Consider the following 243,793-nt stretch of genomic DNA (forward strand, 5'->3'; position numbering starts at 1 on the left):
ACCCATGAAATTACACAGGGTTTCGAGAGATGTTATTGCTGCGGCAGATCCACCCATGACCAGAGGGACTGCTGGTTCAAGAACAAAGCATGCAGGCAATGCGGAAAGATGGGACACATTGCACGTGTATGCCGATCTGGAAACAAAAAATCCACTGACAGAAAAAAAATCAATAAGGAAAAGTACAGAAAGGTACAAATGATGACGGACAGTAGCTCCGAAGACCAGAAGAGCGATAGCGACTCCGGAAACAAGAGACTAAGCTCTCTCAAATTACATAATGTAATTGCCAAAGAAGATTACCAGACCATTTGGGTTACCCTCATGATAGCGGGGTCCCCAGTTAAAATGGAGCTAGATACAGGATCAGCTCTGACCGTCATAAGTCGACGGGATTACGAGCGGCTATTTCCGCATATACCTTTGAAAGACACATCCATTATCTTGAAGACATATACGGGGCAGAAAGTATACCCCAGAGGGAAAATAAGGGTGCCTGTTGTATACAACGGCAAGGAAATACAGAAGTTGTATTTATACGTTCTGCAAGATGGTGGTCCACCGCTGTTGGGACGTGAATGGATCAGGAAGATACGTTTAGACTGGCACTCCATTCAGGCACTGACGGTGACCAGTAAGAAAAAAAATAATGATGACGTCATACCTGAACGATTAAAAGACATCTTGGCCAACGCCAAAGAAGTGTTTCAACTGGAACTAGGAACCTTGAAAGGCGTCACCACCTCAATAAAAGTGGAAGATGCAGCAATTCCCAAGTTTTTTAAGGCAAGGCCGGTGCCATACACAATTCATCCAGCAGTCGAGGCAGAGCTGGAGTATTTGGAAAAGGCAGGCGTGTTATCCAAGATAGATTGGAGTGAGTGGGCAACACCCATCATCCCGGTCATGAAGAAAACGTTGAATAATGATAAATCTGAAGAACAGAGAAAAATTCGCATCTGTGGGGACTTCAAGGTGACTGTAAACCCGGTCCTTCACACGATACAGTATCCTCTTCCGAGGATAGAAGATATTTTCGCCTCAGTATCCGGAGGGAAACGTTTCACCAAAATTGACTTGGCACAGGCATATCTACAGATGGAGGTTGAGGAGGCCTCTAAAAAGTATCTCACAATAAACACACACGAAGTCCTGTACCAGTACAATCGACTGGTTTTCGGAGTAGCATCAGCTCCAGCTATCTGGCAAAGAGATATGGAGCAAGTCCTGCAAGGGATTCCGGGGACTCAATGCTACCTAGATGACATCCTTGTAACAGGAGAAAACGACAATGAGCACCTTGCCAATTTGGAGCAGGTGCACACTAGGCTGAGAGAACGGGGCCTATGAGCAAATCGCCCCAGCACCTGAAAATGTCTCACAATTAAGGTCGTTCCTGGGATTGATAAATTACTATCATAAGTTTTTACCGAACTTGTCAACTGTTCTGCACCCTCTTAACGAACTGCTACAAACGGGGGTAATTTGGAAATGGAGCGAAGACTGTAAACGTGCCTTCCATAAATGCAAAGGCTTAATCATGTCCAAGGAAGTTTTGGCTCATTACAACCCATCACTGCCAATCAGACTGGCATGCGATGGATCCCCTTACGGCGTAGGAGCGGTATTATCGCATAGATTCCCTGATGGCTTGGAGCGGCCGATAGCTTTTGCGTCACGCTCATTGAACTCAGCTGAGCGTAACTATGCCCAGATCGACAGGGAAGCATTCAGCCTGGTATGGGGAGTGAAGAAATTCAACCATTACCTACATGGACAAAAATTTACCTTGTTGACTGACCATCAACCCCTCATCTCCATATTCAACCCTAAAAAGGGCGTTCCCATTATGACAGCGCAAAGGCTACAGAGGTGGTCCCTTTTCCTAGGGGCACACCAATATGACATAGAATACAAAGGATCAAAACAGCATGGAAATGCTGACGGTTTATCGCGTCTACCGTTGCCAACGGTAGAAGAGGCACCTACAGTGGACCCAGTGGAGATGTTCCACTCAACCATAGTGGAATGTCTACCAGTAACAAATTCTACCATTGAAAAGGAAACAAGAAATGACCCGACTCTCTCACGAGTCTACGATTTAACGGTGAAGTGATGGCCAGCACATGGCGAACCACTGTTGCCAGCATTCTCGCAGAGAAGAGAACAGCTGCCAGTGTGCCGAGGAACCTTGATGTGTGGATCCAGATTGGTGATTCCACCCAAACTCCAGGATAAAGTGCAAGGAGCTTCACGAGGGGCATCTGGGTGGAGTGAAAATGAAGAACCTAGCCAGAGCGTTTGTGTGGTGGCCAGGTATCGATGGAGACATCGAAGAAATGACCAAGGGCTGTCTAGGATGCCAGAAGGTCCAAAACGCCCCACCACAAGCCCCTCTACATCCATGGGAGTGGCCCTCATCTCCATGGCAAAGGGTACAAATCGACTTTGCTGGTCCATTTATGGACTCAATGTTCTTAATCGTGGTTGATGCACACTCCAAGTGGCCGGAGGTAATAAAGGTGTCCTCCACCACCACGGAAAAAACCATCACAGCATTAAGGACCATATGTGCCAGGAATGGGCTGCCTGAACAGATCTGTTCTGATAATGGACCGCAATTTGTGTCCGAAGAATTCAGGAAGTTCTTAAAAAACAATGGCGTTAAGCACTACACGTCTGCCCCATACCATCCCGCCACCAATGGATTGGCTGAAAGGTTTGTCCAGACCTTCAAGAAGGCCATAAAGGCCATGGGTAATGAAGACCTAAATCTACAGCATAAGGTAGATAACTTCTTGTTTGCATACAGGAATGCAACACATGTGGTTACAAACCAAACTCCCGCCATGATGTTTTTCAATAGAAGACTAAGATGCCGGCTGGATTTGATCAAGCCAAACATCAGAAGGGACGTAGAGAACCGGCAATTTCAAGGCATGAATGAAAGGCCAACTAGAACCTTCCAGATAGGTCAACAAGTTTTGGCCCGGAACTACCGTACCGAGAAATGGCAGCCTGGAACTATTTGCACACGACTAGGACCGCTCATGTATACCGTGGACATTGGAGAAAGCATAATAAGGCGCCATGCTGACCAGATCATAGAGTCATCCAAAAAGTGACAACCTACACCACAACTCTATACGCCTAATGATGAAGCAGAGATACTCATAGTATCTACCTCCGATCCGGTGATACTGGAACCAGATGAACCCGACACTGGCATTCAAGCCGAATCGACCTTGCCAAAAGAACCTTCTACACCACCGAAAACTACTACACCACCGAGGCGTTATCCGGACCGAGTCAGGAAGTCTCCAGAGAGACTGACTTATAATTGATTAACTGCAGCAAATGTGTAGATTATTGTTCTTGTAAACATGTTAATTAATGATTACTTAAAATGTTATGTACTGGTTGTCTAAAAGGGGAGGAATTGTGGTGTATGTGCCTTTAAGAGCCCTGTGTACTGTAATGCCGGTAGTGGCCACTCGGGCTATATAAGCCTGTATAGTGTCTTGTATCTTTTAGTTCACCTCCAGACTTTGTTCAGTAAACACCTGTTAAACCAACTCATGCATTCCGTGTCTCCATTAACACACGGATACAACACTTTATTTAACACTTAGACCAAGTGCCTAGTAGTTTTCTTACATCAGGAAGCATGACAGCCAATTTGCACACAGCAAGATGCAACATACAGCACTGTGATAATGATCAGATCATCTGTTTTAGTGAACATTGTTTGAGGGTTAAGTACAATACTGGAATGTCAGCCTAAATTCTGTGTTCAAGTCTCTGGAGTGGGACTTGAACCCCCAACTTCTGATTCAGAGGCGAGAGTGCTGCCCACTGAGCCATGGCTGACACCTAAAATGTAATGTTTGGACCATCACTTCTCATCCACTGCATCCTTTGATTTACTGTGAGCAACACCATAAAAGATCTACCAGTTTTTAATAATGTGTACAGAGCAGTACACAGGGTTTATTTTATTACATTTGTTTTGTAGACATTGGTAGCTGGAATGTCCAATGTGATTGTTGATGCCCATGGATTAAAGACTACGGGGGCGATTTTCTGACGCTGGAGGAGGCGGGTTTGGAGTCGGGAAAGGCGGGAAAATTCGAATTACTGATGTCAGGTCAGAAACCCGACTCCAATCCGCCTCAGCGGGATTTTGCCAGTGCCGGTTTTGGCGGTCGGGAAACACTCCCGCCTCCAGCTGGTCATAGCGTTAATTAACCACTGCAAATGCTTGTTAAGGGCCTCTCTAATCCTATTTTGAGAGGCCCTCTTGAATTTGCCAACATTTTGCAGTGCTTCACGCAACTTCTGAACCATGCCAGGTAAACCTGGCGGGTTGACTCGTGGGTGGCCTCCTCACTGCTGCAGGTCTAACAAGACATTGTTCACTGCAGCAAGGCTTACTTGCAGGTGCCAGACCTTGACTTTAAAAGGTCTCTGAGCACTTTTAGAAGGCCTTCCGAAGTCAGAGGTGCTACAGCTTGACTCCATCAACTGTGGGGCCTCCTGGGAAGAACCTCGCCCCTCTTACAATGAGTGCTTCCCCAGAGGAGGCATCTGCAAGCAGAATGGGAAACATTCATTTCCTTACACCTTGGAGCTCAGATGAGGATGAGGATGAGGAGGATGATCTGGAGGAGGAAGAGCAGGAGGAGGAGCAGCAGGAGGAGGTCAGAGCACCGGTGTTTCGACCAGCGGCAGTGGCAGCACACGAGTACATGGCTGCCAGGGATGAACTTATCATGGCCAGATTTGTATAGGTTGGCCAAGTTGGCACATGTCCTCGGCTCCATGCCAGGACTTCATTGACAATGGACATGACTCTCTGGCCTCCTTTCAGTCAGGCCACCAACCTGACAACGCAAGTGTGGCGCTGCCCGCAATGTGGAGCTGCCTAAGGCTAAGTAACAGATGGCATAACACCAACATTTTGGCATCAAATCATGTTAATGCTTTCCAACAGGGATGGCATTTCATCAATACACAGAAACAGTCTCCCAATCTGCACACAGATCTGGAGGTTATATCCCTTGCCAGCTGCACCCACACAGCCTTGGTTTCTTTGGCAGTCCTCTTCCTCCGAGATGAGTGGAAGAGCATCTCCATGCTAGTTCTCACCCCCTCAAACAACATTTGCAGCGCCTCATCTGAGAGCCTCGGGTAGGCCCTGGCCTTGGAATTGGATATTTGTATCTCAAAAGCTGTTGGAGGTGGTGCAGGAGAAGCAGAAATGCTGTGGAATGAGCCAAGGGAGCAAGAAGCCATAAAATCAGACTGGAAAAGTGCTGTCAACGGAGGCGAGTTTCTGTCCCAAAACACTAATTGAGCAAGGGCATCCCACACCTCTGAAATCAAGTGGCCAATCATGGGAAAATCTCAATTTTTTGAAACCTATCAGTGGAGGCGAGTTTCAAACCCACCCAGACTGAAACCTGCCTCCAGTGAGAAAATCGCCCCCCAAGTTGCAATAATTTCAAGTTTAATCAGAGGTTCATTCTGCAGAATAAAACAATCAGGATATGTTGCAGGAATTGAATTCACGATAAATATACTGCGAAGGGTATTTCTTTGTTGGCACCTTATTAAATAATTTTTTTGAAGAAAGTGTCATCGGATATGTAACACTTATTAAAAGTCGCATAGCATGAACAAGGATTCACAAGTGTGGCCCATCACAATACTACATGCAGTGGAAAATAAAATGTCAGATGCAAAATGCAGGCAGTGAATTTGATTATACATAATTTAATTCAACTGGATCACAGCCAAGCCACCACGAGTGATACTATTTGGGTGTGTGAGTCAGACTTGGGAAAAATTATTCGCTGGAAATATGTCCGGAAAAAAAAGTTTCAACAGCAACATCAGTACTAAGTACAGGATTAGCAGATAAACTTTAAAAATGTGCTTCAATATATATACAGCAGCTGTATGTATACTGAAGCACATTTTAAAAGTTTATCTGTACATCTATTTAGTTGCAATCTATCGATAGTCTACTGGTACAATAGTTTGCATTTCATGCCCCTCACATTGCACTTTGGTCTTTGACGTCACAGTTTTTGGAAATTTCAAAATTTCTTACTGACAAACTCAAATATCCAGGGCTAAAGGGTTTCAAACATAACAAAAACATTTTAAAAATAATTATTTCACAATAGAATGATTAAACTTGTTCTAACATAGTTTCAAACCTTAATCTACATTGCTGCATGCACCGCCTATCCATCCCCATCAGACCCACACCCCAGCCCTCTCCAGTGCTCTTAGACCTCAGCGCTTCATGCGCCCAGATCCCTCCAGTGCCCCAATCCTCCCATTACCTTCCCACAGACCCTTGTACAGTCAGTTCTCCCAGATCCCCAACCTCCCCAGTTCTCATGTATTCCAGACTCCTCCTAAAGTGCTCCCAACCCAAGTACTCACCAAGCACAAACCTCTCCGCCAGTGTGCCGTGGTTTCATAGCCCACTTATGAATACCCCTATGTCCCATCCCCTCGTCCCCCCTTCCTAAAGTCAACAGTCCTCCCAGGGGCCACACAGACATAAATGCCATCTACTGGTCATAGACTACTGATGCTCCCACACTCCATGATTACTCCCATGCACAATGCTCCCTCATCTCCCTCTCAGACTAAGGTCCCTTTCATTCTCTCCCATATTCTAACCCCAATACCTTGATTCCTCCTGGCTACACTCACCTACTCCCTTCTCAGTTCCACCTTCCCTCTCAGATGCCCATCTTGGCTACTCTCTGACATTCTCTTCCCACCCTCAACTCCCTGGCAACTCCCATCTTCCTGGGTCTTAAAATAAAAAGGTTAATGCTTGCCCATATATAGTGCACAGAGGAATGTAGTACAAGGGCACTAAACATTCATAACCCCAACATCATTGATTGTTAAACATAGCCCCAATGACATTTGTACAGAGGATTGACATTGGAACTTCATTACTATAGGTGAATTGACAACAACTTGCATTTATATAGGGCCTTTAACGTAGTAAAACATGCTTCACCGGAGCATTATCAGACAAAATTTGATGCCGAGTCACATAAGGAGATACTAGGCCAGGTGAGCAACAGCTTGGTCAAAGAGATAGGTTTTAAGGAGCATCTTAAAGGAGGAGAAAGAGGAGAGGTTTAGGGAGGGAATTCCAGAGCTTAGGGCCAAAGCAGCTGAAGGCACGGCCGCCAATGGTGGGGCGAAGGAATTAAGAAATAATCTGCATCTAATATATGGAAAATGTCTATGAAAATCATAAACCTTCAAATATATCGATCAGTGACAATTTTTTTGGTTAAAATAAATTAGAGGGATATTTGTGATGACCCATGAATCCTCTGAGTTAAAAGAGCCTGCAAAATCTATATAATGGTTGCAAGTGCAAGGACTCATTAGAAAAGAAGTTTTGTGTGCTGGAACCTTGTTTGTGTAATGCACAGCTACAGAGAGGGGCGCAAAATAAGTTATAAAAGAAACACTGGCTTTTCTAAAAATGCATGCTAGTCCTTGGAATAAATCACTCCTGAATGAATATGCTAAATCTGGAACGTGCCATTTTAATCTCCCAATGTTTTTCTAACAGACTTCTGCCTTGAAGCGTTCTTTCCAATTCTGAAAGTTTTAGGCTGTTTGACCACAGAGTAAGCATATGAAAATAATTGAGCAACAGACTTTAAGAGCCTCATGACTCATTAGCTTAGAAATTGCCGTCAACATCTGGGGAACGAAATTGGGTTCAGCAGCGCCTGTTTTTTGGGTGCTACGAAGCCCCTTCAGCATCCGAAATGATGTCCGTGGCGTGCACGCATACTTCCGATGGGAAGTGCACCGGATGCCATATTTTTAAAGTCCGCCGGCAGCATGCAGAGCAGGCAGATCATTGTGTCAATCAGCTGCTATTTTGGAACTCCACGCTCCAGCCTACACCCTCTCTTAACCTCGCACAGCTGAACACGACGTTAAGCAGCATGAAGGACCTCCCACCAGTGCTATTTAAAGGGATCATCAACTACTACAGGTTAGTTGCTGCTTTATTTCTTCTGGCTGTTGCTGCAATTCTGTGAGGTTTGGGCGCTTTCTATATTTGGTTAAAGCTTCAATAGTGTACAGGGAGTGGTGTGGTAGGTGCTGAAGTACATCTTTTGCTAACGTAAAGGCTTCTACATGGACCACTTGCTCCCAGACATGGGTGGACTAGTAGGCCTTCCTCTTAGCATGACTGGGAGAATGAAGAGAGGCCAAGCTGCTAGAAGAGGGAGGAGGAGGAGGGACAAAAGGGCTATCCTCTGTACTAGCTGTATTTCAAACACCACGGCAAACCAAAGCGTAGCTGCTGGCGACAAGGGTTATCCGCTGACGACATAGCTCATGACTCCAGTCCACAACCCATGCACACGTGCACAGCAGGTGATGTAAGAAAACTACTAGGCACTTGGTCTAAGCGTTAAACAAAGCTTTAATCAACTGTTTTACAACATGGAGGTCTAGTTGTGTCATTCACTAGTTCCTGTTAAGAATGTCCTGCGCAAGCTGGGCCCGTGCCCGAGTATTTATACTCTCCCTGGACAGTGCCACCCGCAGGCTGCTCAGTATTATTTCATAAGTATTTCTTTCATGAATGTCTGATTCATGTCAGCAGGCATACAATGAAAGACATGCTGCCACAAGGAATCTGATACAGTAGACCATTGGTGTCCTGAAGCAACTATACCGCTGCCTGGACCGCTGTGGAGGAGCCCTGCAGTACTTGGCTGAGTGGGTCTCAAGACTTTTGGTGTTGTGCATGCTACACAACTATGCCACCATGAGGGAACAGCTATTGCCACCACCTATCAGGCGAGAAGCTGAGGAGCAGGAGCACGAGAAGGAGGAGGAGGTGGAGGAGGAGATGGCGGAGGAGGAAGGGAGGCTGCAACCTAGAACGCCCCTTTCTACCCGGGCTTTATATGAACAAATAATTAATGAGCGATACCAGTAACCTCAACCCCAATTCCCCATTCAACAACAGTCCCACACTCCTTACCTTTCCTTTGTCACTGACCATCACATTGTCCTCTTTCCACAATGCAAAAATAAATGCACGTTCCAATCCAAATTTATAAATTAAATCATGCCATAGTGCATACAAAAATAAAGTAATCATCCTTGCGCATTGCCTTAGTGCCTCTTCCGTGTGTCTTTGCCTGTCCTAGAGCTCCTACGAGGTGCTTCCCCAGTGGCTACAGCATGGCTGGTAGAAGGCTGGTGACTTTCAGTGGTGAGGACTGCAGGTGGCCTTGGAGAGCGACCTCGAGCAGCTCTGGACCTAGAAGGCCTGGCTGCAGCAGTCTGGGCTGGCTGGAGACAGGCAACAGCAAGGGCACTGGCGGAGTGACAGGAGTGGGAGCAGGAATGCTGTCATCCGGAGAGAGTACAACTCCATGGAGCCACAGCCACTCTCCCGGGGCAGTGCCTCTGCAATCCTAGTACTCCATTGGTAAGCAGTTTGCTGGACTGCTGTGATACCCTGCAAGCCCCTTTGGACAGTGGTTTTCAGAGCCATGATGGCAGCAGTCTGAGCTTCCATGCTAGCAAGCTGAGCCTACATGACAGCAGTCTGAGCTTCCACTGCAGCTCTCAGATGTTGGGTGGCTGCTGCTTGTGCTGCAATGGGAGCTGAGACATCAGCCATCAGACACTGCATCGTGGTTGGTTCCACAGGTGTACTGATGGATGTAGCCACCATTCCATGTTGAAAAGGATGGGCTCCAAGCTCTGCAAAGCCCTGTGCCAAGTTGGTGCCAGACTCCTCCATGCTCCTTGACATTGAATGCAAGCTTTCTGGCCGTCATTCCAGTCCATCAAGCATTTGGTTGCGTACACCCATCAGCCTTCTTCTGCAGGCTCAAATTCATCATCTGAGTCCTCTGCAGCAGAACTAGTGTGTGACCTCACCCTCCGGTGAGCTGGCACTTGCGCTACCCTTTCCTCCTGCCCTGTCTGCAGCGCACTTGTGCCGGATGTCTCACCACGTGAAGAACCCACCTGTATCCTATCCTCTAAATTACGTGCAGTACCAGTATCTGAGCTGATGGCTGCGAGTGTGAAATCAAGTGATGGTGTGTCTTCATCTTCACTGTCTTCTTGCTCTTCCTCCACTGCCTGGGCAGGTTGCAGTTCCTGGGTAGCTGAAAAAGTGCCAAGTGTACAGTTGTGGTGAGGGGAGAGGAGAAAGTAAGAAGTCCATGTGACATGAATCTTCTCATTCATGTGGAAATGACATGAAATGATACTGGGCAGCCTGCTGGTGGCACTGTCCAGGGAGAGTATAAATACTCGGGCATGGGCCCAGCTTGCTCAGGACATTCTTCAACAGGAACTAGTGAAGGACACAACTAGATCTCCATGTTTGAAAAACAGTTGATTAAAGCCTTGTTTAATACTTAGACCAAGTGCCGAGTAATTTTCTTACGTCACCATGCTTACACCATCAGCAGCTTGTAAGTCAGAAGAGATTGTGGGATGAGGGAGAAGTGAGATGAGAGAAGGAGGATTAGTTATGCGGATACCCTTATCTTCAGTAGCTTCAGCCCCGCCGGTGGCCACGGCCTCAGCAATAGCCCTTCCCATAATGGCCAGCACTGTCTCCTCCATGGGGGTATAGAACATGTAGGCGCGTCTCTCCCCCTCCGGTTAATTCCTGCTGCCTCTGGTTGTATACTACCTTCTCCTGCAAGAGAGAGGGACGTGTGTCAGTGAGTGTCGTGCAATCAGTTTGGGTGATGTGGCTGTCATGGTTGAATAGCTGGCAGTGTGTGCAAGCTGTGAGATGTGGGGTTGAGGCTTGCAACAGTGCTAAGTGTGTGAGGGTGAGGTGAAGCTATAAATTTTACGTATGAGTCCTGATTGATAGAGATTGTTGGTAGGTGATTGATGGGGGTGTGGTGAATTGAGCAGTGGCTGAGGCTAGTGGTGCAGTTGGTAGGATATGGCATTTGAAGATGCATTCACTGACTTTGACCACTCGTGTGAGATCATTAAACCTCTTCCTGCACTGCATCAATGTTCTTGGAGCTATACTCCTGGCATTGACCTCCGTAGCCATCGCTTCCTACCTTCTGAGCAAGTGTTTGGAGGGCTTCCTGCCCCCATCTCTCCTCTGTTCCACCTCTTCAACCAAGACCTCCAGGGCAGCGCCCGAAAACCTAGGTGCCTGCTCTCTTCCATTGCCAGCCATTCTTCACTCTTTCCCAGGTCAGATTCACTTGTAGAACGACTCCCAGCACCTATTCCAGCCACAATGCACCTCTCTTTAAGAGGTGCAGGCCAACTTTAAGTAGTGCAGGCTAGCTTTAAGTACTTCTAGGCACTAATGATATTGGGCCCCTTACTGATGCGCGCAGCCAATGAATAGCGTGGGGAGCATAGCTGCACACAGCAATCACGATAATGAGCAGGCAGCACAAAGTTTGCATTACAGTGAACGGGCGAGGGTTAATCACACATAATGATCCCTGCGCCTGTTTTTGGGGGCTAACCAATTTAACCTCCAAACCTTTAAACTTTAATTCTAGTATACTGTATTCGCTGCTCACGATGCGGTCTCCTCTACATTGGGGAGACCAAACGCAGATTGGGTGACCACTTTGCGGAACACCTCCGTTCAGTCCGTAAGGGTGACCCCGAGCTTCCGGTCGCCTGTCATTTTAATTCACCGCTCCATTCCCACTCAGACCTCACCGTCCTTGGCCTCTTGTATTGTTCCACGGAAGCTCAACGTAAACTCGAGGAACAGCACCTCATCTTCCGATTAGGCACTCTGCAGCCTTCCGGACTCAATATCGAGTTCAACAATTTCAGATCATAACCTCGGCCCCCATTTCATTTTTTCTTGTAATATTTCCACTCCTTTCCCCCCCCCCTTTCCTTTTGTTTCTCTCTCACACCTGGCAGCTATCTCTTGCCCTGCCAGTACACTTTACACCTAATCTCAGCCTATTACCATCTCGTCTAGCTTCTAATACCTTTTATTGTCTCTTTTACTTCTTTTGTTTCTTTTATTCTTTTGTCCAATCGCAGCCCTGCCTCCGATCTATCTTCTTTTCTTTCCAGTTTTGAAGAAGGGTTCGACCCGAAACGTCAACTCAAATTTCTCTCCACGGATGTTGCCTGACCTGCTGAGTTTTTCCAGCATTTTCTGTTGTTATTTTAAACTTTCATCAATGCTCGCCAGTACTATGTGGAGTGCATTGTAGTGCGGAATTCCTACCTGGTTTGTGCATGGCCAAATTACTGAGGATATCGTACATTATTTTGCCTAAGCGATGTGGTCCTTGCATTGCAATCTGACTTGCTTGATGCTCTTGTGGTTCTGTGCATGCCTGTGCATTTGTGGTTCTGTGCATGCCTGTGCATTTGTGGTTCTGTGCATGCTCATGCATTAGTGACTAAGTAGAGAGACAAGACACGACAAAACAGATTTTCCTATAAATACTGCCCAATTTAGTGCCCTCCCAATTTTCCACCACCACTCCCTGGCATATTTAAATGAACCGGTAATTACGTGGTGATGTCCTGCTTGCCATCATTACCATTTAGTTCACGGCCAGTGACAAAGCCTTTTTTGGTTGTCATCTTAGCTTGTCAATCCACTTAGTTGAGAATCACTAAAAATGGGCACTATGAATTTCTGTGGGACTCTCTCCATCTCCTGCTGTAAATTTGGCGGAATCCTCAAAACGTAAAGAGCTAAAAATGGGCAACTATGCCATTTTTTCAGGGTTTCCACCAAAGTTATGGCGGGAGATCGGGAGAACGCTGGTAGAAGTTATCCCCCAAGATTTCTAACATAAGAAAACATAAAAAGTAATTAAATTTACCAATTTTTGTTTCCATGAACGTTATTGTTCAGAGACCTGTACCTATGTTAGAAACCGGGGAATTGGGTTTTGTTGCTTGTCTGCCTATCTCATTCCCCTCAGTCTGTACTGGGCTCAATAGAATCAGACAGGGAGGGTGGGCTTTACAACCAGGAAGTGAGGGTTTGCTTCATAAGTGACCAATATCGCTGTCAAGTCATCAGAAGAATTCTCGTGAGTTTTTCTAATTGAACATACCAAATACAGATACAGTTTACTGACTGGAAATCAGGTCATGGGGAAAAAAGAACCACTCAGAATACCATCCATTATCATTCGCGATGCTGCTAGTGCCTTTAAACGGGTGAACCACTACTTCTCTCAAGGTCAATTTAATTTGAAAATTCTGGACACAGCTCTCCTCCCTCACCCATACTATTTCCCAATTTCTCCATTATGTTGCACTCCAAACTCCCTACTCTCTGTTATTTTTCCCAGTATCCCCTCCCCCTGTGCAATGTTTCCCAGCCCCTCTCGCCCTTCACCCTTTCCTTCCTGGATACCCATTGTGCTGTATCACTCTTGAATCCCACTATGTTCTACTCCCTGGCTCCCTGGCTCCCTACCTCCGAGTATACTCGATGCTCTGTTCCCCATACTGCTGTGCCACTTTACCGAACTCCGCCACCCTTCACTGTGCTGTATTCAAGAATTGCTGTTTAATTTAATGAGGTAACATTAAAGTAAAGCCAGTTTTAAGTTATACAAAAAACAATTACTTAGTAAAAGAAACATCTGGCTTCCAGCTTCAAAAAAAGCTCTTTAAAAACTTTTTTTCTTGTAGGCCCACAACTTTTGTTTTTTTAGACTTGAAGAAATGCTCAATGCTCTGAAACAACACCAGCTCCTGCTGGACAGTGGTTTTGTGGTCTCTGCTGATGCAGAGTGGTTTTGGGTGTGTATCAGCACAACATTGGTTATTTAACAAAAACAACTTGAATTTTTAGTGCTGCTCACATCAGGAGGATGACTCCGAGTGACTTACAATAAGGAAAACAATTGGATAAGATTGGGAAAGAGGAGTGGAATGGAAAGGCTGGGACAAGGAACCAAAGGCATGGTCGACAAGGTGGGTTTTAAGGATAGGAGTGTGGGACTCGGTGCAAGTGAGGACATGGACTGCAGCGATTTGGAAGAGTTTAATGATTATCAAGGGTTGATGTGGGAAGGTCAGATAGCAGAGCCTTGGACAAGTCAAGCCTTGAGGTGACGGACTAGGCTCAGTAGCAGAAGGAGCGGTATTGGCAGAGGCGAGCAATGTCATGGAGGTGGAAGGAATCAGTTTTGGTGACAGAACAGAGGACATTTTGAGCTCAGAGTGGAGCAGGATGCCAAGATCCCACTCAGCTTCCTGACTGGGCTTGAGATGGAAACCGGGCGGCTTGATCGAATTGAGGCCAGAGGCATGGAGATGCTGACAGGAGCCCTGATTGCTGGACTTTTCTTCTCACCCTTGCGCCCAAAAAAATTTTGCACTGCAAATTGCTGGAAGTGCAAGTTGATAATGAGGCCAACAGGGCATCTGGGACCTTGGTGAATGATGGAACTGACAGTCTATCTCCTTCACCAATGAGGCTTAAGGATAGAGAAAGAAACAGAAGGATAATGGAGAAGGAAATAAGGAGAATTAGAATCAAATTGTTTACAGAAAGAGAAATAAAGAGAGGGGAAGAAAGATTGGATTAAGAGAGAGAGAAAAAAAGGGACAGAAAGGAAATGTAAGAAAAACATTTTTTAAAAATTTAAAATTTAAAAAACCTCTAGGAACAATTTACTACCTGCAGGAAAGAGACTCCACAGTTTCAATTGTTCCCTTTCTGGGCTGTAAAGGTTGAGTGGTGTTGCAGGGACATATATCTCGTTATTAAAAGGGTCCATATGTCATTAAGTACCAGTCCTAACTTTCTGCGACTAGTTTAATTTATTTTAACAGCATAAATGTAGCAATTTCTTGAAATTCACGGGAAGATTGATGGCGAGCTGACGGTTTCATGGGGCTAATTTGTGGTGATTCGCAACTCATGGGTATCTCTTCCTCACCACAAATCACTGGGTTATTTACACACTAATAACGGCGAGTCCATTAAACTTGTCATTATTTTCCTAGCAAATTCTGGGCCAATATGGGAGTGCTGCAATATGCTTCCATGTAATTTACATTGGGGGTGAATTTCTGTCGCGGTTCTTCCACTTTTTTCCAAGATTTTTCAGGGATTCCTCCACAGCTCTTCTGCCAGAGAGAACCCTCGTGGAAATTAAACCTCATCATAAATAAGAAAGGGTTTGTAAAACACTGCTTAATGAAGATAGGGCCATTTTAGTAGAATGTTGCATCCTAAATGACGCCATGAAATTAATAATTTTCATGACAGCTTACTTTAATAAGCAAGTCCTTCATTACTGTTTGTGCACTTAGTAATGCTTATGAGCCTACTTAATGTTAGCAGCACTTTTTAATACATTTTTCATTAACAATAAAAGGGTGATTTTAACCCTAAGAATGGGTGGGTATGGATTGGGTGGGAGTAAAAAGTAAAATATTTAAATCTGAGCCCAACAAACCTACTTCCAGTTTAAACAGAGGCGGGATTGGGGGCCGGGTGACCAATCTGCTTTCAGGAGGCAGGTCAGTCACTGAAATCTTTAATTTTATATTATTGTTATTTTTAACTAATTTGGCTAGGTTTTCCGGGGCTCGGGAAACCCGGCAGGTAAAAGGAGGCGAGTAGGGCCAGACTCATAAGGTGAGCGCATTTAAAGCACTTCTTGTGGGCAGAAGAGGCAGCGGCATTTTCTCTAGGCCCAACAGGCAAATCACTTCACAGACCCTGTGATCAGCTGAACCCCTCTCCGTCTTCCCCACGATTTCCACCCGACCTCTATGATCTCACCCCCTCCTGCCCCCCAGTGATTCCTCACCCACAGTCATTCTGCCATGATTTCCCCCACCCCCGCAATCTCTCCCTCCCTGCGTCCCTCCTCTCCGCTCGCTGACAATGGCCTTGTGCCACAGGCTTTCCTGCCCGACAGGCAGCCAGCCTGTCAATCAGACTGGCTGTTGGGCGGGAAATCTGCAGAAAAATCTTAAAAGGCGTCTTGCTGTTAATTGTAGCAGGATGTCTGGGAAACCCTTACTTCCAGGTTTCCCATCCGGAATCCTTCCCCACTCTCTCCACATCACCGAGTAATTTTCGGGGGCCTAAGTGTCTACTTGACCTCTTGTGACATTAATCTCATTCAGATCATGGGGTATATTTTATGATTTAATGTTCCCAGTGCATATCAGGAATTGGGGCGTGAAAGTCAGCGTGTCCAATTCCGTGCACACACAAAGAATTGGACAGAAGATTGCTTGGACCACAAATTCGCCGCACTGATTTCCACCCCCGGATTTCAGGATATAGGCTCCCATTGTGAAAGCTCTGTGCCAACAGTGCGGTTACAAATTTCAAGTCTATACTAGATATTCTCTCAGGTTCAGTGTCACCTATCTCTCCCATAAGTGGATCTCGCTTCCCTTACGATCAGGAGATTACCTTTACTGTCCAATGTTTAGTCCTAGGATAAGGACACTCAAGGGCTATAACAATGAAACCCATTGTTGTATGAGCTGGGTACTGCAAAACCACTCATCCCACCATACGCACCTCTCCAATCTTCTGAAATGCTGCCCGTTAACACTGTAATGAGCTGAGGCCGAATATAAATTAGCAAACTGTTTTATTTTCTAAACAATAACAACTTGCATTTATATAGCACCTTTAATGTAATAAAACGTCCTAAGGTGCTTAACTGGAGCGTAATTAGATAACATTTGACACCGAGCCTCATAAGGAGATATTAGGATAGGTGACCAAAAGCTTGGTCAAAGATATAGGTTTTAAGGAGTGTCTTAAAGGAGGAGAGAGATGCACATGAGAATATCATTTCAAGAAAAAGAAACCAGAAACTGTAAAAGCAGCAGAGAAGTAAAAAGGGCTAACCTGATACCTGATCTTTAATTGTTAACGAGGCTGGCGCCCATGATGTTACCCTTTGCTGATAAGGAATAATGTAGGGCGGCGGGCAGAAACTGTACAGACATTAGGTGATTGCAAATGCATTACCATAATGTTTAGGTGATCATGAACACATTACCGTGATGTTTACTTAGCTGTAACCCATTCAGTAAAATGTGGCTTTTCCAGCTCAAACTGCCAGGCCAGGAAATCAAATTAAAAGTATACATGCACAGCTCAGGATTGGCTCAGAATGTACGATGTGTTAATGCTTTCTCAATGCAGGTATAAAAATGTAGCACGCTGTATGAGAAACTGCTTGCTCTGTTGGATTCGTCAGACTCTTGCAGGAGTCGGTGCCGATATACCAGAGTAAGACTCCGCGGATAATAAATCGTTTGAATTCTCCAGTTGCATTCGACTCAGTGATTACTGAACCAGACTGAGGGTAAAAGAATCCATTCTATCATTTGGAGTCAGAAGTGGGATCTCAATGGACAGTCACCGAGAGTTCGCGAACTAGGAGCTGAATCGTCTCGGACATGGAGGGAGGAAATGGGCCCCCGATGTGAGTAATTTTTGTACTGCCTCGGTTTCCCTCCGATTCCGCCAGTCTGACGACGAGTCGGCCAATCGCTAACTCCCGTGTGGTGTCCCGCCGAGATCCAGGTCAGTCTGGCGAATACTGGAAGAGATAGGTATTAGGTCAGTGATCGGATATCACTGAGGGTCAGTGATTGGATATCACTGAGGGTCAGTATATGTACTGAGGGAATAACTAGGAACTGTGTAAACTTAGTAATAAGTACTTGTGTCAGGTAAAGCGTCGACCTTGTATATCACTTGGCCCGCCTAGGCTCTGAACAAGTTTAACACTGAGGGTCAGTATACGTACTGAGGGAATAACTAGGAACTGTGTAAACTTAGTAATAAGCACTTGTGTCAGGTAAAGCGTCAACCTTGTATATCACTTGGCCCGCCTCGGCTCTGAACAAGTTTAAAACGCGACTGTGTAAAGTTCACAAGGGGAGTAAGATGGGCAATTGTTTAGATACCACGACTGAATCGGGTAGCGCCTTACAGACCCTTTGTGAACAACATCCTGACAAAGCGAAGCAACTCAGACAGTTGTCGGGAGGATTAAATAAGAAATTAGGAAGTGATCAATGGCCACTAGGAGGAACTAAGAATCTAGATGCCGCTAAAAAGGCTCAAGAACTAATTTGGAAAAGTAACAGGGGTACCACAGCCAAATAACTAATTGCCCTATGGAGACAGTACTGCCAGGAACTGAAAGAAACTTCCTTGTTAGCAAGCTGGCAGGATAATGCCTTAAAATTAGGAATAGGACTTACCGGAGGAGGGGTAGTCAAATCAGTAGCGGTATTGAAAAAGGAATGCGCTCATGAGAAACGCTCAAAACAAGAGTCTGAAAAGACCATGAGCGAGCCTGGAAAGGCTGATAAGAGTGGATTACATAATCCAATGGTTGGCCTTGCCTTGACAGAGGGAGATGGTGATGATGATTTGGGCGAATGGAATCACAGGGCTCATGTTGTTCCCCGCGCTCCCCCCGTACGTTAACATTTATCCCCCGGTGGCACCACCCGTACCAACTGCACAAACCCCCGCGCCGACACCTCAAGTATCTGCCAGTATTGTTTCCCCGCCGCCGTCACTCACGGTTCAGATGAACAGTCCCCCGCCGGTCCAGATGGGAAACCAACCACCGGGTCCCCAGTATACTGACCCCGTAGCTTTCCATACCCGACACAAGGGAAGGAGAAACCCACTTCCCCCACCTTTAGATAGTCCAGTAGGGACGCGCAGACGAAGAAGAAAGAGACAGATGGTGCTGAGTAAGAAATCAAACAGTCAGGAACAGAGTTCCCTAGAGGCTCCAGACTATAGTGATACTGACAAGGGAGATTCGGGAGACGACTGGTCATCCCTGGAATCAGAATCCGATACCGAGAGACCCGCCAGGCATAAACCGATACCCCGACAGTTGCCGGTGAGACAAATGCCTAACCCTGCCTTTAACGCGAATACTCCAGTGGCCGCCGATAACCCCCGGACCATAGGTATCTTCTACCCCTGGAAACCTAACGAGATAATGGCTATCTTAACCGGGATGCCAGATAGGAAGAAATCCCCCACCTTGTTTGTAGATTTCCTCCGGACTACTATACTCATCTATAATGCTGAATCAAGAGACTTATGGGCGTTGGTACAGCAGATCTTGACTCCCGCCGAACATGCAAGGTTTTTGGTTAACCTAGGCTTTGCGGACCATGCCGCATTAGAGGCTCAAAACGCACAGGGTGATGCTCGTGAATGTGCCATACTCACTGCCCTAACCACTACCCTGCAGAAGCCCATTGATATATCCAAGGTGTTGGATACTAAACCACGAAAGGGCGAGGGAGCAGAGGAATTTCTAGAGAGATTCTCTGAGGTGTATCGGAGTCAGTCAGGAGATGCTAATTACCAGAACGGAGCAAACTCGCCACAATACTGTGCTATTCTGATAAATTGTCTACCAACCTCGGTGTCTGAAGCAATTAAGACTAACAATATGGACTGGTCAGAGAATAGTCCCAGCCAGATGGCCAGGGCAGTGAAATATTATTGGAAAGAGAGTAAGAGTCAGGAGAGTCAGCCCCAGGTCAAAGTCAAGACCGAGTATGTGATGAAAAAGGAAGAGCCAAAGCCCACCCAAGATGTGATAGGATATTAGACGGAGCCCCAGTACTGCGTCCCAGGGTGGGTTGATGGACAGGGGTACAGATATATCAGCCACCCCAACGGACCGACCGCCCCTAGTTATGGCCCACCCTACGCTCCCCCAAGACAAAATTTCGGCGATAGAGGAAGAGGAGGGAGGCAAGCAGGGTCAGATACTTGTTTCAACTGTGGCCAGCAAGGCCACTGGAGCAGGGAATGTCCCTCCTGAAGACAAGGAAGAGGGGGCCATATGCAGGGACAACGGGGAGGTTGGCAGGGAAATCGGGGACGAGGAAGATATACAGACTCCTCCCAGAATAATCCGTTTCCCCAGTACTGACTAGCCAACCTCGTGGTGAACGGGTTCCAGTCGGACGAGGAGCCCGTTCTATCACTGCTGATCGAAGGGAGCCGGCATACGTTTCTGGTAGACACCGGAGCTGCTATGTCATCTGTCCGATCAGAGCTCAATCTCCCTAAATCCGGGGAAACACAAAGCCTGTCTGGATTCCAAGGACAAGTGTGCCAGTACCCAATATCAGAGCCAGTTGAAGTAGCATTTCGAAATGAGTCCGTAAAACACCAATTCGTAATCACAGATGGGCTGGATTGCAATCTCATGGCCAGAGACCTGTTATGCGCATTTCAATTAAGAAGCATTGTACTACTATCAACCCAGCATGTTTTCTCACAGAACCACCCCTCGAACAAACAGACCCAGGACATGATTGTCTATTTTTAATCAAGGAGGATACCTCTGTCAGGGATGATCTATCTGATGCCCCAATGCAGAGTCCTGACACAACCATGTATGTAGATGGAAGTGCGTCCGTCAGTCCCCTTGGGAAAAGACTTTCTGGATATGCAATCGTAAATCAGGACAGTAACACTTTGGAGTCTGCTGCCTTTGAGTTTCCGTATTCCGCCCAACAAGCAGAACTGTTCGCATTAATACGAGCTTGTATCTTAAGGAAGGACTTAAAGGTTAATGTTTATACAGACTCGAGATATGCCTTCGAAGTGGTTCATGATTTCGGACAATTATGGAAAAACAGAGGGTTCCTAACCTCTGCAGGAACACAGATATCCCATCAGAAATTAGTATCTGACTTACTACAAGCCCTCATGCTACCAAAACAGATCTCCGTGATAAAGTGCTCCGCACACACAGCAGGACAAACCCCTGTAGATATAGGGGATAGATGCGCAGACCAGGAAGCTAGGGAAGCGTCCCAGGAACAACGAGTGGTTGTGCCTAGAATGATGAGCCAGACTAAAAGCTCAAATAAAAGCAAGCCTCCCTCGGAAAAGCCAATGCCAACCATCCAAGACGTCATTAAGTTACAGGAGGACGCTCCTGACTGTGATAAGGGACTGTGGAAACAGCTCGGTTGTACATATGATTGTGTGTCTAAATTATGGGTCACCCCTGCCGAGCAAACTTGTATGTCAGATGAGCTAGCATTATGGGTTATTGAATGTATACACTTTGCAACTCATTGTGGTGCCAGAGCAACTAGTGACACGTTGTTAGCTACATGGTGGCATCCTAGATTACAAGCTCTGGCTCAAGGTATTAGCAGCCGCTGCCTCATTTGTCAGCAGCATAACCCGAGAAAAGGCATACCTTGCGAAATGGGTAAGACGCCGTTACCCACGGGTCCCTTTGAGACCCTCCAGATGGACTACATTGAGTTAGAAAGGTGTCAGTGTTACAAATATGTACTGGTTATTGTTGATGTATTTAGCAAGTGGATTGAGGCCTACCCGACTACGGATAACAAAGCCTCCACTGTTGTAAAAGTTTTAATGAGAGAAATTATTCCCAGGTACGGAATTCCAAACCGATTAAGTTCAGACAACGGCCCTCACCTCGTGGGTCAGGTAACCAAGGAATTCTGCGCTCAAATGGGCATCCAACAGCAGCTACATTGTGCTTACAGGCCACAGGCCGCCGGACTGGTCGAGCGGGCTAATCAGACCTTGAAAAATAAACTTGCCAAATTACAGGCCGAGACGGGAACTACGTGGCTCAAATTACTCCCCGTGGCCTTGTTCCAAATACGTACTACCCCGGCTGGTGCAGCAAGGTTGAGCCCTGCTGAAATCATATATGGCAGACCTCTCAAAACCCCGTGGAACCAGGAAGTCCCAAAGACTGTCCACTTTCACCACATGACGGCAGAAATGACTAACTATATTTTGTCGTTAACCAGGGCATTGAAAAGTTTGCACTCCCGGTTACGCGCTGCCTACATCGACCTCCCCCTATAGTCAGTCCGTCCAAAATCGAGCCCGGAACGTATGTATTGATCAGGAATTGGACGCGAAGAGGACTGGAACCTCGTTGGGAAGGACCCTATCAAGTCCTACTCACCACCCCAACTGCTGCCAAAGTAGAGGGAAAGAGTGCTTGGGTCCACCTCCACCACTGTAAAATTGTCAGTAATGCTATGCCTAAAACTTAAAGAATGCTAACCTCTCTTGCTTCCAAGAAATCTCTCCTTAAACAGACGTGCCGCGCCGACTGACCATGCAGACGCCCCCGTGGATCCTCTCCATCAGTGTCCTGCTCACCCCTGGAATAACTCAACAGCCCAGAAGAAGGACATGCCGGCGGAACCAACCCAAGCGGATACACCATCTATGCCCAGGAGACGTGCTTTGGTGCAATGATGATAACCCAGGCGGGTTCGGGAAATGGAACGTGATCAACTTGGACACCTACATTGGGCTTATTAGACAGCCCCACCACTCGCTAGTGCTGAGAAACGAACACAGAGGAACATTGCCATGCTATTGGACTGAGTGCAAATTTGATTACGTTTGCCGACGCCAGGCGACCAAGTCTGTTACTGCAGGACCATGCAGTATAACTACAGACACCAAAGGACAGAATCGTTGTCTGAAGTTGCCCTCTATTATGAGCAGCTTTGACTATTTTAGGTTAGAAAGTATCCTCACCAAGAAACGTAAACGAGATTTCCAACACATTTTCCCTAAAGAAACCCCGACGGGCAACCTATTCCTCCAGACTCACGCAGCCCTATACTCACCAGAGTCAATTGTTTGTTATCCGCCCCTGACTTCTGTGGAGGGGATGTTTGCCCCAACCCCGGTTATTGTTCCCCCGGACTTTCTTTTAGATGCTCACCTCCCCCCTCCCACAACCAATATAACAATACCCTATACCTTAACCCCGCCCGCCAATTGCCTGAAACTAAGCAGGAACCCTGGTGGCTATGAGAATTGTTGGAATGGGACGGGCTATGGTTGTAGGTCAGTATGGGTTAAACATAACTACACCTGCTTGGTGACACGCTGCCTCCACCATCAATGTACGATAGGACCTGACACCGGTAGCTGCACATGTGAGCAATCCGTATGTGTGTCAGTAACCGAAGGAGTGCAAGTTTTATGTGGAGAAGGGAATGGAACAAATCTGAAGGTAGGGGGGGAAACCTTTATGCTAGTAGAAATAGCTAGTACCCAGCCTGCTGATACCCTTGAGATCCAAGGCCTGGACTATTTCCTTCCCCCGAGCCATTTAAGCACAAGGCGGAAACACATATCCGTGATATATACCAAACCAGGCTACTTTTTCTTGGGCCAAGGAAAAGCCACTAATTTCATGGTAATAGGTACCGCCCCCCGGACTGTAGCCATCGCTACTCTAACCCCTACCACAGTACCTTGCCCCTCCTAATGGACATCCCACCGAAAAATAGTAGTCAGGGCAGCCTCGAAAGAGTTTTGCTCCAAATGGAAAGATCCTGAATCCCTAGGAGGACACGGAACCTCTGTAGGATATGGATTTGCTGGCCTGTTCTCTATAGGCTATACTGGAGCCTATTTGGCCGCTAATAACCGGAACTACCTTATCTGTGGTCTCACCATCCTGGGTAATGCTACCATGGGGGCCCTCGATGCAGTCACTAAAGAATTGTCGGAACTCAGGTTATTCACTATGCAGAACAGATATGCCCTAGACTACCTGCTGGCCCGAGAAGGTGGTGTCTGTGCAATAGTAAAAGGTAAATGCCTTATGGGAGTCCGAGACCAGACAGAGAACATCACCCGCTTTATCACTAAGATAAGGGAACAGATGGATAATATGAAGGAAGCAAGTAACTGGGGAAACTGGGGATTTGGAGGATGGTCTGACTGGTTGATAAATATGGCCATGTACTCAGTAGCTGCCATCGTCTGTATTTTCGTTGGACTAGCAATCATGAAATGTGTGTTAGGAAGGATGCAGCTAGCTTTGGAGAAAATAGGTGGCCCGAGGATGGTAGTAGTAAGACAGGCCAGTGAATGTGAAATGAAGGAAGTAAAGTACGATGATAATGAAGAATTTGATCGACTAAATAAGATAGACGTACCCGAATAACGGTTGGTTATCATAGAATGATAAAAGGAGGGAATGAGAATATCATTTCAAGAAAAAGAAACCAGAAACTGTAAAAGCAGCAGAGAAGTAAAAAGGGCTAACCTGATACCTGATCTTTAATTGTTAACGAGGCTGGCGCCCATGATGTTACCCCTTGCTGATAAGGAACAATGTAGGGCGGCGGGCAGAAACTGTACAGACATTAGGTGATTGCAAACGCATTACCATAATGTTTAGGTGATCATGAACACATTACCGTGATGTTTACTTAGCTGTAACCCATTCAGTAAAATGTGGCTTTTCCAGCTCAAACTGCCAGGCCAGGAAATCAAATTAAAAGTATACGTGCACAGCTCAGGATTGGCTCAGAATGTACGATGCGTTAATGCTTTCTCAATGCAGGTATAAAAATGTAGCACGCTGTATGAGAAACTGCTTGCTCTGTTGGATTCGTCAGACTCTTGCAGGAGTCGGTGCCGATATACCAGAGTAAGACTCCGCGGATAATAAATCGTTTGAATTCTCCAGTTGCATTCGACTCAGTGATTACTGAACCAGACTGAGGGTAAAAGAATCCGTTCTATCACACAGAGGCGGAGAGGTTTAGGCAGGGAATTGCAGAGCTTAGGGCCTAGACAGCTGAAGGCAAGGCTGTCAATGGTGGGGTGAAGGAAATTGGTAATGTGCAAGAGGCCAGAATTAGAGTAACGCAGAATTTTTGGAGGGTTGTAGGGCTGGAGGAGGTTTCACAGAAAGGAAGGGGCAAGGCCATGGACAGATTTGAACACAAGAGTGAGAATTTTTAAATCGAGACATTGCTGGACTGGGAGTCAATGTAGGTCAGCAAGCATAGAGGTGACGGGTGAACGGGACTTCGCGCAAGTCGGGATACGGGCAACACAGCTTTGGATGAGCTGAAGTTTAGGTAGAGTGGAAAATGGGAGGCTGGCCAGAAGAGCATTAAACAATAAGTGAATGAACAGAGCAACATTTATAGTAAATCTTTACTTTACTTCAGCTTAATTCTGTAGCATTCAGATTATTTGGAGGGTGGAATTGGGAAGCTGTCAAAACAAATAAGTTTGGCTTGGGGTGGGATTGAATGGTATTGGAATCATTTAGTTTGGTTGGATGGTAGAACAGGAGACTGTCAGAATCAATCAGATTGATTAAAGGATGGGACAGAATCCTATTAGAACCAATCAGATTGCTTGGAGGTCCAAGCTGGGGCCTGAAAGAAACAGTCAGAGGCTACGTTCTCCCATTGTTCTTTGTGTTTGAACTTGAGGGAGAAAGGTTTTAAGATGAGCTGACAGATCCTGAGCGCCACAGTTACAGGTACGTGTATTTAGTTTTTGTCCCAAAAGAAGTTATATATAACAAATAAGCTATTAAATGGCAACTTTTAAAACCTTTTTCTTTTCCTAAAATGAGCATTCTTGGCGGTTGTCTTATATGAAGGTGCATTTTCTCCAAAACTGCTTATAGTCTCTTTTTTGAGATAAGGAGGATGGTTCCTGGAGTGGATGAATTAACTAGCTTTATTTAAAGAAAGAAAGACTTGCTTTTATATAGTGCTTTTCACAGCCACCAGATGTTCCAAAGCGCTTTATAGCCAATGAGGTACTTTTTGAAGTGTAGTCACTGTTGTAATATAGGAAACGCGGCAGCCAATTTGCGCACAGCAAGCTCTCACCAAAAGCATTGTGATAACGACCAGATAATCTATTTTTCTGATGTTGATTGAGAGAGCAGACAGAGCCTCGGTTTAACGTCTCATCCGAAACCCAACCCCGGCCCAGCACGAAAGCACCTATTTAACCGCGGCGGGTAACCCGCTCTGGAGAGGTGGGTCTGTCGTTGTAATATGTACATGAGACTCCGTTCCTCAGATTGTGGGAGCCATTTGGGTTTCATGGCTGCGGACCAGGTTTCCCAGGGCTTGAGAAACCCGACAGCTAAAGGAAGGCTGGAGCTGCCAGATTCAGTAGTAAGTGCCTCCCTCCTCGCTGCTGTGCTCCAAGTCCCCCCACCATGCTCCGATCGCTTCCGATTGCCGGGGACCGACCCCAGCGGAGTAAAAAATGCTAATGAGGTCCTGCCATTAAATTCGTCAGGACCTCCGCGTTCCCAACATTTTGGGATTTCCCCACCGCAAACACACGCCCCTGCTCCCTCCCCACTTCCCCGTAACTATCAGGGCCAATGTGTCACTGAACTTACAGAATTGCCAGGGTTTGGAAATAATATTGGGAAATGGGGTTGGTGCGGTGATGAGTTTTACTTAATTTTTTAAAAATTACAGAGACTCCCAGGTTTTGTACTTTACACAATGTAAGACTGTGATCTGTGATGCGGATTGTTGGGAGCTGCTTTTGTGTGAGTGCAGTGCCAGGCTATGTTTTGCAACTTGGTGAAAGCTGTTTTCAGTTTGCTTATATGCTTGTGGTGGCGGCTCCTTTGTTACCATGCAGTAACCATGGACAGATTCTGTACTGTCCATATTAGATGGATATTCGGAGGAAAAGGTGAGGAATGACACTCATGAACAAGAATATAATAAATTGCAAACCCCAGACTGATGGCAGTCACTTAGATCCACCTGAGGGCACATAATTCAGCTCGCTGTGCCATTTCTGACAAACCACATTTTACTGGACTTTAATCTTATTTTAATGATTGCAACAAGTGATGAATTTTATATCCACTACAAGCAGCTTCGGCAGCACCTCCCAAACCCACGGCCTCTGCCACCTAGAAGGACGAGGGCAGCAGGCGCATGGGAACACCACCACCTCCAAGTTCCCCTCCAAGTCACACACCATCCCGACTTGGAAGTATATTGCCGTTCCTTCATCGTCGCTGGGTCAAAATCCTGGATCTCCCTCCCTAACAGCACTAACCACACGGACTGCAGCGGTCCAAGAAGGCGGCTCACCACCACTTTTTCAAGGGTAACTAGGGATGGGCAATAAATGCTGGCCTTGCCTGTTGAGTCTGTGTGTTCCAGATATACTTATTTTAAATAACTGGACACAGACAACAGGAAAAACTTAAACAGGTCTTTACTACTTGAAGGTCAGGGCTGAACTGCTTTACAAATTACTACACAGAGCTTATATACCGGTGTGGTCACTGCCGGTACTACAATATACAGTAGCAAGAGAAAGTAGTCCATCTTCTTAAGGTAGTTCTCTTAAGGTGGTACAGGTTACATACACCACATTGCCAGTGACGCCCACATCCCAGGAACGAATGAAAAAATAGGATCAGAAGAGCAACTGTTAATAATAAATGGACAGTTAACAGAGGCTTTAAGTTGTTTATTCCCATTGCGTCTGTGAGCTGGCTCCCTGAGTTTACACTACTAAATCTAGTTGTCTTATGTTGGCAGCAGAGTAGACCTACTGCACTTTCAGTGCAACTCCTTCTTTTGGTGTGTCATGAGGCCTATATTCAGGACTGTTTAGAGCTGTCAGCTTTTTCAAGGCTAAATCAGTTTTTCCGAGTTTTGGTTGGCCTGTATGAGCAATGTTAATGTTCCACGGTTACATTTAGATTGAGATTCCAACTTTGAATGCAAAGGACATCTTCAGGCCTTCAAAAGCTGAACCCGAAATGCAAATTTATTTTAGCACTCATTCCTTGCAGCCATACTTTCGAAAGTCAGTTAGGGGTGGAGTAATCAAAACCCTCTTAGTTACCTGTTTGCCCAGGCGAAACATCATAAAGCATGAATTGCTTTAGAGGGCGGATGGCAAATAATGACCATGTACACTCGTTAATACACAAATAATTGATGGAAACTTAAAGCAATATTTGCTCAGTGTGATTCATTTCCTGTGCATTCAAATGATAAAAATTGCTGCTTCATCATAGAAATAAATGGGACCGAGTTTTCAGCTTTCAAGGCTCAATATGTAACCAGTGTTGTCTCAGATCTATTAAGATCTTCTGACCCGTGAGGATAATGAACAACATTTTCTTTAACATCTTACCGTACATTTGTACAGCTCTTTATCATGTCCTCAGGATGCCCCAATGATTTACTTTTGACATGCACTCACTGTTGCTATGCACTCACTGTTGCTATGCACTCACCAGCCCATTATTTTGCACAAGCAAGCAAGGTCCCACAAACAGCAAATGAGATGAAAGACCAGGTAAATGATTCTTAGTGGTGTTGGTTGAGGGAGGAATGTTGGTTGGGAACACTGGGCGAACTCCTTCCTACTATACAACAGTGACTACACTTCAAAAGTACTTAATTGGCTGTAAAACGCTTTGGGACGTCCTGAGATTGTGAAAGGCGCTATAGAAATGCAAGTCTTTCCATCTTTCTTCTATCCAATCATGCATTGGGAATCTTTTATATGTACCTGAATAGGTAGGCAAGGCCTCAATTTAATTTCCTCAGGCAGCACTTCCAACAATGCAGTATTCCCTCAGTTACATACTGAAGTGCCAGCCTAGATTAAATACTTGAACGGGACTTGGACCTATAACCCTTGTAATTTAGCAGGAAGAGTGTTACCGATTAGGCATTGACCATTGTACATGTGCTGGTGCTAGCTTTAGAGCTAGAGCTATCTACTCCAGTCTCAGTTCCCTGTCCTTTCCTTGGAATAAAGCAAGCTGAAGGAACTTTAGGGTAAACTTTTCTCTGATAATTTTAGTAAAAAGGTAAATTAATATACGGCTGAGGAAAATATATCCCTTCATGATTTCACCTGTACATTAGGACTTGTAACTCCAGTGGTATTTCTCTACACGAGTGCTATCTGAAAGACCGTACCTTTGAGAATGGAATACTCCCTCATACTGCACTGGAGTGTCAGCCGAGATATATGCTGAAGTCCTCGCATGGGGCCAAGCCGACACCTGAAGGTTTATTGCTTGGAAATAAACTTTTGCAGATCTCCAATAATGTTTCATAATTATTTTTCAAAACATCATAGAAAATGGCTGTTTTTGCACCTTTTCCATCTAAAGGTAAGTTCACAGGCCCCACACTCCCAGCGGGCACCACACTCGAAGGGAGCATGGGCTGGAGAATCACCAGTGCAGATTCAACTCCTGCTCTGTGCTGTGCTGAGCTGAGCTAGGGCCACAGTTTGAGGTGCTACAATTGGCCTCGATACTCCTGGACCAGGGGAAGAAAAAATCAGCCAACCTTTTTGTTCCTGATCACTATCCAGACTCTTGCTGGAAAGTGGACATGTGTAGATGTTGACTGAGGGCAGGATTTGGCTCGCTGTGAAGTCCCCATGGCTAAATAACCCACCCAACATTCACTGTCTAGGCTCACACATGCACAGGATGTCTGAGAGTTATCGGTGCCCATGGAATTGTATTTCAGCAGTAGGCAATGCCTTAAAGAGACACATGGACATATGGAAATTATGGGCAGAAACAGACCAGCTGGTCCATTAAGCCTGCCCCACACCATGATGGCTGGAGCTTCATAACGAGGCACTTACTATCCCATCCCCCACACACTCCTTCCAATGCCCCCCCCCCCCTCGGAGAGGCAAAAAGAAACCCAAGACCAAAAAGGAAAGGAAATCTGGATAACGCCTCTCCGACCACCTCAGGCGAGCGAAACCAGTCCAGGAGATCACATGCTTCTGTTAACTGTTCAATCACTTATCTTTCATAAGATGCGATCTCCGCTCCAGCAAGAACCTGCCCAGCTCCTGCTTGAAGGCATGCGGAGACTCAGGGTTACTAAGATTTTAATGGTTGCCACCAAAGCTGCTTGTCCAGTTGGAGGTGCAGCATGCTTCACCGATTTGCCAGTATTTATGTTGGAATAAATGAGAGTAGATTTTCACTTTTGGTGGCGGTGGAAAACTGGCAGTAGTTGATCAGCCGCCCGTTATACATCCCGTTGGATTGGAAAGGAAAATCGGGAGAGATGTACAATGGCTGGTCGATCCGCCACTGCCAGTGTTCTGACACTGTCAAAAGTGATACTCTACCCCATTACCGCTGAAATTTGTTGCATGTACCAATTGGAAATACGTGTCCATGAGTTTGATTGAGATTCTGAGACTGGGATTGAAACGCAGGCTTTGCTCAAAGTTCCAGCTCCCTATTAGAAGACATACTGTGCCACCCAGGTGAATGTAGGTCAAGGTTTGTGATTTCTGAACATCTTAAAGTTTGTAATGTCAGCTTGGTTCAGTTGGGTTGGAAACACGCTTACCTCTAGAACAAAATGTTGTGGGGGCAATCTTTATATTGAGTGTTAATTGGACGGAAGGTGCGATCACTCCGCCCACACGAAGGAATCGGTGTCAGGCCTGCGCCGTTTTCATGGACAGGCCTCATTTATAATTAATAGATGAGCTGCTATAGCAAAATGCGCTCCCGAGAGGCAGTGCGCTGATTGGGAGGGCGAGAAATCCGCCGGGGCGGCTGTGGCAGCCTGTAGCACCTTAAAGGGGCGGTGCTTTTGGTGGCGGTTTCGGAGAGCGATACTGTGGAGGGTGACAGATGCTGAGACACATTAGTCAGCAGGCATGGACAAAGGAGGCAGGGCTTGTTAATGCTACAAACATCATTCCTTGGGATCTGGCTGTGCTGTAGGAAAAAAATGTAATGATTTGTCCAGGACTGTCAATGGTGACACTCCCCATCACATCTCTCTTACTCTCGGCATAGCCCTGCATGACATTATTTGAACCCCACTGACATCTTTTCCTTTCCTGCTTTCCATGCTCTCCCCAAGTTAGCATGGTTCATTTCTCTGCAGCTCTTTTCTGCTTACACTCTCGTACTCAACACTTCCCATTGCCCTTATAACTACTTCCCCCTCTTGGCCCTTGTGAATCATGAAGGTAGCGGGGTTGTGTGAAGGAACCCACAAGGCGTGCATGCAGTCATTGATGCCCTGGACTTTGGCGAAGCCAGCAACCTGTGCAAGCCCCAGAGGCCTATCTTGCTGCTTCCAGTTGTCTGTGGGGAAAGTAACGAAAGAGCTTTGTCTATTCCTTCCTTCTACCGTTGCTCCACCTCCTCTTCCTGCCAGAGTGGGCTTACCAGAAGGTTGTGATCTTCTCGCCTGCTCAAAGGAGCAGGTTAATATTAGGGCCTGGCGGAAAAGCAGCGTGAACACAACCATTATTTTAACTGCTCCCCACCCGCCCGGTTTCTGGGAGTTAAAACCGGGGCCTCAATTGCAGTACTGAGGGAGTGCCATCTTATTAGAAGTGCTGTCTATCAGATGAGATATTAAGCCAAGGCTCTGTCTGCTTATTTAAATTGATGCAAAATGTCCCATGATGCTGTTTGATTCAGAGCAGTGTCTGGACCAGTATATTCCTTGACCAACAATGCCAAACAGATGGGCATTACTGTTTGTGGGGTCTTGCTGTGTGCAGATTGGCTGTCATGTTAACCTGAGTAATAATAGCAACTGAATTCAAAAGCAGTTTGCGTGAACTTCTTAAGGTGCGATTAGGTGCTACATAAATGCAAGTCTTTCCTTCTAATGTTCTGTAGCAAGCTGCATGATACTGTAGCTGTGAGAAATTAATAGCAGTCTGGTTAAAAACTGTTTATTGTTTCCTTCTCTTACAGCATATTGTAATTAATGCCCCAAGCACTTGCATTCCTGCGACCTATTTAATGAATTATTTGTAGGTTCCGAAAGGGGCACTTTAAATGGAAAGTATGTTCCCTGATATGTGTCCTGGAGCATTAGGTTTTAAACAAAAATGGCTGTAACTCCACCAATATTAGTACAGCCTGAGGCAGCCAACACTTTTGTGCAAAATTAATTTTGCTGACAGACATTTGATTTGTCTGATCCCACTCCACCTGACCTCACTACAATTATTTCTTTGGATGAATTTTTCCTCACCACAGACCCATGCGATCATAAGTATAAATAAGGAAGGCCATTCAGTCCATCCTTCAAGGAAAAACTCACTGCCCTTCATCACCATGTTCAACTGTCTCTGAAATGACTCCAAGTTGTTTATGTCTCCACTACGCCCACCCAGAAGTCCATTCCAGGTATTGATCGTGAAGAACTTCCTGACTTCTGTTCATCAATTTGAAGCAATACTCTCTTGTCAAGCTCTAGCTTTCCTGTTTCTATACAATGCATCGTCTTGTTTAGGTCCTCTCAGTCACATTTATTAAGGTGTAAGGGCCCAAGTTTCTCCAGTCTTTCCTCATAACCCTGTCCTTTGATACTAAGCCTGGTGGTGCCTCTCTGCCTCCAAGGATTGAACACAATCCTTGTATCTTGGTGAACTGCACACATTACTTAAAGTGCAGTCTGATCAGAGCTCTATACTGTTTTAGCAACACGATTCAGCATTCCTTTTGCCTTGTTAACTGCTACGCCACAGTAACTGGACACACTGCAGACTGAAGGCTGCTAACGCCGCTAGATTTAACATTTTCTCAGCAGCATGCACTGGAATTTCACACAATGTCAGTTCTAGGATTTACATTCACAGGGTTTAAAAGATTTTAGATGGGATTCAATTAACCTTTTCCCCTCACTAATACACAGACTTAATCTGAGAGGAAAAACTTGTTTACAAACAGCTGGAGGTCATAATTAGAGCTTTGTAATCACACCGCCTGACTGCAATAATTGTAGGAAAGAACATGAGCTTTATTAGGAATTCAAAGTATCCAGAGATGTATTGTAATTCGTGAATTTGTGCCGTCGACTAAATTTTGGGATGCTTCACAGTACTTTTTCAATATCGTGCTCAGGGTGGGGTGGGATCCTTGGCCAAGTGTGGGAGCCAGTTATGTGATGGAAGCAATTGTGCCCACTAGCAACAGCTGAGTGGGATCCTCACAGAGATGCTATTGAGATTGGTATACGTGCAATCATTTTACTTTTAAACCCGTCACCACTGAGCTTTTGCTGCGCTAATGCCTTTGTCAAGCGGCCTTCCTGTTTTCCCCAAACCATGGTAGTAACTCTTTAGCACTGACATGAAAAGAAAGGGACGTTTGATCCTCTACAAGCATTGCTATTTTACTGCTCCCAGCAGCCCTAAACGATAGGTTGTGTTGCTCCTTGCTACACACAGTAGGCAAATTCCACCTTTGGTATTTTTGGATCAGAGATAACTATTGGGTGAATTTAGCTGCCCATGTATGGATTGCAGGATGCCTGTGCTGACAGGTTGCTTGACATTAACCTTATTTCTACCTAATTAGTGTTGAACAGAGGCCCCCCCAGGGCTATCCCTTTTCAACGCTCTTTTTCAGTGCTTGCTGTAGAGAGTACGCTGACATTGAGACGTATGTATCACCTCACAGTATAATTAAGGCCTCTCTTTGTGACAGTGCCCCAACAAAATACTCCTTGAAGATAATGCCACAGTTTTGGACAGTCAGCATTGTTAAAAAAAATCACAGTCACATCATTGGAGAACACATGTTAAAAAGGACCCCACTGGCTTTGGGCAGCTGTCCTTGCCGCCTGCTCAGGAGATCAAGTTAAGGAACAAACCTTTCATAAGAACATAAGAAATAGGAGCAGGAGTAGGCCATTCGGCCCTTCGAGTCTGCTCCGCCATCCAATGAGATCATGGCTAATTTTCTCCCTCAACTCCATTCACCGGCCCTATCGCCATATCCCTTGATACCCTTACTAGTCATAAATCTATCGACTTCTGTTTTGAATATACCCAATGACTGAGCCTCCACAGCCCTCTGGGGTAGAGAATTCCAAAGATTCACCACCCTCTGTGAAGAAATTTCTTCTCATCCCAGTCCTGAATGGCCTACCTTTTATCTTGAGGCTGTAGCCCCTGGTTCTAGACTCCACAGCTAAGGGAAACATTTGTACGATAGCAAAATACTGCAGATGCTGGAAATCCAAAATAACAACAGAAAATGCTGGAAAAACTCAGCAGGCCAGGCAACATCCATGGAGAGAAAATAGAGTCAACGTTCCGGGTGAAAACCCTTTGTCAAGACTGAAGAAGCACAGGAAATTAAATAGATTAAAAGGCCAGTGGGGGCTGGGAGAGAACAAAAGAGAAGTGAAGAGACATTAAGAGGTATTCAAAACGAGACGAGATGGTGATAGGAGTAGTGGAGACAAAAGCCAGCTCTAGATTAGGTGTGAAATGCACTGGCAGAATGAGAGACAGCTGCCATGTGGGAGAGGGAAAAAAAGGGGGGAGGGCCAAAACAAAGGTGTGGATAAAAAATATAAGTAAAAATGTAATAGGGGCCGAGGTTATGATCGGAAATTGTTGAACTCGATATTGAGTCCGGAAGGCTGTAAAGTGCCTAATCGGAAGATGAGGTGCTGTTCCTCGAGTTTACGCTGAGCTTCCGTGGAACAATGCAAGAGCCCGAGTACAGTGAGGGCTGAGTGGAAATGGGGCGGTGAATTAAAATGACAGGCGACCGGAAGCTCGGGGTCATCCTTACGGACTGAACGGAGGTGTTCCGCAAAGCGATCACCCAATCTGCGTTTGGTCTCCCCAGTGTAGAGGAGACCACATCGTGAGCAGCGAATACAGTATAATAGATTGCAAGAAGTACAAGTAAATCACTGTTTCACCTGGAAGGGGTGTTTAGGACCCTGGACAGTGGGAAGGGGGGAGGTATAAGGGCAGGTGTTGCATCTCCTGCGCTTGCATGGGAAGGTGCCAGGCGAAGGGGAAGGGGTGCTGGGGGTGATAGAGGAGTGGACTAGGGTGTCTCAGAGGGAGCGGTCCCTATGGAATGCTGAAAGGGGAGGGGAGGGGAAGATGTGTTTGGTGGTGGGATCACTTTGGAGGTGGCGGAAATGGCGGAGGATGATCCGTTGAATGTGGAGGCTGGTGGGGTGAAAGGTGAGGACAAGGGGAACCCTATTGTGGTTCTGGGAGGGAGGGGCAGGGGTGAGGGCAGAAGTGCAGGAGATAGAACGGACACGGTCGAGGGCTGTGCCAACCACGGTAGAGGGGAATCCTCGGTTGAGGAAAAAGGAAGACATGTCGGAAGCACTGGTGTGGAAAGTGGCATCATCAGAGCAGATGCGATGGAGACGGAGAAACTGGGAGAATGGAATAGAGTCCTTACAGGAGGCGGGGTGGGAGGAAGTGTAGTCCAGGTAGCTATGGGAGTCAGTGGGCTTGTAGTGAATGTTGGTCAATAACCTATCCCCAGAGATGGAGACGGAGAAGTCGAGGAAGGGAAGGGAAGAGTCAGAGATAGACCATGAGAAGGTGAGGGAAGGGTGGAAATTGGAGGCAAAGTGAATGAAATTGTCTAGTTCAGGGCGAGAGCAGGAAACGGCACCGATACAGTCATCAATGTATCGGAAAAAGAGGTGAGGGAGGGGACCCGAGTAGGACTGGAACAAAGAGTGTTCCACATATCCCACGAAAAGGCAGGCATAGCTAGGACTCATGCGGGTACCCATAGCAACTCAAATCAAACCATACCCAAATCAAAGGTGTTGCTATGAGTACCCGCATGGGTCCTAGCTATGCCTGCCTTTTCGTGGGATATGTGGAACACTCTTTGTTCCAGTCCTGCTCGGGTCCACTCCCTCACCTCTTTTTCCGATACATTGATGACTGTATCGGTGCCGTTTCCTGCTCTCGCCCTGAACTAGACAATATCATTCACTTTGCCTCCAATTTCTACCCTTCCCTCAGCTTCACGTGGTCCATCTCTGACTCTTCCCTTCCCTTCCTCGACTGCTCCATCTCCATCTCTGGGGATAGGTTGTTGACCAACATTCACTACAAGCCCACTGACTCCCACAGCTACCTGAACTACACTTCCTCCCACCCTGCCTCCTGTAAGGACTCTATTCCATTCTCCCAGTTTCTCCATCTCCGCCGCATCTGCTCCGACGATGCCACCTTCCACACCAGTGCTTCCGACATGTCTTCCTTTTTCCTCAACCGAGGATTCCCCTCTACCGTGGTTGACACGGCCCTCGACCATGTCCGTTTATCTCCCGCACTTCTGCCCTCACCCCTGCCCCTCCCTCCCGGAACCACAATAGGGTTCCCCTTGTCCTCACCTTTCACCCCACCAGCCTCCACATTCAATGGATCATCCGCCGCCATTTCCGCCACCTCCAAAGTGATCCCACCACCAAACGCATCTTCCCCTCCCCTCCCCTTTCAGTATTCCGTAGGGACCGCTCCCTCCGAGACACCCTAGTCCACTCCTCTGTAAGGTTCTCAAAATTTCTGCACAACCCCAGAACAGAAGGAAAGGTCATTTTTTAAGTGATTTTGGAACATCACAGAAGAAATCTGTAAAAAGGACAACAGTGTGGTTGGGCCAAACAGAAGGATTTCAAAGAGTTTAATTTAAGGAAGAGATTTTTGGACTGGTTTCAGAGTTATTGGGCAAAAATGATTCAAATCAAAATCCCAGGAAGATTTGGCTGGTTTAAAAAGACATGTTCAGACTTATAGGAAAAGGCTGCGACAGGAATGTGGGATTGACCTCTGCAGAGGAACAGTTTGTGTATTCAAAAGTAGCCAGACTGTCTGGGAGGAACAATAAACGAAACTCAGCCCCTATCTGGGAATTTGTATTCAATCAATAAATCAGTGAAAACTCCAGCCTCACCTAAAACCCAAAGCCCATTAAAACCCATGCATAAAAGAACCTGCACAGAATTTGAAGGCCTTACAGGAAATCTAAGATTAAAAGGCTGTTTGAGACATTCAAAACCATTTTACACCTTCTTCAACTACTCAGGAAGCTATCCCAAAACTAAATCAAGTGGCCCTTAACGAGCCAGCCAAAAATCTAACAAGATTAGCAGGTTTCATTTTCATATAAACTAAAGACCTGTCTCCACAAGAAAGCAGTTCATTCAATGGGTTCGATCAGTACAGTTTGGACAGACACAGAAAAAGGCACAGCTCATTCGAAAGACATCAACCTCGGGACAACAGAAGGAGAACAGAAGGAATCGCAGCAACCAAGGGCCCCACGAAACAAATAACCAACAATATTACCAACAACTAGGTAATATTGGGCCACCGCGACCAACAAGAAACCAACCTGGAAGAAACCGAAGATCTGCAAGTTTTTCCCACTCTACAAACTATTCCTGCGTTTGGTGAGCATTTCCTGGTCCTCTGGAATTCAACCTAGTTAGTATAGTGGGATTGGGAGGGGTAAGGTATTTTTGTCTATTGTCATTCTCTCTCGCATATTCCGAAGTGTTCTCCCTTTTAGAGTAATAAGATTTATTGTGTTGTGTATATTTTCTTGTCTCAAATAAAATCCAAGTTCTTTTCACCAACTCAGTTGTCTGTTGCAATTTCAACACAACCCCCAAATAAGTCCAGGTCTAGAACCAAGGGAGTGGGAGCAATTCGAACCGCTCAAAGGAGTCAGAGGTGAAGCTGACACACACACACACACACACCACCCCCTACAGAACGGTGACCGCGGCAGGACTCCGGCAACAGGGGTGCGATACAGTAGACAATGGTTTGGATGAGCAAACCATGATGCAGGAAAGGATTTCTGATTATGTGTTCAGTAAGGTGAATATCACGAAGAAGTGGATCACCACACTGTTAAGGGCTGGGCATCCGGTAGATGCCGCAGCTAAGTGGACAGAAGGGAGGGAGCACAAGAAATCCCTAGAGAAGGCAGTCTGGTTGATGTGCTTTAAAAAGCAGGTCCAGCTTCTGGACAGGCTCGTTGCAGCACAGGCAGCCGAGTTGAAGGAGTCAGCCCTGGAGATCCAGGATAAGGCTCTAGCAGGGGAAAAGTTAATGGTAGCATTGCAGGCCCTGAATCAGGAAAGGGTACATTTAATGGGAGAACATAAGGCCAAGTTGGAATACCTACAGTGCCAGGTCACCGAAGCCAAGGGTAATGAGTTGAGGTTGCGGGAAAAGAACGCCCGCCTGGCAAGGCAAGTTAGAGAGCAGGAGGAGAAAGTAAACGAGGTAAAGGCAGCTTACAAGCTAGCGAGTGAAAAGGGGTTTGAAGATGCAGATCATGGCCACTGCAAGGAACAGATAGAAAATCTGAGCCTGGCCCTGAGGAAGGCAAAAGGCATGGTGTGCCTCATAAGCCTGAAGGCAGGCCAGGCGGATTTTATAGGGAACGAGTGGAGAATGGTTCAAACATCATTGGTAGTGCCCAGGGACGACTCGGTTGAGGAACAGGAGGTCTCACGACCGCCACCCGTAGCGCCAGGTTTTAGCGAGGTCTGGCAGCAAGGGGGGGTGGAGTCAGGGGTGGGAGCGGAGGTGGAACAGCCCCTGCCAGAGAGGCCGGAGCCGGGACTGATGTGCCCAGCCCGGCATCGGAGGTTCGGCCCACCCGTCAATGGCGACAACGAGGGACCCCTCTAAAACTAGTTCGTATTACCCTACAGCACCCAACAGCTTAGGGCTATGGTGAGCCATATCCCAAAGCTCTCCGAAAAGGGAGACCCCTCGATCCACTTCAGGGAAGTAGAGCAGGCAGCCAGCGTCAACGACTGCGATGGTGCTGAGCAGGCCAAAATGCTGCTATTCTCCCTGGAGAGTAGGCTCCTCCAATCCCTCTCTGACGAGTGTAAGAAGGGGCAGAGCGGGTACGAGGAGCTCAGGGATGAAGTTCTGGAGGCCATGGGGATGAATGAGGGAAGTCCTTTCTCCCATGTGGAGAAGACCGTCCAGCTCACAGGGGAAACCCCGCAGGCTTTCGCGGACAGGTTATGGCCGGTTTATAGGAGCGCCTGTCCTGGGGCACCTAATCGGGCATTCCTGAACCAGGGTCAGCTGGCCCATTGGCTCCGTTGCCTGGTGGCAAACAGCTTGCCACAGGTCCGGGCCAAGGCGGAAGTCTGGTTCGACCCCAAGAATCCCCAGACCACCAAACTTACGGTGATCAGACAGTTAACCCTAGCCTATAAGAATGGTAGGGGATCCGATGCACACCCACCTAAGGGAAAGGTGCATGAGGTAAGGGTAGGAAGGAGTGGCATCAGGAAGGGAACAACCCTTCTAGTGCTAAGATGAATTGTTATGGGTGTGGGAAGGACGGCCACTGGAGGAAGGAGTGCAAAAACCCTTGGAAAGACAACAAGGGAAAGAATTCCACAGCCCCGGCCTAAAAGGCAGAGGCAGGAATCCCTCCCACCACGGTCGAGTCATTTTTGGCCACCATGATGTCCTTATTGACTGGCCACGGGAGAGTAGCAGCCGCTACCAGTGCTCTGACCCCATCAGCCCCATCCAACCCACAGCCATGACTAGAGCCAGTGCAGCCTGTTTACCTGTGTTCCCTTCGGTACGACGAATGGAAGAAACCCCTCATGGAGATGGAGGTAGAAAGGGTGAAGGGGACCTATCTATTGGATACGGGGGCATCATGCACCGTGGTCCATTCAGATAACCCCACCACCTCGCCTCTATCTAACGGGGTCCCATACAGTCTGTCGGGGTTCACAGGCAAGGAACAGGCTGGCTCGTTTTCCATCCCGCACGCCATTTGGTTAGGACCACTCCACTCCAAGTGGACCTGTGTCCTGATGAGATGGGAAGTAGAGGGTGGAAGAGAGGTCCTGGGAGCCGACTTTATTGTAGGCCACGGGATCCTGGTAGATTTAAGGAATCATTGCCTATGGGGGGCAAGTACAGGAAAGGACGGCGAGTTAGTAGTTATCCCAGGTAAAGAAGGGAAGGGGACCCTGTGCACCATGAAGCCCAAAGAGGGTTATAACCTCAAGCTCATGGTCAGTAACAGCCCAAAAGAGTTCCAGGCATTTGTGCGCACCCACCTAGCCACATTTGCCACGCACAAACACAACTGCGGGAGGGTCAACGGGTTCGAGGTCAGCGTAGACGGGGACCCCATGTCTCTTCACTTCTCTTTTGTTCTCTCCCAGCCCCCACTGGCCTTTTAATCTATTTCATTTCCTGTGCTTCTTCAGTCTTGACAAAGGGTTTTCACCCGAAACGTTGCCTCTATTTTCTCTCCATGGATGTTGCCTGGCCTGCTGAGTTTTTCCAGCATTTTCTGTTGTTATTAAGGGAAGCATTCTCCCAGCATCCATCCTATCAAGTCCTGTAATAATTTTGTATGCTTCAATGAGATCCCCTCTCATTCTTCTGAATTCAAGAGAATACAGGCCTAGTTTACTCAATCTCTTCTCATACGACAGTCCCGCCATCCCAGGAATCAATCTCGTGAACCTTTGTTGCGCTCCCTCTATGGCAAGTATATCCTTCTTTAGGTAAGGAGACCAAAATTGTACACAGTACTCCAGGTGTGGCCTCACCAAGGCCCTATATAATTGGAGTAAGACTTCTTTACTCCTGTACTCAAATCCCCTTGTAATGAAGGCCAGCATACCATTTGCCTTCCTAATGGCTTGCTGCACCTGAACATTCACTTTCAGTGACTCATGTACAAGGACACCCAGGTCCCTTTGAGCATCTGCATTCCCCAATCTTTCACCATTTAGGAAATACTCTGCCTTTCTGTTTTTTCTACCAAAGTGGATAACTTCACATTTATCCACATTATATTCCATCTGCCATGTTCTCGCCCACTCACTGAGCCTGTCGAGATCCCCTTGAAGCCTCTTCACATCCTCTTCACAACTGACACTGCCACCTAGTTTTGTATCATTGGCAAATTTGGAAATGTTACATTTCAGCTCCTGGCAGCTCCAGGGTGGGTAAGTAACTTGGGCCATTTTAACTGGTCACCAGCCTGGTTTCTGCCGGATGGGTAGGGTTAAAATTGTGCGCCCCCCCCCCACTTCCCCACTGCCCATACTGTAAGAAGCCAGAAAGATGTAACAAAAACTTGAACATAAAATATATGGAACATTACTACAAATCCCATATAAAGAAGGAACTTAACTTGGAACTAGATCCTTGTCACTTCTCTTAAAACATCCCAGCCATTAAATTACTTCTCGAAGTGCAGTCACGGTTTCTATAGCAGAACAACAAAATTGAGGATCTGCACATAAGCAAAACCACTTTTGCCACAGCCATCTCCATCCGGCTACATCTGTTTTTCCTTTCCCAGTACAGCTGCTTTCTGCTTCTCAAAGTTTGTAAGCAAGGCAGTTACCAGCGGCACTCCACTTCCTCTGATCTGGATCAATACATGTTCCCCGAATGGAGCCAGAAAACAGAATGTACCTCATAAGTATATAATAATAAAAATGAGTTCTCAACTACCAAATTTTTAATAACGTTATAGGTAAAATTGGCGGAAAGGTGTATCTGTCCAAATGTCGAAGGTGTGTCTGTCCAAATGTTAGCTTTCCACTCATGAAGGGCTTCCCAAAGCCATTTTTAAAATGACGAGATGTCCTCTTAATTGTCTGGGCCATCCTCAGGACCCAGCGTGTGACCCCTGCAAGCTCCAATAGTTGAAACTGGGTCTTTATGATTCCATTGTGAATTCACAGCTCCCGGTCCTCCTGCAAGTCCATGGGATCCCCTCAGAAATTCAACTCCTATGTTACAATTTTGGAAGTCTTGTTGTTAAAACAGAAATTCCATTGAAATAAGAATGCATGATTATTTTCAGGAAAATAGGAACAGGAGTAGGCCATTCAGCCCCTTGAGCCTGTTCAGCCATACAATTAGATCATGGCTAATTTTTATCTTAACTCTATTTACCCACCATAGTTCCATGGGGGAGAAATTCGGTATCGCCCTGTTTGGGGCGCAATTATCGGCCGGGCGCAAAGTTTAGCGCCTGGTGCTAATTATCACCTCCGATTGCAAACTTGGCTTCTATCGCCCCTGGAGGTGATTAGAGCGCTAAATCAGGCGCTACACACCTCTCTTAAGGCACTAACGCCGAGGAGCAAGGTGCTACCTCAGAGCGCTGGCGAAGCTCATGTGATGTCAGTCAGCAATGGAACACAGACACACTGGCGCCGGCCAGTTCTTAAAGGGGAGGGTCGATCTTGCTCTCCATCCACACCCTGGTCACTGCAGCCTTGAATCTCGGCCTGGAGAGACCTGTACATCAATTCTGCTGGAAAGAACAATGGAGAGGCTCAGTGAAAGATCTCAGAGTGCAGCCCCCATAGTCTCTTCTAAATCGATGCAAGGAAGATCAAATCAAAATGAACCTGCAAAGTGCTGCTCAGTACCCAAAACTCCTTCACACAGCATTGAATCTCTCCAGAAGTCTCTCTCTCTCTCTCTCTCAGAATGCGTGGTGCAAAAATGTTGCCGACAAAAAAAGGCAGGAAGTGGCCGCCTTTAAATAGCGCTCCCCCAGTCCCTTCCCGACTGCAAAACGCTCCCCTCAACCTATCGTTGCTAGCGACAGATGGTAAGGTAGAGGGCACCACTCAATATCCGGTTCGGGGCGCTACCGGGGTGTTGCACGCTCGATTGATGTCATGATCTGCGGGCACAGGAGATCGTGGCGGTAGTGTTTAGCACCGCTGCAAAATGTCTGGTCAATTTTGCGAGTGGTGCAAACATCGCCGCGCCCGGGCGCTAGTTGCTTTGTGCCCCATTAGTGCCCTCTTAGGGTGCTATCGGGAGGCACAAAGCAAACAAATCCCCCCCCCCCATATCTCTTATTACCCTTTCCTTGCAAAGATCTTAATTTTGAAATTTTCATCTGTCCTAGTCTCAACAGCTTTTTTGGGGGGAGAGTTCCAGATTTTACACAGTAATCACAGAGCATTAAATATAGATCACTTTTTCATTAATAAAGTACGATAGGCCACATTTGTGATGTTGTAAGCTACACAGTGTTTGTAATTTCAATCCTGCAAAGTCTTATACATTAAATCGAAAAACTGCCATAGCTAGGCACCATTACTAGGCTTTGCCATCCCTACTCTTCTGAATGACACTGAAAACCAGCTATTGCCCATACGTCTGCTTATTAGATACATTGAAACATTAACACCACAGTCATATCCTAAGGAAAATGTAAACGAATTCCTACGATCATAAAAATGTAATCTCCCTCCTACATCCTAGAAACTGCTGTTTCTCCAGAGCCAATAACCATTATTGTCCTTTGACTCTCCCACCCATACACCAATATATTGAAAATCTGTTTATTATTGCATATTGGATTGAAATTTGCTGTGAAACGTATTTGTTAGAGGTTATGTTTCTTATTGTTCTTTTTCCTAGGTTAAATCTTATTTCTTAACCACTCTGGCTGTACTTGAGACCCTGAATTACTAATTAACTCTAACCCAACTCCCATTTAAATTCCTAAACAAGGCCTGTCCCTCCTTCCTCCATACATTCTTAAGCCCTCAGATCAAGGAATCTTCTGGATCAGCAGCAATTACCACCAGCTATTGTCTTGAGCAGTCTGCATTGAATATAAATGCCCTATCCTCGTGCAGTTTTTGATGGATTCCCCTTTCAACTGTTTCTTTGTATATTCATTGTAAAATCCCAGTCAATTTGTTTCTTCTGTGAGTTTGAAGCAGTGCACTACATTCGACTGTAACTCCCTTTGCTTTTTTGCAAATTTTTAGCCAAAGTTTAATCTTATATTTATTCTGATTCAGTAGTGTGTTAAGGGCTGATCTCCTCAGATCTGTAAACCATCAACTCAAACTTCCTTATGGATCTTTGAACCCCGGGTGCAGACTATATGTTTGAAATGTTTGTCTTTTCCTTATAAAAATTCCAAGATGTGTCAAGTTGAAGCAGTGATTCCACCAATCCTCCACAATCCGCACCTTTTCTGTTGAGCAGTTCACACATATCAATAATAAAGGAGGATATAAACGGGGGAATTTTTTAAGTTTGTACTCCTCAAGGGGAGCCTTGCCTACTGGGAGTGAGTATTGGAAAACTCACAATCCACAATTTTCCATCTATTAATTTTGATGGACAGAAAATTATGGGCAGCACATGACTGAATTTCCGTTATATGCTTCTGCCTGGCTCGGCTCTCTGCTGGGACTGTGAACTTGGAAAGTTAACCCCAAGAACTTCACAATACAGGGCACACCCACATGTGTATGCCACCCTGTGTCCACGATTAGTGTTTGCTTGGATTGCTCTAGAATGTTCCTGAAATATTTTCTGTGCTTATGAGGCCACGGGGACCTTGTGTGCATGCCTAGCGACCCGTGCAGGTCCCTGCCACATTGGTTCATTATCCAGCGCCCAATAACAGGTAAGTAAAGCGAATCGTGGGCCTAATCTTGTCTGTTGCCTTTATCCTTTTGGACTGCCAAGCTCAGAAATACCCTGAACCACTGCTCGACTGAAATCATTGAATTAATAACTTTAAACAAAAGAGAAGAATCTTGAAGCTCCTCACCATGTGATTCTGTGAATCATCAGAATCATACATGTGTTTTTTCTAAATGGGTTTACAATTTTGCTACTCATAGTCTACTGAGGAAACCTTCCCCATTTATTAACACTCATCAAATGAATAGTATTGCTGACAGTTACCTTTGTGTAACTTTTGGTAATTGTGCAACACAATGGACTATAACATTGTCCTTTTAGCCCCAAACTGTTGGTAAAGGCCCAGTCCTCGCTTCATCCTGTAAGGGTGTTACATGAAACTAGCATTAAACTGAGAAGAGAGAGGCTGAAAAGATGGTTTAGATTTAACTATTTTACACAGAAGGTGGTGAGTGTATAGAATGAACTGCTCGGTGAGGCAGTGGGGACTGATTGGATCCACAAATTCAAGAGTAAGTTGAATAAATAAACCTGGAGAAACATTCAATAGAGGGGCATGAGATGTACCATGGGCCAGGATATTTCCTAGGCCCAGGAACTGGTCAGATGGGCTGTAGAATTTAAGTCACTTGGACTGCTAGGAACTTTCTGGCCTGTGAGCCATAATGAGCACTGAACCTAGATTCAGAGTCACAGTTGTGATCTGCTTTCCCTCCTTAATTCTTATTCATCTTAACATAGCAATCATAATGCCTGTAACATTACTGTTCAGAAAAAATAATTTCATTTCTTTGGCCTTGCTGTGATCAGAACCAGTTTCTCAAAGAGAACATTGCAAAGAGAACAGAGTAACCCAGTTTAAAAATTGAAAATGTCCCAGGAACGGTGAGGAGCTTCAAGATTCTTCTCTTTTGTTTAAAGTTATTAATTCAATGATTTCAGTCGAGCAGTGGTCCAGGGTGTTTCTGAGCATTGCAGTGAAAAAGGATAAGGGCAACAGACAACATTAGGCCCACAATTCGCTTTACTTACCTGTTATTGGCTGCTGGATAATGAATCAGTGTGGCAGGGACCTGCACGGGTCGCTAGGCATGCACACAAGGTCCCCGTGGCCTCATAAGCACAGAAAATATTTCAGGAACATTCTGGAGCAAGCCAAGCAGAAAGGACAGTCGGCCTGGGAACTTTAAATTACGCATTGATTCCTGTCAGCAAACACTAACAAGTGGACACAGGTTGGCATATACATGTGGGTGTGCCACTGGAGTGTACATGACCAGAAAAAGACAGTGGCAGTCTGCCTTACCCCCAGCAGTTTGAGAGCCAGCATACCCAAAATGTTTGCTTCTTTTCTGACCTCACCTCTGGATGAACTTTTTAATGACACATTACAAACCACAAGACTCTCCGTCAGACGGTTTTGACCTACTTTCCATCTTGGAAACAAAGTCTTGTGAGGAATAAAATTCAACATTTGTACACACATAACATCATCTGCAACTTAGTAACTTTGTAGGTTTGTGTTAAGTCTGTGTGTTCTAGTTATTGTTAATAAGAATCACTGCACACAGACCATAAGAATAATTTCAACAGGTCTTTACTAGTCGAAGGTCAGGCTGAACTGCCCAATAAATCATTACACAGCACTTATATACCGGTGTGGTCACCACCGGTATTACAGTATACAGCAGCCAAGATAAGTAGTGCATCTCTTAAAATAGTTCTCTTAAAGGTGGAACGGTTACATACACCACAATCCTCCCTTTTTAGCTTAACAGTATATATTCCCCATTAACATAACATAATAACATATATACACAACTTCATGTAAAAACAGTTCACAGATTCAGTCTCTGAGGAGGCCTCCTGATCCGAGACGGATAACGCCTTTCAGGGGTCTCTGGTTCTCGTTGCTGGGGTGACTCATCTAGTTGATCCCCTATGGATAGGACATCATCATCAGGTATATTCACTTCTGAGGTAGATGCTTCAGGTTCACTAACTTCCTCCACGGTTGTCTCTGTCGTAACCATGGGCTCGACCCTTGTTCTCGATTCTACCAGTTGGTCAGCATGACGCCGTATTACATTTTCACCAACATCTACCGTGTACATCAGGGGTCCTTGTCTGGCCCAAATTGTTCCAGATTGCCATTTCTCGTTTTTATAGTCCCTGGCTAACACCGGTTGTCCTATTTCAAAACTCCGAGTGGGCTTGTTATTGATATGCTGGAACTGTTTGTTTTCGACTTCCCTCCGCACATTTGGTTTTAACAAGTCCAACCTGGACCGCAACCTCCTGTCATAGAACATCATGGCAGGGCTTTGGTTTGTTGTTGCATGGGTGGCGTTTCGATATGCCAGTAGGAAATTGTCCACCTTGTGTTGCAGTGGAATCTGATCTTCGCTCATGGCCTTTATTGCCTTTTTGAACGTCTGTACAAACCTCTCGGCCAGCCCATTCGTAGCTGGATGATATGGGGCAGAGGTATAATGTTTCACCCCATTCTTCTTCCGGAATTTCTGGAATTCCTCTGACACGAACTGTGGTCCGTTGTCTGAACATATTTGCTCTGGCAATTCATTTCTTGCAAATATCGTTCTTAGCACCGCGATCGTCTTCTCCGAGGTAGTGGTAGTCATTTTAATCACTTCTGGCCATTTAGAATGTGCGTCCACCGCAATTAAAAACATGGAGTCCATGAATGGACCAGCAAAGTCAATATGTACACGTTGCCATGGGGTTGAAGGCCATTCCCATGGATGCAGCGGTGCAATTGGAGGTGCATTTTGGACGTTTTGGCACCCTGAGCAGCTTTTCGTCAGATCCTCTATCTGTTGGTCGATACCCGGCCACCACACATAAGCCCTAGCAAGGCTTTTCATCTTGACTCCCCCCAGATGACCTTCATGTAGTTCTTTTAGAACTCGCTCTCTTAACTTAGGAGGGATAATCACCCTTGTTCCATACATCAATGTTCCCTGACAGATGGACAGCTGTTCTCGTCTTGCTGAGAATGCCGGTAACAGTGGATCACCATGGGCTGGCCATCCCTTTACTGTCAATTCGTAGACCCGGGACAGTGTCGGGTCATTCCTAGTCTCCCTTTCAATATTTGCATTGGCGACAGGTAAACATTCGATGATGGTCGAGTGAAATAACTCCATCGGGTCAACCGTCGGTGCCTCCTCCTCAGTAGGTAGTGGCAGGCGCGACAGCCCATCAGCATTACCATGCTGCTTTGTACCTTTGAATTCTACCTGATATTGATGTGCTCCTAGGAAAAGGGACCATCTCTGGAGCCTCTGTGCTGTCATCACCGAAACACTCTTCTTAGGGTTAAAAATGGATACCAACGGCTGGTGGTCTGTCAGCAGTGTAAACTTCTGGCCCTGCAGGTAATGATTAAACTTCTTTACTCCCCACACAAGGCTGAGAGCCTCCCTATCTATCTGAGCATAGTTGCGCTCAGCGGAGGTCAATGATCTGGATGCAAATGCGACTGGCCTTTCCAAGCCATTTGGCAACTTGTGTGAGAGTACTGCTCCAATACCATAAGGAGAAGCATCACAAGCTAAATGAATAGGTAGCGTTGGGTTGAAGTGAACCAACACTTCCTCTGAGGTGATCAATGCCTTGCTTTTGCGAAAGGCCTTCTTACAGTCCTCGCTCCACTTCCATGGTACTTCTTTCTGCAAAAGAGCGTTCAGCGGGTGCAGCACCGTGGATAGATTTGGCAGAAACTTATGGTAATAGTTAATCAACCCTAGGAACGACCTCAACTGGGATACATTTTCCGGAGCGGGAGCCTTCACAACAGCTTCGATCTTGTCAGGTGACTTGTGCAGCCCCTCCTGGTCAATGACATGACCACAGTACGAGATCCGTTTCTGAAAGAACTCACATTTCTGGCGATTAACTCGAAGTCCATATTCCTTCAATCTGGTGAGCACCAGTTTCAAATTTGCAAGGTGTTCCTCATCGTCATCTCCTGTAATCAGGATATCGTCCAAGTAACATTGAGTGCTTGGAATTCCCTGTAATACCTGCTCCATGGCCCTCTGCCAAATTGCTGGAGCCGAAGCCACTCCAAAAACCAGTCTATTATATCGATACAAGCCTCTGTGCGTGTTGGTTGTGAGATACTGGCGCGACTCTTCCTCAACTTCCATCTGTAAGTACGCTTGCGCCAGGTCTATCTTGGTGAAGTGTTTCCCGCCAGACAATGAAGCAAAGATATCCTCAATCCGCGGAAGCGGATATTGCACCGTGTGAAGCACCGGATTAACCGTGATCTTGAAGTCTCCACAGATGCGGACCTTCCCCGGTTCCCCTGGCTTGTTACTCGATGAACGCTTCATGACGGGAACAATGGGCGTGGCCCACTCACTCCAGTCCACCTTAGACAGTACTCCTGAACGTTCTAGCCCTTCCAGCTCAGCTTCCACTGCAGGTCGTATCGCATAAGGTACCGGTCTGTCTTTGAAAAATTTTGGGTTTGCATGTTCTGCAATCTTGATTTTTGCCGTAATTCCTCTCAGTGTTCCCAGTCCCTGTTGGAACACCTCTTTAGCCTCATCCAATATTCTGGACAATCGTTCAGGTTTGACATCTTTTTTTCCGGAATCTACCGTTATTGCTTTTAGGGAGTGCCAGTCCATATTTATTTTCCTGATCCACTCCCGTCCCAGAAGTGGTGGACCTCCCTCAGGTAGTACATATAAGTCCATTCCTTGGTGTTCTTTGCCCTTGTGTACCACCTTGACTTTTATCTTTCCGATGGGGTATACTCTTTGCCCCGTGTATGTCTGCAATACTATCTCCGTATCCCGTAGGGGAATATGTGTGAATAACCTTTTATAATCTTGCTTATTCATGACCGTCAACGCCGATCCGGTGTCCAATTCCATCTTCACTTGGACTCCTGCTATCTGAAGTGTGACCCAGATAGTTTGTAGGTCAGCTTCCTTACTCACATTGTGAATTCTCAGACTACCCAGTTCCTTGCTGTTGGAGTCTGAATCCGAATTCTGTTCATCCGAACTCTTCTCAGCCACCTTATGTACCTTTCTGCACTTTTCCTGCGGTGACTTTTTGTTGCTGGTCTTCTTTCCTGACCGGCATACTTTAGCTATGTGACCAAGCTTGCCACATTTTCTACATTCCTGATTTTTAAATCAGCATTGGTTCTGATCGTGTGTTGTCTTTCCACAACGATAACATTTCGCTGTACCCAAAGCCATTTGATCTACGCTGAGTACCGCTGCCTTCAGCTGCATTTCCGCAGTGCCTCTCGCTGCGGCTTCGTGCGATGCTGCAATAGTGACAGCCTTATCAAGTGTAAGATCATTCTCTTCAAGCAGCCGCTTTTGTGTTCCTTCTTTCGACAATCCACACACGAATTTGTCTCTCAGTGCCTCTGTCACTCTTTCCCCAAACTGACAGTATTTCGCTAGCTTACGCAGTGCAATTAAATACTCCGCGTTGCTTTCCTCTTTCAGTTGCGTTCTCGCATAAAATTTAAATCGTTCCGCTAACATCAGCGGTGTGGGGTTCAAATGATTTCTCAGGACAGCAACAATATTAGCGAAAGCCTGATCCGCCGGCTTAGCTGGTGATAGAAGATGCTTCAATAGCCCGTATGTCTTCGCACCCATTGAGTTTAATAAGGTTAGTGCTTTATCTTCATCTGATATTTTATTTGCCTTACAATAAATCTCTATGCGTTCTACATACGTGGCCCAATCTTCAACATCGGCATCGAAATCGTTGATGTTACCACGCTTAGGCATCCTCGCAATCTTCTTGAGAAACAAAAAGAAATTTTTCTTTTTTTTTAAAATGGCGGTTTCCCGCGCTTGTCTTCTTCCCCCACCTACGAAAATGGTGGCTTCCCGCGTTTGCCTTTCTCCCCCGCTGGCTGTAATGGCGATTGCCGTATTGCTGCGTTCGCCCTCCCCAGCGGTTCTCAAATCGTGCCTCCCAGCCCCTCTTGCAGTCCGGTCCTTTCCCCCGGCTGCAGCTGAGTTCTCCGCGTTTTTTAATTTTTTTTTAATTATTTTCTCCTGCGCCTCGCGGCCTCGGTAGCTGCCCGGCCTTTTTCCCCGGTCGCGGTCGAGCTCTCTCTCGATGCTATTGCGTCTCCCAGCCCGCTTGCAGCCCGGTCTTTTACACCGGCTGCGTTTGCCTTCACCGCGGCTCCCGTGCCTTACGCTGCCCCAGTCTCAGCGCCTCTGGCCCCGACTTCTGTCCGGCTCTTTTCCCCGGCTGTGGTCAAGTTCTCCGCCCTTATATCCTCCGTTTTTCCCTCCCCTACTTCACAGCCAACGTGGCTGACTTGCTGCTCGTCGCTGATCGGCTTACCCACCACTGTGGTAGAAAGGATGATCACTGCCTGTTGCTGATGGAAGGCTTCGTGTCAGGATTCTTCCTTGCTCTTCAGACCCGAGACTTTTCTCAGCAGGATGATGAGGGCGGATGCCTCTTCTCGACGCCCGTTAAACTGCCTTGGATACATCTCTGCCGCAGGGTAAGATCGTCATCATCGCCACTGTTAAGTCTGTGTGTTCTAGTTATTGTTAATAAGAATCACTGCACACAGACCACAAGAATAATTTCAACAGGTCTTTACTAGTCGAAGGTCAGGCTGAACTGCCCAATAAATCATTACACAGCACTTATATACCGGTGTGGTCACCACCGGTATTACAGTATACAGCAGCCAAGATAAGTAGTGCATCTCTTGAAATAGTTCTCTTAAAGGTGGAACGGTTACATACACCACAGTTTGAGTCACATGCTGTATAAAAGGGGAAGTAAACCAGGGCTAAATGAAAACAGTGACAGAATGTCGACAGGGAACCATGATGACTTCATCCACAAGGCATCCCAGTAACTCAAGCTCCTCTAGTCTGACCTTAGGCTCTGTACACTGGGATTTGTATAGTCTGGTTTGGATTTTCCAGTACTTAATCATGAGGGCAAACCATTGAAGGATATTCCACAGAATTGTCGATTTTTTTCTACTGTTGAGAAATTGAGGTGAATGTTTGTCACCTTGACGACGGAACATTACTAAGTTTGAAAAGACCAGATGGCGAATTAAATGAAGGCGTTAAGTTTGGACTTTCAAAGCTATACATTGTTGAAGAACGGAAGATCGAGGGGCGGTAAGGAGTTGGAATGGAATGAATCTTGCTTTCAATAAAGAAAAGAAAGACTTGCATTTATATAGCGCCTTTCATGACCTCAGGACATTCCAAAGTGCTTTACAGCCAATGAAGTAATTTTCAAGAATAGTCACTGTTGTAATTTAGGAAACGTCTTAGCCAATTTGTACACAGCAAGGCCCCACAAACAGCAATGATAATGACCAGATAATCTGCTTTAGTGGTGTTGGTTGAGGGATAAATATTACCGGGAAGATGTCCCCTGCTCTCCATGTCATAAGATTTTTTTATGTCCACCTGAGAGGGAAGACGGGACCTAAATTTGACATCTCATCCAAAAGACGGCACCTCCAACAGTGCAGCACTCCCTCAGTACTGCACTGGAGTGTCAGCCTAGGAGCTGTGCTCAAGTCTCTGGAGTGGGACTTGAACCCACAATCTTCTGACTCAAAGACAAGAGTGCTACCCACTGAGCCATGGCTGATAGTATAGTGAAAATGTAGGATAGAGACGTGAAAGACTATGTATTTGTTGCTTAGAAGGAAAAAAGAGGAAACGTTAGAGGAGCACTGATAACGATCAGTAAATAAAATAGAGGTAAGTCAGAGATGTGAGGGTGAGTGCCTATCAGATAACAAACATTGTCATGTATCCTGTCTAGGGGTGTGAGAGAGGTGTTAGAAGACTGTCCCCAGATATGGGAGCAGAATTCAAGTCTTGGATGGAATTGGGCTTTGTATAGTGTTAAAAGCTGTTGAGGGGGGAAAAGTGCTTGGCAGGAATGATGAAACCAATGGAGATGTGGAAAGCCAATTGAGTCAGAGTGTACAATAATGATCAGTACCTTTTAGTCACTCTGTTACCTTGACAAATGATGGGCTTCTGCCACAGTGGAAAATACCGACAAAGTATCTGCTCCCAGGTTACCTCAGAGCAGTGGTTCTAATGTTCTAAACCCTTTATAATCTTCAGGATTATGGGAAAATTTAACAGACTATATACTCCATTCAACAATTAGATATTGCAAAACATTATTTAGTCACTGTGCTTCATGAACCATTACACATAAGAAGCCAATAATTGTTTATCTGACTGTCAGGGCCCTGGGGATTCACTAACTGAGACACTGCTGAAGAAAACAATGAACTAGTTTGTACTATCACAGTTATCAATATTACCACAGATTGCAGTAAACACCCCCATGATGTACAATTATTGGTTGCAATATCAAAATAATAAGTTACATTTATATATATCACAAATGTATACAGTACATTACAAAGTGGCAATGCACATACATCATGTACTGAACTAAATATAACAAGTGAAATATACAACGTATGCTGAGATTGAGCAGACTCCCTCAGTACTGAACTGAGGTGTCAGTCTACATTATGTGCTTAAATCCTTGATTGGGGATGAATCTAGGACTTTCTAACTCAGAGGCAAGCGCTCCGCCGCTGAGCCAAGCTGACAATGCATGTGACCATTTCACTGAAATTGCACTGTGGGATATTAGCATCACTTGGCACAATGGGCTTTCACCTCACGTATAATCTATACGACATTTGTCCGCTCATCGCTGAAGTTCATTTACAGCACTTACATATATCACCACCTACTGGTGACTTGAAGTAATTGTATCAACAATAATCATGTTTATAGGAAATTCTTTTGTCCGCAATGTTAACAGATTTAAACCCATTTAAAATAAATCTGTAACATTAAATTAGCAGACAAAGGAATTTCATATCAACGTAATTATCAATACTCTAATGTTTAAAGAGCCCAATTTCAGGGCTCATAGAATCATAGAATCATAGAATGATGCAGCACAGAAGGTGGCCATTTGGCCCATCGCGCCTGTGCTGGCTCTTTGAAAGAGCTAACCGATTAGTCCCACTCCCTGTTGCCTTGAAATTTTTCCCCTTCAAAGATTTATCCAATTCCTTTTTGAAAGTTATTTTGAATCTGCTTCCACCACCCTTTCAGGCAGTGGATTCCAGATCACAACAACTTGCTGTGTAAAAAAAAGTCCTCATGTCACCTCTGGCTCTTCTGCCAGTCACCTTCAATGTGTGTGCTCTGGTTACCGACCCTTCTGCCAATGGGAACATTTTCTCCTTATTTACTCTATCAAAACCCTTCATGATTTTGAACACCTCTATCAAATCTCCTCTTAACCTTCTCTGTTCTAAGGAGAACAGCCCCAGCTTCTCCAGTCCCTCCACATAACTGAAGCCGCTCATCTCTCGTACTATTCTAGTAAATCTCTTCTGCACCTTCTCTAAGGCCTTGATATCCTTCCTAAAGTGTGGTGCCCAGAATTGAACACAATACTCCAGCTGAGGCCTAACCAGTGTTTTATAAAAGCATTTAGCATAACTTCCTTGCTTTTGTATTCTATTAATAAAGCCAAGGGTCCCATATGCTTTTTTAACAGCCTTCTCAACTTGTTCTGCCACCTTCAAAGATTTGTGTACATACAGCCTCAGGTCCCTCAGTTCCTGCACCACCTTTAAAATTATATAATTTAGTTTATATTGCCTCTCCTCATTCTTCCTACCAAAATATTTCACTTCACACTTCTCTGCGTTAAATTTCATCTGCCACGTGTCTGCCCATTTTACCAGTCTATCTATATCCTCCTGGAGTCTGTCACTATCCTCCTCATTGTTTACTACATTTCCGAGTTTTGTGTCATCTGCAAACTTTGAAATTATGCCCTGTATACCCAAGTCCAGGTCATTAATATATATCAAAAAAAGCAGTGGTCCTAATACCAACCCCTGGGGAACATCACTGCACACTTCCCTCCAGTCTGAAAAACAACTGTTCACCACTACTCTCTGCTTTCTGTCCCTTAGCCAATTTCAAATCCACACAGCCACTGCCCCTTTAATCCCATGGGCTTTAATTTTGCTAACAAGTCTATTATGTGGTACTTTGTCAAATACTTTTTGAAAGTCCATATACACAACATCAACCGCACTACCCTCATCAACCCTCTCCATTGCTTCATCATGAACTCAGTCAAGTTAGTCAAACATGATTTGCCTTTAACAAATCTGTGCTGACTTTCATTAATTAGCCCATGCTTTTGCAAGTGCCAATTAATTTTGTCCTGGATTATTGTCTCTAAAAGTTTCCCCACTGCCTGTTGTTGTCGGGTTTGTCCCTCTCCCCTTTGTTGAACATTTGCAATCCTCTAGTCCTCTGTCCCCGCTCCCATATTGAAGGAAGATTGGAAGATTGTGACCAGAGCCTTCGCAATTTCCACCCTTAATTCCCGCAGTTACCTAGGATGCATCCCATCCAGACTCTTCTACTGAGAGTACTGCCAACTTTTTAATTATCTCCTCTTTATCTATTTTTATCCTATCCAATATCTCTACTACCTTATGCTTTACTGTTACATGGGCAGCGTCCTCTTCTCTAGTGAGGACAGATGCAAAATACTCATTTAGTCCCTCAGCCATGCTCTCTGCTTCCACAAGAAGATCTCCTTTTTGGTCCCAAATTGGCCCAGCCTTCCTCTGACTACTGTTTTTCTATTTATGTGTTTATAAAAGACTTTGGGGTTCCCTTTATGTTAGCTGCTAATCTATTCTCATACTCTCGCTTTGCTCATCTTATTCTCCTTTTTTTTAGATCTCCTCTGTACTTCCTGTATTTATTTTGGTTCTCTATTATACTATCAAACAGAATGGAAAAAAGGTTTGATAAATTAAAACTTGGGCTTAATTTTCTGAGGCTCTGCTCCTGGTGCAGAGTCTCACTCAAAGGGAACTGGGTGCGGAGGTCATTTATATCAATTTTACTATATATTATCCAGTGATCCAGTGAGCTGGGTTGTCGGAGATACTGGGCAGGATTTTCATTGGGCCGTGGAGGTGGGATTGGAGGCGTGTGGGGGGTTAAAATTGCAAAAACTGGTGGGCGGGCCCAACCCCGCCTCCAAGCAATTTTCATTAATTCGTGTCTAATGGTCCCGTCTCCGTCCCGCCTCCAAGAGGTGGGATAGGCTGTTAAGGCCCTTAAAAGCACTAAATTGCCTCTATAATGCCATTTTGAAAGGCCTTTGCGATTTTAACCCTTTTCCCACATGAAGCATGCCTGTTCTGAAACACGACGGTGAAACCTGGCGGGAAAACAATTGGATTGCTGACTATCAGCTGCAGCTCAACCATTAAAGAGGAGATTTGATCAGCCATCATTTGCAGGTGGCAGGACTTTGTTGTCTCAGGTCTGAAGGATCTTTTAGAAGGCATAACCACAGCTGTGGGAGTTTGGAGCCTGACACCCATCTCCAGTGTGACCTCCTGGGAAACCCCTCTCACCATCTTCACTGAGCGCTTCCTCAACTGAGGCATATACCAGAAGCATGGGAGCCATTTATTTCCTTCCCTTCTGGACATCAGATGAGGACGAAGGCCAGCCGTGGCACTAGCAGAACCATGAACAACAGCAGCAGCACCAACAGCAGCACCAACAACAGGAGCGCCAAGCTGCTGCTCACCCACCTGAAGCTGCACAGGCCAGAAGGGGCCAGCGCATGGAAGCCCGTCGGCGCAGGAGATACCCCCCAAACAGGGTCTACAGACACAGGGTCAGCTACCTCAACATGTCTGAGCAGCAATGCCAAAGGCGGCTCCAACTTTCGAGAGAGGTAGTGGGTGACATCTGCGCAATGCTGCAACAAGACCTGCAGGCCAGGGGACCAGGTGGACAACCTTTACCAGTGGCCATCAAAGTCACCACCGCACTCAACTTTTTTGCCTCAGGGTCATTCCAGGGATCAGCAGCGGACATCAGCGGTATCTCCCAGGCGGCTGCACACACTTGCATCACGCAGGTAACCGATGCCCTCTTTGCCATCGCGCACAATCACATCCATTTCACCAAGGATCAAGCAAGTGTCACGGCGCGTGCGGTTGGATTAGCTAATCTGGCAGGCTTTCCAAGGGTGCAGGGCATCGTTGACTGCACACATGTGGCCCTTAAGGCACCCCATCGCAATCCAGGTATTTTTGTCAACCGCAAGGGCTTCCACTCCCTTAACGTTCAGCTGGTGTGTGACCACAAGAAGGAGATTTTGCATGTTTGTGCCAAGTACCCTGGCAGTTGCCATGACTCCTTCATACTGCGTCAGTCTAGTGTGCCTCCGCTATTCAGTCCGCCAGGTCAACTTAACGGATGGCTACTTGGAGACAAGGGTTATCCCCTGAAGATGTGGCTAATGATGCCGTTGAGGAGCCCATCCAACGAAGCTGAGGAGAGCTACAACTCCAGCCACATTTCCACCAGAGCCATAATGGAGCAAACCATCGGTTTGCTGAAGATGCGCTTCAGATGCCTGGATAGATCAGGTGGAGCCCTGCAGTACTCAGCAGCCAGGGTCTCCAGAATCGTCGTGGTTTGCTGTGCACTTCACAACATGGCACAGCGTCGTGGCTTGCAGATTCCTGAGGACCAAGTGGCTCATTACATATCCTCCTCAGATGAGGAGGAGGAGAGCGAAAACGAACATCTTGCAGAGGCCCATCAACCAGCAGCAGCAGTACGCGAGAACATTGCTGCCTGGGATGCAAGGAACGCACTCATCCTGGCCAGGTTTGCTTAGCCTAGCCAATCAAGCACTTTCGCCTCACAGCTTCTTACCTGAGCATCGACAATGGCCAAGGACCAGCGGATTCCTAGCAATTTGACCACCATACTGACAATTGCAAGTAATCCTAAGCCCACAATGTGAAAGTCCCATTCGCAAAATGACACACGCCACAACTACAGCAGTAGCCATCAGATTTTTTAAATTTACATTATTCATGTGATGGCTTTTTCACAGAAAACATCAAATTTCACCCAAGTGACTACCCTTGTGAGTATTTGTGCAGTATCTTTCTCTTACGCGTGCTCCTACTTGGTGCTTCCCCTGTGGCTTCAGCAGATGTGGAGGCCCCTTGCTCACTTTCCTGCTGCTCCTGTCTCAACACCTTTGGCAGGCGTCCTCTGGGATTGTGAACCTGTGAGGGCTCAGCAACAGTCTGCTGCTCCTGTGGCTGTGCAGGTGTTGAGAGGCCGATCTCAGTTGGGTGTGGACTCTGGTGGGGTTCTGACCGAGGGCTCTGCAGTGGCATGGAAGTGTGAGCGCTTGGAGAGGAGCCCCCACTTCCTTGATGTCTGCCACCAACTTCCCTCTCATGGGTCAGGTCCCCCTCAGTGCTTGCAAGTAGCTTGAGAGCACCTTGCTGCACATCAGGGGGGGCCATGAGGACCCGTATCTGCACTGGCAGTCCTACTCAGAAGGACTTCCATGAAGGTCTGGTTTCTCTGTTCAATAGATGACCATCGCTCCTCCAGAGATGTCATTCTATTCTGAACACTCTCCATGTTTTCTGCACTCTGGCGACTTATCACCTCCATGGAGGTTGCCATCCTTTCCATGGTGATGCGTTCATGCGCCAATGACTCCACAAAGGCTCTGCTCATGTTCGCTATGGACTCCTCCATTCGCTCCACACCCACAGCGACCCTGGAGACAAAACCTGCCAGAGACTCCTGCATCTGTTCCTGGAGTTCCAGCACCGCTGATCTTATGGATGGCCCAGAGGCAGAGGGTCGACATGCAGCTGAGCCGAGCTGGCAGAGTCCTGCGCCCTCCAACTAGGACTCTCCACTGCTGTCCCTGTCTCCACAATCTGCTGGTGCTCACTTGTGAGCTGTGATACATCAGGTGACAACACTACTCTATGTCCTGAAGGTCCCACCGAGGTGCAAGTGTCTGCGCTGGTGCTGGGTGCGCTGAATTCTGCTGATGCTGCGCCCTCAGAGGTTGCAGCTTCCTCTGAAGAGTCTGGATGCTCAGGCTCTTCCTCCTGGCTAGTGGGGATGGGTGCTGTCGATGGTCCTGTGGGGGAGTAAAGGAAAGAGTCAGAGATGTGATGCCAAGGTTACATGAACATTGCATATTGCAGATGATCATAAGTCCATCTGTTAGAGCTTCAGAATCATTATCAGCGACTCATGCAATGTCAATGAGAGAGATGGAAATCTATTCTGTCACCAGCTTGCTGTGATGCACCCCTCTGTCCGTCCCCCAGTTGTGCATCTTCCTCCACTCCTACGATCTCCAGGACCGCCTCCTCCCAGGGGGTGAGGTGGGCTACTGAGGGTGGCCCTCCTCCTGTCCTCGCTCTTTCTCGCTTATTGTGAGCTCTCTTTTCCTGCAATGAGGGAGACAAGTGGAGGTTGAGTGAGGATGAAGGAGTGAGAATGAAGGAGTGAGTGTAGAGATTCCATAGCATAGATACTTAGAAGGAGACCAAGATGGAGTGAGGTGGCAAAACCAAGGGCCCTCCCTGTGTGTTGTCAGTTGTTTTCATAGCATCACAGTGATAGGGAGTGTGAGGGCTGCATAGTCGAATATTTAGGTGAATGTGACCATAGAGAGAGAGGGAATGGGTAAGGGTGCATGGATGTCAGTGTCAAGTGGGATGTGGAGGAAGAGGTTGCTAAAGCTGAGTGCTGGTGAGGAGAGGCAATGGGGATCAGATTGAGGGTGATGGGAAATCCATACTCACTTTTCCAGTGCGCAGAAGGTCATGACATCTCTTCCTGCACTGAATCCAGGTTCTGCGGGTTACTGATAATGAGTTGGTCTCCTCTGCCACCTGGATCCACACAGCCTTGGTCTGCTGGGGAGGCTTCTTCCTCCCTGAAGAAGGGAAGAGCACCTCTTTATGAGCTCTTGCTCCCTCAACTAAAGCCTGCAAGGCAACGTCATCAAACCTGGGAGCAGACCTAGGTCTCTCGCTGGCCATTCTGCCTCCAGGTCCCTCTAACATGAAAAGCCAAAAGGTTGGCAGTCTGCAGAAGAAGCAAGGCTTGTTGCAGACCTTAAATGCAGCAGCAATGATGACGTCATCGGAGGCAACTTTCAGGCTGGAAAAACTCATTTGCCAAGGGTTCCCACACGTTGGAACTCAATTGGCCAATTAAGTTAAAATCGCATCAATCTCCCACATCGATTTAGATTCGGGTGGATAACACGAAATGCGGATTACAAGACCCCAGCCCGCCCCTGAATTAAAATCCAGCCCACTATCTTTCGGTGAAATGTTAAACCATGACCCTGTCAGGTAGATGTAAAAGATCCCACGGCACCTTTTTAAAGAGATGCTGGGAGTTCTCCCAGTGTCCTGGCCAATGTTCATTCCTTAACCAACACCACCAAAACAGATTAACTGGCTCTTCCTCTCACAGTTGTTTGCAGGACCTCCATCATTAGCTCCCTCTGCTGGATTCATATGCAATTAAATAATATCGCCTTAAATACCTCAGTCGTGTGACGTTCTAAATGTGAGTGTGTCCTCAACTTGTAATGCTACTGAATGCAAAATACATAACATGAAAGCGATTCTATCACCTGATATGACAGTGAGGGTAGAAAGCCCAAATGGCAGAAATGGTAGCCTTCAAAAGGGAATTTTATAAATACTTGAAGGAGAAAAAATTGCAGGGATAAGAGGAAAGAGCGGGGGGGCGGGGGGGGGGGGTGGGGACTAACTGGGTTGCTATTCAAAAGAGCCGGCGCAGACTCGATGGACCGAATGGCCTCCTTCTATGCTGTACTATTCTATGATTCTATGAAAGTGTCTAAAAATTATTGTATCATGCTTCCCATTCAATGCCTACCTTTTGTTTTTCTGATTTAGATTTTTTTTTAACTAAAAACACTTTTCCTCAGAAAAAATACAACAGGAGTAATATTGTGTAGCACTGAATATTATTGAATATTAACACCAAAAGTCAAGCCAAGTGGAACATTACAAGACAGCCAAGATCCAGCTGAAACAGGGATATAGGGTTAGATTTTATTATGCAGTATGGATGTCAAAAAAATGAGACTAAGACTACAACAATTCACATCTTACCATCACCAGGCTAATATTGTGCAGAGAAAGGCAGTAAAAACCAGCATTAGTGATGGGAGTTTTCATGGTCAGAATGTGACATCTAAAGTAATCAAGGAAGTAGACTTGCAATCTAAAAGGATTAAAGTGCACACGCGATTTCCCAGAAAATAAGGTTAACTCGCATTCACCCATCACCCTTGTGCTCGCTGACCTACATTGGCACCTGGTTAAACAACGCCTCGATTTTAAAAATCTCATCCTTGTTTTCAAATCCCTCCATAGCCTCGCCCTTCCCCATCTCTGTAATCTCCTAAAACCCCACAATCCTCCGAGACATCTACGCTCCTCTAGTTCTGGCCTCTTGACCATCCCCAATTTCAATCGTTCCACCATTGGTGGCCATACCTTCAGCTGCCAAAGCCCTAAGCTCTGGAATTCCCTCCCTAAACCTCTCCGCCTTTTATCCTCTTATTACTCATTTAAGACACATCTTAAAACCGACCTCTTTGACCAATCTTTTGGTCACCTGTACTAATATCGCCTTATGTGGCTCGGTGTCAAATTCTGTTTTATAACGCTCCTGTGACGCACCTTGAGACGTTTTACTACGTTAAAGGTGCTATATAAATACAAGTTGTTGTTGTTATTGCTCTGTAACTATGGTGACAGATACAATGAATGAGATGTTTCAATTAAATAGGATACATTTAATGAACACCATAATGTAATAGGCCATTACTGCCTCTATGGTTATTTATTAAAGGTTTCCTTAAATATTGTTTTCCACAATGTAAATTAAATCTATTTTTGCCTGCTTTAATTATTGAATGAAACTAAATCACAAGGCAAAGAGGAAATTTATTAACTACAAACACATCACTTATGCAGTCCCTTTAGGCCTCATACTTTTCCCTATATCCTCCAAGCTCTATCATATTCAGGTAACATCTGAAATATTCCTAGGCATCCCAGCTCATAACTCAGATATCCTGAAGTGATTCTTAATCAACATTTGGTCAAGGATGAAGCATAATTTCCTGTATTTCACTTTGTCACTGTCCAGTCCCACCTGATTAGATTATAACCCCATCATCATCCTATAATAATCACGTGTCATTGTGTGATATCAAGAAAGAAAGAACTTTTCCTGGTATTTCCATGAGCCTTCTCCAGTGGGATATTGGCAGAATCACTGGAGAAATGGTATAACTGGTTAAAAATGGCTGTTTATGTTGTTTTGATGGGGGTTCCCCCAATCTCCCACTAAAGTTAAGGCAGGAGATCAGGGCAACACTGTGGAAATTAAGGGTCCTGATATTAATATATAGAATCTTATCACATCCTCAGGACATCCCAAAGCCCTTCACATAAATGAATGACTTTTTGAAGTATAGTCACTGTTGTTATGCCGCACAAAGGCAGCCAATCTGTGCAGAGACAAGAGCCACAAACAGCAAATCAGATGATAGTCCAACCTGTGCTTCAAAAATATAAACAGAAACTGCTGGAAATACTCAGCAGGTCAGGCAACATCTATGGAGAGAGAAACAGAGTGACCGGCCTGAATTTTAAGTGTTTGGTGGGTTGGGAGCAGGGGGCCGTGGAAGCGGTTAGGAATGGGTTTCCCGCAGGCCCTGATTAATTTAACGGCAGGGCCTAATTAGCATGTTTCCTCTGTTTCCCGCCCTCAGCCAGCCAGATTGTAAGGCCTGTGCAGGTAGGCCTGTGGCGCTAGGCTGCAGAGAGGAGGGAGAAAGGGATTGCGTGGGGAAGGGGGAGGTCCGGAGTCTGGAGTCTGGAGCAGATCGGGGGCCGGAGGAGCAGAAGCGGGGTGGGTCCGGAGCAGATCTAGTGGAGGAGGCTGACTTCAGTGGGATAAATCCAGATTCCCACATTCCCTCTGCTGGAGGGACAGGCTCTTCCACAGCAGAGGCCAGGATGACTGGCACCCAATTTAAAAGTAAAGGGGGCGAATGATACTCTCTTTAGACAAGAGGGAAATGGCTAGGCAAATAAAAGCACCTGTAAAAGTCATTCTGTATGCTTGCTTCTCATGTCCTTTCACATTTCAGCTCGGCTATGAACGACAGCGCAGTCTTCAGTGCTGATTCATCGGAGCTGAGGAGGGATGTTTGTCTCCTCCCCCAGGCTCTACCCCGCTTTTGGAGGCAGCATTGTAATATAAATGAGGTGTTAGATCCGTGTATTTTTGATGTAGTGTGTCCTTCAATAACTAGACACGAGACTGCCGGAACAATCAACAGCTATTTACTGGATGAGGGTTACTCTAAAACTAAACGTACAGATCCCTACTCAGGGTTTATATACAGGTGTGGTCACTGCCAGTACTACAGTATACAGGAGCTGTAAAAAGTAGTTCTCCCCTTAAAGGTACATACACTACAATTCCTCCCCTTTTAGATTGACAGTACCATAACATTCATTTAACAATTAACACTTTTAACATGCACATTAACTGAAAATAGTCCATTTATAAATTCAGTCTTTGGGGCGGCTTCCTGATCCTTTCTGGATAGCGCCTTTCCTGAATGTCTTGTTCTTGGTGCGGAGGCCCCTTGTCGTCAGTTGGTTCATCAGCTTCCGATGCTACTGTTTCTGGGGTAGATGCTACCTGTGTGTCGGGTTCATCACCAGGTGCGCAAGTCATGGGGTTGACTCGTTCCTGTAACTCTAGGATCTGGTCGACATGGCGTCTCACAATGTTCTCCCCAACATCCACTGTGTACATTAATGGCCCCTGCCGTGTGCATATCGTTCCTGGTTGCCATTTCTCTGTTCGGTAGTCGCGGGCCAAGACTGGTTGCCCAACATTGAAGCTCCTTGTCGGCTTCTCATTGATGTGCTGGAATTGCTTATTCTCAACATCTCTTCGTACATTTGGTCTGAGCAAATCCAGACGAGATCTCAACCTTCGGTTAAAGAACATCATGGCCAGGGTCTGGTTGGTGACTGCATGTGTCGCATTTCTGTAGGCTAACAGGAAATTGTCCACCTTATGCTGCAGTGGAATGTCGTCATCGCACATGGCCCTTACTGCCTTTTGAAAGGTTTGTACGAACCTCTCAGCCAATCCATTTGTGGCTGGATGATACGGGGCGGATGTGTAATGCCTTACCCCATTCCTTTTCATGAATCTTCGAAACTCTTCGGACGCAAACTGTGGTCCGTTATCAGAGCAAATCTGCTCTGGCAAGCCATTCCTGGCAAATATGGTCCGTAGGACTGCAATAGTTTTCTCCGTGGTGGTGGGTGACATTTTGATCACCTCAGGCCATTTCGAGTGCGCATCCACGGCTATTAGAAACATTGAGTCCATGAATGGACCAGCAAAATCAATATGCACCCATTGCCATGGAGATGAGGGCCACTCCCATGGGTGTAGAGGGGCATGTGGTGGTGCATTTCGGACCTTCTGGCATCCTGAGCAGCTCTTTGTCAGGTCCTCGATTTGCTGATCGATCCCCGGCTACCACACATAAGCCCTAGCAAGGCTTTTCATTTTTACCCCTCCCAGATGACCTTCATGTAGCTCATTGAGCACTCTCTCCCTTAACTTGGGTGGAATTACCACTCGTGATCCACACATCAAGGTCCCCTGGCATACTGACAGCTGCTCTCTTCTGGATGAGAATGCTGGCAACAGTGAGTCGCCATGTGTTGGCCATCCCTTCACCGTCAAGTCACATACCCGAGACAGTGTCGGGTCATTTCGGGTCTCCTTCTCTATATCAGCGTTAGTTACTGGCAAGCGTTCAATTATAGTCGAATGAAATATTTCGACAGGGTCCACTGCTGGTTCTTCCTCCGCAGTAGGCAGTGGCAGGCGTGATAGCCCATCAGCGTTTCCATGCTGTTTCGTGCCCTTATACTCGATTTCATATTGGTTCGCCCCTAGAAAAAGCGACCATCTTTGTAGCCGTTGCGCAGTCATCACCGGCACGCCCTTCTTTGGATTAAAGATGGAGACAAGTGGTTGGTGGTCCGTCAGCAAGGTGAACTTCTGCCCGTGCAGATAGTGGTTGAACTTTTTCACTCCCCACACTAGGCGGAGGGCCTCCCTGTCAATCTGAGCGTAGTTACACTCGGCTGAGGTCAGTGACCGAGACGCAAAGGCTACCGGACTCTCCGAGCCGTCCAGGAACTTGTGCAACAGCACCGCTCCAATGCCATAGGGTGATGCATCACACGCCAACCGAATTGGTAGTGCTGGGTTGAAATGAGCCAACACCTCTTTTGATGTGATCAATTCATTGCACTTCTGGAAAGCTCGTTTACATTCGTCATTCCACTTCCATGGTACCCCCGTTTGCAGTAGGGTGTTCAGTGGGTGTAGTACTGTAGACAAATTCGGCAAGAACTTATGGTAATAATTCACCAGCCCGAGGAACAACCTCAGTTGTGACACATTTTCCGGTGCTGGAGCCTTGACTACTGCCTCAATCTTTTCAGGGGACTTATGCAACCCCTCTTCATCAATAACATGGCCACAATACGAGATCTGCTTCTGGAAAAACTCGCATTTGTAGCGATTTGCTCGGAACCCATATTCCTTCAACCTAGTGAGCACCTGCTCCAGGTTGGCAAGGTGAGCACTGTCATTTTCGCCCGTGACCAGGATGTCGTCCAAATAACACTGGGTCCCTGGAATCCCTTGCAAGACTTGATCCATTGCCCTTTGCCAAATAGCCGGAGCTGATGCTACCCCGAACACCAGCCGGTTGTATTGGTAGAGACCTTTATGAGTGTTGATCGTGAGGTACTGTTTCGAGGCTTCTTCTACCTCCATTTGCAGGTGCGCCTGGGCCAGATCAATCTTAGTGAAGCGTTTCCCTCCAGATAGCGAGGCGAAAATATCTTCAATCCGCGGAAGCGGATATTGTACCATGTGAAGGACTGGGTTCACTGTCACCTTAAAGTCCCCACAGATGCGAACTTTCTTTGGTTCCCCAGGCGTATTACTCAACGACCTCTTCATTACAGGAACGATGAGTGTGGCCCACTCGCTCCAGTCCACTTTGGACAGTACTCCTGAACGTTCCAAACCTTCCAGCTCTGCTTCGACGGCTGGGCGGATCGCATAAGGCACCGGTCTGGCCTTAAAAAACTTTGGGCTTGCATTTTCCTCTATTTTGATCGTCGCTGTTATGCCTTTTAGTGTTCCAAGTCCCTCCTGGAACACTTCTTGTGCGTCAGTTAGCATTTTTGACAGTCGTCCAGGCGTGGCATCGTCGTCCTTTTTTGCATCTACAGTCAGTGCTTGTATGGAATGCCAATCTAGCTGTATCTTCTGGATCCATTCACGTCCTAGTAGTGGTGGTCCTCCATCTGGCAATACATATAGGTCCATTTTTGGTGTTTCCTTACTGTTATATACAACGTTCACCCTTATTTTTCCTTTGGGGTAGACTTTTAGCCCTGTGTACATCTTCAAGACCATCTCTGTATCTCTCAAGGATATATGTGAGAATAGCCGCTTGTAGTCCCTTCGGTTTATGACTGTTAGGGCTGATCCTGTGTCCAATTCCATTTTCACTTGGACTCCAGCTATCTTGAGCGTGACCCAGATAGTTTGATGATCCTCCGTTTGGATCACCTTATGTAGTTTCAGACAACCCAGCTCCTTGCTTCCGGAGTCTGTATCACTTTTCTGTTCGTCTGAACGACTCTCCGTCACCTTATGTACCCTCTTGTACTTCTCCTGTGGAGATTTCCTGCTGCTGGTTTTCTTTCCTGACCTGCAGACTCTTGCTATGTGTCCTACTTTTCCACACTGTCTGCACACTTTGTCCTTAAACCAGCAATCATTATGGTCGTGTGTTGTTCTGCCGCAGCGATAACACTTCACTGTTCCGTATGACATTTCATTTGTGCCATATTCTTGCGGCCTCCTTTGTATCTCCGCAGCGCCCCGTGCGGCTGCTTCGTGCGATACTGCCATGCTGAAAGCCTTTTCCAGCGTAAGGTCCTTTTCAGATAAAAGCCGTTGCTGGGTTCCTTCACTTTGAAGCCCACACACAAACTTGTCCCTTAAGGTATCTGCCAGTCCCGCTCCAAACTGGCAGTGTTTCGATAGCTTATGCAGTTCCGTTAAATACTCAGCATTACTTTCATCTTTATGCTGGTTCCTTTTGTGAAACTTAAATCTTTCTGCTATCAGCAGCGGTGTGGGGTTTAAGTGGTTCTGTAGGGTTGACACTATGTTTCCAAAATCCTTGTCCACTGGCTTCTCTGGGGTTACTGGGTTTCGCAGTAAGCCACACGTTTTTGCACCCATGGAATTCAACAATACCAGCGCTTTCCTCTCATCTGGCCCTTCATTCGCCTTGCAGTACACTTCTATGCGTTCGACATATGTCGTCCAATCTTCGACTTCATTGTCGAACACTGTGATACTGCCACTCTTCGGCATCCCTGGGTGTGGTTAGACTGGCTCAAAATGGCGTTTTCCCGTGCTTTCCTTCTTCTCCGCTGCGGCTCAAAATGGCGTTTTCCCGCGCTCTCCCTTCTTCTCCGCTGCGGCTCAAAATGGCGTTTTCCCGCGCTCTCCCTTCTTCTCCGCTGCGGCTCAAAATGGCATTTCCCGCGCTCCCCCTTCTTCTCCGCTGCGGCTGCTCGGCCCTTGAACACCGGCTGCGCTCTGCGCGTTTCCCTTTCTTCCCCGCTGATGCTGCTCGTCCCTTGAACACCGGCTGCGCTCTGCGCGTTTTCTTTCGCGCCTCTCTCTCTTCTCCCGTCGACGCCGTTCGGTCCTGAACACTGGCTGCGCCCTGTGCGCTCTACCCTCTCTCTTCTCCCGTCGACGCCGTTCGGTCCTGAACACCAGCTGCGCCCTGTGCGCTCTACCCTCTCTCTTCTCCCGTCGACGCCGCTCGGTCCTGAACACCGGCTGCGCCCCGTGCGCTCTACCCTCTCTCTTCTCCCGTCGACGCCGCTCGGTCCTGAACACCGGCTGCGCCCCGTGCGCTCTACCCTCTCTCTTCTCCCGTCGACGCTGCTCGGCCTTTTCTGTGCCGTCGGTCGGCTCTAGCCGCCGCTGTCCGGGAAGGGTCTGCGCTGTACCTGTTGTCAGCCCGTTTCGCTGGACCACCGTGATTGGAGAACCAAGCCCAGCTCTCAACAGCCTCTCCTGCGATGCTCAATCTCTGCTGGATGACTCGGCGGTTGCTCGTGGTCGACGCCCGTGCTTCTGGCCTCAACTTTCTTCCACTGTTCTCCAGGAGCGAATCCCTGGGAGGTAATGCAGAGTTGCAGGTAGGTTCGAACCTGCCTCGTCGCCACTGTTAGATCCGTGTATTTTTGATGTAGTGTGTCCTTCAATAACTAGACACGAGACTGCAGGAACAATCAGCAGGTATTTACTGGATGAGGGTTACTCTAAAACTATACGTACAGATCCCTACTCAGGGTTTATATACAGGTGTGGTCACTGCCGGTACTACAGTATACAGGAGCTGTAAAAAGTAGTTCTCCCCTTAAAGGTACATACACTACATGAGGCAGCCTACTTTAAAACTAAATTTATTCCCTTCCTCAGGAGGCAAACTGCTCCCAGCAGCAAAAGTAAATACCTGCTGCTGCACTGATTGCCCTCAGGTCCACTTTGTTTTATACTTCAACAGAGCTCTCAGTGCTGAACTGTGCAAACATCAGGTGTTTGTGGCCGGAGGAGCATGGAGTGGGGGGCGGAGGGGGCGGAAGGTCTCGTGGGCAGGATCGGAGGCCTGGGTCGGGGGGGGAGGGGGGTCTCCGATTGCGTGGGGTGGGTTAGACAGGGACGCTGGATCCAGGATGTAAGTCTAAAGGCACTTACCTCCTGGATCCAGCTGTCCTCTCCTTCCATTAGCTGGCGGGTTTCATGAGGCCTGCAAAATCCGACCAGCTTCAGTTAAATTTAAAATGGTGGTTAAATCTGAAGAACGGCAGCCTCATTGTAATATTTAAATGGGTGACCCTCCTCCTGGGAGTGGGTTGGTTGTCTGCCCCCCGTCCCGCCACCATTAAATCTGGAAGTGGGCGGGTGGGAGGCATGTTCTGCTCAGGATTCCGATTTTTAACACTTTAACCTCCCACATGATCCCAATCCACCCGATTTTTGGGTTAAGAGTCCCCCCAGTGTTTCAGGTCGATGACCTTTCATCAGAACTGGAAGAAGTTAGAGATTTATCAGTTTAGAAGCAAGTACAGAGCCAGGGAAAAGATCATAACCACCACTCCCATTTTCTCAGACAGCAGGTGTTTGTAATGGTTCTGCTGTAACCATTTACACCTCTAGACCCGACTTTTGTTTCTTGACTTGTCCCATTACCACCCCCTTTTGCTTCGCCCCATCACCCCTTTGTTATTTAATCTCTCCTGCCTTCCACCCCATCACAGATATTCCCATTTGTTATTTCCTCCCCTCCCCCCATTATAAACTGTTAAATCACTAACTTTTACCCGTTCTGATGAAAGGCCATCGACCTGACATGGAAACTCTGTTTCTCTCTCCACAGATGCTGCCTGACCTGTTGAGTGCTTCCGGCATTTTCTGTTTCTATTTCAGATTTCCAGCATTCGCAGTATTTTGCTTTTATTTCTGTGTTCCACTCTTTGACCTAAACAGCAATGTAGCCAGGCTTGGGCAGTGTACACAAATGAGTACATGTCTCATCCCTTGGGGCAGTAAATCAGTTGTTGGGTGTGTGTGTTTGTGTTGGCCAGAATATTGTTATGTTCCAATCATTCTTGTTCTTCATACTGCTGATTCTGGCTGCAGCTCATGCTTACCATTGCCGTTTCATCCTGGATCAAGCTCGGTGCTACAACTAGGAAGTCCTAGTTATGCAATCAATCAGAAATTCCTGCCTGCAACACAAAGTTCATTAGCTTCAAGTACTAGGTGCAGCCTGGGCAGGCAGTGAGCAGCACTTCAAGAGTGCCCTCTGTGAACTGTGGGGAGGAATTTGAGGAGCAGAGCATGCCAGTGCACTGGGAGAAGGAGTTGGAGGGGCAGAATGTATCTGTGAACTGGGAGAAGGAGTTGGAGGGGCAGAATGTATCTGTGAACTGGGAGAAGGAGTTGGAGGGGCAGAATGTATCTGTGAACTGGGAGAAGGAGTTGGAGGGGCAGAATGTATCTGTGAACTGGGAGAAGGAGTTGGAGGGGCAGAATGTATCTGTGAACTGGGAGAAGGAGTTGGAGGGGCAGAATGTATCTGTGAACTGGGAGAAGGAGTTGGAGGGGCAGAATGTATCTGTGAACAAGGAGAAGGATTTGGAGGGGCAGAATGTATCTGTGAACTGGGAGAAGGAGTTGGAGGGGCAGAATGTATCTGTGAACTGGGAGAAGGAGTTGGAGAGGAAGAATGTATCTGTGACCTGGGAGAAGGAGTTGGAGGGGCAGAATGTATCTGTGAACTAGGAGAAGGAGTTGGAGGGGCAGAATGTATCTGTGAACAAGGAGAAGGAGCTGGAGGAGCAGAATGTATCTGTGAACTGGGAGAAGGAGTTGGAGGGGCAGAATGTATCTGTGAACTGGGAGAAGGAGTTGGAGAGGAAGAATGTATCTGTGACCTGGGAGAAGGAGTTGGAGGGGCAGAATGTATCTGTCAACTAGGAGAAGGAGTTGGAGGGGCAGAATGTATCTGTGACCTGGGAGAAGGAGTTGGAGGGGCAGAATGTATCTGTGAACTAGGAGAAGGAGTTGGAGGGGCAGAATGTATCTGTGAACTAGGAGAAGGTGTTGGAGGGGCAGAATGTATCTGAGAACTGGGAGAAGGAGTTGGAGGGGCAGAATGTATCTGTGAACTGGGAGAAGGAGTTGGAGGGGCAGAATGTATCTGAACTAGGAGAAGGAGTTGGAGGGGCAGAATGTATCTGTGAACTAGGAGAAGGAGTTGGAGGGGCAGAATGTATCTGTGAACTGGGAGAAGGAGTTGGAGGGGCAGAATGTATCTGTGAACTGGGAGAAGGAGTGGGAGGGGCAGAATGTATCTGTGAACTGGGAGAAGGAGTTGGAGAGGCAGAATGTATCTGTGAACTGGGAGAAGGAGTTGGAGTGGCAGAATATATCTGTGAACTGGGAGAAGGTGTTGGAGGGGCAGAATGTACCTGTGAACTGGGAGAAGGTGTTGGAGAGGAAGAATGTATCTGTGACCTGGGAGAAGGAGTTGGAGGGGCAGAATGTATCTGTGAACTAGGAGAAGGAGTTGGAGGGGCAGAATGTATCTGTGAACAAGGAGAAGGAGTTGGAGGGGCAGAATGTATCTGTGAACAAGGAGAAGGAGCTGGAGGGGCAGCATATATCTGTGAACTGGGAGAAGGAGTTGGAGGGGCAGAATGTATCTGTGAACTGGGAGAAGGAGTAGGAGGGGCAGAATGTATCTGTGAACTGGGAGAAGGAGTTGGAGGGGCAGAATGTATCTGTGAACTAGGAGAAGGAGTTGGAGGGGCAGAATGTATCTGTGACCTGGGAGAAGGAGTTGGAGGGGCAGAATGTATCTGTGAACTAGGAGAAGGAGTTGGAGGGGCAGCATATATCTGTGAACTGGGAGAAGGAGTTGGAGGGGCAGAATGTATCTGTCAACTAGGAGAAGGAGTTGGAGGGGCAGAATGTATCTGTGACCTGGGAGAAGGAGTTGGAGGGGCAGAATGTGTCTGTGAACTGGGAGAAGGAGTTGGAGGGGCAGAATGTATCTGTGAACTAGGAGAAGGAGTTGGAGAGGCAGAATGTATCTGTGAACTAGGAGAAGGAGTTGGAGGGGCAGAATGTATCTGTGAACTAGGAGAAGGAGTTGCAGGGGCAGAATGTATCTGTGAACTAGGAGAAGGTGTTGGAGGGGCAGAATGTATCTGTGAACTGGGAGAAGGAGTTGGAGGGGCAGAATGTATCTGTGAACTAGGAGAAGGAGTTGGAGGGGCAGAATGTATCTGTGAACTGGGAGAAGCAGTTGGAGGGGCAGTATGTATCTGTGAACTAGGAGAAGGAGTTGGAGGGGCAGAATGTATCTGTGAACTAGGAGAAGGAGTTGGAGGGGCAGAATGTATCTGTGAACTAGGAGAAGGAGTTGGAGGGGCAGAATGTATCTGTGAACTGGGAGAAGGAGTTGGAGGGGCAGAATGTATCTGTGAACTGGGAGAAGGAGTGGGAGGGGCAGAATGTATCTGTGAACTGGGAGAAGGAGTTAGAGAGGCAGAATGTATCCGTGAACTGGGAGAAGGAGTTGGAGAGGCAGAATGTATCTGTGAACTGGGAGAAGGAGTTGGAGTGGCAGAATATATCTGTGAACTGGGAGAAGGTGTTGGAGGGGCAGAATGTACCTGTGAACTGGGAGAAGGTGTTGGAGGGGCAGAATGTATCTGTGTACTGGGAGAAGGAGTTGGAGAGGCAGAATGTATCTGTGAACTGTGGGAAGGAGTTGGAGAGGCGGAATGTATCTGTGAACTAGGAGAAGGAGTTGGAGGGGCAGAATGTATCTGTGAACTGGGAGAAGGAGTTGGAGGGGCAGAATATATCTGTGAACTGGGAGAAGGTGTTGGAGAGGCAGAATGTATCTGTGTACTGGGAGAAGGAGTTGGTGAGGCAGAATGTATCTGTGAACTAGGAGAAGGAGTTGGAGGGGCAGAATGTATCTGTGAACTGGGAGAAGGTGTTGGATGGGCAGAATGTATCTGTGTACTGGGAGAAGGAGTTGGAGAGGCAGAATGTATCTGTGAACTGTGGGAAGGAGTTGGAGAGGCGGAATGTATCTGTGTACTGGGAGAAGGAGTTGGAGAGGCAGAATGTATCTGTGAACTAGGAGAAGGAGTTGGAGGGGCAGAATGTATCTGTGAACTAGGAGAGGGAGTTGGAGGGGCAGAATGTATATGTGAACTGGGAGAAGGAGTTAGAGAGGCAGAATGTATCCGTGAACTGGGAGAAGGAGTTGGAGTGGCAGAATATATCTGAACTGGGAGAAGGTGTTGGAGGGGCAGAATGTACCTGTGAACTGGGAGAAGGTGTTGGAGAGGAAGAATGTATCTGTGACCTGGGAGAAGGAGTTGGAGGGGCAGAATGTATCTGTGAACTAGGAGAAGGAGTTGGAGGGGCAGAATGTATCTGTGAACAAGGAGAAGGAGTTGGAGGGGCAGAATGTATCTGTGAACAAGGAGAAGGAGCTGGAGGAGCAGAATGTATCTGTGAACTAGGAGAAGGAGTTGGAGGGGCAGCATATATCTGTGAACTGGGAGAAGGAGTTGGAGGGGCAGAATGTATCTGTGAACTTGGAGAAGGAGTTGGAGAGGCAGAATGTATCTGTGAACTAGGAGAAGGAGTTGGAGGGGCAGAATGTATCTGTGAACTAGGAGAAGGAGTTGGAGGGGCAGAATGTATCTGTGAACTAGGAGAAGGAGTTGGAGGGGCAGAATGTATCTGTGAACGAGGAGAAGGAGTTGGAGGGGCAGAATGTATCTGTGAACTGGGAGAAGGAGTGGGAGGGGCAGAATGTATCTGTGAACTGGGAGAAGGAGTTAGAGAGGCAGAATGTATCCGTGAACTGGGAGAAGGAGATGGAGAGGCAGAATGTATCTGTGAACTGGGAGAAGGAGTTGGAGTGGCAGAATATATCTGTGAACTGGGAGAAGGTGTTGGAGGGGCAGAATGTACCTGTGAACTGGGAGAAGGTGTTGGAGGGGCAGAATGTATCTGTGTACTGGGAGAAGGAGTTGGAGAGGCAGAATGTATCTGTGAACTGTGGGAAGGAGTTGGAGAGGCGGAATGTATCTGTGAACTAGGAGAAGGAGTTGGAGGGGCAGAATGTATCTGTCAACTGGGAGAAGGTGTTGGAGAGGCAGAATGTATCTGTGTACTGGGAGAAGGAGTTGGAGAGGCAGAATGTATCTGTGAACTGGGAGAAGGAGTTGGAGAGGCAGAATGTATCTGTGAACTGGGAGAAGGAGTTGGAGAGGCAGAATGTATCTGTGAACTGGGAGAAGGAGTTGGAGGGGCAGAATATATCTGTGAACTGGGAGAAGGTGTTGGAGAGGCAGAATGTATCTGTGAACTAGGAGAAGGAGTTTGAGGGGCAGAATGTATCTGTGAACTAGGAGAAGGAGTTGGAGGGGCAGAATGTATCTGTGAACTAGGAGATGGATTTGGAGAGGCAGAATATATCTGTGAACTGGGAGAAGGAGTTGGAGGGGCAGAACGCTCCTGTGGACTGCGGGGAGGGATTGGAGGGAAAGACTGCACTAAGCAATGGTACCAGTGGTCTGGTTAGGGACTGCTGCAAGCCGCTCAGAAAACAGGTGAGTGCCAGTTTTTCCATGATTATTGTGAATGCTTCTTCTAGTCCCACAAAAATCTTGTCACTTGCATCCATGCCTCATCCCTCAACTGACTCCCACCCCCACCCCCCTCCAACTCATTAGTTCAGGTCGGCTTCATGGAGAAGCCACCAGAGTTTCACTCCCCCCCGCCCCCCCACAACTGGCCAGCTGCCTATGAGTGCTGAAACAATGCTTCCAGCTCCGCCAATTGTAAGCAAATGAAGCCCAGACTCAGGTCTCCCACTCAAGACACCTTTGTGAAAATTGCCCCATAGTCACTGAAAGAAAGCGAGAAAGAACTAGCACTCATTTAATGTTTTTTACATCCTCAGGATTGCTCAAAGTACTTCACAGCCAACAAATTACTTTTGAAGTGTGGTTACTGCTGCTATGTAGGCAAACATGACAGTTGTTTTTCACACAGAAAGGTCCTACAAACATCAAATGAGATGAGTGACCAATTAATCTGTTTTTGGTGGTGTCGGTTTACTGAAAGCTATATAACCTCCTGAGCTTCACTCTACACAAACTCCAACCCATCCAGAAGTACGCTGCTCGCATCCTATCCCTCTCCTAAGTCCTGCACACATACTCTCCCAGTCCTCACTGAACTCCATTACCTCCCCATCCTTAAAACACTTTGATTTCAAAATCATCGTACTTGTTTATAAACCCTGCCGTGGCCTCACTCCACCCTACGTCTGCAACCTTCTCCCGCCCTACGTCGCAGCTCCCACCCTTCACTCCTTTGACTCTGGATTATCATGCATCCTTCCCTACCTCTTCTACAGCATCTGTGGAAAGCTCTTCAGCCATCACAGCCCTGCATTCTGTCATTCTCTTCCTAAACCCTCTGCCTTGCCGCACATCTTTCCAATTTTACGCCTCCCAAATAAGATGCCCCTTGTATTTTCCAATCAACACCTTCAAAGTCCCCCCTTTGGCCATAATACCACATGTGGGGGCACCCACCACCATATCTCACTGGTTAGGCTGTTGTTCAAGATGGTGGCCATAGAGCACTAGATCCTCAGGTAAGTCAACCAACAACACAATATCATCTGTGAACAGGAACACTTTCAAAAATGCCTGAAACAGACACTCCAAGTCCACCTCTTATTATGCCATCGAACACATTGTTGATTAAGACATTGAATAGGGTCATGACACTAGAAAATCTTGCCTCAATCCTCTTTCAAGAGAGACAGACTCACGTGGGTCTCTCATCTACCTTTACACAGCTCTTGGAACTGAGTACACATCCCAGGGAATCCAAGATTTTGCCATGTAGTCCCATAGATTCCAGCTTCTCCAGGAAGACTGCATGAGGTACTTGGTCAAAAGTCTTGTAGAAATCACAAAGCATGTAAGTGGGATTTCCTGAGCCTCTGTAATCTTTTATAAAGACCACAATCTGCCCTACACATTTCTCACAATAGCAGCATCCAGCCCATTCATTTCAGACCATCTAATATTTGTACCATAACAACTTGAAGAATCACCTTAAAAACCATTGATAATTAACGAGATTCCTTGGTAATTTCAGTCTCACTAGGGTCTCCCTTCCTGTAGCTGGAAACCACAAGTTTGCTCTGGAATACCATGGATGTGCATGTCTCAAATGGAATCCTATCCAGCAGGTTCATATGGACAACTTCAAGGTGAGTTGATGCTTCCTAGTGCTGTTCTCCAAGCCCATCGCCATTCGCCCTCTTCTCACCCAGAGCAGCTTTTAGGAACTTGTGTTGAACAACATCCTTGCCTGCAGCCCTGCCATTAGCTAGAAGACAAAGTGTGGAATCCAATTCCTCTCATTGAGCTGGTTCATGAAGGCCTATTTGTGCAGCACACTGCAATCATTTTTCCAATGTCCATGCCAAATGGCCTCCTTCTGTGCTGTATGATTCTATAACCCTTGCTCTAGGAAGGATTGTTTACTCCACAGAATGTTTATGAGATATGGCATTTGTTTTCTCTTACTGATCCTGTTATTTCTCTTTGCTTCATTTGTCCAATGACTGAAAACTGAATGATAAGCAAACATTTTAGCGAGGTTGGGAAATAAACAAAACAATAGATACTGAAATCAGATATTTAACCCCCTCCTTTTTTACCCTAACCCTACTGAAATGTCTCCTTTCAGTTTCCAGTTCCGATGAAGAGTTATGTAGTGTCCGGGTATCAATAATACTCGGACTGCAGGAGAACAATAAAACAGGTATTTTACTGAACAGAGGGTAACTCTTTTGTTTCTGAACAGAGGGTACTCTTTTATTTGGACCCAAAAAAAACCCCAATTCAACTGTAAATAAACAAAAGTTCAACTAAAGCTTAACAAATCAAATTAAAATTTGGTTTTCTGTGTTGATGATGCACTCCAGTCCCCGCGGCGCCCATCGGTCGCGGAAATACTCAAGCGCACCGGCGGACACCGCGTGCTCCATCTCCAGGGCCACCCGGGCGCGAACATGGCCGCGGAAGAGATGCAGGCAATCCGGCTGGACGACCCCCTCGACCGCCCGCTGCCTGGACCAATTGATGGCTCTTTTAGCCAGGCCCAGGAGCAGGCCCACAAGGAGGTCCTCCAACCTGTCCGCTCCCCTCCGCACCGGGTGACCGTAGATCAAGAGCGTGGGACTGAAGTGCAACCAAAAATCGAGGAGCAGCCCCTTCAAGTAGTGAAAGAGGGGCTGCAACCTCTCACAATCCATATAAACGTGAAACACGGACTCCTCCAGGCCGCAAAAAATGCAGGCGGCCTGGGAGTCCGTGAACCTACTTAAAACCTTATTGCACGGGACCGCTCCGTGCAACACCCTCCAGGCCAAGTCCCCGATGGAACAAGGGAGGACTCCCGCATAGAGAGCCCTCCATTGGGGACCTCCGCTACCGCCGGTCGGCAAAACGCCACGCCAAGGCGTGTCCGGACGGTAGACGAAGATGGCAAAGTGGAAAGTGTGCAGGAGCAGCCCGTACAGGAAACCCCTCCGCGCGGAATGAAAAGGCACGGAGGGTACTTCCTCGAGACGGCTCAAGTTGTGAGGCACCGGTTCCCGAGGGGAGTTTCGGGGCCGGGCGCCGATGAGGAATTCCGTCCGAACGGGGGTAAGCTCGGACGGGATCGCCCCACGTGCTTGAGCCGCCTCGATACACCTAGTGGAGTCGGGGCCCAGTGCCGCTTTTACCGATTCGATGGTTTCGACCGCGAGCCGGACGTTGGCCCAGGACAGGCGCCGCGCCAGCTCCTCCGGCGCCATCCAGCCCGCTCCTCCGCCATCGAGCAGGTCCCCGACTCTGGTCACCTTGCCAGCCACAGCCCTACCCTCCGCCAGCCGCCCGAACCCGTGTTCGTGGAGGTGCGGATTCCTGAGCAGCGGCTCCCGAAGGAGAGCCGCCGCTCCTGACGGGGGAGAGCTCCGCCTGGAAGCGACGTAGTTCCAAACCCATAGTAGTTCCTGGTAGAAGACAGGCAGCTCCCGCAGGCCGGCACGCCTGCTGCCCACTTTCGCAAACAGGAGCTGCGTGTCGTAATTGAGGCCATGCAGCTGGCGGAAGAAAAACGTCGCCAGCGCACACCATCTCGGAGGATTCTCGACGTACAGGTATCTCTGCAGCGTCTGAAGACGGAAAGTCGCAGCCTGGGTGCGAAGGCACACCAGCGCCTGACCGCCCTCCCTAAGCGGGAGACACAGAACCGCGGCAGAGACCCAGTGCTTCCTTTTGTCGAAGAAGTCGATGAGCTTCTTCTGAATCTTGGCGACAAACGCAGGGGGAGGGATCAAAGTGACCAACCGGTACCACAACATGGCGGCCACCAGCTGGTTTATGACCAGCGCTCGACCCCTGTAGGACAACACTCGGAGCAGTCCTGTCCAGCGTCCTAGGCGAGCGGTGACTTTGGCCTCCAGCTCTTGCCAGTTCGCCGGCCAAGCGTCCTCGGCAGGGCTAAGGTAGACTCCCAAATAGAGGAGGTGCGTGGTGCTCCAGGCGAAAGGCCTGAACTCCTCCGGCAGGGAGTCCACCCGCCACTGACCCACCAGGAGTCCGGAACATTTCTCCCAGTTGATCTTGGCGGAGGATGCGTCCGAGTAAATCTGCTGGCATTCCCGCATCCTCCGCAAGTCAGCGGGATCCGTGACCATGAGGAGCACGTCATCGGCATAAGCCGAGAGGACCACCTCCACGCCCGGCCCTTGCAGAGCCAGTCCCGTCAACCTCTTCCGCAAGAGGCGCAGGAAAGGCTCCACGCAAATGGCATATAACTGACCGGACATGGGGCATCCCTGACGCACCCCCCTCCCGAAGCGAAGGGGCGCCGTCAAGGACCCGTTAACTTTAATCAGACGCTCCGCGGCGGCGTACAGAAGTCGGATCCGGGCGGCGAAATGCGTCCCGAACCCGAATGCGCGCAGAGTCCCGAAGAGATACTCGTGATCCACCCTGTCGAACGCCTTCTCCTGATCCAGGGAAAGGAAGGCGACCAACAGACCAGCCCTCTGGGAGTGGTGGACCAGGTCCCGGACCAGATGGATGTTATCGTGGATGGTCCGGCCCGGGACCGTGTAGGACTGGATCATGTGGGCCAGCACGGTGCCAAGGCGAGCAGACATGGCCCTGGCAAAGATTTTATATTCCGTGCTGAGGAGGGAGACCGGGCGCCAGTTCTTAAGGAGGCGGAGATCGCCCTTCTTAGGCAGCAGGACAATGACCGCCCTGCGCCAAGAGAGGGGCATCTCCCCGGTCGCCAAACTTTCCCCCAGGACCCGCGCGTAGTCGCCCCCCAAGACATCCCAGAACGCCCTGTGGAACTCCACGGTCAGCCCATCCAGCCCCGGGGACTTTCCCCTAGAGAGCTGGCGGAGGGCGCCGGTCAGCTCCGCCAGACTTAGCGGAGGTCAACTTCAATTACTGCCGCGGGTTGTTCCGCAACCCCCCCCACGGGTAGGGTCTCATCCCCATCCCCGGGAGGCACGTGCTGGACAGACACATCTGCCTCAGCCTCCCGAGGGACAGGCGACCCCTGCCGATCGCTGGTGATGACGACAGCGCTGGGGGGGCGGGGGGGCGCAGTACCCGCGGCGGGCAACGACTCCCCCTGCTCGGAGGGACCTTCCTCCTCCCGGTCCTCCTCCTCATCCAGGGGGTCGCGCCTTCTTTTTAGCACGGAGGGAGCGAGGGAGACCTCCATGTCTGCAAAGGCCTCCTCCTCGACTCCCTCCGGCGGAGCAGGTTTGTCGGGTTCCTCGGGCCCGAGCCCGGCCGCAGGTATTGGCATTACCGCTGCGGCGGTTGCGGCCACAGGCTCGGGCACGGGGCCCCTCCCGCTCACATCTGCCCTGATCAACTCCGCGAGGTGCGCGGGTGTAAGGGGCTCAAGGGGCAAGGGCTCACCATCCACGGGGGGACCTGCCCTAAGGTGCTTCTTTTTTCCCCGCGCCTTCTTTCCGGCCGGACACGCTCCCTCCCCCCCGCCGGAGGCCTTGGTGGCATCGGCCCCCGACGTCAACCGCGCATCAGACGTACTTGACGCGCGGGCAGATCCGGGGGGAAGGGCGGCGGCGGCGGCGCCAGCCTCGGCCGCACGAGATGATCCGGCGGCCTTGGAGGCAGGGCAGTTCCTCCTGATGTGCCCCACCTCCCTGCAGGCATGGCACCTCACACCGTCCAAAAGGCGCGGTAGGCGGTCCCCTCGTGGAGGACGACGAACGCCCCTTCAGTGTCCTCCTCCCGCGCCAGCTGGATAAACAGCTGGCGCCGGAAGGAGAAGACGTGGCGAAGGCTGGCCTCCCGGAAGCCGAGCGGGATGGGCGGGATCCCCGACCTCACCTCCCCAAGTTGTCGCAAATGGGGAAGGAGGAGCTCACCAGGAACATAGGGCGGGACGTTGGAAATAATGATCCTCTGCGCGGTGGCCTCGAGAGGATCCACCGGCAGGAAGGTCCCGCCCACGGTGAGCCCCTTGGCGACAGCCAGGGACACCGCCCGCTCCGACCCCAGGAAGAACACAGCCTTCCCATACATTTTCGAGGCCGCGACGATGGCTGAGGGGCCGACAACCCCAGCCATGGCCTTGACGCAGGCCTCGATGGTCATAGTGGGGTGAGTGTAGCTCTTCACCCCAAGCTTTTTTGTTATTAATCGAAAAGGTGACGGGGCAGCAGGAACAGCGGGAGCAGCTGTGGCTGTGGCTACCACTCTCGCATAGGTCCCGGCTGGCCCCGCCACCGGCGAAGATGCCGTCGCCATTCTGGGGTGCTTTTTTTAAGGGCTACACTCACCCCAAGTCACAGGCCTGAAGGTGTTAATGGCCTCGGTGTATATATATATTTTTTTGTCCTCTATTGAGCAGAGGGAGCTGATTAAAATGAGGACACACCTCTCTCCTTATTGATTTAAATTGGGAGAGGAGCCCTCGCCCTCGCCCCTCTGCTCAATTGGCAATTAATAAAATAGATGAAACTAAGGTGCCTTAGAAAGACAGGCAGAGAGAGACAAAGAGAGAGAGAGAGGTGGGGGGGTGGGAAGGAGGGAGGCCGCAAAGGGCAGTGTTGCCACTCAGGATGGTGGGTGGGTGTAGGCAGGGTTGCACTCTCCGATGGAAAAAGTCTTTGGTGATGGTGGTCTTCTGGCAGGGGGAGAAGACGTCTTCACCTGGAAAAGCTGGAGAAGCCCAGGCTTAGTCCTGCAACAGGTCTTAACGATGTAATTAAATTAAATTAAGGACTTCACCTTGGGCAGCTCCAAGCTCTCCCAGGGCAGGCAATAGAAGGGATGCTAATTAGTGGTGTGTGTGGCCTAGCTTTTAACAAGAGCACACACACTACACCCCTTGATGATCCGGCCTTGCTTCTTCTTTTCTCCCCCCACCTAAAATACAAAGTCTTGGGAGAGTGCCCCAAATAACACCCACCTGTAGATGTTCCGGATGAAGTTTTCTTCCCTCCTTTCAAGCAGTTGGTTTCTCTCCCCTCTCTCCCTCTCCTGAAGTGGAGGCCAATTTGGGGAGGCAGTGATAGAAAGGCCTCTCCCCTGGTTGATGTTGATGTAGGCCTCCTTTCTCCTTCTCCTCCTCTGTCCTCTCTCTCCAGGCACCTCAGTTGATGTAATGATGGTGGAGTTGGTGTTGGTGGTGGTCCAACGTTCTCCTCCTCTTCCTGGTCAGGGGACCACCACTTTAATCCACTCTCCAAAGTCTGGCTGCTCCCTCTGCTCGTGCTTGCAGCTGAACAGAGGGTAACTTAAGACTGAAATACAGAAGCCTGCTATGGCTTTATATACAGGGGTGGTCACTGCCGGTACTGCAGTATAGAATCAGTTCTTCTCTTAAAGGTACATACACAACAATTTACACCCAAAATGTTACTCTGTCGCTTTTCTTTGCTGGTGCCGACAAACCTGCCATGTTATCACCAGCACCTTCTGTTTTTTGTTTCATTATAAAATTACAGATTGTTCCACCTGCACTGTCATCATTCCACATGTGACATTCCCATGGGGCTCCAGTGGGCGATACCAGACAAAAGGTGGTCTGATAAACTGGTATGTAATGTGCTTTAAGTTTGGAGTGTTAAAAAAATATCCACTGCCCGATATAAGTGTTTATTTTCATAGATGTTAGTTCGGTACAAGCAGATAAAGGGCTGCAAACTGACGGCGTGCCTGTTAACTATCAACAGAAAATGCTGGAAACACTCGGCAGGTCAGGCAGCATCGTGGAGCGAGAATCAGAGTTAACGTTTCAGGTCGATGACCCTTCGTCAGAACTGGAAAAAGTTGGAGAAGTAACAGGTTTTTAAGCAAGTGCAGGGGCTGGGAAAGGGGGGAGGGAGGAAAGAACAAAGGGAAGGTCTGTGATAGGATGGAAGGCAGGAGAGATTAAAAGACAAAAGGGATGATGGTGCGAGGAAAAAGGAGATGGTAATGGGACAAGTTAAGAAACAAAAGATGGCTCTAGATGAAGTGTAAATGGCACTGGCAGAATGATCGACAGCTGCCATGTGAGATTATTGATACTTATTAATGATTTAATCTTATTCTGTGCAGATACCTGTACTGGTTACTTGACAAAATATATTACAGTAAATATAGGGAGATTTTGAATTGGACCTTTTTAAACTAAACTAATGTAGAAAATCCCATTTCCCCCTCACAACTGTGTAGATGGAACAGCTCCTTTGATCTTATTGGACACTAATGCAAAACATAAGGGCTGTGGGTTGCATTCTCTCATGCACGATGCTTTATTTGGCCCATGAATTATTGTCAGTATACAGGAATCTTTTTCTCAGCAGGTCAGAACTGATGAAGGGTCATCGAACAGAAACGTTAACTCTGTTTCTCTCTCCATGGTGCTGCCTGACCTGCTGAGTGTTTCCAGCATTTTCTGTTGTTGTTTCAGATGTCCAGCATCCACAGTATTTTGCTATTGTATTAGTGTGCCTGCTAACTATATTTGGAAACTTTTGGCAATGGAAGCACTTAAACCTCAGTATTACTGTCAATCGTAGGGCTAAAGGAGCAGCAGAGTGTGAACTAAACTGTACTCCCTTCTCTGTTTACATAACACTTCCTTCTTTGGAGGGAGGAATGGCAGGGGTGGGGGGTGGTGGAGGGGTGGGGAGGTGGGGCTCAAAGTCCTTAACAGCACTTTATATCCTTCCTTAGATATAAGTTTCAATGTCTTTTGTGTGCCTGTGAGGTTTTCAGTTTTCAGTGATCCACACCAACATGGCATCACAACAGGAAGTGCCTAACTATTTTTTTAACAAGGAAAACAAATTGATCACAGAGATTGGTAAAACCAATAGGTCTTCAAAAGCTCCTTACAGATGGGTCCACTGAATGATTCCTTTTAATGCAAGGCTTTTATATTGTCCTGGCCAATATTTGCCCCTCAACCAACATCTGTAAACTGACTAACAACAGAAAATGCTGGAAAAACACAGCAGGTCAGGCAACATCCGTGGAGAGAAATTTGAGTTGACGTTTCGGGTCGAACCCTTCTTCAAAACTGGAAAGAAAAGAAAATAGATCGAAGGCAGGGCTGCGATTGGACAAAAGAGGCAAAAGAAACAAAAGAGTAAAAGAGACAATAAAAGGTATTCGAAGTTAGACGAGATGGTAATAGGCTGAGATTAGGTGTGAAGTGTACTGGCAGGGCAAGAGATAGCTGCCAGGTGTGAGAGAGAAGCAAACGGAAAGGGGGGGGGAAAGGAGTGGAAAAATTACAAGAAAAAATGTAATAGGTCATTTCATTGCTGTTTGTGGGACCTTGCTGTGTGCAAATTGGCTGCTGCATTTCCTGAATTACAACAACGACTACACTTTTAAAATACTTAATTGGCCGTAAAGCACTTTGGAATGTCCTGAGGTTGTGAAAGATACTATAAAGATGCAAATCTTTCTCTCTTTACTACCATTAAAGTTCTTGACATGCAACTTAGAAGCCAGTGGAAATACCACTAAAGCAATTGTTGTTCAGTAAAAACATTCATAACTTTGACTTTATATGTAAGGTTTATAAGATAATGAAGTCTGTGCCCGCATGCAATAAGACCTGGATGACATTCAGGCTTGGGCTGATAAGTGGCAGGTAACATTCGCGCCACACAAGTGCCAGGCAATGACTATCTTCAACAAGCGAGCGTCTAACCATCGCTCCTTGATATTCAACGGCATTACCATCGCCGAATTCCCCACCATCAATATCCTGGGGGGTCACCATTGACCAGAAACTTAACTGGACCAGCCACATAAATACTGTGGCAACAAGAGCAGGTCAGAGGCTGGGTACTCTGCGGCGAGTGTCTCACCTCCTGACTCCCCAAAGCCATTCCACCATCTACAAGGCACAAGTCAGGAGTGTGATGGAATACTGTCCATTTGCCTGGATGAGTGCAGTTCCAACAATACTCAAGAAGCTCAACACCATCCAAGAAAAAGCAGCCTGCTTGATTGGCACCTTAAACATTCACTCCCTCCACCACCAGCGTACCGTGGCTGCAGTGTGTATCATCTACAAGATGCACTGCAGCAACTCGCCAAGGCTTCTTCGGCAGCACCTCCCAAACACGCGACCTCTTCCACCTAGAAGGACAAGGGCAGCAGGGGCATGGGAACACCACCACCTCCAAGTTCCCTTCCAAGTCACTCACCATCCTAACTTAGAAGTATATCGCCGTTTCTCCATCGTCGCTGGGTCCAAATCCTGGAACTCCCTCCCTAACGACACTGTGGGAGTATCTTCACCACACAGACTGCAACGGTTCAAGAAGGCGGCTCACCACCACCTTCTCAAGGGCAACTAAGGATGGGCAATAAATGCTGGCCTTGCCAGCGATGCCCACATTCCATGAATGAATTAAAAAAAAGATTGGGACTGATTTTGCAATCAGGCACTCCCAGCGAGGAACGATACTTGCAGGTTCCACAGGTTTGGAAATCAAAGGCATCCAGCGCATGGCTTTCTGGCACGTTCCTCACCTGCCTCCCTGTCAGCGTATCTTCTCACCTGCCTCCCTGTCAGCGTATCTTCTCACCCTGCCTCCTGGTCAGCGTATCTTCTCACCTGCCTCCCTGGCACGTTGCTCACCTGCCTCCCTGTCAGCGTATCTTCTCACCTTGCCTCCCTGTCAGCGTATCTTCTCACCTTGCCTCCCTGTCAGCGTATCTTCTCACTTGCCTCCCTGTCAGCGTATCTTCTCACCTGCCTCCCTGACACGTTGCTCACCTGCCTCCCTGTCAGCGTATCTTCTCACCTTGCCTCCCTGTCAGCGTATCTTATCACCTTGCCTCCGTCAGCGTATCTTCTCACCTTGCCTCCCTGTCAGCGTATCTTCTCACCTGCCTCCCTGTCAGCGTATCTTCTCACCTGCCTCCCTAACACGTTGCTCACCTGCCTGCCGGTCAGCGTATCTTCTCACCTGCCTCCCTGTCAGTGTATCTTCTCACCTGCCTCCCTGTCAGTGTATCTTCTCACCTGCCTCCCTGGCAGTGTATCTTCTCATGGGGAGCGCCCGATTACACAATCAGCTCTCACCTTCTATCTCTGAGTTAGTAATCCAAAGTATTTTTGATCCATATAGTAGTTTTAATGAACACCAGCTCTAGTTGTGATAAAGAAGACTAAATTTGCATTTATATAGCACCTCATCGTGTCCTCGGAATGTGCCAAAGCACTGCATATCCAATGAATTACTTCAGAAATGCAGTCATTGTTGTTACCTAGCTTAACAAAATAATCTTCTGATCCTATTTCATTCTAATTTACTATAAAAACAAGATACTTTTGAATTAGCTAAACCTGATTTTTCTGATGAAAATATTCACATATGCACATTCCATAAACAGCTCGTTATTTAACGCTGAAATAAAATACAATAAACAATTGTTTCTCTGACTTTTCTGCAACATCCCGTTTCAACATTCAAATATTTTGTGGACAAAACCTTGTGTTAATCAATGCTGTCATATTGTATCTGTTGGAATACATGTACTTTAATATTAATTGCCTGCAGTTTCCTTATTAATTGACACTATAGGCTTGATTTTGTCAATGGGGAGCTTTTGGAGGCGGGACTCCCACTTTTTGGGTTGTAGTCCCGCCTCCATCGACTTGTGGCCAACCCACGCTATTTTCCCTTGATTGACCTTGTTAAGCCCGCCCAGCGGGCTCAGCAGGCCAATTAAGGGACACCTGGTTACTGGTGATGTCAGCGATTGACATTTCATCTGTCAAGAGCTTTTGACAGATGAAAAATCAGCGTTTGACAGCTCTGTGAAGCTATCAAACACTGACAATCTGTCTTCTAACTTGAGTCCTTCTACTCAGACTCAGTTAGAGAGCTCTCCAGACCAGAAAGCAGAGGCTGCAGCTTTTGACAGTTCAGCGGCCATTCTGCTTTCTGTGCCGGTGAGCTGAGGGACTCCCGAGAACTGAAGGAAGGAAGCCTGCAGGAGAAAGTAAAGGTATTAAAACACTTTACACTTACCTCACACGCTTACACATGCACCCATCACTCACCTGCACAATGGACATCTCGAACCCTCCAACCTCTGCAGACCGACGGTCTGCCTCGCTAACTTGGCATGGTTCAGAGCCATCGGGAAGTCCACACTTCAGGGCTAAAAATAGGGATTAGGCAAAAAACTGCCTGTTAACTACCCGTTAACAGGCAGTTAATTGGCACTAATCCCCTTCCCGCCTTGGGGAAGCGGCTCCCAGCACGGGTCGGGTACCCGCCTCCTGGGACATTGGCAGGGAGGCGGGTTGGGGGGCGGGATGGACTCCTGCCCCCCGATTCTGCAATTTTCCCACCACTCCTGCCTCCAAACCCGCCTCCTCGGGGCTTGGAAAATCGAGCCCTATGTATCAGAAGATAAATAAAGATGGAAAGCAGCATACATTTTCTGTGCATAAGGATGGAGTTTATGAGCTTGAGCTTCGGGTGTGGAGTTTTGTACACCAGGAATGTATTTGGGAATTCAGGCACAGAGTTCAATTGGTCGGAATTGGCCTGACTCTGAACCCAAATTCTCAATGGACCAGATTTTGCTGTAGCAGGGCCTCTAACGGCGTCCGCACGTGCCCCTGCACACTTCAGCTCAAAAAGATTTTGCCCACTATGTTGCTGAAAGTGCGAGATGATGACAGCACAGTGAGGGAAACAGGGCATTTGGGACCTGAGTGAATAGGGCCACCAACTGTGTATCTCCTTAACCAATGAGATTTAAGGATTGGAAAATAAACAGCAAAGGACTGAGAAAGAGGGTGAATTAAGGGGGATGAATTTAATGTCAAATCAGGTACAGAAAGAGAAATAAAGAGAGGGAAAGAAAGATTGGATTAAGAGAGAGAAAAGAGACAGAAAGGTAAAGTAAGGGAATCATTTTCTTAATTTAAAATTTGACATTTAAAAAATCTCCTAAAACAATTCACAACCTGAAGGCATGAGGCTCCATACTTATAATAGTTCATTTTCGGTGCCAGAGAGGTTGATTGGCAGTCATTAACACTTATCACATTGTTAAAAGGGTTTGTAATAAATAACTAGCCCTAAATATCTGAGGTGGGTTTAGTTTGTATCTATCGTGCAAATGCAGCAACTTTATGACATTCAATGCATATCAATAGTAAGGCAGACAGCGAGATGCCGTTTCTGTGAAGCTAATGGTGGAGCGGCGCAACTCGGACAACAACTTTTGGATATTGGCATTTGACCGCGCATCTGCCTCTCTCCTGAAGTTGCTGTACCATTTACGTATAAATAACAGAGAGTGCCATTAGTCTCACTGTTATTTTGACAGCAAAATCTGGTCCAATATGTGTTCCTGATGGGTGAGGCACATCATCAGGAGTGCAAATTCATGAAATCTATCCAATAGTGTATACTCTAACTCTGTGATAAATGATTTTACTTCATGCATTTCAGTTTACACGATGAGTATTTTATTATATGGTGCAAGTCAGAGTGCCCAACCTGCCGCCCCCAGAGCCCTCGCAATCCAAATTTCGAAACCCCGGTACCTCAGTCCTATTTCTGCTTATATTTTGTACTTGTTGGTTTTGTGCTGTTTGACTTTTGTGAGCTTGGTGGTTTGGAAAGAGCTGTTCTTAGTGCTGTTGTCTAATTGGTAGATAAATCCTAAATCAAAACATCAAGATCTATTAGTTGCAGCATCTTTATATGCGGTACTCAGAACTCCATGATATTTATGTATGGCCCATGGAGTCAAAAGCTTTGTCTGTGATTTTACTGTATGAGCTGTTTTATTTACAGACTTTGAATTATGTCCTAATGACCATGTTCATTACTTGGAACATTTATATTTTTTTATGCTACTGCCTTTGCATTTCTGACAGGTCCAATTTAACTATGCAGCACTGATAAACTACCCGATGCGGAATGACAGACTCTCAACCTGACAGAGTCTTGGGTGGCAGTTTTGCTGGTGCACTCTCTGGTAAGATATCTTTGCAGCAAATACAGACATAGTCCATTCCGTAACCCACACTTCCTGGTACATTCTGGTTCGCCAGGCTCATTGAATGGTGGAACAGGCTGGAGGGGCTGAATGGCCCACTCCTGTTCCTATGATGTACCCCTTCATATTACATTATAGGTTAAATGGTGAATTTTCATATATGTATAAGTGCTCTTGCACAAATGGTACAATCTTCTGATATTAAGGCATACAGCTTGCACATACTTCCATGCTGGTTTCATGGTTGTAGCACTTGAGGTGCCTTTGAGTGGCACCAAATGATGTCAACGTTGGAAATGGTAGTGGGCAGTAGCATTTGGGACAGCTTGTCATCTCTGCCTCCCTAACAATAGAACCATTGAAATATACAGCACATAAGAAGTTAATTCATCCCATCATGTCTGTGCCAGCTCTTAGCTAGCAATTCAAAACTAATCCTACTGCCCTGTCTTCTTCCAATAGCTTTCTATCTTCCGCTGCTTCAAATATTTATCCAATTTTCCTTTAAGAGATGCAATGGTCTCTTGCCTCAAACCATTCTCTATGGCAAAGCATTTCATGCTCCAACATTTCTCTGTGTAAAGAAAATTCCACTGATCACTTGCCGCACTCTCTTAGTGACAATTTTAAATTAATGGCCCCCTCGGCGCGCAGTTCCAAACCAGAAGAAATAGTTTTTACCCAATAACTCCATGAAAACTCATTATAATTTTTAAAAACCCTATTAAATACTCTCTTAGCCTTCGCTCTTCTAGTGAAAATAGTCCAAGTTTCTCAAGTCTCTTGTCATGATCATGGTTTCCCATCCCTGGCATCATCCTGATGAATTTACACAGTAAACTTTCTACGGCTCAATGCTTTTTCTACAACAGAGTACTCTAATTGTGGCCTTACCAATGTTTTGTACAGATTTGTCATTGCATTTTTAATCTCGTACTCTATACCTCCACTTATTAAAACCAAAAGTGTTGTTGGCTTTTTTTTTACAGCTTTACCTATCTACACTCACACTTTCAGGAAATGATGTATCAGAACCCTTTGACGCCTCTGTTCCTTCCTCTCACACCCTTCAGTATCTTTCCATTAAGTGTACACTCTCAATCCTTGTTTTTCATCCCAAATTGTGTTACATCAATTATCCGTATTAAATTTATTTTTCCATGTTTGCCCATTCTGCAAACCTATGTCTTCCTGAAGCCTTCTATGGTCCTCCTTGCTGTTTGCCAAACCTCCTATTTTAGTGTCATCAACAAATTTCAAGATTGTGTTCCCTATAACCAAAACCAAATAATCTATACATACCGAGAACCAAATCACAGGTCCCTGAGGTACACCACTTCCAACCCTTCTCCAATCCAAGCAACACCCATTTACCCTGACATCATGTTTCCAATCTATTATGCAGCCTTTTATCCCTGCTGCTGCATTTTCTCTTCTACCATATGCCTGAATTTTTCCAGCAAGCCTCTCGTAAGAAACCTTATCGAACACCTTCTGAAAATCCATATACACTCCATCGACAGTTCTTTTTATCTATTCACAGTCACTTCAACAAAAAACTCTATTAAATTTGTCAAACACGACTTTCCTTTAGCTAAACCATGCTGACTGTCCTTGATTAATCCATGGCCATTTAATTTGAGCCAGATCCCTTGTTCTCTTACTGAAGTTTGCCTTTTTCCAGCCCAGCACCCTGCTCGTTGACTCTTCCTTATCATTTTCTATTCTTACATTGAACTTAACGACATTGTGTTTGCTGTTTCCCAGTTAATCTCCTTTTCTCACATCAGTTTTTTCCCCTGCTTCCTCTCCCAGAACCAAATTAGGCATTGCTTCTTTCTTTGTTGGATTAGAAACATATTCATCTAGGAAGCAGTCCTATACATATTTTAAAATGCATTCCCACTTTGACCACAAGCTTTATCTTTATTCCAGTCAATCGTGATAGATAAAATCACCCAATATTATTGCCCTGTTGTCCTTGCACATCTTTCTGAGCAACAACAACTTGTATTTATATAGCACCTTTAACAGAGTAAAATGTCCCAAGGCGCTTCTCAGGAGTGTCATAAAACAACATTTGACACCAAGCCACACAAGGAGAAATTAGGGCAGATGAACAAAAGCTTCGACAAAGAGGTAGGTTTTAAGGAGCATCTTAAAGGAAGAAAGAGAGGTAACGAGGCGGAGAGGTTTAGGCAGGGAATTCCAGAGCTTAGGGCCTAGGCAACAGAAGGCACAGCCACCAATGGTTGAGCGATTATAATCAGGGATGCTCAAGAGGGCAGAATTAGAGGAGCGCAGATATCTCGGGGGGTTGTGGGGCTGGAGGAGATTACAGAGATAAGAGGGGACGAGGAGGCCATGGAGGGATTTGAAAACAAGGATGAGTTTTTTGAAATCGAGGCGCTGCTTAACCAGGAGCCAATGTAGGTCAGCGAGCACAGGGGTGATGGGCGAATGGAACTTGGTGCGAGTTAGGACACAGCCAGTCATGTTTTGGATGACCTCAAGTTTACTTAGGATAGATGGTGGGAGGCCAGCCAGGATTGCTTTGGAATAGTCAAGTCCAGAGGTAACAAAGGCATGGATGAGGGTTTCAGCAGCAGATGAGCTGAGAAAAGGGCGGAGACGGGCAATGTTATGGAGTTGGAAATAGGCGGTCTTAGTTATGGTGCGGATATGTGGTCGGAAGCTCATTTCAGGGTCAAATATGACACCATGGTTGTGTACAGTCTGGTCCAGCCTCAGACAGATGCTCGGGAGAGGGATGCAGTCGGTGGCTAGGGAACGGAGTTTGTGACGGGGACCCAAGACAATGGCTTCAGTCTTCCCAATATTTAATTGGAGGAAATTTCTGCTCATCCAGTACTGGATGCCGGACAAGCAGTCTGACAATTTAGAGACAGTGGAGGGGTCGAGAGAGGTGGTGGTGAGGTAGAGCTGGGTGTTGTCAACATACATGTGAAAATAACGCTGTGTTTTTGGATGATGTCGCCAAAGGGCTGCATATAAACAACCCACAGATGTCTTCCTCCATCTCATGGCCATTGTTTGGTGGCCTGTAATGCACACACAGAATTGTACCATTTCCTTCCCTAGTTCATAACTCTCGCGACATGGATTCTGTCTTAACACCACACTCAGGAGTCTCCTGTTCTAGTGCAGTGATAGAATCCTTTAATAACACCGCCATTTAATTTCCTTTTTCCCTCCCTATCTTTCCTGTAAATGTTATAACTATAAATGTTATGTGCTCTCCAATCCTAAGCCATATCTCTGTTGTAGCTATATAGTTATTAATGCTTCAAACGCTCTCATTTTGTTTCGAATGCTTTGTGCATTTGTATACATACTGCTCAATTAAGAACAGTGTTCTACAACAGCATTTTTATTTCTCACTCATTCATAGCCCCCTTCTTCTCTGATAATTTTCCTTACTAGTTCTTTCAGCCAAGCCTTCAGCTTCTATTCCAACAACTTTATTGATCCTGCTCCCCCGCCTCCCTGGGCTCAAACCGAGACTTTCCGCACTCCTTGTGATATTAGTTTAAATCCTCCGCCACTGATCTATTTACCTCCAAGGACATTGATCCCATTCTGGTTCAGGTGAAGGTCTTCCCTTGTTTCCGAGCTCATTCCAGTGCCCAAGGGATGTGATCCTTGGTTTTTTGGGGCTATTTCCAATAACTTGGGCATCATAACATTTATTTAAAAAATGATATGCCTGGTTGAATATCAATACTGGAGCCCAGTTAAGAGATCAGAAGATTGTTTGTTGCACATTCTGTCAATCCACATTATAATGAGCTCTATAAGTGTTGTGCAACAAACAATAAAAAGTCAGAACCTCTGTGGGATGCCAACAAAAAATATCTTACAGGTAAAGGATAATTGAAGCACTTACCAATTAATTGAGTTCCTGACAGAAATTATTTGGAGTCTGAAATATCTCCCAGTCTCATTACAGAGCTTACAGGAAAAAAATCTAGGCTTTAGAAGCTGGCTGCTTCTTTAATTCTGGTAAATCTGTCAGTGTGTTTTATCCAGTTTCCTTCCACTGTTTCCTTTTGGCCAATTAATACCGTGGAGTTTCTATTGAATCTGATACTGTAATTCTACAAACGGATATAACGTGCAAAGTTCCCCCCCCAACCAATTTTAATGTTGATTATTCCACAGTTCCTGCCCTGTATAAATTGGACAGTTTTCACAAGAAGGCATTTAACAGCTCTTGGAGGTCATCACTCCTGAAGTGCAGAACATGTTGATTTAAACATTGTTTTGAAGTCAGTTTCATTCTGGACCTTGTCTGTCTCCCAACAGGAGCCAAGGTAACTGCTGCTTGTCCCTCAGCCCTGTGCAGGGCGGCAAGGGCCGTTCAATGGGGGATATTTACACATCACTCAAGACAGCAACATTGTAGAAATAGGACAGGCGAGAAAGTCAAAAGGGAAATGGACGAGATTACTTGTGTTAACCATTTATTATTTGTAGAGAGGGCGGTGGGAGAGAAAGGGCAATGATAATGATTTTGGACGGTGCTTTGTTAATTGTCTTTCTCTCTGGTTCATACAGATGGTGAGCGGTTACCTGTCGCTGCTTCTCGCCTTCGCGTTGATGCCCCAGTCTCAAGGTATTGAGAGCCGTTCAACTTCTAATGCTGCAGATTATTGAGTCTTAAGTAATCATAATATTGACACCAATTGCCTAACTCTTCAAAACAGGCCTCTAACACCGGAGTGCTGAACTAATTGATCCCGTTTCACTTCCAACTCCTCGGGTGCATTGGGCTAAGAATGTATTATTTCCAACAGGTTTGGTACCTTTAAGGAGTAGCCATCTTAAAGTGTCTGGAGAATTTAGTGAGACTGCAGTCCTGAACAGAAGTAGCGGTGTAGCTAGACAGTCGCCACAGTGAGAAGGTGAAAGTGAGAATGAGTTGCTCTTTGTTGTGTCTACTGTACAGGACAGGGGAGACTATCGCTCGCTGCGGCCAGGGACAAGCCGAGCCAGGATGCTCGGTGCAGCCTTTTCGGGGAATATCGCATCCAGACTTTCGATGGGAACTTTTTCGAGTTTCCAGGACACTGCAGTTACAAGCTGGCCGGCGACTGCTTCAAACGCTCGTTCTCTCTTTTAGGTATTTCCATCATACTGTTCGCTTGCAAACGTTAGATTGCAGTTTATTCAGGTTTGCATGAGATTGACTTTCAAATCACCGTCTCCGTGGTAATGTTTGATAAGTGGCACTTACTGTACTTTTCAGGTAACTACCAGGCTGGAAAACGGAAAAGCATTTCTTTGTATCTGGGAGAATACTTTGAAGTCACTGTAACTTTAAAAGGAGAAGTGTCTGTGAGAAAAAAAAGGTAACACTTATAGGTAATTTGCTATCTAATGCAGCCGTGCTCTGGGTACAGTGCCCCTGCTCTGGGCGCAGTATCTCTGCTCTGGGCGCAGTGCCCCTGCTCTGGGCGCAGTGCCCCTGCTCTGGGCGCAGCATCTCTGCTCTGGGCGCAGTGCCCCTGCTCTGGGCGCAGTGCTCCTGCTCTGGGCGCAGTTGCCCCTGCTCTGGGCACAGTGCCCCTGCTCTGGGCGCAGTGCCCCTGCTCTGGGTACAATGCCCCTGTCTATACTTTAGTGATTGATGACCTGATGAGACAGTCAATTCCTTTTAACCTCCCAGATTTTTTTAAAAACGCAAGTTTAAGGCTGCATTTCCGCAGCCAGTTAGTGATGCTTTGCATCCACACTGAACTGGCAGAGTCAGGGCCCGAGCTGCCTGGAGCACAGTGAAGTGAGGTTCTCTGAAGGGCACACTGTTTGGTTTGATACCATGTGTAGTATGAATGTATGATTTAAATTTCTATGATTCTATAAATCCAGTGGACTCTCAAAACTGATTTACAACATGCTCTTGGGCCCTTGGACACTTGATAAAACTGATTAAGTGAGTGGGGACTCTCCCCTCTCAGCTCACGACTTTTAGAAGACAAGCTCTGTCCATTCGTGTATCCAGGAATGTGTAGACCTGACCTAAACAGGACAGTTGAGATTCCAGCCAGACAGGGGCCAAGCAATCTAAACCAAGTTCTGTCTGGTTGGAACCCTGGTTGAGTCTAGTTGTATCTGCAGTGTAAGTGCACCCTTAAAAAGTGCTTTGTACCTGGGGGGCAGTTAAACTGCAATTGGGGGGGGGGCGGCATAGACAAACAAAGAGGTGATCTCCTATGTACTGAAATCTCTGGGCATCAGTAGTGTTATACTGACACAGGGCAGAATTTTATCCTAACTCGTTGGGCATGAAATCCACGGGATCGGGTGGAATGCTGGTTTTACACCCCGCCCAATGTAATTCTTCATTGACTTCAACGGAGAGTAAAATTGGCCAGGGTGTAAAACTAGCATTGCACCCGAACCCGTCAGCTTCCCGACGTGTGGGTTAGATTGAAATTGCTCCCTTTGAGTAGATGCTGAATACATAGTATATAAGAGCAACTCCAGAGACTATTTCATGTTTAACTACAATGTTCTCGCAGTTTGTAAACTTAAGTCTATTTTTGTTGTTTTACTAGGGTCTTGCTGCCTTTTGCATCTCACGGTGTGTTTATAGGGACAGAAGCAGGCTACTATATCATATCCAGCAATGAACATGGGTTCACAGCCAAGATCGACACCAGTGGAAATGTGGTCATCATGTTGTCTAAAAAACATTTCAGTCAGACATGCGGACTCTGTGGCAATTACAATGATTTTCCTCAAGATGATTACATAACTCAAGAAGGTAATGTAATAATTATTAAGGAGTAATCATATGCTTTTCAAACATTTGTCAGTGGAAGCTCATTACCAATATTAGCGTGCTCCTAGGGACTTCCTGTAAATATTGTTATCCGGGGTACCCCCTGTAAATATTGTTATCCTGGATACGCCCTGTAAATATTGACACACTCCTCAGTAATCCCTAAAAGTATTGGCTTGCTTTCAGCTACCCTTTGCAAATATTGGAATGCTCCCGGAGATTCCTGCAAATATTGAGAGTCCCGGGAACCTCCCGCACTAATTGACACATTCCTGGGAATCTCCTGCAAATACTGACATAGTCCCAGGGACCTTCTGCAAATATTGGCATGCTCCCAGGAGCTCCCTACATTAATTGACATGCTCCTGAGGATCCCCTGCAAATATTGATACACTCTTGGCTACCTCCAAGGGACATCTGCGAATATTGATGCGTTCTAAAGGATCAGCTGAAAATATTGAAACTGTCTTGTGGATTCCCTGTAGGTATTCACATGGTCCTGGGGAGCATGAACAGAGAGACCTGGGGGTGTATGTGAACAAATCATTGAAGGTGGCAGGGCAGGTTGAGAAATCAGTTAAAAAAGCATACGGGATCCTGGGCTTCATAAATAAAGGCATAGAGTACAAAAGCAAGGAAGTTATGATGAGCCTTTATAAAACACTGGTTCGGCCTCAACTGGAGTATTGTGTCCAATTCTGGGCACCGCACTTTAGGAAGGATGTGAAGACCTTAGAGAGGGTGCAGAAAAGATTTACAAGAAGGATTCCAGGGATGAGGGACTTCGGTTACATGGATAGACTAGAGAAGCTGGGGTTGTTCTCCTTAGAGCAGAGAAGGTTGAGAGGAGATTTGATAGAGGTGTTCAAAATCATGAGGAGTTTAGACAGAGTAGATAGAGCGAAACTGTACCCATTGGCGGAAAGGGTTGAGAACCAGAGGACACAGATTCAAGGTGATTGGCAAAAGAACCAAAGGCGACATGAGGGAAAACTTTTTTATGCAGCGAGTGGTTAAGATCTGGAATGTACTGTCTGAAAGGGTGGTAGAGGCAGACTCAATCATGGCTTTCAAAAGGGAATTGGATAAGTACCTGAAGGAAGAAAAATTGCAGGGCTACGGGGAAAGGGCGGGGGAGTGGGACTAGCTGAAGTGCTCTTGCAGAGAGCTGGCATGGGCTCGACAGGTTGAATGGCCTCCTTCTGTGCTGTAACTATTCTATGATTCTATGAAAATATTGACACTGCCCTAGTGATCTCTGCAAATATTGACAGACTCCTGAGGATCCTCCTCCTCCCACCCCTGCAAATATTGACATGCTCTTGGAGATTTCATATCCCAACTTCCAAAAGATAAATCCAGTTACTCAAAGTAAAGCAATGTTTTTGTAACAGAAGACATTCTTTATTTGATTTTTCAGGGGGTCCCCAGGTGCATGTTATCCCGGGTCCTCCCTGTAAACTTACTGGAACGTGGCAGTTAGTGCAGGAGGTTCCCGGGAATCTCAATATTTTCTGATGATCCTTAAGAATGCATCAATATTCACAGAGGTCCCTTGGAGGTAGCCAAGAGTGCATCAATATTTGCAGGGGATCCTCAGGAGCATGTCAATTAATGTAGGGAGTTCCTGGGAGCATGCCAATATTTGCAGAAGGTCCCTGCGACTATGTCAGTATGTGCAGGAGATTCCCAGGAATGTGCCAATTAGTGCGGGAAGTTCCCGGGAATCTCAATAATTGCAGCAACAGAAGTAATGTGTGAGTAAATCAACAAATACATAAATGTGGTGACTGGTCTGATAATGCTGGGGAGCAGAGGAGACCCCTCAAGAAGCCCGCTGGGTCCCAGTTTGAAAACCTGTACTCTAAATAACAACTGGGTTAAGATGCACACAGCCCGCAGAATTCATTTGAAATAATTGATGTGGCTAAAACAAACTCCACTCAATAGACGCCACAGTTCTATGCACTCACTAATTAGAGAGCTGGAGTTATCGGCAACGTGAAGCCTGCAGGGTAATAAGCATTAACACAGCTCTCATCTGCTCCCTGCTCTCTTTCTGTTTCTTCAGCATCATTAGTACTTTTTGTAGCTTGTTTCTAAAATGACTCACACTTCTTGGTGGTATTGTAATAATAATAATAAAGAAGATAATAATGATTGGCTTTTTAACAGCACCTTGTAGTGTTTATATATTTAAATTTGCACATAGATGTAGCGATTAACCTTTGCGCAAATGTGACAAATGCGAGTTCCTTTTTCTTCTTTCAATGGCTGGTGTATATTAAATAAAATCTGGTGTAATGATCAACTCAACTGAGGTTGTAAATTTGGCCTGGAATAAAACAAAAGTCACATTGGGGGTGGGTGTTAAATTTAAATGGAGAGTATTTTTAAAGCATCTTACCTTGGAAGTCAGAATTACTGTTTCAATGACAGTCAGGAATGGGTGGGTCAATAAATTTTAATAATGCGGGCTAGAGTTGTAGTAAGAGTTGGAGCTTTTTTTTATTCATTCCTGGGATGTGGGCGTCGCTGGCAAGGCAAGCATTTATTGCCCATCCCTAAGCCAGTGCTAATCACAGAAATCACAGAAACCCCACAGTGCAGATAGAGGCCATTTCGGCCCATCGAGCCTGCACCGACACATATCCCACCCTATCCCCGTAACCCCACGTATTTAATCCCCCTAACACTAAGGGTCAATTTATCATAGCCAATCAACCTAACCTGCACATCTTTGGACTGTGGGAGGAAACCGGAGCACCCGGAGGAAACCCACGCAAACACAGGGAGAATGATGCAAACTCCACACAGACAGTCACCCGAGGCCGGATTCGAACCCGGGTCCCTGGCGCTGTGAGGCAACAGTGCTAACCACTATGCCACCGTGCTGTTGCTGTAAAAGAAAGAACTTACATTTATGTAGCACCTTATCACACCTCAGAGCACTTAATTTAATAAGTTACTTTGAAGTTTGTTATGTAGGTAAATACATCAGCTAATTTGAACTCAAAGATCCACAAAACAGCAAATGAGACAATGACCAGTTAACCTGTTGCTTGGTGGTGTTGATTGAGGGAGGAAAGTTGGCCAATACATTAAAAGGCTCCCTGCACTTCTTTGAATAGTATCATGGGATCTATTACATCCACATGAACAGGCAGATGGACATTCGTTTAATGTCCCATCTGAAAGACGGCACCTCTGATGATGCACCATTCCTTTGGTGCTACACTGAAGTATCGGCCTAGATTATATTTTCAAGTATAACAACGGAAAATGCTGGAAAAACTCAGCAGGCCAGGCAACATCCGTGGAGAGAAATTAGAGTGACGTTTCGGGCCTAACCCTTTTTCACGTGCTATCGTTATATTTTCAAGTCTTTGATTGGTGTTTAAACCCACAATCTTCTGACCTGGAGACAAGAATGCTGCAACTGAGCAAAGCTGAAACAATGTAATATGAGATTATCTCAATTGACAGTCTCAGATAGAACGAATAGTTAAGAATTACAGTTACAATAGAGAAGGAAAGTTTAAACAGGGCTGAAATGAACGGGTAAGAGATTAATGGGGATCATATTCACTTGCTAATTAGCTTTATTTGTGTGGATGGCCCAGGATAAATTGTCACATTTGTACTGTTCAAGGAATTTAAATGAGATTACTTTTTTTTGGAACAGTAAAACATTGAATTCTGACATGTTTTACCAGAAATAGTATTCATAGTTCTTAAATTTAGCTCTTTAAGAAAATGGTTCCACTGTGCTATTGTGTCAGAAAAGGCTTGAAGTGATAAACCTTGGGATGTTAAAAGTTCCTATGATGATTAAAACCACTGGGTTTTCTCTCAGGTTTCCAGGTGGAGAACAGCTATGATTTTGCCAATTCTTGGGCAATGCACGGCGCTGAGGAGCTGTGCAGCAGAGTGTCTCCCCCCAGCAAAACCTGCAACATGTCCTCTGAAGCCATAAATGATGTGAGTTCACATAAATTAGAAATCTGCATTTCAATAAAAATATCGAATCAAAGAATCTTACAACACAGAAGGAGACCATTTGGCCTATTATGCGTGTGCTGGCTCTTTCGAAAGAGCTATCCAATTAGTCCCACTCCCCGGCTCTTTCCTGTTCGTTATCTGATCTGTACAAACATGACTGGAAATTGACAGATACAGTGATGCAAGATTCCTGTTTGATTACTCATTGCCAGTCAATGATTATATCTTCTTAGACATATATTTATTTACACGTATACCTTTTTATTTGTTGCACAGACTTATTTTAATTAACTGTATTTTTTTACTAGTTAAAATACCCAGGATTCTACGGAAGCCTGTTCTCACTTCCCTATCAATGGACTTTTCCAGCACACGGGATTATCACCACTGAAAATGTTAATCTGACACACTGGAATACTTATCTACAGACATATGTAGAAAGATTGAAAGCTCGCTCTTCATTACAGGGCTCCTTTTGCTCCTGAAACGTTGTCCCTAATAGTTACAGTTTTCACTTTATTTTTGAAGTTTAAAGTTAAACTGACAGTAATAAAGCTTCCATCTTATGGTAGTATTAGCTTTTGTTACAGTGTTATGGCGTGCGAGCTCAAAACTGGTAATTGCCGATAATGGCTGACGTGCTTCAGAGGAAGAGGGAGAGAAAGAATGAAAGCGTGAGTGTGAGAGAGAGAGAGAGTCAGAAAGAATGCTTATACAATAAAGTAAACTTTTATTTGGATATAGAACTTGATGGAAAAGTGCAGAATGCTCAAAACAAGCCAGACGTTCAGAAAATGTAAGGATCATGTGGATCCTGAGCCATTCATTGCTAGTTGTGAGGATGACACATGCCACTGTGAAGGAAGGAATTGTCACTGCCAAGTATTTCTGGAATATGCAAGGTCCTGTGCTCAGAAAGGTTCACTCCTCGATGACTGGTCTACAGAAAGTGATTGCAGTAAGTACAGCACAGATAACTTACTTTTCTTTGTGATTTCCTTACGATTGTGATGCAATTATTAAAGATCTATTTCAATTAGAAGGAAATATTACATCATATTTCAAATGTTTTGCATGGTAGATGGTTAGCTCCTTTTGAAATTTGATGTGTTTTTAATTTTACATTGATATTCCTATTTGTCTTTACTTGGTGCCATACAAGTAAGTTACTTTATAAGGTCATTATATGAAACACATTGTGACTACACTAATAATAATAAACTGGAAAACAAAGTCAGCAGCGATATAGATCTGTAAACTGAAGTTATTCTGATTCAGTCACTTAAACAAATCCTGTACAGGTTAGATTGTTAGTTTATGTGAGTCTCTATAACGATGGTATTTCTGCTAATAAATACATACATGCACCAAAGAAAAACTTTTTCTAAAGTTTAGGTGCAGTCCCAAACTGCAGATTTTACAAGTAAGTCCCACTGAAGGTAAATATTTTATCCAAATAGAATGGAGGTCACCAGCCTTAATTTTAAGGATCTCGCACATTAAGAGCTGTATCGGAAACCTGGTAAAACATGATAATGGACCAGCACACAATACCTTGGAAGCTGTGGGGTAGATAATGGTTAGGGGTGGTGACTTTCCAGATGTTTTTCAACTTATGTTGTCTGATGTAAATGCACTTTTTATTTTAACAAGTACTGAAATGTCCGACTGGAATGGAATATCAACCATGTGTGCCAGCCTGCGTACGAACGTGCAGGAGTTTAAATATCAATCAGCTGTGTCATGAACAATGCATGGATGGCTGCACTTGCGAAGGTGATTGTTTTTGCCCATTACATTTCAGACGTTTAGCGAGAGCACTGTATTGCATGAGTATTCTACGCATTCTGATACACTGTTTGGATTTCAGATGGGAAAGTACTGGATGGGGACACGTGTGTAGCTTCTTCGGAATGTTCCTGCATGCACATGGGAAAACAGTACCCTCCAGGTTCCAGTATCTCCCAGGACTGCCGTGCATGGTTAGTATTGAAACTAAAGTCTGTAATGATCACCGTTGAAAGTTTAGCTGCGGGATGCATCAAACAAGCTGTTACGAGTGCCAAACAAGCAATGTTTGCCATAACAACAGAGAGTGCTGGAAACACTCAGCAGGCCAGGCAGCATCGAGGCGAGGAGAAACAGTCAATGTTTCGGGTCGAACTCTTCGTCAGAACAGTTCTGACGAAGGGTTCGACCCAAAACATTGACTCTGTTTCTCCTCTCCTCGATGCTGCCTGACCTGCTGAGTGTTTCCAGCACTTTCTGATGTTATTTCAGATTTCCAGCATCCGCAGTATTTTGCTATTGTGTTGTGTGAAGCAATGTTTGCCATTCACTGGGTGAGATCCACCTCAAGCTTAGAAAAGCACCCCCACCCCCATTCACTGCACATTTTCCTATTTCCTACCAGTCATCCTGTGTCCTCTCTGAGCGAGATTGCAGATTAGTGTTGAATTAGGGGACAGTGGCCACATTCCACACAAAGAGAATTACATTTAAATGTTGAGTTTTTAAACAAGTTTTTAAAAAAATCACTGAGATGAAAGAGGGTTAAACTGCTCATGCGCTAGGCATTGAAGTTACTTTACCAAAACTGAAGACATTAAGCAATTACAGTAGTTAGTTTGTCTGGTAATCAACAAATGGCTGACACCCATTGTGTTGCAAAGTCCCTCATCCCAGGTGTTCAGCAGGGCTAGTCTGGCACAGGCCCTTTTTTCAGGTTGTGAACACAGGACAATAAAGTAAGGAGAGAAATACACATTGACAGTCAGGTTTTTAAAACAGAAAGCTGCTAGGGCAGGATTTCGCCTAGACTCAGAAGGTTAGGATGCAGGAAAGGTATTTAAAAGGTTTTTTAAAGTCAAGTAAGATGAGCCACTAATGTGGGGTAGCATAGCATGCTCATTATTTTGTGTTATTACATGAAGACAAGTCATACCGATTGAATGTTCACTTACTGTCTGAGAACTAAAACAACAATGTTTTGTTCTGGTCTTGTCTTGTCAACGCATGAACAGTTCATCTACGTAAAGATTGGATAAGCACACGATAGCGCATATGAAGAACACAATATCCAGTTCATATGTCAAGGGTGGCACTTTGTTACAGCTGCTGGGTTACTCTATTGTATAAGTAGATGATGGGCGGTGTAAGTCAACTCCAGCAAGGGATGTGGGAGCTGCTGCAGGGCCTGACTGACACCACTGAACTTGAGAAGGTACCTACACCAAACCTGCATTTGTAACAGGCAGTTTTGCACTGTAGGACCTTGTTCACTAAGAGCTGGATTGAGATTGTAGAAATCAATTTCATAAAGGACCTTTACAACAGAAAGACAAGGGCCTAGAAATTCAGCTGTTTGCGCCAGCCGTTAGCGCCAGATTTCCGGCGCTATCCACTTAGCGGCCGGGCACCGCCGGATCTGCGCCTACGCCAAAATTCAGCTGGGCTTTAGCGCCGGCGCAAAGTGTTAGCGCCCGCTCAGCTGCGCGCGCATCTTATGACGTCATTCCGTCGTGCAACGCCGTTTGTGCGCCCCAAACCAGAAATTCAGTGGCGCCCGGCCGATGTGGGCGTGGCGCTGCTAAGAACTGTGAAATGGAACTCAACAGAGGCCCTGTGGGATTCGGGGAGCAGTAATTAAAGGGCACATCCACTCACCCATAAAAGCCAGCCATTTCGCTGCAATGACTTTACTGCTTTGGATTTCTGCACAGAGAGCAAGGCACAGAGATTACTGATTTCGGACACCATAGGAGAGGTATTTTTGGCTTCTAGCCAGTGCTTTGACATTTGCATCCTTGTGATTTTGCTGTTTGGAACTTTGTAATGGGGGCTGCATGGGGGGCCAACCCTCAGTTGCTACATTTTGTGCGAAGGGCTCGCAGACGCTTTGAGAGAGGGCCAGGCATGCCTAGACGCAGAGGGGCCATTAGGCGTCGCCAACGTAGGCCTTACCCAGTCAGGCAATACCGGGAGCAGGTCTCATATCTCACCATGACTGCGGCGCATTGTGTTAAGAGGCTGCGCTTCAGAAGGGAGGTGGTTGGAGAGATCTGCCAGCTGCTTCACGCGGATTTGCAGCCACAGCTCATGTCCAGGGCGTCTCTCTCGGTGGAAGTGAAGGTCACGGTGGCTCTCAGCTTTTATGCAAGCGGCTCCTTCCAAGCCACTGCTGGGGACATTGCGAACATCTCCCAGTTCGCCGCGCATCGCTGCATCCGACAGGTCACCGAAGCACTTTTCGCGAGGAGGCACCAATTCATCTCCTTCCCCATGACCCAACACAAGCAGGAGCAGCGTGCAGTCGGATTTGCCAGGATCGCGGCCTTCCCCATGGTGCAGGGCGCCATTGACTGCACGCATGTGGCTATGCGGGCACCTATCCACAATGCCGAGCAATACAGCAACCGGAAGGGCTACCATTCCCTAAATGTGCAGCTGGTGTGTGACCACAGGCAGCGCATCCTAGCTGTCAATGCCCGCTTCCCAGGAAGCAGCCACGATGCCTTTATCCTGCGCCAGACTACTGTGGCTGACATGTTCCAGGCACAGCCTCCACCAAGGGGATGGCTTATCGGGGACAAGGGCTACCCTTTGTGCACATGGCTCATGACCCCGCTCCGCACGCCCAGGACCCCAGCGGAGCTGGCACACAACGAAAGCCATCAAGCCACAAGGAACCTAATAGAGCAAACGATAGGCGTCCTCAAGCAACGGTTCCGTTGCCTGGATCGTTCGGGCGGGTCTCTTCAGTATTCACCGGATAGAGTCTCCCAGTTCGTCGTGGTGTGCTGCATGCTCCACAACCTGGCTATCCGCAGGACTCAGGCACTGCCACCTGACATTGCCCCACCACCTCAGGAGGACGAGCAGGAGGACCCTGAGGAGGAGGAGCACCAGGCCAGGAGGGAGCGACAAGGTCCAAGGGCCGTCCGCCGGGGGCTTATTGCTCGACACTTCTAGGCCCCCTGTCAGGGAATGGCCTGGGCCACTGAACGCAGCTGAAGGCAGCCGCTCCGCAAGCCCTCAGCCGGTTAACCCAACAACCACTTGAAACATGACACCTGCACATGGTGAATAAATAAACATCTTTATTTCAAAAACTCAGGGCCCTTCCCACATGGAAGAGCAAAACAGAGAAGACCCCCAAAAAACAGTCACAAACTTCTGTCACTCCCAAAACCTGGGGAGGACTAACAAAACATCAACATCCAAATGGCCTTCCTCACTGGCCTAACAAAAACAAGCCCCCCCCACAACACAAACACCCCCATAAAACCAAACAACATAATGCCCCCCAGAACAGAAGCCCCCGCATCACCCAAACCCTCGCTCACCACACTCTATTCGGTGTGGCGAGAGGGCGAGTCCGTCGACAGCCGTCTTTTGCCCCGGCCCGTCCTGCTGCTGCGCCTCAAGCTGGGCCGTGAGGCTGTGGCGAGGCTGGGGGAAGGATCTTCAGGGCGACAAGGCGTCTCGCCAGATGCCCTTGGGGGTCAGCCTACACGAGGGCGGGCCCGGGAGGGGCCGGCTGGTGGCTGCTGCAGCTGTGGGTGGCCCTCTTCACTGCCTGCAGCAGCTCCTTGCACCCTGGCTGGGGGAGTGGCAGGCTCGCCTGCACCAATGGGGACAAGGTGGGTGATGCCAGGCGCGCGCTGCTCGCCAGACACACGTGCACTCGGGCGGCCTGGCCGGGGAGCAAGCGCGCCAAACTGTTGGTCGCCAGACCGGTGTGCGGCAGCAGGGCGGCGGCTGGCCTGGCGACGCCTCTGCGCCAGTGCGAGGGTGGCAGAAGTCAGTGCCCCAACTGCGCCGGCATGTGCCCGCATCTGCAGTGCCATTGTCTGCCCAGCACCTCTCAGCTGGCGACTGGCATGCTGCGCTGCCTCGAGTTGTTGCACCCCCCTCTCATGCGCTGCCACAAGGAGCTCCACCCCCCTGGCGTGCGCTGCTGCGATTTGCTCCAGCCCCCTGGCCTGGGATTGGCCGAAAGCCACCACACTTTGTGCGAGGCTTTCGATGGCGTGAGGCATCTGTGCCACCACCTCCATGAATTCGACGTGCCGCCGCTCCGACGCCGCCGACATCTCGTCCAGGAGGCGCACCTCCTGGGTGACGTCCGAGTCCGGACTGGAGGGCGCCTCCACCCTCTGGCCAGAAGGCTGGCGTGCCGCCGGAGCCTTGCCGCGTGCGGCCACGCCACTGGGAGCAGGTTCTGCCCTCCCCTCCACCACCTCCCCCCTCTGGGCAGAAGGCTGGCGTGCCGCCGGAGCCTTGCCGTGTGCGTCCATGCCACTGGGACCAGGTTCGGGGCTCCCCTCCCCCGCCTCCCCCTGGCTCTCCGGCACGCCAGACGTCTCCCCTTCATTGCCATCTCCTGGAGCGGAGGAGGGTTCCCCCGAGGTGGCGCCTTCCTGCTGCTCCTCGACGTCCTCCTCCTCCGAGGGCCTGGCTGTCTGGGCTTCAGGGAGCACCTCCTCCTCACCAGCTGAAAGCAGGAAGGCACAAGTGTAGCTTTAGAGTGAGGACAGGCCGACAGCGAGGGAGGCCGCATTGGTGCATTATGCGCATTTTTCGGCCAGTGGGGAAGGATGTAGATCTGATGCGCGAGGGCAAGGAGAGAGGTGCACCCGGTCCTGTCCTTACCAGTGGGTTCCAGTATAGGGTCGGCGTCGCCGAGCGCCACAGGCCCAGTCACCGGGTGACGCAGGAGTCGGGCCACCCTCTCTTCCAGAACCGCTAGCTCCTGGTAATCGCGAGGGCCTCCACCAGTGACACGCAGGCTCCTGGCGTTCCTCGCCAGCTTGGCCTGCAAGAGAAAGGAGGGCGTCTAAGTACAGTGTGGTGCCCCGTTGGTGTGTGTGAGGCCTCACATGGTGGAATAGCTTGGACAGTGTGGTGCCCTGTTGCTGTGTGTGAGGCCTCCCATGGTGGAATAGCTTGGACAGTGTGGTGCCCTGTTGCTGTGTGTGAGGCCTCCCATGGTGGAATAGCTTGGACAGTGTGGTGCCCTGTTGCTGTGTGTGAGGCCTCCCATGGTGGAATAGCTTGGACAGTGTGGTGCCCTGTTGCTGTGTGTGAGGCCTCCCATGGTGGAATAGCTTGGACAGTGTGGTGCCCTGTTGCTGTGTGTGAGGCCTCACATGGTGGAATAGCTTGGACAGTGTGGTGCCCTGTTGCTGTGTGTGAGGCCTCCCATGGTTGAATAGCTTGGACAGTGTGGTGCCCTGTTGCTGTGTGTGAGGCCTCCCATGGTGGAATAGCTTGGACAGTGTGGTGCCCTGTTGCTGTGTGTGAGGCCTCCCATGGTGGAATAGCTTGGACAGTGTGGTGCCCTGTTGCTGTGTGTGAGGCCTCCCATGGTGGAATAGCTTGGACAGTGTGGTGCCCTGTTGCTGTGTGTGAGGCCTCCCATGGTGGAATAGCTTGGACAGTGTGATAAGTGCAGAAAGAGCTATTGATTAACATGCAAGTGCCATTGCAGCGGCAGGAGGGCTGGGCATTAGACCTTTGATGTCCCTTTGGCCCTAATGGGAGGTGCACATGCAAGGATGAGGGGGACACTGGAAAGGGTACTCACCTTGACCAGCCGACATAGGTCATTGTATTTCTTGCGGCACTGGCCCGCACTCCTGGGAACATTGGAGTTGGAGGAGACCCTCCGGGCAATTTTGGTCCACGCCTCCCTGAACTGGCTCCTGGGAGCCTTCCTGCCACTAGCCGGGCACACGACCCGTCTTCTCTTGCGTACCCCATGAAGGAGCACACCCAGCGCATGGTCAGAGAACCGCTGGGCTCTTTCACGGGCCCTCTCCATTACCTCCAGGCGTTGATTTGGTACACAACCAGTCCTGAGGCCTAGTTGCAGGGCTACAGCATGCAGGGCGTGGCTGCAGTCAAAGTTGACCCTTCCCCCTTTAAGAGCTGGCCGGCGTCAGGGTGTCTGCTGACACTCACCACATGATCGCACCTGCGCTGCGCCCGGAATCGGCGTTATCAGGCCGCATCGCCGGATTAGCGCCTGAACACAGGGTTCCAACGCCTATTGCAGCGCTCGGCCAAAAAGTTGGCCAAATCTACTGAATTTCGGCGAGCTCGCCTGCACTTTCCGGCGGCCGCTAAATTTGCCGAGCGCCCGACTTTAGCGCCGCAATAGCGTCCGAACTGAATTTCTAGGCCAAGAGGTTTTAATTCCTCAGTCTAGGTTGAATGTGAACCCAGAACCCAAATATGTAAGGCCAGTGTCCAACTCAATGCACCATCCTATTCCTCCTGCCCTCCTCTATTCCTGCCTCTGCCCTAGACTGTTGCAATATATGATTAGCTATATACGCAGATGTTATATTGTACCTTATCTATCCACCCTATGTCAATGACTACTTACCCAGATGTTATATTGTACCTTATCTATCCTCCCTATATCAGTGACTATATACCCTGATGCTATGTTGTCTCTAACTTAGGTACCCACGTACATTTTGTAATCATCTGGTTATAGCTGAGCCAAAGAGATTAGGAAGCAGCCAGGTATAATGCTGGTATATGCTAAGATATCTCTGATCTCAGAAGGGTAGGGCAGCGCTAAGAACGGTACAATTTGTCTTGGTGCCTCAGGGTTATGGAGTGGAAAAATCAGCCAGGTTTTGCACTCCTGATCTGAGGAACAATGTCTCAGATAGGAAAGAAGGATGGGAGGAAATTTGCAAAATAAAGGAAAAATCTGTACTTAAACGTTACAGCAACCACTAACAATGGATTTTAGTGTTTCAATGTTACAGTAGCATGAATACTCTTGCCAGGTGTATTTCACTATCGGACAACTCCTGCGCTTTAATTCTTTGTATGAAATGTGAAGTTGTAGGTCCCAATATTCCTCTATTTTTATGCCCATCTCTTGGATGTAATTTGGGGGGAATGGGTGCAGAGGCACGGTGCCCATTTTGCATCTGTACTGTGCTGCCCAATATTCTCTTTGGTCTCCAAGTTACACTGTGCCTGAAGCAGACTTTAACTTACATGAAAATCCCAATTTGATGATGTTATCACTACCTTTCCTCTCCTTATACCAGTTTTGTATTTTACTATGTGCCTACTTTTATTTTACAGCATTTGCAGCCACGGAAAATGGGAGTGTAGCAATGAGGAATGTCCAGGTGTGTATTTTTTATATAATGGAAACAGTAACAATAAGAATCAGATCAGTTTACGAGAGACAAATTTTCTTCAAAATTCCCTGTCATCAAGGGTGTAGTTAATAAGTTGAAGTTTGAACACACAGTTAATCTGTTGGTATCGCTCCCCCTCCACCCACCCTTCCCGTGGACTAGCGGCTCTAGTTGCAGATATCTCACTTGCAGACATCAACATATATGCTGAATTCTGTCCTCTGAATTAGCATTAAAAGACCACAATGGTGATTAATGGCTCTAACTCCCTCCCGTTGAGTTCCTCACAATGATGATGCTGAAATAGATGTTCACACAATTACATACCTTGCACAAATCTACCTACGTTTGTGTAGTGGGAAACACTGAGTTACATCTAGTTTCAAGAGAACAATGTGCATTGAATATACAATTATAAACTGAAAAATCTAGCTGAAGGGCCAAGGTCTTCGTACAAGGCATCACCAAGAAAGAAGTTCTATTTATATAATGTTTAAATATACCCCTAAAGTACCTCAACCAATATCACTAAAACTGATTGTCTGGTCATTATCACATTACTGTTTATGGGACCTTGCTGTGTGCAAATTGGCTGCCGCGTTTCCCTACATACAACAGTGATCACACTTTAAAAGTACCTCATTGACTGCAAGTCATTCTTTCTATTCTTTCCTACTTTTCATCTTTCTTTCTTTCTTGCATTCTCACTTTCTCATTTTAAAGTGCGAACACTATTGCCAGGTAGGGAAACATGTCAGCCATTTTGTTCACAACAAAGTCCCACAAGCAGCAAATTAGATGATTGACCAGTTAATCTCTTTTTAGTGGTGTGGGTTGAGGAAGAAAGGTTGACTAGGACACTGGGAGAAGCCCCTACTCATCTTCACATGGCATCGTGTGATCTTTTACACCCAATTAAACAGATAGAACATTGGTTTAATGTCTCATCCAAAAGGACAGCACTTCTGGCAATGCAGCACTGCATTGCACTGGAATGCCTGTCTAGATTATGTTCCTAAATTCTGGAATTGGGCGTGAAGTCTCAACCTTCTGCCTTAGAAGCAAGAGCACTGACAACTGAGCCAGGCTAATGCATAGATTAAAAAGTCTGGAAGGGAAGATGAGATAAACCAAGAAGTAGTGATCAGGTAATGCCAAGCTTGGGCTATAGAAACCTGTCAATTGTAATAGGGACAAATAACCGATGGAGGTAAAGAGCTCCACCACTTTCAAATCATGACACAGAATGCACATGAAGATAAATTAATTAAATAAAATATACTTGATATTAAATGAAATACAACATTGTATTAAGGATTATGCCAGCAAGCCAAACCAATGTTGTATAACATCTAACTATTTTTGCTTTTAGGTGAATGTTTTGTCATTGGACAATCGCACTTTAAGAGTTTTGATGATAAGTATTTCACCTTCAGTGGGATGTGCCAGTACTTACTAGCAAAGGACTGTGAAGAAAACACATTTTCAGTCTTCATTGAGAAAGTGCAGGTACAGCAGATCGACATTTTTACACTGTTGAATGTTAAACAATGCCATGGTTAGCAGCAATATTCAGTGCTTTGAACTCTCTTGCCCAGTGTGCAGATGACCCAGATGCAGTTTGCATAAGATCGGCTACACTGAAGTTCCAAGAGCTGACAAACATAATTATTAAACTTAAACATGGCGGTAGGATTTCAGTGAATGGTATGGACATACAGCCACCACTAATTCAAGGTTTGCACTTAATTATTACCTATAGTAACTATGCATTATAAGAGACTAAGGCTGGAATTTTGCTGGTGCTCAGAGGGCGGGTTCAGAGGTCGGTCCGCTGTCAAAATAGAAAAGATTGACAGCGGGTCGGAATCCCGCTGTCAACCCGCTTCCATGTCAGTTTCCCAAGTGCCGGGTTTGTCTGCGCTTTACAGACCCGACACCAAGCGGCGAGGGAACCAATTGACACAGTTAAGAGCTTGTTAAAAGGTACTTAAACAGCATTTTACCATGTACTTACCATTTCCCCAACTTTTTGATGAGTTTCATGACAATCGGGGATCACATCAGGTAAGTAGGTTGGGTTTTCAATGACTCTCCATTGCTCTGAATAGGTGACAGCTGCAAAAGTGATATAAAAGCTACCATTTCACAGCTGTTCACTTTCCAATGTTAGAAGCTGGAGCCTTCAGGATTTGGAATACACTTTTCAGCTTTATGCAGGTTGGAAGTGTTTGGAGTAAATTCTCTATCCACTGTCACCTCCTTGGAGCAAGCTCTCTCACCATTGACAGATCGCTTCTGTCATCTCAACTTCAGCTGCCATCTATTCCGCCAGTGTCGGTACCCTTGAAAAAATCTCACCTTGGTCCTCAGAATCCCACCACGATCAGCACCAACACCAACATCACCAGGCACACCAGCATCACCAACAACAACATCAACCTTCTCCACAATCAACTGATGCTGCACAGGATACAGGGCATCAGCACCAGACCACATTGCTGTCCAGGAGGCCAGGGATGGCCTCACCATGGCCAGATTTACTTCACTTGATGCTGCACACCCTGGCTGCCATATGATGTGCCAGGATGGCAGCACCCCACATCAGCATCATAAAGCATCCCTACAATGTCCAAGCCATTCCTTTCACACGCATCACCATTGTGAGGGGTAACGTTATGTCTCACCATTCATTGCAACTCACTAAGCCACTTCCAAAGGTGCACACAAATCTATCCAAGAAGGCAAAGTGTGAAAAATAAAGAGTTCAGTGTTTAGATAGCTCTTTCAAAGAGCTGGTATAGGCTCAATGGGTTGAATGGCTTCCTTCTGTGCTGTATCATTCTATGATTCTATATATATGGTTTGCATATATATGGTTACATCAATGTTTTGATACACAGTGAATGTGTGAAAGAGTATTATACTGTATATAATTGAATACAGTATTTAAATGGATGAGTGTGCTTATGCATCCATATTATGCCATCTACTGTCTTCACAGGGCAAAGAAAATCCAGTGGAATATTAGCAGAATCGAAAGAGCACTACACATCTGAGAATCAACTATCACCCCCTCCCCACCTTTTGAAGCAGGCACCAGTGCACATACACACACTATGGGAGCAGTGGTTGTGATACTGATGACAAAATACAGAGTGAGGCAGTGAGCACAGGTGGGGAATTGGTAGCAATGCTAGGGGTTGAAGAGGAGACTTCACTTACACAGGCCACTAGGTACAGATCAGAGCCCTCGCTTGCTAAGTGGGTCCACTTTGAAATGGGGTTAATACAGAGGCATTGTATTAAGCAGTACCTTACTCCCCTACAGACAAAACTGGAAGGTGATCTGAGAAGTTTGGAAGAGTCTGACACCCAATTTTGTATGAGTGACACTACTAGTCTGCATTGTAGTCAGTCATTGAGCATGTAATATCTGCAATGGTATCAACTGTGGAGACTTACACAAGCCACAAGCACAGTAAGGGTACCTCTCATGAATGATCCCACTGCTACTATGGAGGCTTTAACCATTTGGAGAACAGTTACAGGCAGTTGCAGCTACCCCAGGTTGGCACTGCATTTTTAGGTACGCCTGGTGCTGCTCCTGGCATGATCGCCTACACATCAGGTAAAATAGTGGGGCTGATTTTAACTCTTCCAGCCCGACAGAAACCAGGCAGGCGGGCGGAGGGGCTGATTTACCCGCACCGATCACATTGCCTTTCTGCGGGTTGCAATCTAAACCAGCTTTTCTGAGCAGGCGGAAGGGACACACGCCTAATGTACAGATCGGGCTTCAACGACGTCACTGGGACCTGACTGCAATTTTAACCCAAAGCCTACGCAGAGAAGCTGTTGTGACTTCTCCGCCAGGTAAAAGGAGCCTGGGCCAGAGCTGGCCCAGAAAGTTAAGTGGATTTTTTTTTTAGTTTCCAAGGCCTAGAAATTCAGTGGTGTTAGCGCCCACTTAGCGCCTAAAGAGGTCTTTTGCGCCGGCGCTGTTGGTAGCCTGGAATTCAGTGTAGCGCAAATGGTGGCGTTAGCCGGTAGCGCTGCGCCGGCACCGATGACGTCATCGGTGTGCGCAGCGCCCCGGTTCCAACGCGATGCCGGCCCGACACCCAAATTCAGTTGCCGCCGCCTCTCCCGTAGCGGGCGCAAAGAGCGTTTGTAAAACGGGGCCTTGCAGCTCCGAGAGGCCGGGGCGTAAAGGTGGAGGTGCAGCCGGCCGCTTTCCCGGCGGCCGCTTGGCCGCACCTTCCTCCCCGGACTCCCACACCACCCCCCCCGCGGCATTGGTCTCTGACCCCCGCGAGCCCGGCACTTCTCCGTGGTGCCGGGCTCATTTGCCGGGGGAATCCAGCAGCGATCTCACGGCTGCAGGCAGCTCCTCCTTAAGAGAAGGAGGAGGCCTGCAGTACCCCAGCCTGCCGCACCGCATCGGGTGGCGCTGCGGCAGCTGGACGCCTGAAATTGACTTTCAGCGCCCCAAGTGGAGGCGGCCAAACCCTGCAATAGCGCCCGCCTCCGTCTTGGGGCGCTGCAACTGAATTTCAGGCGGGCGCTACGGGAATCCGGGCGTGCGCTAACTTTCGGGCGCTAAAGACCTGGCGCGGCGATAGCGAATTTCTAGGCCCTTGTGTCTTAAGAGGAACTGGAGTGCTCCTCTGGATCCCACAAGGAAACCATGGGCCTCTCCTGCTCTAGGCTTCCCTCCCCCAACAACAGGCCCTCCCGTCCTCCTCCCAACCACTTATGCCGGGGACCAATCCTTCGAGTCCTTGGTGGCAGCACCTGAACACCCACTCCCATCTGATGGCCAGCCACCGCTTCCCACTGGGTTTGGGCAGGAGCCTGATGGGGCCGATGCAGATGAGGCCCGGGAGTTAATGTCTCCCCGGCCTCATGCTGCGGAAGCCATGATGGTTTGCTGTCATGGAGTGGGGAGGGGGAGGAGAGTGGGGCTCGAAGGGAGTAGGGAAACCAATGGTGGCTGTACTGGAGCAGGGATTTGTGGAGGAAATTGGGGAAAGAAAGTCCCACATAGTCATTGGGAACCCATATTAATAGAAGAGGAAAATGGAGCTTCCCAGAATTCAAACAACAAAGGAAAGCAAGCTAGGCAGAGGGAAGTAAAGCAAGAAGGAGCCTGTTCCCTGCTTTAACTACTTTCCTTTTCTTTCGACCAGTTAACAGAACTGAACAGTAACTGAAAAGGTTCCTTCATTATACAAAACCCTTAGGCCGCGATTTCGCCTACCGAGGCGGGCTCAGTGCGACCGAGGTAGGTGGCGGGTTGTGACCCCGCTCCCGGCTCCATCCTGCTCTGTGAGAAGAATTTTCCATTGATTGGGCTTGTTAAGTCCGCCCTGCAAGGTTCCCGGCCAATTAAAAGGAAGCAAGTCTGATGACGTCATTTTATGACATGTCATCAGCTGGTTTCCTTAAAGGGACCATGTCCACATTCTTGACAGTTGTGCTGTCAGTGCTCTACAGCATTGAGGTGCTGCAAACACTGACAATGACTGCACAGAGGTGCACGGCTGCACCCAGGCTCTCGCATAACTCCCCCCATATGCTTACGGAGGGAGTCACAATACGCAGGGAGGTCCTCTTCCCTTCCCATGGGTGGAAGAGACCTCCCCAGGAGACCAACGCAGCCTGGTTGCACATTGCAGAGGAGGGCACAAGCAGGGATGTTGCCAGGAGGACCTGGGTGCAGTGGTGCAAACCTTTCAATTATCTCATTAGATCATGAAACATTAGTACAAAGCCACATTCACCTTCATCCGAATACAAAAAGAAAATACTGCAGATGCTAGAAATCTGAAATAAAAACAGAAAATGCTGGAGAAATTCAGCAGGTCAGGCAGCATCTGTGAAGAGAGAAACAGAGTTAACGTTTCAGGTCGATGACGAGTTCTGACGAAAGGTCATCGACCTGAAACGTTAACTCTGTTTCTCTCTTCACAGATGTTGCCTGACCTGCTGAGTTTCTCCAGCATTTTCTGTTTTTATTTCACCTTCATCCTGCTGTGCTTCTCATCACATCCCCATCACTCTGCCTTCCCTACCCTACTCCTGCACGTCCTTGATCACACCAACTTACCTTGCACCTCCACCCATCCCTCTCTATCTACATTATCACACCCTATCTCACTAGTCACACCTCACACTCACCCTCATCCTAGTGCAATCATACCAACTAACACACAAGGGAAGGCACTTGGGTGTTTTAGCCAATGTTCATGTAAAGTTTCTGTTGATGTGTTGTCAAACATTGAAACCTTTATTTTCAACACTCTCTGTTCTTGGGCAGATTTGTGTGCACCTTTGGAAGTGGCTTAGTGAGTTGCAGTGATTGGTGAGACATAACGGTACCCCCCGCAATGGAGGAATGGCTTGGGCATTGTAGGGATGCTTTATGGTGCTGGTGTGGGGTGGTGCTAACCTGGCGCATCATGTGGCAGCCAGGGTGTACAGTGGCAAGTGAAGTAAATCTGGCCAAGGTGAGGCCATCCCTGTCCTCCTGGGCAGCAATGTGGTCGGGTGCTGATGCCCTCTGTCATGTGCAGCATCAGGTGATTGCGGAGAAGGTTGGTGTGGTTGTTTGTGCTGCTGGTGTGCCTGGTGTTGGGGTTGATTGTGGTTGGATTCTGAGGATGAAGGTGAGACAATATAAAAGACACCCATGTTGATGGAATAGATGACAGAAGCATTCTGTCAATGGTGAGAGAGTTCTTCCAATGAGGTAAAAGTGGATGGAGAGTGGAAAGTGGAAAGCCTGCAGAATCTGTGCTGGAAATGGACTGAGAAACAGCTTGTGGCTGAGGAAAGTGATGATCTGCCAGGTGGGAACTTTTACTGTACATTTGAAGCTGTCAAGTAATCAGCTGGAGCAATGGCCACTGAACTCCTGCCTCAGGTTGACAGCCGTGGTCCCCGAACAGTGTGGCTCCTGTGGTCATGCAGTTAAAGTCAAAAGGTAAGTTAAAAAAAACTAGATGCTAATGATTTTAATTGGGTCGCCCGCTGCTGCTGGTTGGGTCTGCTCAGCGTTGATAGACCCGAGATTGGGAAAGGCGCGTTGCGGCGGGTTCCTGACCCGCTGCCAAAATAAAATATTTTCCCACCCAACCCGCCACCGATCCTGTCCGCTGACTCCCCGGAAAATCTCGGCCTATGAATATAAGTCTGACTTAAAGAGACAGGGGGCAAGCTGGTTGTTTTTCACAACAATATTTTGTTTAAAATTACATTGTTGTTTATATAATTACATTCATTCTGGTTAACATATTTTCTTGTAGGTGCTCTTCGTATTCAGCACACTGTTCTGTCATCAGTTCGGGTGATCTATGATGAAGATTTTCAGTTTGACTGGGATGGGTACGGAAAGATTTATCTAAAGGTACGCCCTGAAATATGCAGAAGTATATCAGATTCTGCATGGCTCTGACACTGAATTAACTTTCAGCTTCTTTCTTTAGCTGGGTGCCATATACACGGGTACAACCTGCGGCCTGTGTGGAAACTTCAATGGGAATCAAGGAGACGACTTCCTCACACCATCCGGACTTGTTGAAACGGAGATGGTCAACTTTGGGAACTCCTGGAAGATCAATGGAGGCTGTGCTGACTTGAAACAGATAAACGCCAACCCATGCAATTTAAATCCCAAGAGAGGTAACTGGGTTTCCATACATTTTGGAGAAGTCTTGAATGTGCTTTGTTTAATTCAACATGGATATTTAAATATTCTCGCTGGCAATTTGGCTGAGTGCAGAGTGAAAAATAAGGATATTAAACCAGTCTAAAGGATAAATTCAGAGCTCCTGTGCCCTCAGCGGGGACCCATATTTGAACGGAAAATTGGTGTTGCCATGTCATAGCCCGACCTCTGACCTGCACTCTCTTCGAACGTGGCTTCCTGCTCGGAGTGTTGGATCTACCCTTAGATTAGATATTTAGCATACTTAGCACAGAAAACCATCCATGCTGATCTGCATTACACTTTATTGTGTGAAAAACTAAAAAGACCATTTCACAACAAGCCTTCATTTTGGCTATGACTATAATAGCGCAACTTGAAGTATGTCCAAAGATTTATGTGGGTTTTGTAATGCTGTTAACCACTGGCATCTACTGGGATATTTTAAGGTTCATTCACTTCCAGGGGAGGTGTTTTCTGGTAAGGCAGAATTACTAAAGCTGGGTTTCCTTTAGTGCTTTTTAAAAAATTGAGATATCTAAGATTAGAAATAAACTCTTAAGTATTACTGTGGCATGATTATCCCTTCCCTCTATGAATAAAAAGCCAGATAAATAAACTTTAAAAGAAGAGTTCAGTCAAGCAGCACTCCCCTTGTCCTGTAGCCAGATGGAAGCTCGACCCATGGGGACTAATCTATGAGGACATATGTAAACATAGTCACATGCTTTATTGAAACAATTGCTCTTATGGAAATAATGACTGTGTGTTGTCACCATAACCAAGTGAAGAAAGCAGGAGCTAGAAACTCCAGAGTTTAAACACAACAGTATGTGTCTCCTAGCCCTCATTATTATTCAGTTATAAGATATCCAATCCTTATTCATTTATCATTATGCAGCACACCTGTTGTTCGTAATAAAACAAGCAAAATAGCAGTGAGGCTTTTGTTGTGCTTCTCTAAAAAAAACTCTGAGAAGGGCACAAGTAATGTTTGACCCATGTGACTAGCGTGCTCAGTATGCTAGAATACCAGTAGAGATCAAGCTGCAGCCTCTGGTGCTACAGATAACTGGACTGTTGCATACCACAGAACTCGTAGGCAAGACATCAACTTGCATTGTATCTTTTATTTAAAATATTGTTGCAGTACAGCACAATTAGTCCTGCATTATAATTTCACAGACATCTTCAGCATGCGTGCATTTAAGTGTCGATAAATAAATAGAGTTGTCCATTTACAATCAGATCCCTTTAGTTTTATTCACTGTAAAGATGTTCTCTATATCAAGTGAACGCCACCTACACTAGTCTGTATATAGCCGACACATGCCTCTACTTCTAGTGCCACCTCTGCTACATTATCTTTAAACCTATCTGGTGCCGCAGTGCCAATTAAGTCACCACCCAACTGCTAGCAAAGGTTAAATCACTCTCATATTGCATCACATGGAAGCTACGGGTCTTCTTGACATCCAAAAATCATCTGGAATCAGTTAGCAAGATCAGTCAGATCAGACTAAGCTGCGTATCCAATCAGAGGTTGGTCAGTTCATCTCCTATCACCATGGCTTGACCACCTGAATGCACATCAGAATGTCCTTCCTGTTACCCTGTACCCTAAGAATGACTATCGTGTCTACTGCTAGTCACTTAAAAGTTCATCCTCTTACAATATGCACTGATGATCTATTTCACCCAAACAATAGTCTTCTAGATGTCCAGGTACTCGAAGCTATATTAACTACATAAGGATCCGTTCAGTGAATCTGCACTCCCAGCAGGGCAGCTTTGATCAATGAGAGTGGAAGTCAAAGAATAAGAGCCCGATCTCTGACCTGTGTTCTCGTTGAGCAAGGCTCCCTAATGCATGCAGATTGCTGAATTTACCTTTACCTATCCTTGCCCATTCAGGATACATTTCAATTAAAAGAAAAGTTTCAAATGTGATCCTTAGCTATCCAATAGATTATTTCTTCCATTGTGAGCACCGAGTAAAACCACTGTGATTCTCTATAACCCTAATATCTGTAAATTGTCACTAACACTATCTTCAGACAGGTATTGCCATCCACTCCAGATCAACTATAACATCCAACATACTTACAATATTTCTCACTAACTGTTAAGTTCCTTTCTTCCAGAGTTGTCAACCAGACTATCAATCTAAGGTAAAACAGAAAAAGCTGGAAACACACAGCAAATCAGTCAGTATCTGTGGAAGGAACAATCAGTTGATGTTTCAGGCTTGTTCCTTCCAAAAGGGAGCAAGCCTAAAAGATTGATTGTCAGTTACTTCCACAGATGCAGACTGATCTGCTTTGTGTTTCCAGCTTTTTTCTGTTTTTATTTCAGATTTCCAGCATTTACAGTACTTTTCATTTGTCAAACTATGGTAATTAGTTTAGATTACCATGGTTCTGGTGAAATTAGAAATTATGTTTCATAATTATACACATTGAAATTGATACATCAAGAGTATGGTAATTTAGTGGTTATGTTACTGGACTTGTCCAGTGATTTGGACAATTCAAATCCACCATTAAAAAAGTCCCCCAAAAATAAACTAAATAAATCAATCTGGAATAAAGAGCTATTGTCAGTACAAGTGACCATGAAGCTGTCGCATTGTGGTAAAAACCCAGCTGGTTTATTAATGTCCTCTAGGAAAGGAAACCTGCCGTCCTTACCTGGTCTGTGACCACAGTCCCACACCAACGTGGTTGACTCATAACTGCCCTCTGAAGTGGCCTAGCAAGCCACTCAGTTGTATTAAACCTCTACAAAGAATAAGAAGAATAAAACCACATGGACCTCTTGGTGACGGCCCAGGCATTGAATCAGGACACGACGAAGCCCAGTCGACCCTGAAAAGTCCTCTTCACTATCATCTGGGAGAGCTGTCCCACAGGTTAGTCAAGCAACATCCTGATATAGTTATACTCACAGAATCATACCTATCTACTGCACAGTTATTGTGGAGACCAAATCCCGTCTTCACACTGAGGACATCTTCCATTATGTCGTATGGCACTACCACCATGCTAAGTGAGATAGATTAAGAAAAGATCTGGCAGCTCAAAACTGGTCATCCATGAGGCGCTGTTAGTCATCATCAGCAGCAGAATTGTATTCCACCACAATCTATAACCTCATGGCCCGGCATATCCCCCACTCCTACATCACCATCAAGCCAGATGACCAACCCTGGTTTAATGAGGAGTGTAGAAGAGCATGCTAACAGCAGCAACAGGCACACCTGAAAATGAGGTGGTAATCTGTTGAAGCTACAAAACAGGACTGCATGCATACGAAACAGCCGAAGCAGCATGGTCTAGACAGTGCTAAGCAAACTCACAAGCAATGGATCAGGTCAAAGCTCTGAAGTCCTGCCACATACAGTCGTGAATGGTGGTGGACAATTAAGCAACTAACGGGTGGAGGAGGTTCCATGAACATCCCCATCCCCATCCTCCCAGCTCGTCAGTACAAAAGACAAGATTGAAGCGTTTGTAACAATCTTCAGCCAGATTGAGCCAAACGGATCAACTTCGCCACCTCCTCCTGAGGTACCCAACATCACAGATACCAGTCTTCAGCCAATTCAATTCATTCCGCGTGACATCAAGAAATGGCTGAATGCGCTGGACACAGCAAAGGCTATGGGCCCTGACAACATCCTAGTATAGTGCTGAAGACCAATGCTCCAGAACTAGCCGTACCTCTAGCCAAGCTGTTCCAGAACAGTTACAACACTGGCATCTACCAATAATGTGTAAAATTGCCCAGGTATGTCTTGTCCTCAAAAAGCAGGACAAATCCAACCCGGCTCCAATTACCGCCCCATCAGCCTATTCTCAATCATCAGCAAAGTGATAGAAGGAGTCATCAACAGTGCTATCAAGCGGCACTTGCTCACCAGTAACCTGCTCACCAATGCTCAGTTTGGGTTCTACCAGGACCACTCGGCTCCCGACCCCATTACAGCCTTGGTCCAAACATGGACACGAGCTGAATTCCAGAGTTGAGTGACTGTCTTTGTCATCAAGGCAGCATTCGACAGAAATGTGGCACCAAGGAACCCTAGTAAAACTGAAGTCACTGTGATTCGGGAAAATTCTCCAGTGGCTGGAGTCATACGTGGCACACAGAAGATGTTTTTCGTCGTTGGAGGCCAATCATCTCAGCCCCAGGATATCGCAGCAGGAATTCCTCAGGGCAAATATCCTTGGCCAAACTATCTCATATAGGGTCAGAAGTGGGGCTGTTTGCTGATAATTACACAGTGTTCAGTTCCATTTGCGATTCCTCAGATAATGAAGCAGTCCATGCCTGCATGCAGCAAGACCTGGACATCATCCAGGTATGGGCTGATAAGTGGCAAATAGCATTCGTGCCACAAAAGTGCTAGGCAATGCCCATAACCAACAAGAAAGCGTCTAACCACCTCCCCTTAACATCAGTGGCAGTACCATCGACAAATCCACCACCATCAATATCCTGGGAGTCACCATTGACCAGAAACTCAACTGGACCAGCCACGTTGATGCTGTGGCTACTAAAGCAGGTCAAAGGCTGGGTATTCTGCAGCGAGCATCTCCTCTCCTGATTCCCAAAAGCCTCTCCACAACCTAAATGCAGAAGTCAGGAGTGTTATGGAATACTCTCCACTTGCCTGGATGGGTGCAACTGCAATAAGATTCAAGAAGCTCGACACCATCCAGGATAAAGAAGTCCGCTTGATTGGCATAGCATCCACTCCCTCCACCACTGGTGTACCATGGCTGCAGTGTGTACTATCTACAGGATGCACTGTAGAAAGCCACCAAAGCTTCTTCAGCAGCAGCCCCCAAACCTGCGACCTCCACCACCTAGAAGGAGAAGGACAGTTGGTGCTTGGAAACACCATCCAAACATGGACATATATCACCATTCATATTGCATCGTTGCTGGATCAAAATTCTGGAACTCCTTACCTAACAGCATTGTGCGAGTATCTTCATCACACGGGCTACAGAGGTTCAAGAAGAAGGGCCACCGCTACCTTCTCAAGGGCAACTAGGGGTGAGCAATAAATGCCGACCTTGCCAGCGACACCCAAATCTCAAGAATGATTTTTTTTTTAAAGAAAATGAAATGGATACAAAACCATTCTCCCAGTATTTAATACAAATGTTAGTCTGTTGCAAGGGATGACCAGAGTATCTCAAATTTTTGACCTTGTGGAATCACTAATGTACACATCTAATTTGCTATTATAACTATAAAAATATCAGAAATAACTTTATTGTAAAGCTTTATATCTATGAATGAGGTTGAGCGAATTAACCAGTGGTTAACTTAGCTTAACTTAAACTGACCCAAGCTAATAATCCTCAATGCCAGAAGCAGGTCTTAAACATCCTCTCCCTCACCAAATAGTTTAGCATCTCATTTTGTTCTCTGCAGAGAAATGGATACTAGCATCCTCATCTTTTCTGAGGTACAGGGACTTGAAAGCACAAGGTATGGTACTCTGGCCTTAGGGGAAATGATACAAAAGAAACTTTTCAAATTCTACCCATCTCCCTGATTTAAGCAGCTTTCAGCACATATTTCCTTGTATTCTATCAGGCTTTTAGCTGTGCGCTGGACCAGACTGATGTGGTCTGTATTTGATTTAACTTTCTGATTTTAATGGTGCAATTTTTAACGAAGCTTTTTCTCTCTCAAAATTAGATTGTGTTTCTGTAAATGTACAGTCTCAATCTCACGCTCATTAACCTTGGGTTATCACCTACAATTGCATTCACACTGCAGTGTTTGTCTTGCTGATTCCTATGGGCTTCAGTATTTTAGGGATATCTTTATTTGTAGGAAATACATCAGGTACTGACAGCATGCTGACGCTAAATGTTGGAACTGACACTTGTATCATAGAGCAGGGGGGTGGGGGGAGGACAACAGGTTAAGTCCCACTCTGCTCAAATTTCCAACCTCAGTCACACTGACAGAGACTGGGCAATGGCTATGACACTTTCGCAAGTGTGTCTGTCTGAAGCAGTGAAGAGATAAGGGACCTCACAAGTCATTGAATGGCCGTAAGAGAATGGCCGTAACATATGCTAATTATAACACTGAAATGAGTTGAAGTTTCGGGAAAATCCACTGAAGCTGCTCTGTCATGCCACCTTGTCATTACGATGTCATGGCCAAAGAAAAATACAGGTAAATTCACCAATTGATGAGGAGCCACACTTAAAGGGAACACAGGTTGGAGAATCATCGCAACAGCCTTGTAGCTTAAGCTTTGAACCGTACATTCCCTTTTAGTGTGGCTTGTTATAGGAATGCAGGGCGGCTGAATTTATTTTTATTTCCATTAGTGATATTCTCAACACGTGATAAAAAAAATATTAATATTTAAGACATTAATATTTATTTACTGCAAAGTTTCACTTCCTACTACTACAAAATATAGGTAAACACTGTGATGGGGTTAATATACAGATCAGTCATGATCTAATTGAATGGTGGAAAAGGCTTGAGGGGCTGAATGGCTTACTCCTGTTCCTATGTAACGTTATGATACGTGTCTCTCAGGACCTGTGTCACTGCTTGCAGAATAATAGAATCCAGCCCCAGATGTATTGGGATACATTTTTTGTCTTCTTGGATGGTAATAGAACCTGTTCAATTGAAATCAATGGAACGAAAATCTGATCAGTTCTATAACAAGTGGACAATCTGCTCTGCCAGAACCAGAATGCGGTGAAGACAAAAAGTTTACCCCATTATTTTTCAGTAAGACTATCCCATCTCATCACATGGGGAGCCTGTATCTAGTGTTTGCCAGTCAAAACAGCTCTTTTTGTCATGTGTTATGAAGCTAAATGGCCAAAACCAACAACTGCAATGATCACGACAACAGAAAAAAGATTGGTGGTGGTAACACAAGCTGTAACCCGCATGGCAAAACTCCTGGCCACTCACACTGTCGTGCAGGACCTATACTAGCCATTACTACAGTCTTTTAACCACTTCATGGTGGGTAAAGCATTTGTTCTAATTATTAACCATAATTGAGGGGAGACTAATTGGCACAGTGCCCTTTCATTTCTGGGATTTTGATTCAAATCTTACCCAGACTGATGGAATGACACTCTCCATTCAATGTAAATGTTCTTTATGAAATGAATTTGTGCAGTTTTAACCTCATTTTTATTGGGCATGGTTTGACACTAATTAAGCCACAACTGTTAACCTTACTTGGGGGCCATAAGGATTTCTGGTGAAGTTGATGGAAAAATTCACACTAGGGCATCGCTCCAGCTAAGATAGCAAGTTGGAACAGAGTAAGGGGAGCTTTGCTCTGTAGCTGGCAGTGTTATATGTGACTCGGGCGTGCCTGATGCTGAGTGAAAAATTGGAAAGATTCCCACATTGGTATCTTTGACGTTGAAGGGTACACATTCTACACCCCAAATTTTTAAGCACAGGTAATGATGGGGAATTAACATTAAAAAGGAAATATAAATAGATTGTTCCTTTACTGTTAGTGTTTCCTGTTGTTCAGGTGTTTTCTTAATATTGAGCTGTAAGTATCTCTACAATTATATTTCGTGCTCGCAAGCCATTCAAAGGACTTTAAAAGCAAGCTTTGACCAAATAGCTTATCAATCAAGGCAAAGTTTGTAAGCAAATCTTAAAATGGCTGCATAAACCTTGGCTTCCTGTTGGCCTAATGGCTTCTTTTTCATTCCATAATAACGGAAGGGCATCTGTGGCCTTTAGCCATTGAATCCTCCCACAGTATGTCGAAAAGGAAGTGTTATGATGCCCCAATGTTGGGTAAAATTGCACTGTGTGATATTAGTTAATACAGGTATGAAATTTCGCTGTCTAGTCCTTAAAACAAAGGCACTATGGCCTAGAAATTCAGTGGCCTGCGCCACCAGTTTGCGCCCAAAGAGGGCACTCAGTGGCTTTTGCGCCACTGGCCACACCTACCGCGATATTTAGCGGGGCGCTAATGGCGGCGTTAGCCTGTAGCGCTGCGCCGCCACCGATGACGTCATCGGTGTGCACAGCGCCCCGCTACCGCCCCGATGACCATATTTGGTCGCGCCGGCCTCTTCAGCGCCGGCCGCAAATAGCGACCGGTACACAGGGGCCAACCTGTGGCGGTAGTGGCGCTAGTTAAGGTGGAGGTGCGGCCGGCCGCTTTTTCGGCGGCCGCCTGCCCGCACCTCCGTCCCCGGCCTCCTACACCACCCCCCCCTGCGGCATTGCCGGCTGTTTCCCGAGAGCCCGGCTCATTTGCCGGCACTCGCGAGCGGGGATCGCGCTGTTGCAGGCACCTCCCCCTTAACAGTGGGAGGAAGGCCTGCAGTACCGCAGCGTGCCGTGCCGCAGCGTGTGACGCTGCGGCCCTTAGCGCGCCGATATTCAGTTTCAGCGCCCCAAGCGGGGCGCGGGAAGCCTCGTTTAGCGGCCCGCTTCCATTTGGGGCGCAGAAACTGAATATCCCGATGGCGCAAGTGGCTCCGCTCGCAGCGGTAATTCCGGCGCCCAGGCGAGCTTGGCGCCCCAAACTGAATTTTTAGCCCATGTGTTGAATATAATGCAGGCGAAGACATTTCATACGAATGCCTGAATCTGGCTAAGTGATGCTCCCCGGGGTCTTTAGGCACTTTGGTGAAGTGGGGGGCGAGATGTTCTCACTTGTGCCTTAGGCCGTTTACTACATTTAAGGCACTGTAAGCTGTTGTGCTATGCAGCATCCACCAGGCACTTGATAAAGTTGCTCTGTGTGAAGTAAGGAGACAAGTCATGTCTTTTACTGAAGTTATCATTTGTGTTACATAAGAACATAAGAAATAGGAGCAGGAGTAGGCCAATCGGCCCCTCGAGCCTGCTCCGCCATTCAATAAGATCATGGCTGACCTGATCCTAACCGCCAATCCACTATCACAGAACCATCTCCTGAATCTAAGAGAATTAGACGCACGAAATAGGAGCAGGATCAGGCTACACGGCCCCTGGGCCCGCTCCGCTACCCACAGGGCCATGACCGATCCGAATCTAGACTCATGTCCAAATTCCTGCCCGCTCCCCGTAACCCTTAATTCCCTTTACTTCTAGGAAACTGTCTATTTCTGTTTTAAATTTATGTAATGATGTAGCTTCTACAGCTTTTTGGGGCAGCATATTCCATGGACCTACCACCCTCTGAGTGAAGTAGTTCCTCCTCATCTCAGTTTTGAAAGAGCAGCCCCTTATTCTAAGACTATGCCCCCTAGTTCTAGTTTCACCCATCATCGGGAACATCTTCCCCGCATCCACCCGATCCGACCCCTTCACAATCTTATATGTTTCAATAAGATCGCCTCTCATTCTTCTGAACTCCAATGAGTAGAGTCCCAATCTACTCAACCTCTCCTCATATGTCCATCCCCTCATCCCCGGGATTAACCGAGTGAACCTTCTTTGTACTGACTCGAGAGCAAGTATGTCCTTTCTTAAGTATGGACACCAAAACTGTACGCAGTATTCCAGGTGCGGCCTCACCAATACCTTGTACAACTGAAGCAATACCTCCCCATTTTTATATTCTATCCCCCTAGCAATGAAAGCCAACATTCCATTGGCCTTCTTAATCACTTGCTGCACCTGCATACTAACCTTTTGAGTTTCGTGCACCAGGACCCCCAGATCCCTTTGTACTTCAGTACTTTCCAGTTTCTTGCCATTAAGATAATAACTTGCTCTACGATTTTTCCTGCCAAAGTGCATAACCTCACACTTTCCAGTATTGTATTCCATCTGCCAAATCTCTGCCCACTTACTTAGCCTGTCGATGTCCCCTTGCAGGTTTTTTATGTCCTCCTCACTCACTACTTTCCCTCCCATCTTAGTATCATCTGCAAACTTTGATATGTTACACTCGGTCCCCTCCTCGTTAATATAGATTGTAAAGAGTTGGGGACCTAGCACTGACCCCTGCGGAACACCACTAGTTACTGATTGCCAGTCTGAGAATGAACCATTTATCCCAACTCTCTGCCTTCTGTTAGATAGCCAATCCTCTATCCATGCCAGAATATTACCCCCAATCCCGTGATTTTTTTTATCATAAGCAATAATCTTTTGTTTGGCACCTTGTCAAATGCCTTTTGGAAGTCTAAATACACTACGTCCACTGGTTCCCCTTTATCCACCCTATACGTTACTTCCTCAAAGAACTCCAGCAAATTTGTCAAACATGACTTCCCCTTCATAAAACCATGCTGACTTTGTCCTATTAAATTATGATTATCCAAATGTCCTGTTACTGTCTCCTTAATAATGGACTCCAAAATTTTACCTACCACAGACGTTAGGCTAACCGGTCTATAGTTTCCAGCCTTCTGTCTACTGCCCTTTTTAAATAAGGGTGTTACATTAGCAGTTTTCCAGTCTGCCGGGACCTTTGCCGAGTCCAGGGAGTTTTGGAAAATTATTACCAATGCATCCACAATCCCTACCGCCACTTCCCTCAAGACCCTAGGATGTAAGCCATCAGGTCCAGGTGATTTATCCGCCTTGAGTCCCATTATTTTACCGAGTACCACTTCCTTAGTGATTTTGATCGTGTTTAGCTCCTCCCCCCCTTTAGCCCCCTGTTTGTCCAGTGTTGGGATATTCTTAGTGTCTTCTACTGTAAAGACTGATGTAAAATATTCATTCAGTGTTTTTGCCATCTCCATATTTCCCACCATTAATTTCCCAGTCTCATCCTCTAAGTGACCAACATTTACTTTAGCCACCCTTTTTCTTTTTATATAACTATAAAAACTCTTACTATCTGTTTTTATATTTTTTGCTAATTTACTTTCATAATCTATCTTCCCTTTCTTAATCAATCTTTTTGTTATTTTTTGCTGTCTTTTAAAGTTTTCCCAATCCTCTATCCTCCCACTAGATTTGGCTACCTTATATGCCCTTGTTTTTAGTCGAATACTATCCTTAATTTCTTTACTTAGCCACGGATGGCTGTCTTTTCTTTTACACTCTTTTCTTCTCAGTGGAATATATATTTTTTGGAAGTTGTAAAATAACTCCTTGAATGTACACCACTGATCATGTACCGTCTTACCCTTTAATCTATTTTCCCAATCAACTCTACTCAATTCCGCTCTCATACCTTCATAGTCTCCTTTATTCAAGCTTAGCACGCTTGTTTGATATCCAACCTTCTCACCCTCTAATTGAATATGGAATTCAACCATGTTATGGTCACTCACTCCAAGGGGATCCTTTACTAGGACATTTTTAATTAATCCCGTCTCGTTACACAGGACCAGATCTAAGGTTGCTTGCCCCCTGGTTGGTGATTCAGTTACATACTGCTCAAGAAACCCATCCCTAATACACTCAATGAACTCATCCTCAAGGCTGCTCTGCCCAATTTGATTTGTCCAATTAATATGATAGTTGAAATCCCCCATAATTATAGATATTCCCTTATTACAAGCCTCAACTATTTCCTGATTGATACTCCGTCCAACAGAGTTGCCACTGTTCGGAGGCCTATAGACTATGCCCACTAGTGTTTTTTTCCCCTTATTATTCCTTACCTCCACCCAAACTGTTTCATTATCCTGATCTTTTGACCCAATATCATTTCCCTGTATTACAGTGATTCCTTTATTAACATAGCCACCCCACCTCCCCTTCCTTCCTGCCTGTCCTTCCTGATCGTTAAATAACCTGGTATGTTTAATTCCCAAGCATTGTCACCCTGCAGCCATGTTTCTGTAATGGCCACAAGATCATACCCATATGTAGTTATTTGTGCCATTAACTCGTCTATTTTGTTACGAATGCTACGTGCATTCAGATAGAGAACTTTCAAAGATGTTTTGTGACACTTAGTTCCTGCTTTTGCCCTTTTTATTACTTTACCTTTTACTCCATACCTTCTGCCCCTTCCTGACATGCTCTGGTTTTTAATTTCCCCACTGCTACCTAAGTCTATGACCTTCTCTGTTGTCATTTTTATTATTTGCTCTCTAGGAACCTCCCCCCCACTAGTTAGTTTAAAGCCCTCTCTACAGCCCTAGTTATATGATCCGCCAGGACTCTAGTCCCAGCACTGGCCAAGTGAAGCCCGTCCCAACGGAACAGCTCCCTCCTGCCCCAGTACTGGTGCCAGTGTCCCAGGAAGCAAAACCCATTTCTCCCACACCAGTCTTTGAGCCACGCATTTAACTCTCTAATTTTATTTGTCCTAGCCAAATTCGCTCGTGGCTCAGGTAATAATCCAGAGATTATTACCCTTGTGGTTCTGCTTTTTAATTTGGCCCCTAGCTGCTCAAACTCCCTCAGCAGAACCTCCTTCCTTGTCCTATCTATGTCGTTGGTACCAACATGGACCACGACAACTGGATCCTCCCCCTCCCACTCCAAGTTTCTCTCCAGTCCAGAGGAGATGTCCTTAACCCTGGCACCGGGCAGGCAACACAGCCTTCGGGACTCTCGCTCTCGGCTGCAAAGAACTCTATCTATCCCCCTAACGATACTATCCCCTACCACTACAACATTTCTTTTAACTCCCCCCACTTGAATGGCCCCCTGCTCCACGGTGCTGTGGCCAGGTTGCTCATCCTCCCTGCAGTCCCTGCTCCTGTCCCCACAGGGAGTAAGAGCCTCGAACCTGTTGGACAAGTGCAAGGGCTGCGGCTCCTCCAACACTACCTCCTGGATCCCCGTACCTGCCTCACTTCTAGTCACACCATCCTGACCCTGGCCACGGACTACATCTGAATTAATTAATCTAATTGGTGTGACTACCTCGTGATACACAGAGTCCAGGTAACTCTCCCCCACCCTGATGTGTCTCAGTGTTTGAAGCTCGGTCTCCAGCTCTTCAACACGGAGCCGGAGTTCCTCGAGCAGCCAACACTTACTGCAAATGTGATCACCGTGAGCATCAATGGTGTTCACCAGCTCCCACATATTGCAGCAGCAACACATCGCCTGATCTCCCATTCTATGTAATTAATTAAATTTATTAATATTATTCTTAAATATCCTCTGCCCCGATTCTAGATGGTGTATATCACACCTTTGAAACTATTGATGCGCTATCAATTACTCATAAAAGACGGAGAGTTAGGAGAGTAACTAAGGCTTTTATTAGCAAAGAACAGAGCATGCCTCTCGTGGTTGACTGGGTTCCAAGAAGGCAGGGGGCTGCAGAGCGGTCACCTTTATACCTGGGCCTGTGGGTGGAGCCAGGGGCGGAGCCAGCAGAGACATGCTGAGGCATGCATAGGTACAACAGTGTGCAACAACAACAACAACGGTGAACAACAATAACAGTGGTTTACCACAACTATAAACCAAATAGATTTTAGCATAAAAGGGAGAAATACTCACCAACCAATCACTTACCTGCTTTCTGGTGACGTCACACTTGGATTACTATTTACTTCTCTCCTTCCCTCCGAGTTCAGAGATTGGAGACTGGTACGCCTTACCTGGTCTCTGGGGCCTTTTATACCCCGCTCTGCCGCTCAGGTTTCCCGCCGACGCTGTGAGGCCTTACCTGGTCTCTGGGGCCTTTTATACCCCACTCTGCCGCTCGAGATTCCTGCTGACGCTCTGAGGCCTTACCTGGTCTCTGGGGACTTTTATACCCCGCTCTGCCGCTCAGGATTCCCGCCGACGCTGTGAGGCCTTACCTGGTTTCTGGGGCTTTTATAGCCCCGCTCTGCCGCTCAGGTTTCCCGCCGACGCTGTGAGGCCTTACCTGGTCTCTGGGACTTTTATAGCCCCGCTCTGCCACTCAGGATTCCCGCCAACGCTGTGAGGCCTTACCTGGTCTCTGGGGACTTTTATACCCCGCTCTGCCGCTCAGGTTTCCCAGGTGCCTCAAGCATGGATGGAATCAATAGTACCCATTTCTAAAGTTAGATACATAGAAACTTGGAAGATAGGAGCAGGAGTAGGCCATTCGGCCCCTCGAGCCTGCTCCGCCATTCAATGAGATCATGGCTGATCATCCAAATTCAGTACCCTGTCCCTGCTTTCTCCCCATATCCCTTGATCCCTTTAGCCTTAAGAAATATATCTAACTCCTTCTTGAATAGATTTTAATGAATTGGCCTCAACTGCCTTTTGTGGTAGAGAATTCCACAGGTTCACCACTCGCTGGGTGAAGAAATTCCTCCTCATCTCTGTCCTAAATGGCTTACCCCTTATCCTTAGACTGTGAACCCTGGTTCTGGACTCCCCCGCCATTGGGAACATCCTTCCTGCATCTAGTCTGTCTAGTCCTGTTAGAATTTTATAAGTTTCAATGAGATCCCCTCTCATTCTTCTAAACTCCAGCGAGTAAAGCCCAATCGACCCAATCTCTCCTCATACGTCATTCCTGCCATCCCAGGTATCAGTCTGGTGAATCTTCGCTGCACTCCCTCCATGGCAAGAACATCCTTCCTCAGATAAGGCGACCAAACTGCACACAATACTCAAGGTGTGGTCTCACCAGGGCCCTGTACAACTGCAGCAAGACATCCTTGCTCCTGTACTCGAATCCTCTCGCTATGAAGGCCAACATACCATTTTCCTTCTTAACCGCCTGTTGCACCTGCATGCTTACCTTCAGCGACTGGTGTACAAGGACACCCAGGTCTCGTTGCACTTCCCCTTCTCCCAATCTATTGCCGTTCAGATAATAATTTGCCTTTCTGTTTTTGCCACCAAAGTGGATAACCTCGCATTTATCCACATTAAACTGCATCTGCCCAATCACCCAACCTGTCCAAATCATACTGGCGTTTCTCATCATCCTCCTCACAGCACACACACCCACCCAGCTTTGTGTCATCTGCAAACTTGGAGATATTACATCTAGTTCCCTTATCTAGATCATTAATATATATTGTGAATAGATGGGGTCCTAGCAACGATCCCTGCCGTACCCCACTAGTCACTGCCTGCCACTCGGAAAAAGACCCGTTTATTCCAACTCTTTGCTTCCTGTCTGTCAACCAGTTCTCTATCCAAGTTAATACCTTACCCCCAATCCCATGTGCTTTAACTTTACACACTAACCTCTTATGCGGGACCTTATCGAAAGCCTTCTGAAAGTCCAACGACACCACACCCACTGGTTCTCCCTTATCTATTCTACCAGTTACATCTTCAAAAAATTCCAGTAGATTAGTCAAGCACGATTTACCTTTTGTAAATCCATGTTGACTTTGTCCGATCCTGTCACTGTTTACTAAGTGCTCAGCTATTACATCTTTTATAATGGACTCTAGCATTTTCCCCACTACCGATGTCAGGCTTACCGGTCTATAATTCTCCATTTTCTCTCTACCACCTTTTTTGAATAGTGGGGTTACATTAGCTACCCTCCAATCCATGGGAACTGTTCCAGAGTCTATAGAATTTTTGAAGATGACCAGCAATGCAGCTACTATTTCTAGGGCCACGTCCTTAAGTACCCTAGGATGTAGATTATCAGGCCCTGGGGATTTATTGGCCTTCAATCCCATCAATTTCCCTAACACCATTTCCCTACAAATACTGATTTCATTCAGTTCCTCCCTCTCATTAGACCCTATGTTCCCGACATCTCTGGGAGGTTATTTGTGTCCTCCTTTGTGAAGACAGAACCAAAGTATGTATTCAATTGGTCTGCCATTTCTTTGTTCCCCATTATAAATTCCCCTGATTCTGACTGCAAGGGGCCTACGCTTGACTTCACCAATCTCTTTCTCTTCACATATGTATAAGTTATGTGTAAATCAGAACAAGTTGCAGTTTGATGGATTTCAGAGTACTGAACATTTAATGCTGGTAAACTGGAATCTTTCTCCTTATTGTTAGTGACTAATATGTGTGCATTAAAGAGAATTGTTTCCAGACTACAAGCAAGTGTGAAGTTTTCTCTCAGAATTAGTGCTTTTTAGAACCCCCCCTAGGTCCCAAGCACAACATTCATTTCACCGTTGAAATAATTTGTGTGCTTTTTGCCTCTTGTTTTCTATATCATAATCACATAACCACCATCTCCTTTCCCCCCTCCATTTGTAATGGGGTTAATTTTAGGCTAATTCCCCTGGTGAGGAACTGACGGAACTGGGTGCAATGCTGGTTTTTCACCATGCCCGATGAAGTCAGTGGAGAGTAATATTGGGAGGGCTATAAAACCATCATTGCACCCATCCTGTCAGTATCCCGCCAGGGGAGTTAGGTTAAAATTAACCCCAAACATGTTTGGAATTGCTATTCTAGAAACAAACCTTACAAAGAATCATCATCACAGTATAACATTTGGGTTTCAGCACAGTATGCTGAGGAGATGTGCTCTGTTCTGCTGTTAACCGAGTTTGAGCCATGCCACCATGAGGTGAATCCTGCACCATTCCTCAAGATCTGTCACTATGATGTGTGTGCCTGCTCCAATGGCAATGAATGCCTGTGTTCTGCTGTTTCCAGTTACGCTGCAATATGTGCCAAGAAAGGGGTACTTATTAACTGGAGGTCCCCAGACTTCTGTGGTAAGTGATTTTTGCTCTCCCTTTTACTTTATTTTTTTTAATGAAAAATCAAACGTTAACTCACCGTTCAGTGCAGTACTGAAAGGAGTGCTGCATCGTCAGAGGCACTGTTCTCTGGACAAGGTGCTTTGTTTGCCTGATCAGGTGGAAGTTACAAAATCCTGTGGCAAGGAGGAGTGAATTCGCCAGGTGTCTTGGTCAAAATTCCTCCCTTAACCAACACCATCAAAAACAGATTAACCGATCATTCATCTCGTTGCTGTTTGTGGGATCGTGCTGCATGCAAATTTGGCTGCAGCATTTGCCTACGTAACAATAGTGACTGCGATTCAAAAGTAATTTGTGTGAAGCATTTTGTGATGTTTCTCAGAGGTGCGATAAGTATGCTATATAATAAATACACCTGTCTTTTTCTTTCTTTATTGAAACTTTATTACGACAGAAATGACTTGCCCTGATGGTCAGAATTATGAACAGTGTGGCACCCCTTGTAACCAGACCTGCAGATCGCTCTCTAATCCAGACTCGGACTGCACTGAATTTTGTCTTGAAGGATGCTACTGTCCCCCCAGTCAGTATGTCAATGAAGATGGGCAGTGTGTGCCCAAATCAGAATGCTCCTGTTACTTTAACGATGAAATCTACAAACCACATGAGGACATAACATTTGAATACACTATGTGGTAAGCTACCTGGAATTGATAACTGTAAATACTGTTTAAAAAAAAAATCCATTATGTTAGCAATATTAACTGGAACTTCAAACAGAATTCTATCAGCACTTCAGTGACCGAAGTCTCGGGACACATGCAACTTTCAATAGTTCAAGTGTACAGCTGGATGGACACAGCACCAATCCCTGGTGGTGATAATGGGGCAGACCTTCGGGTTGGGTGCTGAGTGGGTATGATATTGGCTGTGTGCCCACCCAACCAGGCAATCGTTAACAGTTTTGTGACGAGCTGCGGGTGGGACTGGCATGCACCGGACATACTTTGCCCATTTCTCCTTGACAGTTGTAACCGTAACCGTGGTCCTACAACAGGCTTGGCAACCCGAGTTGTATATTTAAACAGCCTCCTACCTGTTTTGGCTGGAAGTGGTGGGCACCCATTTCAAGGCCTGCCTGAAAGTTGATTCAGGCGGGAAAATGGGTGCACAAGATCCCCATCAGGTTTTCAACTGCTGGTCGCCCGTTCTCCAGGTGAGTAACGGGTGGCCGCCAGTTGAATGTTTCCCTCAATGAGTCTGTATGATGCACTGGTACAGTCACACCTGGAGTACTGTGTACAGTTGTGGTCACCTTACTACAGTAAGGATATTTAGGTATTGGAGGCAGTGCAGATAAATACAACCAAAATGATAGCTAGTTTAATATATCTAAGCTATGATGAGAGGTTGAAGAGCCTGGGATTGTTGTGCTGGAGAAGAGAAGGCTCAGGGGAGATATATTGAAGTACAGTAATTAATATTCTGAAAGGAATCAATAAATTGGATCCTGACGACATCTTCAAGTTTGCCACAAACTCTAGAAGAAGAGGCCATTGGCTGAAAGGGAAGATGCACGGAGAGTCTAGAGTGAACTATGCAGAGTGTGAACATGTGAGTGGACTGCACAGGGAGGCAGTGGAGCCAGATAGTATGGGAAATACAACACAGGAAAGAGAGGTAGAGAGGCGGAGAAGTTTAAGGAGGGAATTCCAGGGCTTAGGGCCTTGGCAGCTAAAAGCACAGCCGCCAATGGTGGAGCAATTAAAATCGGGCATGCTCAAGAGGCCAGAGTTGGAGGAGCGCAGATATCTCGGAGGGTTGTCGGCAATGTTCCTTCAATTTTAAGTTTGGGTGCGCGGTGCCTTTAATGGGCTGTGCAGCCCATTCAAAGCTTTACGCATGCACGAAATTTCACGTTGGAAAAGCCAGTCCTGGGCTGCACGGGACCGGCAGACAGCTGCATGGCCACGTGGCTGCACAGCTTCGAGGGAACATTGGTTGTAGGGCGGGAGGAGATTACAGAGATAGGGAGGGGCGTGGCCATGGAGGGATTTGAAAACAAGGATGAGAATTTTAAAATCGAGGCGTTGCTTAACCAGGAGCCAATGCAAGTCAGCGAGCACAGGGGTAATGAGTGAACGGGACTTGGTGTGAGTTAGGACACGGGCAGCAGTGTTTTGGATGACCTCAAGTTTTTAGAGGGTAGAATGTGGGAGGCCGGCCAGGAGTGCATTGGAATAGTCAAGTCTAGAGGTAACAAAGGCATGGATGAGGGTTTCAGCAGCAGATGAGCTGAGACAGGTGCGGAGTCGGGCAATGTTATGGAGGTGGAAACAGGTAAAAAGACTTGCCTTGATATAGTGTCTTTCATGACCACCGAACGTTTCAAAGTGCTTTACAGTCAATTTTTTTTGAAGTGGAATCACTGATGTAATGTGGGAAATGCGGCAGCCAATTTGCGCACAGCAAGCTCCCACAAACAGCAATGTGATAATGACCAGATAATCTGTTTTTGTTATGTTGGTTGAGGGATAAATATTGGCCAGGACACCGGGATAACTCCCCTGCCCTTCTTCAAAATAGTGCTATGGATCTTTTAGGTCCACCTGAGAGAGTAGACGGGGCCTCGGTTTAACGTTTCATCCGAAAGACGGCACCTCCGACAGTGCTGCACCCCCTCAGTACTGCACTGGAGTGTCAGCCCAGATTTTTGTGCTCAAGTCCCACTCCATGGGACTTGAACCCACAACCTTCTGACTCAGAGGCAAGTGTGCTACCCACTGAGCCACAGGTGCTCTTAATGATGGTGCGGATATGTGGTCGGAAGCTCATCTCCGGGTCAAATACGACACCAAGGTTGCAGACAGTCTGGTTCAGCCTCAGACAGTTGCCAGGGAGAGGGATGGAGTCGGTGGCTAGGGAACGGAGTTTGTGGCGAGGACCGAAGACAATGGCTTTGGTCTTCCCAACATTTAGTTGGAAGAAATTTCTATTCATCCTGTACTGGATGTCGGACAAGCAGTGTAACAATTCAGAGACATTGGAGGGGTCAAAAGAGGTGGTAGTGAGGTGGGGGTGTCATCAACGTACATGTGGAAACTGATGCTGTGTTTTTGGATGATATCGCCGGGGGACAGCAGTTAGATGAGAAATACTAGGGGGCCAAGGATAGATCCTTGGGGGACACCAGAGGTAACAGTGCAGGAGTGGGAAGAGAAGCCATTGCAGGTGATTCTCTGGCTACGACTGGATAGATAAGAATGAAACCAGACGAGTGCAGTCCCACCCAGCTGGACGATGGTGGAGTGGCGTTGGAGGAGGATGGCGTGACCAACCATGTCAAAGGCTGCAGACAGGTCAGGAAGGACGAGGAAGCATAGTTTACCTTTGTCACAGTCACATAGGAAGCCATTTGTGACTTTGATAAGAGCCGTTTCGGTACGGTGGCAGGGGCGGAAACCTGATTGGAGGGATTCAAACATGGAGTTCCAGAAAAGGTGGGCACGGATTTGGGAGAAAACAACACGTTCAAGGACTTTGGCGAGGAAAGGGAGGTTGGAGATGGGACAGTAGTTTGCAAGAATGGAGGGGGGCAAGGGTTGTTCTTTTGAGGAGGGGTGATGATGGCAGAATTGAAGGGGAGGGGGAGAGTATCTGAGGGAGAAAACCATTAACAATATCAGCTAACATGGGAGCCAGGAAGGGAAGTTGGGTGCTCAGCAGTCTAGTGGGAATAGGGTCGAGGGAGCAGGAGGTGGGTCTCGTGGACAAGATGAGCGCGGATAGGGCATGAGGAGAGATAGGAGAGAAACTGGAGAAAGATGCGAGGGAGAATTGGATAATTATCTGAGGGAGTGGAGAATTGAGAGGTATTCGTTTTTGGGACTGGTCAGATGGAGCGCAGAGCCTTCTCTGGCCCTGTGTTTATCTATTTTCCTACATAACTGTTCAAATGTATCATTCATATTCTTTCCAGGGTGGCCTACACTGACTGCTTTCTGCAGGTCTTCTACACTTCTGATCGCTGATCTCTTAGTTAGACAGACGTTTCCTTTCCTTTTTTTTGTTCCTGGGATGTGGGCGTCACTGGCAAGGCCAGCATTTATTGCCCATCCCTAATTGCCCTTGATAAGGTAGAGCCACCTTCTTGAACCGCTACAGTCCGTGTGGTGAAGGTACTCCCACAGTGCTGTTAGGTAGGGAGTTCCAGGATTTTGACCCAGCGACGATGAAGGATCGGCGATATACTTCTAAATCAGGATGGTGTGTGACTTGGAGGGGAACTTGGAGGTGGTGGTGTTCCCATGTGCCTGCTGCCCTTTGTCCTTCTAGATGGAAGAGGTCGTGGGTTTGGGAGGTGCTGCCGAAGAAGCCTTGGCAAGTTGCTGCAGTGCATCTTGTAGATGGTACACACTGCAGCCACGGTACGCTGGTGGTGGAAGGAGTGAATGTTTAAGGTGGTGGATGGGGTGTCAATCAAGCGGGCTGCTTTGTCCTGGATGGTGGCGAGCTTCTAGAGTGTTGGAGCTGTGCTCATCCAGGCAAGTGGATGAGTGCAGCTGTAGTTTCTAACCCATTGTTGAGTCACTGATTAGACTGTGCTAGTGTCAGTTACAAAACCAGGAATGGATTAATATGCTAACCCCATGGTATTTGCACCATTGGGAAATGATGAATCGCTGTGCAATGGTGTAAAATAGCAGGGTCAATTTGCATGTTCATCACCTGGGCGGTGAAGCTGAAAATGACCCCCACTAGCTTCTTAATGCAGAGACATAAAACCCTGTGCTCTTGAATGCTGGTTGGAATCAAATTCACGTGTCTTCCTACCTGATGCTTTCCTGCTCTCACTTGGGTTGTTGCAAGGAAGAAACAAAACGAGCTCCCACATAAAGAGGGAAATTGGAGAGCAAGTCCATAGAGCCATTGCCAAGAAAGTTTTAGCTACAAGGATTGCCAGAGCAATGGAAGCAGATTGCCGAGGCATGTTTGATGGGGTAATTGAATGAGATAGGTACGCACTCTTTAAGTAGTCCATCTATTAATAATACTGATACAAAAGCAAAATACTGTGGATGCTGGAAATCTGAAATAAAAACAGAAAATGCTAGAAATACTCAGCAGGTCAGGCAGCACCTGTGGAGAGAGAAACAGAGTTAACGTTTTAGGTTGAGGACCTTTCATCAGACCCATTTGATGAAGGGTCATCAACCTGAAACGTTAACTCTGTTTCTCTCTCCACAGATGCTACCTGACCTGCTGAGTATTTCCAGCATTTTCTGTTATTATTAATAATACTGCTTACATAAGAACATAAGAAATAGGAGCAGGAAAAGGCCACTTGGTGCCTCGAGCCTGCAAGCCACTTCCCCGCCCGCTCCCCATAATCCTTCACTCCCTTATCTTACAAAAATTTGTCTATCTCCACCTTAAATGTATTTAATGACCCAGCCTCCACGGCTCTCTGGGGCAGAGAATTCCACAGATTTACGACCCTCTGAGAGAATAAATTCCTCCTCATCTAAGTTCTAAAAGGGCGACCCTTTATTCTAAAACTGTGCCCCCACATTCTAGATTTCCCCACGAGGGGAAACATCCTCTCTGCATCTACCCTGTCGAGCCCCCTCAGTATCTTATATGTTTCAATAAGATCACCTCTCATTCTTCTAAATTCCAATGAGTATAGGCCCAGCCTGCTCAACCTTTCCTCATAAGCCAACCCCCTCATCTTTGGAATTAACCTAGTGAATCATCTCTGAACTGCCTCCAATGCAAGTATATCCTTCCTTAAATAAGGAGACCAAAACTGTACGCAGTACTCCAGGTGTGGTCTCACCAATACCCTGTACAGTTGTAGCAGGACTTCTATGACATTGCTCATGTGCTTCTGGTGCCTGATGTATGGTTGGGGTGTTTAGCTGCTAACTGGGTCTGGCCCTTTACAGCCATGGTACAATAATCCTTATAGAGAATATGCCTGATACCTCTTTGGTGAGGGAACTGTGATATCTGAGTAGTAAGGTCCAAACTGAGAGAAGCGAGTTATTAGGAACAAAACCCAACTGTTTATTACACGGTGTAGCAGAGAGACATCTCTTACAGGCTGGAAGCAAAGCACCCAATTTCTTACTGCACGAGCACCAAGATGGAGGATTCACCTCTGAGTCATACCCATAATGCAATGCCACATTACCTTAATAACTGGTGTACCAGGACATTGAGTACATGACCCATTACCTTAAATACTGGCGAATGTGAAACCTTACTCTTTGGCTCCATCTGGTGGATAACTTAAACATTACACCCCAGATTACTATAGGAACCATGCAGATTGGCAGGTAATTGTAAATTTCTGCCTCCAAGTCAGGAAAAAATCTCAGTTTCAATTTCTTTCTCTTTTAAAAAAATACTTCAAATGCAATGTCTTCAATGTGATGTCTAAAGTGCGATGGATGAGCTCAAAACTTTTATACTAATGGATAAAAATAGATTTTTCCTCAACAGGCTGGTCTTTGTACTGCAACAAGTTGATGTTTCCAATCACTTGTTACTGCTGGACTCCTTGGTGGAAGGTGCTGGTAGACCCAGGATAGCGACTGTAATGCCCCTAAAGTGCAGCAGTGGAGGAGGATAGTCTCATAGAGGGTGCCTCTCCCTCCAATTTGGCCACTTCTCACTTGCCTGCATAGGCCTTGACCTATGCCGAGGCCTAAAATGCTGCAGTTCTTTCCACCTTCGGGGCTCTTTTCACCACTTTAAGTTCCATCGCTGCCTCTTGTGCTGCTGTAGTGGCAGCCCCACTGTAGCTGGAGTTTCCTGTGCGGCTCTGGCGGGCTCCCTCTTGGCGATGGGAATCTACCACCGCAAGGACCATCCAACCCAATGGTTCACCACCATAACCAATGGATCAGCATGCACTCGGATGCTTAACCTCTTTGCTTATTTCAAGCATAAACGTGTGAAGAACTACACACGGAGGAAGGTTTCCTCACAGTGCTAGGTGTAGCAAGGTCTTAAATGCAGTTTTTAAAAGAATAATGTGGTTTGGGAATTATCTGCAATGAGAATGAATGTTTGTGCTACCTTGATATACTTTGTTAATCAGGTGAGGATTGGATCAGTTTTGGATGAGTCCAGATCTATAGTATTTGGGGTTTATTATTAAGTATGACTAAAATTTATCTGTTTGTGAATAATACACTGAAATATAGGAAGTAATGAGCAAAGCAGTTACCCTAACAGAATCTGCTCAGGTGAACAAGGCTATGTCTGGGTGTTAATGTGCAGTTAACAGAATTAATTGTTAAAACTGAGTCTGCATGAAGCAGTCTCTGATTGTTTCTGTTTTTTGTCCTGTCTCTCCTGCTCTTTCTGGTTCTCGCCTTTCAAGTATGGCAGACAGTACTGATGGCATATCTGCATTGGCTTTTGTTTATTTTCAAATTTCAAATAATCTGTTTTTTTTTTACAGTAACTGTGAAAATGGTGTGATGCATTGCAGTGCAAACGATATGATCCATAATTATCCATTAAGCATTTTCTTGGACACTGAAGAGAATAGTAGAGGTGAGAATCCGAGCGTTTAAAAAACCATGGCTCTGATATTTACTGGGGTAGGTTTTCGGAGAGGGGGGTGGGATGGTTATGGTCAGAAGGCTGGGTTTCCCCAAAAGCCATGGCGATTTAACTCCATGGGACCTCCTGTTTTTTTTTGATCAGTTGGTTTTCTGACACGCATGGAAACCCATCACCATGTTTAATAGTCTCCAAGCTAAGCTACTGAGAAATCCACTCAAGTATGGCTTCAACTATACAATATGGTGCGCATGTTCTCTCCATTTACCATATGTCTAGAGAGCTTAGACAAAGGTTGGCAGAGGCCAGTCTTAGGGACTCCCAAGTGTGTACAGAGATACTGCTGCAGTTTAACTCGCTGGAGTCGTGCAGTCTATCAGTACAAAGTAATGATAAGCTTCCAACCAACACGATTCCAACGAAAATGGCATTGGCTTGCAAGGCTACCTGGAAATGAATGGGAAGAATACCAGGCTCCATTGACAGGTCTACAACACCAGGTTCCGTATGTGAGCCAGACTTTGCTGGTTAATCATCAGACGCACCCTGGGGTACTGCAGACCTGCCTATTCAGGTAACAGACTACCAGGTCGGCCACAGAGGGTTGGCTAGTTTGGTAACTTCCATCACTAGGAACATCATCTCAGAGCCAAATCAGCCTCATCAAGAAGGATAGTCACTAACTGATCATTAGACAGCTGACAAGCTCAGGTTTGAGCCCTTGTTATAGGGACAGCAGGTATCAGTAACTCCTCATGAGCAGTATGGTGAACAGCACAGCTCACCATAAAATGTGTGAGTGCAGTGCCACCATCCTCCCGACTACAACATAGGCGCATACTGAACATAGAATCAACAGCAGTTGCTTGCCACTGTGTGAGTCACTCATGGTAGGCTCCGAGCCCTGGAGTTAGTCTAGTTTCCGCCATCCAGCGATACTGGCACTAAATTAGGAAACGTTCCTCATATCTGAAGAAATTCAGCAAGGTAAGAAGACCCACCAGTATCTTATAACAAGTACGTAGCCTAAGTATGCATGTCACAGTGTTTCCTCACACCATGTTACACTAAAGCAGTCAGACTGCCTCGCAGCCCTTTAATGCTTACCATGCATGCCTATACTGCAGCAAGGCATGAATCCCAGCTACAGCATATCAATGAAGGTGTTTGATAAATTCTTGGCTATTGTTGTATCTGCATCACTTCTTGGCTTTGAATCTTGCTAGGTGTCATTTGGTCAGGGCTGTAGATGGTACCTTTTGTCTCTTAGGAGCTATCCTTCAAGTCTGTTTTGTCTTCTAATAACCCAGGCACAAGAGGATTGCCTTAGCATAAAAGAATTGCGACTGCTGCTGGTAGCCGGGCATTCACCTGGATGATCCTGTGCTGCTGGTCGGTGACATATATTGATGGAGTAGAAATTCCTGTGGCTCATGAATATTGTGTTTAGCTGCCTCAGTGGCCCCATGGGGGCCATCAATGACGCCCTGTACTTTGGGGAAATCACGCGGTGAGGAAGAATTGCATGACTTCCCAAAGCCTCCATTGCTTTTCCCTTGGGGAAAGGATGAAGGTGTTTACTTTGGTGAACAAAGACTGCTTGATACATCTGTATCATGTTGATTGACTGAAGGTAGAATCCAGAGGCATAGGGATTGAGGGCTGTTGTGGCCTTGATTGCCACTGGCAATGTAATCCAGGTGATTGTCGCTATGTCATCACTGCATCCCTGGAGAACCTTAGCCTGCAAGGAAACTTTTCCTCCAATAGTCCCAGGGAGCTGCACCTAGATCTGTAAACATGTTTCTGTGGCTAATGACGGGTACAGGCAGACCTCCTCTCATGTAAATAAACCTCCCTGGCATCCTTCTTCAGCCTCCAAAAAACTCGGAGATAGAGGAACACTGAATGTTGTAACTATTTAGATCATTTCAGTTGCAGCAATCAAAATTGAAAGAGTTTACCTTTAAGAAACGACTTTGTGAAAGACCCATCTTCTACACTTGGCATAAGGTAGCATGCAAGATCTGCATCAGACTTGGGATAATGCACGAAAGTGCATTCACGTGAAATTGATTCTGCTAGTTAAACTCTGGCAACTATTTGTGGGACAGCAGTTATTGTGGATGTTAAAGGCCAGCTGGAAAAAGCACAGGACCAGCAGGGAGCTGTTAATATAGAATAGCTTGCCAATCTCCAGCCCCACATGTTTCAGTGGAAACAATACCACCGAGCGGATAATATACATACCCCCTATAGCGCCACTCAAATGCAGAGAGATGTCTCAGAGTACTTTACAGGGCAGTACACAAGGAATAAAAACTGGACCACAAAGGGAGAGGAAAAGGTTTGGAGGTAAAAGCAGAGGGAAGGATTAAGAGAATTCCGAAGACAATTGAAAGAGGTGGAGGTGCTGGAGGAGAGAGTTACAGATAGTGGGGGTATTGTGACTGATGGAGCAGTCGCCGATAGTCGAGCAAAGAAAGTGGGGACTAGCATGCAGGCTGGTGTTGGGACAGTGGAGGGTGTCTGTCGAGACACAGGGATGGAGAATCTTCAAATCAATTTGCTGGGGCACAGAGAGATGAAAAGCGGGGAGATGGGAGCACAGGTCTTGGTGTTGTTAGGGAGCCTACAACATTTTGGATGAGTTGTAGACAATGGTGTGGTTGGCCATCAAGGCCAGCAAGAAGTCGAGCCTTGATAAGGTAAAAGGATGGATTGGGTTTCGACAGCAGAGAGGGAGAGTTGGGGTGGAGGCATATGATGTTTTGGAGGTGAAACAAAGCAATCTTGGTGACAGATTGGATGTTGGGAGGAAGATGAGCTCAGCAAGCAGCACACTTCACACCAAAGTTGCAGTACTTCTGGGATTACCTGAGGTGGCAGCTGGGGAGGTTGATTGAGTCAAAGCAAGTGGTTTGTGGACGTTTGCAGAAGTCAAGCCGGATAGCTTCAGTTTTGCTGACATTTAGCTGGAGGAAGTTTTGGATCGTCCATGTCTTAATGTTGGAGAAGTGGTTGGAAAGTGTGGTGGCAGCCTTGGTGGTGTTGGAGCAGCAAGAGAGGCAGAAAGTCATTGTTACACATGGGGAAGCTGACCCTGCACTTTTGGACAGTGTTGTCAAGGGCTAGCAAAAGAAAGATGAAGAGGAGGAGGCCAAGAATGGAGACCTCGGGTACATCGGAGGTGACAGTGCATTTGGATTTTAGTTTCATCTCCCCACATTTTTCTCAGTCACATCCAGTCTCAGTTTAGAGTGATGATTTATGAGGACTAAATTTATAAGATTTTCAGAAACTATACCATATATTTTTGGTCAAAAATAAATTTACTATATATTTGAAAATTTTTGTGATCACAAGGTGTCTGTGGTGGGGAATGGAATGTATTTATATTTTTGTCACCCTGTATTAGCATCAAGCATTCCTAGGTCAAGTATAGTATGGGTTAGATTCTTAGCAAAGCACAGTGTATCTCAACTGCACAATCAGAAAAGCTCTCCCTGCCATGCAAACCACCCTAGTGGTCGCTCTGTGAAGGAGACGACCAGTTCCCTACATTACAATAGTGACTACACTTCAAAAAGTACTTAATTGGCTGTAAAGCATTTTGGGACGTCCTGAGGCCATGAAAGGCACAATATAAATGCAATTTCCTTTGTCTTTAGTGTCAATTCTAAGCAGTTTTCTGTGAATCACATGGAATCTTCAAACCGAGGTTTCTGATGTGAAATGGCAATGTATTAGCTAACCCAACATGTCCCCAATCCTTAGTAACGTTCCTTTAAAAAAAGTTTCATACCCTAAGTAATCATCCATTATGGTTTTTAGTCCATAAAGATCCACACAGCGGAAGTGTGGTACAATTCATATTACTAAAATGGCATATATCTTCTAAGCTTTTATTTTTAAATACATCCGGGTGAAACTGAACTCCAAACTCCTTTCCTTCAGCCAAGCGAGACACAAGTTGCAGCCCACCAAAGAGGGAATTTTATTGCCCAGAAGACGACCCTACAGCAAAAGGCATTGAATGCATGAAGACATGTCAGAACTACGAGTTTGATTGTGTGAGCTCAAAATGCACACCGGGTTGCATGTGTCCTCCTGGGAAGGTGAGAACCCTGAACACACAATGAAACAGTGCACTGCACCAACCTCTTAATGCATACCTTACATATGATCTGTGCTTTAGGTACAAGAAGGGACTATATGCATTTCTCCAGAAATGTGTCCCTGTCAACACAATGGCAAAGAATACGCCCCTGGAGAATCTATAAAGCAGGACTGCAATACCTGGTAATGTCACTTTACTTACTGTAATTAACGCAGACATGTTTGGAACTACCTGATGTTCATTGCAAATTTTATGCCAGAAAATTGTTGGATGCAAAAAAATTGTTGGACATGTTTATGTCACAGGTAGTTTTCTAACTTTGCATGCCTGGTACATCACCTCACCCACCAAGAGCACAGATCGGAAATCAGGTCACTCGCTGCTCACGGCCATCCGACCGTTGGAAATTTATGAGCAATGCTTGCCCGAGTTTCCAATATCTGGTTGCTGCAGGCAAGGGTCCCGACCAAGCACCAGTCAGAATATTACCCCTCGCAGCCAGTTTATGCAGCAAGCAAGTGAGTTTTACAGACTAGGAAGGTCCCATGTTTGATCCCGGGTCTGTGCTGTGTTCTCAGCCAGGGTGGTGCTCGGGGCCTAAGCACCTCTGGGCTAGGGAGGTCGTTCCGTCTTGTGATCGTCACCAGTTCCTGCTGGAAATAGGTCTGGGTTAATAATGGGTGAGAACAGGATCATTCCCAGGCTTGATGGCCCGTATGATTGAATGTTGACACTCAGGTCAGGGGATGGGCATGGTTTGTGTGAGCCCCGAAGTGGGCGGCGAACCCAGTGAGTCTGGGGATGTGGAGGCCTGGCCGATCATGGTGGCAGTGCCTCATTACTATAACAAAAAGAAAATACTGCAGATGCTGGAAATCTGAAATAAAAACAGAAAATGCTGGAGACACTCAGCAGGTCAGGCAGCATCTGTGAAGAGCGAAACAGAGTTAATGTTTCAGGTCGATGACCTTTCGTCAGAACTGGAAAAAAGCAGGAAATGGAACAGATTTTTAAGCAAGTTTAGGGGCTGGGAAATACGGCTGGGAAATAGGTCATTACTATAACCTTTCTTGCTGACTTGCCTGCTCCCGGCCAAATCTACTATCTGGCCATCAGGCGGGAATAGGAATTCGCAAATAGGAGGCCAGAGCCAGGGACCCAGGTAAGTGGTGAGGGGAGATCGGAACGCAATCAGCGGGACAGGTCGAGGGTGGGGGGACCCTAGGGCAAGGGAGGCCCAAGGCTTCCTGGTGACACACTCCTGGCCCACAGGGATACCTAAAATTAAATGTAATTACTTACCATCCTGGGCCTCTTTTGGCCCACGATCCCCCTCTCAGGCACGTCTGGCCTGATGGAGAATCTGTCACTGCTCCTCTGCTCAGGCAGCCGACTAATATTGCAGTCATGTCCCGATTTCATCTTCGGAACCCGACCTGCATATTTAAAAAAGCTCCCGCTGCCTTCCTAAGAGCAGGTTAACATCGGGACACAGCGGGAAGGCAGTGGGACAGAGGGCGTAAGTGACTGATCTCATTTTAACTGCTCCCCTGCCCGATTTCCGCCAAGTGGGGGTGGTTAAAATTAGGGCCTCACTCCGGATGTGTGCTCCTGATGGGTGAGGCTCTGCGACAGGAGTGCGGATTCAAAAGTGTAAGGCTTCTAGGCTGAGAAATGGTAGAACTGAGGGGATCACAAATGCACACATCTGCAGATGTGGTGTTCTATTATTTTTATAATAGGAAAAGGTGCAGCCTCAATAAATAGAAACGACATCACAGAGAGCGAAAGCAAACAATAGTAAAGGAAAAGGTGTTCCATTATCTTGTGCACATTCTCTGTCACCATGTTTGTAAATCAGTGAGACTGAGTTTCGTGACATTTCAATAGTTCGTTTTGGTATTTCCTGCCAATTGTTTATTGCATTACAATGATTAGTTGTCAAACAATTGTGCTGTACTTTATTTAGCAAGTTGGCATAAATACAATGTACAAAACTAGAGGTGGTTGTGGAGTAGTGTGTAGTTTTCATAAGATGATCAGATAACCTCAAAATGACAATAAATCGACCCTCACTAGGTTGTCCCAAGATCTCAACTAAACTAACATTCATACATTTATTGCGCTAACTTCTTGGAAAAGTTAACTCTGTTCAGGGAGTTGTCTGCTGCATTAGTTCCTGTCTCCACACGACTTCTGTTTAATAAACAGAGCATTCCTCCAGCACCACTTTCCTGACACGAATTCCTTTCTACTATTTAATCTGCACTGTAAAAACATGTTCCAGTATGCATGCTGCCCACTGACTGAGAGCAGCCGCTGTCAGCTCTCACTTGTCCACTAACAGCTTTTTGTTGTCAAACGGCAATGTGATATCTCGCAACTTGTCAGAACACGAGCCTGGAAATCGCTGCTGGTGGTTGTCATCATGCGAGCATTTAACAGGCTCGCTTTCAAATCCTGTCGCCACTATGTTAATGGAGACATAAACCCATTTAACATAAAAGGATTAATACTGTAATTCTATTAAAATGCCAGACACAGAGCATTACACACTTGGAAATAACATTGTTCACAGCCATTTTTTAGCCCAGAGTATGGTTGTCGATGTCAATCCAGGAGGAGTTTTTTTTAATTGGGAGCTTTTGTAAGGTATGGAATTCTGCTCAGGATTTCATAAATCTACAGAGTTTGTCCTTCTAGCAGAGAAAAAAATGAACTCAAAACATGCAAAATTCACTCCAAAGTAACGAATGAAAGGGATTGATTTGTTAGCGTTCTTTTACTAGCTAGCCCTATGGATTAAAAAAAGTGGTAAGAAGGAGGCATTGGAAAAATCTTCAGTTGAAATCTTGTATTCTTTGCCAAGAAAAGAAAAAATAGATCAGGCATATTTTATGAAACCACCCCTGGGAAATGCCCTTTCCATAATTTCTTGTACTAACAGATGGAAGATTGTGGTGATCTTGTGCCAAGACTTCCTGATATGTGCTCCCAGTGGATGTGGTTCTTTGCTGGGAATACAGTATTGGAAAATTGGCCTGTTGCTGTTTTCTGCTGGATGGCGGGACTCACTGTGCTGACATATAAAGTTGGTGCAAGTGGTGCAATGGGAGTACTTTCCCTGGCTGAACTCACATGGTCATTTCTGCCCAATATATTTTGCCTATTCAGTGTGAGCATGATTATTAGGCAGCCTGATAGAATGTCTGCATGAGGATAACATCTGAGCTTGATTTAAAGATCTCGAGCAGGCTTCAAGCAGCTGCATTCCCGCCTGCAACGATAGGGAAGGGATTTTCAGCTGCCAAATTCCTGGACAATGGAGGCTTCTGGACCATGCACCACAGGATTCACTGATATTTAATCAAAATAATGCAGCGAAATACCTCTTGACAGATAGCTGGTTGGGTGAACTGTGCTGCTAGAATCCAAGGGCTTTGATTCAAATGTGCAAGAAGATAGACTTAAAGAATGCTGCAAGGTCCTGCTCCTGATTTACTTTCTATGTTGAGTAGCTGCCCCAGTTTACATGCTACAATTATTTCCCTCATAACCGGTTACTCTTTTATTGTTGCCCCATCCAAAGCAGCCATATAATCTTGCATATAACTTCACAGCAGGGCACAAATACAAGCTGCAACTTACATCTGAAACTGTTGTCAGGCTGAAATTACAACATGGAAACAGGCCGTCCTGTCCAACCAGTCCATGTTGGTGTTTATCCTACACATGAGCTGTAGTCCTAATCCCATGTGCCCACCCTGTTCCCAGACCCCTTTATCCCCTTTCCTTCAACCACATATCTAACTTATTCTTAAATGATGACATGGACCGGCATTTTTACCTTTGCATGCGGGCGGGATGACGGCGGGTTCACGACGCGCTGGCTATGTCCGGGATTTTTACTGCTGACCCGCCCCCAAACCCGCACGCGTGGCAACGGGAAAATTCCGGCCATGGTCTCTGTTTCAATCACTAACCCCGATAATGCATTCCACAGCCTCACAACTCTCTGTGTAAACATAAGAACATAAGAACACAAGAAATAAGAGCAGGAATAGGCCACTTGGCCCCTCGAGCCTGCTCCGCCATTCAATAAGATCATGGCTGATCTTGGGCTCAAAGCCACTTCCCCGCCCGCTCCCCATAACCCTTCACTCCCTTATCTTACAAAAATCTGTCTCTCTCCACCTTAAATGTATTTCATGACCCAGCCTCCACAGCTCTCTGGGGCAGAGAATTCCACAGATTTACGACCCTCTGAGCGAAGAAATTCCTCCTCGTCTCAGTTCTAAAAGGGCGACCCTTTATTCTAAAACTGTGCCCCCGCGTTCTAGATTTCCCCACGAGGGGAAACATCCTCTCTGCATCTACCTTGTCGAGCCCCCTCAGTATCTTATATGTTACAATAAGATCACCTCTCATTCTTCTAAATTCCAATGAATATAGGCCCAACCTGCTCAACCTTTCCTCATAAGTCAACCCCCTCAGCTCTGGAATTAACCTAGTGAATCGTCTCTGAACTGCCTCCAATGCAAGTAAAGATCTTTCTCCTGTTTTCTGTCCTAAATCATTTACACTTATCTTATGTCTATGTTAAATAAAAACAGAAAATGCTGGAAATACTCAGCAGGTCAGTTCTGACGAAAGGTCATTGACCTGAAACAATGGCCCAGAACTTGGTGTTGGGGGCTTGCCGCGCGTGCAAGCCCCCGATGTGCACTCACCCGGCGCGCCGACATCTGAAACCTGGCCCGCAGTGGATTTCCTTTCAGTGGCCAGGTTCTGATGTCGGCGCGCTGTGCTAACCTGACCCAGCGGCGTAGTTAGTGCGATCTGCCGGCTGGGATCAGGTGAGCACTGTTCAGCCAATCAGGGGAGGGGAAACTTCATTCATAAGTTTGAGTGTAAGAACTGTCAAACTCATGAGAAGTACTGCACCCCAAAACACTACTTAAACTTTAAATAAAATTTAAAAAAACATCCCAATCATTAAATTAAGTATAAATAAGTTTAAAAAAATAATTTAAACAATAATTTTTTTTTTGAAAAAAATAAATTTTTAATAAAAAGGGTCTAAAACTAAACTTACCTTATTGTAGATTCTTTAAAATAATAAACCTGTGGAAAAAAAAATTCTAAATTGCACTAAAACACCACTTACCTGTAAAAATAAATACTTACGTGTGCTTTTTACAAGCGTAAAGACCGGAGGCCTTTACACATGCGCAAATCCCCCAAAACAGAGGAAATCCAAGACGCACGCGCTGCCCCCTACAGCGCACGCGCTAGCCTCTTCACCTCTTGGGTTAGAGGAGAGGAAATGCCGGTTTTCAGCGCATGCGCTGTGCATGCTGAAAACCGGCATTTCCTCCGGCCAGACGTGTGAGTACCCCTTCCGTACTCACGCGTTTGGGGAGGAATTACTGCCCCATTAACTCTGTTTCTCTCTCCACAGATGCTTCCTGACCTGCTGAGTGTTTCCAGCATTTTCTGTTTTCATTTCAGATTTCCAGCATCCGCAGTATTTTGCTTTTGGTCCTATATCTATGTTCCCTTTTTCTGGACCCCTCAACTACTGGAAAAGGCCTATGAGCTCTGTCCCATCATTTCATAATTTTAACATCTCTGTCAAATTGCACAAGTTACCTCATCTGTTCTAATGAAAACAGCCTCAGTTTGAAAAAGGGTTAGACCCGAAACGTCACTCTAATTTCTCTCCACGGATGTTGCCTGGCCTGCTGAGTTTTTCCAGCATTTTCTGTTGTTATCTCAGTTTTTCAAGTCTTCATATTCCCTCATTCCAGGCAGCATCCTAGTGAGTCTGTATTGCATTCCCTCTGTTGCCTTAACATTATTCCTACAGTGTCGAGGCCAAAACGGCACACAGAACTCCAACTGTCCTATTAAGGTTTTATATGGATTCTTTATTACATCTTGATTTTTATATTTCATACCTCTTGCCACAAAACCCAATAATCTATTAGTTGTTTTGATGGCCTTATCCATTTGAGATGTTGATGTCTTGTGAACCTGCACTCAGAAATCCCTCTGCTCTTCCACAGCACCTAGCTTTCTACCGTTCTAACTATAATGATTAATTTTATTCTTTTTACTAAAATATACCACCTCAGCTTTGCAGATATTGAATTCTATCCACCACAAAACCTTTTCAAAATTGTATTTTTGTGGGACTGGGAGGAGCAAGAACGCTCCCCCGTGCTTCGCAATGACAACTTGGACTCTTCTGCTCAGCAGGTTCCCCGCCACTCTCCAAGAACTGACTCCAGCCAGGCCTCCCACTGCCGCAGCGGCGTGGAGCTGATGGGCTCTCATTTTCCACCTGCAGCCTGCTGGCTCTATGGTAACGAGGCCCGGTTCACTTCGAGGGCCGGGCCTCCTGGCGGGACTATCGTGCCACCGGCTGACATGCTCTGCCAGCTGGCTGAACCAACACTGCTCAGAGGGAAATCTATGCATAAGTCTTTTGGTGCCATTATTATAAGGTATGTTTCTCTTCAGTTTCTGTAGGCCTGTCGACTCCACTATTGGCCTGGAGCAAGTAGCCAAAACCTCACCGCGGCCTGTAGGCTTCTCACCAACTGTTGCACACACCGGCACAACTACACACCATGTAGGATTTAGATACCAACATACAAAATTGACGGGCAGGAAAAGACCATCTGATCCGTCAAGCCTGCCCCACACTCTTGATGGCCGGGGCATCATGACTAAACACTCCCTCCCTTCTTCTCCCTCCACAGCCACATAATCTCCTGGGAGAGGCAAAAAAACAGAGGGAAAAAAAAACAGGGCCAATAAGGGGAAACTACTCTGGAAAATTTCTCTCCAAACCCCTCAGACAATCAAAACCACTCCAGGAGATTTCATGGCGAGTGAGCTTGAGGTGGAAGTGCCAAGTGTACTGTGTACTGGTGAGGAGGAACAAGTGTTGGTGGCAGAGCAGGAAGCTGCTGGCATGAGAGCCAATACACTGGTACTAAGGGGAAATGGCACCAACATCATGACACATGACATAAAGTAGGTGAATAAATTGGTTTGCTGGAGATTACTTGCAAACTGTGCTGTGATGGAGTGAAAGCTTTTTCTGTCCATGTAACCCATCATATTATCACAAGGGTGCCATTAATGCACTTTGGAAAAAATCCCTTCTCCATCCTCTTCCATTAAATACAGTGAGAGACGAGAAAGCAAATCCCTGAGCTTACAAGTGTGTGGCATCAAAAAGAGATCGGGGCCTAGAAATTCGTCTCGGGTGGTGGCACCAAGCAGGCGGTGTCGGATCGGCCGCCCGTTATACGCAGCGCCTGATATTTAGTTCCTTTTTGCGCCACCACCCGACTCAAATTTCTAGGTCCAGGAGTGCAAGGGATCAGTTCCCAGCCTGTGGGTGTGATTAGTGCACTGCATGTGCTACGGGTGAAAGTGGGAAAATGACAGGCTCCACCAGCAATCAGTACAGATAGTGAGATTTTCATCACTACTGAAGGTCTCACACATTCAGTATCACCACTGGCAGGGAACCAGGACTTGGATTTCATACACAGCGCTGACCTGGCAGAAAGCAAGTGGAGGAACAGGTGATTTTCCGGCCCCGGTACAAACAATTTCTGTTGACATACGCACTTATGTCAGCAGACATTTCCGAGCTTTAGTTACATATTTAAATTCAGACCTGATAGGAATCACGCATTTTACATTGGAAATCTTGGCTTGTGCTGACACTGAAGGTAAGTGGATACATCTGGCTCAGGCTGGAAAGTTAGGGCCACGTACTTTTTATTTTAAATACTTCAAACCTTGCCTATAATTAGAGAGTGAATGGCTGGCATTCCTCCCCACTTGGGATAAGATTTCAACCATTTCTGTTTCTTTTTAAACTAACTCAGAGCAGTGTTGTTGGGTTGAATTTATTATATAGTGGAATATTGGCAGCAGTAGTGAGTGCCACAGCCTTTCCAGGGATCTGAATAAAATAGCCATGAGAATTTCATGTGCTGTAGGTAGAAAGTGGAATATAGCTGGTGGCTACTTACTGTCTGACACTAATGTGATGCTAAACTCACTGCCTACTTGAAATGAGTTCCGTGGAATCCAGAGTTTGCACGTAATTAAAGTACTTGGTTTGATGATAGTATTTGGGCCTCGAAGTTAGAAGGTTGTGGGCTTAAACAAGAGTTGAGTACGTAATGTAGGTTGACACTTCAATGTAGTACTGGCAGAGTGCTGCACTGTTGGAGGCGCCTTTTGGATGAGACATTAAACCAAGGCCCAATCTGCCTGTGGAGGTGGATGTAAAAGATCCGAAGTCACTTTCCAAAGAAGAGTGGAGAGTTCTCCTAATGTCCTGCCCAACACTCATCCCACAAACAAAGCAGATGAATAGGTCAAGTACCTAATTTACTGAAGTTTGTGGCACAGAAGGAAGGCATGTGGCCACTGTGTCTGTACCAGCTCTTTGCTACAGCATTGCAAAGCTAACCTGCTCTCCCTCCCCATGGCCTTGTTCTCTGCTTCAAATCTTTATCCAATTTTCCCTTCAAAGGAGCAATGGTTTCTGCCACTCCCTGTCCAAAGCGTTCCAACAACCTTCTGTATAAAGACATTTCTCCTAACTTCTATCCTCACTTTCTTAGTGATAATTTTAAATTCATGACTCTTTGTCATTGACTTTCCAACCATAGGAAATAGTCTTTCCCTATTCACTTTGATCAAAAGTCTTCATTATTTAAAAAAAACCTCTATTAAATCTCCTCTGAGGTTTCTCTGCTTCAGTGGAAATAGTTCCTGTGCCATAGGTCTCTCCTCATAACTAGTTTCCCGTACAGTTTGTAGGACCTTGCTGTGTGCCAATTGGATGCCATGCTTGTCTGCCACAGTGATTACACTTCAAAAGTAACTCATTGGCGAAGAAGCTCTTTGGGATGTGCTGAGAATGTGAATGGTGCTACATAGATGTCAATTCTTGCTTTCTTAAAGGGCTACAAAAGGTTAAATTGAGATTTGCGTATGTGAATGGCATTAGACCATAGTAATTGACGTAATAAAGACTCACTATGCACTTGGTTGAACATAAAGCAAGGCTTTAATTGACTTGTAACAAAACATGGAGGTCTAGTTAGTAGTCACTAGCTTCCTGTTTCCAGATTGTCTCTGGCCAAGTTGGGCCCACGCCCGAGTATTTATACTCCTCGGACGGCGCCCTCAGCTGGCCGTCCAGTAGTACTTCCTGAGTTCTTGTAGAAGTTGCGATTTATGACATTCTTCCTCCCTAAAAGGTTTGAAAGTTCAGTCTTCCTTTAACGGACTAGGCGGACCAAAAATAGCCGTAGTCGTTTAGCTTTCTGCTTGTGACCGGAAGGCACATCTCCCCGAACCGTGTCCTGGTCCCTGGGTCGCTTGGCCCGTACCGGTAAGTCGGTAGAGTCCGTGTCGCCTTGATCGTCCTGTGGAGGACTGAGAATATCATGACTCTTGGTGCGGGTCCCCACAGGCACAGAGCTGGCCTCATCCTGGGTCGTAGCCGGAGATTGTCCGGCGTCCTGGTTTCGGGTGGCCATCCTACGGGGAGCGTTCGGCTCCCTGAGTTGATCCGGTAGCACTGCCGGCAGATCCCTCGATGTCCCAGGTAGGGCGTCATCTTCATAGGGGTGCGGAGTGTTGACATCATCGTCGTGGGATCCTTCATCATTCAGGCCTGTGTGACCGGTTGGGCAGGGAGCCAGATCTCTGAGCGAGACGGTGGCCTCCCGGCCACCAGGGTACCGCACGTGCACATACGTGGGGTTTACCTCTGTTAACTCCACCTCGTCAACGAGAGGGTCATTCTTGGCAGACCGGACGAACCTCCGGAGTAGCACAGGGCCTGGAGCCACCAACCATGACGGTAGAGATGTCCCATGTGTAGAGCGACGCCGGAACTTGAAGAATCGCTCATGAGGCATGACATTAGTGGATGTGGAGAGAAGAGACCTGATAGAGTGTAACACGTCGGGGAGCACAGTTTCCCACTGCTGGTCTGGTAGGTTGCGTGACCTCAGTGCCAGACGGACAGCATTCCAGATGATGGCATTGTATCGTTCAACCTGTCCGTTGCCGATTGGGTGATATGGTGTCATCTTACTCGAGGTGATTCCACGTTGGGAGAGATAACCTTTAAGTTCATTCGACATAAAGGAGGGACCACAATCCGTGTGGATAAAATTGGCCGTCCCGCAAAGGGAAAAGACCTGATTGAGGCATTTAATTACCGTAGAGGTAAGCATATTAGGACAGGGGAAGGCAAAGGGAAAGCGTGAATACTCGTCTACCATCGTAAGTAGGTAGGTGTTCCACGTCAACGAAGGCAATGGCCCTTTAAAGTCTATGCTGAGCCTCTGCATAGGCTGCATTGCATGTATGAGTAAGCCACCTGGTGGGCGGAAGAATTGTGGTTTCAATTCTGCACAAATCCTACAGGAGGAGCATGTTTTCTTTATGTCCTCCGTTGAGAATGGTAGATTTTTGGAGCGCACAAAGTGCAACATACGGGTAACGCCAGGATGGCATAAGTCCATATGCAGATCCGCCAGAGTAGACGTTGACATTGAAGAGCAAAATGCCCGTGTGAAGGTATCTGGGGCCACATTCTGTTTGTCGGGTCGGTAACAGATAGTATATCCAAAGGCGGCCAGCTCCATCCTCCAGAGTTGAATTTTATTATTTTTGACTTTCGTGCGCTTCCGGTTATCCAACATGAAGGCCACGAAGCGCTGGTCAGTTAGCGTGAAATGACGCCGAGCAAGAAAATGACCCCATTGTCGTACAGCCTCGATGATGGCTGTAGCCTCCTTCTCGACGGGGGGGGTAATGGAGCTCACTACCCTGCAAGGTTCTGGATAGGAATGCCACGGGTCGACCACCTTGATTCAAGGTAACCGAGATCGCCACCTCCGATGCATCGCATTCGACCACAAAGGAAGATTTTCGTCAATGGAGCGAAGCGTGGCTTTCTCCAGCTGTCATTTGAGGAGGTTGAAGGCAGAAATAGCCATTGCTTCCAATGGAAAAGACTTCGCATGAAGCAGGGGCTGTATTTTATCGGAGAAGTGAGGTATCCACTTTGCGTAATAAGCAAACATGCCAAGTGCCCGACGAAGAGAGCCGAGATTTATAGGGGGAGGGAGCTCCTGAAGTGGACGAAGTCGCTCTGGGTCCAGTTTAATAACACCGTTGCCCACCCAATAGCCAAGAATGTTCACTGATGGCACCGATTTCACCGATTTGGATTCGTTTAACGTTAAGTGGTGACGACGGAGAACGTCAAAAAATCTCTGAAGATTGGCGTCATGCTCCTTTTGATCATGGCTGGCAATAGTGATATTGTCTAAATACAGAAAGGTATCCGTCAAGTTCTCTTGCCGGACTAGGCCATCCATTGCCCGTTGGAAGACGGCCACCCCATTGGTGACCCCAAATGGAAGGCGACGAAACTGATAAAGCTGACCATTGGCCTCAAAGGCCGTATACTTTTTGTCAGAGTCTTTCAGCGGTACCTGATGGTACGCGCTCTTTAAATCGAAGGTTGAAAATACCTTGTATTTGGCAAGGTTGTTGACCATGTCATCTATGCGTGGTAGCGGGTAGGCATCCAGATCGGTATATTGATTAATAGTCTGCGAATAATCAATACACAGACGTTTCTTATGTTGTTTTAAAGGGTTTTTCACAATGACGACTTGAGCCCGCCAGGGAGATGAACACGGCTCGATAATACCGTCGGCTAAAAGGCGAGAGATTTCTGCCTCGATAAATGCTCAGTCGTCTTGGCTAAAGCGCCGTGATTTGGTGGCTATGAGTTTACAGCGGGGGGAGAGATTGGCAAACAGGGAGGGCTCACCGAGTAAGGCTGCCGAGAGCGCACAAAACGGCACCTTAGAAATGGTAAGCTCCGGCTTCGACCCTCCAAACTCAAAAGTGAGTCTTTTGTGCTGCTTCTGGAAGTTCTGTCCCAGAAGCACATCGCTACATAAGTTTTCCAGTACTCCGAGCCGGGTGGAGAGATAAGTGCGGCCATTGAGGATGAGGTTGACAAGACAGAAGCCAGAAGAATTGATGGTCAGAGTCGTCAGAGCCATTGCAATCTCCCTGTCCGAGGGATAAATGCGCAGTTTTGACCTGCTGACAGCCCGCTTACTAATGAAGCTGTCGGAGCTGCAGGAGTCGATTAGCGTGCATAGAGTGTGCCCATTTACTGAAACCTTCGTAGCTGCATGGGACAAACTTTGGGGAAAAACAGCTGTGAAGGGAGGAGGGGCAATTTTTCCTTCAGCAGCTGTAGCCTTAGCAGTGGTTCTTGGGGGAGGAGCAGCTCCATAGATAGCAGCTGTGAAGCTAACAGGAGCTCTTGACCGGTATACATTAGAGGAGCGGCCTTTCTTGTTAGCAGAGGCCCGTGACTAGCATGCCTTGGAAAAGTGTCCTTTCTTGCTGCAATGATTGCAGGTCGCATTACGAGCCAGGCAAAATTTTCTGTAATGGAACGTACCTCCACAAAAGAAACATTTTCTCCCTGATTGCCAGGATGCTGCTAGGGCAGGGTCGTCATCAGCGAAGGCCTCTAGGGTAGGGTCGTCGCCCGTTAGAGTAGAGTCATCATCAGCGGGGGCATCCGCCCGAGACCTATCGAAAGACTCATTAAAGGTGATAGCCGCCGCCCGTGCACGTGATGGGAGATAAGTGTCTGCATTCTTCTTGGCCAAGTCCAGGGAACACGCCTGGTCATAAGCAGCCCGTAAATTGAGGGTTTTATTTTCCAGCAGGCGCTGACGTATAAAAGGTGACGCAATCCCATTGATAAAGGAATCGCGGATTAGTTCCTCTTGATACTGTTCAGCTGTAACCGCTTTAAGGTTACAATCTTTGCCGAGCCTGCGAAGTTTCTGGAGGAATTCATCGAGTGATTCCCCAGGCTGCTGCCGAGTTGTGGCCAGTAGGTGTCGAGCAAAGATTTCATTCGGGGACTTGACATATAGCTGCTGTAAAATTTCGATAGCAGCGTCGTAGTCTATACAGTTCTCAATATAATCATACACATGGGGGGATACGTAGTTAATAAGCATTCGTAACTCATTAGGGGCATCCGCCCCACATTCTTCAAGAAAGTTGCTAAAGGTACGAAACCAATGCTTCCATACCTTCGCTGCCGCAGGTGCATTCGGGTCCAGGTCGAGATGAGCGGGTCTAAGGAGTTTTCCCATGATGGATCAGTTTCTTGCCCAAGTTCCTTTCTGCGGTTCGAGTTGCAGCTGGTTGTTCCGAATCACCCAAAGCATGGAGACGACAACAAGTCGATTAAATTGATGTAATAAAGACTCACTACGCACTTAGTTGAACATAAAGCAAGGCTTTAATCGACTTGTAACAAAACATGGAGGTCTAGTTAGTAGTCACTAGCTTCCTGTTTCCAGATTGTCTCTGGCCAAGTTGGGCCCACGCCCAAGTATTTATACTCCTCGAACGGCGCCCTCAGCTGGCCATCCAGTAGTACTTCCTGAGTTACTTCTTGTAGAAGTTGCGATTCATGACAGTAATTATATGGGAGTGGACTGTTATTAGGTAAGTGTTTTTTTACAGCATTCCTGTGACTGAGAGGATAAGTGCATACATAGTGTGGAACTGAGTCACAGTATGAAGGTCACCACTTGTGTCTTTGGCTTGTGTTGAGTTACTTGATGTAACTTGAGGCACACTTGATGGTACTTGGGTTAAAGCTAGCATGCACTGTTTCTGTGTTTGTGTGTGCGATGTTCTAATTTCTAAGTGGTGGGACACAACTGCTGATTTCAGTGATCCCAGACTTGGGAGGAAGGAACATGTTTACTGACTGACCTTTTGTTCCAGCCTCAAAATCAAGTGCAAACTGTTTATTCTGGACTAGATGGCTGACAGTATTCATTGAAATTAGGAGCTAGCTTTTGTTGCCGTTTGTTTTTGCAGCAAGTGTCTCAATCGCAAGTGGCACTGCACTGACAAGGCCTGCGATGGCACCTGCATTGGGGTCGGCGAGGCCCACTACATAACTTTCGATGGTCTGAAGTATACATTCCCAGGCAAATGCCAGTATGTCCTGGTCCAGGTAAGAAGTACATCCCCCGTTGAGGCTCTTTCTCATCATCTCACAATGGATGGAGAATTATGGGGATTTCCCAATACGTGCTCCTGGCATTGGGAGTGTGTTTTCATACAATTTACTCTCATGCCCTTATCCTTGTAAGGTAATTCACTGAGCTTTTGAAAAACATAGCAGCACAGTAATGATTTGGGTAGGAGAAACCATTGGTACATCTAGCCTACCCTTCCAAACCACCCAATAGTTTCCTTTCTGCGATTCTAGAGCTAATGCCGCTGTATCCCTTTAACTAACAGGAATTAAACCTTGACATGGGTTTCGATTCCACCACCCTCACTGGTAATCTCTGTAGTGTATGTACCCGTCTACCTTTAAGAGAACTATTGTATGTAACCGTCCACCTTTAAGAGAACTACTTTAGGTGTTGCACTACTTTGTTGGCTTCTGTATACTGTAATACCGACGGTGACCACACCGGTATATAAGTGCTGTGTCAGGAGTTATTGGGCAGATTCGCCCTGACCTTCGAATAGTAAAGTCCTGTTTTAAGTTACTCTTGGAGTCTGTGTATTAATTAACTAAACAACCCACAGACTTTACAATCTCTTAATTAAATCAATCTCTTATTTTAAAAAATCTTCCTAATTTTCCTATTTTATTATAATACTCTTAACTCTGCCACCCAATCCTCAAATCCTGTGCCTGACTAAAGAACTTTCTTTACTCCAAATTCTCCATACCTGTGAAAATCTTAAAGGACCACTCATAGCTACACATTTCAACAGTTTATTTGCTTCCTTCATCGTCTTTTGAAGTTTTTACTCATTTTTTTAGGATAGTTGTGGTGGGAATGAAGGGACATTTCGCATATTAGTGGAACACACTGGCTGTGGCTTGCCAGGGGAAGAATGTTCGAAAGACATCACTGTATTATATGACGGAGGAGAGTTGGAGCTGTTTGGAAGCGAGGTATGTGATGGGAACACCGTGCCAATTCAGACTGGAATACTTGCCCATATCTTTTTGATCCTTGTTAGCTTTTGGAGTCGTGTAGTAAATTACTCTTTGTGGCTTTGTTAAAAGTGCCTTTCTAACACAACATTTAAAAATATCATTTTTTCACATATGGTTTTGACTCATGTGCTTCTTTGGTTAGGTGACTATCAACAAGCCCATTAAGAATGAAAAAGACATGCAGATACTCAAGTCCAGTCTTTACTACATAATTGTATTGGGTAAAAAGATTTCTATAATATGGGACAAGGGCACTCGAATCTCTGTTCAACTTCATGGCCAGTACATGGTGAGTTCATTTCACTGATTGATTTCTTCCTGGTTTCTTCCTTCCTCCCTGCCTCCCCTTCTTCCTTCCATCTATTCATCCTTCTTTCTTCCCTTCCTTGATTACTTTCTTCCATCCGTCCTTCTCCCATCCTTTCTTCCTCCCTTCCTTATTTATTGCCTTCTTTCTTTTCTGTAGCATTTGTTATTGGGATCAGACTGTAACAAACTGGAAAAAACTTATGTGCTAAAAGAAAGTGGTCTTTCAGTTAGCTACGTACAATTGTCAACCATACAGAACACTTTCAGGTTGGCGGGAACAGTCAGGGAACTCCTTGTACTTTTCTATAGATGTAGTTACATCAATGGGGCTCTTTTCTCTGGAAAATAGAAGGCTGAGGGGTGACCTGATAAAGGTCTTTAAGATTATGAAAGGGTTTGATAGGGTAGACATAGAGAAAATGATTCCACTTGTGGCGGATTCCAAAACTAGGGGTCATAAAGATAAGCTGTCACTAATAAATCCAATAGGGAATTCAGGAAAGACTTCTTTACCCAGAGAAAAAGAAAGACTTGGATTTCTATAGCACCTTTCACGACCACCGGACGTCTCAAAGCGCTTTACAGACAATGAAGAACTTTTGGAGTCTCGTCACTGTTGTGATGGGAGGAGGCTCATGTGGAGCATAAACACCACCATAGACCAGTTGGGCCAAATTGCCTGTTTCTGTGCTGTGCATTTAATGTAATTCTATGTAATAAAGTCAAAGGTCAGACAATATAAAAAGAATAAAATAGTACAATTCGTTGTTTTGCTGCTCTTACAGTCAGTAGCTTCAGGGTATTAAATCTGGTGGTTCTGAAGAAGCCACCTGCAAAAGCAATGAAATGTTAAGCTATTTTAATCCTTTTCCCATCTTTGACTATTCCTTTGATTTAACTATCACCGTTTTACCCCTTTTACAAATAATTCTAGAATTGGCACTGTCTTTACCTTTTGATGTTTCTTGTAAACAATAATGCCTGCCAAGAAATATTTAAGAATTAACATGATTTACCATCATACCACTATGATATACAACTATGAAAGGGTTAGAAGAAATACTTATGTACTGTTGTGTTTCAACTGAAATTATTCATGCTAAATGTAGTTTTATTTAAGGAAATTTAACCTACATTTGCCTTCTTTAAATCCACCACCAGGGTAAAGTCTGTGGATTGTGTGGTAATTTTGATGGAAATGAAAATAATGATTTGCTGGGCAGCGGCAATCAACTTGAGATTGAACCCATTGACTTTGGGAATTCATGGACAGTAAAACATCTGTGTGCAGATGCCTTTCAGGTAACTTCTCGATCTATGCTATGTGTGTTGGTCAGTTAACATTGTGTTACATTGTCTGCCTGAGTTAAACATTTGTTCTGATCTTATTCCACTTCCCAGACACCTTCTCCATGCAGCGGAAATAGTTTGAAGCAAGCGTTAGTTGAAAATTCATGTGGCATCATAAAAAGTAGCCTGTTCAGTGACTGTGCACACTTGGTAAGATTCCTTTCCGAAACCTTTAATGAACTGAGTTAACATATAAAAATTGCCATGTGCGGGAACAGTCCCGACAGCATTGATTCTGGGACGGCAGGGTAATTGATCCTGGTAAGCAGGGACTCTGAAATTGGTTCACCATGAGTTGCCTGCACCAAGTGTGTGCCGCATTATTTGCCAGCCCATGTTTTCCACTGGTGATTTCAGTGACAGGTATAACCCATTTACACTAGGATATTGATTTTACTGCATTTGCAGTCTCAGCTGCAGCTCCTCTCTTCGCCCCCCTCCCCCACCCCCCACCCTCCACCCTCACCGCTTCCCAGTTTTAAGTCACCCATTGAAAGCGGATGTTAAAGCCAAGCAGCAGTCCCACACGTGTGGCAGGGAACTCTTAAGCCAAATTTTATCACAGCAATTTAAGATTAAATATTTTACATTAAATATGGTGCCCCAACAACAGCTTTTAATGCTGGAAGAGGGTCAATGAAGTCATGCCAGGAAATGAACTGGCACCACAGCTTCCACTCGCCATTATGCCACCAAACATATCTGCATGTCTTGGCAGACCTTAACTGGCAATGACCAAGGGAAACTGCCTCCACAGGCTCTGGTTAGCACAAAGGCAGTTGTAGAACTGTGTCATCTGCTTCAGGGAGATGTGCAGACAGCCTGAACCACAGGGAGGGGTGTTGTTGACAGCTCCACACTCAATTTTTATGCCTCCTGCTCATTGGCATGGCAAAATGACACAACTGTCCAATTTCATTCTTCTACTGGACTTCACAAAGTCTGAGCTGTCCGATGACACCCATATAGCCAGTCGGACCCCTGGACACAATGGCATGGCATACATGAACTGAAAAGGTGGCCACTCTATCAATGTTCAGCTGGTCAGTGAGCAGGAACTCCAGCTCATACATACTAATACACACTAATGCTTCCTTACCAGGTAACAGTCAAGCAGCTTTCACGGTGAAGCTTTCACGTATGCACTCAAGCATAACACGATGGCACACGGTATATTGCCATGTAGCGCTGTTTGAATGGGTGTCTTTCAGTGAAACATAAAAGATCCTTTTCTGTTTTTGTAAGCTTGTCCACAGGAGCCCCCTACCAGTCCCAGTGTCATGGAATCCAGCGGCACCTTACAGCACCCTGTGTGACTCACATCACCCATTACATGCATGAGCACATCTCTATACACTCTGCAGGATGTAGATAGCGAGGACGAAGGGTGAAATGGATAGGAAGAGTCTGATCTGATAGGGAACACTGTTAGAAAAACCTCAGCATTCATGATTGGTTTAATCTAGAACTTGATTGACAGTAAGTTTGCTGAGGGAACAGAAAAAGCATATGGGTCATCAGAAAACAGTTGCAACTTATACATGCACAGGCTTGAGCAAGTAGTAAAGAGACCAACTCCAGTGAATCCAACGGTATAAAACAGATTTAGTGATAAGAGTTCCCCTTATTTTATGTTACCCAATGCTTTCCTCACTGCTTCTGGCCTCAAAGGATGGAGAGGTTCTCTGACTACAAGTACCATATTTGAAAAAGTAAAACTTAAAAAAAACCAAAGAGAGGTCAGCTAAGGATAAATACTTACTGATTATATTTGCTCTTTTTTTAGATCGACCCTCAACCCTTCTGGGAGATTTGTGTGTATGACACCTGCTCATGTGACTCCACTGGAGAGTGCCTTTGTCTTTGCAATGCTATAGCAGCCTATGCACATGAATGTGCTCAACATGGTGTTCTTGTCCAATGGAGGGCAGCCAATTTGTGTCGTAAGTAACCTAAGTAGGATTTCGCATTTGGTTTAGAATATTCCAGAAAATTAAAATTGTTTGTTATCCTAAAGTGTGTTTTAGGTTATTCTGCTATGGACTGATGTAGGCAAAGAACAATATTTTCCACTAATAAAGTTGCGGGTACAAGCCGCTGTGAAATTTGTACCTGCTGAGAATGTGACTTTATTAGCAGTAATAAAAAAAATAGTAGTGGATTAAAATGCATCTATAACAGTGATCCTTTGTAAATAGCGAATGAACCTTTTAAACAAGCATACATGTCAAAGGAGTTGTTAATCCAGCTATGGAGTGGACAATTTTTGTGATAAATGATTCAGTTAAAATTCTGTTAACCCCAATTTACCCAGCAGGTCTTAAAGGAGAATATTTTTGCCATAGTCATATTCACCACTCCCCGCCCCCCCCACCCCGCAAACAGGTGCTGCTGGATCACAAAGACACACATTTCATAAGGAGAGTTCCTTTAAAACAAATAAGGTTAAATGTATGAATCTGGATTCCTGTTGCTGAGCCTCCCTCATGAGGTGTGCAGGTCAGGAATTCATAGTCCCCATGAACAGAAAACCTCGAGGACTATGCCTGCGATTTCTCTACACACTGGGAATAGAGATTTGCCAAATGTACCCTATGTTGCAATTTTGTTTGTGTGGACACTTATGACAGACAAAGCTCATTGTAAACTCTGACAGGTGAGTGAAAGTATTGGTACACTCTTGAGCTACAGTACAATCTTGTCGACTAAAGTGTTCTTTTTTTGCACACCAAAGCAATGAGCTGTGAAGAACTGAACGGTGGACAAGCAGAATACGTGTGTGAGTGGAGATACAACGTGTGTGCGCCTGCCTGCCCTAGAACCTGCCAGCATCCCGAACCGGAAGACTGCCCAGTGAAGTGTGTGGAAGGATGCCATGCATATTGTCCTGCAGGTTAGTTTGGAAGACAACCGTGAAGACAAAATTCAGCATTTCCAAAATGTTGCTGACTGCAGGATGGCCTCAAATATTGCTGTACAGTCCCCACCATTTACACAGTCCACACTTATCATGACCAGCCACCTATGTCAGGCAAATGGTACCAAGCATTTCCACTGCAAAGACGCAGCTTATAACGTATTAAGCGTGCCAGCTATTTCAGACAATTCAATAAGCTTTTCCCACTTTGTTATCATATTTCTATTTAAATTGCTCCATGGATCATTCTGTGTCTGTGCCTGTTGTTTTTATTGGGTCTCAGCAGGTTTTATTCCGTTAGATTTTGTGGTCATCAGGGTTGTAGACCTCACTCATCACCCAGTAGATGTAGGAGATGGGGTTTCCCCCAATGTTGGAGATGAGTAGTGTGATCAGTTCTGGAGGGACGTGGTCAGACATAGGGCAGTGCATGCTCACTCTGGAGAGAATCACACCTTCTTGTGGCGAAATAGTCGCTTCAATCTCGGCCTCGGACCTTTCCTGTTCCTGTTCTCTCTCGCTGTCCCCAAAAGACGATACACCATCAAATGCCTATAGCAGTCTAATCGCGTTAACACCAACACGCTTGCTATAAGTGACGGGGACTGAACCACATTGGGCAACATTTTGTTTGTTGCGAGATGCCGATTTGGGGACTGTACATCTGTGGACCTGATATCCCTGTGTTATCATTGAGATGAACCCGACCTCTGCTCCTAACTCTGCCAGAGTATTCAGGTCAGGGGAGCTATCCTCATTTTAATATTGTCTGTGGTCAGCCAGGCCACTAGCAATTCACCTTGGGTGCCTGCCTAATTGGTAGAGGCCGGTAATCCTGGAGAAAGCCGGCTACTCCAGGGATGGTGTTGTCTCCTGAAAAATCCCACAAGTGTGCCCATCGGCACCTTTTATAATGAGGCTGAAATAATAATTTTGGAAAATAATTTCAAATAATAATAAACAACCCGAACTGGACCCTCAGGCCAGCAGAGCTTTGAAATAGTTGAGGCTGAGGGGACAAAGGCATAGTTAAGGGTTTCGGCAGCAGATGGGTTGAGTTTAGGGCAGAGGTGGGCAATGTTACAGGGATGGAAGTAGACGGTCTTCATGATTGAGAGGATATGCGGTCAGAAGCTCAGCTTGGGGTTGAATAGAATGCCGAGGCTGCAAACATTCTGGTTCAGCCTGAAACATTGGCCTGGGAGGTGGGATGGGATTGCTGATGAGATTACAGAATGTGTGGCAAAGGTGATGGCGATTCACTCAAGACTGGATGTCAGACAAGCCACCTGACAGAGCCAGTAGAGGGGACGTGACAAACGTAGTGGTAGAGCTGGGTGTCATCAGCTGGTGAAGGTGCCTAACTCCTCTATGCTTTGCAAGTTGTTCTATGTTGGCAACTCAATAAATTGTGGAGCTGCAGGTGGCTCTGTCTTTATCCTGTTGGTACAACAATAGTGATTGTGTGAGCATCTTCTGATATGGTGTCTTATAGAGTTTGGTTGGTTCATTTTGTTCTGTGGAGAGAACAGAATAGATAATAATTGGTTACCGCGCAGATAGATGCACCAAAGCCCATTGTTGCTTCACCCTTGTCTAGTAACTCTTGCACAATTAAATTCACCACTATGTTGGTAAAAAGTGCTTATGGGTTGATTTTTCCATCTCGATTGTAAAACCTCCGTCCAGCGCATCTGTAGTGCTGAAAAGGTTGTTTCTTATCCAAGTCCAGAGGCTTAACTGTGAGGGAAGTGAAATCATGTAATTGGAGATACAATGGTAAAGTTTGTGAGGCTGTGCTCTCAAAGCATGGCCTTTCTCGACAAAAGGATCAGGCGTGGAAGCGAGCATACCAGATCCAAGGATGCTCCCTATTTTCCCTGCAATCTTAAAGAAATGTACCCTACAGTATAACCATCAGCATGACCTGCTTCAACGCGAACTGTCTGTGCTGGTTCAGATTCCTCACACCAGCAAACTTAGTATCTCCTTAGTTTCCCAAAGACCCACTAGTTAAACAAGCATAATCAAATAATCAACAGAAAAGCAGAAATTAAAAAAAGACGTTGAACTCAATAATAGTTTTTGTAGCTGTTTAGTTTTCAGATAAACATTACTGGCTTTGAGGATACATTTTTAAGCCTTTAAAGGGATTGGTTTGACAAACCATTGGCAGCAATGTTCCTCATCATCTTTTTGTTGTTGCAATAACTTATAGGCACCACACTGGAGGAAAATTCACAGAAATGCATAGACCCAACACTGTGTCCAGTCTGTGTCCATGAGGGACAACGCATTCCAGATGGACAGGCGATCATTATCAATGAAGGAACAGAACAATGTCAGAACTGGTATGCTCTTTTCCTTTGAGATACTACACAATGGTGCAATATCACTTCCAGACACCCACATACACTTAAGTATGGGTTACGGGTTAGAAGTACTGACACAGGATTAAGAGTAATTCTGTGAAACTCATAGCTTTAAGTCTCTGGGTCTCGTGAGTGCCTAATATTTACTACTATATCTAAATATTTGCTCTATGGTGACAGAAAATAGTTTAAACACTGTCAAACCCACTTTTCATCACATACCAGTTTTGTAAAATCAATGTAAAACGTGCTTTTTAAAAACAATGAATATCAGCCTGCATTGGAAAATTTGTCCCCTTTTGTTTGTGTACCTGCGTGTGTGTTTGTATATCCCCATGTGCGTATCTTTGTGTACATGTGTATGTGTTTGTGTACGTGCGCGTTTGTGTTTCTGGAGGGTAGAAGGGCAATTAGGGATGGGCAATAAATGCTGGCCTTCCCAGTGATGCCCACATCCCATAAAAATGAATAAACAAAACCCCACACCTGCGAATTCCTGAGGTATGCTGTTTGGGAGTGCTGCTCACTGTTGGGAGCACTGGATCACAGAGTCCCACACCGCCCCATCCCCACCCCCTGCTCCCCCATCCCTCCCCGTCCCCCCCATTGAGCTAATCAAACCTGTGCCTGGCTGATTTCCATCGGTTAGTCAATTGTCAGGTCAGTAGATATCTGAGTGTGGATAGGGGCAGAAATCAGCTGCACTTATTGAACAATCGAGACGCCATACTTTCTTAGCAGTGACTGAAACATTTTCTTTGTAAGAATTACTCCGTACTAAAAAAAAGCCATTGGAAAATATTTTTTCAGTCGCCTATTTACTGATTACCACTGAGGCAAGTACTCGCCTGGAAACGACCTGATCCCCTAAAAAGAGGATATATTTGGAGTTGTGTTCCCTGTGGGAATATCCGACAATATCAGAAGATAACTGGCACCGGAAAGAAACCGTGCAGTTCTGGTGAACAATCCTCAAGCTGTGCGGGTCAGGAACCCGTATTTAATGCTATCTCATGGTCCAGTTCACTGCGTGGCTAATGTTAATGGTTGTGGAATAAAAACAGAAAATGCTGAAAATACTCAGCAGGCCAGGCAGCTTCTGGGCAGAGAGAAACAGAATTAACATTGGGCTGAGATTTGCCGGCGCTCTGAGTGCGGGCTTGGAGGCGGGTCCATTGTCAAAATCGAAATGATTGACAGCAGGTGGGAACCCGCTCCGAATCCGCCTCCATGTAAGTTTCCAAAGTGTCGGGTCTGCGATTTCAGAACAGACCCGACACCAAGCGGCGGGGGAGTGATTTAAGATAGTTAACTGCTTGTTAAACGCTTGTTAACTACTATTTTGCCAGCCTTATTCTATTTTCCCACTTTTTTAATGAGGTTCCCGATGTTTGGACATCATGTCAGGTAAGTAGGTCGTGTTCTCTGTGTCTCCCCATTGCTGTGAATAGGTGACAGCTGGAAAAATGGTATCAAAGATACCATTTCACAGCTGTTCACTTTCCAATGTTAGAAGCTTCAGCCTTCAGGACTTGGAAGACACTTTTGAGCTGTTTGCAGTTTGGAAGTGTTTGGAGTAAACTCTCTAACCACTGTCACCTCCTTGGAGCAAGCTCTCTCACCATTGACAGATCGCTTCTGTCATCTCAACATCAGCTGCCATCTATTCCAGCAACATCGGTGCCCTTGAAAAAACTCACACCTTGGTCTTCTGAATCTCTCCACAATCAGCCCCAACACCAAAATCACCAGGCACATCAACATCACCAACAACAATACCAACCTTCTCCGCAATCACCTGATGCTGTGCAGGACTCAGGACAACATTGCTGCCCGGGAGGCCAGCGATGGCCTCACCTTGACCAGATTTACTTCACTTGATACTGTACACCCTGGCTGCCACATGATGCACCAGGTTGACACCACCCCACACCAACACTATAAAGCATCCCTACAATATCAAAGCCATTCCTTTCACACTCATCACAATTAGGGGCGGGGGGAAGTTATGGCTCAACATTCACTGGAACTCACTAAGACACTTCCAGAGATGAGCACAGATCCTTCCAATAAGGTAATGTGTTGAAAATATAGATTTCAATGTTTGACAACACATTACCAGAAAATTTACATGAACATTGCATAAAACACCCAAGTGCCTACCCTTGTGTGTTGTTAGTTGGTATGATTGCACTATGATGACGGTGAGTGTGAGGGGTGGCTAGTGAGATGGGGAAGTAGATGGATAATGTAGATAGAGAGGGATGGGTGGAGGTGCAAGGTAAGTTTGTGTGAGTAAGGATGTGCAGGAGTAGGGTAGGGAAGGCAGAGTGATGGGAATGTGATGAGTGGCACTGCAGGATGAGGTTGAGTGTGGCTTTGTACTAACATTTTGTGATCTACTGAGATCATTGAAAGGTTTATGGCACTTCACCCAGGTCCTCCTGACTACATCCCTGCTTATGTCCTCCTGTGCAATGTGCAACCAGGCTGCGTTGGTGTCCTGGGGAGGTGTCTTCTGCCCTTGGAAGGGAAGAGAACCTCCCTGCGTGCTGTGACTCCCTCCATAAGCATATGGAGGGAGGTATAGAAGAGCCTTAGTGCAGCTGTGCACCTCTGTGCAGTGCTTGTCAGTGTTTGTAGCACCTCAATGCTGCAGAACACTGACAGCACAACTGTCAAAATGAATGTGGCCATGGTCCCTTTAGGGAAACCAGCTGATGATGCGTCATCAAATGACGTTATCAGACCCGCTTTCTTTTAATTGACAGGCAAACACACAGGGCGGGCTTAACAAGTCCAATCAAGGGAAAATCCTTTTCACAGAGTGGCTGGAGCCGGGTGCGGGACCGGGACCCGCCAACGACCTCTCCTGCCGTGATCCCGCCTCCGATGGCAAAATCATGGCCAACGTTTCAGGTCGATGACCTTTCATCAGAACTGGAACAAGTCAGAGATGTAACAGGTTTTAAGCAAGTACAGGGGCAGGGAAAGGGGGGAGGGGAGAAAAGAACAAAAGGGAAGGTCTGTGATAGAAACATAGAAGATAGGAGCAGGAGTAGGCCATTCGGCCCCTCGAGCCTGTTCCGCCATTCAATGCGATCATGGCTGATCATCCAAATTCAGTACCCTGTCCCTGCTTTCTCCCCATATCCCTTGATCCCTTTAGCCTTAAGAAATATATCTATTTTATAATATAATATAAATATAGGGTGGAAGGCAGGAGAGATTAAATAACAAAAGGGTTGATGGTGTGAGGCAAAGGGGGGATGGTAATGGGACAAGTAAGAAACAAAAGATGGGTCTAGATTGGTTATGGAATATTGATGACTTTGCATGATAGTCTATGTGGAGGTGATGTACTAAAGATAATAGGAACTATGATTTGCTCTCTTTTCTTTTTCATGGATGCTCCCTCAGCCTATGTACTGGAACTTTCTTGCATTGTAAAAATTGCACTGTGGTGATACCAAAGCCAATTTCGACCCTGCCGCCAGAAACGATTGAAATCATTGATGGCTGCCACAGGGTAATGGAGTTGGCTTTCTTGATTGATGGCAGCAAGTCGTTTTCAAAGAAACAGTTTGAAGATGTGAAAAAATTTGTGTTGTCAATGATGGAGCAGATGCAGATCGGCCAGTCAAACATACGCGTCTCCGTTCTGCAGTTTCATTCGCGCATCAACAAACACTTCGACCTATGGGAAAAGAAGAGTGTAAGAGAACTGAAAATGCTAGTGAAAACAATGCAATACATCGGTGGTTCCAAATCGAACCTAGTAGAAGCTTTGAAACATACATCAGTTCTTGTGTTTGGAAAGGATGCGAGGAAAAAAGTTCCCAAAATAGCCATACTCGTGACAGCGAGCACCTCATCCAAAGACGTTAAAGGGGCCTTATCTTTCATCATCAAGAGAAAAGTCACTGTGATCACAGTGGGCATTGGAACAGGTATAAATCTAAAGGAAATAGGCTTGATAACAGACAAGTCACCCGGAGGCAAGTCGTTTATTTTGAAAAATGTCGATGAGCTTAAAGAATATAAAAGGACGATCTTAGATTATGTGTGTAGTCGTGGAGCTACCCCCCCAACTCCTTCCACTGTGGAACCTGCACCGCCAGATACCACACCGGCAAGTACCACAACACCAACAGTCGCCCATTTAATGACCACCATGACATCGCCTAATCGAAAGGATAAAATTGATGTTGTGTTCCTTCTGGAAACATCAAACAAGGTTGGGGAAGGTAACTTTAACAAGACAAAAGAATTCATTATTAAAACTGTTGAAAAGTTCCATGTAACAGAAGAAACCATGCATATATCTGTCGTCCAGTACTCAGACACTGTAAATGATGAATTTACTTTTGCAAGCACTCAGAGCAACTTGGAAGTGATCAAAAGAATAAGGCAAATGCAGTTCCATGGAGGAGAGCACACCAATACGGGCAGTGCTATAATGCACGTCATTGAAGCAACTTTAACCACTCAGAATGGTGCGAGGGAAGAAGCACCTGACCTCGTGTTTATGATAACCAGCAACCCCTCAACGGACAGCATCACAAATCCTTTGAAAATTGTCAAAGACAATAATGTGAAATTAATACCAATTGTTGTTGGTTTTGACATTGATATAACCGAGTTCCCACTTCCAGTTGTGCAAACTACCTATGACAACATTACTAATATAGTTGACGTTGTTTACAAAAACTGCTGCCAACCAACCATTGCTGAAATCACAGCAACCACAGCTACCACAGTTACCACAGCAACCACAGCTACCGAGAGTTCAACACTGTCGCTATCAGGTGAGATGCCTTTATTACTTGAATTGTGGATAGGCTTGGGATTTTACATAGAATTACATTGAATTTACAGCACAGAGACAGGCCGTTCGGCCCAACTGGACTATGCCAGTGTTTTGATGCTCCACACAAGCCCCCTCCCACCCTACTTCATCTAACCCTAGCGGCATAAAAGAGGATTTTGCAACAGCAATGTATTAGCTCACTAACTTTGCTACGCTTGCAGTGGTGAGTTAATCCCTTTTGTTAATGAATTATTTCATTTATTAATTCATTGTAGGTCTAGTTGCTAGGTCCAGGAAAATGTTCTCTCCGGGTATCCTTAGTGAGGAAATCCTTGCCTCGTGACCCTTGTCATTTAAATGGAAACTTGTATAGCTAACTCAGCAGAGAAATGCTGAAATATACTGTAGTGGGATGAAAATGTATCCAAATACCAACAAATTAAACCATACTATCTCCACTAGTATATTCTGAACTAATGACCCACACTCATTTTAAGAGTGTATTCACACAGCAACTATAATGCTGATGAGCAATGGCTTTCCTTCTGCAGTTATGTGTAAATGCGACTTGAATCCAGAGTCAGCACCTAACCCAACTTCGGAGCAAAGCACAGTGAGAATTCCTGGAAAACGGAGTGTCATTCCACTTTAGTTTGGATTAAATTCAGGTCTTTGTGCCCAATTTACACTAAAGCTGAAATAAAAACAGAAAATGCTGGAAACACTCCACAGGCCAGGCAGCATTTGCGGAGAGAGAAACAGAGTTAACGGGGGGAATTTTAACATGGGTGAGCTCGTGGGATTGGGCGCCGGTAATGGGTTCAATTGGGAAAAATTCTGAGCATGTAGTGAAGCTGCTCTAAGCCGCTGACTTCCGGGTTTTACCGAGGCGGGACAAGGGGGGGGGGGGAGGTGGGAGCAGCCAACCAGAGATCTCGTGATCCCTGTGGCTAGAGGTTTGCCTTTCTCGACATGCAATTCATTGTAACGCAATGTAGTGGGAATCCCCACAGACAGCAAACCAGGAAATGAAAAGCTGCGTTTATCCCCACTTTCTTAAAATGTTACAGAGAGCGAAATAAAGATTAGGACACTCACACGGGGATAAGTAAGAAGCTGAAATATCATGAACAAAGCTTTTAAAAAAATTGTAATTTTTATCATAATGGAGAAATTGACACTCCACAAATATAAAAATTTGGTTTTTCAGGGCCAGAACTGTTGTTTAGCAGTCAATACGCTGTTAAAACCCCTATTCCAACAAGGCTTAACATTTAATGGGGTATTTAACAGCGATATAACCACAGAGAAGCCCAAGTTTTCGTCAGTTTTACTGATTTCACTGATTACACTGATCGCTGGCTATTGGCGGGGGTGGGGAGGGCTTCCACAGCACAGCCAGTGTCGGAGCAGTGAATGACTGACCGGAACTTCAGGATTTCCACGTTTAGATGCGTATGTGCTAAATCCTGAGGTTGCGGTCAGTTTCAGAGGGGTAATGACGGCGACCGCTGTCAGTTTATTGTCATTACCCACCGCATAATCTGGGCCCATTATATTCAATAAATGTGGTTTCCAGGGACGGCACAATAACTATGTTAGAATTAAGAGTTAAAGGGGGGAAAATTGGGTTGCTTTGCGCCTCCCATTAGCGATCTTCTGGAGCGCCCCCTGACTTACCGCCAGACACTATGTCCGACGGGGTCAGGGGGCCCACCTGTGGCTGGGGAGGCACTATTTAAAGGCGGGGTGTGGGGCGGCCATTTTTGTTGCTGGCCGCCTGCCAGTACCTGCCTCCACTCCCGTCCCCGGTCTCCTTACCCGCCCCCCCTGCGGAGTGCCAGCTGCGCTCCATGAACCCGGCACTTCTCTTGAGTGCCGGGCTCTTTTGCCGGTGCTCCCGATCCCTGGGGGCCCAGCTGGGCCCCGAGTTGCGCTGCGCAAGGCCGCTCCCCTTTTAAGAAGGGGAGGCAGACCTGCTATACCGTGGCACATAGCGCCGCAATACCCCCTCGCAGCGCCCCAAGAGGGTAGCGGGGCACTCCCAGTAGCACCCCGCTACCCTCTTGGAGTGCTACCACTCAATTTTCGTTGCGGGGGCACTAATTTTTCCAGGGTGCTAAAAGTAGCACCCCAACGAAGTTAGGGAGCGCTACTCAATATTTAGCCCAAAATGTTCAATCAGCTGACAGGAAAAGTTATATTTGGGGGGTAAAAAGAATTATGCCACGGTCTGGCCTACAGTGCATGGGATTGGGACATCAATACACTGTGCTAGGGAGCAATAGGATATATTTTGGGTCTGCAGTTCCCCTGTGTGCTAATATTAAGGAATTGGTTAACACGTTTTGGTGAAATTTATCTATTTTACTGATGTTAACAACCTGTTTGATAAATGGGTTCATGACCTCATTAAAATAACAAACAGTGACATTTTGCCCAAGCATCTTAACCAATTCATTAAAAATAGTCCATTGAGAAATCTCTGCAACTGTAACTATTTACTCTTCTCAATGTCCTCCAACTCCCAAGTAACTTTACATTTCTTTAATTGTATAAGACATGGGCCCCTCTTCACCTCACCATCCAGTTTCAATATGCCACCTGCAATGTTATGTGAAGGAAATGAATATTGATGAGACACACCGTAAGCTTGTTGAGGTGTAACGTACAGTCAGTTCATCAAAATTCATGCACACTTTAGATTGAAAGCTTTTCAAACAGAGTAACGTTTTTTTTCTGAGGAATGTGTTCCAAAATTATGTGGCTGCTAAAAATCGCATGTGGAATATTGAGAATTGTAAGCACAGTTCGATCTTTTCCCCATAGTTCTGTGCACGGAACCAATGGATGTTGTCATACTGCTCGACGGCAGTGCCAATATTGGAGCGACAAAGTTTGAAGAAATGAAAACATTTGCGAAATCCTTTATCGGGAAAGTCAAAACAGGTCAGTGAAAGGAACGTGAGCATATGAATAAGAACAAACCACCACACAAAGCCAGTAACAGCTCAGACATGTGCACTCGGTAGAACTAAATAGCAGCAAGAGTGACATTTCAATGCAGTATTGAAGTGCTGTGTTGCTGGAGGTATTGTTTTTCAGACAAGACGTTAAGGTAGCTCCTGTCTGCCTGTTTGGGTGGACATGAAAGATCTCATTGCACTTTGAAAGAGAGTCCTAACCATCATTCCTCCCTTGGCTAACCACCAAAAACAGATTAGCAGTTCATTCATCTCAATGGGCAGCACGGTGGCATAGTGGTTAGCACTGTTGCCTCACAGCACCAGGGACCCGGGTTCGAATCCGGCCTCGGGTGACTGTCTGTGTGGAGTTTGCACATTCTCCCCGTGTTTGCGTGGGTTTCCTCCGGGTGCTCCGGTTTCCTCCCACAGTCCAAAGATGTGCGGGTTAGGTTGATTGGCTATGATAAATTGACCCTTAGTGTTAGGGGGATTAAATACGTGGGGTTACGGGGATAAGGTGAGATATGTGTTGGTGTAGGGGTTACGGGGATCGGGTGGGATATGTGTCGGTGCAGGCTCGATGGGCCGAAATGGCCTCTATCTGCACTGTGGGGTTTCTGTGATTCTGTGATTCTGTGAATGCTGTTTTGTGGGAAATTCCTGCCACATTTGCCTACAAATGACAGTACGTACATTAAAAAAATAATTCACTGCCTGTGAAGTTTGTCCCTCCTTCCATCCTTCCTTCTTTCCTACCTACCTACATATTATAGGCACCATCTTACTGTTAGTCACTGTTCCACAGACGAATGTTACTCAGGCATTTGTCTAATTTGCTGCAGGTCTGGTTTCAATGGAGATAAAGGTTTTTTTTTCTTTGCTCTTTCATAAGAACAAGTTGAATTTCTATCTAAGTTACAGCTGAAATTTGGTAGACACAATGCGGACCTGGCCTGAATGTGTTCCTCTGAACTAAAATAGACCAAAAATAGAAACTCTCAAAAATGGACTGTTGTCTTAATTTTAATGCAGATTGTTAAGGAATTGTCACAGAAACAGTGACCCCAATATTTACTGGGGTGGGATTCCCGAGTGGGAGGGAGGAGTTATGGTTGGGACGCCATGGAGGTTTAATTCCATGGTGTCTTGGTTTGGAGGGTTGGTGAGAGATTGGAGGTGGAGGCAGTGAGAGATCAGAGGCAGAGTCGGAGATCGGAGGCAGAGCTGGGGGGCGGTCAGGGAGAGATGGGAGGCACAGATGGGGGGGTCAGGGAGAGATCGGAGAGATGGAGATTGGAGGGAGAGATGGGGGGATCAGAAGGAGAGTCGGAGATCATGGAGTCGGTGATCGCGTGGGTGGTTGGAGATTGGGGGGGGGTCGGTGATATCACAATGGTGTCGGTGGGAGATCATGGAGGTGGGGGGGGTGGGGTGGGTTTACAGGGTAGCTTGTTGGGACTGGAGGAAACACTCCTGCTCCCCCTGGCTCACAAGCAGTGGTGTAAAGGCAGTAACCTGATGGATCCAGCCCTTCTCGCCTCCTTTTAGCTGTTGCGTTTCCCGAGGCCAAAGAAACCCAGCCGACTGTGGTTAAAAATAGAAACACTTAGAATGAAGGCACGCAGCCTCTTTAAAAGATTTCAATGACCAGCCCACCTCCTGGGAATGGATTGGTCGCCCGCCCCTCGTCCCTCCTCCGTTAAAACCGGAAGTGGGCGGATTTGAGGCGGGTTGGGTTCCTCTTTCAGATTTTTTACATTTTAACTTCCCACCCGACCCAAACCCACCTGCTTTTGGGGGTTAAAATTACCCCCAGTATTTTAATTAGCGGTTTGAAGTCTCTTTATTATTCCTGCTGCACTGGTACTTCCCACCTGTTTGACAGAACCTGGGGGAGCTTTGCTTTATATACATCAGATGAAGAGCTATATATTTTTTATTCTGCTAATTATTTTTTCCGACTGCAGGGGTAGACGCCACCCATATCTCCATCCTGCAGTATGGGAAGACCAACACACTGGAGATTGCCTTTGATGAAGACCAGGAGAAGGAGAACCTTTTGGACCTGATTGACAATATCCAGCAAAGGGAGCCCGGACCGAGTCAAATAGGTAAAGGGTCTCCGACATTAATATCATTCCGTTGTCGAATTTTTCAGAAATATAACTTTTGTATTTAATGTATTTTTTATTACTTGAAATAATTGCTAGAAAATGAGAGGATATACTCCAATAATGTCTTTGTGATATGCCACAGGCAAAGCACTCTCCTTTACTGTAGAGTATGGTGTAACGGAGGCAAGAGGAGCAAGACCTGGTGTTCCAAAGGTTGCCGTGGTGATAGTTACTGACATCTCTAAGGATAGTGTTGATAGGGCAGCAAAGGAAGCAATCATAACAGGTATGTCACTGTAATTGATATTTATTGCACTGAAACAAGACTGCTCTTTCAAAAAGTGCAGTACTGAGGGAGAGCTGTACTGTCGGGGGTGCTGTCTTTTGGATAAACTGAGGTCCCGTCTGCCCTCTCTGGTGGATATAAAAGATCCCACAGCACTATTCGATGTGCAGAGGAGTCCTGGCCAATATTAACCCCTCAACCAACATCACTCAAACAGATTATCTGGTCGTTACCACATTGCTGTTTGTGGGAGTTTGCCGTGCTCAAATTGGCTGTTGCATTTCTTACATTCCAACAGTGACGATACTTCACAAGTACTTCATTGGCTGTAAAGTGCTTTGGGGTGTTGTGAGCTTGTGAAATGAGCTGCATGAATGCAAGTCTTTCTTCTTTCATCCTTTATTAAATTACTTTCATTAGCTACTGGAAACATTGGTTATCTATCTGCAGCTATCAGGTGCTAATAATATTTGGTTTAATGCCATCTTTAATTATTTTGTAACCTAATCAAAAATAATGCAAAACATGGAATTGTTCCCCGAACCATGTTGAATGATTATTCTTTGGTCTTACTTGGTGTCTGCTTGTTTCTAGTGAGTGGGCAATAAAGTGGACACCAGTGTATTGGGAACAGGCAAACTGATTTCGGCACCATATTGTTTATTTACTTACCTTTCTTTTCAAAGTAGTGGAATTGTAGTTGTCACAAGGAATGACTCAAGAGGATTTAATAAAAACAAGACAAGTATAGTGCAGTTATCTTAGTTTTAACAACTTCCAGGTGAACTATGTGATCATTCCTGTTACTCCCACTGTATTGACCTTAATCTCTTTGATTTTAGGTGTTACAGTGATCCCAATAGGAATGGGGCAAAAATATGATGAACAACAGCTTTTAACCTTAGCTGGGCCCAACCCAAATAACATAATTCGCCTGCGTGAAATGGAAAATCTTCCCATGATGGTGACACTTGGTGACGAGTTTATAGAAAAAGTCTGCACAGGTGAGGCTCATAAATCAATATTATTAATCCTCATGAACAATTTTGTGCTGAGAAAAAGTACTTTGTTCAAGAAAAAAATGAATTTGGTTTATGAATTATTTACAGCAAATGCAAATCGGATTTATTACAGCTTCCTTTTCCTTTCACAGCGACCTCTCCTCGGGAATGCATAGACGACAAGGGGAACCGGCGACAGGTATAATCGATCAGACAGAAGCATTGGTCACAGCTGGCTCTATAGTCCCACATCTTCCAGCGAGGCTCCATTGGCCCTATGGTTTGCGCAGTTTAAGTACACATGGGGCCCAGAATTTCCGCAGAATTGCTTCCGTTCCACCACCATAACTTGGCCAGAAGTGCGGTTTACACATGTCGAATGGGCTTTCCTCCAGTGAAGCTATGGCAGCAGGTGCAAGGAAATTCTGGGCCAGGGTTACCAATATAGGAAAGTACGGGACTGGAAAACACTCTTGAGCCCATCTAATCGGTCACCAAAAATGAATATTCCTCGATCACCCACTCTCTCATATATCTATCCAATTCACCCTTAAATTTTTTTCCACACCACCTGCTTCACTGGCAGTCCATTCAATACCCTTTCCATAAGTAGTTAAATCTACACCATCTGTGCACCTTTCCTCTTTTAAGCTTAAGCCTATGTCCTCTGGTTCTGCCCTAGGAGTTTGTGGCAATCTCGACCCTATTATTGGAGTTCAATTTATCTATTCACTTATATACTGAACGGTATTTTTATTTTAGCTGTTAACACACATGTCTACATACAATCAACAACTGATATTTAATTTAATTATGGTTCCTGGTTCTTAAAATTGTTGTGGTACTTTACACTGTCTGCATCAATCAGAGAAAAGCTGCAATTTGGGGTTTGAAGAGAAATAAATTCTTTGTGATAATTGATAGTTAACACTGATTTAATTACATTCTTTCCAGGCTGGAGAGAAGTGGATGTTGCCTGATAAGTGTCACAGTTTCATGTGCAAACCAAATGGTGAAGTTATTTCCATGAATCATAAAATAAACTGTGAGAAACTACGCAAACCAACCTGCAGCAACAATCTACCCAGCATCAAAATTGAGGAAACATGTGGCTGTCGATGGTCATGCCCTTGTAAGTAGCACTTACAAGCAATGTTATAAAAGTGAGACTTTTTTGGGGAGGACGGAGCAGAGGCTGACTTGATCTGAGTTAAACGCTGTCCTTTTGTTTCTGGGACCAAGATTCACATTCAGCCTTTGACACTAATTGACTTTTGTCACCTAGCAGTAAGGCTGGAAGGAGTATTCACCAACTTTTTGTTGAAGCCACTATTTCTATCTCTTGCTCTCTCTCTCTCTCTCTCTCAAGCTACTTGTATGTTGGTATTTAGATTTGGATTTTGGGAGCCGTGTGCTGACGTCCAGTGTCTGTGCTGTTAAAACCATTTCTGGTAGCTCAGAGGTGGGCCTGGTAGGCCGAAGTAAAACTGCTGCCAGGCCACAGAAAACTGATTCAATAGTAAACATTGCTTGAGTGGATTCTGGACATTAGGTTGTGGATTCCTAATGAAAAGATTAATATATAAACAACGCATGTGCTGCAGTCCCAGAGACACAATGTTCATCTTCACCATATGGGCAGTAATCTGGCAGAGTGGATCGCCAGTCTGTTGTAGAACCTGTCATGTTTCATTCCATTGATTATAATGGAATGAAAGTTATGAGGCAAAGATGAAAATTTACCCTATGTGCTATCGGGTCTCCTGAGGTCTATATGTCAATGGGGAAGGTGCGGGGGGGCGGGGGGTGGGGGAGGTGGAGAAATAGGCTGCAATTGCCGCAGAACATTAATATGAGTACAACTACATCAAGTAATATAAAAAGCAATGAATAGCTAAACAGAATACAATATGACATAATAAAGAAAAAAATGTTGGGGCTTTTGTACTATAGCTTTAGATCAATTTGGAACATCCCAATATAAACACCTCTTAAAGTATCCTTATTCCTTTTAAGTCAGAAAATTGTGCGTTCATGGCCTGCAACAGATGCAGAGCACATAATCTAGGCTGACAATTCAATGCTGTATTGTCGGAGGCGTTGTCTTTCGGATGAGATGCTAAACCAAGGATCTGTCTGCCAGTGTGGGGGGACGTAAAAGCTCCCTTAACACTTTTTTTCGAAGAGGAGCAGGGAATGCTCCCACTGTCCTCGCCAACATTCATCACTCAACTAACTCCATCAAAACATATCAGCTAGTCGTTCAGTAGTAATATTCAGGTAAATCTGTAATATTGCTTTCAGTTAAATTGCAAGAGTAAGACAGGGGGCGCCTTGATTCACTCCAGTAAAAGGACTGGTGCCAGGAAATTCTTCATGCAAAGAGCAATCAACATAACGGAACAGACTTTCAGGAAGAGTAGTGAATGCAAAACACTGGACTCTTTTAAGAAACAATGGAAGCTGAATTGGGGAGACTGTCGGGTCTTTCTGGTTGGATTTACTAAGATGGGCTGAATGGCCTTTCTTGTCCATAAGTACTTTGTGATCTCGTTTGTTGTTCCTCGGACCTTGCTGCACACAAATTGGCTGCCGTGATTGCCAGCAAAAAAACAGTGACTACACTTCAAAAATAATTCATTGGTCGTGAAGCACTTTGGGATGCATTGAAGACATAAAAGACACTATATAAAATTGTCTCGGACAATACAGCATGGAATTGTCAGCCTAGATTGCAGGCCATAAAACCACAATCTTCTGACTCAGAGGTAAGCTGGCACTTAAAAGGAGCAAGAATATTTTAAGAGCAGTTTATATTGGGATGTTCCAGATTGATATTAAACTATAGCACATAAAGCGCAAAAAATCTTTTCTTTATTATGTCATGTTCTTTAAAATTATGAAAGAGTTCGATAGAGTAGGCATAGAGAAGATGTTTCCACTTGTGGGGCAGTCCAAAACTAGGGGTCATAAATATAAGATAGTCACTAATAAATCCAATAGGGAATTCAGGAGAAACTTCTTTACCCAGAGAGTGGAGAGCATGTGGAACTCGCTACCACAGGGAGTAGTTAAGGCGAATCGCATAGATGCATTTAAGGGGAAGCTAGATAAACACAAAGGAGGGAGAAAGGAATAGAAGGCTATGTTGATGGGCTTAGATGAAGTAGGGTGGGATGAGACTTGTGTGGAGCATACACACTGGCATTGACCTGTTGGTCCGAATGGCCTGTTTCTGTGCTGTAAATTCTATGTACAGGAAACTCTCGTTTAAACGGCACCTAAATACCCAGAATTCTCTATTAACCGGCAAAATTCATACTCTGAAAATACCTCAATAACCGGCAATGTTGCCGAGTCCGAGTCCGAGTCTCCTGCGGTGGCCGAGTTAGTCAGTGGGGGTAGTTCTCCAAACTGCCACTACTCGGCTTCTTGGCACTGTCAGAAGTCCGAACACCTCAATAACAGGAGTCCGACTCTTTGTTTGTTAAAAATAGCATCGGTAGATAACCCTCTCCGTCATCCGGAATTTTTAAGCAACCGGCACCATCCTGGTCCTGTTGGTGCCGGATACCAAAGAGTTTCCTGTAATGTAAATGACATTTCTTTTTCTTGTTCTATGAACAGGTGTATGCACAGTGACTGCAAAAACACAGATTGCTACTTTTGATGGATACGAGTTCTCATTAACTGGAGGCTGCTCTTACTTGTTGCTACAAACTGAAGCCCAAGATACCAAAATAATCATTCATAAGGTTCCATGCCACTTGACCTCTAAAGAAAACTGCATCAAAGCAATTGAAATAAAACAGTACAACACTGCAACTCTGCTAAATGACAATATGACAGTAAGTACATTCACGTCAGCTGTGATGCACTTTCTTTTTTTCATTTGACTAGCACGCCAAAGTTATTCGTTGTATGTGTAGCACTTCTGGGAGGTTTGAACGATGTGATAAGGCGCTATATAAATGGTTTTTCTTTACCAATTAACAAGGAAGAAGTTACTGTGCTAAATTAAATACTGCCAAATTCAGGGTGAGAGTAGGATCTGGTGCTTCTTGTTCATGATAGGAAAGCAGCTTCCTTTTTAATTTGTCCATTACATGTTGAGAATTTGAATCAATTCTCCATTCTTTCTTTCTGTTAGGTTTCAGTCGATGGAACGCTAGCCTATCCTCCTTTAACTGTTGGGAACATGGATATCATTGACCATGGGTCCACCAACTTTGTAGCAAATATCCCAGATTTGGGATTAGTTCTCATCTTCAGTCCATTGAACAATCTTTTCGGTCTTTGGGTTTCGCCAACGCTGTTCTTTGCCAAAGTATCTGGACTTTGTGGTGAGTGGTGCAGAGCTGTGACAGACTGTGTTCTGCCAACATTTTTGCAGTTATTGTTAACCTGGTAAGCAGAGCTTAAAAATAATAATAGCAATGAATTCCAAAGTATCATAACATAAGGGGCGATTTTAGAAAATTGCACACCCGGTGCATAGCTTCACCTGCTAGGAATACATATCAGATCAGCTGGGAGCACATATGAGATCTGCTGGGATCACATATCAGATCTGCTAGGAGCACATATCAAATCTACTGGGAGCACATATCAGGCCTGCTGGGAGCACATATCAGACCTGCTAGGAGTACATATCAGATCTGCTAGGAGCACATATCCAATCTGCGAGGAGTACATATCAAATCTGCTGGGAACACCTATCAGACCTGCTGGGAGCACCTATCAGACCTGCTGGGAACACATATCAGACCTGCTGGGAGCACACGTCAGACCTGCTAGGAGCACATATCAGAACTGCTGGGAACACATATCAGACCTGCTGGGAATACACGTCAGACCTGCTAGGAGCACATATCAGACCTGCTGGGCGCACATATCAGATCTGCTGGGAGCACATATCAGACCTGCTAGGAGCACATATCAGACCTGCTGGAAACACATATCAGATCTGCTGGGAGCACATATCAGACCTGCTGGGAGCACATATCAAATCTGCTGGGGGCACATATCAGACCTGCTGGGAGCACATATTGAACCTGCTGGGAGCACGTGTCAGACCTGCTGGGAGCACATATCAAATCTGCTGGGGGCATATATCGGACCTGATGGGAGCACATATCAAATCTGCTGGGGGCACATATCAGACCTGATGGGAGCACGTGTCAGGCCTACTAGGAGCACATGATCAGGCTTGCCAGGATTTAAAATCAACCCCATAGTGTGTATCACCTGAGAACGCATTGCATATCTGAGCTCATTGTAAGAGACTTTATTGTACATTAGACCAATGCATGTGTGAGCTAAATGTACATGAGACCTTATTGCATATCTCATTGTACATGAGACTTGTTTGTGTAAGCAGATGGATTTCTATATCTGCTGCCAATTAATCATCTTGTGACCAGTTTGATATGAAGTAATTTAACAATGTATTTTTTTCTGGGTTTGCCCCCTTTTTCGCCAGACCCCCTCAACCCTTGAAGGTGCTGGTTGGTGTTGAAGGTGCTGGCTGGTGTTGGGGTTTGGTTGGTGCTGGCTGGTGTTGGGGTTTGGTTGGTGCTGGCTGGTGTTGGGGTTTGGTTGGTGCTGGCTGGTGTTGGGGTTTGGTTGGTGCTGACTGGTGTTGAAGGTGCTGGCTGGTGTTGGAGTTTGGTTCCATGGGTTGCAGAGCCATATATCCCTATCTTCACATGACAGCCACGACAACTGGGCCAATTGCCTGCAGAAGCCTTCACATTGTGAGCCTGAACCTGTCCTGACTGCAAATAAGCGTTTCTGGTTATGGATCAGGACAAGGAATAAATGCTAATTTGGTTTTCCCCTCTCTGGCCTGGAAGTGCTGAGGGAAATGAGTATTAAGGCAAAAGAATGAGCTCAGGGGTTTGCAATAGAGAGCAGATTGAAAGGTTACAGGCAGATTGAGATAAGTTGGGTGAATGGGCCCACGTGTGGCATGTGTCCTTCAATGCGACAAATGCAATATGACGCACATGGGACTATACCATGCAGCAGTGTACATTGAAAGAAATGGATCTGAAGAGATTGTAATGCAACATGGGCAACAGGAGTCAGAAAGGAATTTCCCAAAGCTTTCCCTGAATCAGGCACAGGTCTTTTTCTTTGTTTCTTTTACCTCTCCCAGGAGACAGCATTGTGTACAAGGTTACACTGCCTACTCAATGGGCCAAGCTTAATGGGTCTGATGGGCTTTTCTCGTCCTTATTTTCATATGTTGCTACGTGTTTTAAACTGACACTAGCAAGTTAGCTGAAGTTACTTCCCTTGTCCACATTTTCAATTTTTTTTTCATCTTATTTACCTCTCGCTATAGCCAATGTCTTCGTCCAGATCTCTGCAAGTGCCATTCTGTTACCCAGTTACTAGGACAGGTGTGAGATCAGCCTGGTTTGACCCATCTTTCCTCCGGGGAAGCCTCTCGCATAAACCGAATGCTGCTTCCAGGTGATCAAGCCTGAGATCAGAAGCTCACCATGTGCAGCGACCCCAGGGTGAACTCCACAGTGTGACTCACCGAGTTCTGCCACCAGTCCACCTAATTAAATTTAGACCTGCAGCTGAATGCTATTTTTGAACAGTGATGAATAACGTATTGGATTTAAATGAATTTGTCATTTGGATTTGTTAATTGGAAAAGCAAAGAGATTGGAAAAGCGCATCCCTGATTTTCATCACTCCACCACTGGCGGCTGTGCCTTCAGCTGCCTAGGCCCTAAGCTTTGGAATTCCCTCCCTAAACCTCTCTATCCCTCTCTCCTCCTTTAAGACGCTCCTTAAAACCTACCTCTTTGACCAAACTTATGGTCACATGTCCTAATATCTCCTTATGTGTCAAATGCTGTCTGATAACTCTCCTATGAAGTGCCTCAGGATGGTTTAATACATTAAAGGCGCTATATAAATGCAAGTTGTTGTTGTTAACATCCTAATTGGCCTCTTTTGTTTGTTTGCATCCAGGAACATGTGATAATAATCAGTTAAATGATTTTGAACTCCGGGATGGTTCTGTAGCTAATAACAGCCTCACATTTATAAATGATTGGACTGTGAAAGAATTGTCACCCCATAATTGCGGTGAAGAAGTGCCAGAGGTGCATGAATGTGTATCGGCGGGTGATGAGTGTAACACTCTGCTATCTCCAATATTTGACGAATGCCGGAAGGTAGTTAACCCGCAGCCATATCTCAGACTGTGCCAACAGAAGGCCTGCAACGGCAGTGAAGTGTGTGACTCCATTTCAGCATACAGCTTCAGGTGCAAACTTCTGGGCATCTGCGTCAAGTGGAGGTCAAAGGACTTTTGCCGTAAGTGATCTCTTCTCCTTGTGCATTTCAACCATTTTTTTCATTGATTTCACAAGTGACCCTCGGACAAGCAGCCAGCAATGATATGAGGTAGTTGTCTCAAGTGCACACGGCACAGGGACTTACTTCTCCCACAATGAACCATCCTGCCATTATACGTATGTTTAAAGCGATAAAAGGATTCCATAGGGTGGGGGAAATCCAGAACAAGGGGGCTTAATTGTTAAGATTAAAGCCAGGCCATTCGGGAGTGCAATCAGGAAGCACCTCTTTGCACAAAGGGTAATAGAAATTTGGAACTCTCTCCCCCAAAAGGCTGTGGATGCTGGTACAATTGGAGTTTTCAAGACTGAGAGCGATAGCTTTTTGTTGGGTAACGGTATCAAAGAATTTGGAAAGGTGGGTAAATGGAGGTCAGCCATGATCTAATTGAATGGTGGAGCAGGTTCGAGAGACTGAATGGCCGACTCCTGCTCCTCTAAGTATTTTACCTTGAACCATTTCCACACACCATTTCATTGTGTCTTGTTGAGCTAGAATCCAGTGCCTCTATAACAACATCTGTAGTTCCTGTGAACACAGACACTGTAGCCCCAATGTTGAGACATGCTGGCGATGCAGAGCCTTGTTGGGGATGAGCACGGGTCTGAATTTGGGCCTGCGGTCTAGCTTGTGCGTTTCATAATACACTGCATTTCAGGACCAAAAATACCCTCCCTTTTTGAAGACTGCGCTGCCACATAGCTGTCATCTCATGGAGGCTGGGCTGCAGATAGCCACTACACAAGGATGGCTCCTCCTGTGGGTTTAGTGAAGATCACTAATGCATTAATGTTGACACCATCTGATGCTTCCAAGCCACTACCGCTGACGTATAGCAAATCAATCAATTGGTTGCCCACAAATGCATCACACAAGTGACTGACGCCTCGTTAGCAAGCGGCAACACACATATCACTTTCTCTGTGGCAAGGAGGGATCAACCTGCAAGAGGTACAGAACTTTTTCCCAGGTGCCAGAAATCCCAAGAGTGTAGATGGCATCCTGATGAGCATGTTGCACTCAGGATGTGACAATGTGACCAAACCCATTCAGCAAACGTTGCTTCTTTGGACACTCTTGGTCTATGTTGAATGAAATACTGAAAACTACATTTAGCAAGACCCTGTACCACTGGCAGGGCATCGCCCATGGTTTTCTACTAAGCTGCCTGCTGTGTGAAAGGCAGGGGGTCTCTGAAAGTTTGAACACAAAGCTTTACATTTTGCATTTATCCATAGCTGCCTGCCTAAGGTATTATTCCTTTCCTTTAGCTATCCAGTGTCCTAACTCCCTCGTGTATGAACCTTGTGGGATAAATTGCATCCGGCATTGTGATAGCATTGTGAAAAAGAACACCACTCATTGTCTGGGTTCTCCAACTGAAGGCTGCTTTTGTCCAGAAGAGAAGGTGCTGTTGGAAGGAAAATGTGTCACTGCCGACGTCTGCACTCAATGTACCGATGATCAGCAAACTCCTCATCAGGTACAGATGTAACAACAAAAAGTAAGACTAGGAAGCTGGAAACCTGTCATTATTAAGTAAACAAAAGCAAAATACTGCGGATGCTGGAAATCTGAAATAAAACCAGAAAATGCTGGAAATTCTCAACAGGTCAGACAGCATCTGTGGAGCAAGAAACAGAGTTTTTTGGGGCAATTTTAACCTAAAACCACCCATTGGGAAACTGATGGGGTTAGGTACAGCGCTGGCTTTACACTCCGCCCGATTTTACTCTCTTGAAGTCAATGGAGAGCAATATTGGGCGGGGTGTAAAACTGGCATTCCACCCGATCCCGACGAGTTAGGTTAAAATGACCCTCGGTGTTTCAGTTCGATGACCTTTTATCATCATTATTAAGAGAATTTTGGCTGTGAATTTTGCAATGATTTAGTCAAATTCATTAGCACCAATTTGCTACAAGGCGAAAGCCAGGATAGAAGTCACATTGGTAAAATGTCCCGTATGTATGATTGTAGCTGTTAAAGGGGCATGAAGAGTTGGGTCAGAGTGGTTCCTTTGGTAATTAAAATGGCAGCAATTATTAAAAGGTAGACGGGTTAAGAATTTTAGCCTTCGTTATAAATATAGTATGCTTCCGTGTACAGTATATTCATTTAGTTTTGAGAGATACAACAGTGTGCGCATTTGGCATCTTCAAACATTCCTAAGTTATATCTGAAGCTTGTCTTGATATGGTGTAAAGCATACCAGGTTCAGAAGCTTTGATGAACACTCCTCTATAATCACACTATTCTAATGTGACAGTTTCATTTCTAGTGCTCTGGGTTATTGAGATTCCCAACTGAGGCCTTGAAACATGAAGGCAATTTGATGTTTTGGCCACCTTGGCATTTGGAATTGCATGAAGACTGCACCACGTTTCACACTGGATCCTTGGCAGCTCCCATAGAGAGGAGGTTCATCATTTCTTTCTGCAGTGCATCTGAAGAGAAAGTGATGCTGCATATCCCAGCACCCTAGTATGCACTGAAAATAAAAATACAGATGTCGCAAAATTAATTGGGCCTCAAAATCTATACTACAGTAGACAAGCCATGGTATCATGCAAACAGAAACAGGAAACTGAATTGTGTACAGATCTGTCTGGAGAATAACCAATAATTGCCAGCAGAACTTCAGATGCGGGTTATGAAGAGAAAATAGAGATTTTGGGGCGGTTGGACTGTGGAAGGAGCCAGTTTAATGGGCCCTACGGCTTTTTCTTATTACAAGCTTTCTTATTTTATTTTGGGGGAATTTTGAGTATGGAGAACAGGAGCGTGAGAGGAAATAAACAAGAAAAATAAGTGAAAGCCAAATGATGTAGTAGCTTGTTTTGACAGTTCCACGACAGGATGAATAATGCCTTGGACATTAAATTTAATGTTATTGGACAGGGCAGGGTTTTTAATATATTTCTAACTTGCTTTCCTTTTGCAGTATTTGGATACGTGGATACCACACAACAAACCTTGCCAGCTCTGCATGTGTGTAGACAACAGGCAGATCAACTGCACCAACAGGCCGTGTCCTACTATCACAGGTAAAAGTCAGCTCACATCGCCAGAAATTACTCCTGGCATCTTAATGGGTTAGGACATTGTGTGGTATTTATCTATTATTTTATTGGGGGCATTGGTCCATTCAAAATATGCAGCTATTTCTGGACTACAGTTTCTTGAAAAGATTCATCTATGATGGCTAGAACAGTGATTTCCAGTTATTTCTCCAAATTATTTCAAAAGCCTTCTTTTTATTCGTTCATGGGATGTGAGCATCGCTGGCAAGGCCAGCATTTATTGCTCATCCCTAATTGTCCTTGAGAAGGTGGTGGTGAGTTGCCTTCTTGAACCGCTGCAGTCCGTGTGGCGAAGGTACTCCCACAGTGCTGTTAGGGAGCGAGTTCCAGGATTTTGACCCAGCGACGATGAAGGAGCGGCGATATATTTCCAAGTCAGGGCGGTGTGTAACTTGGAGGGGAACTTTCAGATGGTAGTGTTCCCAATCTTTGATCTGCAATGCTTTGATAAAGATGGACAAACAACACATACTAAACTGAGAATCATGCTGCAATTAACCTGAACACTGCAATCTCACATTGCCATTAATCTGAACACTAACCTCACACTATCATTAACCTGAACACTCCAAACCCATGCTTGTATGAACTGACAGACATTCCTACATCTTACTGATACTGCAGTCCACAAAACTCAATTGGCATTTCTAAATAATAGAAGCTTGTTTCAATTGTTGAGTTCAAATATTGATGTTACCTGTCCTTTTCCTCCCGATTTGCAGTACCTGTGTGTAGGCCGTGTGAAAGACCAACTTTACGACGGGATATTGATGAGTGCTGTCCACAGTATGTGTGCGGTATGTATGGGCATTTCTGGCACTCAGCTGCAGTATTCAAAGTACATTTACGCTTTATGGTATCTGAGGAATAATAGACCTCTGCAGTTTGTATCTAAATATAACACTGGCAGAAACGGGTGAATATTTATATAATGAAACAATTCCTTTATTCCCACTTACTGAGATAAACATAGAAAATGTTTTTGTTTTAAAAAGATGCTTAATTATGAAATTATATTTTGGATTAAAACATTAAAATGCTTCAGCAAACTATACTGCCCGCACACAACAACTTCTTAATAACATTATACAGTCAAACAATGAGGTTTTGTAGAATGATGGGAAGTACAGCGTTCACACTATTTACTTGGTAAGCGTAGATTCTGCTGCAGCTATCGTTGCTATTTTGAAGTCATCCCACATTTTGTGTGCAAATTTTTGTAACTTTTTTCACACTATTGCTCCCTATTTTTGTAACCTTCTCCAGCCCTACAACCCTCCGCGATCTCAGCACTCCTTCAATTCTGGTCTCTTGCGCATCCCCAATTTTCATCGCTCCACCATTGGTGGCCGTGCCTTCAGCTGCCTAGGCCCTAAGCTCTGGAATTCCCTCCCTAAATCTCTCCACTGCTCTACCTCTCTCTCCTCCTTTAAGATGCTCTTTGACCAAACTTTGGGTTACCTATCGTCATGGTTCGGTGACAAATTTTGTTTGATAACGCTCCTGTGAAGTGCCTTGGGACATTTTATGATGTTAAAGGAGCTATATCAATGCAAGTTGTTGTTGTAAAGGGTGCATACCCGAGGCAATGCTAATGCCGATGTTAAATCTTTGTTATGATGCCAGTATAGTTAGCCAAAAATTGCTGGTTTCTAAACCGTTATGAACTGACAGCAGCACCCCCTGTAGGAGAGGTCACAGACCATGATGGTATGTAAACCTCCCTAAAACCTCAACAGTATTTGTGAGATGTCCATTCTGTCCTCAGAATTTCAAAGAAATGACTCTCACTGCAACATGCTATCCAGGAACTTTGACACACACATCCTTGACACATGGTTCATTCTGTAAATGCTTGACAGAAACAGGACAAGCACAACATTTCGAATACAAAAGCAAAATACTGCGAATGCTGGAAATCTGAAATAAAAACAGAAAACGCCAGAAAACACTAAGCAGGTCAGGCAACATCTGTGGAGAGTTAACCTTCCAGGTCGATGACCTTACATTAGAACTGGAAGATGTTAGAGATTAACAGAGTTTAAGCATGTACAGAGCCAAGGAAAAGGGGAATTTCTAATTACACTACTGGATAATATATCAACATTTGAAAATCACTCCCTACTAAAGTACTGCAGAGAGGAATCTTCGATAAATGTGTTATGCATTGGTATGTTAGTGTCCTTTTAAGGACAAAATATTTTTGAGAACAATTGTGTTATTTGTTCACTGCTTAACGCAATGTGTGTGTTTAATTAGAGTTTAGAAGTAGAACAGTTCTACACTGATGAATGTTCCCCATTTCCGTAGTTTGTGATTTGCAAACCTGCGATCGGCCACGTGACCAAAAATGTGAAGATGGACGTTATCTATCACGGAAAAATCCAGACGAATGCAAGCCAATTTATGAATGTGGTGAGTTTTTGGAAAAGCTAATTATTCACTAGTGAACAATTTTTAAATTTTATATGTCAGGTAGCAGCTGCCCTGTGTGTCACGTGAAGCCACATTGTTAACACCTTTGTGAAGTTTTCTACTGTTTGGTTTTTGATTTCACTAGAAATATGTAACAGAGGAAATCTTCACAAATATCTTTTGCTGTTAGTCCATGTAGTGGCCAGAGGAATTATAAGTTTGCAAGTCAGTGTGATGTATTACTCTTGTCATTTAACCTTTGCTTTAATTTGGAATTCCTTGTATCGGTACTATATATGGCATGGATTTTAATATGAGTTGAGATTACAGGGGTCATTTTGCAAGTCTCTTCTGCCTTTGTATATACAAGCGTGGGTCAGAGCTAGGACTACAGCATACATTTTTTGAGTACATGCTCCCAATACAGAGCCTCACCCACCGGGAGCACAGAATAGAGGGAAAATTTTGGGGCGCATCCCCGCGATTTCCCACTATGCACTGTTGGTGGGCGAGACACCACAAAGTGAACACGCGTTCACATCAGATGGCCCCGCGATTTCCCACTATGCACTGTTGGTGGGCGAGACACCACAAAGTGAACACGCGTTCACATCAGATGGCCCCGCGATTTCCCACTATGCACTGTTGGTGGGCGAGACACCACAAAGTGAACACGCGTTCACATCAGATGGCTGCTAGAAGTGCATGTTAGATGGTTGACTGCTCCTGCAGATGTTTGTGGAGAAGACAACTTTTGTGGTGAGTCTAGCCTTCCTCATAACTGCTCTTCCACTATGCCCAGGTAGTAAAACATTAAAGCTACACAGACAGAGGAAGGTTAACTCATAAAAACAAGACAGTAGTATTCAACATGTGATTGCACTACTGGGGTTGTATTAACATAGAAAGCAGGTTAGGTGCTGATCAGTATCTGCTTCGTGTGACACTGAACCTCCTAACGTCCCCCTCCCTCGCCCCCTCCTTATCTCTCCAAGGCACTTTGGTTTACTTGACCTATTCCCCAGGGTATAAAAAGGATATGTACAGGCCAGTGAACTCAATGAGCCTCAATTAGGGAAGATCAGGTTGATTGTGAGAAACAAAGTCAATTGTCTTTTGATAATGGAGTTTCTTGCTACCAAAAAACCCCCCTAAATTTCCAAAGTGGTGTTAACAGTAACTTCAAGTTGCTTTTAATATTGCACCTCTTTTTCTTGCCAATTGTCTCTCTACCCTTCTCCCCAACCTACCCTCCTTTTCCTGAACATGTGTCTTTCATACTGGGGTATGTTTCCACCTGTACCTTAAGCAATTGGTCATTATTCACGTGCGCGCAGTGACAGTGAGAATTAACACGCCACTTCCGATTCTGTTGTCACCCTACAACCAAATGCGTGCATTTCCAGCGAGGTAATGTTGGGGATAATGGTTTTGGAACCCTGGCCAATGTTCTCCTTTCTAGCATGGGGTACTGAACCAACTGTAGTGCCTCTTCCACTGCACTAAAGTGAGGTCAGATAACTTAGCATAGATTGGAAATCAAACCTGGGTCCATTCTGATCAGTATGGTTCTACTACTTGCTGGATAAGCTGGAATCAGCCACATACTGCGATTGTAGATTGGATAATTGGGAGAGCTGTTGATTACTCATTCAATGTTGCTACAGTACAAGTAATGCTTTATTGCTCCAGTTGGTACACAACAAAAAGCTACATAATCAGGCCTGGGGCCCAATTGTACAACAATGAGGCTGTGCAATACTCTCACATAAAAATTCTATTTGTACTGTTTGAATGCCACCAAGCTATAAGCAATAAAAGTTCATGCTAAAGGGATCGAATTAACAACTTATAAAGACTAATCCAACTGTTCTGCTGCTTTCAGTCTGTGACAGGGACCAGTGTAAACACCAGCCTGTGACATGCCCATCTCACCGCGCACTGTCTGTTATAACGACAGAGTGTTGCGACAGATACGAATGTGTTTGCAGTTGCAGCAATGAATTAGTAAGCTGTCCTGCTGGATATTCAGTCAAGTCGGTAATAAATGACTGCAACTGCACCACATCCTCTTGTGAACCTAATGAGGTAACTCAAGCTGTGTACGCTACTGTCTTCAACCTAGTTTCTGTGTGTCTGGAAGCATAATGGCCTGCGAGGAAATGGTACGGAAGTGATACTGTGAGGGTCAATGTTCCCGTTAAGCTGTGCGTGTGGGCAGCCACGCAGTAATGTGCAAGGTCCTGCGCAGGCCGCTCACCGGCTTTTCCATTGAAAATATCATGCACGCGCAGAGAATTTAAAGGGACCGTGCATTGAAATAAACAGGCCGTGCACAACGAAGACAATTTAGAGGGAACATTGATGAGGGTGTGTTACTGTGAGGCTGTGTTACTGTGAGGGAATGTTACTGTGAGGGAATGTTACTGTGAGGGTGTGTTACTATGAGAGAATGTTACTGTGAGGGAATGTTACTGTGAGGGAATGTTACTGTGAGGGTGTGTTACTGTGAGGGTGTGTTACTGTGAGGGTGTGTTACTGTGAGGGTGTGTTACTGTGAGAGAATGTTGCTGTGAGGGAATGTTACCGTGAGGGTGTGTTACTGTGAGGGAATGTTACTGTGAGGGTGTGTTACTGTGAGGGAATGTTACTGTGAGGGTGTGTTACTGTGAGGGTGTGTTACTGTGAGGGAATGTTACTGTGAGGCTGTGTTACTGTGAGGGAATGTTACTGTGAGGGAATGTTACTGTGAGGGAATGTTACTGTGAGGGAATGTTACTGTGAGGGAGTGTTACTGTGAGGGAATGTTACTGTGAGGGAATGTTACTGTGAGGCTGTGTTACTGTGAGGGTGTGTTACTGTGAGGGAATGTTACTGTGAGGGAATGTTACTGTGAGGGAATGTTACTGTGAGGGAATGCTACTGTGAGGGTGTGTTACTGTGAGGGAATGTTACTGTGAGGGTGCGTTACTGTGAGGGAATGTTACTGTGAGGGTGTGTTACTGTGAGGGAGTGTTACTGTGAGGGTGTGTTACTGTGAGGGAATGTTACTGTGAGGGAATGTTACTGTGAGGGTGTGTTACTGTGAGGGTGTGTTACTGTGAGGGTGTGTTACTGTGAGGGAATGTTACTGTGAGGGAATGTTACTGTGAAGGAATGTTACTGTGAGGGAGTGTTACTGTGAGGGTGTGTTACTGTGAGGGAATGTTACTGTGAGGGAGTGATACTGTGAGGGAATGTTACTGTGAGGGTGTGTTACTGTGAGGGAATGTTACTGTGAGGGAATGTTACTGTGAGGGTGTGTTACTGTGAGGGAGTGTTACTGTGAGGGTGTGTTACTGTGAGGGAATGTTACTGTGAGGGAGTGATACTGTGAGGGAATGTTACTGTGAGGGTGTGTTACTGTGAGGGAGTGTTACTGTGAGAGAATGTTACTGTGAGGGTGTGTTAATGTGAGGGAATGTTACTGTGAGGGAATGTTACTGTGAGGGTGTGTTACTGTGAGGGAATGTTACTGTGAGGGAATGTTATTGTGAGGGATTGTTACTGTGAGGGAATGTTACTGTGAGGGAGTGTTACTCTGAGGGAGTGTTACTGTGAGGGAGTGTTACTGTGAGGGTGTGTTACTGTGAGGGAATGTTACTGTGAGGGAGTGATACTGTGAGGGAATGTTACTGTGAGGGTGTGTTACTGTGAGGGAGTGTTACTGTGAGAGAATGTTACTGTGAGGGTGTGTTAATGTGAGGGAATGTTACTGTGAGGGAATGTTACTGTGAGGGTGTGTTACTGTGAGGGAATGTTACTGTGAGGGAATGTTATTGTGAGGGAGTGTTACTGTGAGGGAATGTTACTGTGAGGGAATGTTACTGTGAGGGAATGTTACTGTGAGGGAGTGTTACTGTGAGGGTGTGTTACTGTGAGGGAGTGTTACTGGGAGGGAGTGTTACTGTGAGGGTGTGTTACTGTGAGGGAATGTTACTGTGAGGGTGTGTTACTGTGAGGGAATGTTACTGTGAGGGAATGTTACTGTGAGGGTGTGTTACTGTGAGGGAATGTTACTGTGAGGGTGTGTTACTGTGAGGGAATGTTACTGTGAGGGTGTGTTAATGTGAGGGAATGTTACTGTGAGGGAATGTTACTATGAGGGTGTGTTACTGTGAGGGAATGTTACTGTGAGGGAATGTTATTGTGAGGGATTGTTACTGTGAGGGAATGTTACTGTGAGGGAGTGTTACTGTGAGGGAATGTTACTGTGAGGGTGTGTTACTGTGAGGGAATGTTACTGTGAGGGTGTGTTACTGTGAGGGTGTGTTACTGTGAGGGTGTGTTACTGCGAGGGTGTGTTACTGCGAGGGTGTGTTACTGTGAGGGAATGTTACTGTGAGGGAGTGTTACTGTGAGGGAATGTTACTGTGAGGGTGTGTTACTGTGAGGGAGTGTTACTGTGAGGGTGTGTTACTGTGAGGGAGTGTTACTGTGAGGGAATGTTACTGTGAGGGTGTGTTACTGTGAGGGAGTGTTACTGTGAGGGAATGTTACTGTGAGGGTGTGTTACTGTGAGGGAATGTTACTGTGAGGGTGTGTTACTGTGAGGGAATGTTACTGTGAGGGAATGTTACTGTGAGGGAATGTTACTGTGAGGGTGTGTTACTGTGAGGGAATGCTACTGTGAGGGAATGTTACTGTGAGGGTGTGTTACTGTGAGGGAATGTTACTGTGAGGGAATGTTACTGTGAGGGTGTGTTACTGTGAGGGAATGTTACTGTGAGGGAATGTTACTGTGAGGGTGTGTTACTGTGAGGGAATGTTACTGTGAGGGTGTGTTACTGTGAGGTTGTGTTACTGTGAGGGAATGTTACTGTGAGGGAATGTTACTGTGAGGGAATGTTACTGTGAGGGAGTGTTACTGTGAGGGAGTGTTACTGTGAGGGAGTGTTACTGTGAGGGAGTGTTACTGTGAGGGTGTGTTACTGTGAGGGAATGTTACTGTGAGGGAATGTTACTGTGAGGGAATGTTACTGTGAGGGTGTGTTACTGTGAGGGAATGTTACTGTGAGGGAATGTTACTGTGAGGGAATGTTACTGTGAGGGTGTGTTACTGTGAGGGAATGTTACTGTGAGGGAATGTTACTGTGAGGGTGTGTTACTGTGAGGGAATGTTACTGTGAGGGAATGTTATTGTGAGGGATTGTTACTGTGAGGGATTGTTACTGTGAGGGAATGTTACTGTGAGGGAGTGTTACTGTGAGGGAGTGTTACTGTGAGGGAATGTTACTGTGAGGGAATGTTACTGTGAGGGAATGTTACTGTGATGGTGTGTTACTGTGAGGGAATGTTACTGTGAGGGTGTGTTACTGTGAGGGAATGTTACTGTGAGGGTGTGTTACTGTGAGGGAATGTTACTGTGAGGGTGTGTTACTGTGAGGGTGTGTTACTGTGAGGGAATGTTACGGTGAGGGTGTGTTACTGTGAGGGTGTGTTAATGTGAGGGAATGTTACTGTGAGGGAATGTTACTGTGAGGGTGTGTTACTGTGAGGGAATGTTACTGTGAGGGAAAGTTATTGTGAGGGATTGTTACTGTGAGGGAATGTTACTGTGAGGGAGTGTTACTGTGAGGGAATGTTACTGTGAGGGTGTGTTACTGTGAGGGTGTGTTACTGTGAGGGTGTGTTACTGCGAGGGTGTGTTACTGTGAGGGAATGTTACTGTGAGGGAGTGTTACTGTGAGGGAATGTTACTGTGAGGGAATGTTACTGTGAGGGTGTGTTACTGTGAGGGAATGTTACTGTGAGGGTGTGTTACTGTGAGGGAATGTTACTGTGAGGGTGTGTTACTGTGAGGGAATGTTACTGTGAGGGTGTGTTACTGTGAGGGTGTGTTACTGTGAGGGTGTGTTACTGCGAGGGTGTGTTACTGTGAGGGAATGTTACTGTGAGGGAGTGTTACTGTGAGGGAATGTTACTGTGAGGGAATGTTACTGTGAGGGTGTGTTACTGTGAGGGAATGTTACTGTGAGGGTGTGTTACTGTGAGGGTGTGTTACTGTGAGGGAATGTTACTGTGAGGGAATGTTACTGTGAGGGTGTGTTACTGTGAGGGAATGTTACTGTGAGGGTGTGTTACTGTGAGGGAATGTTACTGTGAGGGTGTGTTACTGTGAGGGTGTGTTACTGTGAGGGTGTGTTACTGTGAGGGAATGTTACTGTGAGGGAATGTTACTGTGAGGGTGTATTACTGTGAGGGTGTGTTACTGTGAGGGAATGTTAATGTGAGGGTGTGTTACTGTGAGGGAATGTTACTGTGAGGGTGTGTTACTGTGAGGGTGTGTTACTGTGAGGGTGTGTTACTGTGAGGGAATTTTACTGTGAGGGAATGTTACTGTGAGGGTGTATTACTGTGAGGGTGTGTTACTGTGATGGAATGTTACTGTGAGGGTGTGTTACTGTGAGGGAATGTTACTGTGAGGGAATGTTACTGTGAGGGAATGTTACTGTGAGGGTGTGTTACTGTGAGGGTGTGTTACTGTGAGGGTGTGTTACTGTGAGGGAATTTTACTGTGAGGGAATGTTACTGTGAGGGTGTATTACTGTGAGGGTGTGTTACTGTGAGGGAATGTTACTGTGAGGGTGTGTTACTGTGAGGGAATGTTACTGTGAGGGAATGTTACTGTGATGGTGTGTTACTGTGAGGGTGTGTTACTGTGAGGGAATGTTACTGTGAGGGTGTGTTACTGTGAGGGAATGTTACTGTGAGGGAATGTTACTGTGAGGGAATGTTACTGTGAGGGAATGTTACTGTGAGGAGGTGTTACTGTGAGGGAATGTTACTGTGAGGGAATGTTACTGTGAGGGTGTGTTACTGTGAGGGTGTGTTGCTGTGAGGGAATGTTACTGTGAGGGTGTGTTACTGTGAGGGAATGTTACTGTGAGGGTGTGTTACTGTGAGGGAATGTTACTGTGAGGAAGTGTTACTGTGAGGGAATGTTACTGTGAGGGAATGTTACTGTGAGGGAATGTTGCTGTGAGGGAATGTTACTGTGAGGGAATGTTACTGTGAGGGAATGTTGCTGTGAGGGAATGTTACTGTGAGGGAATGTTACTGTGAGGGAATGTTACTGTGAGGGTGTGTTACTGTGAGGGAATGTTACTGTGAGGGTGTGTTACTGTGAGGGAATGTTACTGTGAGGGAATGTTACTGTGAGGGTGTGTTACTGTGAGGAATGTTACTGTGAGGGAATGTTACTGTGAGGGAATGTTACTGTGAGGGAATGTTGCTGTGAGGGAATGTTACTGTGAGGGAATGTTGCTGTGAGGGAATGTTACTGTGAGGGAATGTTACTGTGAGGGAATGTTACTGTGAGGGTGTGTTACTGTGAGGGAATGTTACTGTGAGGGTGTGTTACTGTGAGGGAATGTTACTGTGAGGGAATGTTACTGTGAGGGAATGTTACTGTGAGGGAATGTTGCTGTGAGGGAATGTTGCTGTGAGGGAATGTTACTGTGAGGGAATGTTACTGTGAGGGAATGTTACTGTGAGGGAATGTTACTGTGAGGCTCAGTGGTATCGCTTTGCCTCTGAATCAGAAGGTTGTGGGCTCAAGCTTTACTTCAGGACTTGAGTACAAAATCTATACTGATTAAACCAAGTTTGCCTGTTCCTGTGACAGTGTGTTGGTGCGTGGGAGTGTTATTGTGAGGAGATATTAATGTATCAACATATATATGCTATGTGGTACATTAACATGCTAAAGTGTGCATAACATTTGATATTTGCCATGGACAGGTTTGTGTTCATAATGGTGCTGTCTACCTAACTGGAAGGACCTGGGAGGAGTCTTGTAAGGAATGCTCTTGCACCAACAGGAAGGACAGCATCACAGGGCTTTATGAGGTGCAGTGTGTTGCTAAAGCCTGTAACAAGGATTGTCCAACTGTAAGTAAAAGCACATTAGATAAGTTTTTTTATTACATAAAAATAGAAGAAAAATTCAAATCTCAGCTGTGTTCAAAATTGCTATAATTGTTCCATGGAACTTGCAAAGTATTTATGGTTTACAACATGACAGCCAGATAACATGAGTTGAATACTTAATTTAAGCAAATGCAGAGCTATCAATATTGAGCAAGTGTTAGGAGTGAGATTTACAATCAGCATGTATGACACAGGCTGAAATACCAGTACATTATATTTATCTTATTTTGCCTAGTGAACAGTGACTGCAGTTCAGAAAGTAATTCATTGATTGTGAAGCACATTGGGACATCCTGAGGATGTGATGAGATGCTATGTAAATATAAGTTCTTCACGTCAGGTCAGCTTCCCTAGAAAAGGCACATGGAGCATGTGACCAGGGAATCACCGGCAATGACTTCTCTTCCCTTCTCCCTCACCGTTACCTCTTGGCTCCCCCAAAGGTCTATCCTTGGCCCCTCTCTTATTTCTCATCTGCATGCTGCCCCTCAGCGACACCATCCAAAAACACGATGTCAGGTTCCACATGTATGCTGACAATACCCACCTCTACCTCACTCTCTCACCTCTCTCAACCCCACCACAGCCTTTGATTTGTCAGACTGCTTGTCCGACATCCAGTACTGGATGAGCAGAAATTTCCTCCGGCTTAATATTGGGAAGACCGAAGCCATTGTCTTTGATCCCTGCCACAAACTCCGTTGCCTAGGCACCGGCTCCATCCCTCTCCCTGCACACTGTCTGAGGCTGAACCAGACTGTTCACAACTTTGGAACACTATTTGACTCTGAGATGAGCTTCCAACCCCATATCCGCACGGTCACTGACATGAATCTTGTCATTCATGTGAAAATGACTTATGTAATAATACTGGGCGGCCTGCTGGTGGCGCTGTCCAGGGAGAGTGTAAATACTCGGGCATGGGCCCAGCTTGCTCAGGACATTCTTTAACAGGAACTAGTGAAGGACACAACTAGATCTCCATGTTGTAAAACAATTGATTAAAGCCTTGTTTAATACTTAGACCAAGTGCCTAGTAGTTTTCTTACGTCAGTCACCAAGACCGTCAACTTCCACCTCTGTAACTTCACCTCACCTCCACCCCTGCCTCAGTTCATCTGCTGCTGAAACCCTCATCCGAGCCTTTGTTACCTCCAGATTTGACTATTCCAATGCTTCCCTGGCCAGCCTCCCATCTTCCACCCTCCATAAACTTGAGCTCACCCAGAACTCCACTGCAGATGTCCAAACTCACACCAAGTCCAGTTCATCCCTGTGCTCGCTGACCTATGTTGGTTCCCAGTCTGGCAACGCCTCAATTTTAAAGTTCCCATCCTTGTTTTCAAATCCCTCCATGGCCTCACCCCTCCCTATTTGTTCATCCCAGTTTGGCATAAAAATAAAACAAAAAAGGTGACTCAACCGTGGCTAACAAGGGAAATTAGGGATAGCATAAGATCCAAGGAGAGGACATATAAATTGGCCAGAAAAAGCAGCAAACCTGAGGATTGGGAGCAGTTTATGATTCAACAAAGGAGGACAAAGGGATTAATTAAGAAAGGGAAAATAAAATATGAGAGTAAGCTTGCAAGGAACATAAAAACTGACTGTAAAAGCTTTTATAGATATGTGAAGAGAAAAAGATTGGTGAAATCAAGCGTAGGTCCTTTGCAGTCAGAATCAGGGGAATTTATAATGGGGAACAAAGAAATACATATTTTGGTTCTGTCTTCACAGAGGAGGACACAAATAACCTCTCAGAGATGTCGGGGAACATAGGGTCTGATGAAGGGGAGGAACTGAAAGAAATCAGTATTTGTAAGGAAATGGTGTTAAGGAAATTGATGGGACTGAAGGCCGATAAATCCCCAGGGCCTGATAATCTACATCCTAGGGTACTTAAGGAAGTGGCCCTGGAAATAATAGATGCATTGCTGATCATCTTCCAACATTCGATGGAATCTGGAACAGTACCCATGGATTGGAGGGTAGCTAATGTTACCCCACTATTCAAAAATTGCTGCACCATTGGTGGCCATGCCTTCAACTGCCTAAACCCGAAGCTCTGGAATTCCCTCCTTAAACCTCTCTGCCTCTCCACCTCCCTCTCCGCCTTTAAGACACTCCTAAAAACGTACCTCTTTGACCAAGCATTTGGTTCCCATTCCTAATATCTTCTTATGTGGCTCAGTGTCAAATTTTGTCTGATAACACCTCTGTGAAGTGCCTTGGGATGTTTTACTACATTAAAGGTGCTATATAAATGGAAGTTGTTGTTGTTTTTGTTGATCATGGCCAGACACAGAGTAATGCACTCTCTGCCCTGCCCCTGCCTTTTACTCCACATGTGTGTCTTTCTCTCTTTCTATACCAGACACTTCTCACTGAGATTGTCAAATGGTGCAGGACTGTGGGTGGTCTTGTACTGTCGCCACAAGGAAATGGTTTGGATAGTACAAGCTTATTCCACATAGGACCTTTACAGGAGACGGGAGTCTTCCATCCCGTCAGTTTGGGCTGTATTGGAACATAGGTACCAGAGTTAATCATATTATAACTCACCATGGCACCACTGTCAGTTAACAATAAGCCAAAACCTTGTAGCAAGTAGAAAGTGAAAGGCTGCAGGCATCATTAATTATTTCTATATTGGCCATCCCTAAACGTGGCTTCAAATATTCCCTTCCCTTTCCACTCATCAGGAGGATGATTCTAATAGCTGGATTCACTTTGTTAATGAGCGTTTAGGTTGGCACCCAAAAGGAAATGTTGGATTTGAGTCAACACCAATTGTGTTTCCTGTGTTTGTTATGAACATGAGCCAGAGCTTGGAATGATGCCACTGAGAGTAACTTTTCTTCTAAAGGGATACACCTACAGGGAAGAGGCAGGTGCATGCTGTGGAAGATGCAAGCGCACAGTGTGTGAAGAAAGTGTCATAGAAAGAGGTGATGCAGACCCACACAGAATTATACATCAGGTGAGTAGATATGGTCCTTTCAGATAAAAATATTCAACTGTCTCCCCATATGTAGGACTTTAAGACACGTGATCTAAGATAAGCTATTCATAAGTATTTTAGGATAATTTCAATTTAGACATTTAAGTTATCTTTTTTACACTACTATCCGAGGATGAAAATTTCAAAATGTGTTACTATGTTGTGCCAGATTATTTTGGTTGTAATTTATGTCTGCTGATATCAGTTTTAAAGGAATACTCCTTCAAAGCTTCACAGTTAATTGACCAATTACTCCCTTCAAGTAATAGAAAGGTCTGCGAGGTTCACTACGATGATTATAAGTTAGAGCGAGAAGAGCAAATCCTGAAAACCTGAAATAAAAAAGAGAAAATGCTAGAAATACAAAGCAGGCCCACCAAAATCTGAAGAAAAAGGAAATACATGAACAGTTCTGACAAATGCTCTTTCCCAACGCTCGTAACTCTTAATCACAACAAAAAGTAGTTTCCATAAGCAGACACATGTCTCCTATGAACTAATATTTTCAACTTAAAGCATAATACTGTAGGAATCGATCTATCCCTAACTGAAGCACTGAAGTCGAGTCAGTTCAATAATTCAACTGAATTTAATCAAACAAATGAACAAAACAAAAACATGCAGGAGCAACAACAAGCAGGTCTTTTCAGCAGCTTGTTACACGAGGTCTGGGCTTAGAACCTCCCACTCTCTGACGTCATGACGTCATCACGTTTCTCGCCATTCGGGGCATCACGTGACCAACGTGATGACGTCATCACGTTGTTTCAGGGCTTTTGCAGAAAGCTTATTTACACTCAGCCGACAAACACAGATGCTGTAGCATTGGGTTAAAGACAGTTATGCATTTGTACAGAAGATCATTGGTGGTTTTGCCACATGCGCCCCCCCAGAAGTGTCTTTAATTGCAAAGGTCAATCGCAGAGGAGGGCGGACAATCCTGTCGGAGCGACTCCGATATTCCCGGAATCACCAACCGTCATTGTGGACGTGAACCCGACCTCGGTGTCGTTCTTCCGTTCTCGCGCACGGTTTTGCTGCTTTCTCGGTGCCGGTGGCACGAAACTACATGGGGGTCGGCAGTATCTGGCTTTCGGTCCGAACCGGGCGTGGTAGTAACAGAGGCCAGTCTGTGGAGGCGCCGAGGCGGGGTTCCTCGAGGCGGGACGCTTCGAAGTGGCACAGTACTGTTGCATCACCGCGTGAATGGTGTCGGCTTCGGCCGCGAGCGCTACGCCATCCGTAGCCTCCGACCTGGCGAAGGCTGCTTGTACCTGCTCAGGGAGCTGGCTCAGGAACAGTTCCCGAAACAGAAAACACTGTGGCTCAGACCCGAGGAGTGTGAGCATTTGGCTCATCAACTCGGAAGGCTTAGTGTCGCCTAACCCGGGGAGTGCGAGCAAACGTCGTGCGCGCTCCGCTTTCGTGAGACCGAATATTTGCATAAGGCGCGCCTTAAGCATTTCATACTTGTCATCCACGGGCGGGTTCTCCAGCAGGCTGATGATTCGGGAAGCCGTCGAGCTGTCCAGTGCAGAGACCACGTAAAGGTAACGGGTCTGATCCAGCACGATGTTCCGAAGTTGGAACTGAGCCTCCGCTTGCATGAACCAGGAGGCTGCCTGTCGTTCCCAAAATTGAGGGAGCTTCAAACTCGCTGCGTTCACATCCATCTTGTTCTCGAACTTTCCTCTGCGAAAATCGTCCGCGAAGCTTCGGGGTCACCAATGTAGGAATCGATCTATCCCTAACTGAAGCACTGAAGTCGAGTCAGTTCAATAATTCAACTGAATTTAATCAAACAAGTGAACAAAACAAAAACATGCAGGAGCAACAGCAAACAGGTCTTTTCAGCAGCTTGTTACACGAGGTCTGGGCTTAGAACCTCCCACACTCTGACATCATGACGTCATCACGTTTCCTGCCGTTCAGGGCATCACGTGACCAACATGATGACGTCATCATGTTGTTTCAGGGCTTTTGCAGAAAGCTTATTTACACTCAGCCAACAAACACAGATGTTGTAGCATTGGGTTAAAGACAGTTATGCATTTGTACAGAAGATCATTGGTGGTTTTGCCACAATACAATCAGGATAGTGAGATAACAGTTCTCCTTTTATGAGGGTGTTTTGCTTGAGCTTACGTGGGCTGCACACCATGTTCTCCCATCCACTTCAAACAATGGTAAATATCAGATTGGCCCGGATTTTGCAGTCAGCGGTGAAGGAACGGCGCTCGCTGCTGACCTTGGAAAAAGCTGCCCACAAAGCTTTAGCGGGCTCTAGAATGTAGACGTCCTCTTTTCTGACATCAGTTTGAATTCGGCGCCTTCTAGAGGGGATCTGTGGTGTCCAGGAACAGGGCAGGCTGCAGGGAAGCTGATCAATCAATCAGATTGAAGAATTTTTACAGACAGCAAAGCAGGAAGTAAAAAGAAGGAAATATAAATCACATTTAAATCATTGCACAGAAATCAAAATAAAGATTGGGACATACACATGGGGTTAAGGGAAAAATATAAGTATCAGAACAAAAACTTAAAAAAAACAAAAACAAAATTTATTAAAAATCTGCAATTTTTAAATATTCTTCTGAGGGAATGAGACTACACACTTGTAAAATTAGTTTCTCAGGGCCAGAGAGGTTGTTCAGCAGTAATTATGACTTAGTACTCTGTTAAAAACTCAGTTACTCCTGATTGAACAAGGCTTAACTTTATCATTGCACCTTACGGCAAGAATAGTGTCTAAATAGTTGAAGTTCGTGATAAATCAGTGATTTCTGTGTTGATTCCATTTACGAAGACTGCAACAGCGCACCCTGTGGAGGAGCAGGGTATCACTGACAGCAACTTCCGGATTTCCGCATTTAACTGCGCATGTGCGGACACCAGAAGTTGCTGTCAGTTTTACCCAGTAATAACGGCGAGCGTTGACAGCCTCACCATTATTACTACTGCAAATTCCGGGTCATTGTGTTATTCAGATTAAAACAAAGCCAAATTTAAATACAAATGAGATGGTTTCACGGAAGCAATAGATGCATAGTACGAAACCAGCGATACTACATAAATTGTTTCAAAACAGTAAAGAATTTTTAGTTTCCATTCCAATAACTTTTCAATTTAGTCTATGATAAAACGGTTTAACATTTCACCCAAAAGGACATCCATCAAACAATGTAGTCCAAAGATGTGCAGGTTAGGTTGATTGGCTATGATAAATTGACCCTTAGTGTTAGGGGGATTAAATACGTGGGGTTACAGGGATAGGGTGGGATATGTGTTGGTGTAGGGGTTATGGGGATCGGGTGGGATATGTGTCGGTGCAGGCTCGATGGGCCGAAATGGCCTCTATCTGCATTGTGGGGTTTCTGTGATTCTGTGATACTCAGTCGACAGGAGTGTCGGCCTACATTATGTACTCAAGTCATGGATTGGGACTTCATCCACAACTTCCAACTCAAAGGTCAGAATACAACCAACGAAGCCAAACTAATACCTTCACATAAGGGATGCAATGATCGAATGATCAAAAATACACGAGGAAAGTAATTATTTCTTGGAGCGGATACTTAAAAAATCAGCGTATAGAGGCATGTGCCTACCAAACTGATCCTTGCTCATGGATAGGAAGGCCAAGTGTGTTAGCAACATGAAACCTCAAAACTTAAGTATCAGGGAAACTTCTGTCGATAACTTGCACATATGTCTGTGAAGTGTAACTTCCTGCTGTTATCTTGCAGGCTGGTGACCAGTGGACATCTCTGGACAATCCATGTATCACACTAGAATGCTTGGAGCTCAATGGAGAAGTGATTCTGCATGAAAAGAATAAGTCCTGTACCCACATTGACATACCCAAATGTCCTCTTGGCTATGGCCTGAGGTGTGACAGAATCATAGACTGTTGTCCGATGTGCCAATGTGGTGAGTGAGTTTTACAAATTCCAGCTTATTACCCGCTCCCTAAATTTCGACCATACTCATCCTTCATGATAAACACATTATGCGGCTGATGCTTCATTTCTAGTGGGAACCACAACAACAATTTGCATTTATATAATACCTTTACCATAGTAAAACGTACCTAGGTGCTTATTGCAGCAAATGATTGGCACGCAGCCCATGTTTTTTCTGCCCAATAAAATAAATAGATGGAAATGACAAGCTGCACCTCTTTGAGGGGCATTCCGTGAGATCAATTCCCTGTTAGGAATTCCAGATTGCAAAATTGGCTTTGCCATCTTACAGAATGGGTGTCACTATGTGTTCCTCTTTTTAAAAGTCAAAAGTGTTACAAAGAAATGGCCCTCGCTCTAACTCCTTTATTTTAGTTGTCTTTCGGTTAGCTTTTTGAACAATGATGGCGGCTGGCATCATTGGGAGATGTTAACTGTACTGAGTTACTGAGGTTGATACTGTCAGGGGCGGAATCAACATGTACAGTTGATGTTGAAGCACTCCAGGTTAATGACTGCAGGTTGACTGGCGTGAAGTAGCGTGAAAGGAGCTGGAGTCATAGTGCTCAGTTTTGTGGTCGCATTCACAGCCAGTGGCAAGGCATTGTCGATATTGTCTGCCGGTCAGATTCCAGCCGATAGCACAACTGTGAAATGGAGGCTGTGAAGCTCGTTGCTCTCAAATCATTCCCAGTAGGTGTGCCTAGATTTGTATGGGTAAGAGCGAATGTGGCAGTTCAACCCAGTGCAAGTAAGCCTGCATTGCATTACTCTTTTTGTCCTTTTCTTTAACGCCCAATCCTCAATCCAGTACCCCTTTGTAAGAATTACAATGAGGCAATGAAAAATATAGCAACATCGCCGTGAGTGCTCACTTATTTAAAGGCCAGAATGTGCATGCTCTTTATTGCCCGTTTTATACGGGTAAGCCGACTGCACAATGCAAGAAAATCAGCAAGTTGCTCCATCAAGTGATCAGGTCTTTAATGAAGCTCTCACCATTGCAAGGCCATTCTCACCAGTTGGAAACCCTACCCTTGTACCTCTACTCCCTCTTACTATTGGCCTCCTTGGATCCTGTAATTATGTCAGTATTGCAGAAACAAAAATAGACATAAAGATAGAAATCAAAACAAATCTTGTGACTGAAGAGATTTTCTTGTAAGTGTTTAATGTTAGAATTGGGCTATGAACAACAAGACTTGCTTTTTAAATTTTAGGACTGTATGAACATCATAGGAAAATTCAGATTTAATTTTACCCTTTTAAAAAAAAAGTATAAATAACAATGATCAACATTTATTTTACAGTTCCGGGAAATGTTTGCATACGAAATGGAACCAGCATTGGGGTAAGATAATGGATGGTTTTAATATTTTATTACACTGCACTGTGGTATGTTATGCAGCAGTAGTTGTGTTTTTAATTGAGAAACCAAGGTGCAGAGCCAAAGGCCATAGTGCGGAACACAGTCTAGATAGAAGAGTAGGAGAAAAGGTAATTCAGGAAGTAGTCGTTAGGTGACACCAAGTTTGGGTTTTGAAAGCATGTAGATTGTAGGAGGAATGGAAGGCTGAGGGAGGTGAAGAGGTCCACAGTTTGGAGATGCTGGAAATAAAATAGATTTGAATGGAAGATGGTATAAATGAGTTTTGATTTCAACACAGCAAAGGTGCAGCAAAGAACATTTTGTAGAGTGGCAGAAGGAACAAGAGAAGAAAATGTAAAGGAGCACTGACCATGGTAGCGTAGATCAAATGGAGAGAGAGAGAGAGAGAGCACAAGGAAGGAGAGAGGTTAGAGGCCAGAAGCAAGAAAAGGACCCCCTGCCACACAACAGACTTTCTCTTGTACCTTGTCCAAGAGTGCAAGAAACCTATGCTGGGTTATGGTCTCGCAGGTGCTAACCATTATCTAAGTTGACGATTCTCACGTGAGAGCTTGGATAATAAGTACCAGCCAGTTATTCAATTACAGGAGACATCACAGGCCTGTTCTACCCTGTCCTCACCCGAGACATCACAGGCTTGTTCTACCCTGTCCTCACCCGAGGGGACATCACAGGCTTGTTCTACCCTGTCCTCACCCGAGACATCATAGGCTTGTTCTACCCTGTCCTCACCCGAGACATCACAGGCTTGTTCTACCCTGTCCTCACCCGAGGGGACATCACAGGCCTGTTCTACCCTGTCCTCACCCAAGACATCACAGGCTTGTTCTACCCTGTCCTCACCCGAGACATCACAGGCTTGTTCTACCCTGTCCTCACCTGAGGGGACATCACAGGCCTGTTCTACCCTGTCCTCACCCAAGGGGACAGCACAGGCTTGTTCTACCCTGTCCTCACCCGAGGGGACATCACAGACTTGTTCTACCCTGTCCTCACCCGAGTGGACACCACAGGCTTGTTCTACCCTGTCCTCGCCCAAGGGGACATCACAGACTTGTTCTACCCTGTCCTCACCCGAGTGGACACCACAGGCTTGTTCTACCCTGTCCTCACCCAAGGGGACATCACAGGCTTGTTCTACCCTGTCCTCACCCGAGACATCACAGACTTGTTCTACCCTGTCCTCACCCGAGGGGACATCACAGGCTTGTTCTACCCTGTCCTCACCCGAGGGGACATCACAGGCTTGTTCTACCCTGTCCTCACCCGAGGGGACATCACAGGCTTGTTCTACCCTGTCCTCACCCGAGGGGACAGCACAGGCTTGTTCTACCCTGTCCTCACCCGAGGGGACAGCACAGGCTTGTTCTACCCTGTCCTCACCCGAGTGGACACCACAGGCTTCTTCTACCCTGTCCTCGCCCAAGGGGACATCACAGACTTGTTCTACCCTGTCCTCACCCGAGTGGACACCACAGGCTTGTTCTACCCTGTCCTCACCCGAGACATCACAGACTTGTTCTACCCTGTCCTCGCCTGAGGGGACATCACAGGCTTGTTCTACCCTGTCCTCACCCGAGGGGACATCACAGGCTTGTTCTACCCTGTCCTCACCCGAGGGGACATCACAGGCTTGTTCTACCCTGTCCTCACCCGAGGGGACATCACAGGCTTGTTCTACCCTGTCCTCACCCGAGACATCACAGACTTGTTCTACCCTGTCCTCGCCTGAGGGGACATCACAGGCTTGTTCTACCCTGTCCTCACCCGAGGGGACATCACAGGCTTGTTCTACCCTGTCCTCACCCGAGGGGACATCACAGGCTTGTTCTACCCTGTCCTCACCCGAGGGGACATCACAGGCTTGTTCTAACCTGTCCTCACCCAAGGGGACATCACAGGCTTGTTCTACCCTGTCCTCACCCGAGGGGACATCACAGGCTTGTTCTACCCTGTCCTCACCCAAGGGGACATCACAGGCTTGTTCTACCCTGTCCTCACCTGAGGGGACATCACAGGCTTGTTCTACCCTGTCCTCACCCGAGGGGACAGCACAGGCTTGTTCTACCCTGTCCTCACCCGAGGGGACATCACAGGCTTGCTCTACCCTGTCCTCACCCGAGGGGACATCACAGGCTTGTTCTACCCTGTCCTCACCCGAGGGGACATCACAGGCTTGTTCTACCCTGTCCTCACCTGAGGGGACATCACAGGCTTGTTCTACCCTGTCCTCACCCGAGGGGACATCACAGGCTTGTTCTACCCTGTCCTCACCCGAGGGGACATCACAGGCTTGTTCTACCCTGTCCTCACCCGAGGGGACATCACAGGCTTGTTCTACCCTGTCCTCACCCGAGGGGACAGCACAGGCTTGTTCTACCCTGTCCTCACCCGAGGGGACATCACAGGCTTGTTCTACCCTGTCCTCACCCGAGGGGACATCACAGGCTTGTTCTACCCTGTCCTCACCCAAGGGGACAGCACAGGCTTGTTCTACCCTGTCCTCACCCGAGGGGACATCACAGGCTTGTTCTACCCTGTCCTCACCCGAGGGGACATCACAGGCTTGTTCTACCCTGTCCTCACCCGAGTGGACACCACAGGCTTGTTCTACCCTGTCCTCACCCGAGTGGACACCACAGGCTTGTTCTACCCTGTCCTCACCTGAGGGGACATCACAGGCTTGTTCTACCCTGTCCTCACCCGAGGGGACATCACAGGCTTGTTCTACCCTGTCCTCACCCGAGGGGACATCACAGGCTTGCTCTACCCTGTCCTCACCCAAGGGGACATCACAGACTTGCTCTGCCCTGTCCTCACCCAAGGGGACATCACAGACTTGCTCTACCCTGTCCTCACCCGAGGGGACATCACAGGCTTGTTCTACCCTGTCCTCACCCGAGGGGACATCACAGGCTTGCTCTACCCTGTCCTCACCCAAGGGGACATCACAGACTTGCTCTGCCCTGTCCTCACCCAAGGGGACATCACAGACTTGCTCTGCCCTGTCCTCACCCAAGGGGACATCACAGACTTGCTCTACCCTATCCTCACCCGAGGGGACATCACAGGCTTGTTCTACCCTATCCTCACCCGAGGGGACATCACAGGCTTGCTCTACCCTGTCTTTTCCTAAGGGAACATCCTAGTCAAGCCTACGCCACCCTCCCTTGACATGGACACTTGGCAGCTCTTTTCTTTTTAATGCAATTTTTCCTGTATTAAATTATCCGAATCATCAATCCACCCAAGCATAAACACGTCAGCTGCTCCTGAGAGGGTGGGCAGTTAGCCTACTCCCAGACCACCAACTATTCTTCTTGTGGTCAACTGCCAGAAGTACAAGGGATTGGCAGCATTACTGTCATTTCCTGTCTTCCCCTTCCCTACAGGGAGACACCAAAATCCCCACTCAGTGCCTCGCTATGGCTCAGATTGGAGACTGAGATAAGCAGGGATCAACGCTACATTTGACCCTACTCTATCGCTCCCAGTATTCGAATGTTCAGCACCACCACTTTGCTTTTCCCTGTTCGATTGTGATCTCAAAGATCAAATAATGGCCTCTTCCTTCAGCTCTGGGGTCACTACAGAGCATCCAGTCCCTTCTAACTGTTTAAATATGATCCTTACCACAGCCAACATTTGTGCAGTGTTTAAGGGTTGCCAACCCTCAAAGATTAACCTCCTGGACACTGCGGCCAGCAATCCGGAAGAAACATCATAGAGGCAGTAAAAGGAAATTGTGTGTGTTTTTCTTCGAACACTTTAGTTTATTAGTTTTAAAAATATTGAAGATGGGAAAGAAGGCTGTTTAACTGGGTGGGGCAGTTGGAGGCAGGAGGTCATGTGATGAAACCTGCATGAATACATCCAACCAAAGTTGGCAACGCTGCCAGTGTTGCAGGAGTTGCTGTGGTATAGCACTGGACGATAGTTAAAAAGCAGGGGAGAACCTTCAGCCCTTCCAAGTACTTTGCTTGTTGGTAGCTCCACCTTGTGGGAGCTACTGGTAATGCAGCAATTTACAATCTGCTCTGCATGGTACTGTTGAGTGTGCTGGGGGTAGTCAGAGAGATATGCTGTGCACAGGGCTCTCTAGAGACTGGAATCCTTTAAAATAGGTAGAAATCATCTTGATTTTTTTGTGACTCCCTGTTTACAGTAAGAACTTGTTTCATTCACATCTGCATCAGTTTTGACCATCTATAGTGTGAGAAAGACCAGTTAACATCGCTCAGTTTCAGCCCCTCACTCAGAATTCGCATTGTTGAAAAGACTAGAGAAGGACGGCTGAAAGCAGTGAAAGCAAACCGTTCATTTCAGTACACATTTCAGTATAACAGTCGGGGGGTAAATCTGAACAACCATCTATAATTATTGGAGACGAATTTGGATGCTAGCAACTTCTGCGATGCCCTCACACCAGGATGCGAAAGTCCGTGTATGGCGTCGAAAACTTTCCGACGCCAGGTGGACGGAACAATCGGACGGGGGTCTCCCAAGGAGACGTCACAGAGTAAAGTGGTGCCCGCCGAATGGAACGGCACATCCTTCGGTTGAAGGCTGGCGGAGTCAGAACGAAAGGCTTGAGTGTCCGGGTCGGCAGCTTGGTCGGCCGCCATTCTCGCATAATCAATCCCCAACTGCACAGCTTGGACGGTGGCGCGGGAAAGGCAATCCGCTACCACGTTGTCCTTGCCGGCCACGTGCCGGATGTCGGTGGTAAATTCAGAAATAAATGTAAGCTGTCGCTGCTGTCGAGCCAACCACAGTTCAGCAGTCTTGGCCATCGCGAATGTCAGTGGTTTGTGGTCGACAAACGCAGTGAAGTGGCGCCCTTCGAGCAGAAAACGAAAATGGCGAATGACCAAAAACAACGCCAACAGCTCCCTGTCAAAGGTACTGTACTGGCGTTCGTGCCATCGCAGCTGGCGGCTAAAAAACGGCAGTGGTTGCCACGTGCCGTCGACCCATTGCTCTTGGACGGCCCCTATGGCGTAGTCCGACGCGTCAGTCGTGAGAGCGATGGTGGCTCCTGGCAGGGGGTGTGCCAACATTGTCGCATTCGCGAGGGCGGTCTTCATGTCCCCGAAAGCGCGGTCCATTTCCGGCGTCCAAACTAGGGGCTCCTTTCCCGGCTTCCCTCTGAGGGCCTCGTAGAGCGGCCGCATGAGCTGTGCAGCCCTGGGAACAAAACGATGGTAAAATTTTACCATACCCAGGAACTCCTGGAGTGCCTTCATGGACTGCAGCCGCGGGAATGCAGCGATCACCTCCACCTTAGCCCGAAGCGGCATTGCCCCCTCTGAAGTGATGCGGTGGCCTAAGAAGTCGATTTGCCGCAGGCCGAACTGGCATTTGGCCGGGTTGACAATGAGGCCGTGCTGCTGAAGGCGACGAAAGAGAATGCGCAGATGCTTGAGATGGTCCTCCTTTGTGGCGCTGGTGATCAGTATGTCATCCAGATAGACGAACAAAAATTTGAGATCCCGCAGCACCGAATCCATTAGGCGTTGGAATGCCTGCGCTGCGTTTTTAAGTCAGAAAGGCATGCAGAGGAACTCAAACAGGCCAAAAGGGGTGATGACCGCTGTCTTTTGGATGTCCTGGGGATGCACCGGTACCTGATGGTACCCATGGACGAGGTCGACCTTGGAGAAAATCGAATTCCCTGCCAAATGTGCGGAGAAATCCTGTATGTGCGGTATGGGGTACCGGTCGGGGGTCGTGACATCATTGAGACGGCGGTAGTCGCCGCAGGGCTGCCATCCACCCCCGGGCTTAGGGACGATGTGGAGAGGCGAAGACCAGGGACTATTCGACCGGCGAATAATCCCCAACTTTTCCATGGCGGCGAACTCCGCCTTAGCAGTCGCGAGTTTGCTGGGCTCTAGCCGCTGTGCCCTGGCGTAGACGGGAGAGCCGGTCATCGTGATATGGTGCTCCACCCTATGTTTGGCGGTCGAAGCCGAGAAGGTGGGCTTAGTCAACTCTGGAAAGTCCCCGAGGAGGCGGGAGAAAACGGGGGGTGGCTGAGCGCAGGAGACCGAGTGCGGTGCGACCGTGCCGCGCACACATGGAATACAGTCGAACGTGGCGCCTAGGAGTGCCTGTGAAATTTTGGCAGTGACGAAGTCCCATATAAAGCGTTGGCCACTGAAGCAGACCTGGACCCACCATGTCCCACAAGTACGAATCGCACCCCCGTTGGCAGCTTGGAGGGAGAACCACGCCTGCCAGACCGAAGGTCGAGGACTGACGCGGGAAGGATGCTGCACTGCGCCCCTGTGTCGCACAAAAAACGACGTTCCGCGATGGAGTCGGTTAAATAAAGTAGTTTCCCGGAATCGCCATCGTGGCCGCGGAGCACGCCCCGGAGTCGGTGCTCTTGACGCGCAGTTGCTTGTTCGGTGTTTTGGTCACGAAACTGCAAGGCGGACGGCAGCTTCTGGCCTTCACGCCAAACCGAGCGTGGTAATAACAGAAACCGGTTGTTGGAGGCGTCGAGGCAGGGCCCTTTGGGGCAGGGCGTCTCGCGATGGCGCAGTTTTGTTGTCGGATCGCGTATATTTTATCCGCCTCTTCGGCGAGCGCTATGCAATCCCCGGCGTCCGATCTGGTGAGGGCCGCCTGCACCTGTTCGGGCAGTTGACTGAGGAACAGTTCGCGGAACAGGAAACATTGCGGTTCAGACCCCAGGAGTGTGAGCATCTGGCTCATCAACGCCGAAGGTTTGGAGTCTCCTAACCCGGGCAGCGTGAGTAGGCGGCGTGCGCGCTCTGCCTTCGTAAGGCCGAATACCTGCATTAGCCGTGCCTTAATGGCGACATACTTGTCGGTGGCCGGGGGGTTCTCCAGTAGGCTGATGATCCTCGACGCCGTCGAGCTGTCGAGTGCGGAGACCACGTAAAGATAACGGGTCTGATCCTGCATGACATTGCGGAGCTCGAACTGCGCCTCCGCTTGTACGAACCAGGAGGCCGCCTGTTGTTCCCAAAATTGGGGGAGCTTCAAAGCCACTGCGTTGGCTTCCATCATGGCTCTGCGTTCCGTTTCCGCCGCGAAAAACGTCCGCGAGGATTCAGGGTCACCAATGTAGGAGTGCTTGAACTCCTAACGAAAGTACTGAGACTGAAACTAGCAGTTAACCAAACGTGGTTTAATGCACTAGTAAAAGTTACAAACAAAAACGCAGGAGAAACTCTATACAGGTCTGTACACCAACTAGTTCCACGAGGACAGAGAGGGAACGCCTCTCCCCTCTGACGTCATCACGTTTCCCGCCGTTGGGAACGTCACGTGACCTGCGTGATGATGTCATCGCGCTGGATCGCCGTTTTACCGAACCCACGCTGTTTATACAGAGCAAACACTTAAAGGTAACAAGCCCCTGTTAAAGGCAATTATATACATTACTGCAAGAGTCTCTTGGTGGCTTTGCCACAAGCCAATATTTATGCCTAAAAATAAATTAGTGTTTACCCTATAAACTCTATAGGGGAGTGTTATGACTTTGTGCTTCCAATGGGAAAACTCACCCACCAGGGGAGTAAATAGGAAACTCGGTCATGCACTGCATCTGACAAAATCAGTCAGATAATCACGTGCAATATACATTCTCAGCGGGTGAGACTCCCCACCAGGAGCATGGAGTTTGAACATTACCCCTGCCGGTGTCACCTGCCAATACTTAAAGCCTTGGAAGATAATGGGGCAGGTGAATAATTGCCTCAGCAGAGCATATAGTAGAAAATCAGATGGGGAGGATCACACACCCATAAAATGGCTCACCCGATTATCTGTCCATTTAAGTGATGGATGGCAAATTCGGGCAGGCTCTGTTCCAGCCGTATGATTCTCCCCGCCTGATTTTCCTCTATGTGCTTCATCCAGATGATTCTATACAGCCCAGTACAAAAGTGGAAAATCGCTCCTTATATGTTTTTGGACTTCCTCTGAATGAACAGCCATTATACTTTGTTTCATGACATTACATTACATTTCACGTACTTTGATGTTACTCTGTTTAATATTACAGGAAACTTTGAGTTATCCGGAGGCGAATCGTCCGACAAGCTCGAGCCACCGGCAAAAATCAGGAGCCGTTTTTTATTCTTTTCGTTTTTTTTCTTTGCTTTTTTTGAATAGTCAAACTCTGCAAGGTCTGTAGCTAAGCAACAGCTTCAGCTAGAGACGCTACAGGGACGCTTGCCGACTGTTTAGAGGCTGTTGCTAAGCAACAGGGTTTATGTTTCAACATTAACTCTGGAGTGTACGGCAGTTTTGAGGGAACGGCAGCAGCTCGGTCCCGTCGGTGCCGGATAGCACAAAGTTTCCTGTATAATGTTAATACTATATAACTATATATCATATTTTATTGCATTATAACTTCATTACATGACACTATTTTCAAAGTATTGTATTATATTCTGTATTTTATCTTATTGCATTATACTCTGCGTAATTGTATCAAAATATGTTGCAGGTGCTTACATTAGTGTACAAATGCTTAACTAGCTCAAATGACATTCCTCTATCTGCTAGATTAACAGAAGTGCTATTCCCATTTAAAATAAAGATCCGCTAATATCACCAGCAGTAATTTCTAGGCTCCACTTCCTTATATTAAGAATAATTGATATCTTGGAGTGTTTACACGGCAGTAATCTAATGGAGGAGTTCAGATGACCGCAAAAACCACAGCAGCAAAGTTTTGTGTGGTTTCTAATCATGGGCTGAAGCTGAGAAGAAACTGCCCTTGAAATCACCAGAAGTGTTCATTGTATATTCAGATCATTGATAGTCCTTTATTCCTTTGATCAATTTTTCTGCTGACAGACTTTCAGTCATCGCATTAATTACAGTCAGAAATGCAGGAAGACATTCATATTGAAGAATTAATGATTCTAATTTTATCACTGCAAGTTTAAAAATAATTTACAGCTGATTTTCCACCTGGTAGATCTCCACCACATTGCACTCTCCTTGGTCATTTCGTATTTTATTGTAGGCTTCTATTTAGGTTGAACAGTTCAGCAGCTAATTTGGCTACAATAACTGGTACAAACAGTAGACTAACTATAAAGATTATGGAAACCTGCAGCTGAATTAAGAAACCGCTATTCAATAAGGTATGAATGTACATTAAGCAATCATTCTGATCAGGTTTGGAAGCAAAATCAGTGATGTGCCTTAAACTATCAGTGTCTGAATCTTCTTCTCTTAGGCAGTCCCTCGGAACCGAGGATGACTTCAGTGTCTGAATGCTTCATGGGATGTGCACTGAATATTGAAAGTGAATTCACTTCTTTTGTTTTTCCTAGGCAGGAGACTCTCTGAAGATAGATGACTGCACCGAGTGTCATTGCTTAGAAGAATCAGACAAATTGACAAATACACATTTACTCCAGTGTAGAACAATTCGTTGCAATGGTTGCCCGGATGTAAGATACTTTTTCAGCTGTTAATTTTCATTAACTCTGTAATTACAGCCCCATTGGCACATGGGGTGGGGGCGAGCAAGCTAGTTCAACCTGTCCAACTGAAAGAGCCTGTAAAATGTTGAGTTAGTTAAGCATTTACCAAATAATTATTGTTATCAGATAGCTTAACCTAACTCCTCAGTGCAATGGCCCAGGAATGACTGATCCCTTCACTTTCTCACTTCAATGAAAACTGGTTTTAAAAAAAATTGTCATATTTGATATTCAAATTTTTGACAAAAATTATATGAATTATATGTCAAGGTGATTGCTGTTTATCTTTGAATATGCTTTAAAGAATCCTGATGAATGAAACACTAGCTGGTGAGGGCAATGCTGTGATGTGGAGCTTACAATTTTTGTCAAGCATTGTCCTCACTTGATAAGATCTGTTGGGCTGTTTACTAAACTTTAACCTTGATGGTCATTTACATTGTTATCAAATAAATAAGGAGAAGTTTAGTATTACCACTTTGGATATGGTGTTGAGGTGTTTCTTACAGGCAGATGATCTCCCAAAAGCAAATGCAAAGCTACTTATCAGTTTAATACTGAACTTATGCTAAGTGACCTCTAATAGCAGGTGCCCTTTAAGACAGATCATGTGAGGTGAATGGGAGACAAACCAAAGTGTCCAGAGAACACTGAAGCATGACATATGTTGGAAGAGTGTCTACAAATAGGTTTGAATAAATTTTACAGGTGAACACATCTCAATGAAACATATTAACTATTAAAAATTTGAATAAATATGTTTCAAATTCTCATTACATGGCAAAATTGATGAGTCTTTCTGACAAGCTTTACTCCAAATTGTACTTACACCCTTGGAATCTCACCCATGACATAAATGTGAGGACTTTGCTATGCAGTAACTGAACCTGTTGATACAATGAAAGAATTTTAGGGATGCATTTTATGAGTTAGTGCTCCATGCACAGTGCTTTATGCGACAGGACAACACATTGGGAGTTCAGGCCAGCGTGCTCAACTCACAGCCCACATGATTGTCCCTCCATTAAACCAATGAAGTGTTAAAGGATCATCGTTCCAGCTGTTTCATGATTGGCTGCTTTGGTTTGATTCGCACCAACAAAATCACATTCGCTGGAAGTACAGAGTTGAAAAATATACGTCCTGTTAGCACGTCCTAAAGAATAATGAAAATTGGGCATTTTACCTGTTATTTTGGAACAAAGAAAAGTATAGACCCTGTCATACTTTTAAAATATTTGGAGTGCCATTCTAGCTTTACATCAACAATACATTACTCACAAAGATTTGTCCTGTCACTTTATTCTTACTTTAGTTTCAATTAAATATAAGGAATACGCTGAAATATGGGAGTTAATGAGAACAGTGGCCGCTGTATGGAATTAGTAATATTGGTAAACATGGCGGTGCAATATGACTTTAAACTTCAGTAGTAACATTCCAAAGAAAAACTTCTGTAATGTGTTAAGACCTTGCATTTTACTCTTTGTTGCAGGGATACATAGTGAAGAAAGAAAAAGGTTCTTGTTGTGGACTATGTATGGCCACAATGTGCATTCTCAGCCTGACGAACGGGACGCTGGTTAAGTTAAAAGTTAGTATCTGTAGACATGATTTAGATATTTAGAACAGCAAACTCCCCACTATAAGACTCGGGTATCGTCCTTGGCTCAGTGGTAACACTTTCAGCTCGGAGTCAGAAGGTTGTGGCTTCAAGCCTCACTCTGGAAACTTGAGCACATAATCCAGGTTGACACTTCAGTAAGGGGTGCTGCATTGTTGGAGGTCCCGTCTTTCGGATGAGATGTTAAACCAAGGTTTAGCTTGGTCTATGCTCTCAGGCGGACGTAAAAAAAATACCCCATGACACTATTCGAAAAAGAATGGGGAGTTCACCAGGTATCCTGGGCAATATTTATCTCTCAACCAACATCACCAAAAACAGACTATCTGGTCATTTATCTGATTGCTATTTGTGGGACCTTGCTGTGCATAAATTGGCTGCTGTGTTTCCCTACATTACAACTATGACTATACTTCAAAAACTACTTTGTTGACAATGCTTCGGGACATCCTGAAAGGCTCTATAAAATTTCAAGTTCTTTTCTGCTTTTTCTTTCGTTCTTTCTTTCATTCATTCTTTCGTTCTCTTGTTCACTCTTTTTCCCTCTCTTCCTTCCGCCTCACTAATTCCTTTAAGACACTACCACAAATTTCATTAACATTCACTGTTTAAATAAAAATATTTAAAAAATGAACTTTTTGTACAGTAATACTCCCTTACAATATATCATTTGTAAGCTTTAGTAGTTTCAATAGTAAGTTTTAAATAAATAGGTATATAAAATGAGCATTTTGTTTTAACAGGCAAATGAATCTATGCACGATAACTGTGACTCATACAAATGCAAAGTGAATGATCGAGGGGAGTTTTTATCGGAAAAGCGAACCACACTGTGTACCCCGTTTGACGAGGGCAAATGTAAATCTGAAGGGGTAAGAGCTCAATGTGCTCGATATCTTCAAATGACAGACTTCTGTTAAATTGAACTCCAATCTTTCAGGCTGAAAACTGTGTAATGTTGGTGTTGCTGGTGGCTCATGAGATCACCAAATAAGCACAGATGAAGAGGTCACTGTGACCATCTTAGTTCATTCATCCACAACAAAGCCACAGTCCCTCGCAACTGCTTATTACATGATTCCAAGGATGTAACCTCCACCATCTGCCTGGAAGTTGATTCCACACATTGTTAACACTAAGGTGTGAAGGAGAACTTCCCAATATTAGCTTTAATCCTCCAATGTTTACTGATTTGGCTGTCTAGCAAAACATTCTATTTGCTTTCTTCCTGTTGACTTAACTCAGATTAATTTTGTTTTTATGCTGTGTCGTTAATTTTATTACATCAGAAAAGTGACCATGTGCAGTAGGGAAATGATAAACCTCTGAAATGTGGTTACGTCTTCAGTTTCAGATGCAATTTGGTGACCTGAAAGTAGCCTCTGCTCTAAAGTATCTGCCATTGACCATCCAGGTAGAGGGGAATGAAATCCCTCTGCCTTCCCAGCATACCCCCACCCTGACTGGCAGGAGGGTGACCCAAGGGCCAGAAAGTAGGTTGGGACATGAATGTGCCAGGCTGAGGCCTGCATTGTGAGTTCCTGTGGGGCTGAGGAAGGAATACAGTTTGCACCCGCTCTTACAAGGCAAGTAGGAGTGGGGACTCCTTATGTTGGGAATCCCTATAACTTCAGCCTCACAGAGGCATGTCAGGTCTTTGGAGGCTGAAATGCCTCTTCATTGGTGCATCTGGGGACCACCTTTGGGGTCCAGTCCTGGATTGTAGCCTGGACCCCGAAGATTTATTAAAGGTAAACGTTTATTTTGTCCCCCTTACTGATGGGCTGCAGATTTTTGGTTTGGAGGCAATGGCGGCACTAAGCCCCCGCAAAGTGGAACACCATCCAGCGGGATTCCCAGCCTCTTTGGGCAGTCGGGCATCCAAGAAGCACCACTAGATGCCCATTGGTCCCATGCATGTGAGGTGACCTCCCACTGACCCTGTAAATGCCAGTGAGGTCACCAGCAGGCCTATTCAAGTCCTTATGCTGGGATATTGGCCCCAAGGATTTTCAGCCTCAGTATCTTTCTGCAATGGAAGTCAGGATCTTTGTACCAAATATTGTTGGTTAGTAGTTATTTTTTTTCCAATATAAGCAGTGCACTATGTGCACAGACTTCAGCTGCTTGTACTTGTGGTGTGATTGTAAGTGTGTGAGAGAATGTTTTCGATTTTGGTACAAGTGAAGAGCGAAGGAAATGCTCTCCGAATGAAGAGAATTGGCTATATTTTGCAACTTGTGAAAGAGCGAAACTTTTTCAGAATATTAAAATGAGCCCTAACTCACAAATTCCTCCCTTCTCTTGGTATGCAGGGGGAAATTGTGCGTGTGGACAGTTCCTGCTGCTTCTCCTGTGAGTAACCGTGCAATGTACCAATGACGTCTTGAGCTGCACACTTAAAAAGGTTGAGCAGTCGATGCTCTTCAGAAATAAAAATCCAATCCAGTTTGTGGGTGGTTCAGGGATGAGCGGTTACTGTTATGAAGAGAGAATTGAGAAGTTAGAGCTTTTCGCAATAGAATGGAGGAAGTTAAAGGATGATCTTATTGAGGTCTTCAAGATTATGATGAGTTTTATTAAGGCAAATGTTGCTAGATTGTTTCTGCTACATAGCAAGGTAGTAACAAAAGGGCACAAATTCAAGAAAATCATGAAAAGAATTAAAAGGGAGGTTAGAAAAAATTGTCTTTACGCAGAGGGTGGTTAGAATGTGCAATTCTCTGCCACAAACTGTTCAAGCAGGGCAAATTAATACTTTTAAAATGAAGCTAGCTGCTTGAAAAAGAGGATTATTAAAGGGTATGGGACAGTGAACAAGGGAGTGAGATTAGCCATGGTGCTCATATGGAGAAAACCACTGGCACAGACTTCATGGGCTGATTGACCTGTATCTGTATTGTAACATTCTATGTTGGAAGGTGGAAAAGCAGATTTGGGACAGAACTGATTCCACTGGGATTTCACCCTGTGCCCGGTGCTACTGTAAATACCAGCATTGGGGAGAGGGCAAGTCTTGCACCCCTCCCACATCAAGTGGAAGTGTCTGGGAGAGTTCCCGGGTTACACCAGGTTTTCCACTCAAAAAGTCCTTATCAGGTCTCTTCGGAACTCTCGTCAGCTGAGAGCTGGTGTGAGTTGTTTTGAGGGTCTTGCTGTGGCCGCAAGGAGCACTATAGGCAAACCCTGCCAATCCCAGAGGGAATCGATTACCTTTCCATGATGGCCACATGCTCCCTTAGAAGCATTTAACACATTATTGCTGCTCTTTCTCATTAGCCCTTCCTGGGCCTGTGATTCACCATGGCAGTGGTATGACACAACTCCAACCTTTCCGGCCACTGTCGCACTGGGCACTTGAGATGTGCCTTTGCAGGCGTGGGCCGCCCACCCCAGATATGATAATGACCCTGCCCCAAATATCTGGGACATGCTCTATAACTTTCAGTGAGGGCAGACTGGAGTTTCGCTCTGCCATCCTTCTGCTGACACATCGGGACTGTTGGAATTTTGGCCCCTATGACATGATAACTAAAAAATGCTGAAATGGTGCAAATAAAAATGACCTTATTTAACTAATATACATTGTGACATGAACATTTTTAAGATGCTTAATATTTTTGCTTTCAGGCAATTACAAGTCACAGCTGTGCAAAAAGATAACCGGAATAATTAAACACATTAGGATTGATGACTGTATGACTGAAGGGGAAGTTAACATGCATTATTGCGAGGTACTACTTACAATACGAGATCATTTACTAGTGTTTTTATTTATTATTTTTCTCTGCATCCCTCTTTGCACTTCCCCGTGGAATGTCAGACGATGGGATGGGTAGGCAGCCATTGCTGCGTTGTAACTAAGGCGAGACACAGCTGCCTAAGAAGTGTCGGCCTCCCGAAGTACCTGACCTCTCGTACCTTCTCCCAAACCAATCACAACACTGAAGTGGAAAACCAACACCTTTATAATGACATTTCTTGTTTTGTCAGTCATGTCTATCATCTATGTTGTGACCATTAGGTCGAAACTCCCATCTATGTTGAGAAGTCAATTTTTCTTATTTGCTCGTTAAATATTTAACTCTCTGTATTTTTTCTTCTTTCTAATTGGTATTTTAAAATTTTCTGCTATGCACCATATTACACCTAACTTTTCATGTTTTCTTGAATCACATTACAGAAAAAAATAATTCTGAGATGCAATCATTCCATTAAAAATAAAACTTAGCAAATAATAAACACACAAAATAATTTACAATGCAAAATCACCAGGTTACGCACTAACATGGCTGCAACAATTTTTCTGCAAATGGTATGGCCCACCCCACTGAACCTCTGGCTGTCCTGGCGTCTAGGTACACACCGGCCCCCTTTCCCTACATTTAACTGCTCCGCTGATCCATATATTTGGAGGACTCCCAACCTGATCTGAGGTGCAACACTGAGCGGTTCTCTGGAACCACCATGCCAATGGCGATTAATACATGTGTAAACTGATGTCCATCGTTTGAAGACCTTGAAATGGCTTCAAAACATGAACAAACTAGGCTACTGACTCTCTCCCTCTGCATACACAAACCAGCCCGCTGCCTTCCAATGTTCAGAGATTGCCAGAGCAATATGTGGTTCGTTTACTCCCAATGAGACGCAATTTTCAGGAACCCTTGTGTGGCAGGGTCTCTAAGACATGCACAAATGACCGCCTGACTCCTGATGTTAGGACACCTTTTGACACCCCCACCACGTCGACAAACTGGGCTCCTGAATTCCCAACATTATTTAAGTTATTTTTTTGAATCATGTTGTCGAGGAAAACTAACAGAAAGCAGAGGAGCCAGGTCAAGTGAATCATGGCAATAGCAAAACACTGCGGATGCTGGAAATCCGAAATAACAACAGAAAACGCTGGAAAAACTCAGCAGGCCAGGGCAGCATCCGTGGAGAGAGAAACAGAGTCAACGTTTCGGGTCGAAACCCTTCGTCAGAACTCAGAATCCTAAGGCAACTGTGGAGTGGGGAAGGGGAATTCCGAACGAGAATAATAACAGTAGAGTGAGCTTGCAGAGGGAGAAAAAAGGATTTCAAGGGGAGGTAGTAGAATTGGAAGAGAGAAAAAAATCATGACATGCTGAACAGTGTTGACCAGCAGCAACAAAGGGAGGTAATAGCTCAACACCATGGAGAAACTAAAAACTGAAAATGCTGAAAACACTCAGCAGGTCAGGCAGCATCTGTGGAGAGAGAAACAGAGTTAACGTTTCAGGTCGATGACCCTTCATCAGAACTGGAAAAAGTTAGAGATGCAACAGGTTTTAAGCAAGTGCAGGGGCAGAGAAAGGGGGGAGGGAAGGAAAGAACAAAGGGAAGGTCTGTGATAGGATAGAAGGCAGGAGAGATTAAATGACAAAAGGGATGATGGTACAAGGCAAAAGGGGATGGTAATGGGACAAGTAAAGAAACAAAAGATGGGTCCAGAGGAGCTGTAAATGGGAGTAGAAGAATCATCAACAGCTGTTGTCCGAAAAAATGGAGGCAGTGGTTATGATTGGAAGAACTACTGTGGGAGATCGACTGGTTATTTAAAAAACAATAATCTAAAATGGAACATAGCCTTGAAATTCCAACATTGTGCAATGGGAGTGAGTCTCACAACTTCATGGCTTATAATTATTGTAGAAGCACAATCTTCATTAGAAAGTCTTTAACAAACCATTTTCTTTGGAGGAGGGTGGGCACAAAAGTCAGAAGAAGGGGTGGAGCGAGGTGAGAACAAGTTAACTTGCTAACTTGCACAAACACAGATGAAAAACGTGAACACCAACAGAACTCTTACACCCTGGGACTACCCCAGGAAAGGTGAAAACTACCACAAGTCATTAGGGGATCACAGTAAAGGGGATTATCACTGACACAACTGAGTTCCCAAAGTCCCATTCCCTGTGTTAGTGTACATCCTTTAAAATGCTGAATAGCTTAATTAAATATCTCTGTTAATAGGGTTGAGATTCTATTCCCTACAATACTTTTGCTGGCATGTAAAGGAGTATATTGAACCACCTAAATACAACCATTTGTTCAGCAGCATGAAGGGGCTGAGCAATTTATTTATAAATGAGTGTTTTTTCCCCATAAATTGAATAGTTTTACCTCCTTCAGTAATTAACTTCAAAATGCCAGAATATTCTGTTTATTCTCCACTAGTGATAGCTTAATTGGAAGAGACTGTAAAGTTATTAAGTCCATTTGCTTGAACATGTTCTTTAGTTGTAGTGCAATATTTATATACCATTATTTAGCACATTAGCAAAATACTGCAGATGCTGGAAATCTGAAATAACAACACAAAATGCAGGAACCACTCAGCTGGTCAGGCAGCATCGTGGAGAGAAAAACAGTTAACATTTGAGGTCGATGACCCTTCGTCATCGACCTGAAACGTTAACTCTGTTTTTCTCCCCATGATGCTGCCTGACCTGCTGAGTGTTTCCAGCATTTTGTGTTGTTATTACCGTTATTTAGTTTCCAGTTCTCTTTAGATTCCACACACCAATTGTAACTGGAGGGGTAGGTGAACTGCTTCTTTTGCAAATGCCACCCCGAGTCAGTCATTGGCTCTTGCCCACCTTCTGTGGGGTTGCTGTTTGGCACCTCAGCATGTCCTCACAGTATCGAGATTAAGGTTATCAGTTCCTCAGAGTGAGAAACACAACCCATGTCCCACTGCCCCGTGACAATGTGTGTCCCTAGTATGAATTTATCAAATATGAAAGTTATAACCGTGGAGATGACCTATATATTACTAATGGATTTATAGCATCATAATCATCATCAAAAAGTTTGAATTCCATTCAGGATGTCAATCCTGACCAAAGTGGGTGTTGTGATCTGTCATCCTGGCTATCTCATTCTGGTTACTGCTCTTGGCTCCTGACACATCACCATCAATAATGTCAGCACAGGCAGTAAAAGCTGTCTGCAGCATTAATCCAGGTGACTGGGCAATACTCAGCCCTTTTAGACAATGTATTCACTATTACGGGTAGGAGTAGGAGTCAGTGTCGTTACAGTGGACCTTCTAAATCAAACCTACATTTGAAATTTATTTGTTAGAACTACACAGGGTAAATTTATCCATCCTGGGTTCCCAGTGGGGATCCGTGCATCAGAGAATGGCCTGTCAGTGTTGTAGCCCTATTTCAATTAGGGTTACCAACTCTGATTGGATGTAACCCTGGAGGCTTCATTACATGACCTCCCGCTTCCAACTGCCCCGCCCGGTAAACAGCATTTTTACCTCATCTCCAAAATTTTTATAACTAATAAATAAAGATATTCAAAGGAAATTAAAAAACACATTTTTTTTAAAGGTCCTATGATTTTTCCCTTGGGTTGCTTGCAGCAGTGTCCAGGAGATTAATCTGTAATTCCTGGAGACTCCAGAGCAACCCTGGAGGGTTGGCACCCCTAATTTCAGTGCTCCCTTCAAGCGTATTTACCCGTATATGTTGAAAAGAAAGACGTACACTTATATAGCACCTTTCACAACCACTGGACATCTCAAAGCACTTTACAGCCAATCAAGTACTTTTGTAGTCATTGTTGTAATGTGGGAAACGTGGCAGCCAATTTGAGCACAGCAAGCTCCCACAAACAGCAACGTGATAATGACCAGATAATCTGTTTTTTGTTATGTTGATTGAGCTATAAATATTGGCCAGGACAGAATATTGGTTAGCACTATATGTGAATATATTCATTAATTTTATATACACAACCTTTTATGCACTTCATGGGCATATTAGAAATTTATACCTGATACCATGCAACCAAACAGCTTTTCTATTTTTTTGAAAGTAGTTTAAATTATAACTTCAGTGAGTAAAAGACACAGCAGTTATTTCAGTCGCATTAATATAATTCATACACCTGAAAGTCACAGCCGAAAGGCTTAATGCACAGCACCAGGGTCCAGATTCTTAAAAGTCCCTCAAAGTCACATCATAACCACTACTTAACCTTGCAATTTGACTCTATTTATAATGAAAAGTCTCAAGTGTGCTATTCTCAGCAGACTTGTGACTGTGCTGCAAATTTCACTTGGTGATTATTCAGGCCCATAAACATGACATGGTACTGCTACAGAAGTGTGACGGTTGCAGCATTACCAGACCTTGCCACAGAGGGATGCTGCACAAGGTCGATGAGATGAGAAAATCGGATCTATTCAAGGCTTGATAAAATTAGTTGAAAGATCTTCTCTTCTCACTCACTTACACACACACACAGACATGTACCAGAAATCCAGCACAGTGGGGCACATAGTCCTGGCTGACACTGTCGGAGGTGCTGTCTTTTGGATGAGACGTTAAACTAAGTGTGCCCTCTCACGTGGACATAAAAGATCCCATGGCACTATTTGTTGAAGAACAGGAGAGTTCTCTCCGGTGTCCAGGCCAATATTTATCCCACAACCAACATCACTAAAAAAGGTTATCTGGTCATTTATCTCATTGCTGTTTGTGGAACCTTGCTGTGTGCAAATTGGCTGCAGTATTTCCCTACAATAAATCAGAGACTACACTTCAAAAGTACGTAATTGTCTGTGAGATTATAATGGGATAGGCCAACTTGGAGCATAGAGGGTTGCTTAGAAATAGTTGTCCCTGTTTTAGAGAGATATGATACTTGTGTATATATTGAAACAAGGTATCAGTAATTTAATGATTTCGCGTGGCCAGTACAAGCTTCGTGTGATGGGTGTGAATATGGGGAATTTGGGCATGAAAGTCATTAATGGATGGAAATTCATGAGAGCTGCTAAATGGGCTGCAGACTTCTGCATCCCAATTCCCGATATGTTCCTCCATTGTGCAAAGCTTTGTGCCTAGGACTTGGGAAAGATAGCAGGTAACCACGCTGTTCTTTCATTGCTATAACCTGGTTTCAAATGCAGCTCAGAGTGAAGGAGTGAAAGTCTCCTCTCTCTGCTACCTGTGAGGGTTCTACGTACAATGGGTTTGGTCGCTTCTGTTGTAGTTCCCAGAGGCTGTGTTTACCACATAAAACTGTCCATAAATTGTCCCTAACTTGGAACAAGGATGATTGGTTTGTGGAAACTGTACTATTATACTTGGGCATAATGGATGCTCTTCTGAGATCTAGAGTAAGGCACGTTGTTGAGATCTAGATTAAGGCACGTTGTTGAGATCTAGTTTAAGGCACATTGTTGAGATCTAGATTAAGGCATGTTGTTGAGATCTAGATTAAGGCACATTGTTGAGATCTAGATTAGGGCATGTTGTTGAGATGTAGATTAAAGCACCTTGTTGGGATCTAGATTAAGGCACGTTGTTGAGATCTAGATAAAGGCACCTTGTTGAGATCTAGATTAGGGCACGTTGTTGAGATCTAGATTAAGGCACGTTGTTGAGATCTAGATTAAGGCACATTGTTAAGAACATAAGAACATAAGAAATAGGAGCAGGAGTAGGCCAATCGGCCCCTCGAGCCTGCTCCACCATTCAATAAGATCATGGCTGATCTGATCCTAACCTCAAATCTTCTATCACTCTGCATCCACCCGAACCCATGTGATCTCCCGGGAGAGGCGAAAAACCAGATAAAGACCCAATGGCCAATTTGGGAGAAAAAAATCTGGGAAATTCCTCTCCGACCCATCTAGGCGATCGAAATTCTTCCAGGAGATCACTCTGTCCCTATATTTTCTACAGTACTTACCTTCTGTAAAGGCGATCTCCACCCCAGCCAGGAACAGGAATAAAACCATCTCCTGAAATCTAACAGAATTAGAACACAGTAGGAGCAGAACAAGGCTACACGGCCCCTGGGCCCGCTCCACTACCCACAGGGCCATGACCATTCCGAACCCAGACTCATGTCCAATTTCCTGCCCGCTCCCCGTAACCCTTTATTCCCTTTACTTCTAGGAAACTATCTATTTCTGTTTTAAATTTATTTAATGATGTAGCTTCCACAGCTTTCTGGGGCAGCAAATTCCACAAACCTACCACCCTCTGAGTGAAGAAGTTTCTCCTCATCTCAGTTTTGAATGAGCAGCCCCTTATTTTAAGATTATGCCCCCTAGTTCTAGTTTCACCCATCATTGGGAACATCCTCACCGCATCCACCCGATCAAGCCCCTTCACAATCTTATATGTTTCAATAAGATCGCCTCTCATTCTTCTGAACTCCAATGAGTAGAGTCCCAATCTACTCAACCTCTCCTCATATGACCACCCCCTCATCCCCGGGATTAACCGAGTGAACCTTCTTTGTACTGACTCGAGAGCAAGTATGTCTTTTCTTAAGTATGGACACCAAAACTGTATGCAGTATTCCAGGTGCGGCCTCACCAATACCTTGTACAACTGCAGCAATACCTCCCTGTTTTTATATTCCAACCCCCTAGCAATAAAAGCCAACATTCCATTGGCCTTCTTAATCACTTGCTGCACCTGCATACTAACTTTTTGAGTTTCGTGCACCAGGACCCCCAGATCCCTTTGTACTACAGTACTTTCCAGTTTCTTGCCATTAAGATAATAACTTGCTCTATGATTTTTCCTGCCAAAGTCCATAACCTCACACTTTCCAGTATTGTATTCCATCTGCCAAATCTCTGCCCACTTACTTAGCCTGTCTATGTCCCTTTGCAGGTTTTTTATGTCCTCCTCACTCACTACTTTCCCTCCCATCTTTGTATCATCTGCAAACTTTGATATGTTACACTCGGTCCCCTCCTCCAAATCGTTAATATAGATTGTAAAGAGTTGGGGACCCAGCACTGACCCCTGCGGAACACCACTAGTTACTGGTTGCCAATCTGAGAACGAACCATTTATCCCAACTCTCTGCTTTCTGTTAGAGAGCCAATCCTCCACCCACGCCAGAATATTACCCCCAATCCCGTGATTTTTTATCTTGAGCAATAATCTTTTGTGTGGCACCTTGTCAAATGCCTTTTGGAAGTCTAAATACGCTACGTCCACTGGTTCCCCTTTATCCACCCTGTATGTTACTTCCTCAAAAAACTCAAGCAAATTTGTTAAACATGACTTCCCCTTCATGAAACCATGCTGAGTTTGCCCTATTAAATTATGTTTATCCAAATGTCCCGTTACTGTCTCCTTAATAATGGACTCTAACATTTTACCAACCACAGATGTTAGGCTAACAGGCCTATAGTTTCCAGCCTTCTGCCTACTACCCTTTTTAAATAAGGGTGTTACATTAGCAGTTTTCCAATCTGCCGGGACCTTTGCTGAGTCCAGTGAGTTTTGGAAAATTATTACCAATGCATCCACAATCCCTACCGCTACTTCCCTCAAGACCCTGGGATGCAAGCCATCAGGTCCAGGGGATTTATCCGCCTTGAGTCCCATTATTTTACCAAGTACCACTTCCTTAGTGATTTTAATCGTATTTAGTTCCTCCCCCCCCTAGAGCCCCCTGTTTGTCCAGTGTTGGGATATTCTTAGTGTCCTCTACTGTAAAGACTGATACAAAATAATTGTTCAGTGTTTTTGCCATCTCCATGTTTCCCACCATTAATTTCCCGGTCTCATCCTCTAAGGGACCAACATTTACTTTAGCCACCCTTTTTCTTTTTATATAACTATAGAAACTTTTACTGTCTGTTTTTATATTTTTTGCTAATTTACTTTCATAATCTATCTTCCCTTTCTTAATCAATCTTTTTGTTATTTTTTGCTGTCTTTTAAAGACTTCCCAATCTTCCATCCTCCCACTAGATTTGGCTACCTTATATGCCCTTGTTTTTAGTCGGATACTATCCTTAATTACTTTACTTAGCCACGGATGGCTATCTTTTCTTTTACACCCTTTTTTCCTCAGTGGAATATATTTTTTTTGGAAGTTGTAAAATAACTCCTTAAATGTACACCACTGGTCATGTACCGTCTTACCCTTTAATCTATTTTCCCAGTCCACTCTAATTAATTCCGCTCTCATACCTTCATAGTCTCCTTTATTCAAGCTCAGCACGCTTGTTTGAGATCCAACCTTCTCACCCTCTAATTGAATATGGAACTCAACCATGTTATGGTCACTCATTCCAAGGGGATCCTTTACTAGGACATTTTTAATTAATCCTGTCTCATTACACAGGACCAAATCTAAGGTTGCTTGCCCCCTGGTCGGTTCAGTTACATACTGCTCAAGAAACCCATCCCTAATACACTCAATGAACTCTTCCTCAAGGCTGCTCTGCCCAATTTGATTTGTCCAGTTAATATGATAATTAAAATCCCCCATAATTATAGCTGTTCCCTTATTACAAGCCTCAACTATTTCCTGATTAATACTCCGTCCAACAGAGTTGCAACTGTTCGGCGGCCTATAGACTACACCCACTAGTGTTTTTTTCCCCTTATTATTCCTTACCTCCACCCAAACTGTTTCACTATCCTGCTCCTTTGACCCAATATCATTTCTCTGTATTATAGTGATTCCTTCCTTTATTAACATAGCCACCCCACCTCCTCTCCCTTCCTGCCTGTCCTTCCTGATTGTTAAATAACCTGGTATGTTTAATTCCCAGTCATGGTCACCCTGCAGCCATGTTTCTGTAATGGCCACAAGATCATACCCATATGTCATTATTTGTGCCGTTAACTCATTCATTTTGTTACGAATGCTACGTGCATTCAGATAAAGAACTTTCAAATATGTTTTGTAACACTTAGTTCCTGCTTTTTCCCTTTTTAGTACTTTACTTTTTACTCCATACCTTCTGTCCCTTCCTGACACATTCTGTTTTTTAATTCCCCCACTGCTACCTAAGTCTATGACCTTCTCTGTTGTCATTTCTATTATTTGCTCTCTAGAAACCTCCCCCCCACTAATTAGTTTAAAGCCCTCTCTACAGCCCTAGTTATATGATTCGCCAGGACTCTAGTCCCAGCACTGGCCAAGTGGAGTCCGTCCCAACAGAACAGCTCCCTCCTGTCCCAGTACTGGTGCCAGTGTCCCAAGAAGCAAAACCCATTTCTCCCACACCAGTCTTTGAGCCACGCATTTAACTCTTTAATTTTATTTATCCTAGCCAAATTAAGGCATGTTGTTGTTGATATCTAGATTAAAGCACCTTGTTGGGATCTAGATTAAGGCATGTTTTTGAGATCTAGATTAAGGCACTTTCTTGAGATCTAGATTAAGGCACGTTGTTGAGATCTAGATTAAGGCATGTTGTTGAGCTCTAGATTAAAGCACATTGTTGAGCTCTAGATTCATGCATGTTGTTGAGATCTAGATTCTGGAATGTTGAGATCTAGATTAAGGCACATTGTTGAGATCTAGATTAAGGTACATTGTTGAGATCTAGATTAAGGCACCTTGTTGAGATCTAGATTAAGGCACCTTGTTGCGATCTAGATTTAGGCACCTGGTTTAGTCCTAGATTAAGGCACGTTGTTGAGATCTAGATTAAGGCATGTTGTTGAGCTCTAGATTAAAGCACATTGTTGAGCTCTAGATTCATGCATGTTGTTGAGATCTAGATTCTGGAATGTTGATATCTAGATTAAGGCACATTGTTGAGATCTAGATTAAGGCACCTTGTTGAGATCTAGATTAAGGCACCTTGTTGAGATCTAGATTTAGGCACCTGGTTTAGTCCTAGATTAAGGCACGTTGTTGAGATCTAGATTAAAGCACGTTGTTGAGATCTAGATTAAGGCATGTTGTTGAGATCTATATTATGGAACATTGTTGAGATCTAGAATAAGGCACTTTGTTGAGATCTCGATTAAGGCACATTGTTGAGCTCTAGATTAAGGCATGTTGTGGAGATCTAGATTAATGCACATTACTGAGATCCAGATTAAGGCATGTTGTTGAGATCTAGATTAAGGCACATTTTTGAGATCTAGATTAAGGCACATTGTTGAGATCTAGATTATGGCATGTATTTGCGATCTAGATTAAGGCATGTTGTTGAGATCTAGATTAAGGCACATTGTTGAGCTCTAGATTAAGGCATGTTGTTGAGATCTAGATTAAGGCACCTTGTTGAGATCTAGATTAAGGCACCTTGTTGCGATCTAGATTAAGCCATGTTGTTGAGCCCTAGATTAAGGCATCCTGTTGAGATCTAGATTAAGGCATGTTGTTGAGGTCTAGATTAAGGCACGCTGTTGTGATCTAGATTAAGCCACGTTGTTGAGATCTAGATTCAGGCACGTTGTTGAGATCTAAATTAAGGCATGTTGTTGAGATCTAGATTAAGGGACATTGTTGAGATCTAGATTAAGGCACATTGTTGAGCTCTAGATTAAGGCACGTTGTTGAGATCTAGATTAAGGCACGTCTTTGAGATCTAGATTAAAGCACGTTGTTTGGATCTAGATTAAAGCATGTTGTTTGGATCTAGATTAAGGCTTTTTTTTTAAAGCTCTAGATAAAGGCACGTTCTGCTCTAGACTAAGGCACATTGTTGAGATCTAGATTAGGGCATGTTGTTGAGATCCAGATTAAGGCATGTTGTTGAGATCTAGATTAAAGCACCTTGTTGGGATCTAGATTAAGGCATGTTGTTGAGATCTAGATTAAGGCACTTTCTTGAGATCTAGATTAAGGCACGTTGTTGAGATCTAGATTAAGGCATGTTGTTGAGCTCTAGATTAAAGCACACTGTTGAGCTCTAGATTCATGCATGTTGTTGAGATCTAGATTATGGAACATTGAGATCTAGATTAAGGTACGTTGTTGAGATCTAGATTAAGGCACATTGTTGAGATCTAGATTAAGGTACATTGTTGAGATCTAGATTAAGGCACCTTGTTGAGAACTAGATTAAGGCACGTTGTTGAGAACTAGATTAAGACACGATGTTGAGCTCTAGATTAAGGCACATTGTTCAGATCTCTATTAAGGCATGTTGTTGAGATCTAGATTACGGCATGTAGTTGCGATCTAGATTAAGGCACATTGTTAAGATCTAGATTAAGGTACATTGTTGAGATCTAGATTAAAGCACCTTGTTGGGATCTAGATTAAGGCATGTTGTTGAGATCTAGATTAAGGCACTTTCTTGAGATCTAGATTAAGGCACATTTTTGAGATCTAGATTAAGGCACATTGTTGAGATCTAGATTAAGGCATGTTGCTGAGATTTAGATTAAGGCACATTGTTGAGATCTAGATTAAAGCACGTTGCTCGGATCTAGATTAAGGCATGTTGTTGAGCTCTAGATTAAGGCACATTGTTGAGATCTAGATTAAGACACGTTGAGATCTAGATTAAGGCAGCTTGTTGATATCTAGATTAAGGCACGTTGTTGAGATCTAGGTTAAGGCATGTTGTTGAGATCTAGATTAAGGCACGTTTTGTGATCTAGATTAAGGCACGTTGTTGAGATCTAGATTAAGGCACTTTGTTGAGATCTCAATTAAGGCACGTTGTTGAGATCTAGATTAAGGCACTTTGTTGAGATCTCGATTAAGGCACCTTGTTGAGATCTAGATTAAGACATGTTGTTCCGGTAGAATTGATAGATTTTATTCTGCATTTGCTTCTGACCTGACAACGCTTGATGTTGTAACTGGGTACCTAACATCAAGAATTTTCCCATTCCTCAGGCCTGATGCCCAAACCTTGTTCCGCCCCTCCCCTCCCCCACCCATCACCACCCTAATAAGTTTAAAATATCATCCCAAGAAGAAGAAAAAGTACACGGTTTAATTTGAACTACAGTCCATCTCAAATGACAAAACTGGATGCTGTTTGTACAATATCAAAGTACTTATCTTGCTGTTATCCAATTGCTGACTCAATCTATTTTACAGGGCCACTGTCCAAGTAAGTCTGCCTACTCCTTGCAAAAGGATGAGGTGCAGAATGAATGCACCTGCTGTTCGGCGACAGCATCGAAACCCATGCTGGTACCACTGAGATGTCAAAACGGGACTGTGCTACAACACAAAGTAATTGACATGCAGGAATGTGCATGTGTCGCTCATAAGTGTGAATGAATGAAGTAAAACATGTAGAAGGCAGTAACTGGACTTACTGTTTGAACCAGAGCTGGTATTATTTCAAGAGCGTTATTGAATTCTCAGTTTTCTTGCCGTTTCACAAATAACAATATCCCACCTAATGTTATTTCTTACTATGAAAACATTCCTTGGAAATGTGATTAATTGCAAAATCTAGCTTTGATGCTGTATTAACAATTCTGAATTAATGTCTTACTGACCATATTAACTGTAATGGTTTTGAATTTACACAAAGGAATACATTAAAGCTTATCTGTAGCATTGAACCATGAACTTGGTCTGTGTTTGTGTTATTCGGGTGTAAAAGAAGCTTCTGATATTTCTGCAATGACCTCAAACATAAATTCATAGAATCATACATCGCAGAAGGAGGCCATTCAGCCCATCGTGCCTGTGCTGGCTGACTTGCTGGAAGAGTTACCATTTAGTCCCACTCCCCTGCTCTTTCCACATAGCCCTGCAAATTGTTCCTTTTTAAGTAGAGATCAAATTCCCTTTTGAAAATTACTATTGAATCTGCTTCCACCATGCTTTCAGGCAGTGCACTCCAGATCAAAATGTAGGTTTTGTTCGGAGACAGAGATAGATGGTTTAGCCAACACCATCTGTGCTGAATTATGACTGGGTTTTTTGCAACAGTTTTTAATCCCAAACTCCAAGCTTCCTTTAGCTTCTGCTGATCCTGGACTGCGGCCTGCGGTTTGAAGACACTTCAAAGATTTAAGCTATAACAGGCCAAGGTTGTTCTGATAGTGGTTAGTTGTTTTATTTATGGGACTTGTCATACTTATAGGTCTGTAAAATGTTAATCTACGGTATTTGAACTCCAGGTGGTGTGGCTTTCATTCCATAGATCACAGCGCAATTAGAAAATAAATCTGCTTCCTCTTTCATTGCGATGGTTATGTCTGGCAGACATGATTAAAATATAAAAAACGGCGAATTAATCAATCCATTTCGTATTTTTGTTGCTCCCGACAAGCTTGGAAGTATGCTGCACACCATTGAGCTAAGTGCCGGCCCAGTAAGTGGGACAAATTAGGCTGCAAGGTTTTTGGGATGTCGCTGGTGAGGCTTATACGTGTCCAGCATTTATATTGAGAAGGAGTCTGGTAACTAAGGGAGCAAAACTCAGTTGCTTTGCAAAGCTCCTAGCGCCCGGGCACAGCACCACTAACGCCTCCTGTGAAATTCAGCCGGAGGTTAGCGGCGGCAGTAGCCAGTAGTGCCCTGTGGCGCTGCGCCGTCGGCAATGACATCATCACTGTGCGCAGCGCCCCGGCCGCAATCTTCGGTCCCGCCCCCTGACCTATCACCGGACGATATGTCCGACAGGGTCAGGGTGGTGTTTTTGCAGCCGCGGCAGCGCAAGTTAAAGGGCAGGTGTCGGGCGGCCTGCCAGCACCTGCCCCCTTCCCCTTTATTCTTCGGGGTGCTCAGCCCTCGAGTGCCAGGCTGTTTTCCTGGCGCCCCATGCCCCGGTGGTCCAGCAGGACCCCGGTGCGCGGAGCGTGAGGCCCCTCCCCTTTAATCAGGGGAGTGAGTGCCAACACTGGTAGCGCTCTTGCACATAGCACCACAAAATTCACTAGTAGCGCCCCAAGAAGGAGGGGGAGTACTTCCAGTAGCGCCCCTCCTCCTGCTTGGATCGCTATCACTGAATTTACAGCGCAGGGGCGCTAACTTTTTCAGGGCGCTAAAAGTAGCGCCTCAGCGAAGTTAGTGCCCCAAAGGGGGCGCCCCCGAATTTCTCCCCCTGAGGATTTTTCTTTGGCGAGCAAGTTTGGACATATTTATACTGCGGACAAGGAGAAAGAAAAAAGGCAGAGATAAAAAAAACACAAAGGCCCTGTTAAAGTAATGAAGAGAGGAGTTTTAGACTAACTTGTTAAGTGTTTGTATGCTTGAATCCTATGGTCTAATTCAAGAGCCAGCAAGATGGAAACACGTTTGGAATTCAGCTCTTTGAAGCCCCCAGGCCTGCAGTCCCCTGACTGGAGCTGCCTTTACCGGTCATCCAGGCCCGGAAACTTTAAATTGCTGAAGCTTCCAGGTTTTCAGGCTTTGGGAGAAATGGAAGATGAAGGCATGGGCGTGAGGGGGTAAAATGGAGAGAGGGTGAGTAGGAAAAATATAATGATAGATAAGCAATGGCAAACATTTAAAGAAATAATTCATAATTCTCAATGAATATACATTCCCTTGAGGAATAAAATCTCCACGGGAAAAGTGGTACAACCATGGCTAACTAGAGAAGTTAAGGATAGTATTAGATTAAAAGAAAAGGCTTACAATGTTGCTAAAAAAAAGTAGTAAGCCTGAGGATTGGGAGAGTTTTAAAAATCAGCAAAGGGTGACCAAGAAATTGATAAAGAGGAAGAAAATAGAATATGAGAGTAAACTAGCAAGAAATATAAAAACAGATTGTAAGAGCTTTTACTAGTATGTAAAAAGGAAGCGATTAATGGAAGTAAACATGGGTCCCTTCGAGTCCGAGACAGGAGAAGTTATCATGGGGAATAAGGAAAGGGCAGTGAGGTTAAACAAATATTTTGTATCTGTCTTCATAGTAGAAGACACAAAGAACATACTGGAAATTGTGGGGAACCAAGGGTCTAATGAGAGTGAGGATCTTAAAGTAATTAATATTAGTAAAGAAAAAGTACTGGAGAAATTAATGGGACTAAAAGCCAACCAATTCCCTGGACCTAGGATTTTAAAAGAGGCGGCTGCAGAGATAGTGGATGCATTGGTTTTGATCTTCCAGAATTCTCCAGATTCTAGAACGGTCCCAGGGATTGGAAAGTAGCAAACGTAACTCTGCTATTCAAGAAAGAAGGGAGAGAGAAAACAAGGAACTATAGGCCAGTTAGTCTGACATCAGTAATAGGGAAAATGCTAGAATCTATTCTTAAGGACACGGTAACAGGGCACTTGGAAAATCACAATATGATTACATGGAGTCAAAACGGTTTTCGGAAAGGGAAATCGTGTTTAACAAAACTATTAGAGTTTTTTGAGGGCGTAACTAACGGCAGATAAGGGGGAACCAGTGGATGTAATATATTTGCATTTTCAGAAGGCATTCGATAAGGTGCCATACAAGAGGTTGCTACACAAGAGTAGGGCTTGTGGGATTGGGGGTAATATATTAGCATGGATTGAGGATTGATTAAAGGACAGAAACAGCGAGTAGGAATAAACGGTTCATTTTCGGCATGGCAGGGTGTAACTAGTGGAGTGCCGCAAGGATCAGTGCTTGGGCCTCAGCTATTTACAATCTATATCAATGGCTTAGATGAGGGGACCGAGTGTAATGTATCCAAGTTTGCTGACAATACAAAGCTAGGTGGGAAATTAAGCTGTGAGAAGGGCGCAAAGAGGCTTAAAAGGGATATAGACCAGTTAAGTGATTGGGCAACAAGGTGGCAGATGGAGTATAATGTGGGGAAGTGTGAAATTATCCACTTTGGTAAGAAGAATGGAAAAACAGAATCTTTTTTAAAGGTGAGAGACTAGTAAATGTTGGGATTCAGAGGGATTTGAGTGTCCTTGTACACGAATCACAGAAAGTTAACATGCAGGTACAGCAAGCAATTAGGAAGACAAATGGTATGTTAGCCTTTATTGCAAGGGGGATGCAGTATAAGAGTAAGGAAGTCTTGCTGCAAATATATAGGACTTTGGCGTGACCACACCTGTGTACAGTTTTGGTCTCCTTACCTAAGGACGGATATACTTGACTTAGAGGGGGTGCAACGAAGGTTCACTAGATTGATTCCTGGGATGAGAGGGCTTTCCTATGAGGAGAGATTGAGTAGAATGGGCCTATATTCTCTAGAGTTTAGAAGAATGAGAGGTGATCTCATTGAAACTTATAAAATTCTTAGAGTGCTTGACAGGTTAGATGCTGAGAGGCTGTTTCCCCATGCTGGGGAGTCTAGAACTAGGGGTCATAGTCTCAGGATAAGGGGTCAGTCATTTAGGACTGAGATGAAGAGAAATTTCTTCACTCAGAGGGTTGTGAATCTTTGGAATTCTCTACCCCAGAAAGGGCTGTGGATGCTCAGTCACCGTGTATATTCAAGATTGGCATTGATAGATTTTTGGGCACTAAGGGAATCAAGGGATATGGGGATAGTGCAGGAAAATGGAGTTGATGTAGAAGGTCAACCATGATCTTATTGAATGCAGGTTCGAGGGGTTGAATGATCTACCCCTGATCTCCTCATGTCCTTATGAAAAAGACAATGGCAGGCCTTGCAAAATCTTGTAAATCTGCAAGATTAAAACAAACAATTCAACTGGAAAGTAAAGGAAAAAATATATACTGGTGAGTAAAGGGAACAAAGATGTAATGCAATATCACTCATCAGATAAGGTTGCAGATGATGGAAAGAATTAAGGAATGTGATACAGATGATGGAAAGAGGTAAGGAATGTGATACATTCCACAAACTGTAGAGGAGATTGCCCACTTCGGCAGTCCCAGCATACACCGGAGATATATTGGAAAACTGCACCTCCTCGCCTGATATCAAGTACTTCCTTAAATTCAATATCAGCAAGACTGAAGCCATCCTGTGAGACATCTGCCATAAACTCCCCACCCGAACCCCTGACTCCATTCCTGTCCATGGCAGCTTGCTGAGGCTGAGCCTGAGAGTGTGCATCCTGTTTGGCCCTGAGCTGTGCTTCAAACACTACGTCCTGGCCTCCACCAAATCCACCTCCATAACATCACCGACCTCCACCCCTACCTCACACCCACTGCTATTGAAATGTTTATCTAATTTATTGGCTCCAGACTGAATTACTGTAATGTTTTCCTTGCCAACTTCCCAAATTTCACTCCTTACAAATTGCAACTCATCTTAAAATTCTACTGCCTTCCCCTATTAATCTTGTCCTCTCCAACCATCTTTGAGGGCTCCTTATCCTGCAACACATCGATTTCAAAATCCTTGCCCTCATTTACAAGTATCTCCCTGGCCTGCCCCCTTCCCTACCTCTACACTTTCTTCTCTGGGCTTCTTTGCATCCCCCTCCCTCTGCTCCACCTTCTGTCACAGAATCTTCAATCATCTCTGTCCCATGCTCTGGAACACTTTCCCTAAACCTCTCCCTCTTGCTTCGTCTCTTCTCTCCTTCAGAAGTGTCATCAGAATTGACCCCTTTGATTTTGTCTTTGGTCATCATCTCTAAGCCTTCACCCATCTTTGCTCGGTCTCTGATTAACTTTGCCACTGTGAACATGGAAGCAATTTCAATTGGAATTCTGTGAAGATCCATCACAGCTAGGAACTCCCGTAACTACAGCCTTTGATAGAAGTGGAACGTCAACTCCAGTGACAGTCACTGCTAACCCAACAATGTCCAAGGATTCGAAGGATAGATGGTTGAAGACATCTCTGAGCAACACAGAGGAAGGAGGCTGCTTGTAGAATACTTGAAGCCAGCGGGTGGACAATATGGTATTCACACCACTGAGAGCATTTTCTGTGCCCCAAGCAATTGGAGTTACTCCCTGCTCCTGCTGTCTTAAAGTATGGAGTGATGGAAAAGACTCTTGTGGCTGTTGGGCCTCTCTTTATTTTGCAGATGGTTTGACAGGTAGTCATGTATTTTCATAAAGTGTTTAAACAGTTGCTGTTAATTCCCATAATTTCATAATTTCAGATAGAGTAATTGGAATTAATGCTGTTTAATAAAATATGCTGGTGACCTATAGTTATTATTTAGTGTCTTTGTGGCAAAATGTCAATAAACTATCAGTAGAGGGATGAATTGGAGCTCCTACCTTTAGCAGTATACATGATTGAAGTGCAGCTTGAATATAATTAGACTGTCCAATATACTGTGTTAAATAGGCATATATTTCAAATGGTGGCCATCAGAATCCAATAAGGACATGTATAAAAAGGGTGTGTTTATGCAATGTGCCGTCATTCACTGTGCCAATGACTTGCATACAAATTTGCTGTACAATGCAATTCAATGACATGAGGGTAGAGCTGCGTATGTAATATTGCTAGCACGCACAGCTCTTCTAATGATTATTGTGCATGTATTACAAAGTATTTACATCACAGAAACAGGCCATTCAGCCCAACAGGTCCGTGCCGATCTTTATGCTCCACACAAGCCTCCTCCTACCCCTCTTCATCTAGCCCTATCAACATGTCCTTCTATTCCTTTCTCCCTCATGTGCTTACCCCTTGAATGCATCTATGTTGTTCGCCTCAACTACTCCATGTGGTAGCGAGTTCCACATTCTAACCACTCTTTGGGTAAAGAAGTTTCTCCTGAATTCCCTATTGGATTTATTAGTGATTGTCTTATATTTATGGCTTCTAGTTCTGGTCTCGCCCACAAGTGGAAACATCTTCTCTACGTCTACCCTATCAAACCCTTTCACAATCTTGAAGACCTCTATCAGGTCACCCCTCAGTCTTCTCTTGTGTGCGCTCTCATTTGATGAGAGTGGGAAGCAGGAAAACACGTAATGGCAGAATCTCACCTTAAATCCAATATCTGACAAGTTTAAAAAATCTGCAATTGGCCAAAATTTTATATTATAAATAAACAGTGATCCTGGGATTCAAATCACGCAAATGAATTAACAAATAAAACAAGCCAAAGAATAAATGTTCAATAGATTTCAGTTTCACAACCCATAATAAAAGGTGTCAAAGCAAAATACTGCGGATACTGGAAATCTGAAATAAAACTGGACAATGCTGGAATAACAACAGAAAATGCTGGAAAAACTCAGCAGGCCAGGCAACATCTGTGGAGAGAAATTAGAGTCGACGTTTCGGGTCTAACCCTTTTTCAAAACTGGAAAGGAAATGAAATAGATCGAAGGCAGGACTGCGATAGGATAAAAGAAGTAGAGACATTTAAAGGTATTCAAAACCAGACGAGATGGTAATAGGACAGTGGAGACAAAAGACGGCTCAGATCAGGTATGAAGTGTACTGGCAGGATGAGAGACAGCTGCCATGTGGGAGAGAGAAAAAAAAGGAAAGGGGGGGAAGGGAAAACCCAAAACAAAGGGGTGGAAAAAAATATAAGTACAAATGTAATAGGGGCCGAGGTTATGATCTGAAATTGTTGAACTCGATATTGAGTCCGGAAGGCTGCAAAGTGCCTAATCGGAAGATGAGGTGCTGTTCCTCGAGTTTACGTTGAGGTTCCATGGAACAATGCAAGAGGCCAAGGACGGTGAGGTCTGAGTGGGAATGGAGCGGTGAATTAAAATGACAGGTGACCGGAAGCTCGGGGTCACCCTTACGGACTGAACGGAGGTGTTCCGCAAAGCGGTCACCCAATCTGCATTTGGTCTCCCCAGTGTGCAGGAGACCGCATCGTGAGCAGTGAATACAGTATACTAGATTGCAAGAAGTACAAGTAAATCGCTGTTTCACCTGGAAGGGGTGTTTGGGGCCCTGGACAGTGGGAAGGGGGGAGGTATAAGGGCAGGTGTTGCATCTCCTGCACTTGCACGGGAAGGTGCTGGGCAAAGGGGAAGGGGTGCTGGGGGTGATAGAGGAGTGGACTAGGGTGTCTCGGAGGGAGTGGTCCCTACGGAATGCTGAAAGGGGAGGGGAGGGGAAGATGCGTTTGGTGGTGGGATCACTTTGGAGGTGGCGGAAATGGCGGAGGATGGTCCGTTGAATGTGGAGGCTGGTGGGGTGAAAGGTGAGGACAAGGGGAACCCTATCCTGGTTCCAGGAGGGAGGGGCAGGGGTGAGGGCAGAAGTGCGAGAGATAGAACGGATATGGTCAAGGGCCGTGTCAACCACAGTAGAGGGGAATCCTCGGTTGAGGAAAAAGGAAGACATGTCGGAAGGTGGCATCGTCGGGGCAGATGCGGCGGAGACGAAGAAACTGGGAGAATGGAATAGAGTCCTTACAGGAGGCGGGGTGGGAGGAAGTATAGTCCAGGTAGCTGTGGGAGTCAGTGGGCTTGTAGTGAATGTTGGTCAATAACCTATCCCCAGAGATGGAGACGGAGAAGTCGAGGAAGGGAAGGGAAGAGTCAGAGATGGACCATGTAAAGGTGACCGAAGGACGGAAATTGGAAGCAAAGTTGATGACATTTTCCAGTTCGGGGCGAAAGCAGGAAACAGCACCGATACAGTCATCAATGTACCAGAAATAGAGTTGAGGGAGGGGACCTGAATACTGGAACAAAGAATGTTCCACGTATCCCATGAAAAGGCAGGCATAGCTAGGACTCATATGGGTTCCCATAGCAACACCTTTTATTTGGAGAAAGTGAGTGGCGTCAAAGGAGATGTTGTTTAATGTGAGAACAAGTTCAGCCAGGTGGAGGAGGATGGTGGTGGATGGGGACTGGTTGGGCGTCCGTTCCAGGAAGAAGCGAGAGCCCTCAAGCCATCCTGGTTGGGGATGGAGGTGTAGAGGGATTGGACGTCCATGGTGAAAAGGAGGTCATTAGGGCCAGGACTCTGGAAACTGTCAAAGTGTCAGAGGACATCGGAAGAGTCACGGATGTCGGTAGGAAGAGACTGGACAAGGGGAGAAAAAATAGAGTCGCGATAGGAAGAAAGCAGTTCCATGGGGCAAGTGCCGGCTGAAATGATGAGTCTACCAGGGTAGTCCTGTTTGTGAAAAGGTGTCCATCTTGGCTCTGAGTGAGCTCTCTCACCTCTGAGCCAGATGGTTATGGATTTAACCTTCAGTCCAGAGATTAGAGCACACGGTGGGGTCAATGTTCACCTATATCACCTGGCAGTAACGGCCTCAAAATGGGGTCATAGCCTTACTGCCCTATTAACATCGACTAAGAAGGTAGTTGTAATGATCAGTAACATGTCATTCTAGAATGGTACATTAGGTGGAGCTGTATGTTGCTGTATGTTTAGCTGTATGTTTAAATACTGGACTACCCACGATGCACTAGGCTACCCACAAGGCAGTAGTCAAGATGGATGCATGTACAAGTCCACATGGCATGAATAAAGTGACTAGCTCAAGCTAGCTGTTCATAATGAAAACGTCTAGTTATTAATGAACATAACATGGTACCAGGATTGGTAAAATCTGCTGAATATTGTGAAACACGACACGGAGACTTTGAAGCCACCGGAGGGTTTGAAACTCACGGGGAATGTCAACTGCAATTGGCGGACTTTCAAACAACAATTTGAACTCTACATTGCTGCCATCGGATTCGGTACGAAGCCAGATGCAAGGAAAATAGCGTTGCTGCTCATGGTTGCAGGCCCACAGGCGATAGAGCTATTTAATACGTTTGTATTTGATCAAGAGGAGGACAGAGAATAAAAACTGGACGATGTGCTAAAGAAATTTGATACACATTGTTCTCCCAAAAAGAATGAGACCTATGAGAGATACGTGTTCCGTTCACGGACACAGCAGCAAAATGAGACTTTTGATAGCTTTGTGACCGATCTGAAACTGAAAGCACAGACATGTAATTTCTCTGAGCTGAAATTATCCATGATTCGTGACCAGATTGTGTTTGGTATTCATGATAAAAAGGTCAGGGAACGTTTGTTGAGAGAAACCAAACTAACATTGGAAAATGCTGTAAAAATATGCCAAGCCAAAAGCACGTGAAGACTTTCAGTGAAATTAATAATAATGCGACTGTAGTAAGTGATAGTGCTGCTGTCGGTGCTGTGTCCTACAAAGGAAAGAAACGTGGGCAGAACAGAAATAAAAAGCAATCGGAGGAAGGAATTTTTAATTGTAAACGCTGTGGTTACAAACACCAGTTAAAGCAATGCCCAGCGTTTGGAAAAATGTGCACAAAATGTAAATGAAAGAATCACTTTGCCAAACAATGCTTTTCAAAAGTAAAAACAAAGAAAGGGCAACAAGTCAATGTGATTGAGGACACTGATTTAAGTGAGACATTTTCTGTAGGAATGGTGTCATGTGACAATATCAAAAAGGATACAGAAAATGTGCAGCCCTCAGGAATGGACAATGCTGAACATAAAGTTAATGCAGTAAAAAAAGGACAAGTGGATGATTCCACTGCAGGTAAATGGAGCATTAGTTACATTGAAACTAGACACTGGGGCAAAAGCAAACTTAATCAGTATGAGTGACATTAAAAATATGAAAGAAAAGCCCAAAATACAGAAAAAGTCAGTACTACTGAAGGACTATAATGGACAGAAAATAGATAGCTTAGGTGTATGCAGACTTAAAGTGACAGTCAAAGACAAAGTGCATCATCTCATGTTTTCTGTTGTGGCTGAAGGACTTGATTCACTACTAGGTGACAAAGCTTGTGAGGACTTAGAACTGGTCAAGAGAGTCTACCGTATAAACTGTGCCATAAGCAGACCAGATGACTCAGTGGATTCTGTAGTGAGTAATTTCCAGGATGTGTTCAAAGGATTTGGAGTTCTACCATTCACTTACAAGATCCAGCTAAAGGAGGATGCTCAGCCAGTGGTACATGCTCCATGGAGAGTTCCAGCACCCCTGCGTGACCGGCTCAAGAATGAACTGGACAGAATGACCACACTAGGAGTCATCAGGAAAGTCGAAGAGCCAGCAGACTGGGTTAACTCCATGGTATGTGTAAAGAAAAAGAACAATGATCTAAGAATATGCATGGATCCAAATGACTTAAATGCAAACATAAAACGTGAACACTACCAGATTCCCAAGCGAGAAGAAATCACCAGTGAAATGTCAGGTGCCAGATAC

The 243,793-nt window shown here is 45.6% G+C and overlaps 1 protein-coding gene and 1 long non-coding RNA gene across 2 annotated transcripts; both read left to right on the plus strand.

Annotated features, from left to right (window-relative positions):
* Positions 1-7,863: 7,863 nt before the first annotated feature.
* LOC147105605 (uncharacterized) lies at positions 7,864-24,575 on the plus strand. The gene is made up of 2 exons (XR_015081523.1): positions 7,864-8,056; positions 22,156-24,575. It is a non-coding gene; the product is annotated as an uncharacterized LOC147105605 (long non-coding RNA).
* Positions 24,576-91,799: 67,224 nt separating this feature from the next.
* Positions 91,800-233,347, plus strand: vwf (von Willebrand factor). Its single transcript, XM_086010148.1, has 52 exons — positions 91,800-91,876; positions 92,121-92,178; positions 92,512-92,685; positions 92,812-92,914; positions 94,121-94,329; positions 98,204-98,328; positions 99,094-99,307; positions 100,003-100,125; positions 100,220-100,331; positions 107,464-107,510; positions 108,895-109,031; positions 109,121-109,259; positions 114,833-114,933; positions 115,013-115,208; positions 131,556-131,771; positions 132,214-132,454; positions 139,234-139,328; positions 143,295-143,455; positions 143,536-143,639; positions 157,459-157,597; positions 158,426-158,560; positions 158,748-158,894; positions 160,076-160,216; positions 160,316-160,414; positions 162,051-162,207; positions 162,999-163,157; positions 165,400-165,532; positions 168,974-170,361; positions 173,193-173,312; positions 175,297-175,440; positions 175,586-175,729; positions 176,572-176,733; positions 176,883-176,929; positions 177,685-177,862; positions 180,358-180,578; positions 180,881-181,073; positions 183,724-184,071; positions 185,385-185,596; positions 187,056-187,158; positions 187,917-187,991; positions 189,505-189,609; positions 191,495-191,697; positions 197,392-197,541; positions 200,447-200,560; positions 204,328-204,511; positions 205,854-205,894; positions 215,260-215,379; positions 216,908-217,006; positions 217,780-217,908; positions 219,352-219,391; positions 220,667-220,770; positions 232,865-233,347. The coding sequence occupies exons 2-52, from the start codon at positions 92,121-92,123 to the stop codon at positions 233,048-233,050; spliced, it is 8,475 nt and encodes a 2,824-aa protein (XP_085866274.1). The 5' UTR covers positions 91,800-91,876; the 3' UTR covers positions 233,051-233,347.
* The last annotated feature ends 10,446 nt before the right edge of the window (positions 233,348-243,793 follow it).

Source organism: Somniosus microcephalus, chromosome 17, assembly GCF_052327205.1.
Source record: "Somniosus microcephalus isolate GS21.2 chromosome 17, FLI_Smic_1.0, whole genome shotgun sequence".
In the NCBI taxonomy this organism is placed as follows: domain Eukaryota; kingdom Metazoa; phylum Chordata; class Chondrichthyes; order Squaliformes; family Somniosidae; genus Somniosus; species Somniosus microcephalus.

Excerpts from the sequence above, each read along its gene's own strand:
- vwf (XM_086010148.1), top strand. The coding sequence starts at position 92,121 with ATGGTGAGCGGTTACCTGTCGCTGCTTCTCGCCTTCGCGTTGATGCCC. Across the intron at positions 98,329-99,093 it reads CCTCTGAAGCCATAAATGAT|AACTTGATGGAAAAGTGCAG; the intron begins GTGAGTTCACAT and ends ATTTGGATATAG. Across the intron at positions 185,597-187,055 it reads ATCAGCAAACTCCTCATCAG|TATTTGGATACGTGGATACC; the intron begins GTACAGATGTAA and ends TTCCTTTTGCAG.